At 36.3% G+C, this 260,391-nt stretch overlaps 1 pseudogene across 1 annotated transcript; it reads left to right on the top strand.

The window, feature by feature from the left end:
* Positions 1 to 38,174: 38,174 nt before the first annotated feature.
* On the top strand, positions 38,175 to 146,294 carry LOC145133029 (GDSL esterase/lipase At1g28580-like; annotated as a pseudogene). The gene is made up of 7 exons (XR_013718361.1): positions 38,175 to 38,436; positions 38,940 to 39,082; position 39,228; positions 47,318 to 47,401; positions 47,583 to 47,731; positions 47,862 to 48,138; positions 145,663 to 146,294. The product of XR_013718361.1 is annotated as a GDSL esterase/lipase At1g28580-like (transcript).
* The last annotated feature ends 114,097 nt before the right edge of the window (positions 146,295 to 260,391 follow it).

Here is a 260,391-nt window from a genome sequence, read left to right as displayed (position 1 = left end):
ATATTTTCTTTAATTACCCTTTCATACTCATAACCCCGTAGGGGTCAACTTTGGTCAAAGTCAATGACAATGTCAACACCCTGATCAAAGTCAAAGTCTACATTCCGAGTTTACTCAACTCGCCGAGTTGGCCCTTCAACTCGTCGAGTTCCATAAATCATAAAATCCTGAAGTCGCGATCCAACTCATCGAGTTCTTTCATGAAATCGTCAAGTTCCTCGACAGGATCGGGAAATCTCAAAGCAACTCGTTGAGTCCATGCTTGAACTCATCGAGTTTGTTTCCTTTTAACAGAATCGGGACGCTTCGACCAAACTCGTCGAGTTCCTCAATGAACTCATCAAGTTCTTCAGTCTGTTAAGCCTTCTTAAGGCATTAAGCCATTATTATTCAAATCTAAGTCCCATATTCCATATTTGGGTCGAAAACACACCTAGGAGGGTAAAGTTTCCAACTTTACCCATTAAAACCCATTTTAGAAGAAATGAGCTCTAACCCTGACTCAAAATGGCTTGGATCCAACTCCAAAAGCCATAAAAACTTCAAGATAGACCATGAGATCATAGATCTGGGCGCTAGGGACAATTTGGTCATGTAAAACTCCCACCTTGGCTTACGAGGGCTTAGAAGACCAAAAAGGTGGTCTAAAAGTTGCATGGGACTTCCATGTCCATAAAGTTGGCAACTTTATTCCATGAAGTCCCCTCAAGACCCTAGAGCTGAAGGGTTTGCCCACATAGAACGTCCAAATCCCAACAAACAACATTCTTGTACCAAAACATGAAGAAAACATCCTAAAAGTAGCTCTAAGCATACTATAGGTAAGGTAGAAGCTTTATACCTCAGATGAACCAGAAATGAGGCCTAACTTCTGGATCTGCAAGCTCTCTTCAAATCGTTGCTCCTTCTTCAAACTCCTTGCTCTTCAAAACCACCAAAACAACACCAAAATGCTCAAAGTAAACTCACAGTCACCAAAAATGGCTTAGGGTTTTGTGATTAAGGTTTTGGACGGTGGAGGCTGGAAATGAGGGCAGCTTAAGGTGTTTGAATAGGGTGCAAAGTCCCGATTTTAGGGTTTCCCAAACCCAGTCCAACTTGTCGAGTTAGTCCCATCCAAATTGTCGAGTTGGTCTTCCAAAAACACGTGACTTTGATTTCCAGCACATCGAGTTCTTGCCCATGGACTCGACAAGTTGGCTTTCTAATTGAATAATTTTCATTCCTTAATTGGCCTCCTAGATTTTGGGTGCTACGTGTATATTGTTAGGAAGTCAAGCAGATAACAACAAAACTATAAGGAAAATATTTACGTGGTTCGGTCAACGTGACCTACGCCCACGGACAGGAGGGGAATATTCTTTTATTTCAGAGTTCCCTATTTATACTTGAGGGATCAGACCTAAAACACTAATGGACCTAGTGTTGGATTAGTGTCTAAGTCCATAACTATAATTGATATATACTTGACCCGACCCGGCATGGTCCATTTGGGTTGCATGGCATCATGCATTTGGATAGACTAAAATGAGAGAAATAACACTTAAGAATTATTAATATAGAATAAGTTCTAATATATTAATAAGATTATTTAATTAGTATTGATCAAGAATTAATCTAGAATTAATGAAGTGATCAAAAGAAGACTAATTAAATATATGGGTTGATTGTGTAAATCATCCATACTTATATAGTCGGCTATTCCTCCATGGATTATCAAGTTGGGCTAAAACCCATAGGATGCTCCATGGATGCTCCATGGTGTATTTGAACCCATGGATCCAAGGAAATGAAAAGCCATGACAATTAGGGTTTAACTAATTGTAACAACTATATAAGCATCTTATTTTGTGCAAAAATCGGCCACTAGAAAAATAAGTGAGGGCAAACCGATTTTAGAAGTGTTCTACTTTCTCTCAAGTTATTCCAAGTGTTCATGATGTTGTGTGAACTATTTGAGGTGTCACACTTGGGGCACTAGGCTCTTGAGCTCCATGGAATCAAGCACCAAACAAGAGGTATGTAATTCTACTAGAATTTATATTATGTGTACTTTATATTATGCTAGTTAGAACAATACCTTGGAAAATTGATATTTGCATGTATAATAGAGAAAACATAGATCCAAGGTATTTAGGGTTGCATGTACACCATAGGAGTGTTTGAATGCTCAAAACCCAACATTGGTATCAGAGACTAGGCTTGTTTTCACTTATACTTGATGCAAACTGCTTAAAATCGAACTTTTTGTACTGGGACAGTGGACTCGCCGACTTCACCGATGGACTCGACGAGTCCAAGGCAAAGTTCATCCAACTCGCCGAGTTGGTTCATGCACTTGACGAGTTGGACTCCCAAACAGCATATCTTCGAGTTTTGGTGCTGGAATTGGTCTAGAATCATTACCTTTGACTGTTTTGGACTTATAAAACCTTTTTTTTAAGTGGTAATGATTATGCTAAACCAATTTTAATGCTATAATCAAAGTTTCAAGTTTTATATGTGTTTATGTAATTCTTGAAAAATGTTGATTATGAATGTTCATGATTATGAGTTTTGGTAGATCATAGGAATTATGTGCAAATTGTTTGTTAGTATAATTCTTGATCTCAATGAAATTGTATGGAGTCCATAACTTGTCCTCAAATTATGGATTACCAAGAGTTTTATGTTTCCTTGATTTATGAGTTAGTTTAGATTAATAAAAAAAAATTAGTTGTTTTCAATCCAAATTAATCTAGAGTTAGTTCATAAAATGTGTTTTTGTAACTTGTCATCAAGTTACATAAAAGGTCACATTTATGAATCTTAAAAATCATAAAAGTGCCATAGGTTACATAAAAATGAAGAGTCTTTTTCATTTAAATATTTCATGACTCCATAACTTGTCTTCAAGTTATGGATGTTTAAGAGTCACTTCTTTAAAAGTGTTATTAAAGAATAAGAGGTTACATAAAAATGAAGAGTCTTCATTTTAATGAACCATTAAACTCATAAGTTATGAAATGAAAGGTTTTGAATAGTTTCAAAACTTGCCCTCAAGTTTTGGAATTTGTAAAGTCTCACACACATTAATGCTTTAATTCCAAACTCTACAATTTTAAAAGTTAAAATTCAAACTTTATGGACTCATTAAATTAATTAAAGTGTTTAATTAAAAGAGTTAATAATTTCATAAAGACATGGTTTAAGTTTAATTAAATTAAGAGTATAGTTTAATTAATAGATTAAACCACCAAGTATTTTAAATGTTTAAAATACACCCTTATACTATTATTATAATTTTAATTATATAGATATGTATAAGATAAAGTCAATCTTACCGTTAGTAGGCCTCATTCACGAAGTCGGTCTATAAGGGGGGTATAAGGTTACTGCCTATAAAATGGCAGTTTAATGGGTGTCCACTCGCACCCACCGCTTCCTTGACTGGTGGAGGGTCGTTAGCCGAACGGGTAGGAAATGACTATAATTCTCCCTTCATTAAAAGTATAATGATAAATACTAAGTAACTAAACACTTATTAATTACCAATCTTAGTTACTTAGGAAAATGTGAAATAGGTGCTAACCCATCAAATTACACTTTGTACCTTACCAAGTCGTTAGTGGAGCGTGTGTGGTTAACCGGCACACTAATAAGGACTAGTAAGAGTGGCAAAGGGTAACTTGACTTTATTATAGATTGGTGGAGCGTGTGTGGTTAACCGGCACATCGATTAGGTGATAAAGTTAAGGGTACCAAGTCAATTTGCATGGTTATTCACACCTTGTTTGTGATCCTCGGCATCCCAGTCACAAACTTGAGAGGGCACAATCGAGATTCAAACATGTCATTGAAAGTTCAATATATCTCAAAAGATCTAGGAGTTTCAAATCCAATTAAAACTTAATTATATTTCGTTTTTCATTGTGGAAATTGGTAAATCGTCATTTACCTACCTTCAACTATTTTATAACTTGGATTACGGCATCCATCTTCCAGTTATAAATAGATTGTTAGATCCTAGCCTTAATATTTCATATTGGGTGTTATATTAAGGACTTTAAATCAACTAACTTGAATTTCTCCCTTATAGATGTCTCCTTCAGTTAACTATGGTCTTCCCAAATCTTTAGGAACAAGCTATCCTAATAAAGATGATATCCTAAATGGCAATCAAGGTGAAAGATCAATCCCTTTGTTGTGCATTAGTGGGAATGGAAATCATACTTCACTTCCTCCACCTCCTCCAATAAATCTTCCTATCCCACAAGTTTCAAGACTTGATAAGTTCTAAGTCACTCAATCCCTATTGGCAAACAAAGTCTATATGTGCTTAGGTCTTAGAGATTAAGCCACATATTGACAAGCTGGGAGAGTCGGGTGTCGAAGTCTCGAGGTAGCTGGCTGTTGACTTGGTTCTTCAGTCACTCCCTGATGACAGATCACGATATGACCCTTTAATGGTCTTATCTATTTGCTTGGTGCTGCTGAATCAGCAATGATTTGGAACACTGGTAAAGCAAATTTGGTTAGAAGATCGACTTCCCAAAACTTCATGGACATTGAGAATGGTGACACTGGAAATCCAGAAAAACTTTCTCTTTCCAATGGAAAGGGATCGGCCATAGTCAACTCGGTTGACCAAATGGTAAAGAGAAAGGCTAAGTCTGAGATAGTCCCATGTACCATTCCCAAAGAGTCCATATGTGCCTATTGCCAAAGGAAAGGGGCATTGGTTGCGAAGCTGCCAAATTTACCTGAAACCTCATAAGGATGGTAAAGTCAAAAGTTTGAAACTTCAGGTAAAGTCGGTTATCTAACTCTATTAAGTCTCTTTTGGAGATTCGTAATACATGATATAATGTAATTACATTTTGATGCTTTTTTGAATAATCAAAGGAAGCTTAAAGAAAAAAGTGTGTTGATTCTGATCGCATGGATCGATGACCAGCATTTTGAGCCACTACATAAGAGTTATGAGATATTGCTTAGGAATAGATAACAACAAAGTTTTCATATGAATTTGCATTGTAAGGAAAAGTTTTTTCCGCAAGTTTTGAAATAAAAGAAAATTTTTGTTTTATTTATTTTAAGTATCCTTACAATGGTATTTGTGAAAAATTGTTGCCTATATGATTCCATTGATAGCAATATTGAAAAATGGATTTGACTCATTCATTTGTGGTAGTGTCATAATTTACCAAATAAGGAAAGATTATCATCACCCAAGTTTCAGTTGGATAGAAACTTGGAATCATGCAACTTGTATTGTATGATGAATGAGAATTTTCATCTTTGGGTGTTAGAACAAAGTTCTATTAGGATCGTTAGATTCTATGTAAGCAAACAGTTAAGAATGTAATCAAGAACACAAGAATGGCTTTGAATATGTTGTATGATTAATACTTCAACACCTCAGAAGAGCTCGATTAAGAACTTCAACTGTAGAGGTGTTTAGGGTTACAAAACAATGAACGTAATAATCAACACCGTCTAATGCATACATGCATGCACATTTATAGTATAACCCTATCAGCTAAACACGGATGGACAGGCCCAATCCAGATACAAAACAAAAAGCCCAAGACGCAACACAATTAGACTCAACAATCTCCCCCTTTGCGTCAATGAGACCGAAAGCTCCCTTCGGTTGAGCTGCAGAAGTCTTCTTTATTGTTTTGAACACCTTCGGAATGATAGCCAGCAAATGATGACGGAACGTTATGTACCACCGAAGCATGTCAGTAAAATTCTTCTTGTCAGCCTCTGAGTTCTGCTTGCACCGATGTATAATGTTGATGATGTGCTCCAAGCAGTCAGTTGAAAACAAATGTTTATCAACAAGAGCAAACAAAAATTTGTGAGCTTCGCCTTTTGTAAACATCACAGTGAGATGTTTTGAATCTATTTGGCCCATCTTCATCTTATTCACATCTCCTGGTTTTGATGTTGGCTTGATGGTCGGTTTCTTGTTCATTACTTTCGCTATCTCTTGATCCATAGCTGCGACCTCATGGATGTAAGAAGCCAACATCCTCTTCAAGTGCTCCAAAATCGGTTCATATTCCCTTGGATTTGTAAGCAGAATATTGAATAATAAAATTCAATCATGAGGGTTTAGATTCGGAAGATCTGCTAGAGATATAATCGACACCGAGTTTGCAGAACCTCGTGTGATTTTGAAATTGACATTTACAAATCTCCCAGCAGATGTAGGTTTTAGTACCTTGACAGTGATTATTTTCTGTGCGCTCCATGTCAAGTACTGAGGTTGTCCATACTTCAGATAAAAATCAATAAGCTCTCGGTCAACCTTTGGATGAGGAAAAGGAACCTCAGCAGTCGAATCAAAACAATGAAACGTGAACGCCTTTCTTGTTATCGGCATATCGAACTGCGAGTCCTTAGAATTATCACAGTCAAACGAAGCAACAGGTTCCAGCCAATAAACACTTGGAAACTCTATAGCTTGATTGATAAGTGCCTCTTTAGTCCATAAGGGAAACAAGGCCTTCTTGCAGATCAAGGCTTCTTCTTCTTCCTTGTTTCTCCTTTCCCTCTCCTCTGCTTCCCTTGCAACCTTCAAGGTTTCATCAAGCTCTTTGTCTCTCTTCTTTCGCTTGAGAGCCTCAGCAATAGTTTCATCAGATTCAGCATTGCTATCATCATCAATCTCCTTTTGTTTTTCTTGTGGACCAGAACCTGAAGCTACATTATCCTTCAGTTCGGTTGTAACTTTGACCTTTGGTTGAGCAGTTTCGGTTTCAGTCTTAACCTTCGGTTGATGAGCACCCTCTCCCCCTTGTTTTGGAGCAATAAATCTCTCCGAAACACCCTTCATCTCGTGTAACAATGCAAGGGCGGGAAGAAGTTTTGTTGTAAGATGATTCTGAATGGTCAAAGTGAGGATAGGATCATGAGCACCAAGAATGTTAGTGAGCATATCCTTCACATCCTGTGTACAGCTACGGAAAACAGCTCTTTCGGTCTTTAACAAAGAAATTTCTTTTTCTTCTTGGGCGAGCTGCACTTTCTGTACCTCAACTACGGATGTTTATCGAGCCAGTTCTTCTTTTAAAGCACTTTCTTTGGCCAGATCAGCGTGAAGAGATTCAAGTCTAGAATTCACTGAACTGATAAGTGAAGAGTTCTCGGCTTGGATAGAGGAACGCACAGCCTCAAACTTAGTTTGTTCTTCCTGAAGAGACTTGGAGAAACAATCCACAGAAGCATTTACCTTTGCTACATTTGTATCAACATGCCCTTTAAGTGACTCAAGAAAAATCTGAGTACTATGTACAATTTCAGTAACATCAGTGGTGGCCTTTTGGCAAGAGGAGGTAGACGCATTAATAGCTTTGGTGGATTTGTCAATTGACTCCGTATATTGTTCAAAAGCAGTGTCCAAAAAGGCTTTAAGCACAACACCACTATAGGACTTGATGTCTTCAATCAACTTATCCAATTTCTCATGAATGCTTTGCAAGTGTTGACGGGTGACAGGAGCATCATCATCCTCATCAGTAGGAAGCCGATAAGGACTGAAGTATGTAGAATCATACTCATCATTAGCACCACCGAGAGTGGCACCAGAGTCGGTTGAAGGTGAGGGTGAAAGGGGTGTAGAAGTAACTGGGGGTTCTGTTTCAGTAGTCGCCCCCGTATCAGATACTTTGACTCCTACTGTCGGTTCAGGAATAGTGGTGGTAGTGGATTGGGAAAAAATAGGAGTTGAGATTGGAGTTGTAGAAATAGGAATAGACGAAACTGGTGGTAAAGTTGTTGTTTGAGATGTGGTAGGTGGGGGAATAGGAGGAACCGAAACTGGAACTGTCTGTTTCGGTGATGGAGGTGGGGTTGGGAGTTTGTTATGAGGAGATTTGGTTGGAGTAGGAGATCTGGGAGGAGTGTTACCTCTCGGTGATGCATGACGAATTTCCTCTTCTTCACCTTCATCGTCATTGTCTGAGCCAGGAGGAGTAGGACTCTTGGACCTTTTTGCCATCTTTTTAATCTTCTTCGGTTTAGAAGAATCTCCTTTATCAGACTTTCGCTTCTTGGTCTTGGCAGTCTTAGACTTATCATCCTCTTTTGGCTCTTTCTGAGTAGAAGTCCTTTTCCCTCGGTTACTAGGCTTGTCCAGAGCATCTAGGGCAGCCTGCTGTTCAGCAGAGAGGACTCTCGGTTCCTTGGGAGGAATCTTTCGATATTCAGCGAAGAGCTTGCTCGCGGTTGTAACACATCTGTACATTGTCTCTAGGATAGAGCCAATGTGAGGGAACTTCTTTGGATCCGAAATTATAATCTTCTGGGTGTGAAAGGTAGCAATAGACGCAACCATGGCATCCTTCATTATCGGAATTTCCAACTGATTAATTACCCGTCGTGTAATAAGGGTCCAGAATCGTGCACATGAAATTTCAGAATGCCTCGTGGACGTGTTGAGGCTTTGAACCACTTGAGACCAGATAATACTCCCGTAATCAAGATTGAGACCATTGTAAAGACCGTAAAGAAGGGTTAGAAAACCCTTGCTGGTGTCATCAGATCCAGCACTTCGCTCTGCTAAACTCTTGATAAGAAGAGTAAGCATTCCATTCCATGGAGACAGTAGGCACGACTTTTTAACCTTTGCTATCGTGGTAAGCACGTTGGTGTAACCCATCTCATATAGCATTGAGAAAAGTTGATTTGTGGTGATGAAGTCAGGGGAAATTACAGATGAATCCACAGCCAGGTGCAAAAGGGAACAAAATCTCCCTTTTGACATAGAAGCTTTATGAGAGTGGATTTGGAAGTACATGCATTCCTTGTTCTTGTCATAAGAAGTAGTAGAGTAAACCTGCGATAAAAGGGACATCGGAACAGCTTCCACCTGGGTTAGGGCTATAACCAATGGTGAATATTTCAAACATTCAACCACGTGTAGCATATAAGTGTCGTATAGAAACGGATTGAGTTCAATAATCAAGTTCTGATTAGGCTTGATCGAAAGCAATGTAGACGAAGCAGTCTGATCGTGAACTGATGAAGAAGTCGCCATTGTTGATCGTAGGAAGAAGATGAACAGTTTGAACTTCCTTTGTAAGTGAGAGAATTTGGTGCTGGTAAAAGACAAATAAATGTAGAAACCCTTTATATACCGTTGCCAGGAGAGAGAAAAATCATCATGATAATGACGCGGTCACTAAAACGTCACCTGAAAAAGTGCGATGTCACAGGTTGGTTACTCCCAGGTATACGTCAGCACGCGTGGGTAGCTCGACCATTCAAATTGACGCGCCCAAATCCTTATCCTCAATCGTCGTTTGAAATTCAGTTTCGCTCCATGATTTAGAATTACCCCTGTTTCGCCAAAAGATAAACACAAATCGAACTAACAGCAACCAGAATGTTGGAAAATTAAAATTTTCGTGCAATAGAGTGACAAAAGATAAAGAAATAAAGCAATGTATATTGGATGTGAGTGATGTCTCATTGTAAGACAGAAAGCAGGGGATTCCGGGCAAGAATCGCTTCCTTCAAAGTCAAGAGAGACTTGAAGTGCGTGTGTGGGTTCCCGTAAAATAACGATCAAATGTTTGTAGAGAAACATTGAAAGGCTTCTTTTTAAGTCATATGCTTAAGGTAGCTTATCTTCAAACGAACGTCGATGCTTAACATAAGACCGAACATTGGAAGAAGTACTTGTGAGACCGTTGTGGTCTGTTGAACAAGTAGGTAGGATATATTTTATAGTGACTAAAGAAGTTATATAAATATCAAAAACAAAAATAAATTGGATCTTTATGGGAAGAAAAGCCTTGGTTTTAGACAAATTCATAAAAGATCACTCAAAAATAAAAATGAGATTCCATTAGGTAACCAGTAAGATCTTGAATATTAAAATTCATCGTCAATTCGTTGTTGGTGTTGGATTGTGGGTTTCACTCAGTACGTGGTATCCGTATCTAAGATCATGAACACAGATTTTGTGCAACCATAAACCTCAGAGGTAAAGACCGAGAGTCTCAAGGGTTACAGTAATGAACCGAAGGTTGATGGAGAAAGTAAGGAGGGTGGTTAAGGAACCGAAAGTACCTTCTGCTATAAAGACGTGACTGAGCAGAAAAACTCTTAACTCATATGAGAAGAGTAAGGTAGCTCTAGACTGAGTGGATCTGAACAGCTTGATTGGGAAGAAACGATAGGTAGAGATCGAATCATTAAGGCCTTTCTCTAAGTCGTAGAGGCTTTGGTCAACATGCAACAGCATGCTTCTAGGGACCCTTAACTAGTTCTTATGGAAATGATTATACCTGTCTTAGCTCCAAATTATGTTGCACTTATACACGTGTGACCTAATGAAAGGAACAAACAAACAAACACACCACAAAAAAAATATTTTTGAAGTTTTGAAATTTTCTGAAAAACAATAAAATAGAAAAAGAAAATAAAAACAGAAAAAGAAAATATTTTTGAAGTTTTCTGAAAAATAATAAAAACAGAAAAAGAAAATATTTTTGGATTTTTGAAGTTTTCTGAGAAATAATAAAAACAGAAAAAGAAAATATTTTTGAAGTTTTCTGAAAAATAATAAAAACAGAAAAAGAAAATATTTTTGGATTTTTGAAGTTTTCTGAAAAATAATAAAAACAGAAAAAGAAAATATTTTTGGATTTTTGAAGTTTTCTGAAAAAATAATAAAAACAGAAAAAGAAAATAAGGTTGCATAAAACACTCTTTGAACAAAATGTACAACCGAAACCTTGTCTAAAAGGAATGAAGCGAAATAGACCGAGCGGTCGGTTCATTTCGGTTCCTTAAAATTCCAGAGCCGAAATAGACCGAGCGGTCGGTTCATGTCGGTTCCCGAAAATTATGGAACCGAAATAGACCGAGCGGTCGGTTCATTTCAGTTCCTCAAAATTCCAGAGCCGAAATAGACCGAGCGGTCGGTTCATTTCGGTTCCCGAAAATTATGGAGCCGAAATAGACCGAGCGTTCGCTCCATTTCGCTTGTCTAATTTTTAGGTGTTGAATTAAGGATTCGTTACCGACTCTGCTTCCATCATTCCCAAGCCTTGCAGAATTTTATTGAAACTCGCTTCAGGTAAGGCTTTAGTGAATATGTCAGCCAATTGATTAGAGGATCGAACAAAATGCACTTCCACGTTCCCATCTTCTACGTGATCCTTGATGAAATGATATCTAAGTGCAATGTGCTTAGTCTTTGAGTGTTGTACTGGATTGTGACATATCCTTATTGCACTTTCTGAGTCACAATAGAGAGGAATCTTCTTCATACTTAGCCCGTAATCTCTTAGTTGACTTTGAATCCAAATGACTTGAGAAGTACAAGATGCTGCAGCTATATACTCAGCTTCAGCTGTTGAAAGTGACACGCAGGTTTGCTTTTTGGACTGCCAGCTAACCAGTTTTCCGTCAAGAAATTGGCATCCATCTGTAGTGCTTTTTCGGTCCAGACCACATCCTCCAAGATCAGCATCAGAAAAGGCTTGAATGAAGAATCCAGATCTAGCAGGATACCAGAGACCGAGAGATGAGGTTCGCTTTAGGTAACGGAAAATATTTTTCACTGCCACCATGTGAGGTTCTCTTGGATTAGCTTGAAACCTGGCACAATAACAAACAGAAAACATAATGTCCGGTCTACTAGCTGTTAGATACATAACGGACCCTATCATTTGTCGATATAGTGTTATGTCAACAACAGGTTTTTCCAGAGAAGGTGTTAACTTAGTGCCAAACGCCATAGGAACCTTCACTTTTGTTACCAGGGTCTTTGTGTACGCCTCCTGGTTGATAAAGATACCTTCTGGTCCCTGTCTAATATTCATACCAAGGAAAAAATCAATCGGACCCATTGCGCTCATTTCAAATTTAGTCTCCATCAACTTCCTGAATTCAGCTGTTAAGCTAGGATTCGTTGAGGCGAAGATGATGTCATCGACATAAATTTGAACTATCATTAGATGTTTGCCTTCTTTCTTTCGGAAGAAGGTTGGGTCGACCGAACCTTGCTTAAATTTCGAAATTTTCAGAAACCGAGTTAAAGTTTCATACCAGGCTCTCGGTGCTTGCTTCAAACCATATACCGCTTTATCCAGCATATAGCAATGATCAGGGAATTTCTCATTCACAAACCCGGGAGGTTGCTCAACATACACTGTTTCTTCTAGTTCCCCATTCAAGAAAGCGCATTTGACATCCATTTGGAAAACTTCGAAGTTTTTATGAGCAGCATATGCCAGGAAGATTCTCACTGATTCCAACCTAGCTACTGGAGCGAAGGTTTCCTCATAATCTATCCCTTCCTCTTGGCAATAACCTTTCACCACCAACCGAGCCTTGTTGCGAATGACATTCCCTTCTTTATCTAATTTATTTCTAAAGACCCATTTTAAGCCTACCACTGAAGCATCCTTTGGGGTAGGAATCAGCCTCCAAACACGGTTGCGTTCAAACTCATGGAGCTCATCTTGCATTGCTTGAACCCAGTCAGAATGATCAAGTGCAACATTAACTGTTTTCGGCTCAACCTTGGATATGAATGAATTAAACATATAGAATTCAACTTTAGAGAATAATGCAGTTTGTTTCGCTTTCAACTGTGAGCGAGTGAGTACTTTTTCAGATGATTCTCCAATAATTTGAGCTTTGGGATGGTCCTTGGTCCATTTGACTAACGGAGGATAATTTGGGTCATATGCTGGATCCAATTCAACATTCACTTCCTCTTCAAGTTCTGATTGATCACCCTCGCCTTCATCAGTTGCATTCTCTTTCTCCCCCTCGAATGGCGAAGTGTAATCTATGGCATCATCAGAATTTGCATCCTCTGTGGGAGTAGGATTCTCCCCCTTGATTGGACAACTATTGAGTGGGTTTGGAGCAATATGTTCACCCTCGCTTGGATCTTTAAGAGTTGGGGATAGAATAGGACTTTCCCCCTCAAAAGATACTTCGTTTGTCTTTGCTGCTGATGAACTCTCCCCCTTGAATATTAAGCCATTGATGGGAGAGTCAGTTGAGGATTGAACACCTATAATTGTAGGAGGTTCACTTTCCATTTCTTTGGCAGCTTCATCTATGATCTTCTTGAGATTATCAATTTTGTTATCTGCTGCTTTTGCCTCTGAGTGAGCCACTTTCTCTGGTTCATCAAATAACCGAATGTACTCTTCAAACAGGTGGGATATTGGAACCGAGACCTGTCCAGATTCAGGAAATATTTCACTTTAGTCATTTGCACTCCTTTGCCCTTTCTTCATATAATTATCGTCAAAGATGACGTAATATGTTTCTTCAATTCGTTTGGAGCGTTTGTTCAACACTCTGTAAGCTTTAGAAGAGAGTGAATATCCTAGAAAAATTCCTTCATATGCTTTGACGTCAAACTTGTTTCGGTTCTCCTTTGAATTGAAGATGAAGCAGCTTGAACCGAACACATGGAAAAAATTGACTATGGGCTTTCGATTGTTTATGATCTCGTATGGAGTAATTGAGAATCTCTTGTTGAGCAAGGATCGGTTCTAAGTGTAGCACGCGGCTGCAACTGCATCAGCCCAGAAGTATAACAGAAGAGAAGCGAAACTGAGCATGGTTCTGGCTACTTTACACAAAGAACTGTTTCGTCTTTCAACAATCCCATTCTGTTACGGTGTATAAGGGGCCGAAAAATTGTGAGTTATCCCCTTTTCAGCCAGAAAGTCCTCAAAATCGTTATTCTTGAATTCCAGACCGTTGTCACTTCTAATATTCCTCACCGTCTTTCTCAGCTGCACTTCCACTAGCTTGATAAAAGTCTTCAACTTGGGAGTTGCATCTGATTTCTGTTTAAGAAAGAAAACCCAGGTGAAGCGTGAAAAATCATCTACAATCACAAGGATGTACTTACTACCACCGATGCTCTCGATAGCCGAAGGTCCACATAAGTCAATGTGCAATAGTTCAAGAGCTTCCACAATCTTTGTATTAATTCGTGTAGGGTGGCTCTTTCTGCTTTGTTTGCCCATCTCACATGCAGCACACAGATGTTCCTTGTCAAACTTGAAAAGAGGGAGGCCTCGAACGTGATCACCAAGCACCAACTTATTAATATCTTTGATGTTCAGGTGCGATAGTCGTCGATGCCACAACCAACTTTCATCAGTATTCGCCTTTGACGGCAGACATATTGCTGGTTTTCCTCGTATTGGGTTGAGATTTAAAGGATACATTTATCCTTTGCGTTCAGACTTTAGCAGAACCTTTTTCGATTGCTTTTCTATTATTTCAGAGCCCTCATCATCAAATGATACTTTTAGACTTGTTCCCACAACTAATTGTGACACGCTGATGAGGTTATGCTGCAATCCTTCCACATACGCCACTTTTCGAATCGAGAAATCTCCATTGGTAATCATACCATATCCCTTGATTGTTCCATAGGAGTTATTTCCATACTTTACACACCCACCATCTTTTAGGGACCGGAACTCCCTCAGTTCTTCCTTCCTCCCTGTCATGTGACGCGAGCAGCCACTGTCTATATACCATTCATCATCGAACTGCTCGTCACTGATTACCTGCAAATTTAAGCAGATTTAGGAACCCAAAGTTTCTTGGGTCCTGGTGAGTCTTTCACAGAAAAAGGAATTACAGTAGAAATATCAACCAAATATGTTCTTTTTACGAGAGTGGTTTGATCTTTTCTTTTAATGGTGTACACCTTGATTTTAGTTTTATCTTGTTTCGGTTTTGGTGTATAAGTTTGTGTCTTGTTAGATGGTTTAGGAATATTCTTTTGAATCCTAGGGTTAGCTGACTTTTTCTTATTATTGAAGTCAGAATCAAGCTTTCCCTTGCCTTTGATATTCTTCATTGAAGTTAATTTTCTTTGGGAGTGAGAAGGACCAAAACTAGACTTAGGACCGAGACTCGACTTTCGGTTCTGAGTGTTGTTGTTGGGACCGAAAGTAGGCTTTTGGTTGTTAGCCTTGGCGGTTGGACCGAAACTTGTCTTTCGGTTGTATGAGTCCATGTGGGGACCAAAACTTGTCTTTCGGTTCGGTACGCTAGTTTGGGAACCAAAAGTAGACTTTCGGTTCTGAGATTTGGAATAGTAGGAATTTGGGCTGAAGTTTTCTTTTCCTTTCAGTTTTACCTTTCCTCTATCCGTTGATTCTTTCTTAGGAGGTACGTAGTTGGGATTTTGGGATTCCCAGTGACGTTTTCGCTCATTCATATTTTTTGCGTATCTTTGATTTCTTAAGCGTTTCTGTTCAGCTAACTCCTTCTGTGATTTGTGGATATTGAAGCTGGCCTTTGGCTTCTCCTTTTGACTTTCGGTTGTATTTGCTGGAACAGTTGCTTCTGTCATCGGTTCTTCAGGGATTTCTTTAGTTCCACTTGTGCTTGGTTTGTCAAAACATGAGGGTTTGTTGATGGGTTCAACAACATATCTTCCTTTAACCCTCCATGAAGTTTGCTCAGATAAGCCTACGGTTTCGTCTGCGTTGTCGATAGGGGCAGACCAGAAGTAATCGTTGCATCCTTCAGCATTGTCTTTGTCGACCAGGATTTTTAATTCTGCTGTTTGTTTAGCAGTGATTCCTGTAACTGCATATACCTGATTCGGCACAGTTTGAACCTTTTGATAGACCATAGCTTTTTCCTTGAGTTTCTGTGGCTTTTCTTTAGACAAGCGAGCGAATTCAACCGAATTTTCAGAAATAAGGGGTTTCTCATTCTCGGTTTCACTCTTCATGAACTCAGAGCAATCAACTTCGTCTTCGACTGAGATTTCGCTCATCTCACTTTCCTCATCAAATTCAGACGTATTTTCTAAGTTCATTTTATTTTCTGAAATCAATTTTGCGTTAGACGAATCAAATGATTTAATAGTTTCGGACTTTATTTTTAACCTATCATTTTCATCTAAAAGATCTTTGAGCATACATTTATGTTCCTTAGAGTCAACAAAGGTTTCTATCTTGTCCAGTCCGATTTTGTAATGAATTGACGTTTCTTCTGAGGACACTACTGATTCACATTCTGCTATGACCTCATCCTCCTTAAATTCAAGGAAGGGTAACATCATCTTATGAATCTTCTTTCCTATCTCACAACTTAAATGCAATTGAGCAATATTAAAGTATAAACGCTTAGCAATTAAACAAAAAACATTCCTTTGTCTTAAAAACTTTAAATTGTCTCTTTGTAAATAAATACTTTCATCCCTAGCCCTAATTAACTCCGCCTCCTTCAGCTCAATCCACATCCTTCTCTCCTCATTTTTTGAAGACACCCTGCTGAGTTGGTCAGTTAGGTTTGAATTCGCTAAGCGAGTTTGCATGAGACTACCACTTAAGTTAGAAAATTTAAATTTTAATTCATTTAATTCTTCTTCGTAATCTGTTATTGGAACTTTAAGTGATTCAAGGTTGGATTGTACCTTTTTGATCAACCGATCATAGTCGTTGATCTTCTCACTCACAGGTTTGGCCGCAAAAAACTTGTCCTCAGTCAGGTTCGGTTCCTCATTTGCACTTTCGATTGATGAACCAGCTGTGACAATTAAACACTTTCCAGCCGAACCTACTTCCTTTGCCACATAAGCCTTTCCATGAGTGGGCTTTCTCACCTCTTCATTTTCAGAATCGGTTGACCAAACTTCGACGCCACCGAACTCATCTTCACCTGCATTCTCCTGCACAATCAGGGCATTCATAGAGCTATTAGTTGCCTTCTTTTTCTTGATCTCTTCCAACTTGCGCATGTAGTACGTCTCATCATCTTCACCATCTCTTTTCTCAACCATTTTCCTTAGCATGCAGTCTTTGGCAAAGTGGTTCTTGCCGTGACAGTAGTTGCAGTCGAACCCAAAGTCTCCTGGAAGTTTGCTCTCCTTCTTGTCTTCATCCTTTTGAGAAGAGACTTTCGCTTCGTCCTTCACCTTCTCAGAACTGTAACTTCCCTGTCAGTTTCGGTTCTTGTTGACAGGAAATTTTCTTCTTGCAAACTTCTTTGGATTGGTGACCATCATAGCATACTCCTCGCTTGTAAGGTCACACTCAGACATATCAGACTCTTCTTCTTCTTCTACAACACTTTTTGCTTTTGAGACAAGGGCCAGCGATCCCACACCAGAAACTACTTTCGCTTCTTTGGTTACTACACTTTCATGGAACTTAAGAATTCCCACAAGTTTCGCCAGTGAGTAAGATTTAAACTGTTCATGCGCTTTCACGGTTGAAACCACAGCCATCCATTCTTGTCTCAGACCGTTCATGAAGGTCACCTTCTGCTCGATCAACTTTCTTTCTATTCCATGCTTGATCATCTTACTTAGGAGATGATTGAACCGATCGAAGGTTTGTATGAGTTTATCTTCTGGTTTCTGTTCGAAAACTCCAAATTCTGACAGCAGCAAGGTTTGAATGGAGTGTTCCAGATCTTCATCAGTTGAATAAAGTTCTTTCAACCTATCCCAGATTTCTTTGGCCGTCGTGCATGATCCAACCAAACGAAAAGTGTCCGATTGCAAGGCAATCTTATCATTCTCATGGCCTTCACGTTACACAGCAACTTGTCTTTCTCATCCTGTGGCATCTTCACTACATCCGCCACCAGCTTGTTATATTCCTTTTGGGACTTAACTGTCGTGTTCGTTCCTGAATGAACAAACGGCCCAAGTGTGATAGCTTCCCAGATGAGATAGCCATTATCTTCAGATCCAACCACGTAGTCTTCAAAGTGATGCGCCCATACTTCATAGTCTTGAGTGTAGAGAATGGGTATCCTGGTTGTAGATCCAATGCTGTTTGAGATGTTGATGGGATTTGTTTGCGAATCTTCGTGAGACATGGTGAGCTGCTAGAATCAAACCTGTAAACTTGATATTAGGGTTTTATCTGAAACAGAGTTGCCGTCGATACGAAGAATACGGCTTCTATTTATACGATAAAAGCGGAAACCCTAAAGAATTCTGAATACAGAAGGAATGTGTATTAATCACAGAAGGAATGTGTAAAATGTTTTCTACTTTTGTACATTTGAAATTGGTAAGTTTTGATGTCTTGGATAAGACAAGGACAAATTAAGGCCAATTGTGTGAAGTGTTTTTTCTTGATAAGAATCCGCACTAACTATTGAATATTTGTTTTGTCAAGGAATGGTTCTTGACAAAGAGAGTCTTATATGTCAAGAGGACATTGGGAGTCTTAAAAGATCTTGAGATAGTTTCAAGAACTAATCAAGAGTATTGTTAATCACTAGCCCACGACTTGAGGTTTGTAACCTGGAAGCAATGGTAGGCCCTTGTGCTGCCGGGTGGCAAGAAATTAAGTTTGAACAAGTTCAGTCCATATGTGTTTGGATTTGCCACTAACCTTGTCTTGTGATTATGGTTATGACAAATTCACATGGATAGGAACACTTACACCATCAAATCTAATTGTTATAAGGTTTCTCTCCGATTCATGAAAATGATGGTGAGGAAACTCTTTCACTAAGTAGATTTAAGTAGATAGCAGTTGTGATATTTGCATTCTCATATCGTTAGTGGAGCGTGTGTGGTTAACCGGCACACTAACTAGTGAGAATGGCAAAAGGTCTAGACAAACATGTGAACTATCTAAGGAAAGGTGTATGATTTTGATAAAGTATTATCAAAGCATCTCGTATCAGAAATCTGAACTTTGGTAAGAAAGTCAATAAAGTATTGATTTCTAGAAGTCCAGCTGATTTCTAGGTACATGTCAAAGCTAGTGGGAGCATAAGTGTTATGCTAGTATGATAATAATCATTCTGCTAGTGGGAGCATGATTATTATGTTAAGTGTTGCAAGTAAGCAATGTTAATTATAGAAAACAAAAGTTTCAATTTGCTTTGAAAAGTTGTTTTGCTATAATTAAGGGAGAGGATTTGCTTAGATTGAGATTTTAATCAACTTTAGTCCAAGATATATATGAATGTTATGTTAGAATGGTTCAACATAAGAAAATTCTATATATGTTGCGTTCTCAAAATTCGATTATGATTACGGCATACCTCTTCATAGTTCGAATTATGAGAACATGGCAAATAAATTTTTTTATAGCATGAATGGTGTCCCATATGCTTCAGATATAGGACTGATTGCATGTGCTATAATATTCATCCATTCTAAATTTTCCTAATGCTTAGGGCATTAAGAAGGGAAAAGGGATTAGAACTGGATATGACTAAAATGATTACGCAATTGTCAAGAACAATTTGAGGTTTTCCAAAGGTTGGTTACTCATGGACAATTGGAAGTATAGAGTAAGGACCATATTGACATATTTTGAAAAGAGGCAACTCTTGTTCAAAAGTGATGGTCAAAATGGGAATGTGGAATTGTTTCCATAGGTGGAAGTTATTCTTTAAACTCTGTAAGATTAAAGAAATTAATGCAAAGAAGGATGTTCAAAGGAATGTACTTTGAATTTGAGATAGTTTCTATGGAATTGATCTCCATTGGAATTCTTTGTAATGTTTGTTGCCAAGTCTTTGTGACTTTTGGGTATAGTCATTACAAGAGGATCATCTCATATAAGTTTAGAATCTAACATATTATAGTAAATGACAAGAGGATTGGGATTGTGAAAAGAGCATCATTGAAATATTGTCAATCGATCTGTTTCACAAAGAGAGGACAACATGTAAGCAAAGTGTGCATACTTGGAGTATGTCATAGCTATTGTTTGGACGAACATAGTGTGCATGCTTGGAGCATGGCATGACTATTGTTTCAATTCAAGTATTAAGTTGATTAATCGAAACATGAATAATGAGTAATCAATATGGTGCTTAGATAAAAGGTGTTTTTTATTTACACTCAAAGTGTTGGGACCATATAGGATTAGTATTATTCTTGTGTTTCACTTTGCATGTTTTGACTTCCAGAATAACTAGGTCATTCTTCCCGACTGACTAAGTTATTCAAACCATCCACAGTCGGTCATATGTTGGAAGTAGATATGAATCAAGACTGTCATGAATTTGGCTTGTATGATTTGTCTAATGTGCATTAGACATAGCAGTGGTTGCTACAACATTCATGAATGCTCATAAGTTCTAAGTATTGGATTCAACCGACGCTCATTTGAATCACTTCATGGATTTTATCACAAGTGAATCATGAGACGATAATATCTCATATTCTTCAAACCTAGAGATATGAGTTGTTGACTATGAGTTGGTTATACATCGATTGCACGAAAACGCATTGGTAACTCGATGTTATAAAACGTGCCTTTGTGTATGATTCAACAAGTAGTCAGTACAAGCATATGATTCGAAGTTTATCCATTCCTTTTACAGTCAAATGGATAAAAGCGATATCTGTGGGCCCCTCGATGATTTAGTGATGACAAAATGTAAGTGCTCGGCAGGGCCTGGACTGATTTGATTTGTTCAATTAGTCAGTCGTTATAAATCGGAAATCGGGAAACAACAAATGGACAGAGAGAATGATTATAATCCATGTCTCAGTCCATATGATATCTACAATGGAGGAATATATGATCACTTATCTAATGGACGCGTCATTGATTTGTTCAAAGTTCGGCAGCAGCTTTTAAGAGTTACGATTGTTGGTCAGGTTATGAAGGTGTACTTGCAATAATAGTTATTAGACTTATCCAAGTGGGAGACTGTTGGATTAGTGTCTAAGTCCATAACTTTAATTGGTATATACTTGACCCGACCCGGCATGGTCCATTTGGGTTGCATGGCATCATGCATTTGGATAGACTAAAATGAGAGAAATAACACTTAAGGATTATTAATATATTATAAGTTCTAATATATTAATAAGATTATTTAATTAGTATTGATCAAGAATTAATCTAGAATTAATTAAGTGATCAAAAGAAGACTAATTAAATATATAGGTTGATTGTGTAAATCATCCATACTTATATAGTGGGCTATTGCTCCATGGATTATCAAGTTTGGCTAAAACCCATAGGATGCTCCATGGATGCTCCATGGTGTATTTGAACCCATGGATCCAAGGAAATGAAAAGCCATGACAATTAGGGTTTACCCTAATTGTAACAACTATATAAGCATCTTATTTTGTGCAAAAATCGGCCACTAGAAAAATAAGTGAGGGCAAACCGATTTTAGAAGTGTTCTACTTTCTCTCAAGTTATTCCAAGTGTTCATGATGTTGTGTGAACTATTTGAGGTGTCACACTTGGGGCACTAGGCTCTTGAGCTCCATGGAATCAAGCACCAAAGAAGAGGTATGTAATTATACTAGAATTTATATTATGTGTACTTTCTATTATGCTAGTTAGAACAATACCTTGGAAAATTGATATTTGCATGTATAATAGAGAAAACATAGATCCAAGGTATTTAGGGTTGCATGTACACCATAGGAGTGTTAGAATGCTCAAAACCCAACACCTAGCCTATTGGCCAATAGTCCCATAAAAGTTTACAACCAATCACAATCCTCTATGCAACATCTTTTGGAACATTCATCCTTGCATGATAATCAACAACACACATGATGGAGCATTATGATCCATAGTGGAAAATCATAATACAAGAATGGCATATCAGGACGACCATGACATATCGACCATAATGGTGGCACATCAAGCAATAATCATTTAGCATCTTCAACTTTCGAGCTTCCTTGAACAGTCTTGACAAACATAAAGGACTTCATAGCATGCGGCTCATCAAGGGATACCTTGTCATATCAAGAAACCAAGTGGCACATCCTTGCATCAAGATGACACGTCAGGAATGATGATAGTGCATCTTGATCAAGGGTTAGCACATCCTCTCCAAGGTTGTCACATCTACATATCCACTCCAAAATGGCACATCCACCTCATAAATGGCATATCCAGTCACTTGGTGGCATATCCAGTCACTTGATGGCATATAATGTCACTTGGTGGCATATCCAGTCACTTGATGGCATATCATGTCACTTGGTGGCATATCAAGTCACTTGGTGGCATATCAAGTCACTTTGTAGCATATTAGGTCCCTTTGTGTTATATCAAGTGACTTTGTGGCATATCATGTCAGTTCGTGGCATATCAAGTTACTTCGTGGCATATCAATATCTAATAGTGGCGCACCTTGACATCTAAGTGGCGCATCCAATCGTAGAAGATTCGTTCCTTTGTTACTTGATCCCTTCCTTTGTTAGGAGATCTATCCACTTCCAAGTACTCCATACCTCTTTTTTTAAGATTGGTTCCTTTGTTACTTGATCCCCTCCTTTGTTAGGAGATCCATCCCTTTCTCAGATGATACGTTCCTTTGTTACATGCTCCATGAATCCCAAGTGCTCCATTTAGTTCCAAGTGCTCCAAATGCTCCATGAGAATGATCCAGATGCTCATGTCACATTTATCAATCTCCACCTTGACTTGAGCGTCTTCTAAACTCTACCTCGAACAAGAACTCCCTCTCCCTTCCTGCCATCAAGCCCCAAAGTGGCTTACCTCCTTCAAACCTTAACCAAGTCCAAGCAAAGCTTGAACTTCTCTAAAGCCAATGATCTTGTCATCATGTCATCCAGATTCTCCTTGGCATCTGATTGCATAACCTTTCGTAGAACATGATTGGTTTCTCCACCTTCAGAGGAAGACTTTGAAGGAGACCAACCACCAATGTTCTTCTTATTCGCAGATCAAATTCATGGTCTAAGTCTATCAATCGAACCAAATCCGTATGTTGTGAATTAGCACCATACACCAGACAAACATGACGCATTCCCTTCATGTGTCACTAGATCCACTTTATCACTTCCCAATGAGCTTTTCCCTGATTGAGTCGAACCGCCAAAGAAACACCATCAAGTTTGGACCGATCATAATAGAATGACCGCAAGATTTTGTCAATCTAATGAGAAATGTATAACCATCCTTGTCTTCTATAACTTCAAATCTCCATCCTTGATACCTTCTTTTCAGCTCCTAAATCGTTCATCACAAACTCTATCTCAAGAAGCTTCTTCAAGGTTTCTTTCCCACCATCAACATCACCAGAAACTTCTTCCCTAGCTTGAACAAGGGATTCCTCATGTCTAAGTTGTTCCATGCCTCCCTGTTGTTCCTCATTTATCACAAAACTATATGTTTTTTCTGTTTCAAACTCCACCATCTGGCTAGCATCCTGATCGTTCCTGGAAACACTTGTACCACCTCATCTCTTGTTACACATACCAGATTTAAAGGTCACATCTATGCTAATAATGAATTTTCAAATTTGATCTTCTGTGCACCATAGACGGTGACCTTTCCCACCAGATGCATATCCTAGAAATATGCACTTCATTTCCCCGTGCTCCAATTTACCATCATTAACACAAGCATAAGGAGAGCATCCAAACATTCATAAACCAATATTCTCAGAGGGTTTCCGAGGCCACACCTCTTGAGGAGTCGTACAATCAATTCCAGTTGATGGAGATCTATTCGCCAGATAGCGAGCAGTGTTGACTGCTTCCTCCCAAAATTGATTTTATAAATCAATTGATAATCACATCCACTAAGCATGCTCCACTAGTGTTTGGTTCATATGTTCCGCACTCCACTTTGTTGTGGTGTTCTCTTTGCAGAACTCCAACCCATTTTCTGTCCTGAGTAATCTGACATGGTTCCTAATATGTTTCTCAACCATCCTCTTCCATTCCTTGAACCGCCCAAACACTTCATCTTCACTCTTTGTTTATAAAATACACTCAAGTCTTCCTTGGGTAATCATCGATACAAGTCACAAGGTATTGACATCCACTATGAGACTTCACGTGAGAGGGACCCCATAGATCTGAGTGAACACTCTCGAGAATATCCTTGCTTGAGTTTTGAACCGAACTGAACTTCACCCTTCTTTGTGTCTCTTGAACTCAAGCTTCATCAGGTTCAACTCTTCCAATTTCATCTCCACCAAACAACCCCTTCTTGTTCACATGTCCCAACATATGATGCCAAAACTTCCTTTCATCGTCATACTGATCCAAGGATTGGGATACAGTTACCGTTCCCCTAATTGTATAGCCATTCAGAATATAAATCCCATGAGGATTCATCATTCCCTTCATAACTACAAGAGTACCCATGGAAACTCTTACCCTGTCACCCTCTCGAGAATATTTCAGTCCATTCTTTTGCCAACGTTCTAAGAGAAATAAAGTTATTTCAAAGTTCAGGGACGAAGCATCAATCCAGTCTCCTGACCATACCATTATGCATCTTGATCTGCATTGTGCCGCTGCCCTTGATACTACTCACGCAATCATCACCCATCTTGATTGTACCATTCGAATCTTTGAAGGAGTCGAACCAATCGTGATTGCATGTCATATGATACGATGCTCCAGAGTCCAAGACCCAAGAATCAACAAAACTAGACGTACAAACTGTCAAAACTTCACTATCATCCCCTTCATCAGAATTTCCTTGAACCACAACAGCATTGTTGTTGCTTGGTCCAACACCATTATTCATTTTCTTCAGCAATGGGCAATCCCTTCTGAAGTTCCCCTCTTCCTTGCAGTTATAACATTTAATCTTGGCTTTAGATTCAGAACGTGACTTCCTTTTGTTAAATGAACCTCTCTGTGATGCTCTGCCTTGGCCTACAAACAAACCGAAACTAGAAACTTATTCTCCAACTGAAACTTTTCCTTTCAGTTTGTTGGACATCAAAGAATCTTTCGCATCATTCACAGTGATCATTGTCCTACCATACAACATGATATCAACGAAATTCTAATAAGAAATCAGCAGCGAACATAATAGGATAAGTGCTTGATCTTCATCTTCAATCTTTACATTCACACCTTGTAAGTCAAAGATAATCCTATTGAAGTTTTCCAGATGATCCTTCACTTGGGTGCTTGGGGAAATCCTAAGAGTATAGAAAGATTGCTTCTGATATAGCTATTTCGTCATGAAGTTGTTCTGATACTTGTCATAAACTTTATCCCAGAGCCAGAAGCAGTTGTTTGATCCATGACCTCTCTCTGTACCTCATCTGTCAAACTCAACAGAATAGAGCAATGTGCTCTTTCAAGAATATCTAACTTTCTTTCAGCCACCATGTGCACAAGACACAATATTTACGTAGTTTGGTCAAGGTGACCTACGTCCACAGACACGAGGGTAGTATTGTTTTATTTCAGATTTCTCAAACAGAGGCTACAAGTTCAACTACATAGAGATTTTCATATCACTCTAGATTACAAGATACAAGACACACTAATTACTCTACATGCATCCCTATTTATACATGAGGGATCAGACCTAAAACTGTACTGGGCCAAGCGCATTGGCCCATAGGCCCATGGAAGATTTCAACCAATCACAATCTTCCATGTAGCATCTTTTAGAACCTTTATCCTTTCATGAGCATCATCAACACACATGATGGAGCATAATGATTCATATTAGCATCTTTTATACATCCACTCCACAATGGCACATCCACCTCATAAATGGCATATCCTGTCACTTGGTGGCATATCCAGTAACTTGATGGAATATCATGTCACTTAGTGGCATATCCAGTCACTTGATGACACATCATGTCACTTGGTGGCATATCAAGTCACTTCATGGCATATCAAGTCACTTGGTTGCATATTAGGTTACTTTGTGGAATATCAAGTTACTTCGTGGCATATCAAGTCACTTCGTAGCATATGAAGTTACTGTTTGGCATATCAAGATCCAATAGTGGTGTACCTGGACTTCTAAGTGACGCGTCCAAGCGTGAGATACTCCATTCCACTTCCAGGTTCTCCACACCGACATTTAGAAGATTCGTTCCTTGGTCACTTCATTTGTTGCTTTGTCAAGAGATCTATCCCTTTCTCATATGACCTGTTCCATTTTTACATGCTCCATGAACCCAAGTGCTCCATTTAGTTCCAAGTGCTCCAAATGCTTCATGAGAATGCTCTAGATGCTCGAACCACATTTAACATATACTATGCAAATAAAAGTGATGTGTATAAATCTTCTAATCCTATGCAACACCAAAGCACCAAACACATAGAGATTTATATACATTTCTTTTGGAACTAGGTTAACACATATGCCATTCGAGTTTTTAACGTCCATTCTTCATCACAGTACGCAAACATTTTTAATAAGGGAGTACCGACTGCTTTATTTTTTCTATGATTTTAAATCAATTTTGAACATCTGTAAACCTCACAATCAAACTGTGGGGTGTTTCTGAGAAATATAACCTACAATTTATATTGTGTTAATAGCCCACTTATAGCTAGCCTATGTACAGTTCCAAGACCCAATTTGTTTTGTAATGTAGTAATGAAGGTTCATGTTAGTACATGATAACATGTTGTTAATCTTTGAGATAGTGATCCATAACCCCCACCCCACCTCCACCGCATGATGGATCATAAATCCCAATTTAGCCTTAGTGTTGTGAGTATATATTATTACTTATATCGAAACTACCACAAATTGATGTCATTTAGGCTACTGATGATGAGTCCCCTTTGTCTGTACTCCTTTCACATAATTTGTTTAAGAGGTTCCTATCTCCAAACATAGGACCACTTTAAGTCTCTAAATCGAGACATTCGTAATTATTTTACAGACACAACAAATAAGATCGGTTGGTCTATATGTACTCACCAAGAATTAACAGTTTTTCAACCTTCTAGACTAAAGCGATGAATGATAAGGTAGATCCTTTGTCAATGGATAAATATCTTTCAAAGTGAGTAACTGATAAAAGTATATCATTACCTTGATGAGGTAGATCCTCTATTAATGGATGAATAGTAACTAACTCTTTTAAGAAACCAAAGGGCAATCTGTTGGCCTAGGTGCTTTATCTCTTCTATACCCTCGTACCGACTTCTTAACTTCGTCAAATGATAATAAGATTTCTTGAGTCGTAGCTTACGATATTGATAGTTTCCTAAGTTTACTACTAAAAATCTAGGTGTTGAAAAGTTATTGTCCAACCATTTGGACTTAAACAATTCAAACACAACCACCTTAACGTACATATAAACAATGCAACATTTGTTAATGGTACGCTTGTGGAGGCTATTAATCCTTCTTTTTTTTGTTTCTAGTTCTATGCAAAAAGGCATGTTTTCGTCCCCCTCGACCCACTATTTCACTCTTTCCTTTGGTTTCAAGTCAAACACTAACTTCCTTCTTATGTATGCGATTTTGATTTGGTGAAGCTTTCTCTCAAACCCATTTATTTCTTATTATATTTTTCTTGAAACCATTAACAATCTCATCTGTCATATTCGATAACTTTATAAATTTTTCCAAGACGACGTCAAAAGGAGATAAGGTATTGGGATCCATCTTCCTCATAAACCATCTATTTGAAACCACCACAACTAAATCCTTATATGTTAACCAATAGTTAGATTTTTTAAAATCATTAAGACTGAAATCTACCTTATCAATCCGTCAACATGATGATCGGGAAACGATTTGATAGAAACGTTTCATGGAATTGGATTATGCATCCAGGAATTCTAAAGAAAAGAATCAAGAAACAAAGACTTTGTCTATCTTACTTAATTTAGCTCCATTAGTCGACATTCTTGTAAATCCTGTCCTCCCATATTCAGATCTACAAAAACAACATTTTCTATGAATTTATCAAAGTAGCATGCACTGGTAGGAAAAATTAGCATATCCTTTCACCGACTTTTCTAACATCTTTAAATCGTTGAATAGTAATCATCAACATTCCTTGTTATTGTCAATCAGCAATTTCTTCCCACAATAATTTCTTATCGGATCAAGCTTGTGGAGCATAGACGGTGATGAACTAACTGTCCATTTTTTTTGTTCCCATATGCTTTTTACTGCTAGGAAGAAATGTTTCATTATAACTTCAAACTTGTGGAATAACAAAGGGTTTAAATTGAAAATAGACCATCTAATTTCCAGTTTGGAATTACAAAGTAAAATTCCATGTTATGTCACCCCAATCAGATCTACAATGCTTAATTAAACCTTTCATACCCTATTTTCTAGGCATAACTCAACTATTTTATTTATTTTGGCCTTATAACCCACTCCTAATTCAGATACAAAGAGTATTCTAGGGGTGAATTTTTAACACAACTCCCTTTTTCACAATTTCTCATATATCATTTGTAATACTACACATAGTCAAACCTTTTTCGATACCAATTTCAGTTATTCTTCTAACATCTGCATTTACATCATAAATTGAGATTTCACAATTAGCCATAGATGGGACTAAAGTATTTTCGATGTCGTTGTTGATTCGAATGATCTTTGATTCAGTTAGAGAGGCACACCTTCTCTTTATGAACCAAAACACAACACTAATTGATTAGAATTCTCTCTTCTTTTTTTTGCTACCTTTCTTGAATGTTAATTCACTAGGCTTGTTTCTCTTTCTTGTGTTTCTAGCCCTATTCTTTTTGGTTTTTAATTTATTTATATTTTTAATCAACCTTAACAAGATATATGAAAGGGTAGCCATCTTTAGATCTGTGCTAGTTTTCTTAACTGTACTTCGTTTAATTTTTCATGAATGATCCGGATTAGATGAATAGGGATTTTGATTATTACTTTCCAAATCATCGCAAAAACTTGTACACAATATGTTATAAGCTCGAATCACTTTCTTTTACATCGATGGGAGCCAAGTGGTTGATACCCAAAATTCCAAAAACCAGATCCGGTGTTTAAATATTGGAATAGCCAAAATATTGCTAGTGATACATAATTTACCATATTATTTGTTAATTTAGGATCTTGGTTTTCTTCTTGTGATGGAATTGAAAATATTGCAGGATTCACAAAAATGGTTTTGAAGTCATGCTGTGGAGGGGGAGGTCCATATAATTACAATCCGTTGGCGACATGTGGACAAGCATTTGCGACTGCGTGTGATGATCCCGATATGTATGCTTACTGGGATGGAATACACTTTACATAAGCGGCGTACCTAATAATCTTCAAGAGTTTATTTCAAGGCCCATATACTACACCTCAATTTAATTTGTTGTGTCCTACATTAACATCACAAGTTAGAGTTGGGTTATCGGGTTCACAAACGCAACAGAGACCTATTAGAACTGGAGCCGGAAAGGGAGATGTGCATTTTCTAGAAAAAAGATCTAATATATAGCTAAAATAAATATTGAGAAAGAGCAGCCACAGCCACAGTTAGTGGAAAAGTGAAGGGAGTGGAGTGTATTATAAGAAATAAACAGTTATGGAGTTCAATGGTCATTGCATCATTCATTGGGAAATAATAAATTGTTTTAAGGGGGCGTTTCGATTGTTTGATTTTTTACGTGGGATACGGAAAGTGTCAAACCATTTGGAGTTAGATGGATTTAAACTTACAAAAACTCGTATAGTTTTGTGTGTTTGTATAATATTTTGAACATAATTAAAATTCATTATGCTTACAATATTGTTTGGTTTGCAAAAGATGTTGAATGTATTTATGCCATGGTTCTAAAAGTCTCGTCATGACGTGCCATCGCTACAATGCTTATACTCGATGCCAAGCCTTGAAAATATCATCTAAAGTGATATATGTATATACAATGAATTATAGTAGAAATTACATATAAAACTATTAATTATACACAAAACTCCCACTTTTAGTCACGCCTTAACAAACGACATAACAGTCCACGACTCATAATGCTTGAGGCATGACATTGCCACCATGACACACTCACGCTATTTAGAATCTTTCTTTATGTTAGACATAAATGACTTTTAATGATTTTTTAGAACCGGAAAACCGGACCTGAACCGGAATCGGACCGGAACCGTTAGAACCAGAATATATAAAACCGGTTTCGGTTCTGGGTTTAAAAATTAGCTTTTTCCGGGTTTCGGGTAATCCGAGTTTGGGTCAATCGGGTCCGGGTAAACCGGGTCTAAAATCTGGAACCAATGTTAAGAACCGGAACCACTTTTAGGGCTGGAATCGGTTTTTGTGAATCGTTTAAAAGTTGCATATCTCATTCGTTTGAACTCCAATTGACATGCGGTTTTTTCCAACATGTACTTTACAGTTTGTACATGATTTCAGACTATAAATTTGTCATTTTTAGTTTTATATTCATTGACTTACAGTCCCCCAAAGTCGAGATATCAAGCTGAAAGTTTTTAGTTTTTCAGTTTTTTTGTATTCTGTGATAGTTTTAAAACATGCATATCTAATTCGTTTGAAGTTGGATTGACATGTGGTTTTTTCCAACTTGTATTTTAGAGTTTGTGCTTGAGTTTAGACTATACGTTTGTAGAGTCCCCCGAAGTCGGGATATCAAAACTGGAAATTTTCAACTTTTCAGCTATTTGTTTTTGTACTTTCTATTCTGTGAAAATGTTAACACATGCATATCTCATTCGTTTAAAGTCGGATTGACATGCGGTTTTTTCCGAAGTGTAGTTTAGAGTTTGTCCAAGATATTAGAGTATAATTTTGTCAATTTTGGTTTCATATTAAATGATTTACAGTCCCCCAAAGTCGGGATATCAATATGAACATTTTCAAAGTTCAGCCTACTACGTAGTAAGTAATTACCAAAAAAATTCTGGTTTTTTCGGGTTTTCCGGTTCAAAACCCACTTTATCCGGTTGCAACCTACCCACGTTCTAGACCCACTTTACCCGGTACCGTACCCGGAACCGGTTCCTTTATGCCGGTCCGGTTTCCGTTCTACAAATTCCCGTTAACCGGTTCCGGGTTTTCTGGGTCCAGGTAAAGTGGTTTGATGTGGATGACATAGATGATTTAGCGGAAGGTTTTATCGACAAGTGGGAAAAAGACAAATGGGCCAAAAGGGACCGAACCTGAGACATAACTTTTAATTCGTAATGAATTTTGAGGTGTGCGATATATAGATATAAGTTCATGTGTGGATGAACATCTTTTCTGTTGACATTGGAACCAATAAAAAATTAGAAAAAATAAATCGTTAATTAAATCTATAAGGGTATATTAGTAATCTTAGCTATGATTAATTATGGTAAATAGAGAAAATCTTTAATTACCTTTAAATTTGGTAAATCAGTTTATGAACCTTAAAAAACTACCCACCGACCTCCTTCACATTTTAAATGAAATATCTATCTCTCATGTAAAAGATTAGAAGTCACTCGACAATTCACATTTTAAATGAAATATCTATCTCTTTTTTAAAATTTTATTCAATCTGATTTTTTTTCGTATACAAGACACTTAGTTTTTAATAAATTTGGATTCGAAAAATTATTTTGTGTGATTTGTTTTCTTTTCTCCACATGTGCTTATGTTTTTTATTTTTCCTCAACTTACATAAAGAAATTATGATTTTACTATGATGGAATAGGCACCCCAAGTATTTGATGTAATGTCCCAAAGAAGGTTGATTTTTAGTATAAAGTTTAATGGCACCCCAAGATTTGATTTTTAGTATACCAATGGTTTTTTGGTTCTCAATGCTTTTAAATAAAAAAAATTGATGACATGTTTTTTCTAATACGCCATGTAGACAAATCATTCTTCTAGAATGTTGTGATCATCTCTCACATGATGGAGTGGAATGTTCATGCATGGGAAAAGTGATTTGTTTTCTTTTCTCCACATGTGGTAGTTATATGGAGTAATTTGTGATGACTAGTTAGCTAGCATTGATGGCAATTCTTAGCCATTATGTTTCCTTACCTTTTAAGTATTTGTTCGTATAAATAGGTGTTACATGAATATAAAAAAAAGTGAAGTAGTATGAAATAAAAATATAGGGCAATGTCAATCTTTTAAACAATATCCGCGCTCTTATGTGAGAGTAATTGTAGTCTGCCTTCTTTCGTTATAACCACCGACAAGTGACAACAGTTTTGTTCAACTACTATACGATAGCGAATATGATTCAGCCGCAAATCCCTAAATTGATGGAAAAAATTATGGGAATTGGAGTATTAAAGCTGTCACATGTCACTTTACCACTCGACCACGTCTCTCGCAATCTAAGCGATCTTTATATCTATGTGATTATCTCAATGGGTACTAGAACTCTCCTTTAGGATGTTTTAGCTAGTTTTGACTTTCATTTTCGTGCTAGCTGGGTTAAAAGTAAATTATTTTATAAAAATCATATATCTCTTGTATGAACTCCATTTTCGGCGAACTTTTTCCTAAAGTTTATATATCGAGGGTTACTAAGAAACTACTTTTTTCACTTTTAGTCAATATTAACCAATCTCTAGGTACCGTTTTGACGTAACTAATTTTTATTACGTGGCAGATTTCTATTTTTATAAAATCCATAACTCTTTCCTTTGGATTCAGATTTTTACGAATCATATACCCTTGAGATCATGTTAACAAGTACTATCCAAGTATGTTAAGCATCTTAGGAAATGTTACAACTTTTCGGATGCTAATTGTTTAGCCTAATGAACGTTTTTAACAATAAATGTAATGGCACATTTTATTCTTATTATCAAAAAGATCAAATATTTCAATTTTATGCTATTACATCTGTTTTCCAGCTTCCTAATGGGAATCAGTGATGGAAACCTCTCGGTTGTCACAGTATCAGAGCCTTGGTTTGAGGGATTCCGGCACGCAGTCGGGTATCTCTGAACTCAGTCCGAGGAATTTGAAATCTTTTTGAAAGAAAATGGATTTTATACATGTATTTTTTTTAAAGAAATGCGCGTGATACGTGCAATCAGTCGTGTTGAAGTAAGGATTTCCTAAAATACCCATACATGTTTATAGTTTCAACATATGTGTATATGTTTAGCATGCAAGATTAGGGTTGAGGATTTGTTCGTAATTGCATGGTAGAATTCTTGGAGAGATGCATTATATTTCAATTGTACGAGCCTTTAGAACTGCATACTATTATAGATTTAAGATGAATAGATAGAATGGCCAGATTAGGGGTACTACATTGGTTTAGAACCCAATGCTCGAATGGTGCTAGCTTTGTGCTTCTAGGGACTCCGCTGTTGTCGGCTAAATATTAAGTGAATGTGTAAAATTACATGTTATGGGGATAAGATAATTTTTGAAGCTTAGATTCAACCATATTAAAATAGCTCTTTTTTGAGTCCAACCATTGCATGGTAGGATTTAGCATTCAAAAATTATCTGATGTCGATAACATGTAACTATATTTCTGAGGCGGTTAGAGAAGCTGGAGGGAGTCTCTTCTGCAGTTGATGTCAGCAGCTGATGGAAAAAGGGAATCCTAGGAAAGCCTATGATAAGTCTTAGCACATAGGGAGCTATATAGTGTGAGTGAAGTAATGGATAGTAGGAAGTGAGTTGGAGAATTCGAGAGAGTCCTTGAGGAAGGTATACATAGGTATGGATGGTAGTATTGGGCCCGTACTACTGAAAACATAGGATCTATACCTAAGACAAGGAAAGTCTTGATGATTTCGAGAAACTTTCAGAGTGTGAACCTCTTCGTGCGTGTACTGATTGCTTATGTATTGTGTTTCAACATGGTGATGACCTGTGGCGGAGCAGGAGGTTCGAGATCTAGATCGAGATTAGGCACGGACACCAAACCAATTGATAAGGGCTACAGTAGTTTATCGCGACAGTGATTACGAGAGGCATCCTTGATGCGACACCGGTGATGTTCGGATCGATCAAACAACATTTCATCAAGTTGATGGGGGAGTGTTTCCGGGCCTTTAGATGTGAAGTGGCTACTGGTCAATACGTAGACCACACTCTCTCCTTCAAGGTTTTTATGGGATGTAGGGCACCAATGTTCTTTTGGGTGAAGGACAAGATTTCCACCAAACGATGAACAACAGACATGGAGTGTGATCAGATGACTAGCTTCTGCCCCGAGGGTTCGAATGTGACGTTCGATGCAGGCTGTCTGAGGGAGCGAACCCGGGATTAGTGGGAGGAGGTTGGTTATGCTCTAGGAACTTTAGCCATTAGGGCCATGACCTGGTCGGATTTTGTAACCCAGTTCCGAGGAGAGTTTGCACCTGCTGTTGAGGTGCAACAGCTGGCGATGGAGTTCCAAGAGATGCGGAATACGACTGAGACCTTGGTAGAGAGCACCGCCAAGTTCCAAGAGAGAGGTTTATTGGTATCCCAGTATGCTGAAAATGAGGAGATGAAGAAGAATCAGTAACATGATATGCTAAGATATAATATCAGGGAGTTTGTTAACTATTAAGCTCGTCCAACATTAGAGGACATGATATCCAGGGTTTGGGAGTGGGAAATTGATTTAGAGCACATCGGAAGAGGAAGTGTGACATCTGATTATCAGGTACTTTCAGTTTTAGCCTTTGACCTAATCAAAGTTTGCACATTTTCTCCCTTGTGGTTTAAGTTCCACCAGTTGGGTCTAACTTTTATTTTGTATTATGTTTTTTATGTGTGAGTGAGACCGTGGTCTCCAGGGTTGATGATAACCCATATGGCATGACTACTGCTAGTCCCCAGGGTTGCTGATAACCCATAATTGTTTATTTATGTTATTATGTATGTGGTATCCTAGGGAACTCACTAAGCTTCAAGCTTGCAGTTGTGGATTTTATGTGTTTTAGGTACTTCTGAGGATCGTGGGAAGGAAAAGGTCTGATTGTACACATTAGCTGGGAAATTTGTGACTGTGCATTTTGTGGCACTCTGATATTTTGTGATGTTTTGTATTTGACACTTATGTTTTCTAATGACTTGGCTTCTGAACAATATTTTTGGGTACTTTAAAAATGAAAATTTTGGTCTGAAATTTGAGGTGTTACAGAAAGGCAGAGCGGGTGCACGTATCTGCGGGTTCAATGAGAAACCCAAGGTTTTTGAGTCTAGATCGATGGGCCAGCAGGTCGGGGCCATCGTGGCAAGTGCGGCAAGATGCATGATGGGGTTTGCAGGGCGGTTGTTTCAGGTTTCTATAAGTGCGGCAAGTAAGATACTTCGGCAGGGATTGCACTACCACCAGGAGGTTGTAGCGCCTGCTCCGGCGACGTTGAGGATTACATATGGCCGAGAGGGTAACCAGGCGGCCCTTGTGGCGAAGAGCAAGGCTTTTGAGCTAACAACCGAGGCGGCGCATGCAACTCCTGACCTTATATAATAACTTAACCCAATTGATACAATAGATTTGATTTTATGTATGAACATATTGTTTATCAAAATAGTAGTTTAGATAAGAAGTTAAAGTTAATTAACTAATGATACAGTGTAATCTAAGTTTCATTAAATTAGTTTTTATTTGATCGATGTGTTAAGTTGTTATATGAGGTGATTAAGCCTAAACATATGTATTATATTGAGGATATCGTTCTTGGATTAAAGGAGAATACAAGAGCAACAAGTAGGGAATGTTTTACAGCAAACAAAGGTGAGTAAGATTTTTTTTAGCACACATCCCTAAAATATTTTATTTTTTTGTCTACGTGCTATGTGTTACGATTTTTTCTTTTTGATTGATTATATGATACGATGCCATTACAACTTGTAATGACATCATATTGTATAATCAACATATATAAGATCATAAAATATCAACCATATCATAGCATTGTATCATATAATCAATAAAAAAAATCATAACAAGTAGCAGGTAGACATATATAAGACCATAAGATTGTTATTAATTTATGTGAATACATGTAGGTTTCTTCTTTCCTTTCTTTAATATATTCCACTTAATTAAAAAACATAGTTGTTTATGTAGATTGATGGATTTGACTGATGGAGTTGATTATTTCTGTTAAATACATGTTAAGAATTGAGGAAGGGTTTTCATAATTTACATAAGCTTGGTTTTTTTACCAGCATTAAAGAAGAAATTACAATTTCAAGTGCCCTTAACCCTTGACACCTAATTTCAATTTGAATAAGGATCTCATCCACAAAAAAATATTCTCAAAATCTCCAAAATGTGCATGTTTAAAACTCTTTTGCAATTTAGTATATTGGTATCATTTTGCACATTACTCTTTAAAATATTAACCCTAATAGTAAAGAGAAGAAACAACCTAGCTAGAGAAAGGTGGAAAAAAACATTGTGGGTATGTTTTAACAAGAAAATGAAAAACATGTTAAAAATCCAAAAAACCATACATGTTTTTCTAATAAAATGAAAAACATGTTAAAAATCCAAAATTTTAATTGAATAACATGTTATTTCTCTTTTCATTATATTTATCAACTTAAGTGATTTGTTTATATAATGGGAGCTCCATGCTATAACTTCCACATGAAATTTCGTTACCTTCTTTATTTTCAAACAGCATATATATATATATATATATATATATATATATATATATATATATATATATATATATATATATATATATATATATATATATATATATATATATATATATATATATATATAGGCCTAAGTTATTCTATTCAAAATAATTATTGTGTTATTGTATGCATAAATGTGCCAATCAAATTTACTTATTTTAAGAAAGTGATTAATATATATTATTGAATTAAATATAATTGAAAATATCATCTTAATTAATTACAAGGGTAATTTAGTCAATTAATATAGATTTAATAAAGGAAAATTGCATTTTTTAAGGGATCATAGATTTTATTAATTTTAAAAATCCGATTTTACATATTATAATTTTTTTAATTCGGACATTCTGAGAGAATATGTTTATGAGTATATTCAAAAATAAAAATATTCTTGAACCATAAATAATAAAAATATTCTTGAACCTATTTCTTGATAATGAATTTAAAAACTTCTTGTAGAATAATAAATACTTGAACAATCAATTGAATAATAAAAATAAAAAATACATTATTTCTTATAGAATACGGGTAACAATTGTTAAGAATTACATTTGTTGTTAAAGAATAAAACTAAAAAACAATCAAAACGGGAAAGAAAACATCAAAATCTAACAACGACTAATACATTCTAATAGAATAATGTGGTTTGTTTCAATTTTGTGGTCTGTTCTTCAAGCATCAACTTCTGTGATTCCAACAGAATTCGAATTCGTGATTCCATTCCAATAGAATTGGAATCTCCCCAATATCATCCATTGAATCATCTACATAAACATACTTGATACCTTTTGAGAATTCAACCTTTTCAAGATCCTGCACTGCCCACATAAATGATGTGTTAAATCAGGAAAAAACATTCGAATGAAAAGCAAATTAATCATTTCCTGTCAAAAGAATCAGAAATTAAACAAAAAAACAACAAATGAAAAACTGAAATCAAGAACCCTAATTTGAACAAAGAAGATGGAGATGGTCGATGAAGTGATTAGTAGTGTTCACAATGGATATATGGAACATATAATTGGAGCTATACCAGAAAAAAAAATCTTTCAATTTCTTCCTTGGAATCAAAATCGTGATTACAATCGGAACGAGAAGGATTGTGATGAAAAACGAAGATTGTCAAAATAGAAAGAATGATGAGTTACCTGCGAAGGAATGAAACCTGATTGATTTAAGGACGTTCTTGGTGGTCAACAGAAAAGTCAAAATTGTGTATCTCATGGTATAAATGATCTCACCTGCGAACGCTCGCTTTTGGATGTGTAATGCGATCAAATGAAATCTGAATCAAAAATTAATCAGGGTGAACAACTGAGAACGTCTTCCTATGAACGTTTGTTGATAGTTTATTCGGAAAGAACGACTCGGAATCGGCACTGTGAATTGATCGATTCAAAAGGAACGGGCTCGCAGTTGAAATGTGATAGGTCTCGGATTCGTATCTCCCACGAACATCAAAAATCGAACCTGTGCTCGGAAAGAAGGTTTGATCGGAGTTGTTTTGTTATTTGGATTCGGGGAGGGTAGGGTGGCGGCCGATGGTAGGAGGCATAAGGATGGAGGTGACGGCTGGAGATGGTTTGATTAGGGTTACAATGGTTTTAAAAAGCCTAGTAGCTGAAGTCAATGGTTACCATAATTATAGGATATTATTTGTGGAAACTAACTATTAAATTACCTATTTACCCTTATTTATTTATTTACTTATTTATTTTTATTTTAAATTTTGATTGGCCCATATTTATGCATAAAATAACACAATAATTAGTTTAAACAAATGAACCTAGCTCTCTCTCTCTATATATATATATATATATATATATATATATATATATATATATATATATATATATATATATACATATATATATATATATATATATATATATTTGGAGCATCTTCTAATGGAGTTTTCCACATGTTCTTGCTCCATTACATTCTTCTTAATGATTTTGCAGGTGTTATGGAATACTAGCATGTATGTTAATGGATGCTATATAACCATCTTCAGCTTTGGTGACTCCCTGTCCGACACCGAAAACATTAAACAATTTGCCTCCATATCCCACACAGACGTTGATGCTCTTCGGTGGCCTTATGGCGAAACCTTCTTTCATCAACCCACGGGTCGTGCCTCCAATGGTCGCCTCCTCATCGATTTCCTAGGTAAGTCCTGTGTTTGTGTGAAACTAATAACTATCAAATGTGATTGGTAATGGTTGAGGATTCAAATTGGTTTGTCGCAGAATAGACTCGACTCAAAGTAGTTTTGTTTGATTGAGGATTCAATTTGACTTATGGTTTAAGGTATGTCTATACGATAAATCAGATTCTAGTTGTCAGTACCATTGCATACATACATTGAATTTCGTTCATGCATTGACAAATACAGAAAGCATTTCACTCTAGACAAGCAAAATCCAGATGTGTAATGCTAATCCAGATGTGTAATGCTAAGCGTGAATTAAAAATTGTCCTACATCTTGGAGAAACCTTATCTCTGTTCCATGCAAGTTTCTGATCTAGGTTTACTTTTTTTTTTCAAGATTATCATAACTTCATATTGATTTCTTTGTATCAACCCTAGTGTTTGTTTTAGATATTTGACATCTTGTAAATAGTCTGTAACAAACTATGTAGTTAATTTTGATTTTTTGTTCTTCCTGAAGCTGAGAGTCTTGGGTTGCCATTGATACCACCGTTTCTGCATGACATGGAGGATGACAAAGTGGTGGAATTTGGACAAGGACTTAATTACGCGGTGGTGGCTGCAACAGCATTGGATACATCGTTTCATGAAGCAAGAGGGACTGTTAATGATGGGTTTCGAGCAATACATCATTCCTATGATGTACATGCAAACCCCAATAGCCTTTGGATCTAGTTTGTCTAATGAACATGCAATTGAATATCCAAAGGTATAAACCCTAGATCTATCATATAAGAACTGAAATAAGGGTTTAGTAATTACCTTTGATTGTTATATAGTAATAACAATCAATTCCTTGCTTTGATTGACTTCAGAAAGCTTAGTGCCTCAAGTGATGCACCTCTAATGGAGTCACAAACACCACTAAGCAATTGGATGAAGGAGAGAAGAGAGGGGAGGCACCAAAAATGGCTGGAAACCCTAATCCAAGTGTTAGCCACGTTTTTGGTGCCCAAGGGTTCCTTATATACTTAGGCTATTAGGGTTATCCAACAAGGAAACCCTAATTTGACTGCTTAAGCCCTAAGCAGCCCATGGACCCCTTCTGGAACATCCCTTGGATGATTTCTAATGGGCTTCCCCATAGAGTTCGTCCAACCTATTATTCCAAGGTGATCCATAGCCCAATTGCAATTATCCTAAAATTACAATTCCACTCCCCTAGGTTTAATTAATCTCTTTTAGTCACAGAATTAATTCTTAATTAATTCTTGACTAATATTAATTAAATTATATGATTTCTCCCTTAATATATTAAGCATGAATAATCAACTAATATATTATTAAACTATATGATTTCTCCCTTGATACCACTGATGGGTAACGAGCAATATATCATTCCTATGGTGTACATGCAAACCCTAAGAGCTTTTGGATCTAGTTTGTCTAATGAACATGCAATTGAATACCCAAAGCTATAAACCCTAGATCTATCATATAAGAACTGAAATAAGGGTTTAGTAATTACCTTTGATTTTTATATAGTAATAACAATCAATTGCTTGCTTTGATTGGCTTCAGAAAGCTTAGTGCCTCAAGTGCTACACCTCTAATGGAGTCACAAACACCACTAAGCAATTGGATGAAGGAGAGAAGAGAGGGGAGGCACCAAAAAAGGCTGGAAACCCTAATCCAAGTGTTAGCCACGTTTTTGGTGCCCAATGGTTCCTTATATACATGCCTTGGACGATTTCTAATGGGCTTCCCCATGGAATACGTCCAACCTATTATTCCAAGGTGATCCATAGCCCAATTGCAATTATCCTATAATTACAATTCCAGTCCCCTAAGTTTAATTAATCTCTTTTAGTCACAAAATTAATTCTTAATTAATTCTTGACTAATATTAATTAAACAATATGATTTCTCCTTTAATATATTATTTTTATAATATATTAATAAATCATAATTAAACCTTTCTCTCCTTAATTCATCCTACATATTGCTATGGTGAAGGCAACCCAAAAGGACCATGCTCACAATCGGGTGAAGTACATACCAAAATAGTTATGGACTTAGACACTAATCCAACAGTCTCCTACTTGGATAAGTCTAATAACTATTTTGCATAACTTCAGAACCTGATCAGCAATCGTAGCTTTCAAAAGCCGCTGTCAACTCTGATCTTATCAGATACGCGTGTCCTTTAGATAAGGGATCATATATTCCTCCATTCTACAAGATATCGTATAGACACAAGACATGGATTTAAATCATTCTCTCTGTCTATGTATTGTTTCCCGACTTCCGATTCATGACGACTGACAACAGACTACAATTGAACACATCAACTTAGTCCCGGCTTGGCCAAGCGCTTAGGGTGTCATCACTAAATCATCGAGGGGCCCACAGATATCGCTTTTATCCCACTTTGGGTAAAAGGAATGGATAAACTTCGACTCAAATCCTTGCTTGCACCTACTAATCGAATCACACACAACAATAAGTTTTATAACACAAGTTACTGATGCGTTTACTTATCATCAATGTGCAACCGACCAGCAAATAACAACTCACACGTCTCGGTTTCAAGAATATACAATGTTATCGTCTCACTAATCACCCATGATAAATCCATGAAGTGATTCAAGTGAGCGTGGGTTGAATCCAATACATTATTATTATAAAACCACTCATGAACTCTGCAGCAAACTTGTGCCATGTCTAAAAACTTTAGACAATCTACAGACAAATTCATGACAGTCTTGCTTCATACCTACTTCCAACTTATGACCGACCATGGAGGTTCGAATAACCCAGTTATTCTGGAAGTCAAAACATGCAAAGTGAAATACCACGATAATACTCGATCATATATGACCCCAAACTTTTGAGTATAAATAAAACATATTTTATTTAGTCACCATATTGATTACTCATTATTCATTGTTTAATGTTTCGGAAAATCAACTTATTACTCGAATTATAACCACAATTGTCCATACTTTGTGAAATAGATCAATTGAAAAACCTTTCCAATGAAACTCATTTCACAATCTCCAATCCTTATTATTAGTATAAGAATACCAAATTATTGCGACTTTTAGAATGTCAGATTCTAACATTTTATGCAATGATTCTTTCGTAATGTCACAGCACAAAAGTCATCAAGACCCGGCTAATGAAATTACAAGGTATTCTATCGGAAATTGTTACAAGACAATTCCATAGACGTGAAGTCTCACATTCAAAGTACATTCCTTTGAACATCCTTCTCGCATAAAAGTTTCTAATCTAGACATATTTCTTAATATCCAACTCCCATTAATGGAAACATTTCCATATTTGCCATATGACAACTCATTCTTAATAGAATCTTATCTATTCATAATGATGCCAATATAGTCCATCCAGTACTACACTTCCAACTACTCATAAGCGACAAATCCTCAGTGAACCTCAGATCGTCCTTTGATAGTTGTTTGATTATTTTAGTCAAAACCGATTCTAGTCCTTTTTCCCTCTTAATGCCCTAGGCATTTGGAAAATTTTAGAATGGTCAAATATTATAGCATATGCAATCGATCCTATACCCGAAGCGTATTGGATATGATGCATAATGTCTCACATAAAGACGTGATACTTTATCATCCTTCTGCCATAATATTTTATGTGCCCTGTTCCCACAATTCGAACTATGAAGAGGGATGCCATAATCATAATCGAATTTTGAGAATGCACTATGTATCCTTGACTAAATTTATTAACGTTTCTCGATCTAAGCTTTAGAATTTTGAAACGAAGTATAATATTCTCTCCCTTAATTATAGCAAAACAACTTTTCAATCCTTCCAACTTTGCAAAGTGAATCTTTGATTTCTATAATTAATATTGCTAACTTGCAATACTTACCATAATAATCATGCTCCCACTATCACGATGATTATTACAATACAAGCATAACACTTATGCTCCCACTAGCTTTGACATGTATTCAGAAAACAGCTGAACTTCTAGAAGACAATGCTTATTGAATTCCTTAAGTTCATATTTCTAACACTTGATGCTTTGATAAGCCTTTATCTAAGCTTTGTAAGCTCATACATCTTTGCCTTAGATAGCTCACATGTGTGTCTAAACAATTCAGAATTTATGTTAGTAAGTCCCAAATGTTCAGACCAATTGCCAAATCTCACAATTCGAACTACGAAAAGGGATGCCGTAATCATAATCGAATTTGAGAATACAATTTTCACAATTGCTATCTTCTTAAAATCTCTCTTAGTGAAAGCATTTCCTCACAATCATTTTCATGAAGGAGGGAGACCTTATGACACTTAGATTTTAAAGTGTATGTGTTCCTATCCATTTGAATTTGCCACAACCATAATCGTAAGACAAGGTTCGTGACAAATCCAATCTCATATGGACTGAACTCGTTCAAACTCGATTCCTTGCCTCATGGTAGCACGAATAACCACCATGTCTTCCGAGCAACTCACCCCTACATATCAATGTACTTTCCATTGATCAAGGTGCTTTGTCTTTATGCATTCAAATGAGAACTCATAGAACTCACATGCACAATTAACTCAACTGGAATGGCACAGAAACAAGATAACGTCAACACGATAGGTTATATACCTCAAGTCGTGTGCTAGTGATGATCATTTAGGTTTATTCTTGATTTGTTCTTGAAACTTTTCAAGACCATTAAGACTCCCACTGACTCCTTGACATATGAGGTTCTCTTGTCAATAAATATTTCTCGACAAACAAATATTCAAGAGTAAGTGTAGCTTCTTATCAAGTTTTAACACTTCACACAATTGGTCCTAGTTGGTCTTTGTCCTATCCAAGACATCACAACTTACAAATTTCAAATGTACGAGAATAAGAATCTTTCTTATTCTACATTTGATAAGTGTTACAAATCTACTTAAGACTTGTCACTCAATTCACAATCTTGGAATATAACTCTAAAACTTGATATTGGAACGAAGTATGATTGACTTCTTGATTTTAACTATTTCCATAATTCTCGATTCCTCTTCTTAGACATACAAATGCACTAAGACTCACTTAGAGGACCAAATGAGAAATAGTTCTTAGTCATTAAGAATTATCATAAAACACAATAAAAGGTACTCTCCCTTCTTCTTAGAATAGAGAAACTTTTATTTTTCTGCCTACTTGATTCTTCTTATTCTTTCTGCTATTGATTAAAACTCTTTCGATCAACTTAGAATTATACTTAATCTTATAAGTATAACCATATTTACTAAACTTTAGTAAATCATGACGAATATCTTTATCACTCTTGTGGTGGACTTGGTCAACGCACAACCTAGTGTACTCGATCTCCTAGTCCTTCTCTTGACACTTTGCCAAAGAATTAGTCTAATTTCCAAATATGAAGTTTCTCATTCATCATGCAACCATGTTGTATGATTCCAAGTTTCTGTCCAAATGAAACTTGGGCGATGAGAATCTTCCCTTATTTGGCAAATTCTCGACATTTCCACAAATAACATAATTAAGAATCAAATCCATTATTGCTAATAATAGAAACAATTAAACATCAATTTTTCATGCACACCATTGCAAGGATAAATAAGTAAGACAAAATCAAAATTTATTTTATTGCGGAAAAATTTGTCCTTACAATGTAAGTCAACTGAAAAACTATGCTATTACATATTTCTTATCAATCTATCCTAACTGTAGAGTAGCAACTCAAAAATCTGATCTTCGAATCCATGCAATCGAAATCCATTTCTTCATGATCAGATTCAGCACGCTTCTTCCTTAAGCTTCCTCTTTTTTCTTCGATCCTGCAAAACATAAAAATGTAATTTTATCACATCATGTATTAAGAATCAAAAATAGGAACTTACAGAGTTAGATAATGGATTTTACCTGAAGTAGAGCCATATTCCTTGACTCTCCCATCTCTTAGATCTCTCAGGTAGTTTGGGCAGCTTCGTCTCCAATTCCACTTCTCTAGGCAATAAAAGCAAATGGACTCCTTTGGCACAGCACATGGGACAATCTCATGCTTAGTCCTTTCTGGACTTCCAATGTTGCCAGTGTCCATTGAAGTTTGGGAATTTGATTCACCAGACAAATTTGCTTGACCAGCACGCCAAATCATTGCTGATTCAGCAGCTATAAGCAAATAGGTGAGATCAATGAGAGTCACGTCGTGTTCCATCATATAGTACTCTCTTACGAACTCACTACATGATTCAGGAAGCGACTGAAGAACCCAGTCAACAGCCAACTCACCTGAAATCTCGACACCCAACATCCTTAACATGTCAATGTGTGACTTTATCTCCAAGACGTGTGCACACACAGGTTTCCCATCTTCGTGTTTACTTGCCAATAGGGCTTGAGTGAGCTTGAACTTTTCAAGCCTTTGAAATTGTGGGTTAGGGAGAATAATTGGAGGAGGTGGAGGAAGTGAAGCATGACTCTCATTTCCTTGATCGTATCGTGGAACGTCATCTTCATTTGGAAAGCTTGTTCCAAGGGACTTGGGAAAATTCAAGTTAGCTGATAAGAATCCTTGATGTAACACCCAAATGAAACATCAAGGCTAAGATCCAACACAATACTCTACAACCTAGAAGAGGGATGCCGTAATCTAGTTGCAGAATATTCGAAGGTAGGTAAATGACGATTTACCAATTTCCACCATGAAAAACGAAAAAAGGTTTAAGTTTTAAATGAATTGAAACTCCTAGATATTTTGAGATTCATTGAACTTTTCAATGGCATGTTTAATCTCGATTATGCCCTTCAAATTTGCGACTGGGATACCGAGGATCACAAATAAGGTGTGAATAACCATACGAATCTACGTGATGCACTCAAAGATAATATCACCTAATCAATGTGCCGGTTAACCACAAACGCTCCATTGATCTATGATAAACATCGAGCCACCCTTTACAACCAATGTCAACCCCAAATTAGTGTGCCGGTTAACCACGCATGCTCCACTAACGTTTGGCAAGGGTGTGAAGTGTAATTCAATGGATTAGCATACAATTTCACATTTTGCCTAAAGTAACTATGATTTGGGAATTTGTGAAAGCATTTAGTTAATTTGTACTTCATTATACTTATAATGGAAGGTTTCGTCCTATCATACCCGTTCGGCTAACAACCCTCCACCAGTCAAGAGTGCGGTGGGTAAGAGTGGATACCCATTCAATTGCCATTTTATAGGCAATTTCCTTAAACACCCCTTATAGACCAGCTTTGTGAATGAGGCCTACTAACGGTAAGACTGACTATTTACTCATACATATATATAATATTAGACTTTTAATGTTATATACAGTATAGGGTGTACTTTACACTTTTAAAATACTAGGTGGTCTAATTTAATAAATTATACTCTTAATTTAGTTAAATGTAAACCAAAACTTTATCGAATTATTAACTCTCTTTTAATTATACACTTTAATTAATTAATAAAACCATAAGGGTGTAATTTGAACTTTTTTCAAAAATACGAGGGTTTTAAGAATTTAACATTTCAAAATTAAACTTTTAATCAACTTTTAAATTCCGAAACTTGAGGGCAAGTTTTGAAACATTTCAAAACATTTGGGAATAGAATTTAAATATTTCAAAGTTAACTTTTAATCAAAAAATTTTAATTCCAAAACTTGAGGGCAAGTTTTAAAACTTTTCAAAACATTATCAGGAATATTCTAGATCACAAATTCAAATAAAGCAATTAACAATTAATTGGTGATTATCTAATTTTTGACCTAGTCCAATTACTTGCAAGATAATTCATCTAATAACTCAAATAATTAAACATTATCTTATAAGGCAACAAATATTTGATTAATTGGTAATTATCTTCTATTTTGGTAACGATATTCACCCAAAATCAATAAAAATCATATCTTATTTATCAAAAACGTTTTTGGTAATAATCATAAGCCAAAACAACAAGAAAATCGCGAAAATCAGCTGGCAGAGTCGCTGACTCGTCGATTCAGCACTGGACTCGTCGAGTACCCAGTGGACTCGGCGAGTTCAGCTATGGACTCGACGAGTCCAGCCCCCAGAAACCAAAAATTTTCGATTTTAAGCATGAATAATCAACTATAGCATCAAATACATCAAACAAACAGCCCTACGCTCTGATACCACTGATGGGTTTCGAGCAATACATCATTCCTATGGTGTACATGCAAACCCTAATAGCGTTTGGATCTAGTTTGTGTAATGAACATGCAATTGAATATCCAAAGCTGTAAACCCTAGATCTATCATATAAGAACTGAAATAAGGGTTTAGTAATTACCTTTGATTGTTATATAGTAATAAAAATCAATTCCTTGCTTTGATTGGCTTCAGAAAGCTTAGTGCCTCAAGTGCTACACCTCTAATGGAGTCACAAACACCACTAAGCAATTGGATGAAGGAGAGAAGAGAGGGGAGGCACCAAAAAAGGCTGGAAACCCTAATCCAAGTGTTAGCCACGTTTTTGGTGCCCAAGGGTTCCTTATATACATGCCTTGGACGATTTCTAATGGGCTTCCCCATGGAATACGTCCAACCTATTATTCCAAGGTGATCCATAGCCCAATTGCAATTATCCTATAATTACAATTCCAGTGCCCTAAGTTTAATTAATCTCTTTTAGTCACAAAATTAATTCTTAATTAATTCTTGACTAATATTAATTAAACAATATGATTTCTCCTTTAATATATTATTCTTATAATATATTAATAAATCATAATTAAACCTTTCTCTCCTTAATTCATCCTACATGTTGCTATGGTGAAGGCAACCCAAAAGGACCATGCTCACAATCGGGTCAAGTACATACCAAAATAGTTATGGGCTTAGACACTAATCCAACAGTTAATACTGTCGCAAATGTTTCTTTTGCAGTTCAATTGACATGGTTTAAACAATCACTGCCTTTTATTTGTAGCAACGCTTCAGGTTCAGGTAATCAAACATACATATGTGCTTCTACTGTATACAGTTGTGCTAACCATATGTGTGCATAATATTTGTTATATGTTGGGATGATAATTTTCTAAAAAGTCAAATATTCTTGTTTATAATTTTGAGATTCAAATGGTATTTAGTGAGTACTTGTGTTGATTATAATTGTTGGCAGATTGTAGAAACATAATTGGGCATTCTTTGATCCTAATGGGAGAGATTGGTGGAACCGATTACAACAATCCAATAGTTGATAATAAACCAATCGATGAGCTCAATTCATACGTTCCACTTGTTATTGATACCATCGTCTCAGCAATTAATGTAGCTACTCAAATCTTTCAAACTATATGTTAAATTATGATCACTACCAACAACTTACCATGCATTCACAAATTTCTTTTTCTAGTTTATAATTTTCTCCTAGGGTTGACTCTAATAGTTTTAAATGCAGGAACTAACTAATATGGGGGCTCAAACACTGGTTGTTCCATGAACCTTTCCAATTGGGTGTTCTGGTATGATTCTAACAAGCCATATTTTTGAAAAAGAAGAAGAGTATGATAACAGAACTGGTTGTCTCATCAAGTTCAACACACTTGCCGAATACCACAATGAACTACTACAGACAAAACTAAACCACCTTCGAGAGCTTCATCCCAGTGTCATCATCATCTATGTTGACTACTACAATGCTGCCATGCAGATTATCCGTTCTCCAGATAGATTTGGTACTTTTTTTTTTCTTTAACAGCCATATATATACTATAAGGAAAATGAATCCCCAACAAAAACAAATATTACAAAGGCACGCCACCTGTATATGAAGTTTAACAGTCCATTAGGAATATAAATACACCACTGATAGACTAACATATCATTCACCTATGACCACATAACAATCCAGTTCTATGCAAACCCCAAACATATTCTTGTTGCCAGAATCCTCTCAACCCCCAGTTTCGTGCATCATGATGCCCGGTCTAGTGATCCACTTACCCATCATAACCCAAATAGCTCACAATCAGAAATTGCTGAGTGTTAAAATTATGCTCGACAATGAAACATTTTTTTGGACGTTGAAAAACAATCCAGTACTATATAAAATGTGATCACACCATTTTATCCTATAAAGACTTAAACCAGATGATAGAAACCAGAGACCAATTTCATACTCTACTCCAGTAAGCCAGTAAGCCAGGAAGTATATTCAGCCAATCTTGTTCCCGTGATGGAATTACACACACAACACACAGAATGAGAACACACGAAAGAATACACAAAACACCAAGTTTTCCAAATTTCCCAAATCTTCCCACCAAAAACAAAACACCTTTTTAAGGCAAAAAATATCTCACAGTAACACCCTTTGATCTCACATTTAAGACTGCACCCCAAAAACAAGTTACTTTGAGGAGATAGACACCAAAACCTGAACACATTCTCTGAGTTCCCATGCATCCAATCCACCTCGACCCATGTTGCAAATAATGAATATGCATCCTAAGATTACTGTTTGAAATATTTTCATATATAGATTTCGCACGAATTGAACACTACACAAACTCGATGCATCAAGAAACGATAACACGAAGAATCAATCCTTTTACATTCCCAAATAGATGAGGTAAACTCTACCCTTAGACTGATAACCATCTACAATTGTTGTGATATTGAAAATGTGATCGATTGAATCCACATTACCTGGAAGGAAATAAAACCCAAATATTTTACCCCTCTGCCCACATATACTTTGCCACCAAATGTTTTATTAGTGCATGTTCCTTCCTTTCTTCTGCATTCTTACACAAAGGGCAACTATGATCATCAAGTTATACGCCAATATCCACTTGACCTTAGTAGTAAGTCGTTTTTTTAAGAGTTCTCTAGATCAAGACATTAATTTTTCCAGGGATCATGTTATTCCATTTCCACTTTGAGCAACAACCTTGAAAATTCACGTCATTTCATATGCCTTGTGATGAGTTGAAAACTCTTTAAGATCGATAAGAGTCTTAACAAATAAAACAGAAATCAAACCAAAGAACAAACACACAATGAATCAAACGGATATCGAATGATTAAAACAGCAACACCTCAGAAGAGCTCGATGAAGAACTTCTAGTTTAGAGGCATGCTAGGGTTACAGTACTTGTTAAAGAAAATATTCAAGAAAACGTCATCAATATAATGCATGCATGCAATATATATACTAAATCCTAAAAACAAAACATGGCTGGACAAGCCCAAACCGTGAATACATATGGACCGAACTAATAAAGTCCAATGGTGCAACCCATAGACTCAACAATCTCCCCCTTTGCGCCAATTGAGGCGAGAGATCACTTCGGTTGAGTAGCGGTGATTTTCTTCACAGTCTTGAACAGCTTTGGTATGATGGCAAGAAGAGTTTGACGAAAGTTAATGTACCACCGAAGCATATCTGAAAACATCTTCTTATCTGCTTCACTGTTCTGATTGCACCTGTGTATGATATCGAGAATATGCTCCAAGCAAGAAGTGGAGAACAGGTGTTTGTTAACGAGAGCGAACATGCATTTTTGACCTTCACCCCTGATGAACATGACTGTATGAAACTGTGAATCGATTTTTCCCTTCATCATCATGTTGATGTCGCTTGACTTTCCTATTGACTTGATAGTGGGCTTCCGTCTCAAGGCAGAGGCGATTTCCTGATCCATCTTTACGACTTCAAGAATATAGCACACTAGCATTCGCTTAATGTAATCAATGATATGCTCATACTATTGTTGATTAGTCAAAAAAATATTGTTCAGGAGAATCCAGTCATGAGGATTCGAATTTCGCAGATCAGCTAGGGAGATCATGTGAACTGAACTGTCTGAGCCTCGGGTCACTTTGAATTTGACATTGATAAATTTCCCTGCTGAAGTCGGTTTCAACACCTTGACTGTTGTGATCTTCTGTTTACTCCAAGTCAGGTATTGCGGTTGAGAGAACGTAAGATAGTATTCGATTAGGTCTCGATCAACCTTCGGGTTAGGAGAGGGGATGGCAACTGTTGACTCAAAACAATGAAAGATGAACGCCTTTCGGGTGATTGACATATCAAATTGAGAATCATTGGAATTCTCAAGATCGAATGAAAGGACCGGTTCGAGCCAATGTGTGTTTGGAGATTCAATTACCTGCATAAGAAGCTTTTCCATTGTCCACGGAGGGAGCATAGATTTCCTTCGTTCTAAAGCATCATTCACTTCTTTTTGTTTCCTCTCCCCTTCAGCTTCTTCATTTTCTTTACGAAGCTTTTCCTCAAGCTCTCGATCAGTTGGCTTGATTTTAAGGTTTTCGGTTTTGGAAGCTTTTTGTTCGGTTTCAACCACATCTTTGTCACACCCCCAAACCAAGGATGGCAGAAATGTCCGGGGGTGGAGGACTTCATGTATAGTATCATAACAACAATTGTAATAGTAATTCAAGCAAACACAACCAACATATATATAATTGAAAAAGTTACATCATTGTATGAATTACATGTTTACGAATCAATTACAATATGTTGACAAAATAAGAAATAGTAGACGCCTTAGCGTCCCATCCTCAAAAGCGCTTGGTTACCTGTTTAATGATTTCCTGAGAATACAAGTTGTTTGAAAAAGTGTCAACACAAAGGTTGGTGAGTTCATAACCTTTTTTTTGGTATTATTAAAAGCCTTTCGTTTGTAAAAGTAGTATTTGTTTTAGAAAAATCCAATATTTTCCTTAAAATGTATATGTAGTCTTAAATCCAAAGACCGAAATGTATAAGTAACTTTTCTTACTTATAATAAATAATGTAAGTTTAAATCGACATAAACTCGTTTAATTTTAATGAAGTTCCCGTAAATTCCAATATTCATTAATACTTTATGTGAGTTTATTAAAGCCTTTTCTTGTAAAAGTAGTGTTCGTTCCAGAAAATCCAATATTTTCCTCAATGTGTAAATGTAGTCTTAAAATCCAAAGATCGAAATGTACAAGTAGTGTTCGTTCCTTATAGTAAAACAATGCAAGTTTAAATCGACATAAACTCGTTTGATTTTAGTGAAATCCCCGTAAATTCTATGTTTGTTAATACCACATGTGAGTTATTATAACCATGCTATGACCTAGTTGGCCTGAAACGACGTTCTTCAGGCGTCGGAAATGTTATGACATTTGTCACCCCAGACCTATCGGTCTAACTGTTGCATGCAGTTTAGGTGTGGGTTTGTCAAACCCAATATAGATCTATACACAAGTATCACGCTCTCCCTCGAGGAGACTCTGGTTATAATACATGACTTATTTGTAAATTGAATCGAATGTCTCACAGAAGTCATTAACGAATTTACGTGTAGTGTAATGAAAACTTGGTACCGTATGGCCGTACCTTGCTTAATGAAAATATCCTTTGTATAAATGTACCTTTTTTAAATGTATGTGTTATGTAATGTTTCATAAAGTCATTAACGGAATTACGTGTTATGAAAACTTGGTACCGTATGGGCGTACCTTGCTTAATGAAAATATCATTTGTATAAATGTACCCTTTTTAAATGTATGTATTATGTAATGTATCATAAACTATACCTATTATAGTTTATCAACCAAGGGTAGTACGTAGTAATGTATGCAAACTATATTCAAAATAGTTTATTAAGTGTTTGAATGTATCGGTTGTACTTTGATTATAATCACTTGTTATTCTTTATATTTTATATGTCCAAATCCATTTGTAAACTGATGTGTGTCTAAATATTAAGATAAAATGTCATATATTGCAATAACATATAATCACATAAAGATATACACCTTGCTCAACATGTTACAAGGTGAAATGAAATTGACAGCAACTTTTTGTTGTATACAGTTTCTGTTACTGTTCTTAGAAAATTTATAGAAAAATCATCAAAACTCTAAATCCAAATCCGCAAATTCTGAGAGTTTGGAATATGAGTCTAGTTTGTTCGTAAATTTTATCATGATTTTTAGTGATCTCTAACAGAGGTGAAAATGTTCATAATCACAGACTGGTCCGGGTTTGCCTCTGAAATGATAGGCAGTTTTGTAAAAATCACCATAAATTGTAGAAAAATCATATGGAGATGTGCAAGTAGCCATTTTAAAGCTAAGAGTTTGAGCTACTTGCACCTGGAACAGTTTTGAAAACTAAAATAATTAAGTTGACCAAAACAGTCCGTGATCAAAGTTCATCTTTTCTGATGTAATCTGATAGAAAATGTTTAATTGTGTTCTTGATGATTTTACTTGTATTCCCCCCTTAAAACTTAAGAAAAACATGTAAACGTAGGGGTATGAACTCACCTTATGTGATTTCAGTAGATGAAAGTGAGATAGAGGAAGTGTTCAACCCAAGAACACTAAGAAGATGTCTTCATGATTCGAGAATCTAACACCGAATAAGATGGAATTTGTGTAAGATATCAATGATTTGAGTAGAATGGAGTTTAATAATTATGTGAATGATGAAGATACTTACTAATTGAAGAAAGAAATCCCTGTAGAAAGCCTTGAAGTTCTTGAAGTTGAGAGAAAAGATGAGAGAATTTTGGAGAGTGTTCTTGGTTGCTAAGTGTAGAATGAAAGGGCTTTTAAGGAGAATGAGGAGAGAGGACCAATCCTCCAGCTCTTAGAACGTGGGAAGAGCTGGAGATAGGGTGTAAAGGTCGACTAAGGTGACAAGGAGTAGTGGGAAAGAGTGGCTGATCATAGAGTGAGGTGGTGGTGGCTTGCTTTTGTCATAAAATAAGGAAAAGCAAATATTCCCTCAATAATTAGTCCAACCACCAATTCTTTTAATACATTTTTATAAAAACCCTGGAGATTTATATATTTTGGGGCCTTAGTTTATAAATAAAGTTTTGGGTGAAAATCCCACGTTAAAATAATGAAAAACGGAGTTAAAACGAAGTCGTAGTCGAAAAACCGGTAAAAAGGGGCCGTCTGCGAGCCCTCTCGCATGGGCTGTCTGAGAGGCTTCTCATGCGAGGCTTCTGTCCTGAGAGGCTTCTAATGAGAGGCTTCGGTCCTAAGAGGCTTCTCATGAGAGGCTTCGGTACTGAGAGGCTTCTCATGAGAGGCTTCGGTCCTGAGAGGCTTCGGTCCTGAGAGGCTTCTCATGAGAGTTTTCGCTTCTAATCGGAGGGTTTTGGTTCCTTAAGGTTATTTTACTCGTTTTTACCCCGCTTCAAGTGGTTTTTGACCCGGTTTAGGGTCGGGATGGCCCGAATGATTACAAAAAGTTAAAGTAACTTTTGAGAGAGATTTGGGAGAGATTTCAAATAGAAAGAGATAGAGTGAAAACGATTTAGAGAGGTTTCGTTTGTGATTAATTTGAGTGTCCGGCTTCACAACGCAAGGTTCGTAAACCCTGTTAAACCGTGTTTTAGTGTCGTACACACTCCCGATGAGTGTGCAATAATGTTTTATCGTTTTGGTTCAATGTTTACTTAGGAAATTCAACACACGAACTTTCCAAATGATGTTTCTCTCATTAAGATATTGCATTGTACAATAATTACATAGTGTAAACCCTAATATACAAGGGTTAATTGAGTCGATTGGTTTTTGAATTGTTGACTTTGTTTGACTTTGACTTGACTCAATTTTGACGGTTGTCACGATCTTCGATTTCAACATCATCATCATCACCCATTTTCTTCTTTCGTTTGTCCTTCATACTGCCCGAAGCTTCATTACCCTTCGGTTCAGCAGTGACTTTTGGTTGGGTGATGGGTTTGCTTATTGGAGGTTGTTGTGGTTGTTCTTGGCTAATCTCTTCTCCCCCTTGTTTCGAAGAGACAACGGTCTCCGGATCACCTTCAATCCTGCTTAGAATGTCTAGAGCAGGTCTCAATTTCTTAGCGAAGTGGCGTCGACCCGAGATAGTAAGGACATAGTCATGTGCGTCCAGAAGATGTAAAAGAATAGAATACACATAACCAACAGAGCTTTTGACGACTGCTCGTTCCGACTTAAGTTCTTCAATTTCCTTGGTTGCCATCTTGAGCTTTAAGTTCTGAGTTTTAAACTGAGCAGTTCGACGATCCAGCTCATCCATTATCTTGTTTTCTACGGGTAGTTCGGCTTCAAGTTGAGTAAGACGGGCATCAAATGATGTGTGAATCCCGGTGTTGGCGGACTTGATAGCTTGGCGAGTCTCCTCAAAGTGCTTCTTTTCAGCTTGAAGTGAGCTGGTAAGATTATCAACAGAAGCATTCACCATTTGAGCATTCTTCTCAGCTGCACCCTAAAGAGAACCAAGAAAAATTTGAGCATCAGAAATTAGTTTTTCGACGTTTGCGGTCGCTTGCTTGCAATCTTTGGTGGATTCTTCAACTACACTAGAAGCTTTCTGGCATGTGGAAGTGGAAGCATGTATAGCTTTGACAGCATTAGAAATGGAAGTGTCATGCTCCTTTACAAAAGTTGCCAACAGAGCCTTGATTGCAGCTTCAGAGTATGCCTCACTTGGAGTAGAAGAGGAAGAAGGAAGCAATTGGTCAAGCTTGGTATTCAGATCCTTTATAAGGTGCTAATCCATGAAATTACACTTTGCACTTTGATTAAGTCGTTAGTGGAGCGTGTGTGGTTAACCGGCACACTAACCTGGACTTATCAAGGTAGGCAAAGGGTGACTTAATGTTTATCATAGTATCGATGGAGCGTGTGTGGTTAACCGGCACATCGATTGAGGGGTAGTACATTAAGGGTACCAAGTAATTTGCATGGTTACTTCACACCTTGTTTTGTGATCCTCGGCATCCCAGTCACAAAACCTGAAGGGAACACTCGAGATTGAAACATGTCATTGAAAAGTTCAATGAATCTCAAAGAGTCTAGGAGTTTCTACACCAATTAAAACCTAATTAAATATTTCGTTTTTGATGGTGGAAATTGGTGAATCGTCATTCACCTACCTTCAAATATCTTATAGCTTAGATTACGGCATCCCTCTTCTAAGTTATAAAATATTGTGTTGGGTCCTAGCCTTAATATTACATTTGGGTGTATTATTAACGACTATCTTGACATCTAATCTAATCTATTCTTTCTTCTTTTCAGATGTCTTCCAATAACAATGCTTCTGGCTCAAACCCTACTTGCTCCTTCTCTCTCATGAATCTTTGTGGGAGAGTCATCTTTGATGGATCCAACTTTATGGATTGGATCAGAAACATCAGGATGGTCACTCGTTATGAGGACAAAGAATATGTCCTTGATAAGGAGCTAAAGGAGATTGATGAGTCAACTGCTACTCCAGAGGACATTGCTGCATTTCAGGCACATGAAAGGGATGCTACTAAGGTAGCATGCATCATGATAGCCACTATGACAACTGAGCTCCAAAAGTCCTATGAGGACCACTACCCTTTTGATATGTACATGGATTTGATGGACCGCTACGATCAAAGTGCTCGTCAAGAAAGGTATGAAATTATCTCCTCCATGATAACTACCCGAATGAAGGATGGTGAGACCATCACGGCCCACATGCAAAAAATGCAAAGGTTTGTGGATCGTTTGAAGAAACTAAATGTTGACTTTCTTGAGGAGATGGCAATAGATATCATTTTGCACTCCTTACCTTCATGTTATGATCAATTTAGAATGGAATACCACATGAACAAGGAAGAAGTTACACTTGGTAAACTTCAAGGGCTTTTAAAGACTGCAAAAAGTAGTCTTAAAGGCAAGTCGGGTGTTCCTACTCCTCCTACTCCAACTGCGGCCAATGTCTTGGCAATCAGGCATGGCAAAGGGAAGAAGAGAAAGAACCCTTCTAAGGGTACCAAGGGTAAGACCCTTGAAGGCTCTGTTGGGTTTTGAGCATTCTAACACTCCTAAGTGTACATGCAACCCTAAATACCTTGGATCTATGTTTTCTATTTTATACAAGAAAATATGAACTTTCCAAGGTATTCATCCTAACTAGCATCATAACATTGATTCATATGAATATATCAACTTAGAATTACATACCTCTTTGATGTAGAATGACTTCATGAAGCTTGAGTGCCTAGTGCCCCAAGTGTGACACCTCAAATGGTTCACACAACACCAAATACACTTGGAATAACTTGAGAGAACATACACACTTCATGAAAATCAGCTAGCCCTTTTCTTTCACTCTAGTGGCCGATTTTGTCAACAATAAGATGCTTATATAGTTAGTGACAATTAGGGTAAACCCTAATTGTCATGGCTTTCCATTTCCTTGGATCCATGGGTTCAAACGTACCATGGAGCATCCATGGAGCATCTTATGGGTTTTAGCCCAACTTGACAATCCATGGAGCATTATCCCACTATACAAGTATGGGTGATTTACACAATCAACCCATATATTCAATTAGTCTTCTTTTGATCACTTAATTAATTCTAGATTAATTCTTGATCAATAATAATTAAATAATCTTATTAATATATTATAACTTATAATATATTAACAAACTTTAAGTTTTATTTCTCTCATTATAGTCTATCCAAATGCATGATGCCATGCAACCCAAATGGACCATGCCGAGTCGGGTCAAGTACATACCAAATATAGTTATGGACTTAGACACTAATCCAACAGTCTCCCACTTGGATAAGTCTAAAACTATTATTGCGTATGACTTCAAGAACCGACTGACAATCGTAGCTCTCAAAATCTTCTGTCGAACTCTGACCTTGTAGATGAACTCTGACCTTTGTCATTTGACTTGTCCATTAGATAAGGGATCATATATTCCTACATTCTAGATATCATATGGACTGAGACATGGATTATAAATCATTCTCTCTGTCCATTTGTTGTTTCCTGATTTCCGATTTATGACGACTGACTGATTGAACAAATCAAATCAGTCCTGGCTTGGCCAAGCACTCACATGTGTCATCACTAAATCATCGAGGGGCCCACAGATATCGCTTTTATCCCGAAGGTAAAAGGAATGGATAAACTTCGACTCATATGGCTTGTTCTACTACTTGTTGAATCATACACAAAGGCACGTTTTATAACATCGATTTACCAATGCGGTTTCGTGCAATCAATGTATAACCAACTCATAGTAACAACTCATATCTCTAGGTTTTAAGAATATAAGATATTATCGTCTCATGATCACTCGTGATAAAATCCATGAAGTGATTCAAATGAGTGTGGGTTGAATCCAATACTCAGAACTTATGAGCACTCATGAGTGTTGTAGCACCGCTTTGTCCAACATCTTAGACCTCTACAAGCCAACCCATGACAGTCTTGATTCATATCTACTTCCAACATATGATCGACTGTGGATGGTTTGAATAACTTAGTCATTCAGGAAGAATGACCTAGTTTATTCTGGAAGTCAAAACATGTAAAGTGAAACACAAAAATAATTGAATCCAATATGGTATCAAAACCTATGAATATAAATAAGACACTTTTATTTATCACCATACTGATTACTTATTATTCATTGTTTCGGTTTTATCAACTTTATACTTGAATTAAAAAAACACTAGTTGTCCCATGCTCCAATCAAGTACACTATGTTTTTTCAAAAACAATAGCTTTGCCCTACACCAAGTATGCACTCTATGTTTTCTATGATCCTTAATTTGTGAAATAAACCAATTGAACATAATTTCAATGACTCTAATTTCACACTCCCAAATCCTTATCGAAAAATGTGGAAATTTCAAATTCCTATCATTTATCGAAATCTGTTTAGATTTTAAACTTATATGCACTGACCCTCTTGTAATGAATATGTACAAAGTCACAAAGACTTGTCAACAGTCATTATAAGGTATTCCAATGGAGATCAACTCCATGGAAACATCATTCTTGCATTAAGTTTTCTAATCTTCCACAAATTGAATAATTTCCAACTTTGAAACATTTCCATATTCCATTTTGACTATCACTTCTGAATAAGAGTTGCCTCCTTACAGAATATGTCAATATGGTCTTTCCACAAATTAACACTATACTTCCAACTGTCCTTGAGCAACCAATCTTTGGTAAATCGTAGATTGTCCTCGACAATTGCTTAATCATTTTAGTCATATCCAATTCTAGACTTTTCCCTTTAATGCCCTGAGCATTTGGAAAATTTAGAAAGGATGAATATTATAGCACATGCAGTCGATCCTATATCCGAAGCATATGGGACACGATTCATGATGTCTCACATAAAGACATGATACTAGACCAGTCTTTTACTACAATATTTCTATTTCTATTTGCGAAGTTCTCATAATTCAGATTATGAAAAGGGATGTCGTAATCATAATCGAATATTAGAACGCAAATAATGAACCCATATATAGAATTTCCTTATGTTGAGCCATTCCAACACAAAGTTCATATATATATTCTTGACTAAAGATGATTAAGGTCTCAATCTATGCCTTTAGAACTGAAATGAAGTATATCCTCTCCCTTAATTATAGCAAAACAACTCTTTCAACCCCTGCAGCCTCACGAATTGAAACTTTTGTTTTCTATAATTAACATTGCTAACTTGCAATACTAACAATAATTATCATGCTCCCACTAACATGATGATTATTAGCATAACACTTATGCTCCCACTAGCTTTGACACGTAGTCAGAAATCAGCTGGACTTCTAGAAGTCAATACTTTACTGACTTTCTTACCAAAGTTCAGATTTCTGAGACGAGATTGCCTTGATAAGACTTTATCAAAATCATGGAGCTTTCCTTTGATAGCACACATGTGTGTCTAAAAAATTTCAGAACTATGAAAAGGGATGCCGTAATCATAGTCTCAATTGTTTAGACCTTTTTCCATCTGCTTCGAATCTACTTGGTGGAAGTGTTTCCTCACCATCATTTTCATGAATCGGAGAGAAACCTTATGACCCTTAGATTTTATGGTGTATGAGTTCTTATCCATGTGAATTGACAAAACCATAGTCACAAGACAAGGTTAGTGACAAATTCAAACTCATATGGATTGAACTTGTGCAATCTTAACTATAGGGCCTGCCATTGCTTCCAAGTACTTATGCAAACAATTGAGAACATGTAGAAGTCAAATGTATAGCCAACTTTACTGGAATGGGCACAGAAATGTCAACACGATAGGATATAAACCTCTAGTCGTGTGCTAGTGATGAAATACAGGTTTTATTCTTGATTAGTTCTTGAAACTATTTCATGATCTTTTATACTCCCACTGTCTTCTTGACCTATAAGACTTTCTTGTCAAATATTCAAGAGATAGTGTGGATTCTAATCAAGACAAAAACTTCACACAATTGGCCTTAGTTGTTCTTTGTTTTATCCAAAACATCACAACTTACCAACTTCAAATGTAAAAGTAGAAAACTTTTACTCTTACATTTGACAAGTGTTAATAAACCTTCTTTAAGATATGTCTCTCAAGTTACAATCTTGGAGTATGACTCTAAGATTTGTTTTGGAACGAAGTATGAATCATCTTCTTGATTTAACCACTTCAACAATTCATGACTCCTCTTCTTAGCCATCAGAATGCACTTAAAGTATGAATTGTGATAAGGTCTCATAATCATTAAGATGATCATAAAACATGATACTTAAAGTGCTCTCCCTTCTTTTCAGATTTGAGACACTTTTATCCTTCTGCCAAATTTGATTCTTCTCATTCGCTTTGCCATACATTGAAACTTTTCCAATGTCTCAGAATTATACTTAAGCTTATAAGTATAACCATATTTACTAAACTTTAGTAAATCATGACGAATTGTCTTATTGATCTTTTGTGGTGGACTTGACCGGTGTACCAGAATATGTTCTCGATCCCTTAGTCCTTCACTTGACTCACATATACATGTGAACAAGGAATTAATCTTACTTTTCCAAAGGTGAAAATTCTCATTCATCATACTATACAACTTGCATGATTTCCAAGTTTCTATCCAACTGAAACCTTGGGTGATGAGAATCTTTCCTTATTTGGTAAATTAGACATTACCACAAATGAAAGAATCAATTTCATATTCCGATGTTGCTATCAATGGAATCATATAAACAACAATTTTCCACAAATGCCACTTTAAGGATATATATAAAATTAAATAAAACAAAATTTTCTTTTATTTAAAACTTACGGAAAAACTTATCCTTACAATGCAAATGCATATGAAAACTATTTTGTTATCTATTCCTAAGGAATCTATCACAACTCTTAAGTAGTAGCTCAAAAATTCTGATCACCGAACCATGCGATCGAAATCTATCTTCGCGATCAAAATCAGCATATACTTCCTTGAAGTTTCTTCACATTTCTTTGATTCTTAAAACATCAACATGTGACCCAGTCACATCATGTAACAAGAATCTCAGAATAGAAACTTAACAGAGTTGGATAGTGGACTTTACCTAAAGTAGAGTCAAACTTCTTGACTTGATCAACCTTATGATCTTTCAGGTAAATAGGCAGCTTCGCAATCAATGCCCTTTCCTTTGGCAAGAGAAACATATGGACTCTTTGGGAATGGTGTACTGGACTATCACAGACTTGCCTTTCTCTTTACCATTGGTCAACCGAGTTGGCTATGGCCAATCCCTTTCCATTGGGAAGCGAAAGCTTTTCTGGATATCCAATGTTACCATTTTCAAAGTCCATGGAAGTTTGGAAAGTTGATGTTCTAATCAAATTTTGCTCTACTAGTCCTCTAAATCATTGTTGATTCAGTAGCACCAAGCAAATAGATATGATCATTAAGGTTCATGTCATAGTCTGTTTCATAGTAGTTCCAAAGGAACTCACTATGTGACTTAGAAAGTGATTGAACATCCAACTTTCTCAAGACTTTGACACCCAACTCTCCCGGCTTGTCAATATGTGACTTCATCTCCAAGATGTGATCACACATAGACCTTGCTTGCCATTAGGGCTTGAGTGACCTTGAACTTGTGGGTTAGGGAGAATAATTGAAGGAGGTGGAGGAAGTAAAGTTCCAAGAGAATTGGGAAGATCATAGATGTCTGAGCTAGACATCTTTTGGGAGATATTCACGATAGTTGATTTAAAGTCCTTAATATAACACCCAATATGAAATATTAAGGCTAGGACCCAGCACAATATTTTATAACTTGGAAGAGGGATGTCGTAATCCAGGCTATAAAATATTTGAAGGTAGGTGAATGACGATTCACCAATTTCCACCACGAAAAACGAAATGTATTATTAGGTTTTAGTTGGTTTTGAAACTCCTAGATCTTTTTGAGATTCATTGAAATTTTCAATGGCATGTTTCAATCTCGAGTGTGCCCTTCAGGTTTTGTGACTGGGATGCCGAGGATCACAAAACAAGGTGTGAAGTAACCATGCAAATTGCTTGATACTCTTAAATGTTTATCACCCAACCAATGTGCCGGTAAACCACACACGCTCCACCGGCCTATGATAAACTTTAAGAAACCCTTTGCCTACCTTGTTAAGTCCAAGTTAGTGTGCCGGTAAACCACACACGCTCCACCAACGACTTAAACAAAGTGCAAAATGTAATTTCATGGGTTAGCACCTTATTCACATTTTCCTAAGTAACTAAGATTGGGAATTTTAAGTGTTTAGTTACTTAGTATTTATCATTAATACTTTTAATGAAGGGAGAATTATAGTCCTTGTCCTACCCGTTCGGCTAACGACCCTCCACCATTCAAGGAAGCGGTAGGTGAGAGTGGACACCCATTAAACTGCCATTTTATAGGCAGTAACCTTATACCCCCCTTAGAGAATGGCTTCGTGAATGAGGCCTACTAATGGTAAGACTGACTTGCTCTTATATATATATACATATATATATATATATATATATATATATATATATATATATATATATATATATATTATTAACTTATAATATTATAAAATATAAGGGTTGAATTTTAACTTTTAAAATTCTAAGGGCTTAACTTGGAATTAAAGTATTCATGAGAGAAACTTTACAAATTCCAAAACTTGAGGGCAAGTTTTGAAAATATTCAAAACCATTTAATTCCATAACTTAAGTGTTTAAAGTAGTTTTAATTAAAACTCTTCAAGTTCCATAAGGACAAGTTATGGAAGACTTTAAACTATTAAAGAATGTAACTCTTCTTCTTTTGTAACTTATGGAACTAATTAAGGTTACATTTTTTATTATTTAATGAAGTGACTCTTGAACCTCCATAACTTGAGGACAATTTATGGAGTCATAAAACCATTTAATGAGGACAAGACTCTTCATTTTGTAACCATTGCCAACTTTTATGAGTTTTAAGAAACTTTAATGTGAATTTTCATGTAACTTGAGGACAAGTTACACAAACACATTTTAGAATCCACTCTTAGATTAAAATGGATCAAAGACACATAATCAATCAACATTTTCTATTAATCTAAGCAACTCATATGAACAAGATAATTGGAATCAAACTTTTTCATGTAATTCGCATAACACTTAAACTAATACAAAACATGAATCTATTGACAATTATCTTTGAAATTGGATTAGCATGAACATTACCACATTAAAAACAAGTTTATAAGGTCAAAAACAGCTTAGGGTTATGTTCCTAGTCCAATTCCAGCCAAAAAACTCGAAAATATGCTGTCAGGGGGTCCAACTCGTCGAGTGCATGAACCAACTCGACAAGTTGGATCGTTTTGAACACTTATAAGGCATGGACTCGTCGAGTCACCTGATGGACTCGCCGAGTCTGCTGCCCAGACAGCAAAAATTCCGATTTTTAAGCAGATTTTGCAAGTATAACAAGAAAACAAGCCTAGGCTCTGATACCACTGTTGGGTTTTGAGCATTCTAACACTCCTAAGTGTACATGCAACGCTAAATACCTTGGATCTATGTTTTCTCTATTATACATGCAAATATGAACTTTCCAAGGTATTCATCCTAACTAGCATCATAACATTTATTCATATGAATATATCAAGTTAGAATTACATACCTCTTTGATGTAGAATGACTTCATGAAGCTTGAGTGCCTAGTGCCCCAAGTGTGACACCTCAAATGGTTCACACAACACCAAATACACTTGGAATAACTTGAGAGAACATACACACTTCATGAAAATGGGCTAGCCCTTTTCTTTCACTCTAGTGGCCGATTTTGTCAACAATAAGATGCTTATATAGTTAGTGACAATTAGGGTAAACCCTAATTGTCATGGCTTTCCATTTCCTTGGATCCATGGGTTCAAACGTACCATGGAGCATCCATGGAGCATCTTATGGGTTTTAGCCCAACTTGACAATCCATGGAGCATTAGCCCACTATACAAGTATGGCTGATTTACACAATTAACCCATATATTTAATTAGTCTTCTTTTGATCACTTAATTAATTCTAGATTAATTCTTGATCAATACTAATTAAATAATCTTATTAATATATTATAACTTATAATATAGTAACAAACTTTAAGTTTTATTTCTCTCATTATAGTCTATCCAAATGCATGATGCCATGCAACCCAAATGGACCATGCCGAGTCGGGTCAAGTACATACCAAATATAGTTATGGACTTAGACACTAATCCAACAGGCTCCTCTTCAAGAAAAACCAAGAAAGGTTTTGTCACTCCTTCTGCTAACCCTAATGAGGCTGAATGCTTCTATTGCCATGAAAAGTCGCACTGGAAGCGAAACTGCCCAAAGTACCAGCAAGATGTGAAGGATGGGAAAGTAAAACCCAACCATACAGGTATATAGACTATATTGCCTAATAACTCACCTCATTCTAAGTCTTGGGTCCTTGATACAGGTTGTGGAATTCACATATGTTCTGATTTGCAGGGACTAAAAAGAAGTGAGAATGAGGAGCATGGAAAAATAAACTTGATCATGGGGAACAGGAAACCTTCACCTGTCACCAAGATAGGAGTTTATTCCTTATTGCTTAATAGCGGGTTTACATTATATTTGAATAAATGTTATTATTCGCCAGAAATGGCAAGAAATGTTATTTCCTTTCATGCATTGTATAAACAAGGTTTTACCTTTTATTTTGATAATAATAATGGTGGTATTGATGCTTTCTTTAATAATGTTCTTTATTTTAAAGCATTAGCTTGTGATGGTGTGTATGAAACTTTATATGTTGTAGATAACCTAGGAAATAATGTGTTGTGTATTGACTCTTCCACTAGCTTAGATAAAGCATCTTTATGGCATTGTCGTCTTGGACATGTAAGCAAGAAACGCACTTGACAACTCCAAAAGGATGGAGTCTTGGAATCATTTGACCTAAAATCAGATGATAGTTGTGAATCTTGTTTGCTTGGAAAAATGACAAAGTCACCTTTTACTGGCACTTGTGCTAGGGGTGAAGGTTTGTTGGACCTCATACACACGGATGTGTGTGGACCCTTCAGAACCGCCACAAGAGATGTTAATCGCTTCTATGTGACTTTTACTGATGATTTTAGTAGATATGGTCATGTGTACTTAATCAAGCATAAATGAGAAACCTTTGAAAAATTCAAAGAGTTTAAGCAAGAAGTGGAGAATTAGTTGGGCATGAACATTAAGATGCTTCGATCTGATCGAGGTGGTGAGTATCTTAGTACTGAGTTCCTTGACTATCTTAAGGAATGTGGGATTGTCTCACAATTGACACCTCCTAGAACACCACAGTTGAATGGTGTAGCTGAGAGGGGCAATCGGACCTTGTTGGACATGGTTCGGTCCATGATGAGTCGAGCTTCGCTACCAATCTCATTTTGGGGGTATGCCTTAAAGACTGCCGCCCATATCCTTAACCTAGTCCCTACAAAGAAGGTTGCCAAAACACCTCATGAGATTTGGACTGGAAAAGTTCCCAATCTGGACCATATCAAGATTTGGGGTTGTGAGGCTTTCGTGAGACGCGAGACTCACGATAATCTCGAACCTCGAAGTGAGAGGTATATTTTCATCGGCTACCCACAGAAATCCTTTGGTTACATCTTCTACAGACCCAGTGATAATGTGGTCTTTGTACCAAGAAGAGGAGTCTTTCGAGAGAGAGAATTCATAAGCCAAGGAGACAGTGGGAGGCAAATTGACCTTGAGGATATTCAAGAGTCGAGTGGTGAAGGAACCTCCACCCCTAGCCCTCAACCTGAGGAGAAAACTCCTGTTGAGCCAATTGACAAGGCTGAACCTCTGAGGCGTTCCACAAGGGTTAGGAATGCACCTGAGCATTATTATGGTTTCCATATTATTGCAAAAGGTGAGACACTTATCAGTGATGAGACATTGGTAAGTCTGGATGAACCTAACAGCTATGTGGAAGCCATAGCAGGCCTTGAGTCTGCCAAATGGAAAGAGGCAATGGACAGCGAGATACAGTCCATGTATGACAATCAAGTTTGGAACTTGGTTGACAATATACGAGGTCGTAAGACAGTTGGGTGCAAATGGATTTTCAAGAAGAAAACCGACATGGATGGTAATATACACACTTACAAGGCACGACTGGTTGCAAAGGGTTATTCTCAAACTCCGGGAGTTGATTATGATGAGACCTTTTCGCCAGTGGCCAAGATTAAGTCTATTAGGGTTCTGTTAGCCATTGCTGCATTTCATGACTATGAAATATGGAAAATGGATGTCAAAACTGCTTTCCTTAATGGAAAGTTGGCTGAAGATGTTTACATGGTTCACCCAGAGGGTTTTGTCAGTACAGAGTATCCTAATAGAGTGTGTAAGCTTGAGAAATCCATCTATGGACTGAAACAAGCACCTTGCAGATGGAAACTTTGTTTCAATGAGAAAGTCAAAGAGTTTGGCTTTTTGAGATACGAAGATGAATGTTATGTATATGTCAAGGCTAGTGGGAGTATAGTCAGCTTTTTGGTATTGTATGTGGATGACATAGTACTCATAGGAAATGACATCCCAACCTTGCACGAAGTAAAGTCCTGGCCTGGGAAGTGTTTCGCTATGAAGGACCTTGGAGAAGCTTCCTATATCCTAGGGATAAGGATTTTGAGAAACAGGAGTAAAAGACTAATTGGACTTAGTCAAAGCACCTATGTGGACAAAGTGTTGAAACGGTTCAACATGCATAATTCCAAGAAAGGTGAGTTACCTATCTAGTGTAATGCCAGACTGAGTAAAACTCAGAGTCCGAGTACAGAGGATGAGATAGCTGAGATGAGTCGAGTACCATATGCTTCCGCTGTAGGCTCGATCATGTATGCTATGACTTGTACTCGTCCTGATGTTGCCTTTGTTTTGAGCATGGTCAGCAGATATCAGGGGAATCCTAGCAAGGCTCACTAGACAGCGGTAAAGAATATTCTCAAGTACCTGCGAAGGACTAAGGACTGGGTCCTTACCCTTGGTGGGAGTGATGACTTGAAAGTAGCAGGGTATAGTGATGCTAGCTTTCAGACTGACAGGGATAATTTCTGCTCTCATTCGGGCTGGGTCTTTACCCTAAATGAAGGGGCAATTACTTTAAAAAGTTCCAAGCAAGATACATTGGCTGATTCCACTTGTGAATCAGAGTATATAGCAGCAAGCGAGGCAGCAAAGGAGGCTATATGGCTAAAGAACTTCATCGGAGACCTTGGAGTTGTACCAGCTATAAAGGAGCCAATGGAGATTTTCTGTGACAGCAATAGTACGGTTGCCTTAGCTAAGGAACCAAGAGATCATGGGAGATCCAAACACATTGACAGAAAATATCACTTCATCAGACATCGAATAGAAGAAGGAATCCTCGTGGCAAAGAGGGTATCATCGGATGAGAACCCAACAGATCCCCTCACGAAGGGACTGACTCGTGTTAAGCATCTCCAGCATGCTCGGAGCATAGGGCTGAAGGATGATATTAGTTTTAGTAGTTAGATAGTTTTGAAATTTGTAAAGTGTAATTGACATTTGATGATAAATAAAAGCTGTTATTTATGAGTAAAGTGTTGCTATCTCTTGTCAATCGTTTACTATTATTTCTTTTTGCATGTTTTGACTTCCAAAATAATTATGTTATGGTATATATCATTTTATTCAAACTCTCCACAGTCGATCATATTTTGGAAGTAGATATGAATCAAGACTGTCATGGGTTGGCTTGTAGAGGTCTAAGATGTTAGACAAAGCGGGGCTACAACACTAATGAGTGCTCATAAGTTCTGAGTATTGGATTCAACCCACGCTCACTGGTATCACTTCATGGAATTTATCTCTAGTGATCGTGAGACAGTAATATCATATAAGTCTTCAAACCTAGAGATATGATTTGTTGCCTATGATTTGGTTATGCAATGATTGCACAAAAACGCATTGGTAAGTCGATGTTATAAACCGTGCCTTTGTGTGTAATTCAACAAGTAATAGAGCAAACATATGAGTCGAAGTTTATCTGTTCCTTCTAGGATTAGAAGCGATATCTGGGCCCCTCGATGATTTTTTTTTGACCTATGTACCGGGCCCGGTCAGAACTAAATTGATGTGTTCAGTTAAGTTCTATGTCAAACAAATCAGAAATCGGGAACAAATGCTGGACAATAAGCAAGACCATGTTCCATGTATTTGTCCGGCTGATATCTAGAACAGAGGATTATATGATCATATTATTTATTAATATCCCCTCGATGATTTTGAGAATAGTATAAGTTATGTTTTATTAATATATTATAAGTTCTAATATATTAATATAAAATCATATTATTTAATTAGTGTTGATCTATAATTAATTTAGAATTAATTTAGAGATCAAAAGTATGACTAATTAAATATGGGCTCTTGTATTTACATAGTGTGGGCTAATGCTTATTTGGAATGGGCTAGGCTTGCATGGAAAGTCCATGGATACTCCATGGAGCTTTAACCCATGGATCTCATGGAAATGAAAAGACATGGGTATTAGGGTTTACATGGATGTACCCCTAATCCACCACACTATATAAAGGAGGCTTTAGTTCTTGAAATTGCACTAGTTGATGTGTGTAAACTAAGAGGGCCGATTTCAAGAAGGTTGTGGCTATTCTCTCAAGTTTCCAAGTTTGTGGTGATTTGTGACTTCCATTTGAGGCATCCACATTATTGGTGCTAGGCTCTCAAACTCCAAGCAATCAACTACTACAACAAGGTAAGTAATTCTACTAGCTTTATTTGATTCAAGTACCCCATGCCATGCTAGTTAGGATAAGAACCTTGGAAAAATAATTATTTGCATGTATCTTAGTCAAACATAGATCCAAGGTTTCTAGGGTTGCATGTACACCATAGGAGTGTTAGAATGCTCAAAACCCTTCAGATGGAATGTAGTCAGAATCACTTGAGGAAGGAGCCTTCGACTTGTGTGCCTTCTTCTTAGTCTTGCGTTTCTTTGGAGCAGAAGGGGCTGCTTGTTCAGACTTTCGCTTCTTGGGAGTAGAAAGTTTAGAGGATGGACCTTCCTTCTCCCCTTTTCTTTCAGGCTTCTTCCCTCTTTTTGTTGGTATATCTGCTGCGTCTAGCGAGCTTTGCATTTCAGGTGTAAGCTGTCGTGGTCCTGTAGGGGATAGCTTCTTGTACTCAGCTATCACTTTGCTTTCACTGGAAACACACATGTACATGGATTCCGGAACCGAAACAATAAATATAAACTTCGATGGATCGGAGAAAGTTATCTTCCTCGTGTGGAAAGTCGCAATAGACGACATCAATGAGTCTGCCATTGTTGGAACTTGAAGCTTCTCCATCGCCCATTAAGTAACGAGAGTCCAAAACCTAGCACAAGAGATTTCAGAGTATCGTGAAGTAGAACTAAGACTTTGAACCACTTGAGACCATAAGATAGATCCAAAGTCCATGTTGACCCCATGGTATAGACCGTAGAGAAGGGTCATGAACGCCTTGCTCGCTCCATCAGAACCTGCAACCCTCTCCGATAAACCCTTAAAGAGGAGGGTAAAAAGACCATTCCACTGAGGAGGAAGGCATGATTTCTTGAACTTCGTGAGAGTGGTGAGAACCTCAGTGTACCCCATATCATAGAACATTGTGAAGAGTTCAGTGGTGGTAATGGAATCAGGGTTGATCATAGACTCATTGATAGCAATCCTTAGCAACAAACAAAACCTAGCTTTTGAAATCGACGCTTTTTAATTGACGATCTCAAAGAAATTCTCTCCTTTCCTTTATCGTAGACAGCGGTTGAGTAGACCTGAGAACGTAGCGACATAGGAACATGCTCCACCTTGGTTAGGGCAACTACAAGTGGTGAATATTTGAGTCATTCAACCACTTACATCATGTAGGGATGATACTGGAAAGGTGAGAGATCAATGATGAGGTTTTGATGTGGTTTAATGGTGAGAATAGAGGACTGGGCAGTTTTTTCATGAATAGATTAAGATTCAACCTTTGTTGCAGGTGTGAAGAAGAAGATGAATAGTAGAAATTCGTCGGTGTGTTCTTGAGAGAGTTTTGAATTGGTAATGTGGTACAAGGGGTGTGAGAAAACCATATATACCATTTCCAGGAGAGAGAAAGAATCCACAGTAATAATGCGACGATCTTCTGAATCGGCGCCTGAAAAAGCGCGATTTGACAACTGTGTTTCCCAAGGAAGACGTCATCAGGCGTGATGTTAGGAACCGTTTCAAATTCACGCCCCGTTGCAAATCTTATCCTGTTACTGCCGTTTCAACTTCGAAAACTTTTCAAATTCCTTTTCAAATAGTGACAAAACCCTTTCTCTTCATATAAGGTTGGCAATGTTCACGCCTTAACATAGTGTACCACCATAGCATTTACAACCGAAGCATCAAATCTGAAAAATTGCCATTAGTACCACGAACAAGAATTGGGAAAATCATAAAGATCTTTGTGCAAGAGTGTGCCAATACAAAAGAAATAAGGCAAAGTATTTGTGGGATTTAAGTGATATCTAGTTAGACACGAAACTATGGATCCTGGGCACGAATCGCTTCCTTCAAAGTCAAGAGAGACTTAGAAGTGTTTGTGTGGTTTCCCGTTGAAATATGATCAAATGTTTATGAAGAAACATTGAAAGGCATCTCTTTAAATTTAAGCTATAAAGGGTAGCTTAGCTTCAACCGAACTTTAGTACTTGACATAATACCAAAAGTTGGATGAAGTACTTGTGAGACCAGTGTAGCCTATTAAACAAGTAGGTTTGATCATTTTCAGTGACTTGGTGAGTTTTGTAGAAATCTCAAAAACAAAAATAAACTAGATCGGATGGGAAGAAAAGCCTAGGTGTCAGACAATTTCATAAAGATTGCACAAAAATTAAAAAGAGATTTCTTGGTACCAATAACCAATAGTAGTTTCGTTAATACTTGGGTGAAAGCTAGAACAGTTGATTGTTCACCTTCCATTCATTGTAGGTGTTGGATTTTGGGTTTCACTTAGCACGTGGCGAAATGAAGTTAAGATCATTAACACAGATGTTGTGTAACCATAAACCTCAATGGTAAATTCTGAGAGTCTCAAGGGTTACGATTATGAAACGAAATGAGATGGAGAAATAAGAAGAGGTTGTTAAAGAACCGAAAGTACCTCTGCTATTAAAGACGGACCAAGCAGAGAACTCTTCACTCAATGTGAGAAGAGTAAGGTAGCTCATGACTTGAGTGAGTTTATCAGCCTAATTGGGAATAAACGATTTGTATATATCGAATCAGTAAGGCTTCACTCAAATTCTTGGAGGCTTCGGTCCACATGCAGTATCATTCTTTCTAGGGACACTTAGCTAGTACACATATAAAGAGTGTTACACCTGTCCCAACTCCATCATGTGAATGATCCATTATACCTTTCAGTGATATTTTTGGTAATTCTGGTTTTTATAAAAAGCAACAAGAACAACAAAAAAAATATTTTTGGATTTTATGATTTTCTGAAAAAGAAAAAAAAACACAAAAGAAAATATTTTTGATTTTTATGAATTTCCTGAAAAAGAAATACAAACAGAAAGGAAAATATTTTTGAATTTTATGAATTTTCTCAAAAAGAAATAAAAACATAAAGGAAAATATTTTTGAATTTTATGAGAAAAAATGAATTAAGAAAAAATATACATAGTGTACAAAATATACAACCGAAACTTCACCTAAAAGTAGTGAAGCGAAATGGACCGAGCGTTTGGTTCATTTCGGTTCCCAAAAAATCCGAAGCCGAAATAGACCGAGCGTTCGCTCTATTTTGCTTGTTCAATTTTAATGAGGCGAAAGTAGTTTTGGTACTGATTCAGTTTCCATCATTCCTAAGCCCTGGAGGATTTTATTAAAACTTACTTCAGGTAAGGCTTTCGTGAACATGTCAGCTAGTTGATCAGCAGATCTAACAAAGTGGATTTCCACATTACCATCTTCAATGTGATCTTTGATGAAGTGGTATCTCAGTGCTATATGTTTCGTTTTGGAGTGTTGCACTGGATTGTGACATATTTGAACAGCGCCTTCTGAATCGCAATAAAGAGGAATCTTATTCATATTCAGCCCATAATCTCTTAATTGGCTTTGGATCCAAATGACCTGGGAAGTGCAAGATGTTGCAGCAATATATTCAGCTTCGGCTGTAGAGAGTGAAACGCAAGTTTGTTTCTTGGACTGCCAGCTGACGAGTTTACCATCGAGGAATTGACATCCGCATGTAGTGCTCATTCGGTCCAAACCGCATCCTCCAAGAACAGCATCAGAGAATGCTTGAACGAAAAATCTTGATTTAGCAGGATACCACAGACCGAGAGATGAGGTTCGCTTCAAAGATCTGAAGATGTTCTTAACAGCCACCATATGAGGTTCGCGTGGATTAGCTTGGAACCTGGCGCAGTAACAAACAAAAAACATTATATCCGGTTTACTAGATGTTAGATACATTAGAGACCCTATCATTTGACGATAGAGAGTCATATCAGCAGCCGATTTCTCCAGAGATGCTGTTAACTTAGTTCCAAATGCCATAGGAACCTTTACTTTGGAATCTCCGATCATGCCAAACTTATCCAGTAGGGTCTTCGTGTAAGCCTCTTGATTGATAAATATGCCTTCGGGTCCCTATCTAATATTCAAGCCAAGGAAAAAGTTAATTGGACCGATTGAGCTCATCTCAAACTTAGTCTCCATCAACTTCCTAAATTCAGCTGTTAGCCTGGGATTCGTGGAATCGAAAATGATTTCATCGACGTAAATTTGGACGATCATTAAGTGGTCACCCTCTTTCTTGCGAAAGAAGGTTGGGTCAACCGAACCTTGTTTAAACTTGGACATTTTTAGAAATCAAGTAAGGGTTTCATACCAGGCTCTTCTAGCTTGCTTCAAACCATAGATGAATTTATCCAAAATATAGCAATGATCAGGATACCCTTCGTTCATGAAACTCGGTGGTTGCTCAACATATATACAGTCTCCTCTAGTTTTCCATTCAGGAAGGCACACTTGACATCCATTTGAAATACTTCAAAGTTTTTATGTGCATCATATGACATAAAGATTCGCACTGATTCTAACCTTGCTACAGAGCGAAGGTTTCTTCATAGTCTATTCCTTCTTCCTGACAATATCCCTTCACCACCAACCTTGCTTTATTACAAATCACATTCCCTTCCTTGTCTATTTTGTTTCTAAAAACCCATTTTAAGCCAACTACAGATGCATCCTTTGGTGTGGGAATTAATCTCCAAACTCGATTTCGCTCAAACTCATGGAGTTCGTCTTGCATTTCCTGTACCCAATCGGAGTGATCGAGTGAAATATTAACCGTTTTTGGTTCTATTTTCGAGACGAACGAATTAAACATGCAAAATTCTACTTGAGAGAACAGAGCAGTTTGCTTCACTTTTATTTGAGACCGAGTAAAAACTCCCTCAGATGATTCACCAATTACTTGAGATTTTGGATGATCTTTTGTCCATTTTATGAGAGGAGGGTAGTTTGGATGATAGGCTGGATCCAATTCGGAATTTATTTCCTCTTCCAATTCTGATTGAGTATCTGAATCATCATTCGTATTATGATTCTCCCCCTCGAATGATGAGACTATTTCAACATCAGGTTCAGAATGCTCCCCTCGAATGGAATTTCATGGGTCATTGTTGGAGATGGGTTCTCTCCCTGGAATGGTAAGTCAGGTCGCCTTGGTGTAGATGAACCCCACCTGGAATGTAGAACATATATGAGTAGGTTTGCTCGAGCTTTGGGGTTTGCCTTGATCTCGAGGTTCGCTTGGACCTGGCTGTTCGGTTGGTCCTTGATGTTCGTTTTCGATTTCTTTTGCTGCTTCATCGATAATTTTCATTAAGTTGTCGATCTTGTTGTCAGTTGCCTTTGTCTCAGAATGAATTGCTCTCTCTGGTTCATCAAAGAGCAACATGTATTCTTCAAATAGATTGGAAATTGGAACCGAGACTTGACCTGATTTTGGAAAGATTTCCTCCGTTGGTCCTTTGCTTGACTGAAGTTTCTTCACGTAATTATCATCAAAGGTGACATAGTAGATTTCTTCAATTTTATTTGAACGTTTATTCAAAACCCTATATGCCTTTGAAGTTAGCGAGTAACCAAGAAAAACCCCTTCATCTACCTTTACATCGAACTTGTTTCGGTTCTCTTTGGAGTTGAAAATAAAGCACCTTGAACCGAACACATGGAAGAACTTGACATTTGGCTTGCGATTATTCAAGATTTCGTATGGAGTTATGGAAAATCTCTTATTGGGGAAGGTTCGGTTCTGGGTATAGCAGGCAACAACAATTGCATCAGCCCAGAAGTACAGAGGTAGAGAAGCGAAACTGAGCATGGTTCAGGCCGCTTCACACAACAAACAATTTCTCCTTTCAACTACACCATTTTGCTGTGGAGTATAGGGAGCAGAGAAGTTGTGATACACTCCCTTTTCAGTGAGAAATTCTTCAAACTCTTGGTTTTTGAATTCAAGCCCATTGTCACTTCGGACATTTCTAACAACCTTTCGCATTTGAAGTTCCACTTGCTTTATAAATGCTTTGAGCTTTTGAGTTGCCTCTGATTTCTGTTTAAGAAAGAAAACCCAGGTGAAACGTGAAAAGTCATCAACAATAACTAAAATGTACTTCTTACCACCGATGCCTTCTATGGCCGAAGGACCACATAGATCGATGTGAAGAAGCTCAAGAGGTTCGATGATCTTTGTGTTGACAATTGTGGGATGACTCTTTCGGCTTTGCTTTCCCATCTTGCATGTTGCGCAAAAGTGTTCCTTATCAAATTTGAGAAGTGGAAGTCCTCTTACATGATCACCGATAATCTACTTGTTGATATCCTTAAAGTTGAGATGTGAGAGCCTTCGGTGCCATAGCAAACTTTATTCAGAGTGTGCTTTCGTTAAAAGGCATACATCTGGATTTCCACGAATTGGATTAAGATTTAGAGGATACATTTCTCCTTTTTGCTTGGATTTTAACAGGACAGCCTTCGTCTTCTTTTCAACAATCTCCGAACCTTCATCATCGAACAAAACCTTCAAGCCAGTTCCCACAACCAGTTGAGAGATACTGATGAGATTTTGCTGCAATCCCTCTACATATGCTACCTTCCGGATTGAGAATTCCCCGTGTGTGATCATTCTGTAGCCTTTGATCCGTGCCATATGAATTATTCCCGTATTTGAAACATCCACCATCCTTAAGAGCCTGAAACTCCCTTAGCTCTTCCCTCCTTCCTGTCATATGACATGAGCAGCTACTATCAATGTACCATTCGTCGTCGAACAGCTCGTCACTTATAACCTGCAAAAATCAAGCAGATTTAGGAACCCAAAATTGCTTGGTTCCATGTGAGCCTTTTACAAAACAGGGTATAGCAATAGAAAGATCAAGCATATAAGTTCTTTTTATTAGTGTGGTTTCGTCATTCCTTTTCATGGTAAAGACCTTGATATTGTTTAAATCAGATTGAGGATTTTTGTTTTGATTCTTAACAAACTTTTTTTCGTGTTTCCTAGGGTTAGCTGACGTCTTCTTTGATTGTGTTTTATCTTCAGAGACGAGCTTCCCTTTTCCCTTGCGATCCTTGACATCCTCGATAGGATTCTGCTTTGGTCGAGAATGAGGAGAATGGGGTTTAGAACCGAAACCAGTCTTTCGGTTCTTGTCGCTGCAAGATTTGGGACCGAAACTGGTCTTTCAGTTTGCTTGACTACAGGATTGGCAGTGAGTGCATGGATCAAAATTATCCTTTGATCCTGTTTTCGCCTTGAGATTTGACGCCTTTTCCATGCGAACATAATTGGAGTTTTGGGAGTTCCAAAACTGCTTCCTTTCATTGAGATTCTTTTGATATCTTTTGTTTCGCTGTCGTTTTTGTTCAGCAACCTGCTTTTGAGACTTGTGTATGTTTGCCCTTGGCTTCGGTCTCTCAGCATGAGTTTCACTCTTCAATGAAGAGGTTTCGCTTGCAGCCTTCATTGGTTAGCTTGGAATTTCTTTGGTACCACTTGTGCTTGGTACATCAAAGCTTGTAGGCTTGTTGAGTGCTTCTGCCACATATCTGCCTTTGACCCTCCATGACGTTCTTTCTGATAAACCAACGGTTTCGTCTGCATTGTCAATTGGAGCAGACTAAAAATAATTATCACAACCACCTGCGTTATCTTCGTTTACTATGGCTGTAAGTTCGGTTGTGTGTTTCTGGGTAACTCCTGTCGTGGTCTATACCTGATTTGGTACAGTTTGTACTTTTTGATAAACCACTGCCTTCGGTTTCAGAACTTTGGATTTATCTTGGGATATCCGAGCGAACTCAACCGAATTCTCAGATATAAGACCTTTGGTAGGTTCGGTTTCGATTTTGACAAATTCTGAACAGTCAACCACATCCTCTACTGAAATTTCACTCATATCACCGTCCTCGTGAAATTCAGAAGTGTTTTTCTATATTTATCTTGTTTTCTGAACTCAACTTGGTACTCAACGAATCAAATTTCTATATGGTTTCTGTCTTGATTTTCAATTTATCATTCTCGTCCAAAATATTTTTAAGCATGTCCTTATGGTCTTTGGACTTGATAAAGGACTCGATTTTGTCGAGACCAATCCTATAGGCGTCAGAGATGTTATCTGAAGAAACAATAGATTCACAATTATAACCATCAATATCAACTTCGTCCTCCTTTAACTCCAGGAAGGGCAAAATCATTTTGTGAATCTTTTTTCCAATTTCACAATCTAAATGCAATTGAGTGATATTAGTATATAAACGTTTAGCAATCAAGCAAAAATTGCTTCTTTGTTTCAAAAGTTTCAAGGTATCACGTTGCAAATAAATAACTTCATCTCTCGCCCTAACTAACTCTAACTTCGTCTTCTCTATCTACATCCTTCGCTCCTCATTCTTGGATGTCACCCTGCTAATTTGATCGGTTAGGTTAGCATTTGTGAGGCGTGTTTGCATTAGACTGCCACTTAAACTAGAAAATTTGAATTTTAATTCGTTTAATTCCTTTTCATAGTTTGTTACAGGTATTTTAAGTGATTCGATAATGGATTGTACCTTCTTGATCAACTGATCGCAGTCGTTGATCCTTTCGCTCACAGGTTTGGCAGCAAAATACTTATCTTCCTTCATATTCGCCTCATCATACTCGCCTTCGGTTGTGTAGCCCCTCATTTGTGACACTCCAGCTGTCACCATCAAGCATCTCCCAGCAAACTCAGTACTATCTTCTTTCACCACAAATGCCCTACCATGCGCGGGTTTGCGTACTTCTTCATCTTCAGAGTCTGTAGACCAGACCTCTACATTACCGAACTCATCAACAACGTTCTCCTACACAATCAAAACATTCATAGAATTGTTAGAGGCTTTCTTCTTCTTTATCTCCTCCAGCTTACGCATATGGTATGCTTCATCATCTTCACCCTCCTTCTTCTCCGACAGCTTTCTTAACATGCAATCTTTGGCAAAGTGGTTTTTGCCATGGTAGAAGTTGCAATAGTATACGGAGTCTCCTACCAGTTTGCTCTCCTTCTATTCTTCTTCTTTCTGAGGATTATTTTTGATCTCCTCTTTCGCCTTTTCAGAGGTGTAGCTTCCCTGCCAGTTTTGGTTCTTGGCAGCAGGAAACTTTTTGCGAGCAAACTGCTTCGGGTTGAAAACCATCATTGCATACTCTTCGCTTGTCAGATCACATTCTGACATTTCTGACTATTCTTCATCTTCTGCTATATTTTTCGCCTTAGAGAGAAGGGACAAGGATCACATACTAGACACCACCTTCGCTTCCTTTGTCACAACACTTTCGTGAGACTTGAGAATACCCACCATCTTCGCCAATGAATAACTTTTAAACTGCTAGTAAGCCTTCACAGTTGATACCACAACCATCCATTCGGGTCTTAAACCATTCAGAAATGTGACCTTCTGTTCGATCACTTCTCTTCCAATACCGTGCTTTATCATCTTGCTCAAAAGATGGTTGAAACAATCGAATGCCTGAATAAGTTTTTCATCTGGCTTTTGTTGGAAAGCTCCGAACTCAGAGGGCAATAAAGTTTGGATAGAATGTTCCAGGTCCTCATCAGTAGAATACATCTCTTTGAGTCTATCCCATATCTCTTTTGTCGTGGTGCATGGGCTTACCAAACGAAAAGTATCAGACTGTAAAGCAAATCTGATCATTCTCATGGCTTTAACATTGCACAACAACTTATCTTTTTCGTCTTAAGGAATCCTGTCCACATCAGTTAAGAGTTTGTTGTACTCCTTTTGAGTCTCCTTTTGTTCCAGAATGAACAAAAGGACCCCTACACATAGCTAGTGTCAAGAAGTGTTTACGGTTCAAGACTTGACTAAAATTAGGGTTTACGGCCAAGGGAGATTCTCGTTGGCCGTAAACTCTCATTTATGTTGAGTTTTGTGATATTTCAAAGCTAGGATCTAGTGTCTAACATGGTTAACTAGAAGATAGATGGAATACTCACACTTTTGAGGCCCTTAGAAGAGTTTGCGGCCACCAAGAACAAGTGTGTGTTCTTGGTGTTCTTGGAGAAAGATGAAGATCTAGCAAAATGTTGATTTCAATGGATGAAATCAAAGGGTGATTCATGAGAAGAAGGGTAATCAAAAACTAGACGGAAGAATCACTTACATTTGTGAAGATCGGGAGTGAAAATCTCAATGATACTTGAGAGAGAAATCAAGTATTCTTGAGTTGAAAGTGTGAGAATGAAATAAAATTTGAAGGATATGGAGACTTATAGGGGAGTTTACGGCCAGCCATGACTTTATGGTCGTAAAATCATGAGTCTTAGCCGTGAACTCCTTTTTCGTGGTCTTAAGGCTTGAATGTTGCACAGTGTCTCTAGCAGGTACATTCTAACACTCATTCCTTAAGTGTATTAGGCTTCAAACCCAATAGAATGACCCTTAACAAGGCTAGAAGGAAAAAATATTTCGGGTTGTCACAATATCTTCCTCCTATAACTCCACGGCAGATTGGAAAAGCCCTTTAGTACCTAACCTTCAACCATACGAACATTACATTTTAAGTTCAGCAAATATGCTTATATATTTATAATTTTCCAGATCCATACTTTTCTGTTCTCAAGCGTATTTTGAGATTCAGATTTGGTGGGTGTCCAACCACTTGTCAGTCGACCTCTAGATATTGTGTATTACTACTCTATGACAATCTTGTCTCAACGAAATCGAAAAGATAGGGTGTAATTTCCAATTCTACTTTTGAAGTTCAATACATGGGGGTCGTCAATGCAGTTGCATAATTTTGTTGGTTACATAATTTACTTCGTCACCTCCAATGTCCTCCCTCACAGATGACTATTGTATTGTAACATCCCAAAATTGAAGACCAAAAATTTCATTTTTAATTACGTATTTATAAAAACAAGTAGTCTGAAAACATAAATAGTATCATCACATATCATGATCAAAACCAATATCTCAATACCTAAAACATGTCTTAATAAAACATCATCAGAGTAAAACTCCAAAAGATCTCATGTGCAGAAAATCATAGTGTGATGCGCTGCGATAATGTCGACTCCTTTCCTTTCAAAGAAGAAGTATCTGAAACCAAAACTGAAAACCGTAATCACAAAGCTTATTGAGTTCCCCCCATTATACCACATACCATACAATAAACATACCGTCAGGCATATCTGGGTGCCCGACCTACCCTGCTGAGCATACCTGGGTGCTCAACATACCCATGTCAGACATACCGGGGTGTCCGACATACCCTTGTCGGGCATACCTGGGTGCCCGACCTACCCATGTCAGGCATATCTGGGTACCCGACCTACCATCCAGATTATTTCAACCAGTTATGGAGTTTATTTCACCCCTACTACTACCACATAATTTAATATCATAACCATACATAAACATACTGTCAGGCATATCTGGGTGCCCGACCTACCCACTGGTTTATCAACAGGATACAGGGTCTAATGCACCCCTACCACTATCACATAATATCATGTCATACCAGCACATAAATCATAACAGATAGTGGAATAACAAACGATTATCATAAATACAATCATCTAACTACAAACTCCTACTAGTGGGTCGACCTTGATGTCTTAGACCCACTGCTATCGGGAAGGTAACTCACGTCGAATGCTTTAAAGTAGCTGAACAATCCTCGACTCTGAAATCAACCCAACTCAAACCCCTACACGTAAAGATTTCCTTTAATTACCCTTTCATACTCATAACCCCTTAGGGGTCAACTTTGGTCAAATTCAATGTCAAAGTCAACATTCCGTGTTGACTCAACTCGGTGAGTTCCATAAATCATAAAATCCTAAAGTCGCTATCCAACTCGTCGAGTTCTTTCATGAAGTTGTCGACATCCTCCTATCAACAGGATCGGGACATCTCAAATCAACTCGTTGAGTCCATCCTTGAACTCTTTGAGTTTTTTTTCCTTTTAACAGAATTGGGACGCTTCGACCCAACTCGTCGAGTTCCTCTATGAACTTGTCGAGTACTTCAGTCCGTTAAGCCTTCTTAAGGCATTAAGCCATTATTCTTCAAATCTAAGTCCCATATTCCAGATCTGGGTCGAAAACACACCTAGGAGGGTAAACTTTACCCATTAAAACCCATCCTAGAAGAAATGAGCTCTAACCCTAACTCAAAATGGCTTGGATCTGTCACAACTAGCCTTTTTGGCTAGGAAATTCCATCCTCAAGTGAGCAAGTACTATTGTGAGACTTGTGCTAACACTTCTAAGTGTACAATATGAGTTCCTAATGAGCCATGAAGTGTTAGAATGATATCTCTCCAAGTATATCGAATCTCTCCCAAATCTCTCCAAGTATATGAAATCTCTCCCAAATCTCTCCAAGTATGTGAAATCTCTCCCAAATCTATTCAAGTATGTGAAATCTCTCTCAAATCTCTCCAAGTACATGAAATTTCTCCCAAATCTCTCCAAGTATGAGAAATCTTTCCCACATGTGAAATCTCTCCAAGTATGTGAAATCTCTCCTGAATCTCTTCAAGTATGTGAAATCTCTCCAAAATCTCTCCAAGTATGAGAAATCTCTCCCGCATGTGAAATCTCTCCAAGTATGTGAAATCTCTCCCAAATCTCTCCAAGAATATGAAATCTCTCCGAAATCTCTTCAAGTATGTGGAATCTCTCCCAAATCTCTCTAAGCACATTCCTTAGTCGAAAACAGCTCAAAACCGGAAGAGGAAACCCAAAAGGACCCTCTTGGTCCGGAACACTCTTGGTTCGGAACCCTCCTGTTTCGGAACCTTTTTCTGACTCCAGAACATGTGGGGCGGTTCGGACCTCCAAGCTGAACCGGACAGTTTCACTCCTGACCTCGGATCCGAGAAGAATGCTTCGGACCTCGCCCAGCGCCTTCGGAACTCCACCTGATGAGTCCGGAAAGTGTTGTTCGCTTCGGAAATATGCTCCCTACTTCGGACCTCGCATTTTTACTCCGGAAATTCCATAAGGACTTCGGAATTCGCATAATGACTCCGGAATTAACCTTTTAGCTCCAGATTTTGGACTATTCCGGACCTTTTCTTCATTTTGGGGCATTTTGAGGTCGGGAATCCCACCAAACTCGTGTTTTTCTTAACTAAGACCCCTAAAACCTTTATTTTATGCCAAATTTAATTATTTAAATTATATTTACATGGAATAAAAGTTTAGGATTTAGGAAGATCCTATCCTAAATCAAGATAAGGACAAAGAGGTTGACTTTGTGATTTGATGAAGTTCTCATTTCCCATGCAAATCACAGTATTCCATGCTTTACCCACCAAATATCCATGCATGGACCACCAGATCCCCATGCACCAAAGATTTCCTCCCTTTTTCATCCTCAAAGCTACGTCAGTAAGGAGTTCAAACTTCACATTTTCTCTCACTCCTCTTCATTTCAAGAGCAAGAACAAGAACTTGCTGAAAACAAAATTCTCAATTTCTCCCAGGAGTCGTAAGGTCAATTCCTCCACTCATCTAATATTTTATAATATTTCAAGATGAATCCATATTATTTTATTCATAATAATATGTGAAAAATCACCTTTAGGATAACTTTCTCCCAAGGAAGTTCCTCATCTCAGCCAAAGTTTAAGCTTGAGATCTTCACTCCATAACTCCAAACAACTCCTCAACCATCTCAAGGTGAGCTTCATACCCCACCTTTTTCAATATTTTAATGTTTTTGGGGGAGAGTACAAGTCAAATCTTGCATAAATACCTGAATAATTGCATGTATACGTATGTTTGCATGTGTGTGTGAAATATTATTAAATTATTATTTTAGTAATATCCTCATGAACGTAAGATTTCACAACTTCATAAGGAACGGAGGATACTTTGTGAATAAAAGGGGAACTTTGTGACTATTTTGCAAACTGTCAGGGAGTATTTTGTAAATATTCAATATAAAAGTTTGTGTCAAGAAAATACACAAATAGAGCGTTTATGACAGAAATATTAGCATGTCATAAACTGCTGTCGTAAAACGTCCAACAACAATAAGAAATGTTCTATATGTCATAAAACAGAAAATGCATGTCATAACCGACAGTTATAAATTTATACAAACTATAACTTGACACTTTTTCTCTTGACTAAGATGACTTATTTTTCAATAAAAGAAAAGGAACGTACACGAGCACCTAGTTAACGAGCACAATCAACGATATGGAATGAGAACGATATTTCTATTCAATAAGTGCGATTTCATTATTTATCAGACAAATAATGGATCTCTAACGATTGCTCAAAAGGTTGTTAATATTCTAGTCAGACAAATCTCAAAAGTACCTAAATATAAAAATATTAGTGTACGTCTAAGTCTTGTAAGGAGTTATAGCCAGAGTCTCCTGGAGGCAGAGCGGGAGTTTGTGTATAGATCTATACGGGGTCGACACCCCGCACCTTCGCTGTTCGCTACAGCTAGACAGGCCAGTCTAGGGTGACAAATGTCTTTTCCAAACCAAGGGCGCCTGAGAAACACCAAAACAGGCACTCGGTCAGATTAGTATGGTTATAACGGCTCACTAGAATATGTTATATTAAATAGAAGACTTAATAACGCGGTGGTGGCTGCAATAGCATTGGATACATCGTTTCATGAAGCAAGAGGGACTGTTAATGCTGCCGCAAATGTTTCTTTAGGAGTTGAATTGACATGGTTTAAACAATCACTACCTTTTATTTGCAGCAACGCTTCAGGTTCAGGTAATCAAACATACATATGTGCTTCTACTGTATACAGTTGTGCTAACCATATGTGTGCATAATATTTGTTATATATTGGGATTATAATTTTCTAAAAAGACAAAGATTCTTGTTTGTAATTTTGAGATTCAAACAGTATTTAGTGAGTACTTTTATTGATTATAATTGTTGGCAGATTGTAGAAACGTAATTGGGCGTTCTTTGATCCTAATGGGAGAGATTGGTGGAACCGATTACAACAATCTAATAGTTGATAATAACCCAATCAATGAGCTCAATTCATACATTTCACTTGTTATTGATACCATCATCTCAGCAATTAATGTAACTACTCAAATCATTCAAACTATATGTTAAATTATGATCACTACCAACAACTTACCATGCATTTGTTGGAAAATATAAGCTAGACAAGGGTAGTTTGGTAATTATCTATTAAAATAGTATTTATGATTAATATTTATGGTATATGTTGTAGACCGATTAGATTGAACAATTGTGTTGGTTTGAAGGGGTTTCATTTGACCGGTGCATTGGTTGGGATAGTAACTGTCATTTGACAGTTACACATAGGTCTATATATAGTACGTGTCCATGTAATGTTCTGTTGTTGCAGTAATTAATAAAGAATTGTGTTTTGTGTACAAGGCAACCATTCTTCTTCATTGTTTTCTATTAAACTCCTCCAAACTTTTTGTTTTTTATTTGATTTGTTTCCAACAAACTGGTATCAGAGACTGGTTTGTGGGTGTCGATTACAACAACTAAAAAAACAGAAAAGAGTTTGTCCTGATGACTTCAACAAGTTTCCATGGGGTGCAATCTCAGATTCCAAAATTCACTGGAAGGAATTACCATCAATGGAATATTCAGATGAAGGTTTTATTTGAATCACAAGATCTTTGGAGTGTGATCGAAAATGGTTTTGTTGAACCAAGAGATCAAACAACTCTTTCGGCCCAGCAACGCACGGAATTGAAAGATACAAAGAAGAAAGATAGGAAGGCTTTATTCCTTATCTACCAGGCAGTAGATGAAGTTATCTTTGAAAGAATATCATCTTCAACTACATCAAAAGAGGCTTGGGATACAATACACAAAACTTATAAAGGGGAAGATAAAGTTAGAGTAGTGAAACTACAAACTCTCATATGCGAGTTTGATGGTATAAAGATGAAAGAGTCTGAGTCGGTTGAGGATTACTACAACAGAATTGTTATGTTAACAAATCAATTCAGATTAAATGGAGAAGATATTGATGATAAAAGGATTGTTGAGAAAATGTTGAGAAGTTTAACAAGAAAATTTGAATACATTGTGGTTGCTATAGAAGAATCAAAGTATTTAAAAGCATTATCTTTGGAAAGTTTAGTGGGTACCTTGCAATCCCATGAATTGAAAGTGAGGCAATTTGATGATTCCTCGATGGAACAACCATTTCAAGTTTCAACCAAATTGAAAGGGAAGGAACCTGGAAATGATTTGGGTGATGATAAAAACAAGTATGATCATGATGGCGGAACTTCCAAGGGAGAAGGTGAAAATTATAGGACGTGAACCAATTTTCTATTTTTATTGATTGAATGCACAGGGATGTAAAATAGATCTCTGTGATATATATATGAAAGACAAAACAAACCCCCAGCAATAAAAGGGAAAATACCAAAGTTAGAAAACACAAGGAAGGAAACAAATAATCTAAAATCGTATGATATCTTTTATTTTCTTTACTCCCCCTCAAGTTGAGCATGAAGGTTCCAAATGTTCAACTTGACCAAAAGAGACTTCAACTGATCTCCACTCATTTTTGTAAGTAAATCCGCCAACTGTTTCCTTGTGTGCGTCCAAACCGGAATGACTTCTTTAGACTCCACCCTTTTGACGAACAAAGAAACAATCCATTTCCACATGTTTAGTACGCTCGGGTTATGGGCAATGTGTCGGGCAGACTCATTGTCACAAAAGAGAGTTGTAGGTTGGTTAATAGAGACACCAAGTTCCAAAAGAAGCCAACGCACCCATAGAATCTCGCTGACCGTTGTAGCCATGGCACGATATTCCGCTTCAGCGGAAGACCGTTAAACCACAGACTGTTTCTTCGATTTCCATGAGACCGGCGCACCACCCAAGAGTAACAAATACCGAGTTCTGGAATGAAGAGAGTAGGGACAACCCCACCAATCTGAATCACTATATGCTACCAATTCTACTGGAACATCGCGAGGAAGAAGAATACCTTGGCCCATCGTGGTTTTAAGGTACCGCAAGACACGTAGCGCCGCATTCCAATGACTTTGTTTAGGGTCTGACACAAACTAACTGAGGATATTAACAAAATAAGTTATGTCTGGTCGTGTCGCTTGAAGATACAGGAGACGCCCAACCAGACGACGATACATGTTTGCATCTATGCTCTCTTCTTTATCACATTTGTCAAGCTTGAGGTTTTGTTCCATGGGGAACCGATTGGGTCTGCAACCAAGCATGCCTGAGTCCTCCAAAATGTCCATGGTGTATTTATGTTGACTGAGTCCTCCAAAATGACCATGGTGTATTTATGTTGACCAACAATCACAACGTCATCTACATAAATAAGAGCAGCCACAAAGGTGTGCTTGTACTTATGAATAAAAAGTGAGTGATCCGCATGAGATTTCTGAAAATCAAGTTCACGTAAAGCAGTAGTGAACTTGTGATACCAATTTCTACTTGCTTGTTTCAAGCCGTAGAGTGATTTCTTTAATTTGCATACCCGAGTTTCACCTTCTTTACCGAAGCCCTATGGTATCTTCATATAAACATCTTCTTCTAAGTCGCCATGCAAGAAGGGGTTGTTCACGTCTAATTGCTGAATTATCAAATTGTTTTTCACTGCCATGGTTAAAAGGATTCGAACCGTGACAAGTTTAGCGACCGGGGCGAAGGTGTCATGAAAATCTACACCCTGTAATTGCGTATACCCTTTTGCAACAATACGAGCTTTGTATCGCTCTATATCACCATTGGGTTTGTACTTAATCTTGTATATCCATTTTGAATCGATCGCCCTTTTTCCTTTTGGAAGATCTGTGAGATCCCACATGTCACTATCCTCCAAAGCCTTGATTTCAGACTTCATTGCATCTCTCCACCTTGGATCATGAGTTGCATGCTTGAAGGTTTTTGTTTCATTGTTTGTAACAATGGCCGCTAAGAAAGCTCTGTGAGAACGAGTGAATTTATTATCAGTAACATAACGAGAGAGGGGATGTACCGTGGAAGCAATTTGATTGGCAGCAGGTGGAGGATGACTGATCGATAGGGGATGACGAACTTCAAAGTCTTGGAATTGGAATGGTTGTATTCTCATTCTCGGAGCTCTAGTTGCATCTGGACTTGACGTGATGTTTATATCATCAGTTTGTGTTTTAACATGTGTGGTGGTCTCATCAGTAACTTGGTTAGACACAGATTCCATTGGCTCATTAGTCACCACTCCATCCTCCATGTCAACGTCAGATGACATAACATTATTAGGAATTGGAGTATTTTTGTTTTCGTCGTCAAGCTCAAACATGTCTTCATGTCGCATCTGTTCATCGGGTTTGGTGTGGTTCATGGGAAAGTCGTTTTCAAGAAATCGAACATCTCGTGAAATGACTATCTTTCTACTCTCCAAATCATATATTTTGTAACCTTTGGTCCCCGGTGGGTAACCAACAAAGATGCCAGGTTTACCACGCTGCTCGAACTTGTCTCCCCCGGTGTCTATATTCCTATGATAGGTCAAGCAACCAAACACCCGCATATGTTCATATGAGGGTTTTTGTTTAAAAGGACCTCATAAGGCGTGGCCCCATGCAGAATTTTCGAGGGCATTCTATTTATGACATAAGTCGCTGTTAAAACACATTCTCCCTAGAAAGTCTTTGGTAAGTTAGCTTGGAAACGTAGAGCACGAGCGGTTTCAAGCAAGTGTCGATGCTTGCGTTCCACCACCCCATTTTGTTGTGGGGTGTGTGGACAAGACGTCTCCAAAACGATGCCCTATTGAGCATAGAAATCTCTCATGTTGTTTTACACAAGCTGTCCCCCATTGTCAGTCCGTATTCGTTTGATTTGAACTCCAAATTGCGTCTTGACCATTTTGCAGAAGTCTATAAGGCATGTGCTCGCCTCATGTTTTTGTTTTAGCAAAAAGGTCCATATAGCCCTGCTAAAGTCGTCTACTACAGTAAGAAAGTAATAAGCTTTATTCATGGACGAGGTTCTATATTTCCCCCACACGTCACAATGTATCAAATCAAAACATGCAAGTGTTTTTATTTCACTAGTAGGAAAAGGAAGGCATGTGTGTTTGGCTTTAAAACAAGCATCACACTTATGATTGTCCTTTGAAACATGAATAAAGTCTAAGTGTGAAATCTTCTTAGTTGATGGATGACCTAGTCTCTTCTGCCATACATCAAAAGTGGTCATCAGGGCTTTGTTCATCTTCATTGTCCCCATTCGATACAGTCCTCCAACCCGGTTACCCGCTCCAATCAAGTGCTTCATCCCCAACTCCTGTATAATAAAGAAACCAGGGAAAAAAGTAACAGCACAATTAAGATCATCTGCAAGTTTGCTGACTGCAAGAAGATTATAATCAAAACTGGGAACAAACAAAACTCTTTTTATCTTAACACCTCATGGTAGAGTATGTTCACCTTCTCCCATGACAAACACCTTATCCCCATTAGGAAGGATAACAGGTGCCCCTTTAGGGTTTTGGGTATTATTTTGTAGGCAGTCACTTCTACAAGTCATGTGTTCTGTTGCCCCAGAATCAACAACCCAACCATCACATGTGAGATCTTTACCTGCCATGTTTGCCCTTGGTTGATTTTCGTTGCCTGACATGTTTCTGTTCTCCTTGAAGTGAGTGACAAATAAATGATATTGTTCATCTGTGAGTCCTGGTATAGGACTTGACACCATCTCAACGCAAGCAGCTTTAGGTCTCGATTTATCTTTCTTGCCCGGCCACCATTCCGGGTACCCAACGATCTTGAAACATCCTTCTTTGTTGTGACCCTCTCTCTGGCATAATTTACATTTTTCTTTCTTGTCGAGTTCTGATTTTGTGCCCTTTTGTGTTGTTTTATTTGTCACATACGTGTTCTGCTTCCCTTGATGTTGTTGGTACCCTCTTTGCAAGTTGTAATTAGCCTGGAAAGCTGATGCTTCAGCGCTGGCTCTTTTCGATCCTCCCGTGATTGCCCTCTGCTGTTCGTTTTCTGCCACCAGGTGGTAGATAGTCCCCAACGATGGTGTTGGTTTCATGGCTAAGATTTGGGTGCGTATAACCGCAAAATCTTCGTCAAGTCCCATAAAAAATTCGTACGCCTTCTCCTTCTCTTTCACTTCATTTAGTTGTTTCCCAATATTGCAATCACACCCACTGCACTTACAGCGAGGCGTAGGAAGAACCATTTGGAGTTCATCCCAGATGGATCGAAGCTTGGTGTAATAAGTGGAAACAGAGGTACCTTCTTGCCGCATGGAGTTTAGGGTTTGTTTCAATTCATAGGCGTGAGGTGCTCCTTCCTTTTTGAACCGTTCCTCTAAATCTCTCCAGATTTCTGTTGAGGTGTTTGCGTATCGTATGCTTGTTTGAATCTCTTTCTCCACCGCCGCTGTTAACCATCCTTTGATCATTGCGTTTGCACGTACCCACGCAGAGTGTAGAGGTGACGTTGATTCAAGTTTCTTGATGGTGCCGTCGACCAACCTATCTTGTTTTTCGCAAGCAGGAAATTCACCATCTCCTGCTTCCATTCGTTATAATTGTTATCGTTTAACATGTCGTTCACCTGGACCTGTTTTGGATATTCATAAGGATTAACGTAGAGAGGCGAGTTGACATCAATCGTCTCTCCATCATCCACCTTCTTGTTCCCATCTCCTCCTTTCTCTCCCGCCATGGTCACCGGAAAGGTTTAAATAACCTGCTCTGATACCATGAAAATTATAGGACGTGAACCAATTTTCTATTTTTATTGATTGAATGCACAGGGATGTAAAACAGATCTCTGTGATATATATATGAAAGACAAAACAAACCCCCAACAATAAAAGGGAAAATACCAAAGTTAGAAAACACAAGGAAGGAAACAAATAATCTAAAATCGTATGATATCTTTTATTTCCTTTAGAAGGATCATTCAAAAGAATACCTTTGTCAGAAAAACAATGTTATTATTGTCACAATTATGGTCATATAATGAGGTTTTGCAGGAAGAAGCAACAAGATGAGAGTCAAGAAGATGCCTAGTTCGTAAAGGTGTCCGAGGAGACTATGTTTTTGATGATTGAAGAAGATGATAAAGGCTTTGTGGATGATTGTGTTGTTTCATTAAAAAGGTGTGATGCTGTACCAGATGAAAAGATTATGGGCAATGTTTCTGATGATGTTTTCTGTGATGAATTAGAAGTTGTGCAATGCATGGCTGTGGATGTTTGGCGAAAAATGTTTCTGATGATGTTTTCCGGAATCGTGTCTAGCTTAAGGGGGTGTGTTGGAAAATATAAGCTAGACAAGGGTAGTTTGGTAATTATCTATTAAAATAGTATTTATTATTAGTATTTATGGTATTTGTTCTAGACCGATTAGATTGAACAATTGTGTTGGTTTGAATGGGTTGCATTTGACCGGTGCATTGGTTGGGATAGTAACTGTCATTTGACAGTTACACATAGGTCTATATATAGTACGTGTCCATGTAATGTTCTGTTGTTGTAGTAATCAATAAAGAATTGTGTTTTGTGTACAAGGCAACCATTCTTCTTCATTGTTTTCAGTTAAACTCCTCCAAACTTTGTGTTTTTTATTTGATGTGTTTTTTATTTGACTCTAATAGTTTTAAATACAGGAACTAATTAATATGGGGGCTCAAACACTGGTTGCTCCAGGAACCTTTCCAATTGGGTGTTCTAGTATGATTCTAACAAGCCATTTTTTTGAAAAAGAAGAAGAGTATGATAACAGAACCGGTTGCCTCATCAAGTTCAATACGCTTGCCGAATACCACAATGAACTGCTGCAAACAAAACTAAACCACCTTCGAGAGCTTCATCCGAATGTCATCATCATCTATGCTGACTACTACAATGCTGCCATATAGATTATCTGTTCTCCAGATAAATTTGATACTTTTTATTTTGTTGAACGGCCAGATTTATATTAAAAGGAAAACGAACGCATAACAAAAAACAAAATTACAAAGACACACCACCTACGAAGTTAATGTTGGATTTAAAGCCTCAAAATATGATTAATAGAAACTCACAAATATATGTATGTGAATTTGATAAAAAAATATAACTCTCACTCTTCGGTTATGAATGTATATACAGAGGGTAAAGGAGCTAAAAGATACTTCTATTATAATAATGAAACAAAACAGGTAGCAAATGAAAGAAAGTTACTACTACAACTCTACTACTCTAGCTATGTGATCTATTTAAATAAGAAAAAAGAAAAGATACCCACATTTTGAAACTTACTCCTAAAGCAAAGCACATATGGGGATGAAACCCCTCAAGAATCGGTCTCCCTTTGAACATGTAAACCTTTCTTATTTTCAATGTTTATTATTTCTGGATATGTTAACGTAAACTCCATATAGAAAACTGATACCGACCCGTGACCCGATAAATAAACGATTATCCTAACAGTTAAACGGTCCAATAGGAATATAAATACACCACTGATAGACTAACATATCATTCACCTATGACCACATAATCCAGTACTATGCAAACCCCAAACCTTTTCTTGTTGCCAGAATCCAGTCTCCCCCCTGTTTCGTGCATCATGATGCCCAGTCTAGTGATCGGCGTACCCATGATAACACAAAATCTTGTTGACATAAAGAAACTTTTTATCCAATTTGAGTCTCTACTCCAGTAAGCCAGGAAGGAATTAATATACACAACAGCAACTTTTACCAATTTCCAAAATCTTCCCAACACAAACAAAACACCTTTTTAACGTGAAAAATATCTCAATCACACCAACACCCTTTGATCTCACAATTAAGATTGCACCCCAAAACCTGAACAAATTCTATGAGTTCCCATGCATCTAATCCACCACGACCAATGTTCAAAATAATGAATGTGATGTAAGATTTAGAACCTTAAATCTGGTAAAAAGAACTCACAAATATGTCTAGGTGAGAGTGTATAGAACTATTATACTTGGGAAAGGAAATATCCAGAGGGTAAGAAAACAAAAGAAAACCAAAAGCCTTATCTTTCATTCACATATAAAGGGCTATATATAGTCTGACACCGAACTGATATAACATCATGATAAGGAAAATAAAAAAATCTAATAATGCTAGCTAAAGAACAGGTAAACTGGGAAGACCACCCACGTGCACTAGCCTAAGAACCGGTCAAAACTATTTACCAAGTCTTTTATTAACTCTAAATAAACAAAGTAACTGAAGTACCCTTTGAAGTAAAATACCCATTAATTGACTGTGATACCAAACCCAAGTATGCTTTTGGGTCTTCAAAATCATGCCATGCAATGTCTTTGAACCCAAGCTTATTCCATGCAAACTCAAAACCAAAATAATCTAAACCTGACCAATAACCACCTGGGACTTAAACCACCTGATTAATCCCAACATGTGTGTCCTATGACACCAAGAATCAATCCTTTTACATTCCCAAATAGATGAACTAGGCACTACCCTTAAACTGATAACCACTTACAATTGTTGAGACGTTGAAAATATAATCGAACGAATCCACATTAGCTGGAAGGAAATTAACCCCAACAATTTGACACGTATGCCCACCAACAGTTTTACTAGAGCATGCTCCTTCCTTCTTCTTCATTCATACACAAAGGGCAACTATGATCATCAAGTTATACGTCAATTTCAAATTGACAAATAGTAGGAAGTCGTTTTTTAAGAGTTCTCCGGATCAAGACATTAATTTCTCCAGGGATCAGGTTATTACACTTCAACTTTGCACAACAACCACGAAAAATTACATCATTTCATATGCCTTTATGATCCAACCGTGAATCTTTTCGAAGGATCTAGAGACCATTTCCCGCAATCTGTGTCTCGAGATAGCTTTACATTTAGGGATATCTCCAGAAAAATCCCAATATATTGGACAAATTTTTAATAAAGTCCTAAATTTTATTTTTTGAATAAAAAAGTCCTGACTTTTTCATATTTTGATTAAAAAAGCCCAAGAAACCGGCTAATTTATTCACTTTATCCATTTTTGACCTGTTCAGCAGGTCATGAGACTAAATTGTTAATTTTTCAAAAATAATGGGACTTTTTTGCAGATTTCGTCAAAATTTTTGTATAATGTATAAACATATTTTTTACTTATGTTGAAAGGACCCACACTTTCATATATATATATATAACAATTGTTACTCCGAAACATGCTACATGCATATTCATAAAACAATATTTTATATTGATAAAGTGGTTACAAACTATTGGATACAAACTCACTATTTCATAGTGTTTTATATTACATAACTTCCCAGGATTCTATAGATTTATACATATGGGAGTGCAAAATACAATAGTCTCAAACTATTCGAAAATCTTCTATCAAAACAATAGTTTCAAACTATTCAAAAATCTTCCATCAGTATATATAACTATACTGGAAGCTTATCTCCTGCAATTTAGTTAAATATTGAGAGGGGTAAGCGGTGACGCTTAGTAGTTCAATAATAGATACAATATAACGTTATGCCATATATATACTTCACTATGGCAGAGGCAAGGAGGATCAAGGAACAACAAAGGCATATGAGAATCATGTGACAAACTTTCCATATCAATCATTGATTTGATTCAAAAATATACAATCAATGAGACGTAACAATTACCGTACTTGATATACATCAATAAAGCTTTGGCCCAATTGGCACAGAAGACATACAACTTTGGTTTAACCTTTTGGTAGATTTCAGGTTTTCACGCCCTGTCTAACCATCTGCCAATACCATAGAATAGAAATCATTCTCTTACGGAGACATGTTCTACATGGCCAGAGGCTACGTACCAGTACCAATATGAATCTAAGTCCTTTCACTGATCACATGGTCAAAGGTATTACTTTGCTATTAAACATAGCGAATAAAATTAACACGGGAAAATAAACTAGAATAATAACACTGAAAAGCACATAGCACATATAACACATAACATACAATTGTTTCTATATATTAAACTCACCGAGAAATAACCGGGGGTCAAAATAGTAATTCGGGCAGCACTTCGGCTCTAAATATGACTTTCTTCGTTGAAAACCGGGAGTTTTCTTGAAAACCGGGCTCTGTGAAGGTAGAGCTTCGAAACCGAAAAGATAAATTTTTCGGGTCTCCGGGCACTTCGGGGCGTGTTTCGGGCGTTGAAAATAATCTCGGGGCTTCGGGGGATATCAAAATAATGAAAATATAGAAAAGGGGGTGAAAATGGTCATTTTCTCATTTTCCCCTGGAAGTCTCGCAAGGCTCCTATTTATAGGAGGGGAAATCCAAAGGTCGGCCAAGAGGGGATGAGTCAGCGAGGCACGTGGCATCCGCGGAAGAGGGACACGTATGCGAGGCTTCGGACACGCGGCAGAAGCAGCTTCTGCGAGGCCTCGGTTCGGACAGCTGGAGGCTCCTTAGTGGTCCGAGCTTCGGTCCAATGGGGAAAGAAGGTGACGACTTCAGACCAATCAGAGGGTGCCACGCGTACTGCGGTCCAATCAGCAGCGAGCACATGTCCGACACGTGTAAGCCTCGCATGCGAGGGTGACGTGTCCAAAGATGACTCATCCGAAATTTCTCGAAAATCGTGCCAAATCTTGTAAAATCCCTAACATTCTCATACGAACTCCGTTTTTGACGTTCTTTATATGCACGCGTAGAGAAAATTATGCTCTACAACTTTCGTTTAGACTTCGTCGGAAAATTTTGAATTTATTTTTTATATTATTATTTTTAACAGACCGGGACTGGTAAATCCGTTAAAAATTCATAACTTCTTCATCCGACGTCCTTTTTCGTCAGACATTTTACCGTTGTACTACTAATGACGAGACCTTCGATTCTCGTTTAGGTCGTGTAGGCTAAAAATCACTCGATCTAAAATTCGAGTTTTTAGCTGTCTACTACTAAGCTGAAACTTGTAAAAATCATAACTTTCTCATACCAAGTCAGATTTTGGCGTTCCTTTTATCAAAATTCTCGGTTTAACGAATACTACGAATTTCATTTAGATCACTAAGGCTAAAAAGTAGTTTATCAAAAACTCACTTTTTACGTCATTCGGCACCGTGCCGGTTTTATCGCGGATCTTCGATTGGTCATAACTTCTTCGTTATAACTCGGATTTCGACGAGGTTTTCGCCTACGTGTTTCTAACGAGATTATCTACAACTTTCAATAATAAAATTTTACTTATTTCAAATTTTATATTTTCGCTAAATTTCACTATTTGGCTTTTAATTGGAATCTCATAAGACTTCCAATAATTTATGAGTGATTCTAAACATAGTTTTACCTTATTTCTAGTAAAAACTATCTGTTAGAACTCAACACTCAATTTCACATAATATTTCATAACATTATTAACTTTTTAAATTACATAACACGATTTTAAAACGTGTATGTTACAAATACCTCCTCCTTTTGAGGATTTCGTCCCCGAAATCACAACGATTTAGACAAATGAGGATATTTTGCTCTTATCTCATTCTTATTTTCCCTAAGTATAAGTTTATTATCCCGTTTCATCTTGGATAATGGAACCGTTTCATCATATATGCTCAAGCATTTACGTAGATATCTTACATGAAATACATCATGAATACCTGCCAAATCTTCAGGCAATTCCAAGCGGTATGCTTGTTAGATAATTTTGAAAAGTCCAATAAATCTAGGACTCAATCTCCTTTTCTTCTCAAATTTCATTATACCTTTCCACGGGGTTACCTTCAGTATCACCCACTTGGAATTCTATGGATCGTCTCCTCCATTTCTACACAGGTCTTTTGTCGATCCTGGGCTACTTTCATTCATTCTCGTATGATTTGAATCTTATCAGTGGTGTCTTGAATCATTTCAGGACGACCAAGGATTTTCTATCCTACATTATGCCAACATAATGGTGTTCACATTTACTACCGAACTCTAAGACATATGTATGAAGCATATCTTCTACTGCTTGGATTGTTCTCTCCGTCTAATCATCTGTCTGGGGATGGTAAGCTGTGTTGGGAGCAACTCGAGATCCCAATTCACTTTTCATACTCGCCCAAAAGTGAGAAGTGAAGCGAGTATCACGATCGGAAATAATCTTTAGTGGCACACTATGTCTCGCAACAATTTCGTCTAAGTAAACTTGTGCGTATTTCTCCATTAGAACCGTTGTACGTATGGCGAGAAAATATGCACTCTTAATCAGCCGGTCGATAATTATCCAAATGCTATCATTCACAGTTTTCTTCTCCTCTTTCAAGGTATTAACTGTATAAGTCGGATAAGTAGAATATCCCTTCGATATAAATTTACGAGTTTTTAAGAAAGAAATTTATTATTTTCACCGTAGACATAAATAGAATCCCTCCTTTCGATAGGGATGCATATCATCTCTTCGTAGCACAAGAGATCTGCGTAGTTCTTTAACAACCAATCCATGTCGAGAATAATGTCAAAGATAGGAATTAGGTTAGCAGGAAGATTATAACTCTCAATTCCTATAAAACTATCTCTATAGACTTTATCAGCAAGTAATGATATATTTCCTATGTCATCTATATGAAATGATTGGACAATTGCGTAACAAGCAATTTGAAAAGAATGTGCGAATTTATAAGGCACGAAAGAATCTGAGGCATCACAATCAAATAAGATGTGAGAAGATCTAAAGTTTACGAGAAAATTACTAGTCACAACATTCGAGTCCTATCTTACTTCCTCTGTGGTAATCTAAAATGTACGATATTTATCTTTTGGTTTGCCAAATGATTGTCAAACTCTTCAAACTTCTTAATTACTAGCAGTGCTCAAACCTGCACCAGCTCATCATTCTCTATTGGGCCTTCGATCCTAATCTTTGAGTTAAAACTCAATTCTCATTGCAGACTCCTGCTCCTTCTTGGTTTATAGACTAAACCCAAGATAAGGCCTTTACTTTTGCTATAACAACAACTCGTACGGTCTTATTCTAATGACCTTTGATTTTATAATGCACAAGACACGTAACGAACCAAACTCTTGTATTAGAATCAGATCGAATAAATCAAGCTGATGAAATAAAGAAAACAAAAAGAGTTTGAACAACACGTGGATGCTTCAGAATAGAAAGAATAGCACCACGTATCCCTAATTCGTGCTTTCGGACATATACATCTTTTAGCTTTTGGCACCTCCTCCTTTTTAGTTGGAGTACTCTTTGATTGTTGAATGGAAACTTGACGCCCTGTCATTTGACTAGTAAGATTAGGGCGGAAACATTTCTTGTGGCCAGTAACACCACATAGCCAGTCACATCTCTGGCTAATGATTGCTCAATCCTTTAATGAATATCGTTATATTTCTATCGACTACCTCGACCATTTACTTCTTCAGTATTCCTACTGAAGTTTCGTCACTATACAAGACATGGTTCTCTGAACCAATCAACTCCTTTCGCGGATTTATACTAATCGGACTCGATTCTTTATGACATTAAGATTTGAACGATAATTATCTTCTTAGTCATTACCGAAACGAAGGTAACGACACACATGAATAAAACGGAATCATTTACTAGCTTCTTGGTAACCTTGTGACTTTGCCTGATCCAAGTGTGAGTCTTGTGCTTCCAGTAGTATAGGCCTCTACTACTATTCACACCTACTCATACTTGTCCCAAGTATTGTCTCGCAGTTCCCAAGTCACCATTCAAAATTTTCACAAAGCAAATTTTCACACCTAAGTGTGTTCAAACAAGTACATACAACAATTTCTCCAAGACTCAACTAGGGTTTTTGCGTTTCTATCAAACATATCTTGGACTACTTATATTCACCTTCTAAAATTCTTCTCATGCATATGCTCGATTTAATATATCCTAATACTTTTCCATAGGTCGATAGAAATTTTACTTCCATTTCTTCATATAAATTCTTTCTCGGGTAGTGTCTACTCTGCAAGACATACTACACCCAAAATTTCCTCTAGCAGTGTAATGACAAATAGTTTCCAACTACTTACATCATCTTCTAACTCATGCAAATCATCATACATATTTGTTGGTTTCATTATCCTTTCATGACATCGTCATTCCTGTATCTGAGTAAGTTTTCTTCTCATGGTTGTATCTTTTAAGTCTACTTCATAGGAGTCTATCCTAAGAAGTCTGCATTATAGCTGCATCTCAGCAAGCTCTACTAGCTTCAACTTGGTTCTTTGTCATTCTTAACTACAACATTTCTTCTCATACAATAATATGAGTGTATAACTTCTTCAACTAAGTACTCTACCTTACTCTAACAAGTAAGCCACTTAACCTTTTCACAACCGAATAACCTATTTCACTATCCTAATCTTGTATGTTAAATTCGGCTTAACACACAATGGAACTTCCATAAGGATGTGATAGAAGTCAATCATCACTCAGTATTATTAAATACTAAGTTTTAGCATCCTGTATAGGGTTACTACTCGAACTACATACTTCATCACAAAGTCTTGGCCTAATAAGTCTAAAAACTTCATTAGCCTTTTCCTTTAATCTTTATTTAATTCTTCTAAATCTTGTACTATATTAATTTCAATACTGTTAAAGTATTTATCACCACCCTCGGTTCTTCCGACTCTATAAACAATCACTGCTTTAATCTGCACAGCGGTGGAACAACTTCATCGGTTATGCCAAAACATTTATCTTATCTAAATGTATTTCAAACGCACATCTTTCTTCCAAAGATGTTATTATATTATCTTACATATTTTAAATGCATAATACCACTCTATTGGTATTAATACACTATTTACGATTACACTTCATATTTATTATTTCACGATATCCTTCGATCGTTTATCAATAAACTTATCAATATCAATTATCATAAGTATCTTTATTACTTCGAAAAATTTCATGTAAATTCTATTACGAAAATTCTTAGAATTCTAAACATAAAATTTTCTAAACCAAGGTCGGCAACAGACCTTAAACTTTCTTAAATAATAGCAATATAGGTATGAAACCTAAAGCATGCTATATTTACTTATCATTTAGCATTTAATAGAATATAAGACACATATCCTCTTAATATTCTAGTGCTTACCCCATTAGGTATTCAACCTAAAATATACCAGATACATGTTGTATCATTTTCACTTAACAATTCATGTTTAAATCTAGAAATTCTCAAAATTCCTAGTTCATATATACTAATTCTCTAAAAATTTTGAAGTAACTTAATATCTTAGAATACTAGGGTTTATCACTACCCAATACCCCACTTAAGTATTTCCTATGGTTTGTATCCATATATTTACAATGATTCAGTTCATATATTGAACTTCCAATAGTTTAAGTCTAAATACCAATCCATGGAATTTAGTTCACTTAAACCACTGCTCTGATACCATGATTGAAAGGACCCACACTTTCATATATATATATATATATATATAACAATTGTTACTCCGAAACATGCTACATGCATATTCATAAAATAATATTTTATATTGATAAAGTCGTTACAAACTATTGGATACAAACCCACTATTTCATAGTGTTTTATATTACATAACTTCCCAGGATTCTATAGATTTATACATATGGGAGTGCAAAATACAATAGTCTCAAACTATTCGAAAATCTTCTATCAAAACAATAGTTTCAAACTATTCAAAAATCTTCCATCAGTATATATAACTATACTGGAAGCTTATCTCCTGCAATTTAGTTAAACATTGAGAGGGGTAGGCGGTGACGCTTAGTGAGTTCAATAATAGATACAATATAACGTTATGCCATATATATACTTCACTATGGCAGAGGCAAGGAGGATCAAGGAACAACAAAGGCATATGAGAATCATGTGACAAACTTTCCATATCAATCATTGATTTGATTCAAAAATATACAATCAATGAGACGTAACAATTACCGTACTTGATATACATCAATAAAGCTTTGGCCCAATTGGCACAGAAGACATACAACTTTGGTTTAACCTTTTGGTAGATTTCAGGTTTTCACGCCCTATCTAACCATCTGCCAATACCATAGAATAGAAATCATTCTCTTACGGAGACATGTTCTACATGGCCAGAGGCTACGTACCAGTACCAATATGAATCTAAGTCCTTTCACTGATCACATGGTCAAAGGTATTACTTTGCTATTAAACATAGCGAATAAAATTAACACGGGAAAATAAACTAGAATAATAACACTGAAAAGCACATAGCACATATAACACATAACATACAATTGTTCCTATATATTAAACTCACTGAGAAATAACCTGGGGTCAAAATAGTAATTCGGGCAGCACTTCGGCTCTAAATATGACTTTCTTCGTTGAAAAGCAGGAGTTTTCTTGAAAACCGGGCTCTGTGAAGGTAGAGCTTCGAAACCGAAAAGATAAATTTTCCGGGTCTCCGGGTACTTCGAGGCGTGTTTCGGGCATTGAAAATAATCCCGGGGCTTCGGGGGATATCAAAATAATGAAAATATAGAAAAGGGGGGTGAAAATGGTCATTTTCTCATTTTCCCCGGGAAGTCTCGCAAGGCTCCTATTTATAGGAGGGGAAATCCGAAGGTCGGCCAAGAGGGGATGAGTCAGCGAGGCACGTGGCATCCGCGGAAGAGGGACACGTATGCGAGGCTTCGGATACGCGGCAGAAGCAGCTTCTGCGAGGCCTCGGTTCGGACAGCTGGAGGCTCCTTAGTGGTCCGAGCTTCGGTCCAATGGGGAAAGAAGGTGACGACTTCGGACCAATCAGAGGGTGCCACGCGTACTGCCGTCCAATCAGCAGCGAGCACATGTCCAACACGTGTAAGCCTCGCATGCGAGGGTGACGTGTCCAAAGATGACTCATCCGAAATTTCTCGAAAATCGTGCCAAATCTTGTAAAATCCCTAACTTTCTCATACGAACTCCGTTTTTGACGTTCTTTATATGCACGCGTAGAGACAATTATGCTCTACAACTTTCATTTAGACTTCGTCGGAAAATTTTGACTTTATTTTTTATATTATTATTTTTAACAGACCGGGACCGGTAAATCCGTTAAAAATTCATAACTTCTTCATCCGACGTCCGTTTTCGTCAGACTTTTTACCGTTGTACTACTAATGACGAGACCTTCGATTCTCGTTTAGGTCGTGTCGGCTAAAAATCACTCGATCTAAAATTCGAGTTTTTAGCTGTCTACTGCTAAGCTGAAACTTGTAAAAATCTTAACTTCTTCATACGAAGTCAGATTTTGGCGTTTTTTTATCAAAATTCTCGGTTTAACGAATACTACGACTTTCATTTAGATCACTAAGGCTAAAAAGTAGTTTATCAAAAACTCACTTTTTACGTCATTCGGCACCGTGCCGGTTTTATCGCGGATCTTCGATTGGTCATAACTTCTTCGTTATAACTCGGATTTCGACGAGGTTTTCGCCTACGTGTTTCTAACGAGATTATCTACAACTTTCAATAATAAAATTTTACTTATTTCAAATTTTATATTTTCGCTAAATTTCACTATTTGGCTTTTAATTGAAATCTCATAAGACTTCCAATAATTTATGAGTGATTCTAAACATAGTTTTACCTTATTTCTAGTAAAAACTATCTGTTAGAACTCAACACTCAATTTCACATAATATTTCGTAACATTATTAACTTTTCAAATTACATAGCACGATTTTAAAACGTGTATGTTACATATGTATATCTATTTTTATGTATTTGTGTATTTTTTATTTTTTTATATGTATATATTTACGTATTTTTATGTATTTTAAATGTATAAACATATTTTTTTTTACTTATTTATATGTATTTTTAACCATTTTACATATTTTTTATGTATTTTTATGTGTTATTTTTTATGTATTATGTATTTATATGTAATTCTATGTATTTTTACGTATTTATGTGTTTTTATGTGTTTTTTATGTATTATGTATTTATATGTATTTCTATGTATTTTGTGTGTTTTTATGTGTTTTTTATGTATTATGTATTCATATGTATTTTTGCGTATTTATGTATTTTTTTAGTTTTCTTATATAGATGTCTATGTACTTTTATGTAAATCAAATGTTTAATTGTATTATTTTTACGTGATTAAACATTTAATATACATAAAAATACATAAACATCTATATAAGAAAACTAAAAAATTACATAAATACACAAAAATATATATAAATACATAGTACATAAAAAACACATAAAAACACACAAAAATTATGTTAAATACTTAAAAAATACATATAAATACGTAAAACCATACGTTTATACATTTAAAATACATAGATATACAAAAACATCTATATAAAAAAGTTTAAAAAAAGTACGTAAATACGTAATACATAAAAAATATGTAAAATACTTAAAAATATATATAAATACGTAAAAAATACGTTTATACTCTTAAAATACATAACATCTATATAAAAAGGTTAAAAAATACATAAATACGTAAAAATATATAAAAATATATATAAATACATAATACATAAAAAATAACACATAAAAAATATGTAAAATGGTTAAAAGTACATATAAATAAGTAAAAAAAACTACGTTTATACATTTAAAATACATAAAAATACGTAAATATATACATATAAAAACATAAAAAATAAAAAAATACGTAAAAATAGATATAGATATATAAAAAATATGTTTATACATTATATAAAAATTTTGACGAAATCTGCAAAAAAGTCCATTATTTTTGAAAAATTAACTATTTGGTCCTATGACCTGCTCAACAGGTCAAAAAGGGCTAAAGTGAATAAATTAGTCGGTTTCTTGGCTTTTCTATTCAAAATGTGAAAAAGTCAAGATTTTTTTATTCAAAAAATAAACTTTGACTTTATTAAAATTTGCCAAAAATATTGGGACTTTTCTGGAGATATGTCTTACATTTATGCAAATGTCAAGCAGATTATCGAATTCCTCATTGGTCCTTCCAGCCCACCATTTGTTGAACCCCCTCCCATAAGAATTCTACCCCTTCGTTATATTATTTTAATCTTTGGCTCACCAGACAATCACAATTAGCTTCATTTGCCAAGACTCTTGGAAACGAATCTGCAAAGGCTGGTTTTTCACATATAGCGCACGGCTTGTAATTGTGTTCGCATCCCTTGTATAAATCGCCCTACAGTTGTTGTATTTGTTACTATTGGGTCTCGTTATGTTGCGTCATTAGGCTCGGTCCTTAGCCCAGTTTTGTTATCCGGTTCAGGCCTGTCCAACCGTATATGTGTTATTAGGGTTTAGTATTTTAGGTGCATGCATGCATCCTTTGTAGATAGCACTTGAATTATTATTCTGATCATTGTACTACTAAAAACCCTAGCTCGCCTCTACAGTGGAAGTTCTTAATCGAGCTCTGTTGAGGCGTGACTACATTTGAATCATTAAGCATCACTTGATTCTAGATTGTGTTTATTGTGTTTGTTTACTTTTATTGTTTAGCCTGTTGAAGATCTAATCGATCTAAGAGTTCTTAAACTCATCAATTGATATCAGAGCAGGAGACTGTGTAATCCATACACATCTCTTCTATTGAAGAAGATCTTAGGGTTTTCCGCTTTGATTGATATTGTTAGAGCCGTCATCTGCTATTGACATAGTTCTTTAAATATCCGATCTTACCCTAACATTATTTACAAGTCTGATCTTAAGCAGGTTTTTGAACAAACATCGTCATGTCCATGGATGATTCTCAGTCAAACCCAATCAATATTCCAATAGTATAGGATCGACGACAAGGATTCCTATATTGTACACTCAAGATTATGAAGTCTGGACGCATCACTTTGAAGACTACGTGATTGGTTCAGAAGATATGGATACTTAATCTGGGAGGCGATTACTATAGGTCCATTCGCTCACTCAAGCACTTCAATAATTGTTAAAACTCAAAAGGAATACAATCAACTCGTCAATGATGTGAAAGACATACCTCAAGATGAGAAGGAAAAGTTTCAGTGCAACATCAAAGCTTTGAGAATGATTAGATTTGCTTTACAATCCGACACGTTTCGGTTAGTAAGCTCTTGTACAACGGCAAAAGAAATATGGGATAGGTTGAAGGAATTGTATTCTACGGACAAAGATCTTGAGCATTCAATCCAAACACTACTGCTCTCAGAATTTTGTGTCTTTAAGCAGAAGCCCGAAGAGAAGCTCATTCAGGCCTTCGATCGCTTTAATCATCTCCTTAGTAAGATGATGAAGCATGGGATTGAAAGGAAAGTCATTGAACAAAAGGTCACATTCATGAATGGTCTTAGACCCGAATGGATGGCTGTGGTGTCTACTGTGAAGGCACATGAACAATTCAAGACTTATTCTCTAGCAAAACTGGTGGGAATATTAAAGTCACATGAGAATGCAGTGACTAAAGAAACGAATGTGGTTTCTAGTATGGGGTCCTTGGCCCTAATTACCAAAGGAAAGAATGCTTCTGAAGAAGAAGAAGATTTAGATCTTTCTGAATATGATCTAACAAGTGAAGATTATGCTTTGATGGTGTCAAATCCCAAGAAGTTCATCAAAAGAAGGTTTCCAGCAAATAAGAACCGAAACTGGCAGGGTAGCTACAGTGCCGAGAAAGCAAAGGAGGAACCGAAGAGTGTTTCTCAGACGGAAGAACCAAAGAAGGAAGTAAAACTTGGTGGTGACTCGGGCATTAATTGTCACTAATGCGGGGGCAAAAATCACTTCGCTAAAGATTGTATGCTGAGAAAGATGTCAGAAAAGAATGACGATGATGAAGAGGAAGCAAACCTCACCCGACGATTGGAGGAAATCAAGAAGAAGAAAGCTGGATCTAATAACACTATGAATGCTCTTATTATGAAGGGAAATACTGTTGAAGATGAATTCGGCGGTGTTGAAGTCTGGTCCACTGATTCAGAAGACGAAGAAGTGAGGAAGCCAACTCACGGTAGGGCTCTGTTGGTAAAAGAAGAGGATGTTGCAGGAAAGTGTCTAATGGTGACCTCAGGGGTGTCACAAATAAGAGGCTATACTACTGATGAGGGACTAGATGAAGCGAAAGAGCGAGGAGACAGGTGTTTTGCAGCAAAACCTGTCAGTGAGTAGATCAACGAATGTGATGAGTTGATTAAGAAGGTACAATCTATTCTTGTTTCCTTACAAATCCTCATAAAAAACTATGAAAAAGAATTAAATGGATTGAAATCTAAATTTTCAAGTATTAGTGGTAGTTTAACTCAAACACGCGTCACAAACTCTAACCTAACTGATCAAATCAGCAGGGTATCATCGAAGAGTGAAGATAGGCGTATATGGATTGAGCAGAAGGAGAAGGAGTTGATTAGGTCTAGGGATGAAGTAATTTATTTGCAAAGAGATAATTTAAAGCTTTTAAAACAACGAAATGTTTTCTGTCTAATTGATAAACGATTATATTCCAACATTACTCAATTGCATCTTGATTGTGAATTAGGGAAGAAGATACATCGTATGATTTTACCCTTCCTTGTGTTGAAGGAGGATGAAATCGATGTTGATGCATACAACTGTGAAAACGTTGTTTCTTCTGATGACATTTCTCCCGCTTACAAAATTGGTCTTGACAAAATAAAGTCCTTCATAAAGTCAAAAGACCATAAGAACATGCTAAAAAATTTGTTGGATGAAAATGAAAAATTAAAAATCAAAACCGAAACTGTACAAAAATTTGACTCTTTGAATGCCAAGTTGAGTTCAGAAAATAAAATTGATATTGAAAACACTTCTGAATTCAATGAGGATGATGATATGAGTGTAATATCTATAGAAGATGAGGTGGACTGTTCCGAATTTGTCAAGAGCGAACCCGAAACTAACAAAAATTTTATTTTTGAAAATTCCGTTGAGTTCGCTCGTCTGTCCAAAGAAAAGACCAAAGTTCTCAAGGAAAAGGCTGTTATATATCAGAAGGTCCAAACGACTCCAAATCAAGTTTATGCAGTTCATGGAGTTACTAAGCAATAGACAGCTGAGCTGACAACATTAGTAGCAGAAGATAATGCTGATGGTTGTGATGAGTTTTTCTGGTCAGCACCTATTGATAACGCTGATGAAACAGTAGGTCTATCTACGAAAACATCATGGAGAGTAAAAGGAAGGTATGTGGCAGAACCACTTAATGATCCTACACGCTTTGATGTGCCCAACACAAGTGGTACAAAAAACTCCTTCAGGCGAACCGGTAATGAGGTCAAGCGAAACCTCTTCGCTAAAGAGTGAAACTCATGCTCAAAGACCAAAGAAAAGGACCAACATCCACAAAAATCCAAAACAGGTGTTAGAACGAAAGCATCAACGAAATTTGAGATACAAGAAGAATCTCAATGAAAGGAAACAGTTTTGGCGTTCTCAAAACCCTAATTACGTTCGTTATGAAAAACCCTCTAAGTCAAAGGAAGAAGCAAAAGCAAACTCAGCTTCTCACACTCAACAAAATGAAAACAGCCGAATGAAGAGCTTCGTTCCCCATACTCAAGACAACTGAAAACAAAGTATCGGTCCACAAAGGCACAACAACCAAAAGAGAAGTATTGATCCTCAGACGGATGACAACCAAAATAGAAGTTTCGGTCCTCAAGATGAGAGATACCAAAAGGGTGGTTTCGGTCCCAGACCAACCAATGAGAGGAACCGAAGAGACAGAAGCTTCGTCTCTCAACCAAGTAAGAGCAATGACCGAAAGCTTAACTCTGCTCCTAAATCTGATCTTTCTCATTATCATTCTCATTCACAGAATGATCGAAAGGGAAAAGGAAAGCTCTTTCAGGAAAATGAAAAGAAGACGACGTTTAAATCCAATTTCGAGAACCAAAAGTCTGCTAACGTCAAATTCTGAAATTCAAAAACTGAACCTAAAGTACTCAACTCTGATAAAATGAAGGTTTTTACCATAAAAAGAAAAGATGAAACAACCTTAATAAAAAGAACCTTTTTAGTTGATGTTTCTCTTACAATTCCCTGTTCTATAAAAGGCTCACAAGGACCCAAGAAACTTTGGGTTCCTAAATCTGCTTAATTTTTGCAGGTTATGCGTGACGAGCAATTTGACGATGAATGGTACATAGACAGTGGTTGCTCGCGTCACATGATAGGGAGAAAGGAAGAGCTGAGGGAATTTCGTTCCCTTCAAGATGGTGGAAGTGTCAAGTATGGTAATAATTCTTTTGGTACGATCAAAGGCTATGGTATGATCACCAGTGGTGATTTCTCGATACGAAAAGTGGCGTACGTTGAAGGTTTACAACACAACCTTATCAGTGTTTCTCAACTGGTGGTTGGTACCGGGTTAAAAGTCTCGTTCGATGACGATGACTCAAAGATTATTGAAAAGAAGACGAACAATATTATGCTGAAATCGAAGCAAAAAGGAGAGATGTACCTTCTGAATCTCAATCCCATACGAGGGAAACCAGCAGTTTGCTTGCTAACAAAAGCTCACTCAAACGAAAGCTGGCTTTGGCACCGAAGACTCTCCCATCTCAATTTCAAAGACATCAACAACCTGGTACTTGGAGATCATGTTCGAGGTCTTCCTGTTCTGAAATTCGACAAAGAACATTTGTGTGCTGCATGTGAAATGGGAAAGCAAAGTCGACAAAGTCATCCATCTCGAGTCAATACAAAAATTATTGAACCACTAGAATTACTTCATATTGATTTATGTGGTCCATCTTCAATCGAGAGCATTAGTGGTAACAGGTATATACTTGTAATAGTGGATGACTTCTCTCGGGTCACTTGGGTGTTCTTTTTGAAGCAGAAATCAGAGCCCTCTTCTAAACTCAAACTCTTTATCAAGCAGATAGAAGTTCAACTACAAAAGATAGTTCGAAACATAAGAAACGACAGTGGGTTGGAGTTCAAGTACAAAGACTTTGAAGATTTTCTTGCAGAGAAGGGTACAACTCACAACTTCTCGGCTCCATATACTCCACAACAGAATGGAATTGTCGAAAGGCGAAACCGATCTTTATGTGAAGTAGCCCGAACTCTGCTGAGCTTCATATCTCTGCCTTTATATTTCTGGGCTGATGCCATTGTTGCTGCTTGTTTTACACAAAACAGACCTTATCTCAACAAACGGTTCTCCATTACTCCCTATGAGATCTTGAACAACCGAAACCCTAATGTAAAGTTTTTCCATGTGTTCGGTTCAAGATGCTTCATCTTCAATTCAAAGGAGCACCGAAACAAGTTGGATGTGAAAGCAGACGAATGAATCTTTCTGGGTTATTCCTTAACCTCCAAAGCATATAGGGTTCTCATCATCAATACCAATCTTTCTGGGTTATTCCTTAACAAGATTCATCATTCCAGGGGGAGAGCTCATCATCAATACCAACCAAAAGTCGATTCCAGGGGGAGAATTCTGAGCCTGAAGCTGAGGAAGTATCATCATTCGAGGGGGAGAATGCGAATACAAACAATGATGATACTCAGTCAGAACTTAAAGAAGAAGTGAATTCTAAACTGGATCTCTCATATGATCCTAATTACCCTCCACTCACCAAATGGACCAAAGATTATCCACAAACACAAATTATTGGTGATTCGACAGAAAAGGTTCTCACACGATCACAACTGAAAGCGAAACAAACTACACTACTCTTTAAAGTGGAATTTTGCATGTTTAATTCGTTCGTATCCAAAATCGAACCGAAGACGATCAAGACTGCACTCGATCATTCTGATTGGGTACAGGCGAAACCGATCTTTATGTGAAGTAGCCTGAACTCTGCTGAGCTTCATATCTCTGCCTTTATATTTCTGGGCTGATGCCATTGCTGCTACTTGTTTTACACAAAACAGACCTTATCTCAACAAACGGTTCTCCATTACTCCCTATGAGATCTTGAACAACCGAAACCCTAATGTAAAGTTTTTCCACGTGTTCGGTTCAAGATGCTTCATCTTCAATTCAAAGGAGCACCGAAACAAGTTGGATGTGAAAGCAGACGAATGAATCTTTCTGGGTTATTCCTTAACCTCCAAAGCATATAGGGTTCTCAACAAGCGTTTAAAGAAAATAGAGGAGACCTATTATGTTACCTTCGATGATAACTACGTCAAGAAACTGAAGACAAACGAAGGTTCTGTGGAGGAAATATTTGCAATCTCTGGTCAAGTTACGGTACCCATTTCAAACCTCTTTGAGCAGTATATGCTGCTATTTGATGAACCAGAAAAAGCTATTTTCTCTGAATCTGAAGTTGCAGACAACAAGGTAGATAACTTGAAGAAGATAATCGATGATGCTGCAAAGAAGATGGCAGAAGAACAACTGGTAACAAACGAACAGCCTGCCACAAGCGAGCCTCCAAAAATAAACAAGATTCATCATTCCAGGGGGAGAGCTCATCATCAATACCAACCAAAAGTCGATTCCAGGGGGAGAATTCTGAGCCTGAAGCTGAGGAAGTATCATCATTCGAGGGGGAGAATGCGAATACAAACAATGATGATACTCAGTCAGAACTTAAAGAAGAAGTGAATTCTAAACTGGATCCCTCATATGATCCTAATTACCCTCCACTCACCAAATGGACCAAAGATTATCCACAAACACAAATTATTGGTGATTCGACAGAAAAGGTTCTCACACGATCACAACTGAAAGCAAAACAAACTACACTACTCTTTAAAGTGGAATTTTGCATGTTTAATTCGTTCGTATCCAAAATCGAACCGAAGACGATCAAGACTGCACTCGATCATTCTGATTGGGTACAGGCGATGCAGGATGAACTCAATGAGTTTGAGCGAAATAAAGTGTGGAGAGTGATTCCAACACCAAAGGATGCTTTCGTGGTTGGATTAAAGTGGGTTTTCAGGAACAAGATGTATAAGGAAGGAAATGTGATACGCAACAAGGCAAGATTGGTTGTGAAAGGCTACTGTCAAGAAGAAGGCATAGATTACGAAGAGACCTTCGCTCCAGTAGCAAGGCTAGAATCGGTTCGTATTTTTCTCGCCTATGCTGCACACAAAAACTTTGAAGTATTCCAAATGGATGTGAAGTGTGCCTTCCTAAATGGAGAACTGGAAGAGACGGTGTATGTAGAGCAACCACCAGGTTTCGTGAACGAGAAGTATCCATATCACTGCTACATTCTGGACAAGGCAGTCTATGGTCTCAAGCAAGCACCAATGGCATGGTATGAAACTCTAACTAGATTTCTCAAAATGTCTAAGTTTAAACAAGGTTCGGTTGACCCAACCTTCTTTCGTAAGAAAGAGGGTGACCACCTTATGATCGTTCAGATTTATGTTGATGATATCATCTTCGGTTCCACAAATCCCAGCTTAACAGTTGAATTTAGGAAGTTGATGGAGACTAAATTTGAAATGAGCTCAATGGGTCCTATTAACTTTTTCCTTGGCTTGAATATAAGATAGGGACCCGAAGGCATTTTCATTAATCAAGAGGCTTACACGAAGACCTTGCTCGCCAAGTTTGGAATGATGGGCGATTCGAAAGTAAAGGTTCCTATGGCGTTTGGCACAAAACTAACACCTTCTCTGGACAAACCGGCTGCTGACATGACCCTTTATCGTCAGATGATAGGGTCTCTAATGTATCTAACAGCAAGTCGACCAGACATAATGTTCTCTATTTGTTATTGTGTCAGGTTTCAAGCAAATCCACGTGAACCTCACCTAATAGCTGTGAAGAACATCTTTCTGTACCTGAAGCGAACATCTTCTCTCGGTTTGTGGTACCCAGCCAAATCAGGGTTCTTTGTCCAAGCATTCTCAGATGCTGATCTTGAGGGATGTGGACTGGACCGAAAGAGTACCACTGGAGGATGCCAATTTCTGGATGGCAAACTTGTTAGCTGGCAATCCAAGAAACAAACTTGTGTGTCTCTCTCCACTGCCGAAGCAGAATATGTAGCCGCTGCATCATGCACATCTCAGGTCATTTGGATACAATGTCAACTTCGAGACTATGGTCTGAACATGAAGAAAATCCCACTATATTGTGACTCAGAGAGTGCAATTAGGATTTGTCATAACCCAGTGCAACACTCAAAGACGAAACACATAGCACTAAGGTATCACTTTATCAAAGATCATGTGGAAGATGGTAACGTTGAAATTCATTTCGTAAGAACCACTGATCAATTGGCTGACATCTTCACTAAGGCCTTCCCTGAAGCAAGTTTTAATAAAATTCTACAAGGCTTAGGAATGATGGAAGCTGAATCTGTATCGAAATCTCTTTTGTCTCAATAAAAGTTGAAGCGAAATAGAGCGAACGCTCGGTCCATTTCGGGTTCAGTTCTTCTGGGAACCGAAATGAACCGAACGCTCGGCATATTTCGGGTTCGGTGTCACCGGGCTCGGTTCGCTTCTCATCTTCAATTGATGGTTTCGGTTGTATAGTATGTATACTCTTTTCGAAATTTATTTTATGCTTTTTTTTTATTTTCATAAAATTCAAAAATATTTTCTATCTGTTTTAATTCTTTTTCAGAAAAACTTATAAAAACCACAAAAATATATTTCTTTTCTGTTTTATCTCTTTTCAGGAACTTCAAAACTTAAAAATATTTTCTTTCATTTTATTGCAATATGCTTCACTCTTAATATAGTTTGTGTATAAGGGCTATTCTCAATAATGAAGTTGGGGCAGGTATAATTCTTTATCTATGTACTAGCTAAGTGTCCTAGAAGCATGCTGCTGCATGTTGACCCAAGCCTCAAAAGATTTTGAGTGAAGCCTTAATGACTTGACATATACAAATCATATCTTCCCAATCAAGCTGTCAAATTCACTCTAATCATGAGCTACCTTACTCTTCTCAAATTGAGTTAAGAGTTTTTCTGCTTAGTCTATCTTTTATAGCAGAGGTACATTCGGTTCTTTAACCACCTCCTACTTATTCTCCATCATACTTCATCACATAATTGTAACCCTTGAGACACTCGACATTAACACTGAGGTTTACGGTTACACAACTTCTGTGTTAATGATCTTAGTTTCGTGTCACTACGTGCTAAGTGAAACCCAAAATTCAAAACCTATAAAGCATTGATGGTGAACAATTAATTGTTCTAGATTTGACCCTTTGAATTGACGAAATCACTTTTATGAAAGTACCCTGAAATCTCCTTTTATTTTTGAGAGATCCTTATGAAAATGTCTTTCACCAAGATTTTTCTTCCCAAAGGATCCATGTTTATTTTTTTTAGGTTTATTTTTTTTAGGTTTCTAATTAACAATTATCAACAAGTCACTAAATATGTTCCTAACCTACTTGTTTAACAGGCCACATCGGTCTCACAAGTACTTCGTTCTATTTTCGGTCTTATTTTAAGTTTCGGAAACTAGAATTGAAGCGAAAGCCACCCTTAATAGCCTTGTATATAAAAAATGCCTTTCAATGCTTCTCAACAAGTTTTTGATCGTAAATCAACGGGAATCCAAACAAGCACTTTGAAGTCTCTCTTGACTTTGAAGGAAGAGATTCGTGCCCGGGATCCACTGCTTTATCTCTTAAATGACATCACAAATTCCCACAAATAGTTTGATTTATTTCTTTATCTTTGACACTATCTTGCATGAAAATCTTGAATTTTCCAAAAATCTTGTTTGGTCATTCATAAGCCATTCATAAATATATAGCTTCGGTTACTAACAATGTAATGAAGTCATCTCCAAACAAAGGGGTGCGTCGGTATAAAGACTTTGGTAATTATGGTTATAAAGATTCGATTGAAGGTTCAAGCGATGACACAGCAGAACGTCTAATCGATTGATGATTTGGAAAGAGGATGAGTATGGAAACGCGCGTGAATTTGAATCGTTACCTAATCGTGCATCATCGGCTGTTTTATCGGGATTGCCAGTTGTCTAATCATGCCTTTTAGACGTTGTTTCCCAAATTAATGGAATCATTGCTTGCGATTTTTCTCTCTCTTTAAAATTGTATATAAGGATTTGATTTCTGGAGGCTTCTTCACTACCACACTTCATCTCTCTCATGCAAAAGAAGACAATTTGATATTCAATATTCATCTTCTTCTTCTTCAAGCTTCAACAATGGCAGAATCTTCTTTCGTTCAAGAAACCACTGCACGTTCCACTCTTCTCGCAATCAAGTCCAACCAGAACTTGTTGATCGATATTACACCGTTCCTCTATGATACTTATATGTATCAAGTGGTGGAATGTCTAAAGTATTCCCCACTCATCAAAGCTCTGTCAACGGTGGAAGTCGTACCAATTACATGCCTTTCCCAAATCTATTCAACTGCTATGTACGACAGAGGTGCAGAGAAGATTTACTTTGACATTCTCAACCAGAAAGCTTCAATCTCCAAGAGCCCATTTTGCTCATTGCTAGGGCTCACTTATGACGAATCAATGGTGAATCCTGATTCCATCTCCACAGGTCAGCTTTTCTCGATTTTCTACAACATGGGGTACATTGAAACCCTAACTACTGTGACCAAGTTCAAGAAATCATGCCTTCCTCCTCAATGGAATGGCCTTTTCACCCTTCTTTTCAAAGGGCTTTCCGAACGAAGTGCAGGATCTGATAGTGCTAGCAAGTCTTTCATGACTCTGCTTTATGGGTTGTACCATGGTGTCAACCTTGATTATGGTTTGGTTTTGTGGCTTCAACTTGTCCAAAGTTTGTCATCTGCTTCTCGCCACATAGAAATTTCATGTGCCCGGTTTTGGACCATTACCACTCAATGGATTATGGAGCGTTATCATGTTCCTATCATGGCAGACTCACTGCTCTCCTCCATTGCTACATTTCATACCACTAACATCATTGTCACTCATCCGTCGAAGTTTCAATTCGTTGGCTCAATTCCTGAGTCAATGTATGCTTGTGTGTCTCCTACGAGCAAGATTATTCAGGAGTACAAGAAGCTCCCCTCTACTGGTCCAAGGGAACTTACTCCTGAAATGATAAAATCCATTGAGGAAGCAGACAAACCTGCTAAATGGGGCAAGAAGCAGGAAGCAAAAAAGGGGGATAAAGGAGGTCAAGCATCAAAGGTTCAAACTCCAATGAAGCGAAAGTTTGAGAAGGCAGCACCTTCCAAGCCCAAGCAGAAGAAGGTCAAGAAACCTGCTCAGAAGCTCATTCTTCAGTCATCAAGCGACTCTGACTCCGAGTACGTGCCTCCTGGTCATTAAACTTCCATTCCTAGCGAATCTGAAAGCGAAAGCTCAAATGATGAAGATTCGGCTCGTGGTGGTACACCACCTCGTTCGCCTATGCCAGAGGGATATGTTCGCTCCCACGTTTCTTCTCCTCCACCTGTTTCCATTCCGATTTCCTTACCTCACACTTTCCCAATAATCACCTCTCAACCTTCCTCTACCATTCCCATTCCTTCACCGATTTTCTCTGAAGCTACAACAACAACCACCACTGGAGTTCAGACCAACATATCTGCTACGGGGGTTCGTACTTCAACACCCGAAACCCCTGTTGCAACCAAACCTCTATCACCTACCCAATCGATAGAGACCAATACCGTTCTTGGTGGTGAAAATGTTGATTATGACACCTTCTACTACTGTCCCTACAGGGTGCAAAGCGACGATGATGATGATGCCCCTGTCACCAAGCGTCATCTCAAGGAGCTGAATGAGAAGCTAGATAAGTTGATGGCCTCCTCCTCTACTTATGATTCCTCTTCTGAGTCTGCTATAAAAGGCTTGATGGCTACCTGGGTCAAGGAACACGAAGCTTCCATCACCAAAGCCACTTCCGCTACTGATGCTTCAACAAAAGTCTGCATCGAAGCGACCGAAAAAGTCGATAAACTAATTTCTAACGCAAACATTTTCCTTGAATCTTTACAGAGCACTGCAGAGCAGAATGCTAACAAGGTCAATGCCTCAGTTCAAACCCTCACTCAATCTCTTCAACAGGAGAAATAACTATTTGAGGTGCTTCGCAAGAACATCACCTCTGATCACATCAAACATCAAGCTTCTGTCAATGAACGTTTAAATCAACTTCAGGCAGATCTTGCCTTGGAAAACAAAGTAATCGATAAACTTGCTCTAAGGACCACTCAACTCAAAACCCAGACTTCAAAGCTTAATCAAGCGAACAAGGAACTTGAAGCACTACGTTTCGGAGCGGTCTGTGGTTAAAAGCTCTGTTGGTAATGTTCACTCTATTCTCCTTCATCTTCTTGAAGCCTACGATTATGTTCTTACTATCACGGTTCGACGTCATTTGACTGAGAAGTTACGACCTGCTCTGGATATTCTTAGCCGGATCGAGGGTGTTCCGGAGTCCTTTGTCTCTCCGCAACAAGGGGGAGAAGGTTCGAAGTCTTCATCTCAACCACCGAAACCACCTCAACCGAACCCGCAACAACCGAAACCGAAACCACAACAACCGAAGGTGGTTACTGAGCTGAAGGGAAAGAAGCTTCAGGTTCGGGTATGGAGGATAGGGGAAAAGGAATTGCTGATGATATTGATGATTAGGATGATGTTGATGTTGAAGAAACGGTTCCTAAACCAAGTTCTCTCAAAGCTCAGCCTACTGGTCAGGAGATTAAAGAAAAAGTCACTGAGGCCATTAATAAGGAGAATGAGAAGCGAGAAGCGAATCTGCTTAACCAGAGGAAATCGATGTTTCCTCTGTGGACGTTGGAAAGACTACGAAAGGAGGTTATTGAAACTCCAAGTTCACATTGGCTGGAGCCCGTTCTTTCATTTGATGTCGAGAATTCTAAAGATTCTCAATTTGACATGCCAATTACTCGCAGAGCCTTTATCTTTCACTGCTTCAAGTCTGTAGTGTCGATTCCTTTTCCTGACCCGAAGGTTGATCAAGACTTGCTTGAATATTATCATGAATTCTCTCAACCTCAGTACCTTACCTGGAGTAACAAGAAGATAACAACAATTAAGGTGCTGAAACCTACTACAGCGGGGAAGTTCATTAACATCAGGTTCAAGGTGACCCGAGGATCAGATGGTTCGCCCATATGATTTCCCTTGCTGATCTGCCAAATCTGAATCCACATGATTGGATTTTTCTGATCAACATCCTACTCTCCAATCAGAAAGAATATGAGCCCATCATTGATCACATCAAGCGTATGCTAGTGTTACATTAATGAAGTGGCTAAGATGGATCAGGAGATTGCTACCGCTATACGCAAGAGGCCCTTAGTCAAGCCTGTTGGGAAGGCTGGTGACACCAAGCTGATGGTGAAGGGAAAGATTGATCCACAATCTCACACTGTCATGTTTCTTAGAGGCGAAGGTTAAAGATGCTTATTTGCTCTGGCTGACAAACATCTATTTTCCAATTCCTGTTTGGAGCACATTCTTGAGCTTATCCATGGGTGTGATCAAAATTGTGAAGCAGATAAGAAGCTGTTCTCAGATATGCTTCGGTGGTATATGGCTTTCCGGCACACTCTTCTTGCCCTTATTCCAAAGCTGTTCAAGGTTGTGAAGCGAACTCCTCAACCTCAACCGAAGTGAAGTCTCGCCCCACTCGACGCAAAGGGGTAGATTGTTGGGTCTCGTTTTGTTGCGTCATTGGGCTCGGTCCTTAGCCCAGTTTTTTTATCCGGTTCGGGCCTGTCCAACCGTATATGTGTTATTAGGGTTTAGTATTTAAGGTGCATGCAGGCATCCTTTGTAGATAGCACTTGAATTCTTATTTTGATCATTGTACTACTAAAAAACCTAGCTCGCCTCTACAGTGGAAGTTCTTAATCGAGCTCTGCTGAGGCGTGACTACATTTGAATCATTAAGCATCACTTGATTCTATATCGTGTTTATTGTGTTTGTTTGCTTTTATTGTTTAGCCTGTTGAAGATCTAATCAATCTAAGAGTTCTTAAACTCATCAGTTACATATTTCTCTTGTAATCCCTAATATCACCAACGAGAGTGAACCTTTCAAACAAGGTATCAGAGATCCTATCTTCTCCTAAAAATCCTCGCTTTCCCTTCTTTCTCGACAACTTCCTTTCTTACTCAAGGCGGCACCACCTGCTCCACCTCCGGCCACTATCCTTGGGTGGACTTCTTCTTCTTCTCTTCCAAACAAGGTGTTTGGTATTACCAATATCAAAACTCACATACCCTTGATCCTGGACTTAGATCATCTAAACTTTGATGGTTGGAAAGAACAATTTTCAGCACACTGTAGTTTTGATGTACTAACCCATGCGGACAACACCATGCCTAAGCCAACGGATGTAGAATGGAAGAAGATTGTGTTGGATAAGGTGTCTAAGTCCATAACTTATTTGGTATATACTTGACCCGACCAGGCATGGTCCATTTGGGTTGCACTTCACTCGAACTATTTATATGGATAATTTTATGAGAATAGTATATTTGTGATTTATTAATATATTATGAGTTATAATATATTAATATGAAATTGTATTATTTAATTAGTATTGGTCTTAAATTAATTATGAATTAATTTTGTGATAAAAAGGGTTACTAATTAAACATGGGCTATTATATTTATATGGTGTGGGCTAACACTCATTAAGAAATGGGCTATGCTTAAATGGGAGTCCATGGATGATCTATGGAGCTTTTAACCCATGGATCCTTGGAAAGGAAAAGACATGGGTTATTAGGGTTTACCCTAATCATGTACACTATATAAACAAGCTTATGATGCATGAAATGACACCCCTAGTGTGTGTGAAAGAAAGGTGGCGATTTCAAGAGTGCATATATACGCTCTCAAACGCCAAAGGAATCTACACTCAACCAAAGGTATGTAATTCATCTAGTACTTTTATGTTTAAAAGTTCCCCATGCCATGCTAGATAGGTTATAAACCTTGGAAAACAAATTTTGCATGTATTATAGATAAACATAGATCCAAGGTTTATTAGGGTTGCATGTACACTTAGGAGTGTTAGAATGCTCAAAACCCAACAGTGGTATCAGAGCCTAGGCTTGTTTGTTGATACTTGATGCAAAATTGTGTTAAAAATCGAAACCGGTTGTTGTTTGATCAGTGGACTCGCCGAGTCCATGGGGGGACTCGACGAGTCCAAGTGAAAGTTCATCCTACTCGTCGAGTAGGTTCGTGCACTCGACGAGTAGAATGAATTGACAGCAGATTTTCAACTTTTGCTGCTGGAAATGGACTAGAAACATTACCCTAAACTGTTTTGGTGTTTTAAAACTTGTTTTAGATGGTGTAATGTTTGTGCTAATCCATTTACAATGGCTTATGTCAAAATTCCATGATTTTATGTATTCATATAATTCTTGAAATCTTGATGATCATGTTCATGTTCTTATGAGTTTAGAAAAATGATAGGAATTATTTGCTGAATTGTTTATCATTAATTCTTGATCATTTATGTGTTTTAATGGAGTCCATAATTTGTCCTCAAGTTATGGATATCCAAAGGTCACTTTCTTTTAAACACATAAGTTACATAAAAATGAAGAGTCTTCATTTTTATGAACCATTAACTCATAATTTATGAAATGAAAAGTTTTGAAAAGTTTCAAAAACTTGCCCTCAAGTTTTGGAATTTGTAAAGTTACACACACTTTAATATACTTTAATTTCAACCCTTAGAGTTTTAAAAGTTAAAATTCAACCCTTATACTATTTATAACATTAATGGTTAATTATTATATATATGTATAAGATCAAGTCGTTTTACCGTTAGTAGACCTCATTCACGAAGCCGGTCTATAAGGGGGGTATAAGGTTGTTGCCTATAAAATGGCAGCTTAATGGGTGTCCACTCTCACCCACCACTTACTTGATCGGTGGAGGGTCGTTAGCTGAACAGGTAGGACAATGACTTTAAATTCTCATTAAAAGTATAATAATTATTATAAAGTAACTAAACATTTTTAATTCCCAATCTTAGTTACTTTAGGAAAAATGTGAGCGTGGTGCTAACCCATAAAATTCACACTTTGTACCTTACCAAGTCGTTGGTGGAGCGTGTGTGGTTAACCGGCACATTAACTTGGACTAGTAAGGATCACGAAGGGTGACTTAATGTTTATCATAGATCAGTGGAGCGTGTGTGGTTAACCGGCACATCGATTAGGTGATAATATTAAGGGTACCAAGTGAGTTTGCATGGTTATTCACACCTTATTTTGTGATCCTCGGCATCCCAGTCACAAAACTTGTAGGGCACAATCGAGATTGAAACATGCCATTGAAAAGTTCAATGAATCACAAAAGAATCTAGGAATTTCAAACCCAATTAAAACCTAATAATTCATTTCATTTTTCATGGTGGAAATTGGTGAATCGTCATTCACCTACCTTCAAATATGTTATAGCTTAGATTACGGCATCCCTCTTCTAAGTTATAGTATATTGTGTTGGGTCCTAGCCTTAATATTACATTTGGGTGTCTTATTAGGGACTCTTATATCTAATCTAAATTTGTTTTCTTCTTTTCAGATGTCTTCCAACAACAATGCTTCGGGCTCTAACCCTACTGGCTCTTTCTTTCTCATGAATCTTTGTGGGAGAGTCATCTTTGATGGTTCCAACTTCATGGATTGGATCTGGAACATCAGAATGGTTACTTGTTACGAGGACAAGGAATATGTCCTCGATAAGGAGTTAAAGGAGCTTGATGAGTCCCCTGCTATTCTTGAGGAGATCGTTGAATTCAGGACACATAAAAGAGATGCCACCAAAGTGGCATGCATCATGATGGCCACGATGACAGCCGAGCTCCAAAAGTCCTATGAAGACTTCTACCCTTTTGAGATGCACCAAGACCTGATGGAAAGATACCATCAAAGTGCTTGTCAGGAGCGGTATGAAATAATCTCCTCCATGATAACAACCCGAAGAAGGATGGTGAATCCATCACGGGCCACATGCAAAAGATGCGAAGGTATGTGGACCGTTTGCTGAAGCTGAATGTGAACTTCCCTGAGGAGTTGGCAATTGACATCATTTTGCACTCCTTACCTTCTTGTTATGACCAATTCCGTATGACATATCACATGAACAAGGAGGAAGTTACTCTCAGCAAACTTCAGGGACTCTTGAAGACCGCTGAAACCGGTCTTAAAGGTAAGTCGGTTGTTACCGCTAATACTCCTACTCCTACATCTACCCCTGTTTTAAGTATCGGGTAAGGCAAAGGTAAGAAGAGGAAGACCCCTTCGAAGGGTACCAAGGGAAAGTCTCCTGAAGGCTCCTCATCTGGAACCAAAAGTGGTTCTGTCACTCCTTCTGCCATCCCTAAGGATGCTGATTGCTTCTACTGTCAGAACAAGGGGCACTGGAAGCGAAACTGCCCTAAGTACTTGCAGGATCTTAAGGATGGGAAAGTGAAACCCACCCATGCAGGTATTTACACAATATTGTCTAATAAATCACCATGTTCTAACTCTTGGGTGCTTGATACAAGATGTGGTATTCATATATGTTCAAATTTGTAGGGCCTAAGAAGAAGTGAGGATGTGGAGCACGGGAAGATAAACCTAATCATGGGGAATAGGAAGGCTTCACCTGTTTCCAAAATTGGAGTTTATACTTTGTTGCTGAATAATGGGTTAAAATTAGATTTGAATAAATGTGTGTACTCGTCAGAAATGGCGAGAAATATTATTTCTTTTCATGGTTTGTACAAACAAGGTTTTACCTTTTCGTTTGATAATGAATGTGGTGGTATTAATGCTTTCATTAATAATGTTTTTTATTTTAAAGCATTACCTTGTGATGGTGTGTATGAAACTGTGTCGGTTGTAGATAACTTAGGAAATAATGTGTTGTATATTGATTCTTCTACTAGCTTAGATAAAGCATCATTGTGGCATTGTCGTCTTGGACATGTAAGCAAGAAACGCATAGGCCAACTCCAAAAGGATGGAGTTTTGGAGTCGTTCGACATAAAGTCGGATGATAGTTATGAATCTTGTCTACTTGGAAAAATGACAAAATCACCCTTCACTGGTGATTGTGCAAGGGGTGAGGGTTTGTTGGACCTTATATATACTGATGTATGTGGACCATTCAAAACCGCCACAAGGGATGCTAATCGCTATTATGTGACTTTTATTGATGATTTTAGTAGATATGGTTATGTCTACTTAATCAAACATAAGTCAGAAACCTTTGAAAGGTTTAAAGAGTTTAAACAGGAAGTAGAAAATCAATTGGGCAGGAACATTAAGATGCTTTGATCCGATCGAGGTGGTAAGTATCTTAGTACTGAGTTCCTCGACTATCTTAAGGAGTGTGGGATTGTCTCACAATTGACACCTCCCAGGACACCACAGCTGAATGGTGTGGCTGAGAGGCGTAATCGAACTTTGTTGGACATGGTTCGCTCTATGATGAGTCGAGCTTTTCTACCAATCTGTTTTTGGGGGTATGCCTTAGAGACTGCCGCCCATATCCTTAATCTAGTCCCTACAAAGAAGGTTGCCAAAACACCTCATGAGATGTGGACTGGGAAAGTTCCCAACTTGGACCACATCAAGATATGGGGTTGCGAGGCTTTTGTGAGGCGCGAGACTCATGATAAGCTCGAACCCCGAAGCGAAAGGTGTATTTTCATCGGCTACCCATAGAAATCCTTTAGTTACCTCTTCTACAGACCCAGTGAGAATGTGGTCTTCGTGGCAAGAAGAGGGGTCTTTCGTGAGAGAGAGAATTCATAAGCCAAGGAGACAGTGGGAGGCAAATTGATCTTGAAGAAATTCAAGAATCAATTGGTGAAGGAACCTCAGACACTAGCAATCAACCTGAGGAGGAAACTCCTGTTGAGACAGCTGACGAGTCTGTACCTCCGAGGCGTTCCACAAGGGTTAGGAACACACCTGATTTTTATAATGGTTTTCATATCACTACGGAAGGTGATACATGTATCAGTGATAGTACACTGGTAAATCTGGATGAACCTAACAGTGTTAAGGAAGCCATCGCAGGCCCGGAGTCTGCTAAATGGAAGGAGGCTATGGACAGCGAGATACAGTCCATGTATGATAATCAAGTTTGGAACTTGGTTGACAATGTACCAGGTCGTAAGATAGTCGGGTGCAAATGGATCTTCAATAAGAAGACCGACATGGATGGGAAGGTGCACACTTATAAGGCTCGACTGGTTGCGAAGGGTTTTACTCAGACTCAGGGTATTGATTATGACGAAACCTTCTCACCTGTGGCAAAGATTAAGTCTATTAGGGTTATGTTGGCCATTGCTGCATTTCATGATTATGAAATATGGCAAATGGATGTCAAAACCGCTTTCCTTAATGGAAAGTTGGCTGAGGATGTGTACATGAATTAGCCAGAGGGTTTTGTCAGTGTAGAGTACCCTAATAGAGTGTGCAAGCTTGAGAAATCCATTTATGGATTGAAACAAGCATCTCGCAGCTGGAATCTTTGTTTCGATGAAAAGGTCAAAGAGTTTGGCTTCTCGAGAAGTGAAGATGAGTCCTGCGTGTATGTCGGAGCTAGTGGGCGGTTAAGTCCTCGCATGGGAAATGCTTTGCTATGAAGGACCTTGGGGAAGCTGCCTATATCCTAGGGATAAGGATATTAAGAGAAAGGAGTAAAAGACTAATTGGACTTAGTCAGAGTACTTACTTGGATAAGGTGTTGAAAAGGTTCAACATGCAGAATTCCAAGAAAGGAGATTTACCGATCGAAAGCAACGCCAAACTGAGTAAGACTCAAAGTCCGAGTACAGAGGCAAAAAATAGCTGAGATGAGTCAATTACCGTATGATTCTGCTGTTGGCTCAATCATGTATGTTATGACTTGTACCCGCCCTGATATGGCCTTTGTTTTAAGCATGGTCAGCAGGTTTCAGGGGAACCCTGGCAAGGCTCATTGGACCGCGGTAAAGAACATTCTCAAGTACCTGCGGAGGACTAAGGATTGGATCCTTACCCTTGGTGGGAGTGATAACTTGAGAGTAGTAGGGTATAGTGATGCTAGTTTCCAGACTGATAGGGATAATTTCCGCTCTTAGTCGGGCTGGGTCTTTACCCTAAATGGAGGGGCAATTTCTTGGAAGAGTTCGAAGCAGGAGACGGTGGCTGATTCGACTTGTGAATCAGAGTACATAGCAGCAAGTGAAGCGGCGAAGAAGGCGATATGGCTGAAGAACTTCATCGGAGACCGTGGAGTTGTACCAGCTATTAAGGAGCCTATGGAGATTTTCTGTGACAGCAATAGTGCGGTTGCCTTAGCCAAGGAACCAAGAGATCATGGCAGATCCCGACACATTGACAGAAAATATCACTTCATAAGACACAAGATAGAAGAAGGACTCCTCGTGGCAAAGAGGGTATCGTCAGATGAGAACCCTGCGGATCCCCTTACGAAGGGACTGACGAGGGTTAGGCATTTGCAGCATGCGAGGCGCATCGGGCTGAGGGACGATATTAGTTTTACAGATTAGATAGTTATTACCGAAACTTGTAAAATGTAATCGACGTTTGATGATGAATAAAAGTTGTGATTTATTTATGAGTAAGGTGTTGCTATCATTGTCAATTATTTACTATTGTTTCAGCTTTGCATGTTTTGACTTCCAGAATAATAAATTTATTCAAACTCTCCACAATCGGTCATACATCGGAAGTAGGTATGAATCAAGATTGTCATGAATTGGGCTTGTAGATGACTAAAGGTGTTTAGCCATAGCAATGGTTGCTAAAACATTCATGAGTAATCATAAGTTATGAGTATTGGAATAAACCCACGCTCACTTGTATCACTTCATGGAATTTATCTCGAGTGATCGTGAGACGGTAATATCATATAAGTCTTCAAACCTAGAGATATGAGTTGTTGCCTATGAGTTGGTTGTGCATTGATTTCACGAAAACGCATCAGTAACTTGATGTTATAAAACGTGCCTTTGTGTACAATTCAACAAGTAGTAGAACAAGCATATGAGACGAAGTTTATCTGTTCCTTCTAGAAATAGAAGCGATATCTGGGCCCCTCGATGATTTTGTTTTGACCTATGTACCGGGCCCGGTCAGAACCTAATTGATGTGTTCAATTTAGTTCTTTGTCAAACAAATCGGAAATCGGGAAACAAACTGCTGGACAATAAGTAAGACATTGTTCCATGTATTTGTCCGGCTGATATCATGAGAACAGAGGATAATATGATCACTTATCTAAAAATGGCGCTTCATAGTTCAACAGAGTTTTCGAGAGCTACGATTGTCGGTTGGTTCCTGAAGTAATATAAGCAAATACAGTTATCAGACTTATCCAAGTGGGAGACTGTTGGATAAGGTGTCTAAGTCCATAACTTATTTGGTATATACTTGACCCGACCCGGCATGGTCCATTTGGGTTGCACTTCACCCGAACTATTTATATGGATAATTTTATGAGAATAGTATATTTGTGATTTATTAATATATTATGAGTTATAATATATTAATATGAAATTGTATTATTTAATTAGTATTGGTCTTAAATTAATTATGAATTAATTTAGTGATCAAAAGGGTTACTAATTAAACATGGGCTATTATATTTATATGGTGTGGGCTAACACTCATTAAGAAATGGGCTAAGCTTATATGGGAGTCCATGGATGATCCATGGAGCTTTTAACCCATGGATCCTTGGAAAGGAAAAAACATGGGTTATTAGGGTTTACCCTAATCATGTACAATATATAAACAAGCTTATGATGCATGAAATGACACCCCTAGTGTGTGTGAAAGAAAGGTAGCGATTTCAAGAGTGCATATATACGCTCTCAAACTCCACAGGAATCTACACTCAACCAAAGGTATGTAATTCATCTAGTACTTTTATGTTTAAAAGTTCCCCATGCCATGCTAGATAGGTTATAAACCTTGGAAAAAAAAATTTGCATGTATTATAGACAAACATAGATCCAAGGTTTATTAGGGTTGCATGTACACTTAGGAGTGTTAGAATGCTCAAAACCCAACAGATTGATGCTATTGTGAAACTCTGGCACGGTTTTTCAAAACCTATAGCCGATGATTTGACGATCGATTTCACTTTTAAATACGTAGGGTTGTTTCAAGTCGATAAGGATGGAAAAGCTATGGATTTGGATAATAAATTGTGTAATGTGTCCATTAGAGATATTTCGACCACGAGATCTTCACAAAAATTAGGACAACGGCTGATTTAACTGAAAATATCTGATCCCCGATACTAGACAAAAACCTAGTCTTCGTTCCTATTGAAACATCCAAGATCCCAAGCTAAAATTTTCATTTTCAAAAATAATAAAACATCCATGTTCGAAAAGTTACATTCAAGGCAACCCATTTTTTCATAAACCATTATTCATAAATTAGAGTTAATAACAAGACAATGCGGAATCTCAAATCATAAATATGCAGGTGTGTGTGTATAGTGTCACCTTTGCAATCCGATAAGTACATGAAGAATATATAATCCATAAATGTAAGCACAGAGTTTATTGAGTTCTAGTGGGCTAACGACATAATAATCAGTGAAGGGTTAACAACAATTTTGGGGACTATCAGTGGTCCCAGTGGGCTAACGACATGCCCTGTGGATTAACAGCACACCTCACGGGTTATCAGCAACCCTGGGGACTATCATCGAAAATTATCAGAAAATGATTTCACATATAACAGAAGTCAATAAACAAGACCCAACTGGTCAACATGCATATACTACCGCACATGCAAGTATAGTGAGAAGACTCACCTCACAAGTAGCGGCTAAACACCACAGCTCTCTCCTGGAAAAGACTGATCTTACATGACACCTAACAGAAATAAAGAGTACCCTCTAAGTCTACCCTCCAAAACCCTTAGTTTGACTAAAACTCAACAAATTCCAAAAGTCAATGGTCAAAGTCAAAGTGAACAACCACCAGTACTAACAGCTGACCCTCACGTCGTGACCAACCCTTGGTCACGTCGTGAGAACACACCACGGCGTGAACCTTCCTTGTTCACGACGTAACACTCTCCTGATCACGACATGACCACATTTGAAACATAATCCTAATGGTTTGAGTCCTTATTCCATTAAGCCATCAACTCTAACTTTCCAGAAGGTTTTCCCTAATCCAAAGGACCATAAAATCTTAGCTTTTTAGGCATGCATGTCCAATGCATGACTTGAACACTAACTAGGTTAAAACAAAGGACAATGAGGCCATGAATCAAGCTTGGACTCCAATCCACCAGCAAACATCAGATCTGAAACTTATGTTTATCGAATGATCCCATGTTCGCTATCCACCGCCTGGCCGCAATGGGGGTCTTTCACCCCGAAGAACTCTTGTGCCCCACTTCCCAGTAAATCCTTGAACGTGAGTGTACGGGCTCCGTACTGCCCGACAGACATCTTGGCTCGATAGACGCAAAAGCACTCCTCCATCATCTTAATGATCCCTACTTTGATCATCTCAAACATCACCAGGTCGCATCAAGGATACCTCGCGTAATCTTTGACGTGATGAACTCGTGTAATCCCTCATCAATTGGGTTGGTACTAGAGCCCGAACCTGAACCAGATTATTAACTTCCTTACCCACCATGTGTCATCACCATATTGAAACACAATATACAAACAATCAATATACACACGAAGAGGTTCACACTCCAGAAGTTCCTCAGAATCATCATGACTTTCCCCAATTTGAGTGTGGATCCTATGCTTTTCAGTAGTACGAGCTTAATACTACCTTCCACACCTATCCATACTTTCCTCAAGAATCATCTCGAATCCTCTAAGTTACCTTTTCATACCGATACTCCCAGTGCCCCGCTAAACAGCACGCCAATCACACTAAAGTACTTCCTTGGCTATCCTAGGATTCCCACCTCACCCTTCCATCAACTGTTGAAAAACATCTACTAATGTCAGCTAAACAGCACGCCAATCACACTAAAGTACTTCTTAGGCTCTCCTAGAATTCCCACCTCACCCTTCCATCAACTATTGAAAAACATCTACTAATGTCAGCTAACTACTTTATGAAAACAATTACATGCAATAAAGCTTAGATAATCCTTCGACTAAAAGAGTCAACCCTACAACGGTTAGAGTCAGACGAGAGCTACGCAATAGGACCAAATCAATCACTCTGAGATTATTTAATCTTTGTAGCATGTAACTTAACATATTCTTCTAATAATTAACTCACATCAATATGAGTCCCATAAAGCAAAAGGCAAGCAACATTTGAGCATCGAGTAATCTAAACTAGGGCACCATTAAACAGGCCATTCTATCTAACATCCAAAATCCATACTAGCATGCAGTTCTAAAAGCTCAATCAACGGGCATATGAAGGTATATCTCCTAGTATACTATCATGCAATCTTGAGCAGAACCTTAGCCCTAATCTGGCATGCAGTTCTCATATACTCATAGCAGAACAATAAACATAACACATGTATGGGTATTTTGGGAAATACTTACTTGAACTTGGCCGATTGCACGCATCATACTCCTTTTCTTTGTAGAAATACTTTTCGAAAATTTATTTTCATTCAAAAATTTTACCAATTCCTTAGTTTGAGTTCAGACATACTCGAAAGTATGCCCAAATCCCTCAAACCAAGACTTTAATACAAACTTGTAAGGTCCCAAAAATTCTAAGTGAATTTTTTTCTTTAAATCAACCAAAAACAACCACTAATTCAATTAGAAATCCCATCAGAGTATAAAAACATGTCAAATAATAATCAGAGTACAAAACAAGTCAAATCATGCAGAACACCAGTGTATGTGGTACAATCATGTCGTTCTCTTCCCCTTGGAACCGGAAGTACCTAAAACCGTAAATATAAACCGTAAGCACAAAGCTTAGTGAGTTCCCCAAAATACCCCATACCATACATAATCTCTGGTCCCACCCAACGTAATGGCCCCACCCAACGTATAATCGGCCCCGCCCAACATACATAACGGGCCCCGACCAACAAGCAAAATGGGTCCATCCCATCATACACATGCAAGGTCACACAGATAGTTAGCATCAAACGTATCACAATCCATTGGGCCGGTATTGGTGCCTTCGACCCATAAGTATAGTGAAGAGACTTACCTCGATCGGTACACGGATAGATCTCACACACGAGCTGTTGGTGGTAAAGTCACTCCCACTAAACATTTTGAAAACCAAACCCTAATTAGTAATTAAGGTAATACCCCACATAACAGGTCCAAATACAAAGACTAATTCCCATTTGGGAAAAAACCAGTTTGCCCTTCTAAGTCCTCAACCCTTCACTGTTGACCAAAGGTCAAACCGGTCAAAAAGTCAACGGTTAATGCTCAGTTGACTTACGCCCTACGTAACCAATCTACGCCATGCGTAGAGCCACGACATTGATACTTAGAGTACGCCCTACATAGCACACAGTCAAGCCATTTCCATTTCTAGCTCTTAATCCATAAAGACCATCCATCTATTGCTCAAATATGGTCCTAATAAAGGTCTAGAGTAATAAAGTTCTTAACTTTATGCCTTTGCATGGCGAAATAGAACTGAAATCCAATATATAGTTTCCTAAAACCTTCTAATTTCCAAAAACCTATTGCATTGATGAAAGGTAGCAACTAAGATGCCATTTTTATGACATAACAACCTTAGAAACTTTAGAAAACACTAACCCTAAGGTATGGAGTAGCTCATTCTCTCAAGAACCAAAATCATGGGACAATAAGCATGAAAACTTGGAAGCTAATGAGATTTAACATATGGATTAGCAAGATTCAAGCATTATACCTTTAGGAGTTAAGAAAAGCAATGTAGGCTCTGGATCTACAAGCTTGAGCTTCAATAATCTGGACTTCTCCTTTTTCCAAAATGCACCAAAACACATAAAAAGGGTCAAGATTTTCTGTAGGGGATTAAGGTTTCAAGTTAGATGCTGAAGAGGGTAGATGTTGATGATAAGAAGGGCCTTAAGGTGTTAGAGTCCTTAAATAGGGCTCAAAACCTTAGAACTAGGGTTTTTGTCAGCCGCAGTTACGCCCATGTGTAGATTATTAAAAATGCGCCCCTTCATCAGCCACTACACCATGCGTAGCTACCTTACGCCCCGTGTAGGGTAAAACTCTCATTTTCTACCTCAACTTCAAACATCCATAACTTCTTCGTTTCAACTCTGTTTTCGGCGTTGTTTATATGCACAGAAAAGGTATTGAAGAACCTCACAATCGTATTTAGTTACTTTTGTCTAAACACATGTCGAACTGAAACCCTTATCCATGAAAGAAACCTGACATATAACTTTTCCCTTTCTACCCTTCGGTTCTAGCACACAAATCAAGGGCTTAGATATCACATCCAACATTAAAAACCTTCAATAAGGTCTAAAGTTTAATTCTTCAAAACCCAAAAGCCTTTACATGATCGAATTTCGGTCCACGACCCCGAATTAGGAAACAACTCGAAACAGGGTGTTACACTCCAAACCTAAGACCACTTTAAGTCTCTCGGACGAGACATTCATTATGATTTTATAGATACAACCAATAAGATAAGTTGGTCTGTATGTACTCGCTAAGAATAAATAGTTCAATAACCTTCGAGACTAAGGTGATGAATGATGAGGTAGATCCTTTGTTAATGGATGAATACCTTTCAAAGTGAGTAACTAATAAAATGATATCATTACCTTGATGTCACACCCCGCTAAAGCGGAAACACGAGGCGTGGCAGTACAAAGGGTTTCATAGCAAAAGTTTAAAGACAACACCAACCATAGTATTAAAAATCATTACAAATTTACAATGGGTTTGAACAACTTTTAAAAGAAATTACAATGTAAATTGGAATACAACACATGTGAATGCTCCTAAAAGTGAAGTGTCCCTAAGTGCCACTTACTCGATGATTCCTGAAAAAGCATGTAAAACGAGCGTCAACTATAAAAATAGTTGGTGAGTACTCACAGATTAAAAATAATATTGGTTTCAAGAATCAAATTAAAAGTTTTGATAAAAGTTTCCATAAATAAAAGTATATTGCTAAAATGAGTTTTCAAGAATCGAAATAATATTCGTTGTTACAAGGAGCAAACAATTTCATTGCTAAAACAAGTATATAAGTTTTTTAGTAATAAAAGTTTGTTGCTATAATGAGAAACAAAGTTCGTTGCTATAATAAGCATAAAAGTTTCGTTGCTAAAATAAGTATACAAGTTTCATTGCTAAAAATAAGTATACAAGTGTCGTTGCTAACATGAGAATACAAGATTCGTATGTGCATAAAGATTCGTATGTGCATCAAGTTTCCATTCATGAGTTCACAACCCAAGCCTAATGACCGAATCGTGCCCTATTGACTACTATGTGTATCGCAAACATAGTGTATAAAATGGTAAAATGCACTCAAGCGAATCGTGCGAGTGAGGAGTTGTCTACCTCCTGATAGCGCTATCCATAATAACCATAGGCTCAAAAGAGTTAATGAGTTGTGTCTAGAGATTCCAGGGACTTAACCGCGATACAGTCCTCATGAATTAAAGTAACATACACATACATACGAAATATAGCAACGAAGTTTCATACGAGTCAAAATAAATACAACGAACATAAAAACTTTAGGACATGCTTTTCCACCCCAAAACATTTAAAAACCGAAAATAGGGGAGTAGTGAATACTCACAATATGCAAAATATAGCAACCAAGTTTATACGAGTAAAATAAATACAACGAACATAAATAGATTAGAACATGCTTTTCCACCCCAAAACATTTAAAATCTGAAAATAGGGGAATGCGTGAGTACTCACAATATTCAAAATATAGCAACCAAGTTTATACGAGTCAAATAAATACAACGAACATAAATAGATTAGGACATTCTTTTCCACCCCCAAAACATTTAAAATCTGAAAATAGGGGAATGCGTGAATACTCACAATATGAAAAATATAGCAACCAAGTTTATACGAGTCAAATAAATACAACGAACATAAATAGATTAGGACATGCTTTTCCACCCCAAAGCATTTAAAATCTGAAAATAGGGGAATGCGTGAATACTCACAATATGCATTGAGATGATGCAAATGATGCCTTGAGCTAAGTTCTACTTGTACCACTATCGATTCCTACAATAATGGTATTCTCTAGTGAGTCTCTAATCGAAATCTAACACTAGTATACTTACTACTACAATAAAATTATGCCAATATTGTGTCAAAATTTAATATTGATAAGTTACAAATATTTTTCTGTGAAAATTAAATTTCACTGAATCAATTGTTATATAACAATTTAATTGGAAAATTCACATTATTGAAATGCTAATATTTAACATTTTAAAAGGTGTTCCAATGATTTAATATTCAAAAACTAAATCAATTTAGTTCTAAAATTTCCCAAACTTTGCATTTCAGTTTTAATTGAAGTCAAAGACCTTAAGATAATTTTTCTTGAATTTGTTATTTGTCTAACTATTTTTCACGATTTTAGTTTCTTGAATAACCATAAAATCATGAAAAATACTAAATAGTTAGTAAATATTACCAAACTTCAGATTTTGGTTCTAACTACATTAAAAGGCTTCTAGATAAATTTTCATGGATTATAGATATGTATAACCATTTTCCTTATATTTAATTCTCTAAATAGATAAAAATTCATGAAAAATAGCAATCAGTTAAGAAAATTCCCCAAAATTCTTATATTACTGCCATTACACATACTTAAGCTGGGAAAAATATAAAAATAGATTTATAATCTGTTTAACCCAATTTTATGATTTTTTGTGCATTTATTCTAATAAAAATGGAGATAAATAGAAAACAGTTTCCAAAATTACCCAAACTTTTTATAATACTGTTATTAGACATTATTAAGCTGGGAAAAATATAAAAATGGATTTATAAACTGTTTAACCCAATTTTATGATATTTGTGCATTTATTCTAATAAAAATGGAGATAAATAGAAAACAGTTTCCAAAATTACCCAAACTTTTTATAATACTGTTATTAGAAATTATTAAGCTAGGAAAAATATAAAAATGGATTTATAAACTGTTTAACACAATTTTATGATTTTTGTGCATTTATTCTAATAAAAAATGGATTTAAGTGTATTTAATCTTGGGAAAATAGAAGAAAAATAGCATACAGAAGAGAAAAATCATCAAACATTTTATGTAGCATCCTAATATATTATAAGGTGTTCTGGTAAATTTTCATGAATTTTGGATGAGTACAAATATTTTTCCCATTATTAGTCCATTATAAATACAAAAATCGGGGAAAATAGGAATGCATAGGGTATGAGCTGCGAAAATTATCAGATAGCCTTTTCAAGTTGTCTAAAGTGGATTTATGATTTATTGGGGCTAAACAAAAGGAAAATTCAAAACCATGCTAAACAGTAACAAAAATCGATGAAACTTAATGGGAAGTCATTATTTAGCATAGGGGTCATTCACGAATTTACCTAGGATTTATAGACCCCATAAAGTATTTTATATGATTTATTGTCCTATATTATTGCAATAATTATAATAATTTGAGGAAAATGAATTATTTGCTGAAAATTTTCAGAACATCTCATTTTGTTGGTGGGAATTTGGGAAAAATCGGATTCGATCAGAAAAAGAGTTTTAGATATTTACTTGGAAATAAATCCTTCATGAACATATTTGAAAGCTTTTAACAACATACTTTGATGATCTAGCTTCTAAGCTTGAAGATAATCACATGCATGTTTGTTTGAAGACCATTCATGGATATATTTTGTTCATAGTGATGTTTTTCAAGGAAAAAATTGAATGCATAAGGTAGATGAACCTCTAAAACTTGTAAAAATCCGTATTTTAGGGTTTGACATAGGTTTTGGTCCTTGGATTTCACCATCAAACAACATGCATGTTGTTCTTGGGTGAAACCCTACCACCATCATCATCAAACTCGACATTCATGACTATGATCATGAATGTTCACAAAGAATGGTGTAGAAGAAGGACAAGTGCAAGAAAAACCTTTAAAACTAGAAAGAAAAGTGAAGGAGATTGAAGGATTTTCGTGATTACCATGAAGAACAACCCTAGAAGATGAACATTTGAAGGTTAAGAGATGTTCTTGGCTGGAGAATTTCGTGGTTTTAGAGAGAGAAAGAGAGAGTTTGAGTGTGGTAAATGGTGGAGTGTGAGAGAGAGTATATAGAGAGAGAGAAGTGAAGGAGATGGAGTGTGAGAGAGGAGTGATTATGTGTTTTGGAAAGAGGGGAAGTGTCTTGGGAAGAGGGTGGACGGTTTTGAGTGTAAAATTTCCTCCCTCTCTTTTAATTTTATAAAAAAATTCAATTCTTTTATAAAAATATCAAACTTTTTATAAAATATACACCCTAACCAAGTTTTTGCTCATGAAACCTTGATTTTTGACTTATAAATTTAGGGTAATTGTTAATGACTTAAATTTTATTTTCCTTAAATGCATTTTCATAATTTTAATTATTATAAGATCATATTATAAGTTTCATAATTATTTTTATAGAATTTTTAAGGTTAAAGTTTATAAATATGAGTTTTATGGATTTTAGGGTCTTGAGATTTAATAAATATTTGGATATCAAAATTAATTAAATTTTGAGACTTTTTAAATTATTTTTGAGTTTCATAACTCTTATTCAAATTAGAAATAATGTTTGTAATTTATTTTTATCGGTTTATTGGCATTCTATGTAGTGATTCCGAAATTTAAGCGAAATTGAGGAATCAAGTATACTAGTCCTAGTCTTCAACTTTGACTTAAGTTTCTATGAGACTTTGACCTAATTTCTACTACTAGGTCAAGTGCATGATGGGTGTATATGATTCATGAAATGGTGTTCAAGTCTAGGAATGACCCGAGTGTGGATAGTCACTACAGTTAAGTAGTTGTAGAATTCACATACCAATGTGAAATCCAAGCACATTATCCATTGTTTCTAATTGTTTCCAAGTTTCTAATAGGTTATATCTTAACTTCTAGTTACTAAGTCTAGTATGTGTCGTGCCTATACGTGCAACTAAGTTTATTCAAATCTAGAACCGAGTCAAATTTTGACGGTTGTCACACTTGATGAGATAAATCCTTTTCCAATGAATTAATAGTGACTAACTCTTTTAAGAATACAAAGGAGAAGCCATCAGGCCAGGTGCTTTATCTCTAATATACCCTAGTACTGAATTCTTGACTTCGTCAACTGATAATAACTTTTCTAGAGTCGTAGCTTTTGATATTGAGAATTTCCTGAGTTTACTAATAAAAATCTAGGTCTTGAAAATTTATTGTCCAAGCATTTGGACTTAAATAACTCAAACATGGCCACCTTAACTGACAAATGAACAATGTAACTTATGTTAATGGTAAGGTTGTGAAGGCTATTAATCCTTTTACTTTTGTTTCTAATTGTATGAAAAAAAGCCAAGTTTTCGTCCCCCTCAAACCCTATTTCACCCTCTCCTTTTGTTTCAAGTCAAACACATTGACTTCCTCCTTATTTATGCGATTTTGATATGGTGAAGCTCTCTCTCCAGTCAATTCATTTCTTATTTTATTTCACTCGACACCATTCAGAATCTCATCCATCATATTCGATAACTTCATTTCTGCTACCTGATTTTGTTTGACTTTCAATCTCCAATCAAGAATATGATTCTTTAGGTTTTTTAATTTTTCCGAGACGATGTCGAAATGAGATTAGGAAGTGGGATCCATCTCCCCAATAAACCATCTATTTGAAACCACCACAACTAAATCCTTATCTGTTAACCAATAGTTAAAATTATTAAAATAATTAGGACTGAAATCTACCTTATCAATCTGTGAACATGATGATTGGGATCGGAAATGATCTGACAGAACAGTTTCATGGAAGTGGATTTCACATGCGGGAATTCAAAAAAAAACTCAAGAAACAAAGACTTTGTCTATCTTACTTAATTTAGCTCCATCAGTCGACATTCTTCTAAAGCCCTTACTCTTATATTCAGATCTACTAAAACAATATTTTTTATGAATTTATCAAAGTAGCATACACTAGTAGGGAAAACCAATTAGCATGTCCTTTCATTGTCTTTTCTGACATCTGTAAATCGTTGAATATTATCCACCAACCTTCCTTGTTACTCTCAATCAGCCTACTAATTTCTCCCCGCAATAATTTCTTATCAGATCAAGCTTGTGGAGCATATATATTGATAAGATAACTATCTATTTTTATATACCCATATGCTTTTTATTTCTAGGAAGAATTCATTCATTATACCCTCAACCTTGTGGAATAACAGAAGGTTTAAATTGAAAATAAACCAACCGGTTTCTGGTTTGGAATTAGAAGGTGAAATTCCATGTTATGTCTCGCCGAATAGATCTACAATGCTTAATTCAACCTTTGATGTCATAAGTTCCTAAACCCCCATAAACTGTATCCTATTTTCTCTTCATAACTCAGCTATCCAATTTATTTTGGATGCATAGCCCACTCCTAATTATGATAGAAAGAGTATTCAGATGTGAATGTTTAACACAACTCCCTTTTTCACAATTTCTAATACATCATTTTCATTACTACACATAGTGAAACGTTATTCGGTACCAATTTCAATTACTATTCTAACTTCTGCATCTACATCATAAATTGAGATTTCACAGTTATCCATAGATGGGACTAAAGAGTTTACTATGTCATTGGCCTTATGTCTTTTGTTGATTTGAACGATCTCTGAGTCACTTTTAGAGCCAGACCATCTATCTATGAAGCAAGAAACAATACCAAATCATCAAGTTCTCCCTTCTTTTTTTTCTATGTTTCTTGAATGCTAATCTAGTAGGCTTGTTTCTCTTTCTTCTCTTTCTACCCAAATTCTTTTTGGTTTTTAATTTATTTATTTTTCAATCAACCTTAGGTCACCATACATGATATATGAAAGGGTAGCCATCTTTAGACATGTATTAGATTTCTTAGCTCTATTTCGTTTAATTTTTCATGAATGATCTGAGTTAATTGAAAATGGATTTTAATTATGATGAGTTGAAAACTCTTTTGATCGATTAGATCTTTAACAGGTAAATCAATAAGAATAACAAATAGTGGAACACTCAATGAATCAATCCATATGTCGAATGATTAAAATATAGTCACACCTCAGAAGAGCTCGATTAAGAACTTCCTCTGTAGAGGTATGCTAGGGTTTATAGTACAATTAATGAGATAATAATAAAAGCGTTAATGACAAGGATGCATGCATGCACCTTATATACTAAACCCTAGAAAGATAAACATGGTTGGACAAGCCCAAACCGAGTGTACATAATGGACCGAACTACTAAGGCCCAATGGCGCAACGCTTTAAACCCAACAATCTCCCCCTTTGCGCCAGTTGAGGCGAGAGACTACTTCGGTTGAGCGACAGTGGTCTTCTTCACAGTCTTGAATAACTTCGATACGATAGCTAGAAGAGTATGACGGAAAGCAATGTACCACTGAAGCATATCTGTGAAATTCTTCTTATCTGCTTCTTCGTTTTGCTTACACCTGTGGATTATGTCTAAAATATGCTCCATGCAAGTCGTGGAGAACAAGTGTTTATCATCAAGATAGAACACGAACTTCTGACCTTCTGCTCGTGTAAACATAACAGCATGATACTTAGAATCAATCTTTCCCATCTTCATTTTGGAAGCATCGCATGATGTCCCATGGGTTTGACAATTGGCCTTTTCCTCAAAACAAGAGCAATTTCCTGATCCATCTTAGCGACCTCATGAATGTAGGAAGCTAGCATTCTTTTGATGTGATCAATAATGGGCTCGTACTGCTGTGGATCGGAAAGCAGAATGTTGTTTAGAAGAATCCAATCGTGGGGATTCAGGTTCGGTAGATCAGCCAGTGAAAACATATTAACCAAATCATCTGACCCTCGGGTCACCCGGAAACAAACATTGACGAATGGCCCTGCCGAAGTAGGCTTTAATACTTTGACAGATGTAATCTTCTGAGCACTCCACGTCAAGTACTGTGGTTGAGAATATTTAAGATAAAAATCAATAAGATCCCGATCAACCTTCGGGTCTGGCGAAGGGATATTCACTACCGCATCAAAACAATGAAACACAAACGCCTTTCGGGTGATAGGCATATCAAATTGTGAGTCCTTGGTATTATCGCAATCAAAAGAAGTAACTGGTTCCAACCAATGAGTGCTAGGGAACTCAATCGCTTCTTTGATCATCTTCTCCAGAGTCCATAAAGGAAACAGAGCTTTCCTGCACTCCAATGTATCATGAGCCTCTTTTTCCCTTCTCTCTCTCTCTCTTCTTCTTCTCTTGCCACTTTTAGCGTTTCATCAAGCTCTTTATCTCTCTTCTTTCTTTTCAATAATTCTTCCTCGGTCTCTTCTTCCTCATCACTTTGACCCATTAGACCTTTTTCCTTGTCCAACACACTAGAACCCGAAGCTTCATTATCCTTCGGTTTAGTGGTGACTTTCGGCTGATTTGCTATATTGCCAGCAGACTCTTTTGCAGAACATTGAATAGGAGGATATTGAGTAACATCTCCCCCTTGTTGCGGAGTAGCAATTGGCTCCGTAACACCCCCAATCGGACTTAACATCTCCAAAGCTGGACGAAGTTTATCCGTTAGATGACGTCGAATAAAAATAGTGAGAACCGAATCATGTGCCTCTAAAAGATTCGAAAGAAGAGAGTGCACGTCGTTCACACAACTTTTGATGATTTTGCGTTCGGTGCGGAGGGATTAAATTTCCTTATTGGCTTTGGAAAGCTCCAAGGAAAGTGTTGCAACTTGGGTTTGGGATAGAGCGAGATCTTCCCTGACCTTTTTATCCAAGGCAAGATTGGTTTTTAAGTTGGTGAGACTTGATTTAACAGAAGAAAGAAGAATAGTTCTGTCAGCTTGTAGACTTTGGCGAATCACATCAAATTTTTCCCTCTCTGCCTTAAGAGATTTAAAGAGAGGAAATTGCTTCATTTGCTTTGTTGGTATTGCTGTCTGCAGTGTTTTGAAAAGATTCCATGAAAAGCTTTGAATCTGAAATAAGAGATTTGACCTCACCAATAGCATTGGTGCAAGAGAGAGTGGAGGCATCCACAACTTGAGTAGCTTTGTGTATGGGTTGATCATGCTGTTTAATCAAAGTTTCAATTAGAGCCTTCGTAGCAGCATTCAAATATGCTGAAGTGGATGGAGTAGCAGAAGAATCAAGCAATTGATCAAGCTTGGCATTGAGATCCTTTAAGTGACACTGAGGGATTGGAGCATCATCATCTTCTTCGCTCTGTCTCAAAAGCTCGCTTTTGTTCTCTGCTAAACCTTGCTTCAGACGCCTCTGTCATCTCTCCTGATTTCATCACCACTACGTAGTTATTCACTATGTTCTATGACATGGGGTACACCGATGTCCTTACCACGGTGACAAAGTTCAAGAAGTCCTGCTTACCACCTCAATGGAATGGTCTTTTCACCCTCATCTTCAAGGGATTAGCCAAAAGGGTTGTTGGGTCTAATGGTGCCAGCAAAGGCTTCATGATTATTCTTTATGGTCTCTATCACGGAATCAATCTGGATTATGGCTCCCTTATTTGGTCTCAACCGGTGCAGAGCCTCAATTCCTCGACCAGACATTCTGAAATTTCATGTGCATGCTTCTGGACGCTGATTACTCGAAGAGCAATTGAACATTTTCAGATTCCAATCATGGCAGATGCTATGATGTCTTCAATTGCCACTTTCCATACAACCAAAATCATTGTCACCAGTCCCACTAAGTTCATATTCATCGGTTCAATTCCTGAATCAATATACATGTGTGTCTCAACCGAAAGCCATGTTATGGCTGATTACAGGAAACTGACACCTACAGGGCCAAGATAACTAACTCCAGAAACGCAACGTGCCTTGAAGGTTGTTGAGAAACCGGCAAAGAGGGGAAAGAAACCAGAACGGAAGAAGAAGGAAGTTGAGGGTCAATCCTCCTAAGCAGCCTCCCCTAAAAAGCGAAAGGCGGAAACAGAACCTTTGTCTGCCCACAAGAAGCGAAAGATCAAGAAGATGGCTAAGAAACCGAAAGTTGCCTCATGTAGTGACTCGGATTATTGATTGAGTTTGATGATCAGAGGAGATGAGGAAGCAGTTTGCTCTTGAACAGATGATGATTATGCCATTGTTGTAGAGAGGAAGAAGATGAATAGTGGAGAATCGCCTGTTGTATTCGTGAGATTTTAGAGGTGGTAAGGAGGTACAAGAGGTGTGAGAAAGCTTTTTATACCTTTGCCATGAGAGAGAAAGAATCTGTTGTGATGATGACACGATCTCCTGAAACGACGCCTGAAAAAGCGCGATTTGATAGTTTGGTTTCCCCAGATATACGTCATCAGGCGTGGGTTTAGGAACCGTTACAAATTCACGCGCCTTTCCATCCTTATCTCCTTTTCCAATTCTGAACCATTTCAAATTCATGCTGACTCACCCTTTCCCTTTTAAATGAAACGACTCCTCCATAAAGGACCTAAGCCATATGGCTGAAAATAGCGTATTAGCAACCGAATCAAGAGTTTGGAAAAATCGTAAAGATTTTCGTGCAAGATAGTGTAAAAGATAAAGAAATAAAACTAATGATATGTGGGATATAAGTGATGTCAAATATGACATGAAACGATGGATCCCGGGCACGAATCTCTTCCTTCAAAGTCAAGAGAGACTTAGAAGTGTCTATGTGGTTTCCCGTTGAATTACGATCAAATGTTTATTAAGAAACATTGAAAGGCATCTTTTCAAATTTAAGTTATAAAGGGTGGCATATCTTCAACCGAACTTCAGTACTTGAAATAAGACCGAAAGTAGGGTGAATTACTTGTGAGACCAGTGTAGCCTATTAAACAAGTAGGTGAGTTAATATATTCAGTGACTTGGTGATAAAGTGTAGAAATCTCAAAAACAAAAATATAAACTGCATCTTATGGGAAGAAACGCCTGGGTGGTAGACAATTTCATAAAGATCACACAAAAATTAAAAGGAGATTTCTTGGTACCTTCTACTAAATTGGTTTCGTTAAAACATGGGTGAAAACTAGAACATTTGATTGTTCACCATCAATTCATTATTTGTGTTGGATTTTGGGTTTCACTTAGCATGTGGTGAAACGAAGCTAAGATCATTAACACAGATGTTGTGTAACCATAAACCTCAGTGGTAAATGCTGAGAGTCTCAAGGGTTACAATGATGAACCGAAATGAGATGGAGAATGGTGATAAGAAGGTTAAAGAACCGAAAGTACCTCTGCTATATAGTAAGGACCAAGCAGACAACTCTTAACTCAACATGAGACGAGTAAGGTAGCTCATGACATAAGTGAAATTATCAGCCTGATTGGGAAGATTTGATTTGTGTATATCAAATCAGTAAGGCTTCACTTGAAGTCGGTGAGTCTTTGGTCAACATACAACAACATGCTTCTAGGGACCCTTAGCTAGTACTAAAATAAGGAAATGTATACATGTCCCAGCTCCATCATTTGAATGATCGATGATACCTTTCAGAGATATTTTTGGAATTTTTGACTTTAATGAAAAGCAACATAAACAAAATAAAAAAAAATTCGAGACCGAGCGTTCGCTCTATTTCGCTTCCCAACTTTTAATGAGGCGAAAGCGATTTCGGTACTGACTCAGCTTCCATCATTCCTAAGCCTTGTAAAATTTTGTTAAAGCTCGCTTCCGATAAGGCTTTGGTAAAGATGTCAGCTAGTTGATCAGTGGTTCGAACAAAATGGATTTCGACATTACCATCCTCCACGTGATCCTTGATGAAATGATACCTCAGTGCAATATGTTTCGTTTTTTAGTGTTGCACTGTATTGTGACATATCCTTATTGCGCTTTCAGAGTCACAATATAAAGGGATTTTCTTCATGTTCAGGCCATAGTGTCTAAGTTGACTTTGTATCCAAATGACCTGTGAGGTACAAGACGATGCGGCTATGTATTCGACTTCGGCTGTGGAAAGAGACACACGTGTTTGCTCTTCGATTGCCAGCTAACGAGTTTGCCATCAAGAAACAGACACCCGCCAGTTGTGCTCTTTCGGTCCAGTCCACATCCACCCAGATCGGCATCAGAGAATGCTTGTACGAAAAATCCTGATTTTGCCGGGTACCATAAACCAAGAGATGAGGTTCGCTTCAGATATCGAAAAATATTCTTCACAGCCATCTTGTGAGGTTCACGTGGATTAGCTTTAAACCTGGCACAATAACAAACAGAAAACATTATATCTGGTCGACTAAGTGTTAGATACATTAAAGAACCTATCATTTGGCGATAGAGGGTCATGTCAGCAGCCGGTTTTCCACAGATGGTGTTAACTTCGTGCCAAACGCCATAGGAACCTTCACTTTGGAATCTCCCATCATGCCAAACTTAGCCAGTATAGTTTTCGTGTAAGCCTCTTGATTAATAAATATGCCTTCGGGTCCCTGTCTAATGTTCAAGCCAAGGAAAAAGTTAATTGGACCCATTGAGCTCATCTCAAACTTAGTCTCCATCAGCTTCCTGAATTCAGTTGTGAGGCTGGAATTCGTGGAACCGAAGATGATATCATCGACGTATATTTGGACGATCATAAGGTGGTCACCCTCTTTCTTTCGAAAGAAGGTTGGGTCAACCGATCCTTGCTTAAACTTGGACATTTTTCAGAAATCGAGTAAGGGTTTCGTACCAGGCTCTGGGAGCTTGCTTCAAACCATAGACAGCTTTATCCAGAATATAGCAATGATCAGGGTACTTTTCGTTCACAAAACCCGGTGGTTGCTCAACATATACAGTCTCCTCTAGTTCCCCATTCAAGAATGCACATTTGACGTCCATTTGAAAGACTTCAAAATTCTTGTGAGCAGCGTATGCCAGAAAGATCCGAACTGATTCAAGCCTTGCTACAGGATCGAAGGTTTCTTCGTAATCTATACCTTCTTCCTGATAGTATCGCTTGACAACCAGCCTTGCCTTCTTGCGAATTACGTTCCCCTCTTTATCCATTTTGTTCCTGAATATCCATTTCAATCCAACTACAGATGCATCCTTTGGTGTGGGGATCAGTCTCCAGACTCGGTTTCGCTCAAACTCGTTGAGTTTGTCTTGCATAGCCTGTACCCAATCAGAGTGATCAAGTGCAGAGCTAATTGTTTTCGGTTCTATTTTTGAGACGAACGAGTTAAACATACATAATTCTACTTTAGAGAACAGAGCAGTTTGCTTTGCTTTAATTTGAGACCGAGTAAGAACGCCTTCTGATGTTTCACCGATTACTTGAGTCTTTGGATGATCTTTTGTCCATTTTGTGAGAGGAGGGTAGTTTGGATCATAGGCAGGATCCAGTTCAACATTTATTTCTTCTTCGAATTCTGATTGAGACTCTTCTTCATTTGTATTGTTATTCTCCCCCTCGAATGACGAAACAAATTCAACATTCGGTTCAGAATTCGCCCCCTCGATTGGACTTTCATGGGTCAGTGTTGGAGAAGGGTTCTCCCCTTGGAGTGTTGGAGAAGGGTTCTCCCCCTCGATTGGACTTTCTTGGGAAGATTCACTTGGCTTTTGAGATTTTTCAGATTCTTGAAATCCACTTGAACTTGAAGGTTCGCTTTCCAAGGTTTTAGCAGCTTCGTTGATTACCTTATTCAGATTATCTACGTCGTTGTCAGCCGCTTTCGCTTAAGAGAGAATAGCAGTCTCTCGTTCATCAAAGAGCTTCACATATTCTTCAAATAAGTTGGAAATGGGAATTGAGACTTGACCAGTTTGAGGAAAGATTTCATCCATTGGTTCTTTGCTTGATGTGAGTTTCTTCACGTAGTTATCATCAAACGACACGTAATATGTTTCTTCGATTTTCTTTGAGCATTTGTTTAGAACCCTGTATGCTTTTGAAGTAATCGAATACCCAAGAAAAATTCCTTCGTCTGCCTTTACATCAAGCTTGTTTCGGTTCTCTTTAGAATTGAAGATAAAGCATCTTGAACCGAACACATGGAAAAACTTGACGTTAGGCTTGCAATCGTTTAGAATTTCATAAGGAGTTATTGCGAAGCGCTTGTTGTGGAAAGATCGGTTCTGGGTGTAGCAAGAAGCGGCAATAGCATCAGCCCAGAAATACAGGGGCAACGAAGCGAAGCTGAGCATGGTTCGGGATGCTTCACACAATGAGCAGTTTCGCCTTTCAACGACCCCATTTTGTTGTAGAGTATAGGGAGCAGAGAAATTGTGAGACACTCCCTTTTCAGCAAGAAATTCTTCAAACACTTGGTTTTTGAATTCCAACCCATTGTCGCTGCGAATGTTTGTAACCACCTTTCGCAGTTGAAGCTCTACTTGCTTTATGAAGACTTTAAGCTTAGGTGTTGCTTCTGATTTCTGTTTAAGAAAGAAAACCCAGGTGAACCGAGAAAAATCATCTACTATGACAAATATATATTTGTTACCACCGATGCTTTCAATAGTCGAAGGTCCACACAGATCAATATGTAGGAGCTCAAGCGGTTCAATGATCTTTTTGTTAACACGAGTTGAATGAATTTTCCTGCTTTGCTTTCCCATTTCACATACAGCACACAGATGTTCCTTGTCAAACTTGAGAAGTGGAAGTCCTCGCACATGATCACCAAGAACTACCTTATTGATGTCTTTCAAGTTGAGGTGCAAGAGCCTTCGGTGCCATAGCCAAGTTTCGTTAGTATGTGCTTTCGTTAGTAGGCATACAGATGGCTTCCCTCCTATTGGGTTAAGGTTCAATGGATACATTTCTCCTTTTCTTTGAGATTTTAGCAGAACATTCTTGGTCTTCTTTTCTATTATTTTTGACCCTTCATCATCGAACGAAACCTTCAGTCCTGTTCCCACCACCAGTTGCGAGACACTAATGAGATTATGTTGTAAGCCTTCTATATATGCCACCTTTCTGATCGAGAAATCTCCATTTGTGATCATTCCATATCCTTTTATTGTGCCAAAAGAATTGTTTCCATACTTGACACATCCACCATCCTTCAGAGCCCGAAACTCCCTTAGCTCTTCCCTTCTCCCTGTCATGTGACGTGAGCAGCCACTGTCAATATACCAATCATCATCGAACTGCTCGTCACGAATAACCTTCTTGATCAATTGGTCGCATTCGTTGATCTGCTCGCCAACAGGTTTGGTAGCGAAGCATCTGTCTTCTCGCTCCCTTGCTTCATCACAACTCCCATCAGTAGTATAGCCTCTCATCTGTGACACTCCGACGGTCACCATCAAGAACTTCCCTACACCTTCAGTTTGCTTCTTTCGCCACAAAAGCTCTGCCATGTGTGGGCTTATGAACTTCTTCGTCCTCAGAGTCTGTAGACCAGACTTCCACACCACCAAACTCATCGTCCACGAGATTTTCCTGCACAATTAAAGCATTCACAGTGTTGTTAGCAGCTTTCTTCTTCTTTATTTCTTCTAGCTTTCGCAGGTAGTAGGCTTCATCATCTTCATTCTTGTTCTTTTCTGACATCTTTCTCAAGACACAATCTTTGGCAAAGTGATTTTTGCCTTTACAGAAGTGACAATCAAATCCAGAGTCACCAACAAGCTTACTATCCTTCTTCGGTTCTTCATGCTGAGGAGAGTTCTCCAGTTCCTCCTTTGCTTTATCCGAACTGTAGCTTCCTTGCCAGTTTCGGTTCTTGGATATAGGAAACTTTCTACGCACGAACTTCTTTGGATTAGAGACCATCAAAGCATATTCTTCATTGGTTAGATCAAATTCTGACAGATCTAAATGTTCTTCTTCAGCCACGTTCTTTCCTTTTGATATGAGAGCTAAAGATCCCATGCTTGAAACCACATTCGTTTCTTTGGTCACTGCACTTTCGTGTGATTTTAGAATCCCCACTAGCTTTGGCAAAGAGTAAGTTTTGAATTGTTCAAGAGCTTTTACTGTAGACACCATTGCCATCCATTCGGTTCTTAGGCCATTCATGAATGTGACCTTTTGCTCAATTACCTTCCTTTCTATGCCATGCTTTATCATTTTGCTGAGAAGATGATTGAAACGATCAAAGGCTTGGATGAGCTTCTCTTCTGGTTTTTATTTGAAGTCTCCAAACTCTGAAAGAAGCAAAGTTTGGATAGAATGATCAGGATTCTCATCGGTGGAATATAACTCCTTCAATCTGACCCATATCTCTTTTGCCGTCGTGCATGAACTGACCAAACTAAATGTGTCAGATTGTAGGGCGAATCTGATCATTCTTAGTGCTTTAATGTTGCTCACTAGCTTGTCCTTTTCATCTTCAGGAAAATCCTTTACATCAACCACGAGTTGGTTGTACTCCTGTTGCGTCTTGATTGTTCTGTTTGTGCCAGAGTGAACAAATGGACCTATAGTAATCGCTTCCCAGATTAAGTATCCATTATCTTCTAAACCAATCACGTAGTCTTCAAAGTGATGCGTCCAAACTTCATAATCTTGAGTATATATGATAGGAATCCTGGTGGTTGATCTGATATTGTTGGAGATGTTGATTGGGTTCGTTTGTGAATCGTCAAGAGACATGATGATTTTTGTTTTGAAACATGTTCAAGATCAGACTAGTAAACAAAGTTAGGGTATGATCGAAGTCTAAGAACTGCGTCAATGAAGAATGACGGTTCTAGCAGAAAACGATAATAGCGGAAAACCCTAAAATCTTCTTCAACAGAAGAGATGAGTACGGATTACACAGTCTCCCGCTTTGATACTAATTGATTAGTCGAAAACTCTTTTGATCGATTAGATCTTTAACAGGTAAATCAATAAGAATAACAAATACTAGAACACTCAATGAATCAATCTGTATGTCGAATGATTAAAATATAGTCACACCTCAGAAGAGCTCGATTAAGAACTTCCTCTGTAGAGGTATGCTAGGGTTATAGTACAATTAATGAGATAATAATCAAAGCGTTAATGACAAGGATGCATGCATGAACCTTATATACTAAACCCTAGAAAGATAAACACGGTTTGACAAGCCCAAACCGAGTGTACATAATGGACCGAACTACTAAGGCCCAATGGCGCAACACTTTAAACCCAACAAATTACTACTTCCCTATCACTAAACTTGTACACATTATGTTATAAACTCAATTCACTTTCTTTTGCATCGATGGGAGTCTAGTGGTTAAGGACCAAAATTCCAAAAAGCATATCTGATGTTTAAATATTGGAACAGCCAAAATATTGCTACAGCTACAAGATTACCTTATTATTTGTTAATTTAGGATCTTGGTTTTCTTCTTGTGATTGAATTCAAAATATTGCAGGATTCATAAAAATGGTTCTGAAGTCGTGTTGTGGAGGAGGAGGTCCATATAATTACAATCCCTTGGCGCAATGTGAATATGAATTTGCGACTACGTGTGATGATCCCAATATCTATGCTTACTGGCATGGAATACACTTTACAGAAGCAGCATACCTAATACTTTTCAAAAGTTTATTTCAAGGCCCATATACTACACCCCAATTTAATTTGTTGTGTCCTTCGTCAACAATCAATGTTGGAGTTGGGTTATCGGGTTCACAAATGCAACAGAGACCTCTTAGAACTGGAGCCGAAAAGGGAGATGTGCATTTGCTAGAAAAAATGCAATATATAGTTAAAATAAATAATGAGGACATGGAATCTACAGTCCACAGTTAGTGGAAACGTGAAGGGGTGCAATTAATGTATTATAAGGAATAAATGGTTATGGAGTTCAATGGTCATTGCATCATTAATTGAGAAATAATAAATTATTTTAAGGGTACATTTGGATTGCTAGATTCTTTTTGTGGGATATGGAATCTGTCAAACCATTTGGAGTTAGATGGATTTAGACTTACAAAGACTCAAATGGTATTGTGTGTTTGTATAATATTTTGAACATAATTAAAATTCATTATGTTTACAATATTGTTTGGTTTGTAAAAGATTTTGAATGTATTTATGCCATGGTTCTAAAGGACTCTTCATGATGCTACTACTACAAAATAACATTTAATGTCACGCATTGTGTGTCATAAAACCCACAGACAACATGCAAATGTGTGTCAAGGAAGACCCTGTCATAAAGGAAGACGACACGCATTTACATGTCGTAACCTTACGACATGCATTTACGATGTGTTTAGATAACACAAAATGCATATCAAGGAAGCCCCTGTCATAAAGGAAGAGGACACACATTTGCGTGTCGTAACCTTATGACACCCATTTACGACACACATTGTGTGTCATAATTTTAAATGTTTTAAAAATATATATATTTTAAAAATATATATATATTTTTTATAGATTTAGTAATTTTCAAATTAAATAACAATTAATGTCTCATAACACAACATAAAATACATTATATAATAAAAAAAATCTTTTTCTTACAATAAATGTAGCAACATCATTCATCTAATCTACTTTGTGTTTCATACAAAAAATCGATTTCATACAATAAATGTATCATCAAAAGAAACCATTTCCTTAAAAACCTAGGAAGAGCATAAGATAATAAACCGGGCTTATGTATCTAATCTTTAAATAAGTGAAACTTTCTTGACACATTTTTAGCAGCTTCCATGGCTTCTTCCTTTTCCTTTATTAGCAGCTTTCATCTTCAGTAGCACAACTAACGATTGAAATGAAGAATGGAACTCTTGTATATCTGCAAAAAAACATGAAAAAACAACAAGGATTTAAAGTTTATATATAACAAGAACATATTGAATGCAGAAAATAACAAGAGCTAATAGGAAAGTCATTTTCTATTCCCTTGTCAGTATGTGATGATTGGGGTCGTTGATTGCATCAATTAAGCATCTACTTATGATGAAAGTAGATACCATATTCACAAAAGAGTTGCCTTTATGCAACAACAATATCAATATCATAACCTTGAAAGATCGCATGTAATTTTAGTGTAGATTATAAAATAACTATCCAAGAAAAGCTATCAACTTTGGTACCTTCTTTATGTGAATGTTAGTAGTCATGTAAGCTGCATTGTATGGCAATTTTTTTATCAGGGAGTGTGAATAAATATTCATAATACATATCCAAGATGTTAGCCAAGCATACCTGAAAATAAAACTAAGTTATATCTTGCATTTATCCCAAAATAAATATACATAAAACAAAGGAAGAACTAGAAAATCCCTTTTGTTGCTTTCAAGGGCAGAAATGGAAATCACTTCTGCAAGCTTGGATATGGCTTGTACATCTGAGGAACCGAAGGTGAAGGAAGTATGGACCTGGCTATAGGAAAAGGACTGTTATACCCTTCTGTCTAGATACATGTTTGGATTAAGAGTAAGCTAAAAGAGAAGGGTGTTTAACCTCTCTTGGGTTTGCAAAATCTTTAAGATTTATTGTTGTTCCAGGTGTAAACCAGACAAAATATTAAAAAATTTGGGTCAATAGTATTCCAATAGTGACAGAGAGCTAAAAATAGGTAAATTATATTAAAGTGTTTAAGTCGGTTCACAAAATAATAATAAGATAATAGATGACAAGTTTTCATGATGAAAGAAAAAGAATCATAAGTAACCTGGTTAACAGATGTTGAGCTACCTCTCATGTTTTGAGGTGAGATCTCAGAGCAAGAATCTAGTGAACCCATATCAAAACACCTTTTCTTTACCGCTTCTGTAACTTGATTCACATCATTCTGATCATTTTCTTGGTAGGGTTGTTGCTCTTGCTGCTAAAGAACTTGTAAGTTGTGCTTGGAGTGTGTTAAGGACAAAAATATAGTAGGAGTTCATTAAACATATTTAACAAATTAAGACAAGGTTATGAAATGTGCTTCCATGTCTACTCGCTTCTCAATTAATTCCAGATAGATATCAGTGGTAGATAAGACAGGGATATGAAATGGTTTTATTACATCTTTCAACCGAAACCTAAAGTTATACTTTTCTTGATTGATAAAATCTTGATCCACTACATTCAAATTTCATTGATAAATTTCACACTTGATTATATTTTAACAAATCCTCTTTGGAAACACCATTGTTGCCAACAGTGGCTTGTACCCTACGAGGCTGAGTTTGTTTTCTTCTACCCATCACACCAGACACATTACTTGCAAACATGCATTGGATTGAGGAGAAATTATGGACTTCTCATGGAAGAAAGGTAGAAGCTTTCTCTAGGGTTCATCTACCAACTTTGAATCTGATTTAAATAGAGTACAACCGTAGGTAAGTAACAAGTTTGATACCAAATACTCTGAATATGACCTCATTCATCACAAATGAAATAGATCAAAATCACAACAGATTAATTAAAGCCATCAGATGAAGTTTTGTACTACATTATGAAGCTCATAATAACTTCATATTCAATTCTTTACAGCCTAGCCCGTTTGATGATTCAATTCAAAAAGAAATAACTACATTGAGTTTTCTTGTCAAACTCAAAGAAGGTACTTTACAAATGCAAAACTTACAAAAATTTGGTACTAACCATAAACTTCAATATAATTGGTATGCTTCGCTAAATAATATAAAAACACGCTGGACATCAAATGTAAAAAATTAACTTAATAACCCTGTAGCATTTTGAATAAGCTTTTCATGGAAAGTTCAAGAAACTTCGTGATCAACTTCTAACAGCTTAACTCCTACTGTCCTACATGACTTGTCAACATCTATCCATAACTAACATCATGATGATAGTCATAGTGAATTGCCCAAGAGCAAAAGTGAAAATGGGGATTAAAAAAGAAATTATCCATGTGTAGCTAAGTGAACAACAACAAGAATTCATCTGATCTGCTACTATGCTATTCAGACTCGTATATTCAAGAAAAGGGAAGCAAAAGAGTCGAATTTTAAAATATAAAGACATGGTTTTCGATTGATTGTGCAAGATTCAGGAGGAGAGGAAAAAAGATACAAAAACAGATTCTACTTTGTTCAGAGAGATGTGTGGTGTAAAAGATATATAAATACATAGTAGAATCGTGTCAAATTTGAATCCAAAACTGAACAAAAATAATTAAGGTTTTCATTAAACCACACAATACTGGTCGCTTAAGGCTAAAACATTAGAAAATAGGTATAATTACTACCTTTCCCTGAAACTTCCTCGAAGTTGAAATGGGGATCGATGACCAAATCAGGGTCAAAATAGCACCATCAATGAAGCTGTACTGGAGATGTTGATTCGAGCCATAAATATCATACTAAAAGGGTAGGGTTTATCGATTAACAATGTTATACTGTGAGGTGAATGTGAACGGGAATAATGTGAGGGAAAAAACATTTTCAGCGTAATACAGAAAAGGAAGAGTGTTATACTAGAAGATGGTCAGAGATACTTGGTGGTGCGAGATCGGAGGTTTGGTGGTGGTGCGATGATGGTGTGGGAGAAAGGAAGAGTGGCCACTGGAACGTTTACGGGTACTCGAAAGAGAGAAAGAAAAGAGTGATTGTGATATTAGGGATTTTTGAGTATTTTAGTGAGAGAAAGAGAGAAAATCAGAGAGAGAAGAGAGGAGGTAGAAAGATGGAGAGAAGGTAGACAGCTTTTCAAATTTTTTGGGATTTTATTTTCCCCTGTTAGCTACTAAAAATGAAGATGCACGCGCCTCATTAAAATATATATATATATATATATATATATATATATATATATATATATATATATATATATATATATATATAGCTGCCCTCCGTTTTTTTTGTTTTTCTTTACACTAATTTTAGGACACGCAAAAATATGTGTCCTAAATCCTTCAAATTTTGGAAGAGCTGACATTATTTTTAGGGCACACACTACTGCGTATCATAAAATAACGCGTGTCATTAAAGGGTATTTTTCTAGTAGTGTGCGTTATCGCTACAAGGCTTATACTTGAAGTCACGCCTTGGAAACATGTCGCCTTAAGTCATATATGTATATAAAATGAATCATAATAGAATGTATATATATATATATATATATATATATATATATATATATATATATATATATATATATAAACCTATTAATTATATACAAACCTGCCGGTTTTAGTCATATCTTAACAACATTCATGACTGGCCACGACCAATAAAGCTTGAGGGTTGAAATTTCCTCCACGACAAGCCTCACGTTATTTAGAATCTTCATTTATGGTAGACATAAATGAACTTTATTTTTTTCCTAAAAAATAGTTCTTATTTATGTAACCTATAAAATATATTTCAACTTTGTTATGGAGAACATAGATGATCATGCAGAAGCTTTTGTGGATAAGTGGGAGTGTTAGGATACATATTTGTATAGATCTGATAATGAAAAATTATTACATTATAGTTATAGTTTATCTACTCATTGTAGATAGTCATTCTTATCTAAGTAAGTGTAAATAAATAAACTAGACAAGCTAATCTGTCAGAGTTTAATAATCCATAAGCATTATACGCGGATTTCAAATTCTTGCAACATAAAAGAGACAAAAGGCTACTATAGAGCCGATAGTTTATTTTCAACGTCAAATCTTTCATCCTCACACGGGGTGAGAGTTCTTCCGGCCACATTGAACACCTGGAGATATATACATTTTGAAAATACGTCAACAATAATGTTGGTGAGCTTTATAGGTTTTCTTTTGACTCCAAAAAATTTTATAATTCAAAATAATTTTTCCAAAGACCGGTAAATTATGACGCATATTTTATTATTCAAACACTTTTTAACGACAAGGATTAGTCATTCTCATAACATTTTTTATTATTTGGATCTTGTCCGTTTACGAATAGTTATGTCGCAAAGAGAGGTAGATAACATCCTATACGCTCGAACACTTTCAACCCCAAATTGGGAGAATTGACTCTTCCTAGACCTATACTTCTTCGAGTATAAGTCTTCAATATAATAATTTGCCTATAACCGACACTATACATCGCTCCTCCACAAGCCACACATGCACAATATAATAACAATGGATTGACGGTTATAGAGTGGGTTTCAATTCTAGGATATAATCCTTATGAAAGAAATCACGCCCACATAAAACTTTCTCTTTCACCCCTTTTCGATATATTCCTCCCACAAACACACACGGGATACACAATCCACAAAAATCCATGACAACAATTCTTCGACCCATAAAATCCGTCGCCACCGATGATCACCAATGCGAATCTTAAATTATTGAGGTTTTTAAAGTTTAGTGATTTTAGTTAAATATTGAATTTAACTTAAAGATCAAAATAATGAAGCAGTAGTAACTCGAGTAGTTTCAATCTACAATCCGATAGGAAGGACGTTCCGTTAGCGTAGTCTAATAACTCATATGTGTCGGAGTGATGTCGGTTGACCGTTTGTCGGCTTGATTCATTAATATTGTATATTTAATATTTACCTAATGTTGGAAATATATTGTTTTCGTTTGTAAGTAAACTTTGTCTTAAAAATACATACACATTATTGATCGATGATATTTTTGTATCATACCATAGTATATAATTATTTTTGGTTTATTTTCATACTGTAGATACACTAAATAAAATTTATTTTTATAATTTTGTTTAATACTTTCTTATTAACCTTCAAAAAAAATAAGCTTAATTCGCTAATATACACAAGTCATGTGATTATATGTAATGCGCGTGTTTCTAGGCTAGGCATTAATGATGATGTAATAGTCCAGGTCAACCTTTGTAATTTGTTTTGAAATAATAAGATGTATTATGTGATTATTATGTGTTTTATGCTTAATTATAATAATTTAATGAATTAAGGATAAAAATAAGCGTCGAAAATAAAAACTAGATGAACCCAATATCCATAAAGAAAGTTGTAGTGGTTGAAATAGGGATTTCGGAGATATTAAGAATACCGAAATTCGAGTTATAACGAAGAAGTTATGACATGTCGAAGTTTCGCGACAGAACCGGCACGACGCTATGTGACGTAAAAAGTGAATTTACGATAAAGTGCTTTTTAGCATTAGTGATCTAAACAAAAGTCGTAGTATACTTTAAACCGAGAGCTTGCATCAAAATAATGTCCAAATCTGACTTCGTATGAGGAAGTTTTGAATTTTAGGGGTGAAATTGGTACGGTACCAATTCGTTTTTCTTTAAACCGTGTACCGTACAATTATAATTGGTATAAAAAAATTGTTACCGGTACCATACCAAGTATACTTGGTACCAATATATTTGGCTACCAACAAGTTTGGTTGGCACAAATTTGTAATGGTATATACCGACTTCTTTTAATAGGCTATTGTAAGATCTTAAAATAAGCAAATAGATCGGGTAGTTTAGACGTTTAGTAAAGAAATTAGTTATATAGTTCTTTTAATTTGAAAAAGAATTCTATTGAAAGTAACACTAAAGTAATGTTTTAATTTTGTTCTTTAACATGGTAATGACTATTGACTAATGCGACCAAATAACTTATATAACGTTTTTAAAAATGTAAACACTAAAAACAATTAACAAATGAAATTTACGATTTCGTTTATATATATATATATATATATATATATATATATATATATATATATATATATATATATATATATATATATATATATATATATATATATATAATGAATTGGTTGGTACGGTATTACCTTGGTATTCAAACTTTTGTACCATTACCGTACCAAGATTGTTTGATTGGTATGGTACTACCAACCAAACATGTTGGCTACCAAATATATTGGCTACCAACTTTCTTGCTTCGGTTGGTAGCATGTTGATTGGTTTTTCGTGGTACAATTTTGACAGCCCAAATGAATTTTCTAAGATTTGGCATAGTAGTATGCAGCCCGAAACTCGAAGTTTAGATCGAGTGATTTTTAGCTGACACGGCCTAAACGAGAATCGAAGATCTTGTTGATAGTAGTTCAACAGTAAAAAGACAGACGAAAACGGATGTCGGATGAAGAAGTTATGAATTTTTAACGGAATTTTCTTGTCCAAGCCTATTAAAAATATAACTTTAAAAATAAATTCAAAATTAGCCAACGGAGTCTAAACGAAAGTTGTAGAGCACGTTCTCATCTACGCGCGGATTTAAAGAACGTTAATAAAGGAGCTCGTATGCGAAAGTTACGAATTTTTGAAGTTTGAAAATTCGGAGTACGCCCAGCGTACTCGTGTTCACGGTCCTAGATTGGCCACATAGCCCTACTCTTTCGCATGATGGAGACGTGTCGTAGCTTTGACGCGTCCGGTGTGATCTCTTTCTAGGCCCAACGTACTCGGTGTACGCCCAACGTACTGACTGAAGAAGGAGTACGCCCAGCGTACTCTAAAGTTACGCCCAACGTAACTCGAGTAATCAGCCCCTATAAATAGTGAACGATGCCAGCCGAATTGATGTTAAATTTTTTATCCTTTCACCCCTATACTTTCTTCTATATTGCAAAAATTACCCCCAAGCCTATTATATTATCCTAGCATCATAAGCAAGTCCCGGAAAGCCCGAAGATCCCGAGAAAAAGAGTTTTCGAGCCGAAACTCTGTCCGCATGAAGCCCGATTTTTGGGAACACATCCCGGTTTTATCGGAAATGAGTGTTTTAAGAAACAAAGTGCTGCCCGATTATCGTTAAATCGAGTGAGTGTATAGTCACTTTCATCTTACACATAGATATAAAGTATTTTCTATAAAATATGTGTTATGTGTAATTATATTGTTTGTTTATTTGAGATGAGTGTTGAATAGATGTTTTATACAAGTTTTAAATTGTATATGTATTTTTATCTACAAATATGTTGGGTAAAACATGGGTAGATGAAATAGTTGATGTGTGTTAAAATGATGAGAGACCTCGATGTTATTGTTGTTATTGATGATGTTGTAGTCATCTAGCGGAGTATAGATGACGACCACGGACCTTTCTAGACAGTCCAGTGGAACGCTAGCAGGTTCGCAACCTATAGGTGTTGGTGAACTATATGTTCATTGGTGTACTCCATCCCCCTCATGGTTGCCTTAAGGACATGTATGGCTGAGGAATCCTCTTAGCAGTAGTGTCCATCCCGATGATGATCCTTAGGCTAGGTCCCTTGTGATAGGTGTTTAGGGACGTAAAGTGAGGATAACGGGAACGGGTAATCAAGGTTATTGTTTGGCTGATGAAATTAATAAATTTAATGTTAGTTGATGAAATTAATAAATTTATTATTATTTGTGGTTTGAAAACCCTATATGCTCACCAGGCTCCCAAGCCTGACCCACTCAGCTTTTTATATTACAGGTAGTGGGCCCAGAGCATAGTTTAGATGATGAAGAGGGATTTTTGGATTATAGGCCAGTAGTTGTAAATAATTGTTGTAAGGCTTATGATGTATTGTTTATGCTTTTGGTCTGTATCGGAACATGACATCCCGAGGTTTTGATATATAATGAAAATACATATTTCTTTAAGAAATGTTTTGCTAAATTTTTATCATGTTTTGTTTTGGGGACAAATTCCACGACATCTTTTAAAAGAGTACTCTGATTTTATTTTAAAAACATAAATTAAATCGGTCTTTTCTGGCCGAGAAATTTGGGGATGTCATAGTTGGTATCAGAGCATTAGTTTAAGCGAACTAGGAATTTGTAGGATTTTTAGACTTAAACTTAGAATACTAAGTGATGATCGTGAGATAAGTGTCTACCCTATTTTACACACGAGCACTAGTATATTTTAGGAAAGATGTATAAAATGCTTTTATGTACTAAATGTTATATGTTTGTCATATATGCCATTATTTGTTCGGATCTATGATCTGTTTCCGACCGGATCTGGAAACCTTATGTGTTCAGGATTCTAAGCGTATGACTACGATATTAGAACTAGCATGTAACGTTTCGGAGTGATAAGGAGAATTTAAAAATCTATCGTGAATAAAGATCTAAATTCGCCTTATTTGGTATATAGATTATAATGGCAAGAACCCGAAGTGGAGCTGGAAATGAAAATAGAAAGCAGAAACCTCAACCCCAAGTGATGGAACAGGTTCCTAGAGAAGAAGCTGCACCAGAACCGATCACAATGGCTGGAGTACAAGCCATGATTCAGGCTATGATGGCTGAACAAAGGGAAGAAATGAGGCAACTATTGCTGAAAAACATGAATGAACGGTCAATGCTTGTTGAATAACCTGAATTAAATGACGATCAATTAGAGGAAGGAAATTACAGTAGATCTGTTGGTCAAACTGAACCACTTATGGTTAGGAGGAATAACCAAGAGGATGGAGTGGAGAGAAATGGATGCAAGTACAAAGACTTTATGACTTGCAAGCCATCAACTTTCACTAGAAAAGAAGATCCCGTCAGAGTAATGGATTGGATCTCGGAAATGGAATTAGCTTTCATGACATGTGGTTGCCAGGGCAAGTTACAAACCACATTTGCAGTGCGTCAGTTCCGACGTGGCGCTGTTCGCTGGTGGAACACTCTGGGGAAGACCCTATGCCCTAATAAGCCACTGCAACTGACTTGGGCAAAATTCTTGGTACAATTTAAGCGCAAGTATTGCTCGGCCCAAAATCTGCTTGAGCTAGAGAACCAAATTCTGACACTGAAGAAGGGAAGTATGACCATTGATGAATACACCAATAACTTCACAGACAAAATGGAGTTTGCTTTGCGTATTGTCCCAGATGAGCTGACGAAAATTGACAGGTACGCAAAGGGACTTCCATGGGAGTATGCGGTGCTAGTAGGTCATGCACTTACTTTGGAGGCAGCTATCTGGGCTGCCAAGTCTGTTGAAGATATGATTAAGGGGAGAGCCGCCAGCAAGGTTGAAGTTGGCGAAAAGAGAAAGTTTGAAGGAACTTCAGGTTCCAACAAGAAGAACAAGTTCTCGAAGTCTGGTTTGAGGAAATTCGGAGGAGGAGACGAAGCTAAATAGTGTGATAAATGTAAAAAAGAAACATGTTGGGAAGTGTAGCGAGGAAGTCACTTGTTACAAATATGGAAAGCCTGGGCATTATGCCAATGAATGCACCTTTGTTAAGAAAGTCTGTTATGGGTGCAACGAAGAAGGGCACATTTTGAGGGACTTCACGAAGAAGAAAGAGGCAGCGAAGCCCAATCTCCTACCAAAGGCAAAAGCCAGAGCTTTCCAAATGACACTAGAAGCCGCAAAGGATACAGTGGATGTCGCTTCAGGTACCTTTCTTGTAAATGGATTGCCTGCCAATTTATTGTTTGATTCCGGAGCGAATTACTCTTTTATATCACATAAATTTGGTGAAAGACTAGCATTGCCTATAGAAAAGGTTGATGATGCCCTAATTATAGAAGTTGATGGTGGAAAATTCATACCTGTTAGCGATTGTATTACGAATATCGTCATCGACCTGAGCAGAAACGAATTCCCTGAGAAGCTGTTACCCATTGAGTTGAATGGTTTTGACATCGTTCTAGGAATGGATTGGCGTAGCGCCAATGATGCCGAAATATTGTGCAAGAAAAAGATAGTAAGGGTAAACCCGCCTGGAAAAGAGTCGTTTATGGTATACGGAGATAAGCGCAGAGTAAATTCTGGAATCATTTCCCTAATGAAAGCCAAAAAATGTTTATCTAAAGGATGCACCTCATACTTGGCATTTGTGATCGATGCTAAGAAGGAGAAAAAGGATATGCAAAGTATACCAGTGGTATGTGAATATCCGGAAGTTTTTCCCGAAAATCTTCCTGGATTGCCCCCTGATAGACAAGTGGTGTTTAGAATAGACTTGTTACCAGGAACAACACCGATTGCAAAAGCCCCATATCGATTAGCACCGACAGAGATAAAGGAGCTTATGACGCAACTTCAGGAGTTGTTGGACAACGATTTCATTAGACCTAGTTCATCGCCCTGGGGACCTCCGGTGTTATTTGTGAAGAAGAAAGATGGGAGCATGAGAATGTGCATAGATTACAGAGAGCTGAACAAGGCAACAATAAAGAACAAGTACCCGTTGCCAAGGATTGATGCACTGTTCGATCAGCTGCAAGGTTCAAGCTATTTCTCGTAGATCGATATTAGGTCATGATATCATCAGCTAAAGGTAAGAGAGCAGGATATTAATAAGACTGCGTTCAGAACAAGATATGGACACTATGAGTTTTTGGTTATGTCGTTTGGACTAACCAATGCTCCAACAACATTCATGGATTTGATGAATAGGGTTTGTAAACCATTTCTCGATAAATCCGTGATAGTGTTCATAGATGATATTTTGATTTATTCAAAAAGCAAGCAGGAGCATGACAAGCATCTGCGTGAAGTGCTAGAAGTTCTGAAAAAGGAGAAGTTGTATGCAAAGTTCTCCAAATGTATTTTTTGATTCAAGAAGTCCAATTTTTGGGTCATGTGGTTAATCAAGAAGGGATTATGGTTAACCCAGCTAAGATTGAAGCTATAACAAAGTGGGAACAACCAAAGAGTCCTACGGAGATTCGAAGCTTTCTAGGATTAGCAGGATATTATCGAAGATTTATCCAAGGCTTTTTCTTCGATAGCTGCTCCATTGACAGCTTTGACCCACAAGAGAGCTACTTATCCTTGGAGTGAGAAGCATAAGGAAGAATTCAATAAGCTAAAGAAGAAATTATGTGAAGCACCGATTCTTTCTCTACCCAATGGAGTTGAAGACTTCGCAGTGTATAGCGATGCGTCGGGTGTCGGGTTGTGATGTGTTCTAACTCAAAGAGAAAATGTGATAACATATGCATCTCGATAATTAAAAGAGCATGAAAAGAACTACCCCACTCATGATCTGGAGTTGGCAGCGGTAGTATTTGCCCTAAAGATATGGAGGCATTACCTCTATGGCACAAAATGCAAACTTATCACTGATCATAAGAGTCTTCAATATCTCTTTAATCAGAAGGAATTGAACATGAGGCAACGATGCTGGCTAGAGTTACTGAAGGACTACGACTGTGAGATACTTTACCACCCTGGTAAAGCAAATGTTGTCGCTGATGCTCTCAGTCGGAAAGTAACCCTTGAAAAGAAAAGGCCAAGAGCGTTGAGAATTGAAGTTGTCTCGACAATTGTGGAAAGTATAAAGAAAGCTCAAGAGGAAGCTTCAGAGAAAAATGACCGAAAGGAAGAACGTTTGGGCAAAACGTTAGTGTTCGGTACAAACAACCAAGGGTTGAAGGTATTCCAAGATAGGATTTGGGTACCTAATATGGGAGGAATAAGAGATCTTCTGATGGAGGAAGCTCACAAGACCATGTACTCGATTCATCCCGGCAACACAAAGATGTATAGGGATCTGAAACCCTATTACTGGTGGCCGACGATGAAGCTCGATGTTGCAAAGTATGTGGCCGAATGTGTGACATGTGCGAGGGTTAAGGCACAACATCAGAAACCATATGGGAGTTTAGAACCTTTACCTGTATCCATGGGTAAATGGGAAGACATCACCATGGATTTTGTGAGTAAACTGCCCAGAACGAAAAGCGGTCACGATATGATTTGGGTGGTCGTTGATCGATTCACAAAAAGTGCACATTTCATCGCAGGCAATGAGAAGTGGTCTATGGAAAAGCTTGCAAAGGTTTACGTGAAAGAGATAGTGAAAGCACATGGTGTTCCCCTGACGATTGTGTCAGATCGTGATAGTCGTTTCACATCGAGATATTGGAGAAGTCTACAAGAGGAAATGGGTACGAAATTGTGTCTAAGTACAGCTTACCATCCGCAAACCGATGGTCAGAGTGAACGAACAATTCAAACATTGGAGGATATGTTGAGAGCATGTACCCTGGAATTCCAAGGTAACTGGGATGAACATTTACCTCTAGTAGAATTTTCCTACAATAATAGTTTCCACTCGAGCATCAAGATGACACCTTATCAAGCTTTGTATGTACAAAAGTGTCGAACGCCATCGTGTTGGCTTGAAGCTGGGGAAAAGCAGTTTATGGGACCTGAGATAGTTCATTAGACTGCTGAAAATCTGAAAGTGATTAGGGAAAGGATGTTAGCAGCTCATGATCGTTAATAGAGCTATGCTGACAAGAAAAGACAACCGATAACATTCGAAGTTGGAGATTCGGTTTTACTTAAAGTCTCACCGTGGATAGGACTTATAAGATTTGGTAAAAGGGGAAAATTGAGTCCAAGGTTTATTGGACCGTTTAAAGTTCTTCAGAGGATTGGGAACCAAGCTTACAAGCTAGAATTACCAAAAGAACTAGATGGTATTCATAACACTTTACATGTGTGTTATTTGAGGAAGTTCATGGGAGATGTTCCCGATATAATTCCAATTTCTGAATTAAGGTTGGATGAAAGCAAGAGGTTAATTGAAGAACCGGAGGCAATCGTTGACCGTATGACTAAGAAGTTACGACACAAGATGGTCGATTTAGTGCTTGTGTGATGGAAACATTCGAATGGGCCAAATCTCACCTGGGAAACGGAGAGTGACATGATGAGTCGCTATCCGCATTTGTTTGCTGATATGTGATTCCGAGGACGGAATCATCCTAAGGAGCAGAGAATTGTAACGCCCGTGTTTCTAGGCTAGGCATTAACGATGATGTAATAGTCTAGGTCAACCTTTGTAATTTGTTTTGAAATAATAAGATGTATTATTTGATTATTATGTGTTTTATGCTTAATTATTATAATTTAATGAATTAAGGATAAAAATAAGCATCGAAAATGAAAGTTAGATGAACCCAATATCTATAAAGAAAGTTGTAGTGGTTGAAATAAGGATTCTAGAGATATTAAGAATACCGAAATTTGAGTTATAACGAAGAAGTTATGACCTGTCGAAGTTTCGCGACACAACCGGCACGACACTATGTGACGTAAGAAGTGAATTTACGATAAAATGCTTTTTAGCATTAGTGATCTAAACAAAAGTCGTAATATACGTTAAACTGAGAGCGTGCATAAAAAGAATGTCCAAATCTGACTTCGTATGAGGAAGTTATGAATTTTCTAAGATTTTGCATAGTAGTATGCAGCCCGAAACTCGAATTTTAGATTGAATAATTTTTAGCCAAAACAACCTAAACGAAAATTGAAGATCTTGTTGATAGTAGTTCAACGGTAAAAAGACAGACGAAAACGGATGTTGGATGAAGAAGTTATGAATTTTCTACGGACTTTTCCTGTCCCGGCCTGTTAAAAATAAATTCAAAATTAGCCGACGGAGTCTAAATAAAAGTTGTCGAGCACGGTCTCACTTATGCGTGGATATAAAGAACGTAAAAAACGGAGCTCGATTATCGTTAAATCAAGTGAGTGTATAGTCACTTTCATCTTACACATAGATATAAAGTATTTTCTATAAAATACGTGCTATGTGTAATTATATTGTTTGTTTATTTGAGATGGGTGTTGAATAGATGTTTTATAGAAGTTTTAAACTGTATATGTATTTTTATCTACAAATATGTTGGTTAAACATGGGTAGATGAAATAGTTGATGTGTGTTAAAATGATGAGAGGCCTCGATGTTGTTGTTGTTATTGATGTTGTAGTCATCTAGCGGAGAATAGATAACGACCACAGACCTTTCTAGACAGTCTAGTGGAACGCTTGTAGGTTCGCAACCTGTAGGTGTTGGTGAACTATATGTTCATTGGTGTACTCCATCCCCCTCATGGTTGCCTTAAGGACATGTATGGATGAGGAATCCCCTTAGCAGTAGTGTCTATCCTGATGATGATCCTTAGGCTATGTCCCTTGTGATAGGTGTTTACGGACGTAAAGTGAGGATGACGGGAACGGGTAATCAGGGTTATTGTTGGATGATGAAATTAATAAATTTATTGTTGGTTGATGAAATTAACAAATTTATTATTATTTGTGGGTTGAAAACCCTATATGCTCACCAGACTCCCAAGCCTGACACACTCATCTTTTTATATTACAGGTAGTGGACTCAGAGCATAGTTTGGATGATGAAGAGAGATTTTTGGATTATAGGCCAGTAGTTGTAAATAACTGTTTTAAGGCTTATGATGTACTGTTTATGCTTTTGGTCTGTATCGGAACATTACATCCCGAGGTTTTGATATATAATGAAAATACATATTTCTTTAAGAAATGTTTTGATAAATTTCTATCATGTTTTGTTTTGAGGACAAATTCTGCAACATCTTTTAAAAGATTACTCTGATTTTATTTTAAAAGAATAAATTAAATCGGTATTTTCTGGCCGAGAAATTTGGGGATGTCACATTATACACATCATATTAATGAAGATGACAAGTTAAAAATGTTTATCTATCCGAATTTCGACGTAGTTTCTTAACGATACTTTTATTTGTTCCGACAAATACAATAACACTAATTTCATCAACTTACTCTTATCTAACATTGCTATTTTCACAAGTGCTTGCAAATATGTCTAACATTTTATAAAACTCTTATGTTTGTCAATTACTAACCGCAACATTTTTAACAAACATTATTTGTAAAAATAGTATTTAAAATAAACATAGACGTTTATAATTTTTGTATGTAGCATCAATTTTGCATGCATGTAGCATATAAACTTTTTAACCATCAATTTATATCAAAATACTCAAGTATGTATCTCCCCCAAAACGAATAAAAATGTAAAACGGGGCCATAAAGACTTACAATTAGTGCGTGATTCTCGAGTTTAGATGGAAGATTCATTGAGGTTCTTGCTTTGTTCAAGACTCGGTATCTTCACCAAACAATAAACGAATCTGGATTTAGATTATTGAACTTCAAAAAGGTGTTCAAAACAGCAAGTTTTCAGATTTTTAAGGTGAACTAAACTCACCAAAACAGCTACTGGGGCTGTCGACAGAAATGGGGTGGCTTTCTCGCCCCATTTCTTCTTGTTTTCGCAGCAACACTTGAGGGGGATAATTGGGGAGAAAAACAAACAACTTCAGGGGTATAATTGGCACGTTTGTTGGCTGTAACAGGTGGCTGCTCCTTTTTGCCTCCCAAAATCACAGCAGAAAACACCTCCGATGGAGGTGTTCTTGATGAACTTCGGATACGAGAGACAAAGTAGAGAGGAAAGATGGTTGAGGCTAAACTTTTCTGGGTTAAAGGTCTCTAATAGTGCCCTTTTTATACTCTCTTAAAATCTATCAACTTACCTCTAGCATGTACCTTTGGCCATATTTAGAAGCAACACTTTTCTTTTGTAGATGTTTAGAGCCTTAGACTTTTAATCATTTTTGTACTCTGAATCCAAAATTTTTGGAGTGCAAGAAGAGAGAAAAGAAGAAGAACGTGGGGGGGGGGGGGGTGTAGGGTGTAGTGAAAGGACCCCTTTCTATACTTTCATATTTCTGAAAGACCCAAACTTTCATACTTGACAATATAGTTACTCCAAAACATGCAACATGCATATTTATAAAATAGTATTTTACATTGATATAGTGATTACAAAGGATTGGATACAAACCGACTATGTTTTAAGATTTTACATAACTACCCAGGATATTGTAAATCTATACAAACCTAAACCAAAATACAAAAATACTATTTCAACTATTCTAAGTCTTCCAACTATACTTGGTGCTTATTGTCTGCATTATGTTAAAACATTGGGAGGGGTAAGCGATAACGCTTAGTGAGTTCAATAATAGATACAATATAACGTTATGCCACCAATATGGCAGAAGCAAATAGGAGCAAGGAACAACAAAGACATAATGCGAAAATTTTTCCATATCAATCACTGAGACGTAACAATTTTCTTACTTGATATACAATCAATAAAGCTTTGGCCCAAATGGCACAGAAGACATACAACTTCGGATTAACATTTTGGTAGATTTCAGGTTTTCACGCCCTGTCTAACCATCTGCCAATGCCATAGAATAGAGTCATTCACTTACTAGGGGACATGCTCTACATGGCCAGAGGCTACATACCAGTGCCACTGTGAATCTGAGTTCTTAAACTGATCACCTGGTCAAAGGTATAGCTTTGCTATCATAAATAGCAGAAATAAAAATAACACGGGAAAATACTCAGGAATATTATTCTACCGAAGCCAAAGTGATGCCTATGTCATACACTTCATGGTCAACGGTTCATACCAATACCCAAGTGATGCCTATGTCATACACTTCAAGTCAGAGGAACAGCCTTGCTATAAAAATAGCGGATACAACAACTCGAGATGATAACATGGAAAAGCACATAACACATATAACACATAACATACAATTGTTTCTACATATTAAACTCACCTTGAATTAACAGGGGTCAAAATAATGATTTGTGCAGCATTTCGGCTCTAAATATGACTTTCGTCGTTGAAACCGGGCCCTGCGAGGGTTGGGCTTCGAAACCGAAAAGATAAATTTTCCGGGTCTTCGGGTACTTCGGGGCGTGTTTCGGGCGTTGGAAATAATCCCGGGGATTCGGGGATGTCAAAATAATAACAATATTGAAAAGGGGTGAAAAAGTGGCAAAAATCAATTTTTACTCGGCAAGGCTCGCATGCACTATTTATATTGTGCGAGCCGAATTCTTCAGATCCGAGAAGTAGCGAGTCAGCAGCAGCGAGGGAGTGACATGCGTCGGACACGTTGCAGGCCTCGGACGCGACACCTGTGCGAGCTCGGATGCGACACGGAGCGAGGAGGAGTCGGACGCGCATTGGACCAAAGCTCTGGGCGAATCAGAAGGCGACGTGTCAGCAGCTGGGTCTTCGGCTCGGACACGTGGCGCGATGACTCACCGAAATCGGCCTTATCCTTGCGAGATTTCTCGGAAATTGTGCCCCGACCTTCTAAAATCCGTAACTTTTGCATACAGGCTCCGTTTTTGACGTTCTTTATATGCACGCGTAGAGAAAATTATGCTCTACAACTTTCATTTAGACTTCGTCGGAAAATTTTGAATTTATTTTTATATTATTATTTTTAACAGACCGGGACTGGTAAATCCGTTAAAAATTCATAACTTCTTCATCCGACGTCCGTTTTCGTCAGACTTTTTACCGTTTTACTGCTAATGACGAGACCTTCGATTCTCGTTTAGGTTGTGTCGGCTAAAAATCACTCGATCTAAAATTCGAGGTTTTAGCTGTCTACTGCTAAGCTGAAACTTAGAAAAATCATAACTTTCTCATACGAAGTCAGATTTTGGCGTTCTTTTTATCGAACTTCTCGGTTTAACGAATACTACGACTTTCATTTAGATCACTAAGGCTAAAAAGTAGTTTATAAAAAACTCACTTTACGTCATTCGGCACCATGCCGGTTTTATCGCGAATCTTCGACTGGTCATAACTTCTTCGTTATAACTCGGATTTCGACAAGGTTTTCGCCTACATGTTTCTAACGAGATTATCTACAACTTTCACTAATAAAATTTTACTTATTTCAAATTTTATATTTTCGCTAAATTTCACTATTTGGCTTTTAATTGGAATCTCATAAGACTTCCAATATTTTATGAGTGATTCTAAACATAGTTTTACTTCATTTCTAATAAAAACTATCTGTTAGAACTCAACACTCAATTTCTCATAATATTTCATAATATTATTAACTTTTTAATTTACATAACACGATTTCAAAACGTGTATGTTACATGTAGGAGGCTCCAAGTACTTGCACTTTGAATTAATACTTGGAAACAACCTTCTTAAATGAATGTACTTATACACTTAATGGGATAATGGAATGTACTTAAACACACTACCCAATATCAAACATAATTGAACACGACATATTCCGTGATTCTAAGTTTGTCCCTAAACTAGATTACGATGCCTATAACCAACTTCTAATATCATTCTATTCTTGGGTGACACTAACCTGTCTTTAGTGTATATATATTCCATACGAAGTATTAGGTATTATTATTCATTTGTCTTCTCAACAACGCAACTTATAATATTATTCTATAGTATTATCTATTTATCTGAACACAAAATAGAACCATATCTGGTTCACACATAGTACAATATACATATATACATATATCTTAACATATAATCCATGTAATAAGCGTATAATTCACATACAACTTTCAAAAAATATTTAATACTTCAATTAATACTTGTATTAAATCATGTTCATGAAAGCGACTATGCACTCACTTAATAAAATGGGAGACTGATGATTTCAGAAGCGATTCGCTTCGCACTTCCAAAGAGACCTAAATGTATAAAGCACTAAGCCTTAGTCTAGTTTATAATCCTGGCGACTATAATAATTATAGTCTAGATTCCTCGATAATCCTAATGTTTACATCAAGATTTATCAAGTAAGGAATAAATAGATAGGATCATAACGAAGGTAGGGTCCGTTTAGTATACAAAATATACTGTTTGGAAATCCCACTTTAAACATCTCTCTAAATCCATCTTAGACATCACTCCTGTAAGTAGATCAATCAGTATAATCACATGGAATCACTAATAAATCTTAATTATAGGTTCATAATAATGACTATGACCATAATTAAAAGTTACACTTAAATAAAATAGGTGTTGCTTAACTTACAGAGTAATCTAGTGAAAACCAGGGATTTATGCAAGCATAACTCTGATCCGGGAGCTTCTATTCAGCGACTATTTGACATCGCACGTCTTTGCCAAAGGGTCTGTAAACTTGGGAGTAAGAGGGACTAAAAGTTAGAAGGAGTTCCAGAGAGAATCTGGAAGAATGGTTTGAGGAAAGAGCTAATTTTGGAGGTTTTTATCGGAAATGTTGGAGTGCATGCCGCGAGAATTTTGGTTTTCATAGAAAATTCATAACTTACTCGTACGAGATCCGTTGTCGATGGGTCTTATATCCATGCGTAGCTATCGACAAGGTCTATAACGGTCATTTAGACTCCGTCGACTACTTTTCAATTTATTTTTAAAGTTATATTTTTAACAGGCTTAGACTGTTAGAGTCTGTTAAAACTCATAACTTTCTCCTCCGACGTCCATTCTCGACTGTATTTATATTGTCGGACTCTTATTAACGAGATATTTGATTCTCATGTAGATTGTTGCGGCTAAAAATCAACCAATCTAAAAGTCGAGATCAATGTTGCACACTGTTATGCTGGAACTTAGAAAAATCATAACTTCTTCTCACGAAGTCAGATTTGGACGTTCTATGTATGCACTCTCTTGGTTTTACGACTGCTACGACCTTTGTTTATGTTATTTAGGATAATAAGAAACCTATCTCTCATTCACTATTTACAATATACTGAATGATTATGAAACTTTCGGAAGTCTATAACTTCCACATACGAAGTCGGATTTGGGTCTGTGTTATATGTACGAGATTCATATCACAACTCCTACATTTTCCATCAAGATTATTTGTACTAAATAATCCTATATCGAGAATTCTATTTTATATTTTATCGATAAATTACTAAAATTGATTTATAATACATAGTGCGCATTGCGCACGAGTAATAAGATTCCTAATTAAGGATTTAAATTATGATTATTGTTTATTTTGTCTAGCCCAAAGATGCGGGTGTTACAATTGTCTCCCTTTTAGGATGATTACATCCTGAAATCATCAGCAAAAGGCGCTGAATAACAATTCCCAAGCCGTCTCTCAATGCTCAAGCAAGGAGTTTTAGTAGTACTTGTTACCTCATAGTACTATCTCAGCTGATTCATTTGCGCTAATCATAAAATAATATTTTCGGTTCCTTTGTGACAACTTAACAGCCTACTGACCTAAATTCATTAATACCTTTACTTAAGTTACTTCCTATATCTATTATTCTTTCTTGAAGGATAATAGGGTCCTTGAACTTAACCGTTACGTGCCCCCTTTTTGAGTTTCGATTTTGCCAGTCCACATTGTTTTCATGTTATCACTAACATAAGTATTTATAAGAAGACATGAGAAGTTACTCATATCCATATATCTCAAGTTATTCTTAATAACGAGTCTACAAAAACTGTTGGGTCAAAAATATGGTTTATACTTTGCTTTTCTAGGAAAATGTATGTTTATGTCTAGGACCGTAAACAGCTCGGTGTTTACGGCCGTAAACTGGTTTACGGCCGTAAACCCTGTTTACGGCCCAATGAGTGTTTACGGCCGTAAACCCATTTACGACCTTAAACCCATTCACGGCCCATGTTCACCAAGCCCATATTCCATTGTACATATATAGGTGTTAGGGGTGAGGAGTAGGATTTGATGAACGTGAGAAGAGAGAAACTAAAGAGAAGAAGAGAGCATTTTGTGTGTGTGAGTGTGTGTCAATCTCATGTAAAGAATCATCATTCTATTCATTAATACATTGAGATTCACATTATTCTTCTTCTCCTTCTCTTCTATTTTGATCTGACATCATCCGTTTGATTGGGATTCCGCACCATCAATTGGATCTGAGTGATACACAAGCATATTTGGGGACTTACAATTGGTATCAGAGCAAGGATTGTATCAGTCAATTTTGTCAGATCTGGAGCTTATTTTATCTTATTTTCGAAATATTTTTGCGTTTTTGGATAGATCTCTGAAAATTAAGGGGGGTTTCTTCTTTGCATTTTTCATAAAAACGAGTTTTTGATCGAGTTTTGGAGCAAAAAATGGTGAAAAACGTCGTTTTTTCGCGAATCTGTTGAAGGTTTACGTCCTTTGAAGGGTTTACGGCCGGAGTTTACGGTCGGCGGCGGCGGCGTTTACGGCTAGGGTTTCCGGTGTTTACGGTCCGAGGTTTACGGCCCAGTAGTGTTTCCGGCCTCGCAAGCAGCAGCCTCGCTTCGCATTTAAAAAAATAGGAGGCGGATTTGGAGGTGCCGAGGTTCGAACTCGGGACCTCAGGGTCATAAACACAACGCCTTATCCAAGTCGGCTACCTGATCCCTTGTTACAATCTTTCGAAATTTAATTCATAACCCGTTATTCTCGGTTTCAACTTTCAAAATTTGACACTTTTAACCCAAAATTCAATTTCTTTTAATTTTTTTTTTAAATTCCTTTTCATCCAAAATAAAAAAAATATATATATAAATAAAAAAAAATAATAATTATAATAAATAAAATTATTAATAAATAAAATTATATTTTGATTTTTGACTTTTATTTTTTTTAACTTTTGACGTTAAATTTTGACTTTGACTTTCAAGTTTGACCTTTGACTTTAAACTTTGACTTTTTCGTTTAACTTTTAAATTTTCAAATTTAGCTTTTCGGTTTGACTTTTAAGTTTGACTTTTCAAAGTTTGACTTTTGAGTTTAACTTTTAAATTTGACTTTTAAGGTTGACTTTTGAGGTTTATAATCAAAGGGTTTGACTTTTAAGTTTGATTTTGGCTTCTAGTTGTGGTTTTTAATGGCTTTTAAGGTCTACGAGGGAGTTGAAAACATGAAAGAGAGTCGTCAAGATATGTTAAGACAAAATTTCAACATTTTCGATTATATCCCTGGAGAAACCCTCGAAACTCAGTTGCAGCGATTTACCACACTCACTACTGAGATGAATATAGCTGAGATCTTCTTGACTAAATCTAAGATAAACAAAAAGCTGCTGAATGCACTTCCGAAATCGTGGGATATGAACGTGGCTGACATCAAGAAGACAAAAGATCTCAATCGTCTTAGTCTTGCTGATATAATTGAAGAACTTGACGCTTTGAATTGTCGAAAAACAATGAGTTTCGCAAACCTTCCGGTCAATGAAGTTTCATGTTCTCAATCATGTGAAGTTTCATGTACACTATCTAGTGAAGACACGATTAAACTTCTTCGTGAACATAATGATTTATTAAAAAGAGAAGTTGAGGACCTGAGATATGAAGGTTATCAACTCAGGAAAGGACAGAAACCCCTAAAGGCCCAGTTAGAAACAAAAATAAAGGACTTTAGGAAGCTTCAGCAACAAGTGTGAAAATTATGACTATATTAAGAGACAACTTGATGCTGAAACCGAAGAACTTGACGCCTTAAAAATTAAGTGTGGAAAAACAGATGTTAGTTTCAAAAATTATACTGCGTCAAGTAAGACAGTCGAGTCCTTATTTGAAACCCAATTAAAATTCAAAGATAATCAAAACAAGGGTCTAGGGTATGATAGTGTTCCTCCACCTTTCAATCATAACTACACATCCATCCCTACGACATAGGAAGAAATTGACAGGGAGGCACATCTTCAATATGGCAAACCAGCTGGTTTTGTTTCAGGAGGTATTCAGGTTGAAAATTCTAATGCTTCTACTTCATGTGCAGGTAAAGTAGCAGAAGATGAGAACAAGGAGAAAAACATTGAACAAACCAACATCTCCTTGAACTCTGAATCTGTTGCTTCGAACTCAGCTGTTTCTGATCAACCTGCTGTTGAGAAATACAGGCCACCAATCCCAGCGAAACAGAGTACCTCCTGCAATTGTGCTTGTGGGAACAATAAAAAAACAAGGCAAGGATACGCCACCAGGGGCAGGAAGAAACAACTTCACAGTGAAGAAAAAGACATGTTTTCACTGTGGAACACCTGGACACATTGCTAGAAATTGTCCTAATCACGCATATGTTCCTTACTATGCACAAGGGTAGCAAAATGCGCCAAGAGGGAGATACTCCAAAAGAAACCCCTCAAGGTCACGTTCAGACAATGATGACTGGAACACTCACAAGGCCAAGAATCCAACTCCAGAGGTCAAGAAGGGAATGTCAGCCAAAAAGCCCAATCCAAGAGATGCTCCAGTGAAACAAAGACCGGTTAGGTCAAAGTCATCTCAACGGCCGACGTCAAGATCAAAACCAAGTACTGAGCCACCAATCAGATCAAAAAAAATGGGTTAAACCCAACTACAAATGGGTTCCAAAGGCTCACTCTCCCAAATCAACTAATGTCTCTAATATTTCTTCATCTTCTGTTTGTGATAAACAGGATATGTCATGGGAGAGAGTACCGTGCAAGGATGAAAAAGGTCGACCCAGTTTCAAAATGGACTGGGTTCCAAAGACCAACTGATCCCGCTCTGTGTCGGAGCAGCTATGAAGGCATATCATCATACTTCGGTTTGTTGGTAATGGCTGTTCCAGGCACATGATAGGGGACATCTCTCAACTGTACAACACTCAGAACATTGTTTGAGAGTATGTGTCCTTTGCGGGAAGGGAAGAAAGGAAGGGATCACTTATGGGGTTAGTGCTTAACGATGTGAAGAATTTTTGGATCTGTTATGAGATTACACGTGCTGTTCTCAGACCTTCTGGATGCAAATTCAATCGATGACTGACGGTTTGAGTTTTCTTCTTTATACTCATGAATTTTTCGTAAGCTGATTCGCTTTAAAGACTAATTTTTGTTTTAGGATAGTTTAAATTTGCGCATTTACTTTCGTTTCTCTCCTATGCACAAATTTAGGGGGAGAAATAAAAACAAAACAAAAATTAGAAAATTTTAAAAAATCCAAAAACATTAGAAAATCAAAAAATCAAAAAAAAAATGTTGGTTATGGAATGTGCTTGCAGGAGATGTTTTGGGAAGTGATATGAAGTCTAGTGCTAAAGGGAAATACGCAATTCGTGTAATGCAGTAAAGCCGAATTGTCTAGACTCTGTATTCAATGTGTTGGTAGGCACAAAGGATTCAAATGGACTAGACATTGATTGACCATGAAAGGACTAGACAATATAGACTTAGATAGTTTCATTTGGACTGACCATACGACGCTCGGGTAGATTGAGCAGTGAGATAAACATGGGAACTTGCGAGATACACTAAAAGTTAATTATCTAGAACTGTGGCTCAACATTTCCTTGATGTATGGACTTATGTCCTTAATTCCGGTATTGATAGGGCAACTGGGGGGTTCTGATAAAGTAGGTCTGTAGGAAATTATTTTCTTTCTTTCTATCTGTCAGTCATATGTTGCTTCCTTTGCGTGATTGGAACATATCCGACCTGGATTGCAACATATGCAACTCTAATTCTACGCACCTCCTTATCTATGAAATTCTTTCTATCTGTTAGCCATATGTTGTCCCCTCTGCGTGATCGGAAGATCCGACCTGGGACCCAACATATGCAACATTCTACCTCTCAATCCCTCTATCTATGTTAGTCATATGTTGTTCCCTCTGTGTGATTGGAAGACATCCGACCCGGGATACAACATATGCACTTATATATCTGACTTCTTTCTTAATGATTGAATACTTACCTAAAGTAAGGAATTCTTTGGAAGTTCTTGATTACCGGGGTATATCGGGAAGTGGGGAACATGTTCTAGTGCAACTAAAATTGAACCATTTAATAGGTTGTCGGTAGATCTTGTTGCTTAATTTAAGTGGACAACAATATCCTTGGTCGTCGTCAGCTAAATGTCCATTTAGGAATATTTATATCACAATGAATTGTCACCTATAATATGTCCAAATTGTCAACATCCTTTGTGTTTAAGTGGACGACAATACCGGTGATTGACAAGATCTAGACATGCAGGCGTGTCCTGATAAACGATATTGGATAGCTTGACAACTTTGATCCCAAATATTTTTGTTTTTGTTAAATTTGTTCATAGTTTTCCTCTATGCACAAATTTAGGGGGAGAATCAAAAAACAAAAAAAAAATTCAAAATCAAAAATAGTGTTATATTTTGTTTTATTTCTTGTTCAAGAAAATCAAAAATCCAAAAATATTTTTGTTTCTGTTTTATTTTTTTCAGAAATATAAAAACCCAAAATATTGTGTGCTAAATTCCCTTTTAGTTTTGTTTTGTCTTGAAAAGTGAATTCAGGTGAAGATGAAACTCATGGAGTTTGTATCGAAGATTTCTGAGCTAAGGCTTCATCTGTGAGCATCGAAGAATTCTCATTCGAAGGAGCAAGAAATGAAGATTATTCTTTCGACATTCAATCTTTCAACCCCAGAAGCAAGGTGAAGCTGAAATTGAAGATTATGTGACGGATTACATTGAAGCCTCCTCAACCAGTCTGTTGCTATCTTGAACCTGTTGAAGTGATCCAGAAGATTTGTTCTCTCTGATGTTCTCTCTGAAGATTCTCAAGCTGAAAGCACTATCTTTCAAGAATCAGTACATCAAGCCTCCTCACCCGACGTGCGTTCAAAGCCAAATTCTGAAGAAAAGCTCAAGTGCTCAAGATGAAGTCATTCATTGAAGATTCATCAAGTTCATCTTGAAGTCGTGAAGAATTTGAAGATTAAAGTTGAAGCCAAAGCTCCCAATGAAGATTAACAAGAAAAGCCAGCTACTTTTTAGGGGGAGCTTGTTGGGTCATTTAAGAAAAGAAAAGAAAGCTATAAACCAAGGGGGAGATTGTTGGGTCAAAAATATGGTTTATACTTTGCTTTTCTAGGAAAATGTATTTTTATGTCTAAGACCGTAAACAGCTCGGTGTTTACGGCCGTAAACCCTGTTTATGGCCCAATGGGTGTTTACGGCTGTAAACCCATTTACGACCGTAAACCCATTCACGGCCCATGTTCACCAAGCCCATATTCCATTGTATATATATAGGTGTTAGGGGTGAGGAGTAGGATTTGATGAACGTGAGAAGAGAGAAACTAGAGAGAAGAAGAGAGCATTTTGTGTGTTTGAGTGTGTGTGAATCTCATGTAAAGGATCATCATTCTATTCATTAATACATTGAGATTCACATTATTCTTCTTCTCCTTCTCTTCTATTTGATCTGACATCATCCGTTTGATTGGGATTCCGCACCATCAATTGGATCTGATTGATACACAAGCATATTTGGGGACTTACAAAAACATCATATACGGTCTAATTTGTTATATTCTTTATACCTAAGAATGTACATTTTAATGCTTGGTCGACTCTGACCTACGTTATGTAGTGATTCTATACAACCATGGACACTTGATATTAAGATCTAAGGTGAGATTGTTGCATGTACCTATAGGCATAGGTAAAGGTTTCAATTTACTTCATGATGGTGCTTCCTTACTTTCCAACCAAAATGTCCATTTAAACATGTATTGACGCTAATAACTCTTTTTCTCAGCTTCTGGTGCTGCAACTTTCTCAGATCTTGACGTTGAAATCTGAAATCGAGTTGCCTTTATCATTTTGAATCTCCCCCACATGGTTTTGAACCCTTTCTTTCTCGTTACCTATAACCAATCCAAGCTTAAGTTGGCTTTGTCTCTACGATTGATAGTTTTCTTTTTGCTTGAAAGAAATCCTTAATTGTCATGATGACTTTAATGCTTTCAATATAGTATTGTTGTTTGTGCCTACTACGAGTGATCTTCTTATAAGATATGATGTAGACCGATCAAGATCATGAAAAGCGCTTAGTTTGTTCTACCAACATACACTTGTACCGGATGACATATGCGGGTCGTAATATTAGTAGCAATAACAGTTGTTGAACTAAATATTTTATCTTCCTCCTTTCTACGATGATTACCCTTGTCGTGCTCTTCTTGATCATAATTACGGTAACTAGATACCGACGTACTACTAACATCCTTATGCATATCCCCTCTATAGAAATCACATTTTTTGCGATTTCCCAACGTGTATCAAACCTTTAGACATCGTTTGGTGATGCTTAGCCCGCACCAGTATCCTAATTCTTTGTTGGACCTTCGGACCAGATATTCGAGTCATAAATTCGATCTTTATTGGAGGCTCCTGCTCCTCTCGAATTTTGCTAAAGACCCGGCCTAAGATGAGGTCTTTATTCCAACTATAGTAACAAACGAAATGGTTACATTCTAATGACCTTCTATTGTGTGGTTCATACGATGCGCGTTGAACTGGACTCTTGTCTTTGAAATTCCTACTAATGAAGATACCTTTCTTCATGTTCTAATATGGTACAACTACATTATAGTAAGTAGCACTTCTAGCTACCGGTTGCTTGGCTTTAATGAAGGCTGCAATCTTTCTATCGATTGCATTGATATCTTCCTCCGATATATCGACTAGGTTCGGTTACTATATGGTCAAGGTTCTTGGAACCAATCGACTTACTTCATATATTTTAAACTATTCGGACTCGACTCTTTATAACCATAGTGGTCGGAATGAAAATTCTGTAAGTAGTCATTACCAAAACAATGTTTATGACAGAAATGAACAAACATGACTCTGATAGTAGTTTCTCGGTAACCTTGGGACTCGTCCTGATCCACGTACGATTCCTATGCTTCCGGTAGTATAGGCATCTACTACCTTTCACACCTACTCATACTCGTTGCAAGAATTTTCTCGCAATTTTCCAAGTCACCATACAAGAACGAAATCACATAGCAATTTAGTAGTATAACAAAATTAGAGATTTTTATAACTCCAGAAATGATTACGATCATATCCAAGCTTCTTATATTCTATGCCTCTTATATCAGGCTACATACTATAATACAATTTATATATATATATATATATATATATATATATATATATATATATATATATATATATATATATATATATATGAGGGATGACTACTTCATATCTTGAACTTGGATAGGTGGCTTCCTACCCTCAACTTTTCGAAGCGTCATCAGCTTCTTCCTTTACTATCTCTAGAGTCTTCTACAGTGCTCGTGCGGTTCCTTTCTTCTTTAGGAAATCCTCCTTGGAATGCTCGGCTTCTCCACACTTAAAACATGCCTTATAGGCGGCTGCACATAGGTTAGCATAGTGACCATTTTTTCTATACCTGTAGCAGGTCACCGCTTCAATGCATTGTCCAAAATTCTTCCCTTCGCTTTTATCGCACCATATCGCTTTGTCGCGACCTCCGAGTTTCTCTCCGTTAGGGTTATATTTTGGAAATCTACCCTTCTTATTGGGTTCCAAAATTTCTTTACCCTTCCTCTTTACTCTAACTTCCTCCTTGGTGGCGAGTCTCCCATCAACTATGAATTCCAAGTTCTTGGCCACTTGGACGACTCCTTCCAAGGTGTTTGAGTTCTGGAATTCATTAGCTATTTCCAGAAGGTCCATCTCCGAGAAGTATTCTCTTTTCAACTGCACAAGGACGTCTTCCCAAGACATCCTTCTTGCTTCTCCTTTCGGCATGGTACTGGCCATTCATTTCCACTAGCTTAACACTCCGGTCTTTAGCTGTCTGGCTGCGAAGATCTTTTTCTGTTTGATGCTGTAGTCACAGCCCTTATACACCATTTCCATTTCATGGATCCATTCCATATTTATCACAGGCATTGGTACTCCTGAAAGACTTGGGGGTTGTGATGCTATGAATTCCTCATAACCGCATAGATTTTTGTCAACCCCTTCCTTGGTGTTGTCATTCCTCACCATGACATTTTGTACAACAAAGTAGACATTTAGTGTACGAAGACGTGAGTTTATTATGATAGGGGTGGTCTTATTTATGTTTTAGACGCATATGTCCTCTTTGTCACTCTGAAATGTTACATGCAAGTTCTAATACAATAATGATACGTTTAGAATCCTGAACACATAGGTTTCCTAGTTCTAGGTCAACAATAGACCTTAAATTTTCTAATAATAGTAATTTGCGTAAGCACCTATGACATGCTCTGTTATATACCAGTTAGCATATATTGCTTCTCTTCCTAAAGTATGCTAGGGCGTATTATAGAATGTGAGGTATTTAACCTATGTTATGCTATATAATTTTTTTATCTAGCACATAATATTATTTAAGGCATTTACCCTAATATATTCTAGTGCCTATGTCTATGTAGGTATACAACCTAGGATGTTCTAGACACCTATCTCACCATCATCGCTTAACATTCTAAGTTTAAGTCTAGAAATAAATCCTTACTCTTAGTTCGCTTAAACTAACGCTCTGATCCCCAACTGTGATATCCTCTAATTTTTAGAACAAATTAAAACTTTTCTTTACGCTTTTAAAATTATATTATCATTGATGCGGAAATTCCCAGAACATTCGAAACATTTTGAGTACAAGATTGTCTCATTAAAATCCTAAGGATGTCATAATCGATACAGAAACATAGGTTATAGCGTAAAGATCTAATGGTCCCGAACTCTATTGCCGGCGGTCTCTTAATCACCAGGAAATCCTAATCAATTTCCAGTTGAATAAGTCTTGATACCTGTGATGCATATAAATTGTGTGGGTCAGGTTGGGAAACCTGGTGAGATACATAAGGATTTTAATCCTATAATATTTTTATGATAATATTCCTTAATTATCAGACCTGCAAAACCAACGGCTACCAAATAATATATATACAGTTTAAATATCTATAGAACCCTATACCCATCCTAATTGATCGTCACAGATCCTAGTCCACAATTATCAGGAAGTTTTATCTCACCTGATGAATTACTTAAGGGGTTCGACACAGCTATGGGCTTTGCTTGGCTAGTGTAAGTCATAAGGGACATGATCCGTTAGAGTATTTTAATGAATAGGTTATTACCTTTCATCTATGTCTGTAGGTTGTGAGCCTACACTACGTTTGAATGGTCAAGTGTTGTCATCCTACTCTAGGAGATGACCAGACATAGCATTACTAGTTTTTTGATCAGGACCCACCATTTATGGTCATCCAAAGATGGAATACTAATATGTACGCTGGTACGGAGCCACCGTACATCGACAGTTAAAAGTTTCATGGAATAGGACTCTACTCTCCGTTCCTAACTAACACACATTGTCCTCATGAGACTACCCAATATCAAACTTAATTGAACAAGGCATCTTCTAGGAGCCTAAGTTTGTCCCTAGACTAAATTACGATGGCTACAACCTACTTCTAATACTAATTCTATCCATGGGTGACACTAACCTATCTTTAGTGTATATATATTACATGCAGAGTATTAGATATTATTAGTTGTTTGTCTTCTCAGCAACGCCTCTTATAATATTAATCTATAGTATTATCTATTTATCCGAACATATAATAGAGCCATATCTTGTTCACACAGAGTACGATATACATGTATACATATATCTTAACATATAATCCATGTAATAAGCATATAATACATATACGACTTCCAACAAATATGTAATACTTCAATTAATAATTGTATTAAATCATGTTCATGAAAAGGGACTATGCGCTCACTTGATAAAATGGGCGACTGATGATTTTTGTAGTGCTTTGCTTCGCAGTTCCAAAGAGACATATATGTATAAAGCAATAAGCCTTGGTCTAGTTTCATAATCCTTGGAACTATAATAATTGTAGTCTATATTCCTCGATAATCCCAATGTCTGCACCAAGATATATCAAATAAGGAATAACTAGGTAGGATCATCTTGGAGGTAGGGTCCGTTTGGTATACATAGCATACTGTTTGGAAATCCCACTTTAAACACCTCACCAAATCCAACGTAAACATCACTTTCGTAAGTAGATCAATCAGTATAACGACTTGCAATCGCTATTACATCTTAATTATAGGTTAATTATAATGAATATGACCATAATTAAAACTTACAATTAAATAAAATAAGTGTAGCCTAACTTACATAGTTATCTAGTCAAAACTAGGGATTTACGCCGGCAGAACTCTGATTTGGGAGCTTCTATTCACCGGCTATCTGACACCACACGGGAGTAAAACGGACTACAAGCTAGAAGGATTTCCATAATGAATTTGGAAGAACGGTGTGAGGAAATAGCTAATTTTCGGATTTTTATATAGGAATAGTTGAAGTATGCGCCATGGGAATTTGTGTTTTCTTTGAGAATTCATAACACGATCATACTAGCTCCGTTTTTTATGGGTTTTATATCCACATGTAGCTATGGACGAGTTCTACAGCACTTGACCATTCAGATATAGTGTAGGCTCACAACCTATAGACATAGATGAAAGGTAATAACCTATTCATTAAAATACTCTAACGGCTCATGTGCCTTATGACTTACACTATCCACGCATAACTCGGTCATATGAGTATCTGCTGGCTAATTTGACTTTATTTTAAAGTTATATTTTTAGCAGGGTAAGACTGTTAAAGTCCGCTAAAATTTCATAACTTTCTCGTCGGACGTCCCTTATCGACTGTTTTTATATTGTCGAGTTCCTATTAACTAGATATTAGATTCTGGTTTAGATTGTTTCGGATAACAATCAACCAATCTAAAAGTCGATATTAGTTTTACACACCATTATGTTGGAACTTAGAAAAATAAAAAATTCTTCTGATGAAGTCAGATTTGGACGGTCTCTGTAAGCACACTCTCGGTTTAACGACTGCTACGAACTTTGTTTAGGTTATTTAGGATAATAAGCAACCTATCTCTGATTCACTATTTACGATATACTGACTCATCGTGAAACTTTCGGAAGTCTATAACTTCTGCATACGAAGTCGGATTTGGGTGTGTTTTATATGTACACGATTCATGTCACAACTCCTACATTGTCCGTCAAGATTATTTGTCCTAAATAATCCTCTATCGAGATTGCCATTTCATAGTTGATCGATAAATTACTAAAATGGATTTATAATACGTAGTCTGCAATGCACACGAGTAATAACATTCCTAATTGACGATTTAAATTATGATTATTGTTTATTTTTTCTACTCCGGAGATGGGGGGTTCGTTAGCAACTCTAGGGACTATTAGCGGTCCCAGCGGGCTAACGACACGCCATGCGGATTAACAGCACACCTCACGGGTTATCAACAACCCCGGGGACTATCAGCAGTCCCATGGACTCACAACAATCCAAAAGTTATCGGAAACTCAGTTCACATATAACATGAATCAATAAAAAGGACCCAACTGCTCAACATGCATATACTACCGCGCATGTAAGTATAGAGAGAAGACTCGCCTCGCATGTAGCGGCTAAACACCATTGCTCTCACTCGGAGAATACTGATCCTCCATGGCACCTAACAGCAATAATGAGTACCCTCTCAGTCTACACTCCAAAAATCTTAGTTTGACCAAAACTCAACCCGTGTCGAAAGTCGATGGTCAAAGTCAAAGTCAACAACCACTAATATTAATAGCTGAACCTCACGTCATGACCATCCCTTGTTCACGTTGTAAGAACGCACCACGATGTGAACTTTCCTTGTTCATTTTGTGAACACATCAGGACAAGATGATTGTGTGATCCTCCATCGTCACATCATGGCACTCTCTTGATACGAAGTGACCACAGTCTGAAACATACTGCTAATGGTTTGTGTCCTTAATTCGTTAAGCCATCAACTCAAATTTTCCAGAAGGTTTTCCCCAATCCAAAATACCATCGACTCCTCACCACTAGAGCCTAAACCTTTCCCTGGCATCTGTTAGTGATCCTCAACGTTACTGGGGTTGTGTTGCAACTGCTCCTACAGCCAAACTCGTGCAATCGGCTTTCTTCCAGCCCCTCTGATTACAATGGAAACAAGTCATACTACTCGATCCTTGGGAACAATCCCTACTAAAATGTCAAGTCTTGCAGCAACTTGAAACAACTATCATCCTTCTCTCTGCAAATACCCTCACGCCCTCTCCCACATCTAGTATATTGGCCCTGGCCCGACTGGCCTCTAGATCGATGGTCAGAAGTCTTGGGTCTCTTCGCAGGACCCCCAACTGTATGCACTTGTTCTGTCTTCCTCTTCCCGAGGTGCTCCAAGCCGATTTCTTGTTCTCGAGCTCTAGCTATTATATCCTATAGTGTCTGAAGAGCTGAAAAGCTAACAAACTTCCCGATATTTTCCATCATCATGTCATGGTACCGAGTCTTCTTCATCTCCTCATATGCGGAATATTGTGGAACCATAAAAGCTTTCTCCCTAACTTGGCAATGGTCTCCACCATAGTCTTAAATGTCTGACGTAGGTCCTGAAATTCCCTCGCCAATAGTTGCACATCGACAGCCGATGCAAACTTTGCTGGAAATCTAGTCAAAAAATTAGGCTAGGTCATGGCTCAATAGTTGGTGCTGTTGGATCATATCCAATCTCATCCCACCAATCTCGGGTTCGCTCCCTCAAAACCCTGCATTGAAGCTCGCCTTCGACCCCTCGGGGTAGAAGCTCGTCATCTAGGTACACTCCATGTTCGCTATCCACCACTTGGCGCAATGGGGTTTTTCAACCCGAATAAATATGGTGCCCCACATCCCGAAAAATTATTGAACGTGAGGGTACAAGCTCTGTACTGCCCGATGGACATCTCGACTCGATATACCTGAAAGAGCTTCGCCATTATCTCAATTATCCCTTCCTTGATCGTCCCGAACGTCACTAGGGTTGCATCAAGGATACCTCACGTAATCTCTGATGCCATAAACTCGCATAATCACTCAACAATTCGTTCGGTACCATAGCCCAAACAGGAATCAAGTCTTGAACCTCTTGCCCCACCACATGTCATCACCATACTGAAACACAATGCACAAACAATCAGTATACACACAAAGAGGCTCACACTCCAGAAGTTCCTCAGAATCATCATGACTTTCCCAGATTCGAGTGTGGATCCTATGCTTTCAGTCGTATGGGCCCAATACTACCTTCCACACTTATCCATACTTTCCTAAAGAATCATCACAAATCCTCTAAGTTACCTTCTCATACCGATACTCCCAGTACCCCGCCAAATAGCACAATAATCACACTAAATTACTTCCTTGGATTTCCTAAGATTCTCACCTCACCCTGCCATCAACTGCTGAAAAATTCCTACTAATGGTAGCTAACTATTTCTTGAAATACAATTACATGCAAAGAACAAAGGTTGGACTCAGATGAGAGTTGCGCAATAGGGCCAAATCAACCACTCTAATATTACATAACATATTCATGTAATAATTAACTCACATCAATATGAGTCCAACAAAGCACAAAGCAAGCAAAATTCGAGCATCGAGTAATCTAAACTACGACACCACCTAAACATGCCATTCTATCCAACATCTGAAATGCATACTAGCATGCAATTCTAAAAGCTCAATCAACAGGCATATAAAGGCATCTCTCCTAGCATTCTATTATGCAATCTTCATCAGATCCTTACCCCTAATCTAGTATTCAATTCTCATATACTAATGCCAAAACAATAAACATAAAACATGTATGGGTATATTGGGAAATAATTACTTGAGCTTGGCCAATTGCACGCATCACACCCCTTTTCCATGTAGAATTATTTCTATAAAAGTAGTTTTCTTTCAAAAAATTTACCAATTCCTCAGTTTGAGTTCAGACACACCCTAGAGTGTGTTGGAATCCCTCAAACCAAGGCTCTGATACCAACTTATAACGTCTCAAAAATTGTAAGTGAACATTTTTATTTCAATCAATAAAAAACAACCATTCATTCAATTAGAAATCCCATCAAAGTATAAAAAACATGTCAAATAATCATCGGAGTACAAAACAAGTCAAATCATGTGGAACACTGGTGGATGCGGTACAGTCATTTCGAGCTCTTCCCCTTGGATGCAGAAGTACCTAAAACCATAAACATAAAATCGTAAGAAAAAATCTAAGTTCCTAAAAATTTCCTATGCCTTACATAATCTCGAGCCCCGCTAACCCATCGTGTACCGCCCATCGTAATGGCCCCGACCAACATATAATTGGGCCCCTACCAATACACATAACAAGCCCCTCCAGCATACATAACGGGCCCTACCCAACAAGCATTACAGGACCAACCCAACATACAAATAAATGGCCCAACCAATCATACACATGCAAGGTCAGACAGACAACTAACATCAAACCTATCATATTCTAGTGGGCCGACATTGGTGCCTTTGACCCATGAGTATAGTGACGAGACTCACCTTGATTGGTAAACGGATAGATCTCCCACACGAGCTGCTGGTGCTAAAGTCTCTCCCACTAAACATATTCAAAACCAAACCCTAATTAATAATCAAGGTAATAACCGACATAATAGGTCTAAATACCAAGACTAATCCCCATTTGGGAAAAAGACCAATTTGCCCTTCTAAGTCCTCAACACATCACAGTTGACCAAAGGTCAAACTAGTGAAAAGTCAAAGCTCAATGCTCAGTTGACTTACGCACTGCGTAACCATTCTACACCCTGCATAGAGTTATTCCATGCATACTTACAGTACACCGTGCATAGAACGCTGTTAAACTATTTCCATTTTTAGCTCTTAATCCATAAAGACCATCCAATTATTGCTCATATATGGTCATAATTAATGTCTAGGGTGATAAAGTTCCTAAATTTATGCCTTTGCATGGCTAAATAAAGGTCAAATCCAATCTTTAGTTTCCTAACACCTTCTGATGTCCAAAAACTCTTGCATGGATGAAAGGTAGCAATCAAGATCCCATGCTTATGACATAACAACCTTAGAAACATCAGAAAATAGCAACCCTAAAGTATGGAGTAGCTCGTACTCTTAAGAACGAAAATCATGTGATAATAAGCATGAAAACCAAAAAGCTAACAAGATCTAACATATGGACCAACAAGATTCAAGCTTTATACCTTTCAGAGTTGAGAAAAGTAATGTATGCTCTGGATCCACAAGCTTGAGCTTCAACAATCAACAAGCTTGGAATTCTCCTTCTTCCAAAATGCATCAAAACACACAAAAAGGCTCAAGATTTGCTCTAGGGGATTAGGGTTTTGAGTTAGATGCTCTAGAGGGTGGAGGCTGATGATAAGAAGGGCCTAAAGGGGTTAGAGTCCTTAAATACGGATCAAAACCTTAGAATTAGGGTTTTTGTCAGCTACAGTTACGCCCTGTGTAACCTGTGAATTAAAAACGCGCCCCTACAGCAGCCACTACGCCATGTGTAGCTGTCTTATGCCCTGCATAGGGAAAAACTCCTATCTTCCAGGTCAACTTAAAACATCCATAACTTCTTCTTTTGAACTCCATTTTCGGTGTTGTTTATATGCAGATAAATGCATTAAAGAGCCCCACAATCCTATTTAGCTACTTTTGTCTTAACACATTTCTAACAAAAACCTTAATCCATGCAAGAAACCCAACATATAACTTTCCATTTCTACCCTTCGGTTCCAACATACAAATAAAAGGCGTAGATCTCACACCCAACATTATCAACCTTCAATAAGTTCTAAACTTTACTTCCTCAAAGCCTAAAGCCTATACACGAGCGAATTTTGGACCACAAACCTGAATTAAGAAACGACTCGAAACAGGGTGCTACACTTCAAACCTAAGATGACTTTAAGTCTCTCGGACGAGACATTCATAATGATTTTATACAATCAACCAATAAGATCAGATGGTCTATATGTACTCACTAAGAACTAATAGTTCATCAACCTTCGATAAAAAGGTGACGAATGATGAGGTAGATCCTTTGTCAATGGATGAATGTCTTTCAAAGTGATTAACTACTAAAAGGATATAATTACATTGATGAGATATATCCTTTGGCAATGGATGAATAATGACTTACTCTCGTACCAGGTGCTTTATCTCTACTCTACCCTCGTACCGACTTCTTGACTTCGTCAAATGATAATAGTTTTTCTAGACTCATAGCTTACGATATTGAGAATTTCATGAGTTTACCACTAAAAACTCTAGGTCTTGAAAATTTATTGTCCAAGCATTTGGAATTATAATTCAAACATAGCCACCTTAATTGATAGATCAACAATCCACCTTTTGTTAATGGTAAGGTTGTAAATGCTATTAATCCTTCTGTTTATGTTTCTAATTCGATGAAAAAAAAGCCAATTTTTGGTCCCCCTGGACCCCTATTTCATTCTTTCCTTTTGTTTCAAGTCAAACACTGACTTCCTCCTTATGTATGCGATTTTGATTTGGTGAAGCTTTCTCTCTAGTTTATAACAGAATAAACTATACTCAAAAACAAAAAATGTAATTTACTGTTACATGGAAGTGGTAGTATGACTCCTATGAAGACAATATATCCATTACCCATATCTTATATTAAGCTCATACTAGTGATTGAGACCCATAAAATGGACATATAAATGACCAAAATGAATTTTTAAACTGTTTCTTTAGATACTGTATTCCATCAAAGAAGTTAATAGAAAGAAAAAGTGGCGTATTGGATTAAGAAACTGGAGTAGATGCAAATAAACCAAGACAAAAACACAACTTAAATGGGAATCATCTCTATCAATTTGTGAACAGTATCAACCTATAACAAGTCATCATAATTTACACATATATAAGGAATTGACAAGAACTTACTGTATATCACCACCACTCTGTTGCCGCAAGTTTATAATCTTAGTAGCTTGAGTAAGAATAATAATCACTTGCTTTCGAGAAATCCATGGGTTACTCTCGAGCATCACTTTAAACTCTTCCCAAGCATCTTTCCTTGGCCAAAAATAGTAAGGACTTAGTGGAATACTCTAGTATCCTTGAATCACTTGGTTTAGTGCAAGAACGACATTTTTCTCCATCAATATGAACTTCAACACTAACCTTGGTTTCTATATCGGCTTCACAACAACTCCCAGTAAAACAGTAAATCACAATTCCAAATCCGTGATGATGATATTAGTAAAACAAGATTCCAAAATTGCTGATGATGAAATTAGTAAAACACAATTTATCACATTTTGGAATTAAAGTCGTTGGTGAGGAATTAGAAACGATTCCAAATCACGAAGTTGTTGATGATGAAATCATGTGTTAGAATTGATGTCCTTAATGAGGAAATTAACGATGATTCAAGAAAGGAAGAGCAGCGACATTGATGCCCTTTTGGATCGAAGTTGCTGATGAGGAAATTAGCGATGAGTCTGAACCGCGGAGCAACGTGGACAATGGCCAGACTTAGGTCGTTTGTGTTTCCACTTTCCAGTCATGGTTCGTGTTTGTGATGGGATACTAATTATTTCTGCAATTCTAAAATGAGGGTATTATTGTCAATCTTAATTTGTTTTTAGTTAAAATAATTTTGAATAATAAAAAATTATTAAAAAAATGTTTTAAAATGTTTTAAAAAAAGATTAAGGAAATATGATATTTTGAAAGTATAGGAAAAGTATATATGATATTCACAAATTAGGTCGGGGAAATTTGATATTTTGCTATTTTTTAAGGACATATATGAAAGTCTCCTATATATTTTTTAATTTTTCCAAGACGATGTCGAGAGAAGATAAGGAAGTGGGATCCATCTACCTAATAAACCATCTATTTGAAACCGCCACAACTAAATCCTTATCTCTTAACCAATAGTAAATTTTTTTAAAATAATTCAGACTAAAATCTACCTTATTAATATGTCAACATTGAAAGATCTATTTGCCTAAGAGTAATTATAAAATGATATTACTAGATAATAGATGATTCTAAAGGCTCATACTAACAACAACTTGATGCAAATATATTATTTATTAGAATTTGATTCCTGATATATATATATATATATATATATATATATATATATATATATATATATATATATATATATATATATTGTAATTAATTGTAGATTATTTCTTTTCTGGTATTATTAATTTTCAATGTTAAGTATCAAAATATATAATATTATATCATAAGGGATAATTTATTATGTCATGTACATTTTTTGGAGCAAAAGGGTTTTTGTCTTATATGGATTTATATGTTTTATAAGTTAGATAAATTAGAAGAACCAAAGGGCTTCTAGCCCAGCGGTATCAGGTGGTTCCCTCCTTCTTTGAGGTCGAGGGTTCAAGTCCCGTCGTGGACATACGTGAAATTAGATGTTAGTTTAGGAGTAGATTAGATATATATGTATTTGTCGGTTCAAAAAAAAAGAAGATAAATTAGAAGAGTTTTTTTATAGAAAAACTCGCTTATTCTTTTTATAAAATATTTAAGGAGACCATAAAGAAGAAAAATGACTTACTTTTGATTATGTTATTCAACACACCATGCTGTTAGAAAGCATGGCTAGTTGATTTGATAAAGCATAAGTCTTAAAGTGCTATGACCCATGGGATAAAGGCTTAAAGTATGGACTTCAAAGAACTAGATTTCTCCCTTCTTTCAGTAGTGAAAACCACAAAAATTATGTCTTCCCATCTCTATAATATCTCTAGCTGTTGTCTCTTAAGGTGTTAAGAACATACAAATGAAGATGATACTTAAGTACTCTCTTGTAAGGCAAACTAGTTTCTTTCTCTTAAGAGTTTAAGAGATTCTTTTATTACAAGAAGAAGACAAGCATCTCAACAAGTTGATTTATTGTTGGTGGATATCTCTAGAGAACTTCTACCTTGAAGTTTCATGCCACACTTCATCAACATCCAATCTCCCATGAGAATCAAAGTGTTCAAAGGTTGTAACACTTTTCTTTCTTTGGTGGTTTTTATTTTTCTATGTTCTGCAAAATGATCTTTTTGTGGGAATAAACCTAGTGTTATTTTGTTCAAAATCAAAGTCTTCCATTTGTATGTTTATGTTTTTGAAACAATTTTTGAAAAAAAAAACCCAACATACATGATGATCGGCAAACGATCTGATAGAAACGTTTCATGGAAGTGAATTATGCATCCGAGGATTCTACAAAAAAAAACTAAAGAAACAAATACTTTTTCTTACTTAATTTAACTCCATCAGTAGACATTCTTTTAAATCCCTTCCTCCCATATTTAGATCTACCAAACCAACATTTTCTATGAATTTATCAAAGTAGCATGAACTGGTAGGGCAAAACAATTAGCATATCCTTTCATCGACTTTTTTAACTGTTGGGGTGCAAAATTCTCCATTGGATGTTGTATTTGGCTTTCCCCTTATTTGATATGTTGTGGCCTGAGCTAGTCTTAGTATTCGTGTATAGGTTAAGAGAGAGCTCCCATTTGTGTAACATGAGAGATTTAGTCTAGTAAGAGAAAGTCTTACATTACCCACTTTGTAAACATCTTGCTAGACTAATTGAGCTTAAAATAGATTTATTTACTTCTTGTGTTCTTTCATGATGGTTTGATTCATATTGATCATCTTAATTCCACATTTGTCATCTATCTTGGGATCTTACATTTTGTATCGGTGTGGGTTCTTGAAGGTTTAACAATTTTTTTCAAGAAATTGATCCACGATGACAATCTGATTTCGTGAATCTTACATCAATCTTCAATGTTGTAAGTTCTTTGTTTTTGAGAAAGTTCTTCTTCTAGAAATCAAATTTATTTCTTTGTTTTCATTCAGATTTGATTTTCCCTCTCTAGAATGTGTATTAGATTTGTTTTCTCTCTTTAGAACTTGTTTCAAATTAGTTTTCTCTATCTAATGTTCTTGTCATATTCGAATTCTCTATCTAGAACTCATTTTCAAATCCATTTTCTCTCTCCTGAAATATCCAAGATTTGTTGATCTTTCTTTTAATTGATTAAATATGTTGTATTTGGATTATGATTCTTGGATCGTGATGACTGAAGATGTCAAATACAAAGTCAATGAAGAACATTATTATGGATTATTATTGAAAGGTGGATTGATTACATGGAACACTTTAATTTCTTATGGGAATAAGAAAGATGATGCTGGACAATTGATATTTCAACCTCTTTGTAAGATCAAAATTCTGATTAAAATAACGATGATTATGATAATGAGGGAAGGAAATAAAAAGGAGGGAAGAGAAAAAATAATTATTCATCACGCAATATGTTTCTCTGATTGAAGATCCAAGTGATATTTGCGCTCTTGAATTTTTTGAAGATGTTCCTGAAATTCATAAAGATGTTCATCATGTTCCTCATGTTCTTGATGTTCCAGAAATGGAGATAACTCAAAATGCTCTTGTGGAGGGGGAGTCAGGTGTTTTAGGAAATTCTTGGGATTCAAAATCTTTAGATTCCGAATCTGGTGTGAAAAATTACGAATCTCAAAACAAATCTCCAGAATTTGTTAAAATGAAAATGTTTTGTTCGATTGGAACTCAAACTGAAGATTTTTCATGTTTCTTGTGATTCATTTGAAGGAATGTTGCCTTGCAGAAAGCCCAAAGTTCAAGATGTTCAAATGTATCAAACTCTAAAGAATGTGATTCAAAAGTGCAATGTCGAATTTATGAAGAAAGATGTTGTGTCTTTTGATTATGAATCTTGAAATTCGAAAAAGTTGAAAATTTTGAAAAAAAAGAAGAAGAGGAAGAGTAATGTGCAGAAAATTTGGGTTCCTAAGCAAAATTCGTCAAATGTTGCTAATGTGTCGAATTTTAAAGCCAAAGATGTCGAAAGTTCTCAAGTTCGACATGATGATGAATTTCGTTATTGGAGAAATGAGAAAAATTATAATGGTTGGGACAATGTCATGTTTGATAATTTTCCAGTTCCCACCAAAGAGCCAAGAAGTTAATCTTATTCTCATATTTGTGAAAAAGATGAGTCTATACTAAATTCATGTTTTTCTGAAAGGAAACGAATTTGCAAGGCATTTTTTCATGTTCTCATGTTTAAGTAGGTTCCTAAAAAAGCATATTAAATCAAAACTTAGTTTGAGGGGGAGCTCTTATTATTGAAAAGAAGTCATTTCGTTGGTGATGAGTTTCGAATGAAGATTAAAGGGATTCATATTTTATATTGATCGCATTAGCAGTTCACTCTGATGGGTCTATGCAATAAAATTACGTAGTCAACAAACTAATTATATTAGTGAATGTTGTTGTACGAATAAAATTGTTACTTTTATTTAAGATATAAAGTGCGAAATGGAGAATATATGGGTTTTATTCTTCAGCAAAGAAAGTCAAACGAATTTTGATGTTCAAAAAGAGTGAATTCAATAATCAAATTTAATGGAAGTAAAAGTCAAAGATGATGTTCCATTTTATTTTTGTTTTGGAGAATTATGCTACCCAATAAAAGTTTAAACGAAATGATGACATCGAAGAATTTTATCCATTGGGTTTTGATGAAGATATTCGACATCAATAGTTGTCAACTTTTAGATGGGTATCAAGGAAGGTGAAAGTCAAAATTGAATAATATCAGGGGAATTACACATAAGGCAAAAGTTTATACTTGGTTCATTTCGGTTCCCCAAGCTTATTTTGTTTCAGCTCCTTGGATGTATTATCAGATAAATTCCTGTCTAAAAATAAATCTTGCACATAAACATTAGAAAACTCACAGCAACCCTCAGATAAAGGACTGTTGGTACCCATAAAATTAATAGAAATATTAGCAGTAGTATGATCATCAATCATTTTAAAGTTCACCACATCCCCATCAAATTCCATAGAAAGCATACGAGCAAAAACATCAATTTTTGTTTTAGCAGTTTTTAGAAAAGGTCTTCCCAAATCAATTGAGTTTTTACCTGATACGTCTAAATTACCCATGTCCAAAATATAAAAATCAATTGGAAAAATAAGCTCACGCACTTGGACGAGAACATCCTCCAATACACCTTTTCGGTGTACTGTCGAGTAATCTGCTAACTGAATGAGTGTCTCGGTCTTTTGGAAAGTTCCCAGTTTTAATTTTTCAAAAACTGAAAAGGGAAGGACATTCACTGATGCACCTATATCAAGCATGGAGCTTGAAAACGTAAGGTTGCCTAATTTACAAGGAATCGAGAAAATTCTTGGATCCTTGCACTTTGGGGGCAAACCTTTTTGCTAAATGGCAGAAATATTTTCGCCAGCTTTCATAGTTTCATTAATTTTCATTTTTTTTTTCGTAGAAATACATCAATTTTTTAGAAACTTGGCATCACGAGGGACGTGTTTGATAACATCTAAAACTGGAAGATTTATCTCAACCTTATGAAAAATTTCTATCAGGTCTTCATCCTCTCGCTCTCGCTTCGTACTTCTTAGTCTTGATGGAAGTGGACGATTTATCTTTTTCTTCAACCAGAACTTTTTCATATTCTTCTTCATCTTCTTTTTCTTTTTCAGATACACTTGGGCCTTCATAAATTTTTCAGTCTGCCCCAGTAACTTTTTCTTGAGATTCCAGACGACCCACAGAAGTGGCAAGTTAAGACACATGTTGTTCCAGATTCTCGATACTAGCTTTGGTTTCGTTCTGAAATGCTCGGGTGCTCGTGGCAAGACTCTTTACAATATCTTCCAAGGCCACACTGGAACCGATGGATTGCTAATGCGAATTCTGGTTCTGAAAATTTTGTTGCTGATAATTTTGTTGATTCGGATTCTGAAAGTGGTGCTGATTTTGAGAATTTTGCTGAAAGTTCGTCTACAAAATATTATTGTTCTGATAATAGTTTGGAGGTTGGTTATAAATCTTCTGTTGCTAGTATCCTCCGACAACTTTGGCTGGAGCAACATCCTCTTACAATATTGGACACATATTTGTTAGATGTTCAGTCTTCAGGTAGATTCCACGTTGTTTCTTTGCAGTTGCTTTTTCCTTTGTCAAGAGTAGAACCACTTTCGTTAGTTCAGATATTTAGGCTTCCAGATGATGATTGTTGATTTCCTTGACTCCTTGTGCTTGATCAGTATGCTAGTTGTCTTTGTTTTTGGAATTTTTTGACTTTATCGCTAGCTTCTCGATCAACTCTCAGATTTGTGTTGATGTCATATGACCTAAGGAACCGACACTACAAGCTTTTATCAGACGTCGCTCCATGGGTGTCAGACCTTCACAAAAATAATTGTAGAGTTGATAATCATTGATCCGATGTTGTAGGTAACAAACAAATAGCTTTTTGAACCTCTCCCAATAAGTCTATAGAGCTTCTCTTCTTCCTTGTTTGATACTAAGGATTTTTCTTTTGCGACTCGAAACTCGCATTTATGAAAAGTAATTCTCTAAAAACAGCTCTGTGAGTTCTATCCAAGTGGTGATCGATCCGGATGGGAGCTCGTACAACCGTTCTCTTGCTGAGTCTTGAACTGAAAAGGTGAATGCCCTTAACTTTATTTTATCTTCATTAACATCATGTGACTTCATTCCTGAATATACCACATGAAGTTCCTTAAGGAATTTATGTGGGTCTTCGTTTTCTATACCTCGAAATGTTGGAAGAAGACGTATCAGCCCATATTTGAGTTCGAAGTGTTGGGCTTCTAGAAAAGTAATGCAAAGAGGTTGCTAATTGACTTCTTGAGTGGCCCATTCTCTTAGAGTCTTTTCTGCTTCTTCTCTCACGTTACTCATGGCTGATTTTTCAGATTCTGAATATTCTGGAGTTTCAGATTTTTTCGATTGGGTTTTAGAAGAATATGCTTGCTCAGAATTAAATGAGGATGGTGGGTAGTATGTTTTAAAGGAGCTATCAGAAGGTGAAGATGGGGATACTTTCAGAAAAAATGGAAAATTTGGGTCCGGTTCGTTCCACAAGGGGTTGCCTTGTGGTGTGGTAATTTCCTGAGGTACTGAAAAGGATGAACCAAAGAAAACAGCTAATTGTTTTCTCTTTGTTGCTACTTTCTTCAGTTTCCTTGAAGTTCTTTCAATTTCTCTATCAAAAGCTAAAGGCGTACCTATATGAAAATTTATGGGTGTAAAACTATTAGAAGCACTGTGTCCCTAGCAATGGCGCGAATTTGTTAACACACTGTCGCGGATATATTAAGCAAATAAAATTTCATTATTGATTGCACTAATAAGATAGAACATGGAAGCAGGTTCGAATCCTCAGGGACATAGCCTAACGGTCAATGCCTTTTTGCATCATTTACATTATAGTCAAGAAACAAAAAATATATAAAAAGGGTATTTTTGAATGAAACTAAAAACTAAAAATTGCAATGAAAATAAATTAAATAAAACTCAGTAATAATAACGATTTCAGTTCTGTTGCGACTTTCCTAATCATGCAATCAGTTCTGGTTATTTAAGATGCATTCTATCTAAGCTTGTACTGAGAAAAACTAAGATGCTCTAGTATATCTCTGTAATCTAATTACTTAACCAAGACAACCTCTTTGAATTAACCGTAACTTTGTATTGTTCAATTAAACAAGCTCTTAATTAAATCCGAAAAGCAACTTGATGATCTGTGTAAAATTCCCAGCCATACACGGAGCCAATCTGATTCTTGTTACTTATTACCAGTTATCAAGAACAATTATGGATCATATTAACTGATTAACTTGAATGATAAAAAACCTAGCTAGGTGATCAGACTAACCAGAATTAAAAATCAAACATTCATTAAGCACAAAAAAGAAAAATCTAGATAGAAACACAAAAAGAAAACAAGATCTGATAAATAATCACATGAAAAGTACTAGTCTAATGCATAATTGAAAAGTAGGATTTTAGCCAGACATGGCTAAAAACGAATCTGAATTAGAAACAAGAAAAACAAACCGAATAATATTCTAAACTAAGTGTAGGAGATGATTCACAGCCTTCAGATATTCAGAAATCGCTGAAAGGTATCAGAAATAACCTTCAGATGTATTTTCCATCGTCTAGAATCGTCGAACCCTCAAATTTGATTATGAAGTTTATACTTATACGCAATACAGAAGCTTCAAGAACAAGTCCATAGAAAATGCGATCGCAGAAGGCATATAGGCGATCATAGAAATTGAGTTTTTCTCCAGATTTACCCTTAAATGATGTATAATGCTATTTTTAACCTTTTTGGAGCTGCGGGACAAAAATGTGATCGCATATATGATATATTCGATTGCAGAAATTGTCTTTTCTTCTCAGATGACTCCCAGATGACTTTTTTCAACCTTTGAAAACATCGACCCATTTAAATGAAAATTTCAATCGCATTTTTGGCTTTTTGGCACGGTTTGGTCCTGATTCTTTAGTATAATTAAACATGGAAGTCGTCCAATGTTTTGTATTGTTTATGGAACATTTTAAATCTTGTTAGTCGGAGTTACGAGTCATGAGATATGGTCAAAATACCGATAGGGGGTCAAAGTTGCTAACAATAACCTTTAGGCATTAGATTGTAGCAATCTATATTCGTTAAATCAATTCGATCGAATGTTTCTTGACCAAAATAGCGTCTAAGAATTCCTCAGAATCCTCATTCAGTTCCAACTCCTGTTAGGCTCCAACTACATCTAGTTGTTCCCAAAATACCGCTCCACTCGAAATATATGAAAATGACACAAAAATGGTAGCAGTACGGGAATTCTGATAAAAGACATGAGTTGAACATTATTTAAACTAATGACATGTAAATGTACAAAATGTGATGCTAAATTCTAATAAAACTACCCTAAAATATGCATAAAATGTCATCTATCTTGGGATCTTATACTGACATCTTTAAATCGATGAACATTATCCATCAACCTTCCTTGTTACTCTCAAGCAGCCTACTAGATTGTCCCCATAATAATTTCTTATCAGATCAAGCTTTTGGAGTAGAGATATTGATATAGTAACTATGAATTTTTATGTACCCATATGCTGTTTCTTGCTAGGAAGAATTCTTTCTCTATACCTTATGGAATAACAGAAGGTTTAAATTGAAAATAGAGCACCCGATTTCCGGTATGGAATTACAAGGTAAAATTCCATATTATGTCTCCCCAAATAGATCTACAATGCTTAATTCAACCTTTAATGCCATAAGTTGCTGAAACCCCATGACTTGTACCCTATTTTCTCTTCATAACTCAGTTATCCAATTTATTTTAGCTGCATAACCCACTCCTAATTCTGATAGAAGGAATATTCAAAGGTGAATTTTTATCACAACTCCCATTTTCAAATTTTCTAATATATCTTTTTCATTACTACACATAGTGAAACGTTCTTTGGTACCAATTTCACTTATTCTTCTAACTTCTGCATCCACATCATATATTGAGATTTCACAATTACCCATAGATGGGACTAAAGAGTTTTCTATGTTATTGGCCTTATTTATTTTATTGTTTCGAATGATCTTTGTGTCAATTAGAGAGACCGACCATCTCTATGTGAACTAAGAAACAACACTAATTCATCAGGTTCTCTTCTTCTTCTTCTTCTTCATCTTCTTCTTCTTCTTTCTCCAATCTTTCTTGAATGTTAATTCCATAGGCTTGTTTCTCTTTTTTCTCTTTCCACCCCTATTCTTTCTTATTTTAAATTTATTTATTTTTTCAATCAACCTTAGGTCACCATACAAGATATATGAAAGGGTAGCCATCTTTAGACTTGTAGTAGTTTTCTTATCTCTATTTCATTTAATTTTTCATGAATGATCCAAATTACTTGAATATGGATTTTGATTACCACTTCCCTATCACTAAAACTATACACAATATTTTATAATCTCAAGTCATTTTCTTTTGCATCTATAGGAGCCTAGTGGCTAAGGTCCAAAATTCTAAAAAGCAGATATGATGTTTAAATATTGGAACAACAAAAATATTGCTAGTGCTATATGATTTACCATATTATTTGTTAATTTAGGATCTTTGTTTTCTTCTTGTGATGGAATTCAAAATATTGCAGGATTCATAAAAATGGTTCTGAAGTCGTGTTGTGGAGGAGGAGGTCCATATAATTACAATTTGTTGGCACAATGTGGATATACATTTGCGACTGTGTGTGATGACCCTAATATGTATGCTTACTGGGATGGAATACACTTTACAGAAGCGGCATACAAAATACTCTTCAAGAGTTTATTTAAAGGCCCATATACTACACCCCAATTTAATTTGTTGTGTCCTTGATCAACATTACAAGTCGGAGTTGGGTTATCGGGTTCACAAATGCAACAAAGACCTCTTAGAACTGGAGCCCGAAAAGGGAGATGTGCATTTGCTAAAAAAATGTAATATATAGTTAAAATAAATAATGATAACATTGCATCAACAGTCCATAATTAGTGGAAAAGTGAATGGGGGTAGAAGGTATTATGAGGAATAAATATTTATGGAGTTCAATGGTCATTGCATCAGTCATTGAAAAATAATAAAATGTTTTAAGGGGGCATTTGGATTGTTAGATTCTTTATGTGGGATATGGAATGAGCCAAACCATTTGGAGTTAGATGGATTTAGACTTACAAAGACTCAAATGGTATTGTGTGTTTGTATAATATTCTGAACATAATTAAAATTCATTTTGTTTACAATATCGTTTGGTTTGCAAAAGATGTTGAATGTATTTATGTCATGGTTCTAAAAAGCTCGTCATGATACATCATCTCTCAAAGGGTTATACTTGATGCCAAGCCTTGAAAACATGTCATCTTAAGTCATATATGTATATAAAACGAATAATAGTAGAATGTGTAAAAAAACTATTAATTTTATACAAAACTGTCGGTTTAGTCATGCCTTAACAACCGTCGTGACTGGCTACGACTCATATAGCTTCAGGTTTGACATTTCCACCACAACGCGCCTCACGTTATTTAGAATCTTGATTTATTTTAGACATAATAACAATTAACTTTTTTTTATAAAAATATCTCTTATTTATATAACCTATAAAATATATTTTTACTTTGATGTGGAGCATATAAATGATCAAGAAGAAGATTTTATGGACATGTGGGAGTGTTGGGATACATATCTGTATAGATATGATGATGCAAACTATATACGTTATAGTTATAGTTTATCTACTCATTGTATACATTCATTCTTATCTAAGTAAGTGAAATTAATATAACTTAGACAAGTCGATATGTGAAAGTTTATTTATATAGTTAATCAGAACATATGCTGATGGAAGTTCATTTGTTGATGACTAAAGTTCATCCGCTGATGACCAAATGACACTAAAGACACTATCAGCACCAAAGGCACTGAAAATATTATCAGCACGAAAATCATCATTCACTATAGACCGATCAGTGTGTCCATATGTTGAAGTACTTACACTAATAAAAAATTGGTCATATGATATGCTGATACTCTGAAGACTGATGAACTCAGATGGTCAAACACTATTTGTTGAAGTTGAAGCTAAAGGTGATTAGTGTATGGCTCCCTAAAGCTGACGGTGATGCCCTTATCAACATTAATCCATGACGCTGATGCCTTGATCACCGTATGACATGTTGATGCTGATGTCCGAATTTGGAGTAGATCAGATTTACCTAGTGAAGAATCATTTTGAAGATATGATATGATCCATTTCTGAAATACCAGATCTGCATTTTATCATTAAAGATTCAATCCCAAAAAATCATGGATTTGATATAATAGAAGATCTGGAGAATCTGCAGAACTCTTATCTCCTAGGTTTAGACTAGTATTTATACTAGCCACTTTCTTTAGTTGAGTGTTGGATATTCGTACTGTATTCTGAGAGTTAGAGTTTCTGTAGAGATAGATCTAAGAGTTCTTACTAATTTCTTAGATCGTACTCGTTCTCCTTGTGAGAGCATTATTCTTTGTGAAAACCCCAATAAATAATATTGATTATTATTTGTTAAATACTTGTGTTATCATTGTACGTTTATCTTAGATTCATACACAAGTGTTAGGGTTTGGTTCCATCAAGTGGTATTAGAGCATGATAGAATATTCATTCTAGGATATGTTGAAATTTTAGAAGTTCAATATCTATTCAAAAAAACTTGAAAATAAGAAAAAGAAGAAGAAGAAGAAGAAGAAGAAGAAGAAGAAGTAGTAGAAGAATAAGAAGAAGAAGAAGAATAAGAAGAAGAAGAAGAAGAAGAAGAAGAAGATATCTTATACAATCATCGAGTCATGAAGAATATTTTAGAAATAGAGAATAGAGAGTATGATATGTTTTCTTATCTTTTTTACTATCAAATGCGTCATATATGTGTAGTCCTTATAATGTCTCTCATATGAGAGAACTATTGTTATGTGGAAGGATCACCAAAGATACAAATGTTCTTGACGATGAAGAACAAAAGAATAGTTCGAAAATAAAAGGGTTGTTGATGCAAGTCCTTTATCATGTTTTCCAAAACTGATGTATGATCCAAAGGTACCTCTATATGTGTTCTTCATTACTGAACTTGATCTGAAAGACAAAATCATCAATCATAATCACGAAGATATAGAAGTGTTGAAGAGAAAACTGATAAAAAATGAGAAACAAATTTTAGATCTAAAGCAGAAGATAAAATAGAAAGATGTACTTAAAGAATGTTCATAATCAGGAAACCATAGATTTCACCCTAATGAGCATCACACCAGCTATTCCACTAACAAGCCTCACACTGATAAGCTTCATGTTGAGAAACCTTAAGATGCTCGAAAATACTCATCAGAACCCGTTACCATTATAAAAAAAACACCCTCCCTCAGCTTCTTCTCACACTGGAATGACTTTAGTTCACTCTCTAAATCCAAGGAAGATAAAGGAAGTTTGGGTTCCAAATATTTCATCACAACAGTCTGAAGCAAATCAAGGCGTTGTAGTTAGAAAGAAGCACAATGATCAAAAGTCTCCAGGAAAGAAGAAGAGCATTCTGAAACCTCAAGCTGGTTTATCTTCATCCTATCAGAAATTTTCAGAAGAAAGATATGTTCCAAAGCCCAATCTCAAATGGGTTCCTAATATAGTTTGTTAGTTTTTGAGGATGTGAGAGAGTCTGAACTTTTGTTTTTTTTTTTAATAAAAAAGATTTACATTAGTTGTCTCTCTCACTGAAGAAATGTTTGAAAAGGGTGTGTATTTTGTTATTTTCATTTATGATGTTAAAACATTCTTGGAGGTTGTCTTGTAGAAGCTTTGTGAGAAGATATGTCAATTCATTTAATCAAAAAGATGCTAGCTGTATTTTGTGTCACACCCCCACACCGAGAACGACGGAAACATCTAGGGGTGGATGACTTCATGTACAATATCATAACAGTTGAATAATAGAGATCAAAGCATTACAACCATCATATTGATAAATTATAAGTATTTACATTGTATTCTAATCGTTGTTTGTTAGATTTCCAAATACATGTGACAAAAATATGTGATGTGATGCTGCCACGCCCCATCTGCAAAATCCTTATGAGTACTTGTTTACTGATTTCCTGAGAATACAAGTAGTTTTGAAAAAAGGTGTCAACAATTAAATTGGTGAGTTCATAAGCGTTTGTCTGAGAAAAATCTGCCATTTTTCCTTGTAATATGAAAGAGTGTGCCTCCAGAAAATCCAATATTTTCATTTAAAGTCAATTGTAGTCTTAGAAACCCTAAGACCGAAAATGTATAAGTATTGTGGTACTCGGAAGTAGAATAATGTAGTTTTAATATTTATAAAGCCATTTGAATGTATGTTTCCATAAATGTAAGTCGTACTATACTGTAAAATAATGTAATGTGGTTTTATTATTAAATAAAACTGGTTGAATGTAAGTTAGCCCCGTAAACCAAATCTATTAGTTAATACCCCATGTGAGTTATTATAACCATGCTAGCGACTACTTGGCCTGTTACGACATTCTACAGGCGTCGGAATGGTACGACATTTGTCACCCTAGACCTGCACGTCTAACTGTAGCTAACAGTTTAGGTGCGAGATTGTCAGTCCCGTACAGATCTATACACAAGTGTCACGCTCTCCCTACAAGAGACTCTGATTATAATACATGACTTTAGTGTGTACTCTCGTAGGTACGGTGAAGCCAAATGTCTCACAAAATTTGTATTAACCAGTTTACGTCTAGTGTAATGAAAACCCTTTTTCTTGTAAATGTATGTATTACCCTTCCATAGTGTTTACATAGCGTAAAAATAATTATACTTCTAAATAATTACTTCTTTGTCCCGAAAGGGTAAAATAGTGTGAATGCACCATAAATTATACCTATTATAGTTTATAAAAATTGTTTCACTGAAATGATGAATCCTTTGTATGTATATATATATATATATATATATATATATATATATATATATATATATATATATATATGTATGTATGTAAGAATAAACTAGCGTATTTGTGATCATTTTTCTTGGCATTGTGTTTTTAGCAGAACGTTGTATGAAAGGTTCACGAGTTTTGACGCAAAACTATTTATGAATTTAGCACCTTTGTATAAACGGTAGGAAAATGTATTTAACCATTTCGTATTTTTATCACAAGTTTTCTTGTGTTTTACTTGTATTCCCCCCCCCCCCCCCCCCAAAAAAAAAAAACATAGAAAATCTCGGAAAATGTAGGGGTAGGAACTCACCTCGAGTGTGATCTTGGCTGGATAACGAAGTGATGGGGATGAACTTCAAGTTAGAATACGTGAAGGTGTTCATATCCTATGAGTATTTAACACACGATATTGTGTGTAATTTCGTTGAACAAACATGAAAGTGTTATAAAAACACTAGATTACACAAGGAAACTTACAAATATTCTTAAGAACTATCTTGAAGAATAGTCTCTGGGGAAGGTTTTGATCTTGATTCTGGGAAAGACGTATGAAGATTTGAAGATGTAAGGGACTCTTTCTTGAGAGAAAAGTAAAGGAAATTTGAAGATGTAAATGAGAAATAGGGAGGGTGATTTCGTTCAAATATATATATATATATATATATATATATATATATATATATATATATATATATATATATACGAGGTGTAAGGGTGATGTGATGTTTGCATTGGTTTGTGTATTTTATCTTATTGGGAAAAGGATCTACCAATCACAATGCAGCACTATGAAATCAAATTGGTGATTTCGGCCTAGGCACCACCAAAATCACCTTGTTCACCACCGAAATGACATGTGATTTCGGTCTAGGTGTGAATCCGGTCTAGTGAGGATTTTGGTCTAGTGTTGATTTCGGTCTAGTGATGATTTCGGCCTAGTGATAATTTCGGCCATGACATGTGATTTCGGTTCTTCACAACCGAAATCTCAAGGTTCTTGGGTCCCAAAACTGAAAACCCTAAAATCAAGGGATAATTCATGCTTTATGTCCTAACTATTTGACTTTAGTTTGACTTGCTTGATTTTTGTTGACCCAGAATAGCCGGTTGTCACACTATCCCCTCGTTAGAGGGAATTTCGTCCCAAAATTAGTTCTAGAGTGGGCACTCATGAGCTAGGGAAAAGATGTGGGTACTTTTGTTTCATGTGGTTTTTGATGGGTTTTATACAAACAATCCTATGTGTGCATGCAACCCTAGAGTTGGATCTATGTTTTCACTATTAGTTATACAACTTTATGAACACAAAAGAACCCTAGCATGCATCTACTATTTTCGAAATTGACATAGGAGAATAGAATACATACCTTTTGTTGTTATGTAGTAATAACAACTAGTTCCTTGAATTTCCTTAGCTCTTGAAAGCAAGTACCACAAGTGTAGTACCTCTAATGGCTCACAAACACACTAGGTGAAAGGATGAATATGGGAGAGAGGAGAGAAGGATATCTTGCCCTAAAATTCGTCCCTTTTAGGGTTTCCCAAGGCTTGGACGAATTCTAGTGCCTTAGGGTGCTATTTATACTTGAGGCTAGCTAGGGTTTCAAGGTGGAAACCCTAATCCCTTAGCTTAGGGCCTAAGCAAGTCCATGGACTCCTTTCCTTAAGCCCTTGGACGAAAACTCCTAGATCCTTCTAGGATTTTCGTTCAAGCCTTAATAAAAGTGATCCAATAGCCCAAAGTCTCAACTATCAAATAATTACAAAACAGCCCCTGTACTTTTAATTAATTCCTTTAATCCCGAAATTAATTCCTAATTAATTTCTGATTAAATACTAATTAATAATATGATTCCAAATTATTATATTAATCATATAATATAATAAATAAATCATATTTATGCCCTAATCAACCTCTCTCCTCAACTGTCATCCTGTCTAGTCACCAGTGTAAAGGCAACCCAAAAGGACCATGCTCACAATCGGGTCAAGTAAATACCAAAATAGTTATGGACTTAGACACTAATCCAACAGTCTCCCACTTGGATAAGTCTAATAACTATTCTGCGTATGACTTCAGAACCTGATCAGCAATCGTAGCTTCCAAAAGCGCTGTCAACTCTGATCTTATCAGATACGCGTGTCCTTTAGATAAGGGATCATATATTCCTCCATTTTACAAGATATCGTATAGACATGAGACATGGATTGAAATCATTCTCTCAGTCTATGTGTCGTTTCCCGATTTCCGATTTATGACGACTGACTAATTGAACAAATCAAATCAGTCCTGGCCCGGCCGAGCACTTTCCTTTGTCATCACTAAATCATCGAGGGGCCCACAGATATCGCTTTTATCCCACCTTGGGTAAAAGGAATGGATAAACTTCGACTCAAATGCTTGCTTGCACCTACTAATCGAATCACACACAACAATAAGTTTTATAACACCAAGTTACTGGTACGTTTACTTATTGTCAATGTGCAACCGACCAGCAAATAACAACTCACACGTCTCGGTTTCAAGAATATACAATGTTATCGTCTCACCAATCACTCGTGATAAAACCATGAAGTGATTCAAATGAGCGTGGGTTTAATCCAATACTCTAATCTTATCAAAGCACTCATGAACTCTGCAGCAAGCTTGTGCTATGTCTAAACACTTTAGACAATCTACAGACAGATTCATGACAGTCTTCCTTCATACCTACTTCCAACGTATGACCGACTGTGGATGTTTGAATAACCTAGTTATTCTGGAAGTCAAAACATGCAAAGTGAAACGCAATAATAATATTAATCCTATATGGCCCCAAAACTTTTGAGCGTAAATAAAAACACTTTTATTTAAACACCATATTGATTACTCATTATTCATTGTTTACTGTTTCAGACAATCAACTTATTACTCGAATTATAACCACAATTGTCCCATGCTCCAAGCATGCACACTTTGGTTTCCTATGGTCCATACTCTGTGAAATAGATCAATTGAAAAACTTTCCCAATGAAACTCATTTCACAATCCCCAATTTTTTTTTTATTATTAGTATAAGAATACCAAATTCTTGCCACTTTTAGAATATGTCAGATTCTAACACTTTATGCAATGATTCTTTCGTAATGTCATAGCACAAAAGTCACCAAGACCCGGCTAATGAAATTACTAAGTTCTCTATCAGAAATTGTTACAAAACAATTTTATAGATGTGATGTCTCTCACTCAAAGTACATTCCTTTGAACATCCTTTTGCATAAAAGTTTCTAATCTACATAGAGTTTTAATATCCAACTCCCATTAATGGAAACATTTCGATATTTGCTATATGACAACTTATTCTTAATAGAATCTTATCTATTCATAATAATGTCAATATAGTCCATCCAGTACTATACTTCCAACTACTCACAAGCGACAAATCCTCAGTGAACCTCAGACCGTCTTTTGATAGTTGTTTAATTATTTTAGTCAAAACCGATTCTAGTCCTTTTTCCCTCTTAATGCCCTAGGCATTTGGAAAATTTAGAATGGTCAAATATTATAACATATGCAATTGGTCCCATACCCGAAGCGTATTAGACACGATGCATAATGTCTCATATAAAGACGTGATACTTTATCAGCCTTCTGCCATAATATTTTATGTGCCATGTTCCCGCAATTCGAACTATGAAGAGGGATGCCGTAATCATAATCGAATTTTGAGAATGCACTATGTATCCTTGACTAAATTTATTAACATTTCTCGATCTAAGCTTTAGAATTTTGAAACGAAGTATAATATTCTCTCCCTTAATTATAGCAAAACAACTTTTCAACCCTTGCAACTTTGCAAAGTGAATCTTTGTTTTCTATAATTAATATTGCTAACTTGCAATACTTACCATAACAATCATGCTCCCACTAACATGATGATTATTTTCTTACCAGCATAACACTTATGCTCCCACTAGCTTTGACATGTATTCAGAAAACAATTGGACTTTTAGAAAACAATGCTTATTGAATTCCTTAAGTTCATATTTCTAATACCTAATGCTTTGATAAGCCTTTATCTAAGCTTTTTAAGCTCATACACCTTTGCCTTAGATAGCTCACATGTGTGTCTAAACAATTCAGAATTTATGTTACTAAGTCCCAAATGTTCAGATCAATTGCCAAATCTCACAATTCGAACTATGAAAAGGGATGCCGTAATCATAATCGAATTTGAGAATACAATTTTCACAATTGCTATCTTCTTAAAATCTCTCTTAGTGAAAGCATTTCCTCACAATCATTTTCATGAAGGAGGAAAACCTTATGACACTTAGATTTTATGATGTATGTGTTCCTATCCATGTGAATTTGTCAAAACGAAAGTTTGCGACAAATCCAAAACATTATGGACTGAACTTGTTCAATCTTGATTTCTTGCCTCATGGTAACATGAATGCCCACCATGTCTTCCAAGCAACTCACCCTTTCATATCAATGTACTTTCCATTGATCGAGGTGCTTTGTCTTTATACATTCAAATGAGAACTCATATAACTCACACGCATAATTAACTCAATTGGAATGGCACAGAAAAAGAGTATGTCATCCACGATAGGCTTTAAACCTCAAGTCGTGTGCTAGTGATGATCAACTAGGTTTACTCTTGATTTGTTCTTGAAACTTTTCAAGACCATTAAGACTCCCACTGACTCCTTGACATATAAGATTCTCTTGTCAAGAACCATTTCTTGACAAACAAATATTCAAGAGTTAGTGTAGCCTTTTGTCAAGTTCAACACTTCACACAATTGGTCCTGGTTGGTCTTTGTCTTATCCAAGACATCACAACTTACCAATTTCAAATGTGCAAGAATAAGAAAACTTTTCCAAATTCCACATTTGTCGAGTGTTATAAACCTACTTAAGACGTGTCACTCATGTCAGAATCTTGACTCTAAGACTTGATATTGGAACGAAGTATGATTGACTTCTTGATTTAACCATTTCTACAATTCTTGATTCCTCTTCTTAGACATGCAATTTCACTAAGACTCACTTAGAGGATCAATTGAGATATGGTTCTTAATCATTAAGACTTATCATAAAACACAATAAAAGGTACTCTCCCTTCTTCTTAGAATAGAGAAACTTTTATCTTTCTGCCTACTTGATTCTTCTTATTCGTTCTGCTATTGATTTAAACTCTTTCAATCAACTCAGAATTATACTTAATCTTATAAGTATAATCATATTTACTACCTTTAGTAAATCATGACGAATATCTTTATCACTCTTGTGGTGGACTTGATCAACGCACAACCTAGTGTACTCGATCTCCTGGTCCTTCTCTTGACACTTTGCCAAAGAATTAGTCTAATTTCCAAAATATGAAGTTTCTCATTCATCACGCAACCAAGTTGTATGATTCCAAGTTTCTGTCCAATTGAAACTTGGGTGATGAGAATCTTCCTTTATTTGGCAAATCCTCGACATTTCACAAATAACATAATCAAGAATCACATCCAATTCAACATTGCTAAAATTAGAAATACATAAACATCCATTTTCACATATGCCATTGCAAGGATAAATAAATAGGACGAAATCAAAATTCATTCTATTGCGGAAAAACTTGTCCTTACAATGCAATTCAAATGAAAACTATGCTATTTCAATTTCTAAGCAATCTATTCTAACTCTAAAGTAGTAGCTCAAAAATCCGATCTTCAAGCAATGCGATCGAAATCCATTTCTTCACGATCAGATTCAGCTTACTTCTTCCCTTAAGCTTCCTCTCTTTTCTTCGATCCTACAAAACATCAAAATGTAATCTTATCACATCATGTATTGAAAATCAAAGAATAGGAACTTATAGAGTTAGTTATTGGATTTTACCTGAAGTAGAGCCATACGTCTTGACTCTCCCATCTCTTAGATTTCTCAGGTAAAAAAAAAAAAAGGGCAGCTTTGTCTCCAATGCCCCTTCTCTTGGCAGTAGAAGCAGATGGACTCTTTTGAAATGGCACAAGGAACTATCTCAGAATTTACCTTTTCTGGATTTCCAATGTCACTATTTTCAATTTCCATTGAAGTTTGAGAGTTTGATTTGCCAGACAAATTTACTCGATTAGCACGCCAAATCATTTCTGATTCAGCAGCTATAAGCAAATAGGTCAAATCAATGAGGGTCACGTCATGGTCCATCATATAGTACTCTCTAACGAACTCACTATATGATTCAGGAAGTGACTGAAGAACCCAGTCAACAGCCAACATTTCTGAGATATCGACACCCATCATCCTTAACCTATCAATGTGTGACTTCATCTCTAAGATGTGTGCACACACAGGTTTCCCATCTTCGTGTTTACTTGCCAATAAGGGCTTGAGTGAGCTTGAACTTTTCAAGCCTTTGAACTTGTGGGTTAGGGAGAATAATTGGAGGAGGTGGAGGAAGTGAAGCACGACTCTCATTTCCTTGATCGTATCGTGGAACGTCATCTTCATTTGGAAAGCTTGTTCCAAGGGATTTGGGAAGACCATAGTTGTCATACTTTGACATCTACAAAACGGGAGAAAATCCAAGTTAAGTTGATTAGAATCCTTGATGTGACACCCAAATGAAACATCAAGGCTAGGATCCAACACAATACTCTACAACCTAGAAGAGGGATGTCGTAATCTAGTTGCAGAATATTTGAAGGTAGGTAAATGACGATTTACCAATTCCCACCATGAAAAACGAAAAAGAAATTTAAGTTTTAAATGAATTGAAAACTCCTAGATCTTTTGAGATTCATTGAACCTTTCAATGGCATGTTTAAATCTCGATATGCACTTCAAATTTTGCGACTGGGATGCCGAGGATCGCAAACAAGTTTGTGAATAACCATGCGAACCAACATGGTGCACTCAATGTCTTCATCACCTAATCAATGTGCCGGTTAGCCACACACGCTCCATTGATCTATGATAAAACATCGAGCCACCCTTTGTCGCCAATGTCAATCCCAAATTAGTGTGCCGGTTAACCACACGTGCTCCACCAACGATTGACAGGGGCACAAAGTGTAATTCCATGGATTAGCATCACTTTCACATTTTATCCTAGAGTAACTAAGATTTGGGAATTTGTAAAAGCATTTAGTTACTTTGTACTTCATTATACTTATAATGGAAGGTTTCTGTCCTATCCTACCTGTTCGGCTAACGACCCTCCACTAGTCAAGAGTGCGGTGGGTAAGAGTGGATACCCATTCAATTGCCATTTTATAGGCAATTTCCTTAAACACCCCTTATAGACCAGCTTCGTGAATGAGGCCTACTAACGGTAAGACTGACTTTTACTCATATATATAATATTAGACTTTTAATGTTATACTTTTAAAATACTAGGTGGTTTTATTAACTTTCCAAAACCATAAGGGTGTAATTTGAACTTATTCAAAATACGAGGGTTTTAGAATTTAACATTTCAAAATTAAACTTTTAATCAACTTTTAAATTCCAAAACTTGAGGGCAATTTTTGAAACTTTTCAAAACATAAGCAAGAACATTCTAGATCAAATTATTAATAATAATTAACCAATTAATTAGTAATTATCTTAATATGACCTAATTCAATTTCTTGCAAGATAATCTATCAAATAATTCAAATAAATCAAGTTTATCACATAAAGAAATGATTATCTAATTAATTTGACAATTATCTTTTACTTTGGTAAGGATATCTCTTAAATTAAACAATTAATTTAACCTAATCCCTTAAATCCCCTAGAATTCGAAATTATGGGATGGGATATTCAAAATCTTTAATTACCATATTTAAACATTTAAAGGATAATTACAAGATATGGCAATGTCCAAATCCCTAAAATTTAGGATCTAATCATGGGGAAAGAGGCAATTTCGAAATTCTAGGGTTAGACAACCCTAAAATCGAAATCTTGGGGCCAAAGAAAAAAGGTTTAGGAAATCTTACCAAAAATTTCGAAATCTAGGGTTTAGAAACCCTAATTTCGAAAATCAAGCCTCCAAGGTTTATTAGCCATAAACCCTAATATGTCAAGTTCATACATTTGAATAAAGCTAATTGAAAACAAAAACCAATGGCTCTGATACCACTGATGGGTTTTATACAAACAATCCTATGTGTGCATGCAACCCTAGAGTTGGATCTATGTTTTCACTATTAGTTATACAACTTTATGAACACAAAAGAACCCTAGCATGCATCTACTATTTTCGAAATTGACATAGGAGAATAGAATACATACCTTTTGTTGTTATGTAGTAATAACAACTAGTTCCTTGAATTTCCTTAGCTCTTGAAAGCAAGTACCACAAGTGTAGTACCTCTAATGGCTCACAAACACACTAGGTGAAAGGATGAATATGGGAGAGAGGAGAGAAGGATATCTTGCCCTAAAATTCGTCCCTTTTAGGGTTTCCCAAGGCTTGGACGAATTCTAGTGCCTTAGGGTGCTATTTATACTTGAGGCTAGCTAGGGTTTCAAGGTGGAAACCCTAATCCCTTAGCTTAGGGCCTAAGCAAGTCCATGGACTCCTTTCCTTAAGCCCTTGGACGAAAACTCCTAGATCCTTCTAGGATTTTCGTTCAAGCCTTAATAAAAGTGATCCAATAGCCCAAAGTCTCAACTATCAAATAATTACAAAACAGCCCCTGTACTTTTAATTAATTCCTTTAATCCCGAAATTAATTCCTAATTAATTTCTGATTAAATACTAATTAATAATATGATTCCAAATTATTATATTAATCATATAATATAATAAATAAATCATATTTATGCCCTAATCAACCTCTCTCCTCAACTGTCATCCTGTCTAGTCACCAGTGTGAAGGCAACCCAAAAGGACCATGCTCACAATCGGGTCAAGTAAATACCAAAATAGTTATGGACTTAGACACTAATCCAACAGTTTTCTCGTTCCAGGTGAATTCAGGCCCTTGCTTAGCGTTCCAGCGGACCTTCACTATGGGTACGCGGCTTTGTTTCGTTCTTTAGATCTCCCTGTCCATGATTTACACAGGTTCCTCTACGAAGTGTAGACTCTTGTTTACCTCAATTTCATCGAATGAAATTACAAGAGTTTCGTCAGACAGACACTTCTTCATATTGGACACGTGGAAACTAGGGTGTATGTTGCTGACTTCTTGTGGTAGTCGAAGTTTATAAGCTACCGCGCCGATTCTAGCAAGGATCTTGAATGGCCCGACATACCTTGGATTCAGTTTTCCATATTTTCCAAAACGTATCATTCCCTTCCAGGGTGAGACCTTTAACAGTATGCGGTCACCAACCTGGAATTCCAAGGGTTTGCGTCACTTATCTGCATAACTCTTTTGCCGATCCCGAGACGCCTTTAATCGTTCACGGATTTGAACGTTCGTTTCTGTAGTTTCCCGTATGATCTCAGGGCCAGTGAGTGTGCTATCGGACACTTGTCTTCTTTCTAGCCACGTGTCCCCCGCTTTAGCCCAGCACAGAGGTGATCTACACTTGTGCCCATAAAGGGCTTCGAATGGGGCAACCTTGATGCTAGTGTGATAACTGTTATTGTATGAGAATTTGATGGGTGATAAATGGGTATCCCAAGCTTTACCAAAGTCTATCACACAAGCTCTCAACATGTCTTCCAACGTCTGAATGGTTCTCTTGCTTTTCCCATTAGTTTGAGGATGGTACGTTGTACTCATGTCGAGTTTGGTTCCCAATGACTTTTGTAGTGATTACCAAAACCGTGAGGTAAATCTACTATCTCTGTCAGAGATAATGGATATTGGCACACCATGCAATCGTACGACCTCTTTAATGTACGTTCCGGTTAGCTTCTCCATCTTGTCGGTCTCTTTTATTGTTAGGAAGTGTTAGGATTTGGTTAACATGTCAACGATCACCCAAATGGTGTCAAGACCATCCTTTGTCTTGGGCAACTTGGTTATGAAATCCATGGTTATCTGCTCCCACTTCCACTTGGGTAGATCTGGGTGTTGTAGTAAACCCGAGGGCTTCTGGTATTCTACATTCACCTTGGCGCAAGTCAGGCACTTGCCCACATAGGTAGCGATTTCTGCCTTCATGCTTGGCCGCCGATAAATTTTCTTGAGGTCCAGGTACATCTTGTATGAACCGAGATGAACGGAGTATCTGGTCTTGTGAGTCTCGTTCATGGCAACGTCTCTGTACCCACCAAACTTTGGTGTCCAGATCCGATTCATGAGAAAACAAACTCCGTCACCCTTGACTTCCAGGTTTTTATCCATTCCTCTTAAGGCTTCACCTGCCACATTCTCGGGTTTCAAGGCTTCCAGCTGAGCCTCTTTGATCCGCGTGGATAAGTGTGAATGGATGATAGTGAATCACTTCTGTCACACCCCGCTAAAGCGGAAACGCAAGATATGACAGCGATAACGGTTTCATTGCAAAAGATAAAGATACATCACCATAGCAATATTCAAAAGTTTACAACCCATAGCTTAAACAAAACAAAGTACAAGTTTTCCAAAATGACATTGTTCAAAATATAACTTCATAAAATAACTTCCACACGATGCAGCATGCTCTATGATGATGGATCTTTATATCCACTTACTAATTATTTCCTGAAAAAGCATGTACAACGAGCGTCAACTATGAAAATAGTTGGTGAGTTCACAAGTTTATAAAATCAAGATTTGGAATAAGGCTTTTCATAAATACAAGTACGTTGCTTTAATGAGAAACAAAGTTGATTGCCATTATTGATAACAAGTTTATTGCTATAACGAGAAACGAGTTTGTATGTGTATGAGCAAACAATGAGTCTCAACCAAACCTATGACTGAAGCCCTATCAAGATCTATGCTTATCGTTCCATAGATAAATATGGTATCATGCACTCCAGCAATAGGGCGAGTGAGGAGTTGTCAATTCCTAATAGCGCTATCCATAATGACCATTGACTCAAAGAGTTAATGGTTAGAGATAAGGGAAGGGCCTTAGTACGATAAGTTCTCATGTTCCGTGTTGCATAGACATACATAGAGAGACATAGCAATACAATAGCAATCATGTTTGATATAAATCGATTTAAATACAACATGCAAATAATAGTTTTTCGGGACATGCTTTTCCACCCCAAAACATAAAAACTGAAAATAGGGGAGTGGTGAATACTCACAATGTTTCAAGTAGATACAAGTGGTGCCTTGGAATACACCAACGTCTTAATGTCGGGATCCTACGACATCAAACACACACTAGTGAGTTTCCATGTCGAAATCTAATGCTAATATACTAAACTCTACATATAGTGAAATGCCAATTTATGTTCTAATATTGGATTTTATATTAATTGGTTACACTTTTTCTGAAATGATGAAATTCTATAAGTCATGTGATTAAGAAAATTTTGGATATTAATTTTTCCAGATTTAGTAATATAATTTGAGGGTATTTCAACACATTTAAAGGTGTTTTAAATTCCTAAAAACGCAAAATATTATCAAATAGTTTCCAAAAATTGTCAAACCTTGTATTTTCATTCTAAATACAATAGAGGTTTTCCAGAAAATTTCCCTTGAATTTGTTTTTGATATGGTTAACTATTTTTCCAAGTTTTTAAGCCTTCATAACCAAATAAATTCACGAAAAATAGCATTCAAAGGATGAAAATTCTCAAACTTTTTATTTTACTGTTATTACACATTACTAAGCTAGGAAAAATATAAAAATGGATTTCCAAGCTGTTTAATTATATTTTATGATTTTTGAGCATTTATTCCAATAAAAATTGAAATAAATAGAAAACAGTTTCCAAAATTACCCAAACTTTTTATTTAACTGTTATTATACATAACTAGGCTGGGAAAAATATAAAAGATATTTTTCAGTGGGTATTTCTATTTTTCCTTGTTTTATCCCCTTAAATAATCATTAATTGAAGAATAAAATAATAAACAGTTAAAATAAATTACCAAAAACTTTTGTAACATCATTTACAGTGTAAGTAATCTGGGAAAAATACCAAAAGTGGTTTTCATGTTGTATAATCCGGTTTTGGGTATTTATGTGTATTTAACCTTAGAAAATAGGAGAAAAATAGTATACAGTAGAGACAAATCATCAAAAGTTTTATGTAACCTCCTAATGTACAACATGATGTTCTGGTAAATTTTCATGAATTTTGGATAAACAGAACTATTTTTCCTATTTTTAGGCCATTATAATTACCAAAAATTGGGAAAAATAGGAAGGCATGATGAAAAATTCTGAAACTATTTTTCTGAGTCTCCCACCTCAGGTATGAGCTGCGAAAATTGTTAGATACAATTTTCACACTCTCTAAAGTGGTTTTGCGATTTATTGGAACCAAACAAAAAGAAAATCAAAGTCATACTAAACAGAAACATAAATCGATGAAACTTAATGAGAGGTCATTATTCACCATAGGGGTCATCCATGAATGTATTCAGGATTTATAGACCTCTGGAACTATTTTATGTGATTTATGCCCTTGTTTTCTTGTAACAATTTTAATAAATCAAGGAAATGATAAAAACTCTTGAAATTTTCCAGATGTTCATATTACCTTAATGGGAAGACCATGCATCACGGTTTGAAGACCATGCATGGATATATGTTTGTCATAGTGATGTTTTTAAAGGAAATACTTGAATGCATAAGATGTATGAGCCTTTAAAACTTGTAAAAATCCGAACCTTAGTGTTTGACATAGGTTTTGGTCCTTGGATTTCACCATTAAACAACATGCATGTTGTTCTTGGGTGAAACCCTACCACCATCATCATCAAACACGACATTCATGAACATGTTCATGAATGTTCATAAAGAATGGTGTAGAAGGAGGAGAAGTACAAGAACACCCTTTAAAAAAAACAAGAAGGAAAAGTAAGGAAAATGAAGGATTTTCGTGAATACCTTGAAGAACAACCTTAGAAGATGAAGATTTGAGTGTGGAGAGGTGTTCTTGGCTGATGATTTTCGTGGGTTTGGAGAGAGAGGAGGAGAGTTTGAGAGTTGAAAGGGTGGAGTGTGAGAGAGAGTGAAGAGAGAAGTGGAAGAGTGGGGATTGTGTTTTAATGATTGAAGTTTTGGGAAGAGAGAGGGCATGGGGGAGAGGATGCACGAATTTTATGAGTGAGAGAGGCTCCCTCTCTCCTAAAATTCAAATTATATAATTCTCCCTTCAATTTTTATAAAACCTAAATTTTTATAAAAATGTCTCTTTAAGCAATTTTTGATTTATTTAAAAATCTTGTTTTTTTTTTAACTAATAAATTATGATTAATGTATGATAATTTAAATTTCTATTTCATTGATTATAATCTATAATTTGATTAATAAAAATTTTATATTAGGAAGTTTATAGAAATTTTATAAAGTTTTTAAGCTTTAAAGTTCATAAATTTGGATTTTTGGGCTCTTTAGAGTTTTTGGAACATTGTTTGATATTCACCATCATATTGGAATGTAATTAGAATATTTTAATTTATTTTTAGGGTTTTATACCCTTTTTCAATTGTAACAAAGTTTGAAGTTTCATTCTAATTATGGTATTGGCATTTCCTATTGTAGTTAAGCAACTTACTAGAATCGTAAGAGTCAAGTATATTAGTCCTAGATCTTAGTTGGATCCTAGTTTATGCAAGATTTTGACCTAATTTATACTACTAGGCCATGACATGTTGTGCATGAATGGTTTTTATAAAGATGCATGAGTCCGAGAATGACCTGAATTGACAGTTGTCACAGTATCCCCCACTTAAAAAGAATTTCGTCCCGAAATTCATTCTATGTCATCGTTTGTCATTGCATGGGAAAAGTTGTGGATACTTTTCCTTCATGAAGTCCTCACGCTCCCAGGTGTACTTCGGCCCGCGTTTTGAGTTCCATCGAACTTTCACAATCGGAATCTTACTCCGCTTGAGTTGTTTTACCTCCTTGTCAAGGATTTCTATCGGTTCCTCAACAAAGTTTAGCTTATCATTGATCTTAATTTCCTCCAGGGGTACTATCAATGCTTCGTCGGCTAGACATTTCTTAATATTGGAGACGTGGAATGTGGCGTGAATGGCGCTTAACTCTTGGGGCAATTGGAGTTTATAAGCCACCGGACCAATCCTTTCAATGATTTCAAAGGGTCCAACATATCTCGGGCTTAGTTTTCCTTTCTTACCAAAACGTACAAGCCCTTTCCTAGGCGACACTTTTAAAAGTACCTTGTCTCCTACTTGGAATTCTAATGGTTTTCGACGATTATCCGCATAACTTTTCTGACGATCTCTGGCAGCTTTAAGCCTATCTTTGATGATAGCAATCTTGTCAGATGTTTCCTGGATAAGTTCGAGTCTAGTCAATTGTCTGTCTCCGATTTCTGTCCAGCATAAGGGCGAACGACACTTGCGTCCATACAATGCTTCATATGGAGCACATTGGATACTCGTGTGGTAACTGTTATTGTAGGAGAACTCAACCAGAGGCAAATGAGTATCCCAATTTCCTTTGAACTCAATGACACACGCTCGTAGCATGTCTTCTAATGTTTGTATTGTTCTCTCTGTTTGCCCATCTATCTGAGGGTGGTAAGTTGTGCTCAAATCTATCTTGGTTCCTAGTGCCTTCTGTAACATCCACCAAAATCGCGATGTAAAACGACTATCTCTATCAGAAATGATAGATAGAGGTACACCATGTAGAGAAACAATTTTGTCGATGTAGATTTGGGCCAATTTTTCCATCTTGAAATCTTCCCGAATGGGGAGAAAGTGAGCAGATTTCGTCAGTCGATCCACTATGACCCAAATTGAGTCATGACCTTTAGCAGTTCTAGGAAGTTTGGTAACGAAATCCATGGATATCTGCTCCCATTTCCATTGGGGAATTTCAGGTTGTTGCAATAAGCCAGATGGTTTTTGATGTTCAGCTTTGACTATTGAGCAAGTTAAACACTTCCCAACATATAAGGCAATATCCCTTTTCATTCCAGACCACCAATAGTACTCTTTAAGATCCTTGTACATTTTATCCGCTCCAGGGTGGATTGAGTATTTAGATCGATGAGACTCCTCTAGTACCATGTCTCTCAGATCGTTAACCCTTGGAATCCAGACCCTGTCCTTAAAATAACGAACTCCATCAGGTTTGGTTTCAAATCTCACTTCCAAACCATGTAAGGTTTCGCCTGGAAGACGTTCCTTGAATAGCGCTTTCTCCTGGGCATCAATGATTTGAGATTTCAAGCTTGTCTGAATTACCATTCCCAAAGCTCTCACACGGGAAGGTTTCACTCTTTCTTTCCTACTTAGAGCGTCGGCTACTACGTTAGCCTTCCCTGGGTGATATCGTATCTCACAGTCATCATCACTAAACAACTCTACCCATCTCCTCTGCCGCATGTTTAACATTTTCTGATCTAGGATATGCTGAAGGCTTTTGTGATCGGTATAAATGGTGCACTTGGTTCCGTACAAATAATGCCTCCATATCTGTAGAGCGAAAACTATTGTTCCTAGTTCTAGATCATGGGTTGTATAATTCTTCTCATGCGGTTTGAGTTGTCTGGAAGCATACGCAATGACCTTATCTTTTTGCATTAACAAACATCCTAATCCTTGATGAGACGCATCACAATACACTACAAAGTTCTCTGATCCCTCTGGTAAGGCCAGAATTGGTGCATTGCACAGCTTGTTTTTCAGGATTCGAAACGCTTCTTCGTGTTTCTCTTCCCAGAAAAATTTTCTGTCCTTTTGGGTCAAAGATGTTAATGGTTGAGCAATCCTAGAGAAATTCTCAATGAAGCGTCTGTAGTACCCAGCTAATCCTAGGAACTGTCGTATTTCTGTCGGGGTTTTGGGGGCTTCCCATTTCTTGATTGCCTCGATCTTAGCTGGATCTACATGAATTCCTCTTTCACCGATCACATGACCAAGGAAATGTACTTCCCGAATCCAAAATTCACACTTAGTGAACTTGGCATACAATTTCTGCTCCTTCAACAGCTCCAACACTAGCTTCAGATGTCTCTCATGATCTTCTTTGGTTTGTGAGTAAACAAGTATGTCATCGATAAATACAATTACAAACTTGTCTAGGTATGGTCTACAGACCCTATTCATCAAATCCATGAAAACAGCGGGTGCGTTCGTTAGTCCAAAAGGCATGACTAAGAACTCATAATGTCCATAACGGGTTCTAAATGTTGTTTTGTGAATGTCTTCTTCGTGAACTCTTAGTTGATGGTATCCTGATCGGAGGTCGATCTTTGAGAAGTATGAAGCGCCCTGCAACTGATCGAACAAGTCATCAATTCGAGGAAGAGGATATCGATTCTTGATTATCAACTTGTTCAATTCTCTGTAATCAATACACATTCGGAATGACCCGTCTTTCTTTTTGACGAATAACACTGGGGCTCCCCAAGGTGAAGAACTTGGTCGTATAAACCCTTTGTCTAGAAGTTCTTGAAGTTGTTCGGACAGTTCTTGCATCTCGGATGGCGCGAGGCGATATGGTGCTTTTGCTACCGGTGCCGCTCCGGGAATTAAGTCTATCCGAAATTCGACCTGTCTGTGAGGGGGTAGACCGGGTAATTCCTCCGGAAACACTTCGGGATAGTTTTGAACCACTGGAATCTCCTTGAGTTGCTTAGCTTCGGGTTCTCTTTCTAGCACGTGGGCCATGAATGAAATACAATTCTTCTTCAGGTACTTGTGAATCTTCATGCTTGATACAATGTTTAAACTTCTTCCTGGCTTCTCACCGTGTATGATAAGGGTTTCTCCATTGGGGAGAGGTACCCTGATGACTTTCTCGTAACAACCAATGTCCGCTCTATTTTTGGATAACCAATCCATTCCTACTATTACATCAAAACTACCTAGCTCTATAGAAATTAGGTCAAGGCTAAAGAGTTTATCGGCTGAATTCAGAGTACAGCCAGGAATTATTTCATTAGCCCTAATTTCATACCCATCAGCAAGTTCAATAGCATAAGTATTCCTCATCTTTCTCGATTTCAAGTCAATTAATGGTCTAAATGCTAAAGAAACAAAACTCCTTTCTGCTCCCGCATCGAATATTACTGATGCAAAATGGTTGTTCAGGAGAAACGTACATGTTATCACCTCAGGGTTCTGACGAGCTTCTTCTGCACCAATCACAAAGGCTACACCTCTTGGCCGCCCACCTTGATTTCCTTGGAAATTTTGCCTAGCTTGGCCTTGTCCATTGTTACCAGGCCCCTTGTTCAGTTTGGGACAAGCACTACGCAGATGATCAGCACTCCCGCACTCGTAACATGCCCTTTTTCCATCCTTATTCAGCTTACAATACTTCGAGTAATGGCCTGTTTGTTTACAGTTTTGGCACACTGGGCAAGCTCCCTTGTGATGGAAGTTACACTTATTGCACTTCGGAAGCGGTCCTGAGTACTGCTTTCGCTCCTGCGCTTCCATGACTTCCGGTTCCTGAGTTTTCACTGGTTCTTGCTCCTGGGCTCTTACCATAAAGTTTCTTGAGACTTTCTGCTTCCTCCCTGACTTGCCTCCATACTTCTTCTCTCCCTGATCTGCTGGCTTCCTCTTGCTACTAGAGTATTCCTTTGTCGATGCTCCCATCCTTATCACATCATTGGTTAGTCGATTTGCTATACTTACTGCACTTTGAATGGTAGTTGGGTTTGCTGAAGTAACCATTCCCCGAATCTCTGGTGCCAGACCCCAGATGTAACGATCTATCTGTTTCTCCGCATGAGTAACCATGTGAGGTACCAGTTTTGCTAGTTCATGAAATCGGACTGTGTACTTCTCTATTTGTGTTCCAACCATAGAATGGTTCCAGAACTCAGATTCAAGCTTCTGAATTTCATCCTTGGGACAATACTCCTCTATCAGTAGCTTCTTCAGGTCTTCCCAAGTTAGCTGATATGCCGCTGCACGACCTTGGGTTTGCACTAGAGTATTCCACCAGGTCAATGCCCTATCTTGGAGTAGACAAGTTGCATACTCAACTTTGTTGCGCTCGAGGCATTTGCTAATGTGAAGGACCGACTCCATGCTGTCAATCCATTTCAACAACCCGACCGCACCTTCCTTTCCATGGAACTCCTTAGGTTTACAGGCCATAAAGGACTTGTAGTTGCATTCTCTTTCATTGTTTCCCCGGTTTCCTCCACTACTTCCTTGGTTAGCATTAAGTCCCGCAGTTACTTGAGTAACAATGTTTGGGATTGCTTCGATGAGTTGTTGTGCTACAATTTGAGCAACATCGGGTGTTTCGTTCTGTGGGCGCCCACGATTAGGCCTTCATGACATGGTTCTAAGACACAAGAGTAGAAATACGTATAAATACATAAAATAATGTATAATATTTAGTTCACTACTATTTTGAAAACCGTAAGTGTTGTCAAATTAATGGTTTGCATTAATACTAGGCATATAGATTTGAAAAAAAGAAAGAAAATAAAAATCTTTTTATTCGACCATTGACTAAGTAAATTCTAGGGTTTGACCTCATAGTAAAAGTTTTTAAACATAAAATAAACTTCTTCATCACCATTTGAAATAGTCTTAAAACCAAAACAATACATCAATTCCCCAAATAAATTTTTAAATGTTTTTCCCCAAAAGACACCCAACATGGGTTTTCGTTTCATGACAAAATAAAATAAAATACTAAAATCAGAACCAAATACTAATCGTTATCCCAACAAGAAACATCAACACCACAATCAGTAATAGCCCTCCAAGCACATAATATGCCGTCATCGCATGACCTGCCTCTCGTCTAGCAGTACTAGCAGTGTCAGTAGCCTCCATCGAATGTTGAAACAGGATTTCCATCCCTGTCATCACTTCATTCAATACCTCCTGATGCCCAGCTATCACAGCGAGGCTATGACGTAGGTCCGCTGCCATTGAATGCATCCTCCGGGACTCCTCCGGGGTCATACCTGGCTGCCTGACAGGTATCCCTATGACTCGTTGTGGTGGGGGTGCTCTCGGTCCTGCAATGCTAGGTGCTACCCTGCTAGGTCCTGCCGTGCCAAGTCCTACTGTGCTGGTGGCTATCCTTCCTGGAATGGGAACACTCTTCCTCGCCGTCCTCCGAATGCGAAGCCCATAAAGTGGTGGCTGTGGCATCACCGATGTAGGCGATGCCTCGCGTCGCTGACTCGGGGAGTTGTCATTGCTGATCTCCACCGAGTTTCCTGTATCTTATGTGTCTTCCGAGGGGTCTTCCTCCACCGGGGTGGGGGGATCACGTCGAGGGATAACAGTGACGTAGCCGGACTCATCGGCTGAGGCGGTAGCGTGAGAAGATGACGATGTCGACATAGTGGACTGAGACATAGATTCAATGAGATATGAAATAAATGACAATGCATGCCTATAATATGCAATGCTTACACACACCAAAATTAACCTTTTTGAATTTTTGAAATAAAGTTTTCTCAAAAATTTTGTTGAACATATTCCCATTATAATTAGCTCAAGTTTTGTATAAATCTTTCCTTAATTAAACATAGGTGATCAGGCTATGTTTAATTGAGGTCCAACGATACAATTCCCGACCTAATTATATTAGTAATATGTTTGATGTAAAAAGAATTTTTATAAGTTTTGGTTATAGGTTGTGTTTTCTTAAAGGAAAACTGATGTTCTCTATAACTCTAGCTCTGATACCACTTCTGTCACACCCCGCTAAAGCGGAAACGCAAGATATGACAGCGATAACAGTTTCATTGCAAAAGATAAAGATACATCACCATAGCAATATTCAAAAGTTTACAACCCATAGCTTAAACAAAACAAAGTACAAGTTTTCCAAAATGACATTGTTCAAAATATAACTTCATAAAATAACTTCCACACGATGCAGCATGCTCTATGGTGATGGATCTTTATATCCACTTACTAATTATTTCCTGAAAAAGCATGTAAAACGAGCGTCAACTATGAAAATAGTTGGTGAGTTCACAAGTTTATAAAATCAAGATTTGGAATAAGGCTTTTCATAAATACAAGTATGTTGCTTTAATGAGAAACAAAGTTGATTGCCATTATTGATAACAAGTTTATTGCTATAACGAGAAACGAGTTTGTATGTGTATGAGCAAACAATGAGTCTCAACCAAACCTATGACTGAAGCCCTATCAAGATCTATGCTTATCGTTCCATAGATGAATATGGTATCATGCACTCCAGCAATAGGGCGAGTGAGGAGTTGTCAATTCCTAATAGCGCTATCCATAATGACCATTGGCTCAAAGAGTTAATGGTTAGAGATAAGGGAAGGGCCTTAGTACGATAAGTTCTCATGTTCCGTGTTGCATAGACATACATAGAGAGACATAGCAATACAATAGCAATCATGTTTGATATAAATCGATTTAAATACAACATGCAAATAATAGTTTTTCGGGACATGCTTTTCCACCCCAAAACTTGGGATATCAAAATAAAGGAAACACGAGGCGTGGCAGTATAAAGGGTTTCATAGCAAAAGTTAAAAGACAACACCAACCATAGTATTAAAATCATTACAATTTTACAATGGGTTTGAACAACTTTTAAAAGAAATTACAATGTAAATTGAAATACAACACATGCGAATGCTCCTAAAAGTGAAGTGTCCCTAAGTGCCACTTACTCGATGATTCCTGAAAAAGCATGTAAAACGAGCGTCAACTATAAAAATAGTTGGTGAGTACTCACAGATAAACAAAATAATATTGGTTCCATGAATTGAAATCAAAGTTTTGATAAAAGTTTCCAATAATAAAAGTATATTGTTAAAATAAGTAAATAAGTTTGTAAAAACAAAGTTCTTTGTCATCATGAGAGATAAAGTATGTTGCCCAAATAAGATGCAACATTCATATTCTCATGGAAGATAAAGTTCGTTACTCAAACGAGTAAACAAGTTTCATTGCTAAAATGAGCAATCAGTTTCGTTGCTACAAGGAGCAAACAATTTCATTGCTAAAACATGTATATAAGTTTTCAGTAATAAAAGTTCGTTGTTGTAATGAGAAACAAAGTTCATTGCTATAATTAATAACAAGTTTATTGTTATAACGAGAAACGAGTTTGTATGTGTATGAGCAAACAATGAGTCTCAACCAAACCTATGACTGAAGCCCTATCAAAATCTATGCTTATCGTTCCATAGATGAATATGGTATCATGCACTCCACCAATAGGGCGAGTGAGGAGTTGTCAATTCCTAATAGCGCTATCCATAATGACCATTGGCTCAAAGAGTTAATGGTTAGAGATAAGGGAAGGGCCTTAGTACGATAAGTTCTCATGTTCCATGTTGCATAGACATACATAGAGAGACATAGCAATAAAATAGCAATCATGTTTGATACAATTCAATTTAAATACAACATTCAAATAATAGTTTTTCGGGACATGCTTTTCCACCCCAAAACATAAAAACTGAAAATAGGGGAGTGCGTGAATACTCACAATATGCAAAATATAGCAACCAAGTTTATGCGAGTCAAATAAATACAACGAACATAAAAAGTTTAGGACATGCTTTTCCACCCCAAAACATTTAAAAACTTAAAATAGGGGAGTGGTGAATACTCACAATGCATTTAGATGATGCAAATGGTGCCTTGAACTACGTTCCACGTGTACCACTACCGATTCCTACAATAATGGTATTCGCTAGTGAGTCTCTAATCGAAATCTAACACTAGTATACTTACTACTACAATAGAATTATGCCAATAATGTGTCAAAATTTAATATTGATAAGTTACAAACATTTTTCTGTGGAAATTAAGTTTCAAAGAATCAATTATTATATAACAATTTAAGTGGAAAATTTCTCATTATTGAAATGCTAATATTTAACATTTAAAGAGGTGTTCCAATGATTAAATATTCAAAACTAAATCAATTTAGTTCTAAACTTTCCCAAACTTTGCATTTAAGTTTTAATTGAAGTCAAAGACCTCAAGATAAATTTTTTTGAATTTTTGATTTGTCTGACTATTTTTCACGATTTTAGTTTCTTGAATAACCATAAAATCATGAAAAATACTAAACAGTTAATAAAAATTACCAAACTTCAGATTTTGGTTCTAAATGTACTAAAAGACTTCTAGATAAATTTTCATGGATTATGAATATGTATAACCATTTTTCATATATTTAATTCTCTAAATAGATACAAATTCATGAAAAATAGAAATCAGTTTCCAAAATTACCCAAACTTTTTGTATTACTGTTATTAAACATTATTAAGCTGGGAAAAATATAAAAATTGATTTCTAAACTGTTTAACCCAATTTTATGATTTTTGAGCATTTATTCCAATAAAAATTGAAATAAATAGAAAACAGTTTCCAAAATTGCCCAAATTTTTTTGTAACACTTTTATTATACATTTAGAAGCTGTGAAAAATATAAAAGATATTTTTAAATTAGTCTTTCTATTTTTCTTTGTTTTATCCTCTTAAATAATCATTAATTGGAGAATAATTATTAAACAGTTAAAGTAAATTACCAAAAATTTTGTACACTTCATTTTCAGAGTAAATAATCTGGGAAAAATACCAAATGTGGTTTTTATATACTGAAATCCGATTTTGTGTATTTAAGTGTATTTAATCTTAGAAAATACGAGAAAAATAGTATATAGAAGAGAAAAATCATCAAAATTTTTATGTAGCCTTCTAATGTACTACAAGGTGTTCTGGTAAACTTGCATGAATTTTGGATGAGCAGAACTATTTTTTCTATTTTTAGTCCATTATAAATACAAAAATCGGAGAAAAATAGGAATACATTATGAAAAATTCTGAAAATAATTTTCTAAGTCTTATACCTCTGGTAGAAGCTGCGAAAATTGTTATACAGCCTTTTCAACTTGTCTAAAGTGGTGTTCATTAAGGTAGAACACGATTTCCTTTCATTTTCCTCCTTGAAAAAAAGCGGAAACACAGGGCGTGGCAGTACAAAGGGTTTCATCGCAAAAGTTAAAAGACAACACCAACCATAGTATTAAAAATCATTACAAATTCACAGTGGGTTTGAACAACTTTTAAAAGAAATTACAATGTAAATTGAAATACAACACATGCGAATGCTCCTAAAAGTGAAGTGTCCCTAAGTGCCACTTACTCGATGATTCCTGAAAAAAGCATGTAAAACGAGCGTCAACTATTAAAATAGTTGGTGAGTACTCACAGATAAACAAAATAATACTGGTTCCATGAATTGAAATCAAAGTTTTGATAAAAGTTTCCAATAATAAAGTATATTGTTAAAATGAGTAAATAAGTTTGTAAAAACAAAGTTCCTTGTCATCGTGAGAGATAAGGTATGTTGCCCAAATAACATGCAACATTCATATTCTCATGGAAGATAAAGTTCGTTACTCAAACGAGTAAACAAGTTTCATTGCTAAAATGAGCAATCAATTTCGTTGCTACAAGGAGCAAACAATTTCATTGCTAAAACATGTATATAAGTTTTCAATAATAAAAGTTCGTTGTTGTAATGAGAAACAAAGTTCACTGCTATAAATAATAAACAAGTTTATTACTATAATAAGTAACGAGTTTGTATGTGTATGAGCAAACAATGAGTCTCAACCAAACCTATGACTGAAGCCCTATCAAGATCTATGCTTATCGTTCCATAGATGAATATGGTATCATGCACTCCAGCAATAGGGCGAGTGAGGAGTTGTCAATTCCTAATAGTGCTATCCATAATGACCATTGGCTCAAAGAGTTAATGGTTAGAGATAAGGGAAGGGCCTTAGTACGATAAGTTCTCATGCTCCGTGTTGCATAGACATACATAGAGAGACATAGCAATAAAATAGCAATCATGTTTGATACAAATCAATTTAAATACAATATTCAAATAATAGTTTTTCGGGACATGCTTTTCCACCCCAAAACATAAAAACTGAAAATAGGGGAGTGCGTGAATACTCACAATATATTTAGATGATGCAAATGGTGCCTTGAACTACGTTCCACGTGTACCACTACCGATTCCTACAATAATGGTATTCGCTAGTGAGTCTCTAATCGAAATATAACACTAGTATACTTACTACTATAATAGAATTATGCCAATAGTGTGTCAAAATTTAATATTGATAAGTTACAAACATTTTTCTGTGAAAATTTAATTTCAATGAATCAATTGTTATATAAAAATTTAAGTGGAAATTTCTCATTATTGAAATGCTAATATTTAACATTTAAAGAGGTGTTCCAATGATTAAGTATTCAAAAACTAAATTAATTTAGTTCTAAAATTTCCCAAAGTTTGCATTTTAGTTTTAATTGAAGTCAAAGACCTCAAGATAAATTTTCTTGAATTTTTGATTTGTCTGACTATTTTTCACGATTTTAGTTTCTTGAATAACCATAAAATCATGAAAAATACTAAACAGTTAATAAAAATTACCAAACTTCAGTTTTTGGTTCTAAATGTACTAAAAGACTTCTAGATAAATTTTCATGGATTATGAATATGTATAACCATTTTTCATATATTTAATTCTCTAAATAGATACAAATTCATGAAAAATAGAAATCAGTTTCCAAAATTACCCAAAATTTTTGTAACACTTTTATTATACATGTAGAAGCTGTGAAAAATATAAAAGATATTTTTCGATTAGTTTTTCTATTTTTCTTTGTTTTATCCTCTTAAATAATCATTAATTGAATAATGATTATTAAACAGTTAAAGTAAATTACCAAAAATTTTGTACACTTCATTTACAGAGTAAATAATCTGGGAAAAATCCCAAATGTGGTTTTTATATACTGGAATCCGATTTTGTGTATTTAAGTGTATTTAATCTTAGAAAATAGGAGAAAAACAGTATACCGAAGAGAAAAATCATCAAAATTTTTATGTAGCCTCCTAATGTACTACACGGTGTTCTGGTATATTTTCATAATTTTTGGATGAGTAAAACTATTTTTCCTGTTTTTAGTCCATTATAAATACAAAAATCGGAGGAAAATAAGAATACATTATGAAAAATTCGGAAAATACTTTTCTAAGTCGTCCACAGAGAGTATAAGCTGCGAAAATTATTATATACCCTTTTCAAATTATCTAAAGCGGTTTTATGATTTATTGGGGCTAAACAAAAAGAAAATTCAAAACCATATTAAACAGTAACAAAAACCGATGAAACTTAATGTGGGGTCATTATTTAGTATAGGGGTCATCCACGAATTTACCTAGGATTTATAGACCTCAGAAAGTATTTTATATGATTTATTGCCCTATTTTATTTCAATAATTATAATAATTCGAGAAAAATGAATTATTTTCTGAAAATTTGTTGAACATCTCATTTTGTTGATGGGAATCTGGGAAAAATCGGATTTGGTCAGAAAAAGAGTTTTAGATATTTATTTGGAAATAAATCCTTCATGAACATATTTGAAAGCTTTTAACAACATACTTTGATGATCTAGCATCTAAGCTTGAAGATCATCACATGCATGTTTGTTTGAAGACCATTCATGAGTTTGAAATGTTCAAAAATCGTTTTTGAAAGAAAACTTAGAGTGCATGTGGTGATTTTCCACCAAAACTTGTAGAAAAGTGCATTTTCATGATCTTGACTTAGGTTTAGGTCCTTGGATTTCACCATTTACAACATGCATGTTGTTTTTGGGTGAAATCCTACCACCATCATCATCAAAACTGAAGTGAATGAACATGCACACATATTTTCTAAGAGAAAGGTGTAGAAGAAGAAGGAAATGCAAGAAAAACCTTGAAAACATGGAGGAAAATGAAAGGAAATCGTGTTCTACCTTAATGAACACCACTAGATGATGAAGATTTTGAGTTTGAGGTGTGTTCTTGGACTTATTCTCTGGAAAATTTCGTGGGTATAGAGAAAGGAAGAGAGAAAATGGAGTGGTGAAGGTAGAGAGAAATGATAGAAAATGAGAGAGAAGGTGGAGTGTGAGAGAGAAAGAAGTGATTATGTGTTTTGGGAAGAGGGGGAGTGTCTTGGGAGAGGGGAGGCCGGTTTTGGGGGATAAGAAAGGGTTTCCCTCTCTTTTATTTTTATAAAAATTCAAATCTTTTATAAAAATATCAAACTCTTTTATAAAATATACACTAAAATCAACTTTTCATTCATAAAACCTTTATTTTTGATTTATAAATTAAGGGTAATGTTAATGAGTTAAATTTTATTTGCCTTGAATATATTATACTAATTTTAATTATTATAAGATAATATTATAAGTTTCATAATTATTTTTATAGAAATTTTAAGGTTAAAGTTCATAAATATGAGTTTTTTATGGCTTTTAGGGTTTTGGAGTTAAATAAACTTTGAATATCAAAATAAATAGAATATTTGAGACTTTAAATTATCTTATGGTATTATAACTCTTTTATAGTTATAAATAATGTTTGTAACTTATTTTATCGGTTTATTGGCATTCTATGTAGTGGTTTCGAGATTCAAGCGAAATTGAGGAATCAAGTATACTAGTCCTAGTCTTCAACTTTGACTTAAGTTTCTATGAGACTTTGACCTAATTTCTACCACTAGGTCAAGTGCATGATGTGTGTATATGATTCATGAAAAGGTGTTCGAGTCAAAGAGTGACCCGAATATGGATAGTCTCTACAGTTAAGTAGTTATAGAATTCACATATCAATGTGAAATCTATGCACACTATCCATTGATTCTAATTGTTTCCAAGTTTCTAGTAGGTTATAACTTAGCTTCTAGTTACTAAGTCTAGTATGTGTAGTGCCTATATGTGCAACTAAGTTTAGTCAAATCTAAAACTGACTCGAATTTTGACGACTGTCACAGTCTCCCACTGTTGAAAGAATTTCGTCCCGAAATTAAATTCGTGACGTATTCTATTAGAACTCAGCCGAATACAATTGTATCGTTCGGGAGGTGGTGACTTGAAGTGTTCTTTGATTATTTTGGGTTTATTTCCTCAAAGGAAGAGCCCAATTCTTTAGCTATAGTCAAGTTAGTGTTTCCTTAATTCGAGTTCTTTCGTCTAGATTATGGAAAATTTGGGTCATGGAATCATGATCCAACCATAGCGACCTATTCGAAAAAGATCATCTAGTTAGATATTATCTGAATTAAGAGAGCGGTAGAAGTTTTGCTGAAGCACCAACTGCACTGAGCGTTAAATCCGCATTGATGCTTAAGTCGCATTCTAAATTAGCACTAAGTGTAAATTCGCCGCCTAGTAAAGAAGAGATTAGGAACAATTTGTTCACTTCCGGGTTAGCTATTACTTCTGGAAAAGATATATTTTGAAATAAGAAGGGGTAGCACGAATGAAAGGGAAGAGATCGAGGGTAAGTTCCTAAAAATACGTACTAAGGGTAGGCAACGAAGTTTTGGTACATCTCAAATGTAAAGGCTATTTAAGTGTCGTCCACAAAATAAATTACGAAATGATTGAGGATCTCCGAGGCTATAATTACTACTACGGTTACTCTTACAATAATAGAACTATATTCGAAGAGTATATATAATTAGAGAGTCATTGTTTCTAATGAAGGCGGTGAAAGTTTATGATAAATTAAATCACATTGTGTAGATAGCATTTTAAGTGCTTAGAAGTGATAAAAATCTCACTGTTATCAAAATGTGGGTTTAGAAATGATAATTAATCTCACTATTATCAAAATGTGTAATAATTCCAAGATAATGAAGATACATGTGTGGCGATCCAACAAAGTAGTGAAATAATATAAAGATTAATTAAGGTTAAAGGTTTAAGACGTCATTAAAGGAATTTGTATAGAAATATTTGTATTAAACTTTTGAGAAAATGTCCAATTGTCGAAGTCAGGACAAATTCAAGTTTACGAGGAGTCAGAATACTTATGAAAACAAGTTTTAGAGTTTAGGAACTCACTGAAAATTGCAAAGTAAAATACTATTTTAAGAAAGGTGTAAAAATATCGATCATTGTAAATAGTGCATTCATAGTCTAGTGTTTCTATAAAAACAATCATTTAGAGAATAGATAATCGTAAAATACAAAACTTTTGATGTATTTAAAGAAAAGAAGAACATAAGGAAACATATCCTTCACATATAATTTTCGAATAATAAAAAATGATAAGCATAAGAGTATTCATCTTGTGTATTAATTATAAGGAAAAATACAATGAAAATTGCATTTTATATCAAGTTTCCGAACTTAGAACGAAAGAGCAAATGTAAATAAAGATCACTTGTTTATAGTAGATTTCAAAATAAAAACAAGATATATATGATAAAAGGAGTAATTGAATATATCCAAGTTGACTAAATCAAAGGTATGCCTCATGACTATACACGTATTAATCGCTCAAAACGAAAGGGTAGACTTCTAGTCTTTATGTATACGAACATGATACCAGGAGAAGCAAAATAGACAGAAACAAAGTTAGACGATGTATTATGTTAATATTATGGCGTGCGAGATCTAAAATCAGAAGGAGAGTGAGAAATCAAGTTCGGGGGGAAAGAAAAAGGAAGATAGCGGCGGCAATGATTGCTATTGTTAAAATTATAAGAACAATACCTATAGGTAGATTTAAAACCAGGTTGAGATATATTTCAAACTTAAATATTTGATGTATGTTGATGATTAAATAGACATGTGGGAGTTTTAAAGTGTTTGCTAAGGATTGCTAAAAATTCACGAGTTATCTATTAAGTTAAACTTCAATTGTGGAAAAAAAAAGCACTACAACTGGTAATTGAAAATCTGACAGTCTTGACCCTTTTAGGCTTGAGTCCAACAATGGTTAAAACGGATAAGGTAAAGACTTAACATATTTAAATGAATAATTGTGCATTGTCGAAAGTGCGTCACTGGAATTTTAAAGGTGAACACTAAGTTTTTCAATTCTTTAAATTTTAGAAACTTTACAAATTATAAAACTAATTTGAAAAAAAAATAAAGAAAATGAGGTATGTTGAAAATGTAGGAATTAGAGATTTCCTATAAACATGTTTAAATTAGAAAGTTGTAAAAATACCGTGTTGGGTTTCAAGAAAACACATTTAAGTAAAGTACAATGCCTAAATGAGAAGGTAGTCAAGAGTCTTAAAACAAAAGTGGTTTGAAGATCCGATGAAGCGTTTACACATTATATGAACTTTAACGTCATATGTTTAAGTTTTATAGCATAAAGTTTAAACACTTTTATAAAAGAAAATGTTTCTAAGTTTTTCGAAAACGTGCCAAAATGGTAAGCAAGGTTTAAAATGGTGTATATGCCCTTAAAAGCACATCTATCCATTGAAATGGATTGAAATGAAATTGAAATAGCAATGTTAAAACAAATATTGGTTAAATTGAGGTTCGAAGAAAAGTGTTAAATTAAAGCAAGTTGTCAAAAGATTTTTAGCGAGAATATGGCTTACATTGTTAGGAAATGTCTACTAAGTTAAATGAAGTGGTTATAAAATATTCTATCAATGATAAACAAAACCGATGAAGCGAAAAAAAAAATTCGATGGAAGATTAAGAAGTAAGGAATAAGTATGTTAGTGTAGCTGATCGTACCTAAATACTAAGGCGAGTACAAGGCGAGTATAAGACGAGTACCGATGTCTTTTTCCCAAAGATAAAGGACAAGAAAAATTGTTTGAAAAACATTTTATGGTGTCAATGTTGTTTACGACCTTTTATAGAGGTCAAAGGGACATCTTATGTTAAGTTTTAAGCTCAAGGTGGAAACAACCTAGAGCTAAGTCGTAACGTAGTAATAAGGTCTCACATATTAGTAGCAATAGGTTAAACCTTTGTGTCTCCTTGTGAGTCGAATCCGGAATGCCCACCAATGGTATCCAAGTGATTACTTAGAAACGACTCATCTACCTCCTTACGCGATGCTCCAATTTTCATCCGTGTCGGTATCAGAACGCTTTCCTAGTTGTAACTCTAGTACGAAGACGATGAAGAGGTATTGAGGAATAATTGGTATAGGTTTCGACTTAAGATTATTACTAGTGTATATCTAGCTACTAACTTTACATCTAAAGTCAATAGCTACCGAGGAATACTCATTCTCAGTACTAAGTGCATTGCTCCTAGAGTGGCTAGTGATATTACCTAAGTGGTTAACCTAGCACTTGATAAGGGATAAGAATATTTCTAAATAAAGACATTGTTATAAAAGTGCACTTAGTTTCTAAGTGTATCTAGATGAATGCCTATAATATGCAATGCCCGTACGCTCACCGAAAAATTTTGTTTTTCAAAAGTTTAAGTTGAAAATTGTTTGGAACATAATTCTAGTATAACCGTTTCCAGCATCACATTAACTTTCCTTAATTAAGCATAGTTGGCCAGGCTATACTTAGTTAAAGTCCAATAATGCGTACTCGAATTAGTTATACTAGTAGTATGTTCGGTATTTTAAAAAAACATTTTGAAAATTTTTGGCTATAGTTGTGGTTCTCCAAAGGAAAACCGGTATTCTCTATAACCTTCGGCTCTGATAAGCTTGAAATCCTACCACCATCATCATAGTATTAAAAATTGGTATAACCCAACATACTTTAAGTCATTAACATTCATTGTGAGCATTCACTTGTACATGCTAATCGGGTATTGAGGAATAATTGGTATATGTTTCGACTTAAGATAATTACTAGTGTATATCTAGCTACTAATCTTACATCTAAATTCAATAGCTACCAAGGAATACCCATTCTTAGTACTAAGTGCATTGCTCCTAGAGTGGCTAGTGATATAACCTAAGTGGTTAACCTAGCACTTGATAAGGGACAAGAATATTTCTAAATAAAGGCATTGTTATAAAAGTGCACTTAGTTTCTAAGTGTATCTAGATGAATGCCTATAATATGCAATGCCCATACGCACACCGAAAAATTTTGTTTTTCAAAAGTTTAAGTTGAAAATCGTTTTGAACATAATTCTACTATAACCGTTTCCAGCCTCACATTAACTTTCCTTAATTAAGCATAGTTGGCCAGGCTATACTTAATTAAAGTCTGATAATGCGTACTCGAATTAGTTATACCAGTAGTATGTTCAGTATTTTGAAAACGCTTAGAAATTTTTTTGGCTATAGTTGTGGTTCTCCAAAGGAAAACCGGTATTCTCTATAACCTTCGGCTCTGATACCATTGAAGTTATAGAATTGGGATATAACCCAATTAATCTTCTCTGTATAGTGGTGATTATTGAAGAACCAAGAAATATTTAATCATTGCTATAACGAGAAACGATAAACTATGAATGCACTATTTTCAAAGATTAACATTTTTACACCTTTCTTAAAATAGTATTTTACTTTGCAATTTTCACTGAGTTCCTAAACTTTCAACCAAACCTATGACTGAAGCCCTATCAACATCTATGCTTATCGTTCCATAGATGAATATGGTATCATGCACTCCAGCAATAGGGCGAGTGAGGAGTTGTCAATTCCTAATAGCGCTATCCATAATGACCATTGGCTCAAAGAGTTAATGGTTAGAGATAAGGGAAGGGCCTTAGTACGATAAGTTCTCATGTTCCGTGTTGCATAGACATACATAGAGAGATATAGCAATAAAATAGCAATCATGTTTGATACAAATCAATTTAAATACAACATTCAAATAATAGTTTTTCGGGACACGCTTTTCCACCCCAAAACATAAAAACTGAAAATAGGGGAGTGCGTGAATACTCACAATGCATTTAGATGATGCAAATGGTGCCTTGAACTACGTTCCACGTGTACCACTACCGATTCCTACAATAATGGTATTCGCTAGTGAGTCTCTAATCGAAATCTAACACTAGTATACTTACTACTACAATAGAATTATGCCAATAATGTGTCAAAATTTAATATTGATAAGTTACAAACATTTTTCTATGAAAATTAAGTTTCAAAGAATTAATTGTTATATAACAATTTAAGTGGAAAATTTCCATTATTGAAATGTTAATATTTAACATTTTAGAGGTGTTCCAATGATTAAATATTCAAAACTAAATCAATTTAGTTCTAAACTTTCCCAAACTTTGCATTTAAGTTTTAATTGAAGTCAAAGACCTTAAGATAAATTTTCTTGAATTTTTGATTTGTCTGACTATTTTTCACGATTTTAGTTTCTTGAATAACCATAAAATCATGAAAAATACTAAACAGTTATTAAAAATTACCAAACTTTAGGTTTTGGTTCTAAATGTACTAAAAGACTTCTAGATAAATTTTCATGGATTATGAATATGTATAACCATTTTTCACATATTTAATTCTCTAAATAGATACAAATTCATGAAAACTAGAAATCAGTTATGAAAATACCCCAAACTTTTTATAACAATGTCATTACACATACTTAAGCTGGGAAAAATATAAAAAGGGGTTTCTAAACTGATTAACCCAATTTTATGATTTTTATGCATTTATTCTAATAAAAATGGGGATAAATAGAAAACAGTTTCCAAAATTACCCAAAATTTTTGTAACACTTTTATTATACATGTAGAAGCTGTGAAAAATATAAAATATATTTTTCAATTAGTCTTTCTATTTTTCTTTGTTTTATCCTCTTAAATAATCATTAATTGGAGAATAATTATTAAACAGTTAAAGTAAATTACCAAAATTTTTGTACACTTCATTTACAGAGTAAATAATCTGGGAAAAATACCAAATGTGGTTTTTATATACTGAAATCTGATTTTGTGTATTTAAGTGTATTTAATCTTAGAAAATAGGAGAAAAATAGTATACAGAAGAGAAAAATCATCAAAAATTTTATGTAGCCTCCTAATGTACTAAAACATGTTCTGGTAAAGTTTTATGAATTTTGGGTGAGCAGAACTATTTTTTCTATTTTTAGGCCATTATAAATACAAAAATCGGGGAAAATAGGAATGCATTATGAAAAATTCTGAAAATAGTTTTCTGAGTCTTATACCTCTGTTAGTAACTGCGAAAATTGTTATATATCATTTTAAGATTTTCTAAAGTGCTTTTATGATTTATTGGAGCCAAACAAAAAGAAAATTCAAAACCATATTAAACAGTAGCAAAAATCGATGAAACTTAATGAGGGATCATTATTTATCATAGGGGTCATACACGAATTTAACTAGGATTTATAGACCCCAGAAAGTATTTTATATGATTTATTGCCCTTTTTTCTTGCATTAATTATAGTAATTCGACATAAATGAATTATCTTCTGGAAATTTACATAGCATCTTATTTTGTTGATGGGAATCTGGGAAAAATCGGATTTGGTCAGAAAAGGAGTTTTAGATATTTATTTGGAAATAAATCCTTCATGAACATCTTTGAAAGCTTTTAACAACATACTTTGATGATCTAGCATTTAAGCTTGAAGATCATCAAATGCATGTTTGTTTGAAGACCATTCATGAGTTTGAAATATTCAAAAATCGTTTTTGAAAGAAAACTTAGAGTGCATGTGGTGATTTTACACCAAAACTTGTAGAAAAGTGCATTTTCATTATCTTGACTTAGGTTTAGGTCCTTGGATTTCACCATTTTCAACATGCATATTGTTTTTGGATGATATCCTACCACCATCATCATCAAAATTGAAGTGAATGAACATTCACACAAATTTTCTAAGAGAATGGTGTAGAAGAACAAGGAAATGCAAGAAAAACCTTTAAAACTAGAAAGAAAAGTGAAGGAGATTGAAGGATTTTCGTGATTACCATGAAGAACAACCCTAGAAGATGAAGATTTGAAGGTTAAGAGATGTTCTTGGCTGGAGAATTTCGTGGTTTTAGAGAGGGAAAGAGAGAGTTTGAGTGTGGTAAATGGTGGAGTGTGAGAGAGAGTGTAGAGAGAGAGAGAGAAGTGAAGGAGATGGAGTGTGAGAGAGGAGTGATTATGTGTTTTGGGAAGAGGGGAAGCATCTTGGGAAGAGGGTGGACGGTTTTGAGTGTAAAATGACCTCCCTCTCTTTTAATTTTATAAAAAAATTCAATTCTTTTATAAAAATATCAAACTTTTTATAAAATATACACCCTAACCAAGTTTTTGCTCATGAAACCTTGATTTTTGACTTATAAATTTAGGGCAATTGTTAATGACTTAAATTTTATTTTCCTTAAATGCATTTTCATAATTTTAATTATTATAAGATCATATTATAAGTTTCATAATTATTTTTATAGAATTTTTAAGGTTAAAGTTTATAAATATGAGTTTTTATGGCTTTTAGGGTCTTGAGATTTTGTAAATCTTTGGATATCAAAATAAATAGAATATTTGAGACTTTAAATTATCTTATGGTATTATAACTCTTTTATAGTTATAAATAATGTTTGTAATTTATTTTTATCGGTTTATTGGCATTCTATGTAGTGATTCCGAGATTCAAGCGAAATTGAGGAATCAAGTATACTAGTCATAGTCTTCAACTTTGACTTAAGTTTCTATGAGACTTTGACCTAATTTCTACTACTAGGTCAAGTGCATGATGTGTGTATATGATTCATGAAATGGTGTTCGAGTCAAAGAGTGACCCAAATATGGATAGTCACTACAGGTAAGTAGTAGTAGAATTCACATATCAATGTGAAATCTAAGTACACTATCATTCGATCCTACTTGTTTCCAAGTTTCTAGTAGGTTATAACTTAGCTTCTAGTTACTAAGTCTATTATGTGTCGTGCCTATATGTGCAACTAAGTTTATTCAAATCTAGAACCGACTCGAATTTTGACGGTTGTCACATTCTCCCCCGGTTAAAAGAATTTCGCCCCGAAATTCAATTCGTGACGTATTCTATTAGAACTCAGTCGAATACAATTATATAGCTGGAGAGGTGGTGACTTGCAGTGTTCTTTGATTATTTCGGGTTTATTTCCTCAAAGGAGGAACCCAATTCTTTAGCTATAGTCAAATTAATGTTTCTTTAATTCGAGTTCTACAATTTAGATTGCGAGAAATTAGGATCATGGAAATCATGATCCAAACATGGCGACCTAGTCGAAAAAGATCATCTAGTTAGATATTATCTGAATTAAGAGAGCTATAAGTTTTCCTGAAGCACTAACTGCACTGAGCGTTAAATCCGCATTGATCCTTAAGTCGCGTTCTAAATTAGCACTAAGTGTAAATTCGCCGCCTAATAAAGAAGAGATTAGAAACAATTTGTTCACTTCCGGGTTGGCTACTACATCTGGAAAAGATATATTTTGAAATAAGAAGGGGTAGCATGAATGTAAGAGAAGCGATTGAGGGTAAGTTCCTAAAAATACGTACTAAGGGTAGGCAACGAAGTTTTGGTACATCTCAAATGTAAAGGCTAATTAAGTGTCGTCGACAAAATAAATTACGAAATGATTGAGCATCTCCGAGGCTATAATTACTACTACGGTTACTCTTACAATAATAAAACCTTATTCGAAGAATAAATATATTTAGAGAGTCATTGGTGCAAATGGAGGCGATGAAAATTTATGATAAATTAAATCACATTGTGTATATAGCATTTTAAGTGTTTAGAAGTGAAAAAATCTCATTGTTATCAAAATGTGTGTTTAGAAATGATAATTAATCTCACTATTATCAAAATGTGTAATAATTCCAAGATAATGAAGATACATGTGTGGCGATCCAACAAAGTAGTAAAATAATATAAAGATTAATTAAGGTTAAAGGTTTAAGTCGTCATTAAAGGAATTTGTATAGAAATATTTGTATTAAACTTTTGAGAAATTGTCCAATTGTCTAAGTCAGGACAAATTCAAGTTTACGAGGAGTCAGAATACTTATGAAAACAAGTTTGACAGTTTAGGAACTCACTGAAAATTGCAAAGTAAAATACTATTTTAAGAAAGGTGTAAAAATGTTAATCTTTGAAAATAGTGCATTCATAGTTTGATGTTTCTACAAAAACAATCATTTAGAGAATAGATAATCGTAAAATTCAAAACTTTTGATGTATTTAAAGAAAAGAAGAAACATAAGGAAATATATCATTCACATATATTTTTCGGATATAGAAAAATTATAAGCATAAGAGTATTCATCTTGTGTATTAATTATAAGGAAAAATACAATGAAAATTGCATTTTATATCAAGTTTCTGAATTTAGAACGAAAGAGCAAATGTAAATAAGGATCACTTGTTTATAGAGATTTCAAAATAAAAACAAGATGTATATGATAAAAGGCGTCATTGAATATATCAAAGTTGATTAAATAAAAATTATTCCTCACGGCTATACATGTATTAATCGCTCAAAACGAAAGGATAGACTTCTAGTATGTATGTGTACAAACATGATACCAGGAGAAGCAAAATAGACAGAAACAAGGTTAGACAATGTATTATGTTACTATTATGGGTGTGCGAGATCTAAAATCATAAGGAGAGCAAGAAATCAAGTGCGGGGGAAAGAAAAAGGAAGGTAGCGGCGACAATGATTGTTATTGTTAAAATTATAAGAACAATACCTATAGGTAGATTAAAACCAGGTTGAGATATATTTCAAACTTTAATATTTGATGTATATTGATGATTAAATAGACATGTGGGAGTTTTAAACTGTTTTCTAAAAATTTATGAGTTATCTATTAAGTTAAACTCCATTTGTGAAAAAGAAGAAACACTAAAACTTGTAATTGAAATTCCGACAGCTTTGACATTTTTGACTGGAGTCCAACAATGGTTAAAACGGATAAGGTAAAGACTTAACATATTTAGATGAATAATTGTGCATTGTCGAAAGTGCGCCACTGGAAATTTAAAAGTGAACACTAAGTTTTGCAATGCTTTGTATTTTAGAATCTTTATAGATTATAAAACTATATTGAAGCAAAGTACACAAATAAGGTATGTTCTGAATTACAAGCGTTAGATATGTCTTATAAACATGTTTGAAGTAGACATTTTCATAAATATCATGTTGTGTTTTCGAGAAAACACATTAAAGTAAATTACAATTCCTAAATGAGAAAGCGGTTAAATGTGTCAAAGCAAAAGTGGTTTGGAAAATCCGAGGACGCTTTTACATATAATAGGACTTCAATGTTATATGTTTAAGTTTTATAGAATAGAGTTTAAATACTTTTATAAAAGAAAATGTTTCTAAGTTTTTCGAAAACGTGTCAAAATGGTAATCAAGGTTTAAAATGGTTTATATGCCCTTAAAAGCACATCTATCCATTGAAATGGATTGAAATGAAATTGAAATAGCAATGTTAAAACCAATATTGGTTAAATTGAGTTTTGAAGAAAAGTGTTAAATTAAAGCAAGTTGTCAAAATATTTTTTTTAGCGAGAATATGGCTTACATTGTTAGGAAATGTCTACTAAGTTGACTGAAGTGGTTATAAAATATTTTATCGATGATAAATAAAACCGATGAAGCGAAATAATTTTTCGATGGAAGATTAAGAAGTAAGGAGAAAGTATGTTAGTGTAGTTGATCGTACCTAAATACTAAGGCGAGTATAAGGGGAGTACCGATGTCTTTTTCCCCAAGATAAATGACAAGAAAAATTGTTTGAAAAACATTTTATGGTGTCAATGCAGTCGACGACCTTTTATAGAGGTCAAAGGGATATCCTATGTTAAGTTTTAACCTCGAGGTGGAAACAACCTAGAGCTAAATCGTAGCGTAGAAATAAGACCTCACATATAGGTTAAACCTTTGTGTCTCCTTGTGAGTCAAATCCGGAATGCCCGCCAATGGTATCCAAGTGATTACTTAGTGGCGAATCATCTACCTCCTTACGCGATGCTCCAATTATCATTCGTGTCGGTATCGAAACGCTTTTTCATAGTTGTAACTCTAGTACGAAGACGATGAAGAGGTATTGAGGAATAATTGGTATAGGTTTCGACTTATGATTATTACTAGTGTATATCTAGCTACTAACCTTAACCTTACATCTAAAGTCAATAGCTACTGAGGAATACTCATTCTCAGTACTAAGTGCATTGCTCCTAGAGTGGCTAGTGATATAACCTAAGTGGTTAACCTAGCACTTGATAAGGGATAAGAATATTTCTAAATAAAGACATTGTTATAAAAGTGCACTTAGTTTCTAAGTGTATCTAGATGAATGCCTATAATATGCAATGCCCGTACGCTCACCGAAAAATTTTGTTTTTCAAAAGTTTAAGTTGAAAATTGTTTGGAACATAATTCTAGTATAACCGTTTCCAGCCTCACATTAACCTTCCTTAATTAAGCATAGTTGGCCAGGCTATACTTAGTTAAAGTCCAATAATGCGTACTCGAATTAGTTATACTAGTAGTATGTTCGGTATTTTAAAAACATTTTGAATTTTTTTTATTTTTGGCTATAGTTGTGGTTCTCCAAAGGAAAACCGGTATTCTCTATAACCTTCAGCTCTGATACCATTTTCTGTCACACCCCGCTAAAGCGGAAACACGAGGCATCACAGTATAAAGGGTTTCATAGCAAAAGTTAAAAGACAACACCAACCATAGTATTAAAAATCATTACAATTTTACAATGGGTTTGAACAACTTTTAAAAGAAATTACAATGTAACTTGAAATACAACACATTCGAATGCTCCTAAAAGTGAAGTGTCCCTAAGTGCCACTTACTCGATGATTCCTGAAAAAGCATGTAAAACGAGCGTCAACTATAAAAATAGTTGGTGAGTACTCACAGATAAACAAAATAATACTGGTTCCATGAATTGAAATCAAAGTTTTGATAAAAGTTTCCAATAATAAAGTATATTGTTAAGATGAGTAAATAAGTTTGTAAAAACAAAGTTCTTTGTCATCATGAGAGATAAGGTATGTTGCCCAAATAAGATGCAACATTCATATTCTCATGGAAGATAAAGTTCGTTACTCAAATGAGTAAACAAGTTTCATTGCTAAAATGAGCAATCAATTTCGTTGCTACAAGGAGCAAACAATTTCATTGCTAAAACATGTATATAAGTTTTCAGTAATAATAGTTCGTTGTTGTAATGAGAAACAAAGTTCATTGCTATAATTAGTAAACAAGTTTATTGCTATAATAAGTAACGAGTTTGTATATGTATGAGCAAACAATGAGTCTCAACCAAACCTATGACTGAAGCCCTATCAAGATCTATGCTTATCGTTCCATAGATGAATATGGTATCATGCACTCCAGCAATAGGGCGAGTGAGGAGTTGTCAATTCCTAATAGCGCTATCCATAATGACCATTGGCTCAAAGAGTTAATGGTTAGAGATAAGGGAAGGGCCTTAGTACGATAAGTTCTCATGTTCCGTGTTGCATAGACATACATAGAGAGACATAGCAATAAAATAGCAATCATGTTTGATACAAATCAATTTAAATACAACATTCAAATAATAGTTTTTCGGGACATGCTTTTCCACCCCAAAACATAAAAACTGAAAATAGGGGAGTGCGTGAATACTCACAATACATTTAGATGATGCAAATGGTGCCTTGAACTACGTTCCACGTGTACCACTACCGATTCCTACAATAATGGTATTCGCTAGTGAGTCTCTAATCGAAATCTAACACTAGTATACTTACTACTACAATAGAATTATGCCAATAATGTGTCAAAATTTAATATTGATAAGTTACAAACATTTTTCTGTGGAAATTAAGTTTCAAAGAATCAATTGTTATATAACAATTTAAGTGGAAAATTTCCATTATTGAAATGTTAATAGTTAACATTTTAGAGGTGTTCCAATGATTAAATATTCAAAACTAAATCAATTTAGTTCTAAAAGTTCCCAAACTTTGCATTTCAGTTTTAATTGAAGTCAAAGACCTCAAGATAAATTTTCTTGAATTTTTGATTTGTCTAACTATTTTTCACCATTTTAGTTTCTTGAATAACCATAAAATCATGAAAAATACTAAACAATTAATAAAAATTACCAAACTTCAGATTTTGGTTCTAAATATGTTAAAAGAGTTCTAGATAAATTTTCATGGATTATGGATATGCATAACCATTTTTCATATATTTAATTCTCTAAATATATAAAAATTCATGAAAAATAGAAATCGGTTAAGAAAATGCCCCAAACTTTTTATAGTAATGTCATTACACGTGCTTAACCTAGGGAAAATATAAAAATAGATTTCCAGACAATTTAACCCAATTTTATGATTTTTGAGCATTTATTCTAATAAAAATTGAAATAAATAGAAAATAGTTTCCAAAATTGTCCAAAATTTTTGTAACGCTGTTATTAGTCATTATTAAGCTAGGAAAAATATAAAAATGAATTTCTAAACTGTTTATCCCAATTTTATGATTTTTGTGTATGTATTCTAATAAAAATTGGGTTTAAGTGTATTTAATCTTGGGAAAATAGAAGAAAAATAGTATACAGAAGAGAAAAATCATCAAAATTTTTATGTAGCATCCTAATGTACTAAAAGGTGTTCTGGTAAATTTTCATAATGTTTGGATGAGTAAAACTATTTTTCCTGTTTTTAGTCCATTATAAATACAAAAATCGGAGAAAAATAGGAATACACTATGAAAAATTCTGAAAATATTTTTCTAAGTGTTCCACAGAGAGTATAAGCTGCGAAAATTATTAGATACCATTTTTATATTCCCTAATGTGGTTTTATGATTTATTAGAGCTAAACAAAAAGAAAATTCAAAACCATATTAAACAGTAACAAAAATGTAACAAAAATGGATGAAACTCAATGGGAGATGTTTATTAACTTAAAGGATCATCCAAAAATTTTTGCATAATTTATTTACTAGCTTAAGTATTTTATATGATTTAACACTTTATTTTCTTATTATTTTCATATAAAAATAAAGAAAATATATATTGAGCTGAAAATTTCCAGAATGCATCTTCATACAATATGATAACAATGACAATTTGTGTTCTTATTTTTGATGTTGAACACCATGCCTAAAGGCTCAATAAATTATAGAGAAAACTTGGTTCTTGTGATTTATGTAAAGATTAGTGATGTTACTTTGACAATTTTTGCAACATGTTACAAAGACTTTTGAATCAAGATCTTTTTGTACCTATTAATACATGATATTAAGAGTTCAAAATAATTTTTGAATTATTTTTAGTGATGAATAAGTCCTTTGAACATGCAACACAAAACAAATGTTCATAAGGAAAGTGCTGTTTGAGCAACAGTTTTGTAAAAATTGGTAAAAATCGAAATTTTGGAATGTTTCAGTGAGGTCAGATGGGTTTGAAAGCTAACTCAAAATATTATATTTCAGAAAAAGAATCACGAATTTTGGCTAAGAAATAAGTGAGATATGACAGTTTAAAGTCAGGTAAAGAAATCTGGCAGATTGCATGCATGATGATTGGTTAGAAAAGTGGGTTTTCATCATTTCCTTGAGTAAACCTTTTGAAGTATTTTAAATATATCATGATAACCTCATATTTTGGTCATGTTTCCAGAGATCAAAAGATTAAAACTTATCAAAATGTATACATGCATTTATGAAGAAAATTTTGTTTCTCAAAAACTCTTAACTTGAGTTTGATGTTTTAATCCTTAAAATCGATTTTTGCACTAAGATCATGAACATGCAACCTTGTTTATCATACATGCATGGTGTTAAAACACATCCATCATGTTCTAAAAACCATTTTAACAAAAAGAAAACAAGTTTGAAGAAGATGAAGAAGGAGAAAGTGTAAGAAAAGAGCAAAACTTGAAGGAAAAGTGAAGTAGAAATCGATTTTACCTTCAAGAATACCACAAGATGATGAAGATTTCGAGTTTGAGGAGTGTTCTTGGGTTTGTTTTCTGGAATATTTCTTGGTTCTTTAGAGGGAGGAAGAGAGAATGGAGTGGTGTTTGGAGAGAAAAAGTAGAGAGAAGGTAGAGAGAGTTTTCTAGAGAGAGAAAGAAGAGAGATGTGTGTGTTGGAGAATGAGAGTGTGAGAGAGAGATATGGGGAGAGAGGGATCCGATTTTAGGGGAGGAGAGGCTCCCTCTCTCTTGTTTCTTTTAAAAAAATTCAAATCTTTTATAAAAATATCCAACTTTTTATAAAATGTGCACCTTAACCTAGTTTTTATGCATAAAACTCTTGATTTTTGGTTTATAAATTAAGGGTAAATGTTAATGAGTTAAATTTCATTTTCCTTGAATGCATTTTCATAATTTTAATTGTTATAAGATCATATTATAAGGTTCATGATTATTTTTATAGAATTTTTAAGGTCAAAGTTTATAAATGTGAGTTTTTAGGGCATTTAGGGTTTTTGAGAGTTTGTAAATCTTTGGATATCAAAATTAATTAAATTTTTGAGACTTCAAATTATTTTTGGATTTTCTAACTTTTATTCAAGTTAGAAATAATGCTTCTAATTTATTTTTACCGGTTTATTGGCACTCTATGTAGTGATTCTGAGATTCAAGCGAAATTGAGGAATCAAGTATACTAGTCCTAGTTTTCAACTCTAACTTAAGTTCCAACAAGACTAGGACCTCATTTCTACCACTAGGTCAAGTGCATGATGCGTGTATATGATTCATGAAAAGGTGTTCGAGTCAAAGAATGACCCGAATATGGATAGTCTCTACAGTTAAGTAGTTATAGAATTCACATATCAATGTGAAATCTATGCACACTATCCATTGATTCTAATTGTTTCCAAGTTTCTAGTAGGTTATAACTTAGCTTCTAGTTACTAAGTCTAGTATGTGTAGTGCCTATATGTGCAACTAAGTTTAGTCAAATCTAAAACCGACTCGAATTTTGACGACTATCATAGTCTCCCCCGGTTGAAAGAATTTCGTCCCGAAATTAAATTCGTGATGTATTCTATTAGAACTCAGCCAAATACAATTGTATCGTTCGGGAGGTGGTGACTTGAAGTGTTCTTTGATTATTTTGGGTTTATTTCCTCAAAGGAAGAGCCCAATTCTTTAGCTATAGTCAAGTTAGTGTTTCCTTAATTCAAGTTCTTTCGTCTAGATTATGGAAAATTTGGGTCGTGGAATCATGATCCAACCATAGCGACCTATTCGAAAAAGATCATCTAGTTAGATATTATCTGAATTAAGAGAGCGGTAGAAGTTTTGCTGAAGCACCAACTGCACTGAGCGTTAAATCCGCATTGATGCTTAAGTCGCATTCTAAATTAGCACTAAGTGTAAATTCGCTGCCTAGTAAAGAAGAGATTAGGAACAATTTGTTCACTTCCGGGTTAGCTATTACCTCTGGAAAAGATATATTTCGAAATAAGAAGGGGTAGCACGAATGAAAGGGAAGCGATCGAGGGTAAGTTCCTAAAAATACGTACTAAGGGTAGGCAACGAAGTTTTGGTACATCTCAAATGTAAAGGCTATTTAAGTGTCGTCCACAAAATAAATTACGAAATGATTGAGGATCTCCGAGGCTATAATTACTACTACGGTTACTCTTACAATAATAGAACTATATTCGAAGAGTATATATAATTAGAGAGTCATTGTTTCTAATGAAGGCGGCGAAAGTTTATGATAAATTAAATCACATTGTGTAGATAGCATTTTAAGTGCTTAGAAGTGATAAAAATCTCACTGTTATCAAAATGTGTGTTTATAAATGATAATTAATCTCACTATTATCAAAATGTGTAATAATTCCAAGATAATGAAGATACATGTGTGGCGATCCAACAAAGTAGTGAAATAATATAAAGATTAATTAGGGTTAAAGGTTTAAGACGTCATTAAAGGAATTTGTATAGAAATATTTGTATTAAACTTTTGAGAAATTGTCCAATTGTCTAAGTCAGGACAAATTCAAGTTTACGAGGAGTCGGAATACTTATGAAAACAAGTTTGAGAGTTTAGGAACTCACTGAAAATTGCAAAGTAAAATACTATTTTAAGAAATGTGTAAAAATGTCAATCTTTGAAAATAGTACACTCTTAGTTTAGTGTTTCTAAAAAAAACAATCATTTAGAGAATAGATAATCGTAAAATTCAAAACTTTTGATGTATTTTAAAAAAAAGAAAAACATAAGGAAACATATCCTTCACATATAATTTTTTAATATAGAAAAATGATAAGCATACGAGTATTCATCTTGTGTATTAATTATAAGGAAAACTTACAATGAAAATTGCATTTTATATCAAGTTTTTGAATTTAGAACGAAAGAGCAAATGTAAATAAGGATCATTTGTTTATAGTAGATTTCAAAATAAAAACAAGATGTATATGATAAAAGGCGTAATTGAATATATCAAAGTTGACTAAATCAAAATTATGTGTCACGACTATACACGTATTAATCGCTCAAAACGAAAGGATAGACTTCTAGTCTGTATGTGTACGAACATGATACCACGAGAAGCAGAATAGACAGAAACAAAGTTAGTCAATGTATTATGTTATTATCGTGGGTGTGCAATATCTAAAATTAGAAGGAGAGCAAGAAATCAAGTGCGGGGGATAGAAAGGAAGGTACCAGCGACAATGATTGATATTGTTAAAATTTTAAGAATAATACATATAGGTAGATTAAAACCAGGTTGAGATATATTTCAAACTTTAATATTTGATGTATATTGATGATTAAATAGACATGTGAGAGTGTTAGAATGTTTGCTAATAATCACGAGTTACCTTATTAAGTTAAACTCCATTTGTGAAAAGGAAGAAGCACTACAAACGGTAGTTGAAAATCTGACAATTTGACTTTTTAGAATGGAGTTCAATAATAGTTAAAACATATAAGGTAAAGAATCAATAGATTTAGAAGAGTAATTATACATTGTTGAAGGTGTCACTGGAAATTTAAAAGTGAACACTAAGTTTTGCAATGTTGTAAGTTTTATAAACACAGATTATAAAACTAATTTGAAATAAATTAAACAAATAAGGTGTGTTTTGAAATGTAGGCATCAGTGATGTCTTGTAAACACATTTGGATTAGAAAGTTGTAAAAATACCATGTTGGGTTTCAAGAAAACACATTTAAGTAAAGTACGATGCCTAAATGGGGAAGTAGTCAAAAGTGTTAAAACAAAAGTGGTTTGAAGATCCGATGAAGCTTTTACACATAATATGAACTTTAACGTCATATGTTTAAGTTTTATAGTAAAGAGTTTAAACACGATTATAAAAGAAAAATGTTTCTGGTTTTTCGAAGACGTGTCAAAATGGTAAGCAATGTTTAAAATGGTTTATATGCCCTTAAAAGCACATCAATCCATTGAAATGAATTTGAAATGAAATTGAAATAGCAAGGTTAAAACCAATATTGGTTAAATTGAGTTTTGAAGAAAAGTGTTAAGTTAAAGCAAGTTGTCAAAAGATTTTTAGCGAGAATATGGCTTACATTGTTAGGAAATGTCTAGTAAGTTGTATGAAGTGGTTATAAAGTATTTTATCGATGATAAATAAAACCGATGAAACGAAATAATTTTTCGATGGAAGATTAAGAAGTAAGGAATAAGTATATTAGTGTAGCTGATCGTACCTAAATACTAAGGCGAGTACAAGGCGAGTATAAGACGAGTACCGATGTCTTTTTCCCTAAGATAAAGGGGAAGAAAAATTGTTTGAAAAACGTTTTATGGTGTCAATGCAGTTTCGTGGCCTTTTATAGAGGTCAAAGGGATATCCTATGTTAAGTTTTAACCTCAAGGTGGAAACAACTTAGAGCTAAATCGTAGCGTAGTAATAAGGTCTCACGTATGGGTTAAACCTCCGTGTCTCCTCGTGAGTCGAATCCGGAATGCCCACCAATGGTATCCAAATGATTACTTAGTGGCGACTCATCTACCTCCTTACGCGATGCTCCAATTATCATTCGTGTCGATATCGAAACACTTTTTCATAGTTGTAACTCTAGTACGAAGACGATGAAGAGGTATTGAGGAATAATTGGTATAGGTTTCGACTTATGATTATTACTAGTGTATATCTAGCTACTAACCTTACATCTAAAGTCAATAGCTACCAAGGAATACTCATTCTCAGTACTAAGTGCATTGCTCCTAGAGTGGCTAGTGATATAACCTAAGTGGTTAACCTAGCACTTGATAAGGGATAAGAATATTTCTAAATAAAGACATTGTTATAAAAGTGCACTTAGTTTCTAAGTGTATCTAGAGAAATGCCTATAATATGCAATGCCCGTACGCTCACCGAAAAATTTTGTTTTTCAAAAGTTTAAGTTGAAAATTGTTTGGAACATAATTCTAGTATAACCGTTTCCAGCCTCACATTAACCTTCCTTAATTAAGCATAGTTGGCCAGGCTATACTTAGTTAAAGTCCAATAATGCGTACTCGAATTAGTTATACTAGTAGTATGTTCGGTATTTTAAAAACATTTTGATTTTTTTTTTTGGCTATAGTTGTGGTTCTCCAAAGGAAAACCGGTATTCTCTATAACCTTCGGCTCTGATACCATTTTCTGTCACACCCCGCTAAAGCGGAAACACGAGGCATGGCAGTATAAAGGGTTTCATAGCAAAAGTTAAAAGACAACACCAACCATAGTATTAAAAATCATTACAATTTTACAATGGGTTTGAACAACTTTTAAAAGAAATTACAATGTAAATTGAAATACAACACATGCGAATGCTCCTAAAAGTGAAGTGTCCCTAAGTGCCACTTACTCGATGATTCCTGAAAAAGCATGTAAAACGAGCGTCAACTATAAAAATCGTTGGTGAGTACTCACAGATAAATAATACTGGTTCCATCAATTGAAATCAAAGTTTTGATAAAAGTTTCCAATAATAAAAGTATATTGTTAAGATGAGTAAATAAGTTTGTAAAAACAAAGTTCTTTGTCATCATGAGAGATAAGGTATGTTGCCCAAATAAGATGCAACATTCTTATTCTCATGGAAGATAAAGTTCGTTACTCAAACGAGTAAACAAGTTTCATTGCTAAAATGAGCAATCAATTTCGTTGCTACAAGGAGCAAACAATTTCATTGCTAAAACATGTATATAAGTTTTCAGTAATAACAGTTCGTTGTTGTAATGAGAAACAAAGTTCATTGCTATAATTAATAAACAAGTTTATTGCTATAATAAGTAACGAGTTTGTATATGTATGAGCAAACAATGAGTCTCAACCAAACCTATGACTGAAGCCCTATCAAGATCTATGCTTATCGTTCCATAGATGAATATGGTATCATGCACTCCAGCAATAGGGCGAGTGAGGAGTTGTCAATTCCTAATAGCGCTATCCATAATGACCATTGGCTCAAAGAGTTAATGGTTAGAGATAAGGGAAGGGCCTTAGTACGATAAGTTCTCATGTTCCGTGTTGCATAGACATACATAGAGAGACATAGCAATAAAATAGCAATCATGTTTGATACAAATCAATTTAAATACAACATTCAAATAATAGTTTTTCGGGACATGCTTTTCCACCCCAAAACATAAAAACTGAAAATAGGGGAGTGCGTGAATACTCACAATACATTTAGATGATGCAAATGGTGCCTTGAACTACGTTCCACGTGTACCACTACCGATTCCTACAATAATGGTATTCGCTAGTGAGTCTCTAATCGAAATCTAACACTAGTATACTTACTACTACAATAGAATTATGCCAATAATGTGTCAAAATTTAATATTGATAAGTTACAAACATTTTTCTGTGGAAATTAAGTTTCAAAGAATCAATTGTTATATAACAATTTAAGTGGAAAATTTCCATTATTGAAATGTTAATATTTAACATTTTAGAGGTGTTCCAATGATTAAATATTCAAAACTAAATCATCGCATTCGTAGTCATTTAGTATCTCTACCCATCGTCATTGCCTCATGTTGAGTTCCTTCTGATCGAAGATGTGGTGGAGACTATTATGGTCCGTGAAGATTGTGCACTTCATACCATAAAGGTAGTGTCTCCAGATCTTCAGAGCAAATACTACTGCTCCCAATTCGAGGTCATGTGTAGTGTAGTTGACCTCGTGATTCATAAGTTATCTCGAGGCATATGAAATGACCTTTCCTTGTTGCATAAGTACACAACCTAACCCTTGCTTGGACGCATCGCAATAAACCACAAAATCTTTCGTCCCTTCTGAAAGGGACAAGATCGGGGTGTTGCATAGGGCTTGTTTTAGTGTTTGGAACGCAGTTTCTTGTTTCTCCTCCCCGTTGAAGGTTACATCCTTCTGAGTCAACGTGGTGAGTGGCTTTGCGATCTTGGAGAAGTTTTGTATGAACCTTCTGTAGTAGCCAGCAAGGCCTAAAAATTAATGAATTTCCCTTGATTTTGGAGGGATCCACGTGTATCCCTTCCCCGCTGACCACGTGACTTAGGAAATCCACCTTTCGAATCGAGAATTCGCATTTTGAGAACTTTGCATACAACTTCTCCGCCCTTATTGTTTCCAAGACTTTTCGTAGGTGCTGACTGTGTTCTTCCTTACTTCGTGAGTAGACTAGTTCATCATCAATGAATACTATCACGAATTTGTCTAAGTAAGGTCGGCATACACGGTTCATAAGGTCCATGAACACCGCGGGTGAATTTGTTAATCCAAAGGGCATTACTACGAATTCGTAGTGACCGTAGCGAGTTATTAATGCGGTCTTGGGAATGTCTTCCTCCTGGATTTTACCCGGATTGTACCCGAATTTTAGATCGATCTTTGAGAAGTAACTTGATGCTTGCAGTTGGTCAAAGAGGTCATCGATTCGAGGTAAAGGATATCAGTTTTTGATGGTGAGTTTATTTAGTTCTCGGTAATCTATGCACATGCGGAGCGATCCATCCTTCTTCTTCATGAACAGGATTGGTGCTCCCCAAGGTGAGAAGCTTGGTCTGATAAATCCTTTGCGTAGCAGTTCTTTCAGTATACTGGACAATTCCTGTATTTCCGCCGGTGCTAAACGATATGGGGATTTAGCTATGGGGTGGCTCCAGGAATCAAGTCGATTTTGAACTCGACTTGGCGTTCGGGTGGTACTCCTGGGAGGTCTTCAGGAAATAGGTCGGGGAAGTTACAGACTTCGGGAATATCCTTGATGTCTTTCACTTCTTGTCTCTCATCCACTACGTGGGCTAAGAAGGCGTGGTATTGCTTGCGTAGGTACTTTTGAGCCTTGACGCAAGATATGATTCGAAGGTTCGTGCTACGTTTGTCTCCATAAGTGACGAGGGTTTCGCAACTTGGCAGGTTAAGGCGAACGGCCTTTTCGTAACACTGGATATCGGGATGGTGAGGACTTAACCAATCCACGCCAATGATAACATCAAAACTTTTTATTGGGACCGACATTAGGTCGATTTGGAAAGAATAGTTATTTATAGTGAGGATACATCCTATGTATATATCGTTAGTGCTCTCTACCTTTCCATTTGACATTTGTACGGTCAATGTGTCATTTAGTGATTGGGGATTTTGTTAATGTAAGTGTTTAAACTTGTGGCTCACGAAACGTTTCTCCGCACCACTATCGAAAAGCATGCATGTATATGAATTATTGAGGAGGAACGTACCGGTAACCACGGTCGGATCATTCATGGCCTCCTCATGCCCCTTTGTTAAAACCCTTCCCACACCTCCGTCATTCCTTGCTTTTGGACACTCCCTCCTGAAATGCCCCGTTTCACCACATCCGTAGCAAGCCTGGCTCACCCCGACATTAGCGGCTTGGGTGGTTTGTTGTGCCGGTGCCTTACAGAAATGGGCGGTGTGCCCCTTCTTGTTGCAATTATAGCAGTGCATCTCTCCGAAGGCTCCATGATGATGAAAGTTGCACTTGTTGCATTTTGGGAGAGTTCCAGCATATTTCTTGGTGGGTGTTGGAGCGGCAGGAATAGTAGCAGCATGGATTACCACAGTTAGTTGTTTCTTTGCGGTCTCTCGTGCCGGCTGGCCCTTCCTCTTGTTCCAAAATTTCTTTTTGTTGTCTCCCCATTTTGCTTGTTTGGGGATGGCCGTCATAAAGCCTTGGCGGACTCCATAATCCACAAGTGTTTGTGCTAGGCATTTGCCACTGTCAAAAGTGGATGGGTTTGCTGATACCACATTTCCTTGAATTTGAGAGGATAGTCCCCAAATGTATCGCTCCACCTTTTTACTTTATGGGGCGACCATCCCAGGGCATAGTACTGCTAGATCGCTAAATCTGGCAGTATAGGCTGCGATGTCAGAGCCTGTCATGGTGAGGTTCCAAAGCTCCTGTTCCAGCTTTCGCACTTCGCCCCTCTGGAAATATTCCTCCATCATCATGATTTTCAATTCCTCCCAGCTCATCGAGTTAGCTACCAGGAGGGTTAGTGATTTGACATGGCCATTCCACCATGAAAGGGCCCTGTCAGCGAGAGTGCAGGCCGTAAATTTAACTTTGCTTCCCTCTAGGCATGCACAGATCTCGAACAATGATTCTGTCTTTTCAAACTATCGTATCAGAGCAATGACACCTTCGCTTCCATTGAAGGATTTGGGTTTGCCATTTGTGAAGTCTTTATAGGAGAATTCCATTGGGTGTCCCTGGCTATCTCCCTGGTTAGTATTATTGGTACCGCCTCCCGTCCCACTGGTACCATTTGTGCCATGGCGGGTGCCACAACAGCTATTACAGTAGCTTGGAAAATGGCAGTGTCTATCTGTGGAGGTGGTGGCAGTGGTATAGTTGGTGGTGTGTTGTTGACACACCTGATAGATTTGCGTGGTGGCATACTTCTTCCATAAAGTTTAAAAGTGGAATGATGATAAGTCTTTGATAATGGTCATGAATCGAGTATTATCGAAACAGAGTGTCTTAACTATATGTTTGGTTATGTCGACTGAGCAAGAATAGCGGTATAAAGACAAATAAAGAGTCTAGTTGTATGGTTCTATAGTATCATAAAATACTCCTATAGTATTTTAAACTTTATGTTCGGTTGTAAAGTTTCCTTGTATGGGGTGTTGGTAAGTTTGAGACTCGTTGTTCACCACGACCAATCCCAAATACATGTTAGTCATATCTCGCATAAATATAGTTGATCAGGCTATATTTACCCCATATATGATTACATAACTATCTAGGCTTAATCATAGTGTTCAACTTATCTTTTTACTTTTATATTGTTCTTGGTATGACACTATTCTAGTATGTATGCATGTATGTATACTTTTGTAAAAATATTATTATATTTTTAAAAGTATACTTCTTAGTCAGAGTGTTTTAGTCCCATTGTATTTATAGTTGTATATCTTACATGTTTTGGTATACTTAGTTCACTATAAACAATGTTCTGATACCAATCTATCACACCACCAAACCAAGAACGACGGAAACGTCTGGGGTGGATGTCTTCATGTACAGTATCATAACAACTGAATAATAGAGATCAAAGCATTACAACCATTATTTTGATAAATTATAAGTTTTTCATTCTATTCGAATCGTTGTTTGTTTGATTTCCAAATACATGTGACAAAAATATGTGATGTGACGCTGCCACGCCCCATCTGCAAAATCCTTATGAGTAGCTGTTTACTGATTTCCTGAGAATACAAGTAGTTTTAAAAAAAGTGTCAGCAATTAAGTTGGTGAGTTCATAAGCATTTGTATGAGAAAAATCTGCCATTTTTCCTTGTATGATGAAAGAGTGTGCTTCCAGAAAATCCAATATTTCCTTTTAAAGTGAATTCTAGTCTTAGAAACCCTAACACCGAAAATGTATAAGTATTGTGGTACTTGGAAGTAGTATAATGTAGATTTAATATTTATAAAACCATTTGAATGTATGTTTCCATAAATGTAAGTCGTACTGTACTGTAAAATAATGTAATGTAGTTTTATTATTAAATAAAACTGGTTGAATGTATGTTAGCCCCATAAACCAAATGTATTAGTTAATACCCCATGTGAGTTATTACAAGCATGCTTAGCGACTAGTTGGCATGTTACGACATTCTTCAGGCATCGGAATGTTACGACATTTGTGACCCTAGACCTGCCGGTCTAACTATAGCTAACATGTTAGGTGCGGGATTGTCATTCCCGTATAGATCTATGCACAAGTGTCACGCTCTCCCTACAAGAGACTCTGGTTATAATACAAGACTTTAGTGTGTACTCTGGTAGGTATGGTAAAGCCAAATGTCTCACAAAATTTGTAATAACTGGTTTACGTCTAGTGTAATGGAAACCCTTTTTCTTGTAAATGTATGTATTACCCTTCCATAGTGTTTACATAGCGTAAAAATAATTATACTTCTAAATAATTACTTCTTTGTCCCGAAAGGGTAAAATAGTGTGAATACCCCAAAAACTATACCTATTATAGTTTATAAAAATTGTTTCACAGAAATGATGAATCCTTTATATGTACTATTTTGTATATATATATATATATATATATATATATATATATATATATATATATATATATATATATATAATTGTTTCACAGAAATGATGAATCCTTTGTATCTACTATTTTGTGTGTGTGTATATATATATATATATATATATATATATATATATATATATATATATATATATATATATATATATATATATATATTTGTAAGAATAAACTAGCGTATTTGTGATCGTTTTTCGTGGCTGTGTTTTTAGCAAAACGTTGTATGAAAGGTTCATGAGATTTGATGCAAAGCTATTTATGAATTTAGCACCTTTGAATAAACGGTAGGAAAATGTATATAACCATTTCGTATTTTTATCACAAGTTTTCTTGTGTTTTACCCCCCCCCCCCCAAAAAAAAACACATAGAAAATCTCGGAAAATGTAGGGGTATGAACTCACCTCGAGTGTGTTCTTGGCGGGATAACGAAGTGATGGGGATGATCTTCAAGTTAGAATACGTGAAGGTGTTCGTATCCTATGAGTATTTCACACCGATATTGTGTGTAAATTAGTTAAACTAACATGAAAATGTTATAAAAAACACTAGATTACACAAGGAAACCTACAAAGATTCTTAAGAACTATCTTGAAAAATAGTATCTGGGAAAGGTTTTGATCTTGATTCTAGGAAAGACATATGAAGATTTGAAGGTGTAAGGGACTCTTTCTTTACAGAAAAGTGAAGGAACTTTGAAGATGTAAATGAGGAATGGGGAGGGTGATTTCGGTCATATATATATATATATATATATATATATATATATATATATATATATATATATATATATATATATATATATATATATATATACTAAAAGTCGACCCGCGCAATGCGGCGGCGGCGATTAGTTTCATTTCAGAAAGTAGTTTCTAGGCGGCGATTGCTTTCCTTTCTGCATTTGTGAAAACGTTTTCTTTCTATGCCCAACGTTGTTGTCACACCCCCAGCCATCGGCGGAAACACCGGGTGGTGTAACGTCATTTTTCGTATCACAGTTATATAACATACATTGAACAGTACTAAAGAAAATACATACCGTTTTTGATAACTGAAAGTTACATAACTGTTTTTCTAGGACCTATTACATAATATCCGACTATGGCATACTTCTTAATGAACAGAAAGGTAATAGTAAAACTTCTCCTGTTCGAATACATACCAGTTTTTCAAGATCCTAAAAACATATGCATTTTAAAATACGTCAGCATAAAGTTGGTGAGTCCACAGGTTTTGACTCCATATAAAAATAATACATTTTCTACGTTCAAAAGTATTGTTAAGAAAGTATCATTTTGACTCTCCAACATTTAGTATGTATATTAGGTATAATAGTTTACTTATCAATTAAGTGTTATGCCTAAACATTCCTTGAGCCTAAGGTATCAGTAGGGCGAAAATTTATACTTAACATTAATACTTGTATACGACAAAATACAATGTTTCTAACAATTTGCTACTATGAGCCTGTAACCGTTGCCATGACATAATACCTCTGATAAAATACACTCATAATTTCCATGAGAAATAACACACTCATGATTTCCATGAGAAACAACACCCATGATTTCCATGAGAGCAACACCGTAAGCTTCATCGACGCCGGAAAAATAACAAGTAAAAGGATAGTTCGTCACTTGCTTATGGTTGACTGTAGCTAACAGTCACAAGTGGGGTGGTCAACTCGTATACTAGTTATACATGACTTCGTCGCTCACACGGGATTAACGGTTACAGTTCAGAGGATTTCCGATAAGATCCCCAATCTTAGTTGATGAATACAATTACTCATATAGACTTCGACGGCTTCCTATAGCTCTAACAACAAAAGCATCTTCATGTCTAAAACTCTAAGTTACAAGACTATGCTTTTAAACAGTACTCCTAACTTCATAACATTTAGGCAGTATAACAGCTATAACTTGAAGTAAAACCATGTTTTATCTTGACATAAAACCAATAACAACAACAACATATAACATATCAAGTTTTATCTTGTCATAAAACTAACAATAACAACATACTTTATAAATTAACATATAGAACTTCCGAATGTAACTTCGGAACTATATCGCACACAACATATATATAGAATCCTAAGTATAACTCAAGATCTACATAATAACATGCTAACAAGTTGATAATAGTTGTATATAAAAATGTTATATTTAAAATAACTATATCCCGATTATTATAGCTATCTACGTTGATAATAATATACTGTCATATAGACATAATAATAACGTATATACAATATTTAGCATGCGTTTCCCACAAAAATATTAGAAAGTGGGGCCGTGAAACTTACCCTAGTAGCGTGATTTTATGTAATCTAAGCAGAAACGGTCAGCGGTACGAGGTCGTCGGGGCTCAGGATGCAAGAGGGCCTCAGCAAAGGAGAGAAAGGGAAGAAGTTTAGGTGTAAGAATGGCTGAAGTCGGACCTGATATTTATAGTAAGGATTTTAGAACCTCACATCGTGAGTTTTATAAGGCTCACGTCATGAGTCATGCATGCTCATCCCGTAGACTTGCCATTTGTGTCCCTAGCTTCGGAAGGTGATCATGTGACTCCTTACATCGTGAGATATCCTTGCTCACGTTGTGAGTTTGGATCTTATCCCCTCGTAGCCTCGTCACACACCTTCTAGATTCCGAGATGTGGCAAAATGATTCCTCACGTCGTGAGTTTCTGTGCTCTCGTCGTTAGCTCAGTTAGATTAGGGTTTCTAACAGCTGAATCTTCGAAACGTCGTAACTTTCACATACGAACTCTGTTTTTGACATTCGTTATATGCACGCGTAGGTATTTATAGGTACTAAACCCCTATTTTAGACTCCAATAGCTAATTCTAAGTCTATTTTAAATTCCTCTTATTATAGAGATTTATAGTGTTCGGTTTATCATAACTTCTTCATGCGAAGTCAGATTCAGACATTCTCTATATTCTTGCAATCGTATGGACGTATACTTTGAGTTGTATCATAAAGAAAGTTAATATTTGTATTAGAATTTATCATGAACTACATAGCACTCTTATCACATTACTAGTTTAACAAAATCACATTACATGATTGGCATAATCACATGTGAGTGTCTATTGACCTATTTTGACGGATGTTGCATTCTGCCCCGTTAGAATAATTTCGTCCCGAAATTTATCTTATGGATGGGGTTTTGTCAAACATTTGGGGGTATTTTTCTTTCATCTGATCTTCACCTTCCCAAGTAAATTCAGGTCCTCGTAAAGAGTTCCATCGAACTTTCACTATGGGAATACGACTTTGCTTTAATCGTTTGACTTCTCGATCCATGATCTCAACAGGTTCTTCTACAAAGTGGAGTTTCGTATTGACTTGTATCTATTTGAGAGGTATAACAAGAGTGTCATCGGATAGACATCTTTTGAGATTTGAAATGTGAAAAACATCATGCACATTACTTAGTTCTTGAGGCAACTTGAGTTGGTATGCGACAGAACCAATTCTTGCTAGAATTTCAAAAGGTCCTATATATCGTGGGTTTAGTTTGCCTCGTTTCCCGAATTGAATTACGATTTTCCAAGGAGAGACCTTCAACATTACTTTATCTCCAACTTGGAATTCTAAAGGCTTACGTCTTACATCAGCATAGCTCTTTTGACGATCACGTGCAGCCTTTAATCGATCCTTAATTTGCACTATCTTTTCAGTTGTCTCGTGGATTATTTATGGTCCAGTACGTAAGGTATCGCCTGTACGTTCTCTGGCCATCTGCGTATCTCCAACTTCTGCCCAACATATTGGGGAACGACATTTTCGTCCATAAAGAGCCTCAAATGGTGCAGCCTTGATGCTAGTGTGATGACTATTGTTGTAGGAAAACTCAATTAATGGTAAATGAGTATCCCACGCATGTCCAAAGTCTATTACACAGGCTCGGAACATATCTTCTAAAGTCTGAATGGTTCTCTCACTCTGACCATCAGTCTGTGGATGGTAAGCTGTACTCATATCTAGACGTGTTCCTAAGGATTTTTGTAGAGATCGCCAAAACCGTGAAGTGAATCTACTATCTCGGTCAGAAATAATAGAATTTGGAACTCCATGCAATCTGACAATTTCCTTAAGATAAATTCTAGTTAGCTTCTCCATCTTTTCGTTCTCCTTAGTTGGTAAGAAATGGGCGAACTTAGTCAATCTATCGACTATTACCCAAATAGTGTAGAACCCACTAGGAGTTTTAGGTAACTTTGTGATGAAGTCCATTGATATCTGCTCCCATTTCCATTCAGGTATTTCCGGTTGTTGAAGTAAACCTGAAGGCTTTTGATGTTCTGCCTTTAGTCTAGAACAAGTCAAACATTTGCTCACATAAGTAGCAATTTCTGCCTTCATGTTTGGCCACCAATAATGTACTTTTAAATCTAAGTACATTTTGTTAGAGCCTAGATGCACAGAATATTTGGACTTGTGGGCTTCTTCTAAGACCAAGTCCCTGACTCCTCCGAACTTAGGCGTCCAAATTTGGTTAATAAAGTGTCGCGTTCCGTCCTCTTTTTGTATAAGTTGCTTTTCCATTCCTCGCAAATCTTCGTTCTTGATGTTTTCTTCTTTTAGAGCCTCAAGTTGAGCTTCTCTAATTTGTGCGGTAAAGTTAGAATGGATAGTTATAGTTAATGCTCGTACCCGTCGGGGTTTAATATATTCTTTCCGGCTCAAGGCATCTGCTACCACGTTTGCCTTTCCGGGATGATAACGAATCTCACATTCGTAATCATTCAACAATTCGACTCATCTTCGTTGTCTCATATTAAGATCTTTTTGGTTGAAGATGTGCTGGAGACTCTTGTGGTCGCTAAAAATAGTACACTTAGTACCATATAAGTAATGTCTCCAGATTTTTAGTGCAAAAACTACAGCTCCCAATTCAAGATCATGGGTAGTGTAATTATTCTCATGCACCTTAATTTGTCGTGATGCATAGGCGATAACTTTTCCTCGTTGCATCAACACACATCCCAATCCTTGATTTGATGCGTCGCAGTATACGACAAAATCTTCTGTCCCATCTGGAAGGGATAGGATTGGTGCAGTACACAACATTTGCTTTAGTTTCTGAAAATAAGCTTCTTGTTTGTCTTCCCAGTTAAACTTCGTATCCTTCTGGGTTAGTATTGTAAGCGGCTTGGCTATTTTGGTGAAATTCTCTATGAATCTGCGGTAATAGCCAGCAAGTCCTAGGAATTGACGCACTTCTGTTGGCGTTTTTGGTGCTTCCCAATTCCTGATTGCTTCAACTTTTGATGGGTCAACATGAATTCCTTCGTTGCTAACTACATGACCTAAAAATTGTACTTCTCTAATCCAAAACTCACATTTGGAGAATTTGGCGTACAACTTTTCTTTTCTTAGTAGTTCCACGATTATTTGCTGGTGTTGACCATATTATTCCTTGGTTCGTGAATATATCATTATATCATCGATAAATGCGATCACGAATTTATCTAAGTATGATTTGCAAACACGATTCATGAGATCCATAAACATTGCTGGGGCATTGGTCAATCCAAAAGACATAACTAAGAACTCATAATGACCATAGCGAGTTCTAAATGCTGTTTTTGGAATGTCGTCTTCTTGTACTCTGAGTTGATGGTATCCTGATCTAAGATCTATCTTTGAGTAGTAGATGGATCCTTGCAGTTGATCGAATAGATCATCAATTCTTGGAAGCGGATAACGATTTTTGATCGTTAGCTTGTTCAACTCCTGATAATCAATACACATTCGAAAGGATCCGTCCTTCTTTTTGACAAACAAGATTGGTGCTCTCCAAGGTGAAAAACTTGGTCGGATAAAGCCTTTGTCAAGAAGTTTTTGTAGTTGGCTAGACAATTCTTTCATTTCGGATGGAGCCAACCGATAAGGAGATTTCGCTACTGGTGCTGCTCCTGGAATTAAGTCGATTCGAAACTCGACCTGTCGGACGGGAGGTATTCCAGGTAGATCTTCAGGAAACACGTCATGGAAATCACATACTTGAGGTATGTCCTTGATTTCTTTTGTCTTTCTCTTCTTATGTACAATGTGGGCTAAGAATGCGCTACATTTCTTATGTAGATATTTATGGGTCTTAGTATAAGAGATGACTTTGAGGTTCTTCCCAGATTTATCACCATAGATAATCAGGGCTTCGCCATTTGGTAAGGGTAGTCGTATGGCTTTCTGATGAGATAGAATTTCGGCGCGGTGTGAAGATAACCAATCCATGCCAATTATGACATCAAAACTACCGATAGGCATTGGCATGAGGTTGACGTGAAAAAGGTAGTTATTAAGTGTTATCAGACAGTTTTCTAGGATTTCATGTGTTCTCTCGGTTTGACCATTAGCGATTTCTACTTCATAGATTTCTTTTAATTTGCTAGACTCATGACTTAACAATTTTCTAAACGTCGGAGTTATAAAACTTCTATCTGCTCCAGAGTCGAAGAGTATGGTAGCATAAAAATTATCTATGAGAAACATACCAGATACAACCGAAGGGTCCTGGATAGCTTCTCTGCTTCCAATCATGAATTCCCTGCCACGCCCTATGCCTCCTTGACTCCTTAACTTTAGACATTCTTTCTTGATGTTTCCAACCTCTCCACACTCATAACACTTTCTTCCTTCACCACGGCCTGTTCTAGTATTTGTTTCCTGATTGACTGTTGTAGGTGTTGTGCTCCTGCAGTAACTAGCAGTATGCCCCTTTTTCTTGCACTCCGTGCAGACAAAACAGTCACCTAGATGATGACGGTTGCACTGATTGCACCATGAAGATTTTGGTTGCGTAGGTACTGCTGTTGTGGCTGCATAATTGGTTGCCACTTCTTGTCTTTTCTCAGATGATTGTTTGGTATTCTTTCTATTAAACTTGTGCTTGTTTGTTCCAGATTTGGGAGACTCAGCCTTTGAGACCACTTCTGTTCCTTGGATCTCTGTGAGGGTTAGCTGATGAGCTATTCTCTTGGTGTTGTCATAGGTCGTAGGCTTTGATGCGATCACCATGCCTTTGATTTGCGATGCTAAACCCCATATATATCGCTCAATCTTCTTATATCCAGGGGTTACCAGTGCTGGACACATTACTGCAAGATCATTAAATCTAGTGGTATAAGCTTTTATCTCTGAACCCTTCATGGTTAGGGTCTACAATTCTTGTTCCAGTTTATGGATCTCCTCCCTAGGACAATACTCTTCTACTAGCATCATTTTTAGCTCTTCCCATTTCATGGAAATTGCAGTATCAATTCCCATTGTATTCACATGGCTGTTCCACCATGTGAGTGCTGCATCAGCGAAAGTACATGTTGCAAATCGTACTTTACAATCATCTGGACAGAAGCTTATTTGAAAGACGGACTCTGTCTTTTCTATCCACCTAGTCAAATTAACAACCCCTTCATTTCCATGAAAGCTTTTTGTCCTGCAATTCATAAAGTCTTTGTAGGTACATGTTCTAGCGGTCCCTACATGGCTTTCATTTCTAACTCCATCTCTTGTGACATTAGATAGAGCCGCAACAATTCTTTGAGCTATGATTTATTCCAGTTGTGTTGTACTTATTAGGGGGTTTGGTTCTGGTGGTTGTTGTTGTGGTGCTGATCGTTGGTTAAGGTTTAGCCGAGCACTACTCCTTCTAGGCATTTTCTTTTAGTTCCTATTATAAATAATAATAATTTTATGAGTTTCATGAAGAATTAGTCATTTACTACACGAGTACTAAATACTTCAATTATTCTTCAAAGTGTAAAACATAATGGATAACACAATGATTACTGTAATATATGCTTCATATTATTACCAGCGGTTACATCAGTTTATTTAGGCTTATAAGAGAAAAGTTTCTATAAACATTGCAAAATTTTCAAGGTTTTCTACATCCTTGCTATAAACTTTACTCTTCTTGCCTTAACTAGTCTGATTTCTCTACTTACACAACCACTAGTTTTAGCTTATCTACCAGAAACCTAAGTGATGACCTAGCACGTCAGTGACATTAACCACTTGCTCCTCAAGTGCTTGAGTTCTCTGTTCAAGACTTCCCGTATGTTCTTCATTTCTTGAGGTTTGATTGTAGAGCTCTAACTCTGCAATCCTTGCATCGTGAGTAATCATGTCGTTATAAGAAAAATTTATACGATGATGGACATCCATCACCAATTCCTGATCTCGCGTCATTTGTCCTTCTAGCCTTCGTACTCTTCTGGAGAGATGAGTAGCCCTTCCTTCGACAATTTCCATCTTATCTTCAATTTTCACACTTTTCTCAAACACTTGAGATAAAGTGTTAACTTCAGAAGAATGTGGGAGATGTGGTCGAGATGATTGACCAGTCTCATACATCTTAGCAGCTCTTTCTTTAGCCACCCACCTATCAACGGTTTGTGCGATCCGTGCGGGTTCATCTTTGAACTCGATGACTTCCTGAAGATGTCGCCTTCTGATTCTTCTTAATCTTTTGCCATATCGGTATGGATTTACGTGACGTGCGTTTCATTTTTGCTCCTACTGGAACTTGACGGTAAAGAGTGTTCATTGGTGGTAAAGATGATGCCACTGATTCTGTCTCCTCCATTGATTCACTTTCCTCCATTGGTTCACTCTCTTCCCATTCGTTGGAGGGTAAAGGTGCTCCATCGTCAGAAGGTATTGGATGAAAGGTGGTTGGATTTATAGGGTATTAAGGATCGCCTACCATCACGGGGAATGAAACTTCCTCTTCTTCATCCGTATCCTCGATGATTATCCATTCTCGTGAATGTGCCATGTCGAATTCCTATACATTTTTGGATCACCAAGAGTTTAGTCTATCAAATATTACTCCCAAATTAAATAGTTCATATGATATGATCATAATAAAATGTAGTTGCACACCTACACCTAGTTGTGATAGGATATATGCACATATAAACTTTAGTTGGAATATTTGATCTAAATCCTTGAGATCAAAAACATTCTGGGTATTAAGGTGTATTCTCATTGCGGGTCTGAGTCTTTATATATGACTCTATATTCTTATTTATTGTATTCATGCTTTAACTATTGTTTGTTACTTCATGTCTATCTGATAAGGCTCCGGCCAGTCAGGACAGTCGAAAGGGCAGGATAATTT

The sequence above is a fragment of the Lactuca virosa genome, chromosome 8 (assembly GCF_052849685.1).
Source record: "Lactuca virosa cultivar CGN04683 chromosome 8, Lactuca_virosa_CGN04683_v6, whole genome shotgun sequence".
NCBI lineage: Eukaryota > Viridiplantae > Streptophyta > Magnoliopsida > Asterales > Asteraceae > Lactuca > Lactuca virosa.
This window is presented reverse-complemented; position numbering and strand designations above follow the sequence as displayed.